The sequence below is a fragment of the Pogona vitticeps genome, chromosome 1, assembly GCF_051106095.1.
Source record: "Pogona vitticeps strain Pit_001003342236 chromosome 1, PviZW2.1, whole genome shotgun sequence".
Classification (NCBI taxonomy): domain Eukaryota; kingdom Metazoa; phylum Chordata; class Lepidosauria; order Squamata; family Agamidae; genus Pogona; species Pogona vitticeps.
This window is the reverse complement of record NC_135783.1, coordinates 282,181,788-282,409,318: the sequence shown is the minus strand read 5'-3', so window position 1 is coordinate 282,409,318 and position 227,531 is coordinate 282,181,788. Positions and strand designations below refer to the sequence as shown.

Here is a 227,531-nt window from a genome sequence, read left to right as displayed (position 1 = left end):
CCAGAGAAACCAGAAAGGATGTGTGAGTCAGAGTCTGGGGAGTTCAGTGAGTGAGAGTCAAGAGATAAGAGTCTGAAGGAGAAGTTAGTCTGTGGTAGTTAAAGAGTGTGGCAGAGTTAGGAGTTAAGAGTGTGGAACTTATGGAGAGCTATGAGAGGTAAGAGTGAAACAAGTTAAACTTATTACTAATCTAATGAATACATTAAAGTCTGCAAAGAATCTGTTTAAGTGAACTGTAATCAATAAACCTGTGTTGTTCAACTTTATACTCAGCTTGGACCTCAATCTTTCTAATTAAAGGGTGTTGACAGAGTTCAACTGGTGGCAGCGTAAAGGAGAGAATGTGTCGTGGGCCTCAGGCTAGTGAAACAACCTGGGGACACGTGAGGGGCACGTCACAATTGGTGTCAGCTTCTGGGATATGTAGCGTGAGCCCTTTGTTTGGTGAAACAAGCAGGGACCACATGGAATTCGTCACAAATACCCCAAGAAGTTTTATTAAAAGCTTTAAGTGTATCCTGTTTCTAGTACGGAGACCGTAACATTCCCATAATCAATAAAGTTTGTAGTTTTCAATTTTTGAAAAAGCGTAAAGTTAGTGTTGTATGACTTGTTTTTGAGAAATCTATACTGTGTGGCCTTGGCCAAGTTGCATTTTCTCAGGGCACCCCCCAAAAAAGAAGGAAATGGTAAACCACTTCTGAGTATTCTCTACCTGGGAAACCCTGAAAAGACTTGCCATAAGTCAAAATTGATTTTATGGCACATGATTATTATTGCACTGGGTTTTATGGTGGCTGGTCTATTAGGGCAGTGGTCCCCAACCTTGGGTCTCCAGATGTTCTTGGACTACAACTCCCAGAAGCCTTCACCATCAACTGTGCTGGCCAGGATTTCTGGGAGTTGAAGTCCAAGAACATCTGGAGGCCCAAGGTTGGGGACCACTGTATTAGGGCACATGGAAAACTGCCCCATCCCAACCTCAGTCTACCTCTATCCACCCTCTGTGTAGGGATAGGTGCAGACATATGTGTGAATGTTTGCCTTACTCTGTGTATGTGTGGGAGGGACTGACAGAGGGAGAGTGGGGAGATACAGAGAGAGAGAGAGAGGCAGACAGACAGAGGCAGACAGACAGACAGACAACCTCTTTCTGTCTGAATACTCACTTTTGCTCCAGCTCTGTTCTCCATTTGTTGTTGTGTGTTTTTCATCACAAATCACTATGGGCACCAGCCAATAATGCTGTCTCTTTTCTGCAGGGCAGTTTAATTGTACATTTTAGAGCCATTTGTACCCAGTACATTTATACCCAGTGGATACAGTGATGCTCTAGGACACAGGAGACCTGAGTTCAAATCCCTGCTCAGCCATGGAAAGTCAGAGGGTGTATGAATGTAAACGATAAAATCACTACTTAAATATGTCACTATTAGAGATGGGGACTTCGTATTCATATACAAATATGAAGGCCACAGGCACAGGTGGCCAGCTTGATGAACACCCACCCCCAGATCCCACCGGACCACTTACCACCTGGTGTGTGGCATGCAGTGCGCAGCGCACATGGCTGGGAGTCATCATCTGCACTATGGCTCCACAATTGTGGCAGTAGCTCAGCTGCTGCAACCTCACCTCCCTGCTCACCCAGCCGCTCCAGCAAGGGGGCAGGAGAATACATTTCCCTGGTCAGCCATGGAGTGGCTGTGTGAACAAGGAGGTGGGGCTGAGGCAACCGAGCTACTGGCACGAATGGGGTGCAGAAGATGACCCCGGCCACACACGCCATGTGTTAAGTGGTCCTGCAGGGATTGGTGGTGGGTGTTCATCAAACCACTTGTGCCAGCAGGCTTTGTATTCATATACAAATACAAAGCCCTTCATCTCTACTCATTGTTGAATACTCTTATTAGGGTCCCGATAGGTTGGTACAGATCTGACAGCACATAGAACACATAGAGAACTATTCTCAGCATTGGCACCAGCCAGACTGGTTGGTAATTGTCCAAGTTCTCTTTTTTCCCATGTTTTGGAGATGGGACGAGATATAAAGCCCTCCCCATTGACTTCTGTATCATGGCATCCCTCATAGTCATGGCCTGCCTCCTGATAAAGACTATTTCAAGATACAGTTTTAGGTACAGCAAGTAGTTCACCAACTGTTTTTTTTAAAAGTACTGTAATTAAATAAAGTTTAGCTATTTGAAAGCCTGTGACCTCTTCAGAAATTTGAACCTAATGCTCATTTTTTCCAGGATTTTAAACAGGATTTTAGCTGGATTTTAAGATGGCACTCATGATTACATGGCAGATAGTAAAGAAAAGTCTTGTCTTTCTTTGCCCTTTTTGGTGGCGCCAAGAACTTTCTGTATTAGAATCCATGGTCTGGGCAGGTTTGAGTCAGACATTCTGTTCTGTTTAACTTGAAAGCAGTGCAGTCTACTGGGAAGCTGGGCACCCTTTTCAGTTCTTGCCAACAGTTTTGTTGCCATGTGTAATTTATGGCTCGTGTCCTGCAGAGCAACAGGGAGCCAAACAATGGTTCCCAATAGTTTATGTGCAAAAAGGGGAAACAATCAACAATCCCACACTTCTCCTTATTGCCCAGTCTACAAAGTTCCAACTGCAAGAATGATAAAGAGGGGAACAATTTCAGCAGTTGGCACTGATGCCACCCGTTCCATCACCATTCTTTCTGATTTTGTTCCAAGTTAATAAAGACGGCAAAAGGAATATCTTTCAGGCCACCTCGTATAGTTAGGAGCACAGAGGCAGAATTCTGTTGCTGTTTTATGTAAATCACCCACTGTCACAGCTCTTACTAAAGAAAACTTCATAGTTACAATATATAATCTGGAAATTACAGTAATCAGCACAGATATCTAGTGCAATTGCCAATAGCCGGAATCTTGAGCATGTTTACCTGGATGCAAGGTTTATCCAACAAGGAGGGACTTAATTCACCTGACAAATAAATGTGAGTAGAAAGGCTGGTTCTTTTTCCTATGCTGCTTGCATATTACTTGAAAAAAGGCAGCAGATTTAATGGACTGCCACCCTCTTCTTCAAGTACATTTTTCCAACTCTATCTACATAAGTGGGCAACAATCCACAAACATTTATAGCCAATTAAATGTTCTGCTCTTTAACACATTGTAAGGCATTTAACCTCTTTTTGCTGTATCAGATTAATCAGGCTATCATATGATTTGAGAATCTTTATCTTTTATCTCTGCATCCATTGGGCACTGCATTGTCCAATTTCAGGTGTTAGTTGCCCTTTTCCTTGTATTCCTTTGTGACAACATCACTGCAAACAAAAAGCAAACACGAACATCAGTTTAGGAGAAAGTTTCTACGCTTCTCTCCTCCCTACTTTCTACTAAGCGATTTCATGTAGGAATTTCCAAAATATTAAATTTTACTTTCAATCATAATATGAACCACCTCTTCACTCCAAACTAGGCAGTGACACACTTGCAGAACTTCAACTGCAGTTTTAACAGCCTTACATGAGTGGGAAATGTGTTAAGGTTGCCACTTATGAATCATAATGCAAAGAGGAAATGCATTAGGGAAAAAGCAGGGAGGCAAAGATATGCACAATATTTATCTATACTAACTAATACATGTACATGCAAATTTGGAATTGTTTTTTATAGTTAAAATAGAAAGGCCATATATCTCACCGTTGTGTAAAAGACCATGGGACCAGTGGGCCAGCTCAGTTTGTGATCCAGATGCTACCTGTTGACAGTCAACAAGGACACTACTCTCCCTTCTGACAGCTCTTCACTTAATCTTCATTCCTCTCTTTATAAACAGACAGCTTCTTCAAATGGAAGGTCATCATCTCACAGCTCTCTGAATAGGGCTCAATGGTTTATAAAGTGGCCACCCAATAAATATATGATACTTGCCTTACTTAAGATGGAATAAACAAACAGCTATGCATTTTCAAGGTAATGTAATGCTGGAAGGGTCTTTTGGAGGTTATTAATTCATGGGTTCACCCTATGTCAGAAGCAACTGGACAGCACATAACAGCAAAACACCACTGAGACTGGGCTGTCTTCAGACATTCTCATGCTTGCTGTTATTAATACATTCTGAAAACCACAACATTAACGACAGAGTCAATTGCATTGGTGTGTAATAGACAGATTGCTCTTTTTATCTATCTCATGAAAGACTCACACTCTTGCAAATCACTTTTATTGCACTTTATGAGTTGCCATAAACCATCCTGGAATTTGCGATTTGAAGAATGATACAGAAATGTTTTAAGAAATAAATAGACATTTTATCCAATAATTTAGCTTCTGCAACGTTCCTTTCCTTTGTCCAAGTTACCAGCACAGACACTGGATGAAACCACTAAGTGCAAATCGAAATGAAAGGTGACAGCATGAAATTAACTAGGAAGGCTTTACCCAGCAATTAGAGAACATGAGGCAGCACTAAACATTCAGTAATCTTAAACAGTTGAGCAAATAGAATACGTGAGGGAGTGAAACTGGAGTAGGAGAGTGGCAGATGATTCTGGAGAAGTGTGGTGAGATTTGAACAAAAGTTCAAGACAGTGAGAAACTGATTTTTTATATGTACTACATGGAGTCTACATAGACCCACAGAACTGTAGGACTGGAAGGTCCTTCAAATCTTATCCTCTGTGAAATCTTTAGAAAAGGCAGCCCTGACAGATGGCCATCCAACCTATTTCAAGCTTTCAATAGCCCATCACCTCCTGAAACAGCTTGTTCCACTTTGAACAGCAGTTGTCATGAGTATGCTCTTCACAATATTTAGAAAAGAACCCACCCACCCCATTTATAGCAGATCTTACTGTTAAGATCTGAAGAGAACATGCTTGTTTCATCTTTTCTATGACAGGACTTCAAATATTTAAATATGGTGTTATCATCTCTTAATCTGTTCTCCTCCCCACTAAGCATACCCAACAATTATTCTTTACAGGGCTTGGAAAATTTCCCAGACATTTACAGAAGCCCCAACATCAGGGTTGGGCAGATGTCATGGCCCTGGATGGCCCCTGCATTTTACTTCAGTTTATAGTTAAAAGGGTCCACACCAAGAGAAGAAAGGCCAAACCTGGTGATATCTCCCACTGTTTCTCTTGCTAGGTAGGGGCCACCACAGCTGCCTGAGCTGATGTTTCTCTCAAGCTGTTGCATCTTCTAGAATATTTTGCCTCAGTTTGCCTAAAGTGAAATCTTGTAAGAATGCAAGAACAAAAATAGAAGAGAGGACAGAACAAAGATGATTGTGATTATTTGAGATTCCTCTCAAATCAAGGAATGCCAGAATGGCTTGCTTGAAGAAAAAAGGAGCAAACCCAAAACAAGTCAAGAGTGTTGTCTACCCGGTCGAATCCAGAACAATATTCAGCTTAAGGTGAGGGAGTGATTGGGCGCATTAAAAAAAGCAAAATAGAGGGGGGCTATATGGTGACTGGATTAATTGTTTGCCATTATATAGTATAAAGCAGTATACATTCACTAACCAATACTCTCTCCTTTGTCATATAGAGAAGAAAGTGAGAAGGAAAAGACAAACTTCCTGTTTCATTATAACATTTCATGAGACTATACATAGGTTGTATATAAACAGACAACTGTGTCCTGTATCTGATCTTCAATATCTGACTCCAGTGTAGGAGGTGGACATTTTATGTTTAGAGAAAATAATAGACATCCATTTCTTTCCACTGGCGCAGGTAATAACTGGTTATGTGCAGTGCAGGATAAAAACACACACAAGTGACTCATGTGTTGGACATAACAAAAGTTAAAAAGAGAATTCCAATATTTTACTTTTGACAAAGAATTTCCAAGTTAAAAAAAGACCCAAGTAGCTGTATTTCTTTTCCTGCACTCTAATAAAATGACAGCCAATGTAGTATTGGGGATACAATGGTATTCTTAGAGTAGGAAAAACTGGAGGCAAAGTTCGGTTCACTGGGAAACGTGTGCAAATTAATAGTTATACACATTAGAGATGGGCACAATCCTTGCTTTGGAGGTTTGTGCTGTGTCGGTGCAGCACCATAAGTGCTGCGAGTTCCCTTCCCCCGCCCCACCCAGCTGGCTCCCCCGCTCCCCAGCCGCCATGCGCTGCTCTTATCCTCCTCTTCGCACAATTGTCCAGTCACAGCAGGAGCTAATGCCCTCCTCCTCCTCTGGCACCTGCCCACTCAGTTGAGGAGGTGGGGCATGGATTCCTCCAGCGCTGCCTTCATGTGGGCAGGAGGAGGAAGAGGGAAGCACACACGTCTGCTGCAACTAGACAATCACATGAAGAAGAGGGAAAGAGCACCACACACTGGCTGGTGAGTGGGGGAATCCAGCCAGGAGGTGGGGAAAGGGAACATGCAGCGCCTGTGGTGCCATGCTGACTAACCAGCATGAACCTCTGAACCAAGGTTTGAGTCCATCTCTAGTACCAACTGAAACCTCTCCCAGAAATCATCTGCATGGTGTCATTTCTCTTGTCCTTTAAAAATACTTTTTCCATGAATAATAATAATGATGTGCCATCAAACAAATGCTGACTTATGGCAACTGTTTGTTTTTCCAGGTAGAGAATACTCGAAAGTGGCTTACCATTCCCTTCTTCTGGAGGCACCCTGGGACACTGAAGTTTGCCCAAGGCCACACAGGAGGGCTCTACTCGCCGGAGGCACAGTGGGGAGTGACACGCCCAACCTCTGGTTCTGTAGCATAAAACAGAGGCCATGTCTTGTGTCTAATTCTCACTCACAATGCCTGAATACGATAAACAGCATTTGCATCTATTGTTGTCCTGTTGTCCTGACTGAAATCATACTGATTTCAATCTCTCTTAAAATTTAGATTTTTAAGGTGCTTGGGACAAAGTCTATAAGTGTAACTCTCATTTTACAAAATAGGTGAGCCTTTTGGTTTTTTGTAACAGCCAACTTACACCAAAATAGCACAGAGGCCAGAATCCAACTGATAATTTCTGCATGTGTAATCAAAATCACATAAGCCACAGAGAAAAGCTGATGCTGGTTAATTAGACACCTGGCATGCAACCAGGAATAATCAGCACCTGCTTAATTATTAGCTATCTGTTACCACACTTCATGCAGGTTCAGTTACATTCATGTACTCTGCTAACAGGATTCTGGTCAGAATTGTTCTACCTTAAAGCAGGGGTGGGCAATTAATTTCTATAAGGGGGCCACATGAAAAATCTGAACTGTGTCCGGGGGCTGAAAATAAAATGAAACAGTGATGTTATGATTGTTTTTATTTTAAACGTGTTAATCTTCACAAATACAAAAGAGGTTTTTTGTGGTGTGTTAAAGATAAGCAATTGATCAACTTTAGACAAAAAGCTGTAAATGGTTTTGATGTTCAAAAACTCTCTGCAGGCCGGACAGGAGCGGCTCACAGGCCATATGTGACCCTCGGGCAGCACTTTGCCCAGGTCTGCCTTAAAAGCTAGTAAGTTTAATTTGAATACATCTTTCATGAATTGTAGCCCATTTCTTCAGATACAATATAAAATGAAATTTGTGTCATTGCTCCCAAACCATGAAGAGTGTAGTGCAGGCTTCCTGTGAATGGTGTTTGCACACCAGACTACAGGAGAACAGTTGTCACCACTTCCTTCCTGTTGTCTGCAGCTCCCCAGTCCTGTCCCCCCACCCACCCACCGTCACTGAAGAAGAACTTGTCAGTTCCTACTAAGGGCTACATGTGGAAGTCACGTGGAACTTGCAAGTCAGCAGCCATGAAGGCATAAAAGAAAAACGCACAAAGCAGAAAGAAGCAGAACTGGGATACTACTGGCCCTTGTTTTATTGGTTATGCACCTGGACTGGCCCAGCAGAAAGCAAGGATCCAGTTGTGGGCCAAACCACCTGCTGTTCCTACCAGCTAATTGAATCACGGTGATGTGACACAGTAAGGAGCCCCTAAGGAGCATGAAACAAATGGCAGGCCCCTCTTGCTAACTAAGAAGGAGCTGCTTTTATTTGTAAGCCTACAAAACGTGTTGTAGTTGCTAATGTGTTCTCACAGCTACAAGATGACATCCAGTACTAAACAAACAAGGTTCAATTTTTGTGACAGAATCTTCTATCTTCTCCCCACTGCACACCACCCTAAGATGTTCTGCCCTATAGAGTATGTAAATTCCAATAATAGTATCTGTTCCACTGTCTTTTATAATTGCCATCAAATCTATTCTGATTTAGGGCAATCCTTTTCAGGGATTTCCAAGTCAAGAAAATACTCAGAAGTGGTTTACTATTCCCTTCTTCTGAGGGTGCCCTGGGAATGTGCAGATTGCCCAAAGCCACTCAGGCTGGCTCTACTCCAGGACACTCTGGCAATTGAACTCCCCAGCCTCTGGCTCTGCAGCTAGATAACTAGTACTTGTATATATTCTGCCCATGGTATCTCTTCTCTCCCACCCACAATTGACTCTGTTGGATTTCATCCATAATATTATACAGATGTATTAAGTTGTGTCTGTGCTTTTCATTATGATGGTTGTGACCCAGGAGATAAAGAGGAAAATTAAACCTACTTTGATACTGAGTTGGAAGGTTTTCCCAACTAATCCCTTTCATCATTTTAGGTTCCTGACTACCCACACTGGAAAGTAGAAAACCACCACTGCGTCATAATAACAAGAAAAGTTTGCAATCCAAAAGTGATATTTCAAAGTGATGGCAAATACTGAGCTTCCGAACTTCTCACTCCTTGGAAATACATTGAATTTATTACTGGTGGCATTAGCTTTGAACCCTAAACATATTCATGTAATAGAAGAGAGGCTTTCTGCCTTCTTATATCCCATGCATGACTTCAAATATAAGTTCAGGACTTCCTGAGCTCATCTGGGCCTACTCTAGTTGCAACTTATTTTAACATACTAATTTGCAGCTAAAGTAGACCCATTTGAATCAATGGAACTTCTGGAGGAGTTGATTCACCAAACCTCCACTGATTCAAGAAGCCTAATCTAGAATGATTTTCTATGCTAAGCAACAGAATTTTAGCCACTGCAATATAGTAAATGTGCCACTTAGTATCACATCTATGTTACTCATACTTGCCTCAAATTCCTTGCCTTGGTATACCATCTTCTAAAGTAGTACCCAGAATGTGGAATCTCCACCTCCAGAAGAGAGAGATGTCCCACACAATCATATGTCCCTTCCACAGGATGGTTAAGATGTACATATTTTGACACATATTTCCTCTGTGATCTGAATTTATTTTGTGCTCTTCCAGACAATTCGTTTGGATGTACTGTTACTCTGTTATTTAACATGGCATTTAAAGATCCAGAAAAGTTACAGATTTGTTGGAACTATTGTTTCCACAACCATAAACGTACACAGAAAAATAGTGCATGCTATATACATACAGAGCCTGTACTTTAGCACTGCATTTGTAAGAGGGATGTATAACATCAAGATGAATGATGTAGACAGGGATGGTTAAAGGTCAGACTGAGTCACAGGCAGCACCAGGTGCACAGAAAGAGAGCTGGCACCTAGAAGAATAAATCAAACCTAATGTTAAGTTCAATTGTTCTAATTCAGGATCTGGAAGTCATAAGAGATAGGTCCAGTCAAGGGTCAAAAAGAAGAGCTACACGGTGAATCTGGAAGAAATCAGAGCAGAAAGGAGGAATTTAAGATGCTGATTTTAACCTTCAGCTGTCCTAGTTACCCACACACTGTCAGGTGCTGCCTCCATTATAATCTCTGCAATAATCTCTCCCAGCCTAAATTTATCCAGTGAAAACCTGCACGCAAAGCACATGCTCTATCATGAAGCAACCACTTTGCCGTTGTGGCTGAATCCTCATTCTACATTTTTCGGAGGCTGAAGAAAGCAGTGGGGGTTGGTAGAATTTGTTTTCAAAGTACGCTCTTTTCTGCAACCAAGACACTTCATTTTTAGAGCCAGATGTGGCAATATGCCTTTGGAGCTCAAATCGGAATATATATTTTTTTCTGGGAACCCCATGAGAGAAAACTCTTTGGAGGTGCCATCTGGAACATCAACATGGGGGAAAGTGGCATATACACATCTTAAACAAATACATCTGTTTCATTGTGAAAGGTTTCCTTTTCATACAGCATGCATTGTGAGCAATGACCATGCTAAGAATGGTGAACTGATAGTATTTTTCTCTGACTTACCTGCTTCTCTTTTCATACAAAAACAGAATAAACACTAACAGCAGGCATTGCTTGTTAAAATTTGGCATGGTACATTTCAAATTGCTCTGCTTCTTAAATAGGTACAACATTTGGAAGGAATGAGGTAGGTGTACTTATTAACACTAGAATACTGGCTTTCTGCCAGTTCAGGTAATTGCATTCTAGCTAAACAACCATTTTCCTTTTGCTTTTAAAATGGGGATGTTGTTCTAAAAATAAATCATGTCAGGTTGCCGGCAAAAATCCCCTTCAGAAGAGACTATATTTCCGTCATTGATATGTTATCTCTTCAGGCAGAAAGCAAAACTCTTCAGAAAGTAAATTTTAAATCATAAAGAAAGGAGCATAAAGAAACAGAGAAGAGGAAACATGTATTTTGCTGTATTGTTAATCTATCATAGAAAAACCTAAAAAGGTATAATGTGGACATAATTTAATAATTAAATTAACCAAGAAATGGGAGACAATTCAATTGATTGAGCCAAGAAAAAAAAATAACTGGAATGGAGTTTGGGCATGATTGAATTTTCCTGAGCCAGAAAGCTCAGGGAATGCTGCCATTCAATGGAAAATTTCCCAACACTTTAGGACAGCAAATGTCAGAAAATTCCGACACATATGGGTAGATCTCAATGAAAACCAAATCTCTTTGACAGAAGATCAAATCCCATTTTCATTCCCACCATTTTCCATTACAGACAATAACTTCTGCCATGGAACATTGGCACATCACTGGAACAAATTTCATTAAACTGCCCATTTCTGATGTGTAGCAGTAATTGTCCAAGTGATTTGGAAAGGTCATCAAAGGTGCTTGGCTTTGTCAATCTCTGAAAGCAGAGCCAGGTTGGGTGTTAGCCAGACCTAGGTAATCATATCCGGTGGAAGAAGGTTGGATGTGGGCAGCATAGGAGCCACTCTGCTGCCTAAGGCTGTTGCTGCTGCCACCAGTAGCCTCCCTTTTGGATGCTGTCCACTTGCATAACCTACAGTAGCTGTTCCTTTGCTGGCTATGAAAACAATGTTTTCTTCCTCCCCCCCCCCCATAATGTTTTGGCCTGGAAGGCCTTGAAGTCATTATCCACACAGCAGGTCAACCAGTGGCTAAAGTACGAAAGCAGATGGGAAGAGGGAAACGCCCCGTGGTTCTGCTGATGCCATCATGGCCGACCTCCTCATCCTGCCTCCTAGGGATATTTCATGTGTAGTAGCAGCACTTCCTACCTCAGGGGGTAGAGAGCATGCACCAGTCCCAACTGGAAAGGATAATACTGCCAACACATTTGAAATATTCTCAGTTTATATGATGGACTACTATTCTGTACAGTTATGCTGGTGTTCCCAGTTCTTCTTATAAGACAAAACAATGTGATAGTTGCTTATGTATATTATGTATTGGTAGTTCTCTTTGGCTGTGTATGTGTCTTTGCTGAGTTTATTACTATGACTGGGTTTCTTGGTGCCTGCTTTTGGCATTTCATCATGAAATTCTGTTTGCATATACACTGACACAAGGCACAAAGCTCTTAAGATAAAGATGTGAAGAAATCGGAGCTTGATGTAACATTACTGTTTTGGATTATAGAATCTCCCAGTTAGCATTTCCAAGCTCTGATGGCAGTGCACCCTTATACATTTCTCCCTTCAACAACACTAGGTTTAGGTGTGCCAGACTCCTGTGTGGTTCAAAATGTGTGTATAACACTTTATACCTTAAAAAATTAATGTAACTACAGAGCATAAACAGTTTATTATCACACAGACAGACAGACAGGCAGACAGATAGACAGACACACACACACACACACACACAGAGAGAGAGAGAGAGAGAGAGAGAGAACAATTATCTCTATCAGAATTCTCTTCTATAATGTTTATAATCCTTTCCATACACTACCATGTGTACTGTATTTAGTAGAGATGAGCATGAGTTAAGTCATCCCCATCATGGGCGAGTCATTGTCATGCCTGCACATTGCTATGCAGACATACTCACCTCCCCTGGATTCTCACCCATTCCTCAGGTGATGCACACTTCCCCCCCCCTCGCCCCTCCAGTATGACTGGCCATATTTCACCTTCTACCTCAGCTGGCCACTTAGATGAGGAGGCAGGGCAGGGTTTCCTGCCCTGCTGCCTTTGTGTGGCTAGCTGAGGGAGAAGGCAGAAGATGGAAGATCAGACTGCAAAAGCAGAGGGGTGTGTGCATCACCTGCAGAATTGGTGAGTGTGCAGGGGAAGCAAGTACTGTACCACCATAACACCTGTGCAGATATAGACAACTTAAATCATGCCCATGTCTAGTAATGACCTTTAAAGATACTTATGACCCCCTGATCCAGAGGCTAAATTAGAGATGTGTTTGTGGGCAAATAGACCGCTTTGATGCCTTTAGTATTGAACTCATGGGGGTCTGGGTGGCCAGGGGCACAGAATTTATTAAAGAATAATTTCATGGAAGATTGATTGATTGATTGATTGGTTGGTTGGTTGGTTGGTTGGTTGATTGATTGATTGATTGATTGATTGAAATAAATCCATGTATAACTAAAACTGTGCTGTCCCAACCTATGCAATTCAAGGAAGTGTACTGGCTATGAATTGGAAAAATGGCAATTTATTTTGATTCATGATTTGTCAAGATTGATGAATTACGAATTATGATTTTTTTCTGACAAATTGATGAATCGACTTGTCAATTCATTTTTGCCTTTACACTCCTATCTAATAGCACTCCAAGCACCTAGAGACACCAAAAGTACAGAGAAGCTTCCTCTGACTCTCCTCTACAAACCCTGCAAGTTTGCTGAAATTTGTGTTTTGGATGTCCAAATTATACATCCACAAAAAAGCCAAACCCAAGAAAGTCCCCCCCCCTCCAGTCACCAAGAGACATCGAAGTCATAGAGAAACTTTTATTCACTCTCCTCTACAATCCTTCCAAGTTTGGTGAAGATTGGCTTTCAGAAGTCCAAGTTATATATCCACAAACTGGGTTCCCCCAGAAAAGTGCCCTTTAGCTGCTGGCTTGGGGGAACCTAATCTTCACCAATCTTGGAGGGATTGTAGAGGAGAGCCAGGTGAAGCTTCTCTATGATTACGATGTGTCTAGGTGCCTGGGGGGGGACTGTTTTATTGCCCAACAAGTAAAAATAAAAAAATGACTAAAATTCATTCCTTTTTATTTGTCAGCGGCATCGATTCAGACAATGCCTTGCATTGTCCTCAGTCTATAACAACATTTATTAGGTGTGGGGCAAGAGTTAGAGTTTTACCTGCATACCAGTATGAAATAGAACTGGTTTTGCTACATGCTGCTTACAGATGTGACAGTACCAGTCATATGTGTAATGCCCATGTATGCTATTCCCATGCATTGTAAAACCCATACTTGCTCCAGTCAACAAGATACAAAGAATTGTGCAAACTTAATCTCTCTTCAGCTGAGATGTTAAAAGTAAACAGGAGGGGGAAATGCTAATATTAAGTGCTTCATGTTTGTCTGTTGTTTCAGGATGTAATGAAGAAGCAGTATTCAGGCAAATTCATGAGTTTCATCAGATCATTTAGTGATGATTTCATCTTGGTCCGTAGACTTACTCTCAAGAGTATCATTTTGGATCAGATATCTTTGCATGTTAGAACACAGAATGCCCTAAAAGACTGGGGATGGACAGGATTTTTTCTTGATTCTTGACTCTTGGTAGACCCTGGTGAGCACAAGGAGACATTGAAGTGGACAGAAAAATAGAGACAATAATTAATTATATCCATGACTACAGCAACCTGTTTTCTGTTTTTAAATGTTTATTATTTTTAATATATTGAAATAAATCATTATCCCAAACCTACTCACATTGCCCTTACGCTATCCTCCTATGTACAACCATTACTGATACTGCAACATATCATTCAGACACACAAACAGGCTTACAAAAACCACTGATCAAATCCATAAGGGAGAAAAGAGGGAAGCCTAAAGGAGAAAAGGGAAGGGATGAGTGAAAAGGAAGGGTTGGAAAAAAAGGGAAATGACCTCTAGAGAACAGCTTTTACATTCCTTAAATATCTAAGTTAACTACATATAGTTGTCTCCTATTTTTCTCTTCAGATTTCCCTACAGTATGAGATCTTGTGAATGAAAGTCAAAGTGATCCTGAGTCCCTTCGTGTCTTCCTTGCAACCAGAATGATAAGGGTATAGGTTAAAAGAGCCTTGTGGTGCAGTGGTTAAACCGCTATGCTGCAGCCAAAACTGTGCTCACGACCTGGAGTTCAGTCCCAGGTAGCAGCTCAAGGTTGACTCAGCCTTCTATCCTTCCGAGGTCGGTAAAATGAGTACCCAGCTCGCTGGGGGGGGGGGGGGCAATGGGTAGCCTGCATAATTAACTTGTAAACCGCCCAGAAAGTGCTTGAAGAGCTATGGGGCGGTATATAAGCAGCACACTTTGCTTTTTTTTTTTTTTTTTTTTTTTTTTAACATTTAGGGGCACCTATCCTTCTATGGTACTATTTTCTGACTTTCTAATTCTGCTCCTTCAGGCCACTCTGTTCCCAATTTTTCTCCAATTAAATATTGTGCTTGAAAGTATTTGATAGATTCTGTGATTGAGAAGACCAAATCCATCCTTTGAAACTGGGACTGGTAATGCATTCTATACAATGCAAGGCTTTTGATCTGTTCTCCTATAAATGAGTGGAACAATGGACCATTTGGGCAAAGAATGTTTTAGAGAGGTGTACTGGTAGATCTCCGAGGACATATGTAACATGTGGGACCATGTTTATTTTAAGAACATTTATCTCTCCCAGTAAAGTAAGCATTAATGCCTTGCATTGTCCTCAGTCTTTAACAACATTTAGTAGGAGTGGGGCAAGAGTTAGAGTTTTACTTGCATACCTGTACAAAATGGAAATGGTTTTGCTACATGCTGCCTACGGATGTGACAGTACCACTCACATGTCATCTCTGCAGCAAACGCAACCACCAAAAATGCCCAATTGTACTTGAAGCCTCCGCTTCCCTGCATTTCGGTGACATTTCTCAGGTATTTGCTTGCTACAAAAAACATGTAGCTATATATGAAATACTATATTTGAAACTGAGTCTAAATTAGCTCCAGGGTTTCTAACAACGAATCATATTTTCAGTGAACAGTGCATGTTTCATATCTTCACCTAGTCCAATCCTGTCTTTCAAATACATGTAAGTACATGACAAGTCAGGGAAGGAAATAAATAATCTTGCCAAGGTTTTGGATGTCACTGTATTCTATTATAGCCAACATATTGCACATAAGATGAGAACAGCGAGCTTTAATTAAATGGAAACAAAAAGCAAGCACAAGGTTATACAACTTGTTATTTAAGGCTTTCACACATTGTATTTTAAATGGGTAAATTTCTGTTAAACATGCTATAACTGTTTTTGAATATACACTTTTATATTGGAGCACATCACTTGTGAATGCTAGTAATACTTGGATGGTGTTAAGGCAAGGGAGACAAACATATTTAAAAACTAAAGGCATCTATTAGTTTTATGCTCTCATTATTAATATGAGATAAACAAAATCTGTTTGAATCATTTGTATTTTACTTTTCTCCCCAAGCTGGGACCTAAAGCAGTTTATTTTGTACACTTTGTAACAAACCAATATGTTTCCAATATTAAAATTCACATCTTCCCTGTGGAAAAAACTTTACTTTGCAACTTGTACACACCTGTGGTAGCCAGACTCACTAAACCCTGTGGGATTTACTTGAGATTGGGCTATCCAAAATGCCACATAACTCTACACAATTCTTCATCAGATAGGTAGAACAAAAATTAGGAACCAGGAGAAGAAGCAGGAAAATCATAATTAGGTGAGGAGCTACCATCATAGGATTGGACATATTACACCAAGCAGTGCCTATTGGGACGAAGAGGCAATTGCAAGGACGAAAGGTAACATATTGAGAAATGCTGCAAATGTATTATTTTGATGGCATTTTTAAAGTCACTTCTTACTTAGAAAACGGTAGTATGGTTTTCAATGTATGTCAAATGCTCAAGGAGTAGTGTATCACTGTCATTTTCTGGACATTTCCATGATCAAGGGAGGACGTGAACCCAGTTCTTCCAAGTCACAGTCAAATGCTCTATCCACTACACCAGTGGTCTCCAACCTTGGGCCTCCAGATGTTCTTGAACTCCAACCCCCAGAAATTCTGGCCGGCAGAGGTGGTGGTGAAGGCTTCTGGGAGTTGTAGTTCAAGAACATCTGGAGGCCCAAGGTTGGGGACCAGTGCACTACACCACACTCTCTCACTTTAAATATCGTTGTACATTTTTTCCCAATGTGGTAACTTACCACCATACATTTATTGTATTTGTTCTGCAGATCCCTTCACTGGGAGAAACATGTTATAGAAAGGAAACATAATAAAATTGAAGAAATAAACAGCTGAACTCCGTTTCTGAAGTCAGAAGACTGACAATGATTCAAAGACATACTGTATCTTTTGAGCTGTAGACTCACTGCAACAATGTCTGGCCTAATTCATGGATTTCATTCTCCTTCCTTCCTTTTTGTTTCATCTAGTCTGATGGAACTGAGTTCTAACACATTCAAAAGCACTTTATTTTATATTGCCATTTTGGAATGGATCAAAGAATTACCAACTGTGGGTTGTGTTTTTATTCATTGTTTTTCCTCACAGATCAATGCAGCTATCTTTGTTTTGGTATATTATTCAGCTGTGATTAAATGTTCCTCACACAATTATTGGAAATGCCCAGAAAGAAACTGTTAAAACAAGCAATCCTCATGTGATCATTCATGGTCATGTGGCAATGTTTGTTAGAACAGAGCAACTACGTTTAAAATACAATGTGTTTTGTTTTTAAAACAACAGTTTCCCCTGCACCCCACAAAAGGGAGAAACAAACCGTCACTAAATCAGGTGTACCTGATGTTCTCATTTTTAAGTGACAAGTTTCACAAGTCAACAAAGTCAGTCATCTCGTATTTCTTTTCCTGTTTATTTTGTCAGAAAAAGGAAGGAAGATGCTGGCCACAGGTGGTTAGCTTTGCCTAGAGAGGTTTCAGGTTATATATAGTTTTACAGTGATGATTTGCTTGCATAAATGATGGACAATTAATTAATTAATTAATTAATTAATTAATTAATTAATTCTTTCTTTCTTTCTTTTTTTCTTTCTTTCTTTCTTGGATACACTACTTAACAAAAGGAATATTATCACAATGGTATGAGCAGAATCCCTACATACTGTACAAATAAAAACCAATGTAATGTAATATATCCATTTCATTATGCATACCTTGAGGATTGCAAAGCTAATTTAACAGCATTATATTTGATAAACAAAACTGTCACTGGCAGAAAAAAAACTTTTGTTTTTTTGGGTGTGTTTTGGCACACTTTGTGCATGGATGTAATGTTCAGAGTTGCATATGCATTAATTTGGAGGAAGGTTCTGTATTCCAAAGAAGAGGAACGACTACACTTGATGGCCCAAAGGAGCAGGCGGCCCAACTGAAAGGGCCTCCCCTAGCTATCAAAGAGATGTGGCAAGACTGTAAGTAATGTACATGTTTGTGTGTAAAGGCTTGTTATTCAATAGTGCTTCAGATATTATGTTAATAGACTGGGGCCTACAACCACTTCTCTTAAAAGATACACGTTTCTGAACTCATCTGCTTACAGAGCCATCATTTGCTTAGAGGCAGCATTTTACTAGAACGTGCAAAGTCAGACTAGCAACATGTGGGCACAAGTTGTTTAATTTCACTGAATAATTTGGGGTTGACTTTGTCTTAAATTAATTTACAAGGAGGTTAATCTTTCTTTCTTTCTTTTTAGGATAGTCATGAATTGCTAGAAGCATCGACATTCAGGCACATACCCACGTGGTTGGAATGACAACTGAGGGTTTTCATGTAACTTTCAACAGATGAAGGACTATCAAATAGTAAGTTCCCCACAAATAGTAGATTTGCTGGAAAATATTTTATTCTCTTAAAAAAACATGTATTTATTCATTTATTTTTGTTGTTACAACTGTATCTCATCCTGCTTCTGAGGAGTTTGTTGTGATGTTTGCAGCCAGAGCTTGAAAAAGTTACTTATTGGATTAGAATTCTGAACTCTGCAGTTCAGAAATTAAAATGATAATGTTCTAGTTGTAGCTAACAAGCCTGTGGGTAACTTAAACTCAAAAATAATGGTCATGTTAAGAAGTCCCAGTAAGCCAGAGTTCTCTTATCTTCTTTAGAATGAAGGGCATGCTAGTATACTGTACATGACCCAGTTGCTTAGGTCTGTCACAGGGATGACTGAAGAAATCACAGAGGTGGTCCATGGTTTCTTTATTGTGACATCTGAGCCTGGCAATAGCTGGTGGTCTGTCTTGCCCTCCCCCCCCCCCCCCGGCAAATCACAGAAAAAGGGAATGGAACAAAACATGGATTTTTCCCCTCCAGACTGCTGAGAGAGAGAAACCAACTGCAGTGCCAGCTACTGTCAGGTTTGGAGCAAACAATCAACTATTCACAGACCAAAGGCCTGTGTTTTATGAGCACACTTGTTCTCTGTGAATCAGGATTTCTCTGGTTTGCTGGCTTATCCTCAGTGGTGTAGTAGTAAACTTCAAAGTACAAGGTCCTCATCATGACAGTCCCCATAACCAGCTCCAATTCCTTGACAAGAGAAATGAAGATCATATCTTTTGTAAAGTTCATGGATCTTAATTGTCCATTCAACCCTAAGTACTTTTCATTACAACAAGGATATTTTGCAGCAATATTCTGTTTCTGGGAAAATCAATTTCTCTTCCAGTTCCTGAGAGGACTGCAGCGGCAAAAGGAAGCATCATGGAGGTGGCAGATAATGTCATAGTTCTTGTGTATTTTTGTAGTTTTTCATAATTTACAATATCTGTGTAAAGCACCTGGCGAGGACATGATCCTGCCAGAGGTGTATAAGAACAACCCGGAATGGTGGGCCCTAGTCCTAGCACAGCTCTTCTCTCACAATAATGCTACAGGAATTTTTCCCAATGGGTGGAGGCAGAGCATAATTTTCCCAGTTTACAAAAAAGGCGATAAATCCATCCCCCAGAATTAGCGCCCAATCAGCTTACTGGATATCAGCTCTAAGCTTTATACCCGCCTTCTTTCCCAGAAGCTGGCTAAATGGATGGAGGAAAATAATATCCTCCACCAGGAACAAGCAGGTTTTAGGAAGGGACATAGCACAGTAGATCAAATCTATTTCCACTAATTTTTTCCTGACTTTTTGTAGGGCTCAGCAATTGACGACGCTGGCAAAAATCAGTTGTTTAAAGTGAAAGGGGAGCATAAAAGAGGATGCAAGAGACAGATAATATAGAAGATACCAACAGCAACACAGATACTCGGCACCAGCTATCAAAAAGTAACATGTAATAGCAAGCTTGCAACAGCACCTCAGAACAGACTAAGACATGATGGATTTTCCTGTATAGAATTCAAACTGGCTTGACTAGGTGAGCACTCAGATATTTTTCATTTTTTTTTTCATGTGTGCCCAGCAGAGATGGGATCTTCATGCAGTATTTGTAATATGAATATCTCTCTCCCAGTTGGACCTCATGAGGGTCCGGCTCTGGGACTGGATGATCCATTCATGCATCCTGACTCTGTGGAGATCCCGCTCTTCTTGCCAATGGCGCCAGGAGCTCCGCTGTCTCCATGCTCAGCTGGCTACTCCAAGCAGAGGACAGGAGGACAAGTCTCCCTGCTCCTGAGCAGGGAGATGGTGGCACTCCCGGCACCATTGGCAGGAAGAGCGGGACTTTTGTGGCACTCAGATGAGTGAGTCAATAGGCTGGTCCTGAGAGCTGCGGCCTCATTACATCCAGCTGGGGCAGAGATATTTGTATTAGTTTACAAATACAAATATCCCCATCTCTAGTGCCCAGTAATATATTGAAATGCTAAGAAATGTATTTTCTTCTGTATATTTTTACTTTCAAGAACTTTTGATATTTTTTAAGAGAGGCATTATCTGTTTTTCTATTGTGCCTTTTAAGGCTATAAGGTCCTGCATTTTTAGAAAGTGATTAAAACATTCATTTTGATATTTTATTATACCTTTTATGCTCCTGTATTTTGGATTGAATTCTAACTTAAATATTTGTCTGCAACTTAAATTTAGTTTTCATATATTTTTAAGCACTTTTGCCTACACTTTTTCCATAGCTGTAAGACTGATTTCTGTCTAACTGCAATGTGCTTGTAACTGCTCAACAAGTTACATGTTTTCAGTATTATGAATTTCATAATATGGAACGTTATATAGAAACAATATACAGTAGATGAATAAACTTGTAGAAACAGACAACCTGATGTTGCCTGGAATTATTCCAACAATGGAGTAACTTATTTTACCTTCATACCCAGATGAACACTGATATGATTGGGAATGATTATCTGATTCATATTAGAATTAATCCTTTTTCAGGGATCAAAGCCAACTGTGCGAACACAGCCTTCTGATTTTTTCTAGGTGTCTATAAAGGTCTATAGGGCTCTTAGGAACTTGTTTAGGTATTAAACTTCTCCACCTTATACTATAGTGTGAAGAGCCACTAAGAGTTTACTGGTCTTACTCTAGGGAAAGTGCACTCCAAGTACACTGATGTTGTAGCAGCTGTTGAAACTTCTCTATTGTGGAGATTATTTTTCACCAGTTGCTGTTATCCATTAACGCAAGCTATGAAACAACTCTTTCCAGCAAATTCACATAGTTTCCCAAGTACATTGCTTGGTTTCCTGTCACTTGATTACTCAGCACTCAGTCTAACAAATAGAAGTTGAAATTGACTCCATCTAAAACCATTGCATCCGAGCTGGGAAAGATATGAAAGGCCTGTCTGTCTATGATGGATATCTGATGGCTCATTCACACACTGCATGTCATGACATACATAATGCAGTCAAATCATTAGCATAGTCTTTGACAGAGTGGCTTGGATCTGAAGATACTTTCCCACCCTGTTTGTCTACTGCAGCCCCTGGGTCCCCTTTAGAATGAAATGTCCATGAATGCTTCGAAATGACATGGGTTGTGGTGGGTGGGGAGGAAGCTGCAGTGGTACCAATCCTGTTTTAATACCAAGAAATCATTGTCCTTTTGGGAGAACTGTACATTTCCAAAGGAAACAGAAAATTAACACTAAAGCTCAAAGTGACTAAATAATCATCATCGTTATTTGCCATCAAGGTAATTCAAACACATAGGTAAGTACTGTGGGTCAAACTAATCATTAAATATCCTTTAAAAATCAATGAATCAATGAGTCTCTCTCTCTCTCTCTCTCTCTCTCTCTCTCTCTCTTTCTCTCATCACTTTTAAAATTCATTATCTTGCTTGCTTCCTCTTCTATTCAGTCAGACTCCCTATTGTGCAATTTAAAGTCCCAGCTATTCTAGAAAATGACACAGTGATTGCTAATGGCATAGGTTTATGAATAATATATGGTGTTTACAACCCAAGGAAATCACCACGGCAACAACCATTGTGTAAGAAGAACATACAGTAGCAGGACCTGCCCAGCTATCTAGTGGGGTGAAGTGACCTGCTTTCAGTAGCAGGGTGGGAGCTGGTGATCGATGAAGGCCCAGATTGGCACAGTTCAGCAAAACATGCTAAATTATTGGCTCCTGGAGGTGGTGTGGCACTTTTTGGCTTCACTCCACAGGCACAAAAGGTCTTGGGCTGGCACTGGATGCCTTGTAATGGATGCAGTCATTACGGCTATTAATATATTTTATGGAATAGTGGGAAAATGTTGGGTGGTTTTTAATAGGAGGTACAATTAATTAATATGACATCATTATTTTGAATAAAATGTTGCCAAGTGATAGGCAGATCGTGTGTTGCTCCAGATAACCTAGCAACCACTCTGCTGTCTAATGACAGGTGAGAGAAAGGGTATTCGGAGATTTGGTTTTGTACAAAAGTTACCGTGCAATTTAGAATTAAATATCTGCTGGCTGAAGTGAGTTTTGCCTAGGCAGAAGCTTCTTTTCTTCCTTCTCATTAGATCTGCCAGCACAACTGGATCTCAGCTGCCATCCTGGCCAGGAAAGCGCCTACTGGACAGACCCTACCCATATGTGCCCCTGTATCAAAGAAGATCATCTGGAACTGGCTTTTCAAGATGCCAACTGTCAGATCAGTCTAGTTTGAAAAAGATCTTTATGTGTTGCTGCCCCCATGCTCTGGAATTCTCTTCCCGGGTTCCTGTAAATTATGACATCCCTGCAGGTATTCAGGAGGGCAGCTGAGGCAGCATTGTTCTGGCAGGCCTTGGGAGGAGGAGAACTGCTACTCCACCATTTAGGCAGCATACATTTTGATATGTTAATAAAATTGTTCATGTTGTTAGGTTTTGTGGCATTTCATCGTTTATATGGAATATTTTGTTGTTGCATATGTTTTCGTGTTGTGCCCTTTTTTGGGTCTCTTCAGAGAAGAATGCCATTTAAATGAACGTAAGAAACAAATAAATTATTCAGAAAGAGCACCAAGAACCAGATAGAGAAATGTATGAGCAAGGGAGGAGATGAGTTACACAAAATCCAAACCCCTCTCAGCCCAGGCCCACAGCCATTGTGCCAGCACATAATTAGGCCAGGATCAGGGTATCTAAATCATGCAACAGAAACTTTTTTTAAAGAACTTTTAAAAAGTTGCAATAAGATCATTTGCACATGCAGCAACACAACATTAAAAAAAATCCACAACAATAAAAGTAGAAGCTTCTGGCTGAGCAAGAGATGCTCTGCAGTTAGCATGCTTACTGGGGTAAATGATTTGCTAACGGCCATGCATCATGTGACCACAAATTTAAATTGCAAAATGAAAGAGGGAAAACTGGAAAACATTTTGTTGGTGTGACCACAGCTTAAGTTCGTTAGCACATTCAGGACAACTTTGTTCATAAAAAGTTGACCTTCCTTCTGAATATGGGGAACAGCTCTACAAATTCACATGCTCCCTCCCTCCTTCCCTCCCTTTCTCTCTCCAACTAATGTTAATGAGGAACCACTGGAGCGGAAGGTAATGTCTGATTCAGGTGATGCAGTCCCTAGTGGATGGTACCCCTTCTGTTCCAAACTGAGATCATTCCCTTCTCTTCCTCCTATAAAGCCTCTCAACACTGTGACCTACTCAGCTTGTTAAAAAAGCAGTCCACAACACAGATCATTAGGCAGAGTGAGGAAGACAACTCAGGCAGCAAATGCTGAATGCTGGAGAGTGAGAGGAAGGTATTAATGGCCAAAATCCTGTTGCTTATTGCAGTAAATCACACTAGGCCCCTTAAATCAATGGGGATTTGGAGAGTCACCTCCTCCATAAATCCTCTTTACCCAGTGGAGCTAATCTAACTGCAACTTGCTTTAACACAGTAAGTTGCAGTTAGAGTAGGCCCAATTGAATCAATAGAACTCTCAAAAGAGTTAACTCACTAAATCTCAATTGATTTAATAGGCCTACTCTTGTGCAATTTATTACAATATGCAAAAGGATTTTGGACAATGATTAATATGTGTGCAGGTGGCCTGCCTACCAGCCTACTGGCCTCTAGTATTATGGAAAATGTTGTCCCTTACATCGTAGGATTTTTTTTGCATAGAGAATGGTTGCCAGAGAGGTGCCATCTTGTCTTTCATTTTAGGCAGGAAAATGGCTTAAGTCAGCTATGAAAATGCAGCTCATCAGATTTTTTGGGAGGCAGAGAAGATCTGAATGGAAGACTATACAATATCCAACTTGATATCTGGACAAAGGAATTGTGCACTGCCCTTCTTTAATCTGTTGTTTTGCAGTCATCCCATTTTTTACTCTTTCTGCCCAATTTCCTTTCCTTCACTCCAACAGTGAGCTGATATTCTACACACAGTAAGCAATCTCAGTCCCCATTGCACTCTTTGAGGAAGGAAGATTTCCACACCACATGGCTTCAATTCTTCATCTCCCCTGTTCTCTCTCTCTCTCTCTCTCTCTCTCTGTGGTATATCTGCACACCTCAGGGTTATGTGAAATAATGCTTCTCTCTTCTGTGTGGGTGTTGTGGTTTTGGCTACATAATTGGAAGCACTTGGAGAAATGAATTGATATTAGAATATATTATGATTTCATCCCAAAGAGGACAGGTAGTAGCATGTATTGGGCATAATAATACTGTTTAATCATGTTATGGGGATTGTATAGCAAGCCAATGTTAGAACCAAAAAATCTTTAGGGTTTTCAGAAAGAGGAGGATTCCTGGTCTCTTCTAGTGGGTTGGGGAACATGATTTTCACTGTATTCTCTCTGTATTCTGGGGGAAAACTGCTTTGGAGGGTTATGGGATCACATGGTATATTGAGAATGCTAGAACACAGGAAAGTGAAGAAACAAATACTTAGAAGGCAGGAGCTGGTGGTGATGGTGATTTTAAGGGACTATTCAGCAATTCTTATCTTTCACCTGAAGTGGTTTTCCCCAACAAATGCCGTCCAGAGACTCTGAGCTATACTCCAGACAAGCAACACATCTAGAGGGCACCAGCTCTGAAAAGCGCAGACTACATAGCAGGTGTTGATTGAATTCAGTGGAATCTCCTTTTTCTTATAGAGGTTATTTAACCAAACCAGACAGACAAACCAGCAGAACTTCAAGTGTTTGTGTATGTATGTGTTAGAAAGAAAGGGGGGAGCTCAAAGCTTGCCCAAGTGTTTTTTAAAAAAAGTACAGCCCCTGAGATGTTTCAGCTAGCATGGCCACTGATTTGGGGAGTTATAATCTAGAAAAGTTGCTTTTCCAAGCTCCAAGTGAGCTCACACTTTTGGAGGGAGGAGTGGCCCTGATCTCAGTGCTATCGAGTAACCTTGCCATAAAATGACACAACTACCTTTTGCGGGGGACTGGAGAGAGGACATGATTTTTTTAAAACACTGGAAACAGAAAAGACAACAAATGGAAATACAGTATACATAGTCACTTATATAGTTTCTTTCTAGTGGTCAGGCTGAGGCTGTGGGTAAAAATTTAAGCAGGTCTGAAGCATATGAGAAACCAGAAAAAAAAATCAGATCCAGATGGCCAGCCAGGAGGCAGGACTGGAGAACAAGTCAAGACCAAGGTGCAAGACCAGGAAAAAAAATGACACACCAGAACTCAGGTCGACCTTTTTACTCAAGCCAAGTTCCTTTGGGAGAAGGAGACCCCCATATACTTCTTTTATGTCTGGGGGAGCTGGTGGCCAGCGTGACCAGAATCAGTCCAGAGAAGTTGCAGAACTCAGGCTTGTCATATGGGACAATGGCCAGCAGTTCCTAACATGCCTATTAGGAAAAGAATTGTGAATAAATAAATAAGTGCAGAATATATCAAGATTTTAACTCAGCACTAGTAAAGATGTGAAGGCAAACGGAGAGCAATGGCAGAACATATGGGGGTAGGAATGGAAGTTAACGCAAAGGGATATAATATGCAACAGCTGTTGAGCCATTAGATGAGACAAGAAGGGAAAAATTGAAGAAGACAGAGAGCCTGAGAAAAATTAAAGACCCAAAGAAGCCTGGTGTCTGAAAGAGAATGAGAAGATTTAAGACTACCATGTTTTCATACAGAAGAAATTAATTTGGTAAAGGCATTATCAAATTACTCGGCAAATGCAATGGCAGCAACACATCTGAGTCTCAATCAAGAACATTAAAAAAAAAAAAATCAAATATCTCCCTGAACAGTATTCAGGTCTTCACAGTCTTACTGTCCACAATCAGTTACTTCACAGAGAGGTAGAATTGTAGAGCTGGAAGAGACTTCAGGTTCAGCTCTTTGATGAATGAATGAATGAATGAATGAATGAATGAATGAATGAATGAATGAATGAATGAATGAATGAATTGCTATCTCGCCCATCTAGACTGAAGTCTACTTTGGGCAGCTAAAAACAAGTTCATAAAACAATTTACATAAAACAATAACAGTATAAGATAACAACAACAACAAAATATGATTCAAGATGGCAAAAATAAATTTAACAATGACAGGAGGGAAGGCCTGCCTAAAGAGCCAGGTCTTGAGCTTGCTCTAAAAACACCCAGTGAGGGAGCAAGGCAAATTTCTGGGGATAGATTGTTCCAGAAATGAGGGGCCACTGCCAAAAAGGCCAAGTTTCTTATTTTTTCTCTCTGGGCCTCCCTCGGCGTTAGGTCCCTCAGCCACCCCTCCTGGCTAGAGTAAGTGATATGGGCAGATCTAGGTGGGAGAAGGCGTTCCACCAGATATTGAGGTCCTAAACTGTTTAGGGCTTTATATATCATCAATACTTTGAAATCAATGAAGAATCGAATGGCAGCCAATGCAGGGCAGCCAGAGTGGGAGAGATATGTTGATGTTTTCTCACCCTGGTGAGAAGTCTGGCCGCTGCGTTCTGCACCATTTGAAATTTCTGCATCAATCTCAAAGGCAGATTCATGTAGAGCGCATTACAGTAGTCTAATCTTGAGACTATGAGTGCATGGACCAAAGTAGTGAGCGCCCCACCATCAAGACAGGGACACAGCTGGGCAATCTGCCAAAGATGGAAGTAGGTGTTGTGGACTACTGATGCTACATGTGTTTCCATGGTAAGTGCAGGATCTAGATGGACCCCCAAGCTGTGAACCTCAGTCTTCATGGTGACAGTCACCCCCCCAAAAAAGTGAGGAAGTTTCCCAAACCACCAATGGTGGGGCTGCCATCTTGTCCGGGTTCAGCCTCAGTCCATTCATCTGCAGCCATTGCAATACAGCCTCCAGGCAGTGCTGAAGGGACAAAATGGCATCCACTGTTGAAGGGAAAAAGGAGATGTAGAGCTGGGTGTCATCAGCATACTGATGACATGAAGCCTCACATCCCCTGATGACCTGACTCAGCAGCCTTATATAGATATTAAACAGCACTGGGGAAATAGTTGAGCCCTGAGGAACCCCACATTTGAGGCTCCAAGGGGCCAAAACACTCTCCCCAATCTGTACTCAAGAACAAGAAACCAGGCCTTCTTGGCAGTGGCCCCTCAGCTCTGGAATAACCTCCCATTAGTGATCTGTCTTGCTCCCTCGCTGGGTGTTTTAAGAGGCAATTAAAAACTTGGCTCTTTCAGCAGGCCTTCCCTCCTGTCAATACTTTATTTTTATCATAATTTTCTGTTTTCCCATCTTGAGCACTACTAAGCATTACTAATTACTATTGTTTTGAATTGTTTTAAACTGTTTTAGTTTATAATATTTGATGGATCCTGCCCAGAATAGACTTTGTCTAAAAGGGCGGGAGAGAAATCAAATAAATAAATAAATAAATAAATAAATAAATAAATAAATAAATAAATAAATAAATAAATAAATAAATAAATAAATAAATAAATAAATAAATAATACTCTCTGAGTATGGTCCTCCAAGAAGGATCATTGCCAGGCAAGCACCAGACTACCAATTCACAACTTGGAGAGCCTCCCCAGGAGGATACCAAGGTCAATGGTATCGAAGGCGATTCAGATATTGAGGAGGACCAACAGAGACATTTTCCCCTTGTTGGCTTTCCTCAACATCAAACAGGGCGACCAATGCCATTTCTATGCCATGGCGTGGCCTGAAGTCCAACTGGAATGGATCTAGGGCAGTAAATCCATAGCTAAAGCATCGCTGGCAGAGGGCCATCCAACCAATTTGTAAGTGTAAGAAAGCCCACTGGTTTACAAAGCAGTCTGCTTAATGGTGGAACATTTCTTACTGTCAAAAGGTTCTTCCTAATGTCAGCTGAAATCTTGTTTAAAGAAGTTTTAATCTGTTCTCCAGCCCTCAGAAAACCAGCTTGGTCAACCTTCCACACCCTACACCTTTCTTGTTGAAAATGTCTCTTTAATGCTTTTATAATCAGTTGATAAATTTGCTGATGTTGTGCTATTCACTTGCTTGTCATCCAATAAGGGTATTTTAGATCACCAATCCAGCCAAACAAACCCTGTTGTAAAATAGACATTTGTCAAAGAGGACATTTCTTTTCTGAATGGCAGATTGTTAAAAATATCATACAAAAAAAAAAAAACCCAACAACAACTTTCATCTAAAGAAAAAAAGATGTAGCAGGTCTCAGACAATCCACTGTTTCAAGGCAAAACATTTACTGTTAGAGAACACAAACTGAAACAACAATAATAATGTAAAAGGGAAATGTCTGGTAATGAGTAACAGAACAGGAAGCAATTTGTTATTTCTTTAAAATGTTTCAGAATGTCTGTCAAATTGCGTAAGTGTTTTTAATTGTCATATTTTTTGTAGAGAAATATATTTTGATTGTGTTTAATTGCTCTTCTATAACATTTTCATTTGAAAAGTCTGTTTAAAAAAGTAAAATTGATTAAACTCCAGAAGAATCTTCTGCATTTATGTTTATTTTGTTTTGAAATTTAAACTCCAGGAGCAACGTGGACCCCTGGAGCCCAAGGGACAGCTTGCAAGATAAATGAACAGATGATTAGTCAGAAAAGATTTAGCTCTGCCTAGAAGCTATCTGTGATCTAATTTGCCCTCTGCCTTTAAGAAGAATTACATACCATACAGGTACACACAAGTCCCAGTATGGGATAATCCCCACCCTATAGATAGCAGGTCATTGTTTTGTAGGGGAAGAGGATATGATTGTGTGTCCAGGAATAATTATTAGCAAAACTTGATGGATAGCCCAGTGTTTTAGGTCTCTGGCTATGGTGCCAGAGTTTGGGAGTTCGATCCCACACTCTGCGTCCTTGACAAGGGGTGGACTCGATGATCCATAGGATCCCTTCCAGATCTACAGTTCTACAATTAACCCCAAGACAGAGACACAGAATATTCTACGTGCATTGGGGCATACGTTCTCCCTAGGTTGGTGGATAAAAATGTAGCAATAACTTTGTCAACTCCCCTGTTGATTTGTGAAGTCAGGACTATTATGTACCTGCTTTATTGCATCCTCTTGAAATCATTTTTGTTTGAGAAGCTGAATCCCCTTTCTTTTTCCTTGCAGCACAGCACTAGGCCTTCATGAATAATATGTAGGGTCATTAGAGGTTTTACGTGCAACCTTGAAAAACAAATCCTAGCAGACTTTGCTTCTTTGGTTAAGGCAAGGGAGAGTATATCTTCAAATGTTCGTCAGCTCAAAATCAGCCATGTGACTCTGATGGCCCACTCACTTTGTCTAGCAAAATATGACTGAATTGGGTACAATCAGCTGAAACCCAAGGCATATAAAGAAGGGAGCAACATACATGAATGTTAAAGAGTTGCCCTATTGTGGAGGAGCATTTCCAATCGTGGCAGTCTTAAAGCTGTGTGTACTATTAGACTTCTCCCTGGTTTCTTAAGTTGTATAACAATAAGCAAGCAAGCAAGCAAAATAACTTTAATTGTGTGGCACACAGGCCATTGCAACATATAACAATAAGAGGAGCAGTGATTCACAGTTGGTGTGGGCTGGACGGATTTTCATAGCACCCAAGAAAATTATTCTTTGGCATTCTAACACAACGACCCCACCTCACATCCTAGAATCATGGAATTGTAGAAATGGAAGAGACCCTGAAGGTCATAATGCCTGTCTTGCCAATTGGGAAGCCCATAGCTAAAGCATCCCCCACTATTCAATTTTTATATTAAAATTGGCTATTCAATTTTTATATTAAAATCTCTTATATTGAAGGGTCCATCACCTTCTGACATAGTTTTCCCTTCTGAAAATGTCCTACCATCAATATGCTCTTCCTAATTGTTCAACTAAAGTCTCCGTCCATGTGATTTGAATCCACTGGCTTGAGACCTGCTTTCTAGAGTAACAGAGAGAGAGAAATGTCCATCTCTCATGTGACAGCTCTTTAAATACATGAAGATGACTATCATATCACCTCTCAAGCTTCTCTTTTTTATGATAAACACACCCAACTCCTTCAACTGTTTCTCATACAGCTTGGCTTTCAGTTTTTTACAATTTTTGGTTTCTCTCCTCTAGACACGCTCCTGCTTCTCAGTATGCTTCTTGAATTCTTAGACTCTGATTTCCAGAACAATGTTCCAAGTGATGACTGATGAAAGAAGAAGTGAGTGGTATGTTATACTTCACCACCTCTCCAGGTAATTGGTTCTATTGTCATACTGCTCTAACACGAGAAGAGATCCTGCCCCTCCTCTGTATGCCAGTCTTTCAGGTATTTGAAAAATGCTATTGTATTTCCCCTCAGTCTTTTTTTCTTGAGACTAAACATGTCTTTTCTCATAGGGCTTGGTTTTCAGTCCCCTGATCATTCTTGTTGCGCTCCTTTGAATCTTTTCCAATCTGTCTGTATCCTTTATAAAGCACAGCATCTAGTTTGTCAATAGCACTTTTCTTTTTCTTTTTCTCCTGCTATGGCATCACGAAGAGTCACAAAGGGTCACAAAGAGTCGGATACAACTTAACGACTAAACAACAACAATGGTATCAAACTGTTGACTCATATTTAGCTGGCACAGTATACTAAGACCTCTAGATCCTACTGCAAAACCAGAGATCACCCATCTTTGAACTTTGTACCTACAGTATTTAGATTCCAAATTCTCTCATCTGTTAGGATCATCTTGACTGTTGATTCTGTCTTGTGAAGTGTTATCTACCCCTCCCAATTTGCTATCATCCAAAAATTGGATGAGTGTCTCCTCAACTCCTGAGTCATTTCTAAAGGTAATAAACAAAACAACATCAGAGCCATGACAGAGCCCTGTGGGACCCTACTTACTCCTTCTCTCCAGGTTGACAAGGAACTATTGGCGATCACATTTTGGTATGATCATCAGCTTACAAATCCATTTAACATTGTGACCCACGTTTTACCAGCTTCTCTACAAGAATGTAATGGTCAATTCAATTGAAAGCTTAGCTGCAATCTAGGTTATATCCATATCTTTATCCTTCTCTGCCAAGATTAGTCTGGCATGAGTTGTTTCTGAGAAATCCATGCTGAATCTCAGCAATTACCACATTGTTTTCTAGGTGCTCAGACTTGCTTGTCATCCAGAAAAGGCAGTTTAGTAATGTGTTCTAGAACCTCTCCTGGTATTGATGTCAAAGTGGTCAGTCAGTACTTGCCTGGATCCTGCTCCCGACCCCCCTTTTAGAACATTTATCAACCTCCAGTGTTCAAGGACCTCACCTGCTTTTGAAGATTTCTCAAAGATTATAAGAAGAGGCTCTGAACAGATTGCCTTGCTTGCCATGGCTGCTGAAGTTGTTTGAAACTGGCTTTATTTCTAGCACACTTGCGGTTGACTGTAAAAATGCTTATCAAGTTGTATTTTACTGATCCATCCATAAAGTCGTATTATGCCAGTGTTAAGACTAAGCAAGAACTTGTGCCTAGATGAGACCATGGCTTAGCAGATATGGTCCTGGATCTACCAATGATCCACCAGATTTTGTCTTAATTCTCCCCATCCTGGCTTTCTCCCCAACTACAGGAATCAAATATTGGTTGTCCTAGATGAGAAAGAAATATTCCTGGCTGGCACAAGGAAGTGGAGTGGCTCATATTTCAAGTCTTGAGTCATTTTGTCCAGTCCTACTTCTACTTTGACATTTATTGTGCAAGTGGCCAATTTAGGCCTCTTTGTGATTTTGAGATGTTCTGAGGGTGAAATAATTTTTTTAAAGCCCCGTAATTATCTAGATGCCCTACATTACATTTTACCTTATTCTCCATTTTATTTGACCATAATATTTTGCAGGTTTGTCAAAAATAAAACAAAATTACAAATGCCATTTACAGATACTAAGCAAAAAACCCAATGAAACTGACATTGCTGAGTAGATTTGCTTATATTTCTATTATATAGTTATAGTGTGGGTGATCACGGAACAAAGGAAGGCTAATTGCCTTACAGAGAGAACAAAGGAATTGACAGCAAAAGTCCCAGCCAGCGGAGCTACTGGCAATGCCCTGAGGGCTCTTTTATTGACTTAGCATGATTACATAGTGTGTTATGAGAGAAACATATAGGATATTAGTTACCTAATCATAACTAGAATTGGCTAAAATAACCCTTTGATCTCTAAGCAAAAGGGCGGAATAAGGGGTTACCCCGCCTGCTGACAGCTGCCGCTTCCTGCCAGGAGTGTATGCATGTCAGTGAAGCAGAATGCAACTACAGCCTTTAAGCAGAAGTTTCCCACATTCTAGGTCTTTTAAGATCCACTCTTTTACCTTCAAAGTTTCCAGAGAGCCAGCAACGTGCAACTAACAGTTTAAAACAGCCACCACATAGGACTGATAAAAGAACAAAACTGTAATGAGTGCCAAATGAAAAACAGTTTTAAATCCTAACCCAGCATGATTACCCCCACATCTACAGTCATTTAGATATGATCAGATACCTTAAAGCTACTTTTGTAGGTGACATCTTGAAAGAGAAAATATTTAATCAGTGTCTTCCCCACCAAAAATATATTATGAACCAAAGTGGAATGCAGGAATTGTATGCCAGAAATGGGACTATTGACTTCAGTATTGTGCCCTTCTTCCACAAAGATATATTTCTAAAGAAGATGCAACCACACATCAGGCAGAAAGAGGGCAGTGACCTTAGAAAGACCTTCCTTCTGTTTTGAATTAATGAAATTAGCAAGACCTCTGAACCATGAATTCTGTTTGTTCTCAAGTGCTTCTGAATCCATTTTTTTAACTCTGGTACTATATTTCTTCAGTCAAAATGAGATTGGCTTTTGCATATTTCTCAGAAAGGGTTGTTTAAGTATCCATTGATTTTAAATTAGTAGGTAATGAAACTTAACATTTGCTCATGTCTTGATTATTCATTGAAGAGGTTAATCACCAACACTGCTTTAAAAAAAAAACACCTGTAGATACCTAGCTTGAACATGCCCAGGTTTTTCAACAAGCTGCATTGTTAATCAGCAAAGAAGTACCCTGTCGTCTCTGGTTAGATTAACAAATGTTTTAGCCCCTGGACTGGCCAAGGTGACCTCTCCTGGTCCACCTAGTCCTTTATTCTTTGTCCAGCACTGGGCAGCCAATTGTTTCTGGAAGTCCACAAAAAAGCTTTAAGGCAACATGTTTTCCTGTTTGTTCCTAGGATCTAGTATTCAAGAGGTACACTTCTATCCAAGTATATTCTTGCCTGTGGCAAAGGGCAGGGTGATGTGCCTCTCTACTCCACACAGAGAAGGCAACTGAACTAGAAGTTGAACTTTTCTCATGTTGACATTGGTAACTAGGTACAGTCCTGGTTGACACACTACAGCAGTGGACAGGTTGAAGGGGTGAGGGACATGCACCATTTTTCCCTTTAGGGAAAAGGAAAGCCCAACTGGCTCAAGAAGGTCTGAAAAGCAGAAGAGTTACCACAAGTTCCCAGGGCTATTACCCCACTCTACAAAATGGTAGGATTGGTCCTCCCTGCTGCCTCGGCACAGAGTCTCTATTTATTAGTCATAACAATTAGTCTTTGTTAGGTTCATCTGCCATCTATCTCTTTAAAAGCCATCTTAATTAGCAATCATGGTCAGATTCTATGAGCGTGAATCGTATTATTAAGATCACTTAATATATAATATCGGGACATGGTGGTGCTGCAGGTTAAACTGCAGAAGCCTCTGTGCTGCAAGGTTAGAGGACCAAGCAGTCATAAGATCAAATCCAGACGACGGAGTGATCTCCCGCTGCTCGTCCCAGCTCCTGCCAATCTAGCGGTTCAAAAGGATGTAAATGTGAGTAAATAAATAGGTACCACCGTGGTGGGAAGGTAATGGCGCTCTGTGTCTAGTCGCGCTGGCCACGTGACCATGGAAACTGTCTTCAGACAAACACTGGCTCTACGACTTGGAGACAGGGATGAGCACCGCGCCCTAGAGTCAGACATGACTGGACTAAATGTCAATGGGAAACGTTACCTTTACCTAATATAGAATAGTTAATAGATGACCTGAATTTAATGTCATTGTATTGGTGTGCATGAGTTTATTATTTATTTACTTAAAATATTTGTACCCTGCCTTTCTTCTTAAAAGGTACCACAGCAGCTCATGTCATTAAAAAGATAATATTTAAAAGCTAAAAATAAACATATAAATATTTGAAAAGAATTAAACAAGTATTATATTAAAAATGGCAAATAAAATAAATATTAAAAGCATGTTTAAAAGCAACCAATCACAATAAAATATTTTTGAAATCCCCGCTCAGATCACCAGTCACGAAGGAAAAGCCTGCCTGAAGAGGTCTTTGCCTGCTTGCAGAAGGAGAGCAAAGATGAGGCCAGCCTCAACCCATGAAATGATTGAGTCTACTGTAAAGTGTCTGGTTCAGATCTACAGCTTAGACCTAAAAGTTTTTAAGATTCAAGGGAACCAGCTCAAGAAAGCTCCTATCAGTTGGGAGAGATGGAGTTGTGCAATCTTTGAGCTCGTCTGACAAAGGTCAGAGAAACTGACTGAACAAAGTTTAGTCAACAGAGCTAGCCCTACCATTAGGCAAGGTCTGGTATTCCATCCCATTAATTCATAAAGTATTTTAGCAGTAAAGTAGTTATAATTTTCAAGTGAAGGATGTGTTATTCTTCAATGGTAAATATTTTGGACATGGATGTGCAGCATGCAAAATTACTGTGATACGTTTAAACACACACACAGAGAGAGAGAGAGAGACACACACAATGTGGCAATGGCCATAGTAGGTCACTTCTATGTATATACAGATTTACCACCCCCAAACATGACTGAATAGCTCACTATGAGGGCATTTTTAGTATCACTGGCATTTAGTATCACTACCATTTTGTACACTGCAAAATGAACAGTACTAACTCTCCTATTGCCATATATTTTAATTTTTACAATGGAATATGCCTGTTTGAGGAAGGAGAATCTCTCATAGAATAAATTAATGAATTATTCAAAACCTTAAAGTTGTGTCTGAGTCTAAAACTGTGCAAACTTTGCCAGTTACAGCAGTTTCATTTCACTCTAACTATCTGTCATGGCTGCCCCATTAAGGAACTGCTGGATATTTAATTTGATGAAGCACTTGGAATTATCAGCTGTAGTTCACACGTGAACTAGCTTTGTGGCAGATTATTCACACTCGCCTCCACCAAACTAAAAAGCCCAAGATTCCATAGGATGGAGCCATGATGTTTAAAAAGTGGAGCTGAACTCTAGGTAGTGTAGTACAAATTCTTTGGATAGTGGACACTAATTGCAACTCAGGGTGTGACTACATTGCAGTTTGCTCACTCCAGGTTTAGCATAATGCAAATTGATTCAAAATTTCCAGTCTTATTGTGAGCACAAGAGAATCTTACACTTTTCTTTTCTGGAATTGCTTATATTTGAACATCAGTTGGAGGTTCTTTATTTAAATTGCTCTGCATCATGCTGGTTTTTTAGCCCCTTTTGGTTGTGTGAACAGCCATGTCACTCCATTTTGTGTACATGGTGTCTCCTTTGCTGACATTTTGATACTGTGCTGTGTTCTGTTTGAGGTGGTGTGCAATTTCCCCATAGAGAAATCATGGCTGTTATCCTGTTTCCTTTAAAATTAAACAAAAAACATTTGATGGTTGTTGTGGGTTTTTCGTGCTCTTTGGCTGTGTTCTCAAGGTTATGCTTCCTGACGTCTTGCTAGTCTCTGTGGCCAGCATCTTCAGAGGACTGGAGTAGGAACTCTGTCCATGCTCTGTTGCTGTTTGTTGGATAGTTGAGTATTTATAGCTGTGGGAAGAGCTTTTGTCTTTTTTCAGGAGATAGGCTGATCAGCATGTTTTTGTTGTGATAAAGGGGGGAGAGATTATCTGTCACTGTGATTGATGGGTGTCGTTAGCTGGTCTTCTTTGTGCAATGATCCCTGGCCCCCTGGCCCTTGTGGCTGGGTAGAGCTCGTTGACCTTTTGCAGGCTGTATTTTTCAGAACTGGAAGCCAGACTGTGTTTAGTTTAAAAAAAAAACATTTGACTTTACTGCTGTATCATGTAGGTGCTGGAGCCTTTCTGTCTACGACATTGAGGAAGGACTATGCTACTTAGAATAAAAAAAAAAAACTTGGACCATATGGGTGTGGCCAAGGACAGAATGCAGGCAGAGTCAGGACAGACCTGTGGGCAGATCAAAGTGCTAAAGTGCCTAATTAATCATACAATCATAGAATAATGAATTTGGAAGGGGCTTATAAGGCTATTGAGTTCAATTCCTTGCTCAGCACAGGAATACAAATCAAAGGACATCTGCGAGGTGGTTGTATAAATTTCTCTTGAATGCCTTCAGTGTTGGACCACATCAATCAATGTAACTAATTCTATTTCCATGCTGCTCTAACAGTGAGGACATTTTTCCTGATATTCAGCCTAAATCTGGCTTCCTGTAGTTTGAGCCCATTATCATGTGTGTCTTGCACTCAGGGATGATCAAGAACAGATCCTGCCCCTCCTCTGTGACTACCTTCCAAAGTATTTGAAAACTGCTATCATATCTCCTCCCAAGTCTTCTTTTCTCAAGCCTAAACTCACCCAGTTCTTTCAATCTTTCTTCATAGGGCTTGGTTTCCAGCTCCCTGATCATCCTTGTTGCCCTCCTCTGAACTTGTTCCAGTTTAAGACTATTTAATGAATCATGTAGTCGCCTGCACTGAATAATACATTGGCACAACTCTCATGTTATTTGGGCAATGTAGTGGCTTCCCCAGAAAAAGTTCTGCAATATCAGCACATGGTGGTTTTTTAGGCCAAAGAAAATGATGGGTGCCTGAACAGCCTTCCACAACATGCGAACAGACAGACATTAGGTACAATCAACATCCTCCCAAGCCAGCAAAGCCAATGGGCTGTTGGGTGTGGATGATGCAAATTCTAGTACTGTATAACCAGTCCAGGTAGGAAGAGGGCACAACACAGGGAAATTACCAAGCTTTCAGACTCTGTTGAACTCTTGTAGCTTTTGATTACATCAGACTGAATTAACATTTTGGGAAAATCTCTCATATATGCTGTCAAATCTTCCACTCCCATGGCCTATCAGAGCAGACACAGTGAAAGACTAGCAGGGCCAATTCAAGAGATTTTGCTGCCTGATGCAGAGTAGCAAATGGCATCTGCACTCATCCAAATCATGATACAAAAATCTAACCAGTTTATTTTGACATGTGAGGCATGAAAACGCATATCAATCTTTCCCCTCACCCTGAAATGAAAAAAAAAAATAAAAATCCAGCAAATGACAAATAACTGCTCTCGGTGGGAGCCATTTCACATTACCTAATTTATTCTTGTATTGATTATTTGACTTAGTTCAGTTGGGCTAGAAGATCTTCTCTGAGCTTTCTCAACCGAACTGAAGAACTGCACAGTTTGGCTCCTCCCATCTGACACAAAGCTTCCCTGGGATCCTAAAAATAGTTATGTCTCAACCTGAGATCTGAACCAGAGCCTTTACTGCAAAATTCTAAGATAATGTGAAAGAGTTGTGAAATCTTCTTGTGGTTTGCATGTCTGATCTGATACTAATAACCACATACAGTGGTGCCTCTACTTATGAATGCCCCTACGTATAAACATTTCCGCTTACTAGCAGCTCCGCTCACAAAATTTTGCTTCGACTTGCGAGCGGAGCTTTGACATAAGAACGGAAAAAGGCAGGGTGAAAAGGTGGGAAATTCAAACCGTTGGTGGCGAAAAGGCTGCTTCTTTGTAGCTCTTTCACCCCAACGGTTAGGAAAAGGGAGGCTCAGCCTCGCGGGCTTCCACCGCCGCTGCCCAGCCCAAGCATCCACCGCCACCGCTGCCCATGCTATTCGGCTGCTCCATCCTCCAGCGAGCCCCTCTCAGACTATCAGCTGCTGCCTCAGTTCCGCCACCACCGCCCAGTGTGAGCGCCACTCAGGGACTGGCTGCCACGCCTTCAAGATGCTCAGCAAAGGTGAGTCCCCCGTGCCCGCCAGAGCCCTGCATGCAGGGAGGATGGGTGCCACTGCCAAACTTTGCCCTGCTGCCGGGGGGGGAGGCTAGCCATCAGGGGGGCGGTCTGCCGGACATAGATGTTCGCCGGCCCTCTGGGAAAAGCGGGTGCCGCGGAAGGAACATGCTGGGTGCCCTCCATTCCCGGGTGCGCTCCTGGGTGCCCTCCGCTTCTCTCAGCTCTGGGGCACCTAGGCTCCCGGCAGCCTGTGCGCAAGAGTGCCCGGCGACCCAAGGGAAGGGCTCTTGCCACCGTGGGATGGGGCAGTGGGGAGGAGGGAAGGAGAGGTCCTTGCTCCTGTCCTGCTTGGCCACCTGTGCGTCCCCATGGGACTTCCTCCCTGGACAGAGGCCAGCTTCCCCCCCCCACGACAGTGAGGTAATGGGTGGACTCCTGGAGGCCTCCCAGCGATGGCAGTCGCAGCAGTGATGGAGGTAAGGTGCTGCTTTTTGCTTTTTACTATTTTGGGTGGCTTTTGCAGGGTGAGATTGGGCTGGTGGGGTTATGTTTATGCTTATTTTTGGATTTGTGTTGTTGTTTTTTTGCAGCCCCAGGGGCTTGCAGTGTTTTATTTTTATTTTGGGGGGGAGGTTTTTTGAAATGCTGGAATGGATTAATCCCGTTCCCATGCATTTCAATGGGAAATGGTGCTTCAATTTACGAGCATTTCCACTTGCGAACATCTTCTGGGACGGATTAAATTCATAAGTCGAGGTACCACTGTAATGTACTATATTAAAATGCAAACAACAGAATATATTTTGTTTAGTTATGTCAGGAAAAACAAAATAAAAATTAAAAAAAGGAAGACAAAAACATTGTGGCACCTTAAAGACTAACTGCTATATTTTAATGTGAGCTTTCTTGGACAAGTGTACTTCCTCAGATATAAGCCATTTCTTTAGTTAGCTATAACAAAGAATCGAATAGAATAATGGATTAGCAAAAGAGATACAGTATATGGAAACTGCTTTTATCCACATGGTGACCTTCCACTCCACATGTCTCCAAAACATTACTAACCTCATGGTTCTTCCATGTAAGCACGAAGGCCCTACAAGTAGGATAGTTAATGAGTCTGACCTTTATTCTGATTAAAGAAATATGGAATCAGTGTGGACCCTCTGCTTTTCATTTCTATCTATACAACAAGCTGTGTGTATTTTGCATAATCTAGCCATTCAACTTTTCCTGGAAACTTTTAAAATGTGTGACTCATTCTCTTCAATGACAGTTTTCTTTTTTCCTTCTGTTTTATCTGAGTTTTCCCCCCTTCCCTTGTACTCCTCTGTTGTTGTCCATTAAAATATTGTGCAAAAAATTGTTTTAATATGCATCGTTCATGCTCTGGGAACTCAATTCAAGGGAAGCCTCTGTGTATAGTTTTTGTGTGACTTCACAAAGCTTTGCTATCATGGAGCGAGTGGGAAAACACACATATGAACATCCTGTTTATGCAGTCTGCCTTGTTGTTTGTAGTTCCAGATTCCTGTTTATGTCATTTAATGTCATTTAATGTCTACTCTGATGTTGCCTAAGATCATGGCCACTGGTCCCATCACCTCCTGGCAAATAGAAGGAGAAGATATGGAGACAGTGACAAATGTTACTTTCTTGGGCTCCATGATCACTGCAGATGGTGATAGCAGCCACAAAATTAAAAGATGCCTGCTTCTTGGGAGGAAAGCGATGACAAACCTAGACAGCATCTTAAAAATCAGAGACGTCACCTTGCCGACAAAGGTCCGCATAGTCAAAGCTAAGGTTTTTCCAGTAGCAATGTATGGAAGTGAGAGCTGGACCATAAAGAAGGCTGACCATCGAAGAAATGATGCTTTTGAATTGTGGTGTTGGAGGAGACTCTTGCGAGCCCCCTGGACTGCAAAGAGAACAAACCTATCCATTCTGAAGGAAATCAACCCTGAGTGCTCACTGGAAGGACAGATCCTGAAGCTGAGGCTCCAGTACTTTGGCCATCTCATGAGAAGAGAAAACTCTCTGGAAAAACCCCTGATGTTGGGAAAGTGTGAAGGCAAGAGAAGAAGGGGACAACAGAGGATTAGATGGCTGGACAGTGTCATCGAAGCTACCAACATTAATTTGACCCAACTCCAGGAGGCAGTGGAAGACAGGAGGGCCTGGGGTGCTGTGGTCCATGGGGTCACAAAGAGTGGGACACGACATAACGACTAAACAACAACAAGTGATGTTGGCTGGGAAGAAAAGGGAAGAGGAAACAATTTTCCCAGCTACCTTTCTGCTTCCTAACTTGCTACAGTAGCTTGTTAAGTGGACTCTGGCCCACTGTTTCATGGCTGGCAAAGTTCAGCATACAGAAACTTCCCAGTTTTCCAAGTGCCTGCCAACTGCTCCAGATGTCTCCTTTTCATCTTTTTTCTCTCCCTGTCACTGACACAAAACAAATCAAACAAGAAAACTTCCACATGGGGCTGTGAATTGTGCCTTAAGGAATTGGAAAGGAAATACCAACAGTCTGGTGGTATAACCAGGCAGAACCAGTACTCAGAAAGTAACTAATTGGAAATAACTTTTAAGTAATTTCTTTTCACAGTAATAAACATACAAGTAAGGTACAAGTAAGTTGTAATTCTAATAACAGTTACAACTGTTGTTTAGTAAGCAGAACTTGGCTGTTCTTGAGGTCTAATTGTAACTTTTAATTTACTATTATGGTAGTGCAGATGTGGCCTTATTAAAAGCGGGAAGAAGAATATCACACAGCTAGCTCATGCTGCTGCCCTGTGTTGTGTTATAGGTATGGAGCTGGGAACAAGGTATCCTTTGTTTCACCAGGCACCAGCTTGTAATATTCACAGATGTGGGGGAATCTTAAAGAAATAAGAACCTGTTCTATTATTTCTGAGACACTGGAAGATAAAGAATTGCTTTTAACATAAAGACTGGAACAAATTACTTGAGAGGAGGAACTTGGTGCTACAGTTGTAAATAACAACGTGCTGTAAGCTGTAAATTATTATTTCTGAAGCAACGTTCTAATCTCTGATCTGAATGCAGGATTCAGAATGCACAATTACAGTTTAATGTTCTCTAACAAGCCAGGATTTGAAGGCTAACACCATTCCTCTGTTTAAAACTCATAGCTTGGTTGTTTTGGTTCAATAAAAACATAGATGAGGAAGGTTTTTGTTGGGGACTACAACTCCCAGGTTCCCTAGCCAGGATGGGTACTAGCCATCGTAGTTGGATGTTCTGGGAACTTTAATTAAAAAATAACTTTTCCAATTCTGGTTAATATATGCGTCCAGATCTGAATATTGCTTAAAGTAGAAGTGAACGTGCAGCATGCACTAGTCTAGTGCATTTCTTATTCACATTCTGGTTTATTAAGCTGCAATGTATAAATTAAAAAGTACCCACTAGGCACTCTTTTCTCCATTCCTCACTTCTCTTACTTGTTACTAGGGGTTCCTTTTTTATCATTGATTCTGAAGATGTTTTGATGTTTTAGACATCTGTCCAGGAAATGATATCAAAATCTGAAATAAGTATTGAGTAATTTTAGTGCACTGCATGTAGCATTAACTCTTAATGCTGAAATAGATGATGGCATCACCTCTGACATGGCCAAATATAATATCCATTCTAGTGACCCTTTGACACATTTGTCCAAGCCACTAAAAAAATCTGGGAGAGCAAATTTGCCGCTGTTACTTTGCAAAATAAAATATTTTTTTCAGCTTAAGATGTTTCATTCTTTGGAGGGATTCCTAAGATTCATTAAGTCCCAGTCTCTGAAATTCATCCAATTTCTTCCACCAATACTCTTGAGTATCAAAATATACTTAATCTTAATCATCAAAGAAGGATGACTCCTTCTTAGTCATTCCTTAGCTAAGTCATGCACATATATATCTTTTTCTTCCCTGTTAGTCAAAACTGCCAGTTCCGGGGGCCATTCTGTCTCCCTTCCGTCAGCCCATTCTTGCTGGGAGTGTAATTTCTATAACTGCAAACTTTTTTTTTTTAATTACAAGCCAAAAGCCAGTGCCTGCTGCATGTATGAGTACTATCTCAATAAAATATACTCCTGCATGTAGGCTTTTGCAGTGATAGCAGTAAAGCAGTTGGTTTGCTTGCTTGCTTATACACCACCTTTCTCCCCATAAGGGGACCCAACAGTTAAAACTATAGAACTTTCAACAGTTTTTAAGTACTGTATACATAGTGTATTAAAAAGCTATTAAAAATATATCAAGATTAAAATCAAGATTTAAAACTGTGATAAAACATTTAAATAAAACATTTTAGCATCTCTAAATTTGATAAGCATAGCATTCCAGAGGCACTTACTGTACTGCTTAAAAGCCTGCCTGAAAAGGTACATCAGGCTGATAACAGATGAGCTAGCCCAAAGTCCCCCCACTGAGTCTCATAGCTAGATAAGGATTTGCACCCAGGTTTCCTGAGCTTTGGCCCAACACTCTCACTGCTACTTATTTCTTCCTTTGTTAGGATGATTGGATATCCCAAAAACAAGGGCAAGGAGAAACACTGTAAGCTCAGATTACTTGTTTTCATTGTTTTTCATCAAATAACATATATCTTAATTACCATATTTTAATTATTTAAACTTCGGCATCTTGGACTTTTTGATTTTTGGTTTTTACTGTTTTTAAATTTGTAAACGGCCCAGAGTAGACCCTTAGTCTAGATGGGCATGATAAAAATCTAAATAAATAAATAAATAAATAAATAAATAAATAAATAAATAAATAAATAAATAAATAAATTTCACACAACAGTTGTACAAGTGAGAGCGCTCTTTGCAGCAAATATCATTTAGCAATATCTAGCTGATTAAGAACTTTTAGAGAATGGCTAGTGGTCAAACTGAGGAAGGTACGACACTGAGAACTAAGCATCTATCTTAGCAGATTTCAAGTACAATATTTGCTACACACTCATGTCGTTCTCTACTATTTTTAATTTGTACCTCCACATTATGCTATTTTCAACAACTGTACACTCACTTCCCCAACTGTACTCTTTTCAACACATACATATTTGAGAAGTCCTCTTATGCAGCCCAGAAAGACAGAACAACCATTTACTCCTGATCGCAACACATGGTTCTATAGATTTTTCTGTACATTCAAAGAAACAGAGACACTCAACCACATTTAGCTTCATACATACATCAACACCAGGGTGGGCAGCCATGAAAGGTCCAGGGGTACAGCCACACTGTTTTTGTTTTTGTTTGTTTTTGTTGTTGTTGTTGTTGTGAGACATAGATACTTACTCTTCTGGCACTAATCTGAAGGTTACTTTGATTCAAGGCTATTCGAGCCCCCCCAAACGTGCAGGAGACCTCAGAAATAACCTTATAATGATGAACTGTACCCCTCGGAGGCTTCTGGAGGTACAAGTCCATTTTGGACCATTTTTCAACAGTGGGGGACTCTGAGAGGTTCTGGTAGGGCACTGTGGGACTTGGTGCACTGCATCTCGTCCAAGAGATGCATAATTGTTATTCCTAATTTCCACTTACGTGTCATGGTATAACTAGATACCTTGAAGCCTTTTACAATTTGTGGGTCCTGCCAATCCAGCTTCCATCAAAAAAAGTTTGCACCAGAGCAGTAACTAGCTTTGGGCAACTACAGCTTTGCTCCTGGGTGCTGAAATCATGAAGATGCACAGACCTGCTGCTGAAAGGCCTCAAACTCACCTGCCCTGAGTGTGCATACCATCTCCACCTCTAGCTGCTCTTCCCAAACAAGAGGAAACACTGAACAGATAGGCTCAGCACAGAACCAATATGGCTGTTCCACATGCAGACCCAGGTATACCTCCCCTTTCCCCCTTCATTTCCCTATGTATACCAGTCTCACATGACCAAGCTTAATCAATAGATAGCAGAACCTCGAAAAGCTAAAACTGCTAGTGATGATGCTTCAGCAAAGAACAGAATTATTGGATAGAAGAAGTGTAACTCTATTGCATAATATTTAGGATCTCCATACAATCCTTTTGGGCATGATGATTCAATTGAATTCCAAAATCCAAATTGTCTCAAAGCCGTGAAATAGAATGTTAGGCTAGTAATTTCTTTGGTTCCTTCTGAGGTGTGCCATGAGTAAACATTACAATGACACCTTCTCTTTTCAGCTGCTTTTGGAGTGCCCAAACGTCTGAATTTCTTTACTATTTTTGTTATTGAACATCTGGTCCTGAAAAAGAAAAACCTGAGATGATCTTTGTGACGTTTGTAGTCCTCAGCTGTGAAAACAAAATTTGAGAAGAGTCAGTCTCCTGCCTTGAAATTCAATTTTTCATTCAAGTAGAAAATGTAGTACATGCATGAGGGCAATAAGTAATATGAAGCATTCAGAAATTACAGAACAATCCTGTGCATGTCAGCTCAGAGTTAGGCCCTACTGAGTTCAGCAGGATTGATTGTCAGATAATTGTGGATAGAATTGCAGCCTTAATCTCACTTGGCTTTCTTTGAAAAGGCAAATACTGCAATAAATATACAAGATCTACAGATTTGTGTGCAGCATGAAGTAGAACTGTTATAGTTAAAAGATGGAAGAAAAACTGAAATGAAAAAGCAGAAAAGGAAAGTGTAGAAATTTAAGATGACTCTTGAGAAACGGATGTTTTTAAACTGCAGTAAACTGCAGCTTTCTGGAGCTACTGTCTACTGGACCACCCCATTTTAAAGAGTAAGCATCTCTCTGTTAAAATTCCACACACAATTTGAAACGGAACATTTGGCAGAAGATGGAAATCCTAAGAAATCTGGCTAACTTTCAAGGGTATTTTTCCTTTGCCATTTAAAAACAAAATCTGCAACAGGGTTGAAAGCCTGGCTCAGGTCCTTTCTCTCACTGTTTCAAACCCCAGGAATAATCTTTTATTCTCCAGCCTTTAGCAATAAATCTATTCCAGATTCTTATTAAATATTTTAGGTGGCTTTTTTAAAGCCAGAAAACTTTGAAGAGTTGTTAAAGAGGAATGGAAATTTTTTTTAGAAATAGTTTTCTTTGCTAAGTGTTCAAATATGTTCTCTCCATATGTCGTATCTGTCCTCTTGATGGGGTGCCAGTAGACTTTGATTCGTAGCTTTTTCAACTGTATAAATCAGAAAAGAATGCCTCCTATTGATATCAGACCAAAGAGTTCCAGCTACTGAATAATCAGGGAAGCATTTTAAGAAAAAGTCTCAGGATAACTTTTCTTCTTCAGTTCACCGCTCACCCACCCTTGTTCTGACATATGTGGGGACGAGGCTGGCACAAAACATTTTGCTGCTGGAGGCAGAACAGCAAATCATGTTAGGATGACTTAGTATTTACTGGCAAAATGCAGCAGGCCAGTGGTGAGCTTGTAACTAGAAGAACAGAAATAACCACCCTGGGACTTGTGGGGGGAGGAGAAAGCTTACTCTTTATTGTCAAGGAAATAATACCATGGATAGACAAGAAGGAAAAAAGGATCTCTAAACTTTAGGAACCTCTAAAACTGCATTCTGTGTGTGCATAGTTGACAAGTGATCATTATGGAAATTAGTATATGGCTAGCTTGGAGAATAAAAAACAAGGGGAAAGGAGGAAGAAGGAAGTGAAGCTAAGATTCGCAGTCTAAACATAAAGAAGAAGAAAAAATTCTGTTTGTCTGTGCCATGTTTATCATCGTTTCCCAATTATTCAGATCGCTTGCAGAATGTGTTGGTTCTGTTTCCAACAGATGTTGTTGTTATTGTCGCTGCTGATGGTGCCACCAAGTCATTTGCAATTTTTTTTCAAACCAGTAGCTCTGAAAATCTTGGATCAAATCTCCTTCCATAATCTTGGTTTGTTGAGTGAGGTGCAGTTTGTTGGTTCTTTAAAAGGCAAGTACAGTATAGAAGGCTTCAGTGTTCGCTTTGTGAAAAGAACGGAAGCAAGTATTTTTGGGGGGGATTGACAGAAGATGTGGCTGCATCTGAATGGGCTTTACCATTAGCCTCACTGAAGTGGTTACCTCTGGCTGAAAGGGTGCTGGGAGCAGCAAGTAAGACACTCCCCTTCTGCTGGCCTTAGCCTAACCCAGCATCACCATCCTGCATATTTTTTTCTCCCTACAACCTCCTTGTGCATACCACGCACAAGAGAATCGTGAAGAGTCACCTGCCCATCCTCCTGCAACCTCACATTAAATGCCCTTTCTCTCTTTCTCACCTCTTCTCAGCATCACAGGCCACCACAAGGGGAATCAAGAAGAATTAGTGGTAGAACTCCCAAAAGGACAGGGCAGCTCTCTGCAGAGGGAACTCCTTTCCATGCGTGCAAGGTGCAAATGTGGTCCTTGGAACTTAGGCATGAGGGGAGGTTGGTCTCAGCTTTATTTCTACCAGATCCTCTTATTTCCCCTTGTAGCAGCACACACTATGAGGGAAAGGCTGGAAAGGTGGGAAGGTATTTAATGTCAAGTCAGTGTTACAGTCCAACCCTCTTCTCATGCCTGGGCTCTGAGCGCTCTCACACACACATCCTGCCCTGCACCTGCCATTTGCAGGAAAAGCTGCCTTTGTGGAAAGCTCTCCTGAGTATGCTTCTGGACGTCCCACTGCCAATTTTGTTTCCTTCTGTGGATGCGTGTGCTGCTAGAAAAATCTGGAAGGAGGGGGAAATGGAATTTAGCATGTTTGCTGGGAGGGTGACTAAGTATAATTTAGCTTCCTACTGTAAATGGTGGGCAAACCTAGGCCTTATCATCTCTTTGGAGACCAGGGTCTGTTTAGTTAAGGGAGACTTTCAAAAAAAGTTTAGATTTCAATCTTTGTTCCAGGAGATTTTTTTAACATATAATTTTAATTAGAGATGGGATATTCATATTTGTCTCCCAGGGGACACAAATAAGAAAGTCACCACTACAGGAGGTGGGGGGTCAATTGCACCATCCCCTAGACCCAGGCCGTCTACTTACCACTTGCATGTGTGGCTGTTGTCATTCGCACCACACCAATCCCAGAAGTAGCCAGGCTGGGGCTTCCCCACCTCCCTGTGCTGCTGATCATTTAGCAGCTGAGTGGGGAGACTCATCATCCTGCCTCCTCAGCAGATTGGTCAGCAGCACAAAGAGGTATCTAATCTCAATTAAAGACATTTCACATCTTGTCAGTAGTGCTTCATTCTACATACACAAGGTTCGGATGTAAATCTGCAGGTAATAAATAAGGATATTTGATTGGAAAGATCCAGTGATGGATAGCTTGCAATTTCTCAAAAAAATTCTCAGTAATCCATGGCTCAGTAACCAGAAAAACAAATGAAGACCATGTTTTCCAACTGATAATCAACCACAACATAAAATTAAACGAATTTGGAAAAACTGAGTTGAGAAAAAGCTTTTGTGGACAAGTCCACTTCCTCAAACACAAAAGCTCACATTAAAATATAAAGTTAGCCTTTAGGGTGCCACAATGTTTTGACTTCTTTATTTTTTATTTGTCTTTCATTTTTATCAGATATGCTAGCACAGACTAACTTGGCTACCTCATCTAGAGAAAAAGTTTGTGTTAGGAGAAACAGAGTTGGCTAGATAGGTTTAGGTATCTGGCTGTGGAGGCAGAGGTTAGCTGGTTCCCCACTATGCCTCCTGTGACAAGAGCCAGCCCATGTAGCCGTGGGCAAGCTGCACAGTCCCAGGGCACTCCCAGAAGGAGGGTATGGTAAACCACTTCTGAGTATTCCCTATTTGGAAAACCCTGAAAAGGGTCTCCATGAGTCAGAATTGGTTTGAAGGCATTGCAGTTAATATAGGAGAAACAAATGTCTTTCATGACTTAATGAAGTGCAACTTCTAGGAATGTAGTGCAGTTTGAATTCATTAAGAGGAGGAAGAAGGAATATGAGATCATGAGACTTGATCACATAACTTGGTCCAAACCATGTACTGGAGGCCCAAATCGGATTTGTCTTTAGAAAACTTGCTTTGCTTTCCCTTTGTCAAGTGGGCTTTCTTTCCATTTGTCACTACAGCATCTTAAAGCAAATTTTTTTCAGCTGAATGAAGAAATGTCTCCTTCTGCATTAAATAGATGTGCAGACATCAACAGATAAAAGTAGGTGCAACAGATTAAGATTTTACTAGCACAGAGACATTTTTAGCTCCTGCTGATGCCCGTACATCAAGATGTAAAAGATATGAGATCCGTGGCTGCAATGGTTGGTTGAATTCTATTTCTATCTCTGGGTCACATGATAAGACAAGTCATTCTGTAGCCATTTCTTGTCCACACAAAAAGGTCCTTTTTCTTCCTTTATCACCAACACTTTTATGTTCTCTTCTATGTGCTAAATACACTTTCCCTTTCTGCATATGAAGCTATCATTCACCTCCTATAAATCCTTCTTGTACACTCATTTCCCTCTAGAAGGGAAGCTAGACACTCATTTTATGCCACACCCCACTCATGTTACTCCTTTCTCAAAATTTGACTTTCTCCCTTTAGGTTACAGCACTTAAATGTGAACTAGTGTCCTTACTAGTTGTCACTCCCAGGCAACTTTTGCATTTCTTATTCATCATCCAAAGTCCGTCTTCCCTGCAAATTCATCATCAGGATTTGTTACTGCTTGCTCTGAAAAAAAAGGCTTTCAGGATTCACCTCTGTTATTTTTACGTTTATCTTTGTATATTCAGTACTATGGATATCTACTGGATGATGAAAGGTGCAAAAGTTGATTTCCAAGAAAAGATTATGTTACTACTAGATGGCCATTAAAGGGCTTGTAGAAACTGGCTCTTTCTAGTTGTTTCCTTTCTAAAGGCACACACATACTGTTAGCTATATGATAGTTTTTTTGCTCTTCTTCTTCTTCTTCTTCTTCTTCCATATTTTGTGTTAAAAGTAGCTGTAGAAAAAAACAGCAGTTGCTACAAGCTGAAGATGAATCTTGAACCTTCAAGATTCACACTCAAATGAGGGCATACAGATTGGTGCTCAGCTTACCCTGCTATCTTTTGGAGACAATCTGCCCTAATTTTGCTCCCTGCTAGTGGATATGTGTTTCTTTAGGAAATGTCCTTTCGCATTCATCAGGGAAAAGTATCGTAAACCAGGTCGTAAACTGAATAGTGCAGGCAGAAGACAAAGTCTTTTGGTGAGGCAGTGGCATATTGCAGATACAGGAATTCTGTCCAGTTTTTATCTCCCCCCTTTCCCCCAGCCACTAGGAGAAAGCCTCCATTGGTTTTCTAAAGAAGCCATTAGGAAGTGGTGGAGGGAAGACTTCAAAATGTCAAAAGAGCTTCTGCATCTTTACACTTGCTGTCCTTTCTCTCTTTCCCACCCTTCTTCTTCCCTGGATCTGAAATTAATGGAACTGCAGCCACAGTGATTTAGTCAATGACTTTGTAAGCAAGGCAAGGAATATCAACTTCTAAAATAAACAGTTACCAACTTGGTGTCTTCCTGAGTTTTAATACACACACACACACACCTAATTATGATGTGTGGATGCCAGATTGAACAGAAGGGATTTATGAATGTGTTGCTCCACCCTGTTAATGCCTTTGGGCTCTTCACTCCACCCCATGGTTGCTCCAGAAACATACAAATACAATAGGGGCATTTTTGTATATTTGTCTTAAGACTGTGCATATTCCTAGTATTTTAGGAAGCATTGTGTACTGAAGCACACAAAATAAGAGCATTGGTGGTCTCGTGATTCTGGGATTTTTAAGTTTAAAGTTTAAGTTTAAAAAAATGATTTGGTCACCTTAATGATTTGAACAAATATCATTAAGCCTTTGAACAGACTGATTACTTCTTCACCCTGGGACCCAATTTTATAGCAGTCCTAGCACAGGCAAGAGAGAGTTCAGCTGCAGTTTTACAAGCAGACACGGTCATTGGAAGTGATGTCTCCTCAAGTTATATGTACAATTCTGGTTTGACTTGTCTACTTTTCAGCCTTTAATGACTCCTCTTACAGGGCCAATGGTAGGTAGCACATGACAGTGTAGTTGTACCTAAGTGTAGTTGTACCTTAGGTATTTCCTTCACATTGAGCCTTCAAGAATACAAGGGTGGAATGGTTGAGACTGTGACAGAATATAGGCACCAAATCTCAGCTAATATCAAGATCATCCCCAGCCAAACCGGGGGGGGGGGGAATCACAGTTTAAACAAGAAAGCTTTGGAATATTTTTTTCTCTATTCCTTTTAAAATATCTTTTAAAAAATAATTTTACAACCAGATAGAGAATATATTTGCAAACACAATTCCCTGCTTGGCCAGGAATAGTTAAAAATTCAAGTGGATCCTGACTGACAGGTTCAAAAGTTCAGACTGTCTCAGACCTGGAGGTGATTTCCCCTTTGAAAACTTTTGTCAGAAGCTGCCCTTAGAAATCCTGAGAGAATGTGTCCTGAAAGCACTCAGGACTCGGACAAATACAACTGCTCTGTGCTTTTGTAATGCAGAAATACTTTGAATATGCCTTACAGAATTCTATGCTAGATCCCTGGAAAATTACATGGCAAAATGTCCCCCTTTCTGGAGGACTTCTACTCCATCATTTTCTTTAAAGTAAGTCTTTTTTTTTTGTACTTCTTTCATAATAGCTGTGAACTTTTGTTGACCTTTAATTCTCCCATACCCGTATGATACATTGTACCGTCTGCCTGGCATGCCTGTAACATGAATGATCAATTTATTTCACTGTTTTTCCAATTTGAAAGTTATTTTTTGAGAATCAATATTTCAGCTGCTGCGGTCTGGATTCTTTCTAAATTAAAAAAGGCAGGTGAGGCCAACCATCCTCTTTCAAGATAAGGAAGATTGTCCTTTTCTAATTATATGAGCTATTTTAAATCTGGGTATATTTAGGGTCTCCCATTTCTGAACAAAAGGTTAAATGGTTTTACGTTTTAAAAAAACCTCAAAACCCCATTTCTAATATATCCCCAAATGTGGCAAGAGCATAGGCATCCTTTAGTCTCGAGAGACTATAGTATCGTGCTCTGCATGAAGGACTTGGAACAGCGTCTAGTGTGGCTGATAAGGCCAATTCGAGAGTCACAATCCCTTCCACACTGAGGACAAATACAATCTGTATCCCATCTAGCTCCCTGATTTTGCTGCTTTCATGACTGCCTCTTTGCCTTGGCCTGCTGGGCAAGGGTCTCTTCAAATTGGGAGAGGCCGTGATGCACCGCATGCCTCCAGGCTGAGCGCTCAGATGTCAGAGTTTTCCATCTGCAAGAGCAGACTGTCTGCTATATCTGTGCAAAATCTGGTGCTGACCAAAGTCCAGTTTCAAAGTTAAAATTTCTGCCAGCAGGAAAAAGGATGCTAACCTTTACATAGCAAAGGGCAGCCAGAATGCTGACAACACAATTGGCAGCAGTCAAGAGGGTCTCCATGATACCCTCTTCTGCTTGCTACCATTCACATATTGAAAAACAATCCTGGCAATTGCTTTGTGTTTGCATGAGAAGTAATTAACGGTTGAAACAAAAGAGTTTCTGGATTTTTTTCTTTCTTGGTGTCACTTTGGGAATGGTAGTGAGCACAATAAGGTATTTTGTAGACCATCTTGACTGCCACCATTGGTGTTGTCAGTATTCAGGCTGCCATTTGCTATATAAAGCTTGGCATCCTTTTGCCTGCTGGCAGTGTGGCCATGACATTGTGCAGCAACAACAGGCGATTTCCAGATGTTTTGAATTGTGGATCCAGGAGCACAATATGTCACATTCATAAATTAGTGGGTTTTTCAAGAATTGAATCCTGCAGTATGTCAGCCTGTGAATTAAATATCTGTGCTATAGCACAGCTGTTGCTCCAGGGGCACACAGGACCACACAAAAACCTACACTCATATTTAGAACTCCTATTCACTACTCTTCTTTTCTCCTATTCCTTCCTGTCAAATCTTTTGCTTAACTCCTTCATCTAGATCTCAAATTGTAATTAATTTCTGCATGCTTGTTGTTTTGTGCCATCAAATCAGAACTGACTTATAGTGACCCTATTAAAATTTCAAGGTAAGTGAAATATTTAAGAGTGGCTTTACCAGTTCCATTCCTCTACTGGGAGGCTGAGCAAGGATTTGAACCCAGGCCTCCAGAGTCCTAGTCCATCACTCTAGCCACTACACTACACTGGGTATCCATTTGTGCATGTAATCACTTGCGAACCAAAAGCATGTAGTTTCATGGCACTGCAGCATGAATGCTAATTTGTTTTCAGATATTTCCGTTTTGCTACTCAAGACAGGGGGTTGGTGGCTTACATAAAATTATAAAATATGGCATTGCATTCCATTTCTGATAAAAAATAATCATTATAATAAAAGTGTAAAATGTTCATAGCCTAGCCCAACACACCCATAAAGCTAAAATGTCATTCTAAACTTTTTAACTGTCAGCAAAATAATGATTAAATACTCAGAAATGCACTCTAACATTTCCACTAAAAGCAGATTGAAATTGGTGGCTTTTAAAGAAGGCTATTAAAAAACTATCACAAATAGGGCTGAGAGGATAGCTCTATTTTTATCTTCACAATCATCAAACCATCATGCATAGGGGAAGCTTGTAGTAGCCCTGCCAATTTCTTTGTAGCATTTCCTGTGTGGAGAATGCCAGAGGAGGAGAAGCTTATCTACCCATAAGTGCCTTCTGGCCAATCAGAAAACAGAACAAACATCACATGTATTCTTCAGATATCACTTTCCACATTCAAAGAATGACAGTGAAGAGAATAGAGTTAGTGTGTGCTTTTCCTCCAAGCAGAAGCACAGGATCGGGGGGGGGGGGGAGGATACCTATGAGTTTGCACAAGTCACAGCAGAGGTATAGAGCCCGTAAATCTCCCCTCATATTGTTTGTGATAGTGGTAAGGTCATGCAGAAGCCCTAACAGACATACACAACAGGAATACTACTGGAGCTGCTGAACATAGTATGCTGCCATCTGCCAAAAATGCCCCCCCCCCCCCGATTCTGGATTGCCATATTACCACTTAGCCATGTTTTTCCTATCTGGGCCCAATTAGCCAGTTTATTTTCATGCCTGCTCTCCCAGTCAATTGGTTCAGAATCAGCTCTGGTCCCCCTGTTCACTTTTGCCTGCCCCATCCTTGTGACTTCACAAAGAGCCATGTATTGGGGCCAGATGTTGACCTCAAAATATGAGGAGATAGAACACTGTTGACCTGCAGCCCTACCCTATATGATATATGTAACGGCAACTGAAGAATTAAACTTGTTACGTCTAGGTGTGCATCAATCACCAATCTGAGTATGTTAATGAAGAGCCTTGGCATGAGCCGTTGCAGCAAACACAATTCTGTAGGCTCAGACCACCCGCGCCAGAAATCCTGAAATAAACACGTATGAATCAAAGTAGTAACTTTTAGTTTATTTTAAACCAATATTAATTTTACATTCCTGTCATCATTTCAAATAATTTCCTTAAATGAAAGAAACTAGAGCGTGGAATATGTTTAGTGTTACGCTTCCTTTGCTGTAGGCTCTGAGGACTTGTGGCTTTTTATTTGGTTTACTTTCATTTTCAGCCCCGGCCTGTCCAGGCGCCAAGCCTCTGCTTTTGGAAGGGACTATGTAAACACAGCTCGGCTTTTTGGGTCTCTTCATGTTAACTCTTTGGAGAAAAAACCCATCACGTTTATAATTCCAATCACAGGTTCAGAGTCTAGACCCGATATGTGGCCAAGACACACCACAGCAGCTCATCAGTTAATCACAACTAGCTGCAGCAAATTACACAAACGTTATATGAACACTGCTCACTGGACAGTTCCATGAGTTAGGAATCTGAGGTTGGGAGTTTGATTCTCCACTCTGCTTTCTGGGTAAAAAAAAATCAGCCTGTGCAGCCTTAGACAAGATGCACACTTCCAGAAATGAGCCTAGTAGAAGGGAGTGGTATGAAGGGAATGGTAAACCACTCTTGAATACTCTATACCTAGAAAATCCTGGAAACAGTTCCTTATGTCAGATTGCTTATATGGCATGCTATTATTATTATTATTATTATTATTATTATTATTATTATTAGTATTAGTATTAGTATTAGTATTAGTATTAGTATTAGTAGTAGTAGTAGTAGTAGTAGTAGTAGTGGTGGTGGTGGTGGTGGTGGTGGTGGTGTAACTCAGTTTTGAAATTAGGGTACTGCAGATGAATGTCCCAAATTCTGGCTTTGATCTGAATTGCTGAAAATCTGCTATGATGTTGTTTACCTACTTGCGAGTCCTGTTTTGGTGTATATCATCTATGCACATGTATTTGACCCGTCTTGGAGTTTTCTGGACAGACTTCCCCCTTTAGTCACTGTCCCCACTACAGTCTTGTCCCAGCCATTCTAACCTGTTTGGTGTGGTAGTAAACCTTGAGGACCTTTCAGTTATGAGAAATTGCATCATAGATTGTTGTTGATATTATACTGTATTATTGACTTAATTCTTTTAAAAAACCCTCTGGCTTATGAAAGTGGAATATTGTGCTTCTGTACCCATGCAGTCCACATGTCAAAGCCAGGAAATGGTGTGGTATTGATGCACAATATTGTACCTATGCCAGCAGGGAAAAGGATGCCAAGCTTTATGTGGCAAAGGGCAGCCTGAATCTTGACAACACCAAAGGCAACAGTGAAGATGGACTACAGGATACCCTCTTCTCATCACTACTATTCACAAAGAATGGGAAAACGCAGAAGTTGAGTCCCTTTTATATCAGCTTACCACTTCTCACCCAAACACAAAGCAATTGTTAGGGGTGTTTTTCAACAAGTGTAAATGTTCACCCCAATGTTCTACCTTCATACTGCAGCTGTCCTTGGCTGCTGTTGTGGCTGTCTCCTTACTTGTGAGTAAACTGGATAAACTTCTTCATAAGTAACATGAGTAACTCATGAGTAAACAAGGTAAACGTATAAGTGAAAGCAGTAACCTCATAGTTTATCTTGCTTTAAAATGGCTATTTTGAAATTGTCAATAAGTGCTATGAATGGCTGGATTCCTTCAAAATGAAAAAAAACTGGCAGCCATGGACCATTTTCTGTCCAGGTATGCAAACCCGGTCCTATCAAGGTATTTGATCTGTTTTACATCATCCAGAGCTCCAGGTCACTTGCCTATGCACAGGATAAAAGTGATTATAAAAATAAAAGATAACTCAAAAACCCTTTGCCCAAATGTCCCCAAATTTGGTGCTGATTTGAGGTCACGTTTCATAGTCATAAATTTTTGTTTGGATCACTGTTTGTTTGTTTGTTTTAGTTGTCATATGGAATGCTGAATGATGCTATCAGCACAATATATAGGTACCCAGGAATGTTCTTTTGCCCTTTGTGGGAAACAGCACAGAATGCAGTCTATCCTAGCAAAAGTATTCAGAGTTAAGTCTTTAATTGAAGATGAAAACAATGCTATATTCATCAAACTTTAGTGAAAGTGAGTTAAAGAAAAAGACCTTGTGCAATGCCAGATGTGAAGTTTTTATCTACAGCTCAACCAAGAACTATGCTATTTCTGTCTCGTGGCAAATTGCTGAGTACTAGGCATTTATAAAGATTAATTCAAATCTAAAAACAACAGTATAAAATATCGCTCACTGAAGGGCCTCCTATAAATAAGTACATTCAGAAGGATAATTACATACATATGAAGTGTGAGTTGATAACATACATGGGGAATATTTTGGAAAGTAGCCAGCTGCCTCCCTCCATCAGGATAAGTGTTTGGGAGTTTACAGTAGGAAATCCGATCTCATATTGCCCACATGTGGGACTCATTTGCCAGAGCCAGCTGTGTATAAAGACATTGAAGCTGATGTAATTCACCCTAAAAAATAAATGGGGTTAGAAGTTCTCTCCCATGGAAAGCAGTAGCACATCCCCCCACCAATGAGACAGGACTTTATCTCCACTGGTGAATTAAGCTACCTATGATAAAGTACTAAAATGAATTCCATATGCCATGATGTAATCACCTGCAAAGGTGAAACTTTCCAACCAGGACATTTTGGCAGCAAGTCTAAATACACTTAAAAGTCAATATACCAAGATTTCCTTGACGTAGATATATTTAGAATAGCAGCCTTTCATTGGTTTTCCTGTTTGCTACTCATGGGCTCAAACTTAGTGCTGTTTCAAGAGTATTCTTCTAGAAACAGTTATGTTGCCCAGGTCAAATATATGAAGTAAACTCTTTAGTGTGCACTGCAATAAAACAGATGAATGTGGGCTAAACGCTTTTGATGGTGCACAACAGATGGGGATTCCGTTCTAATGGAATGGATTTGGGACCATTCATACAGACAAACCTTCCTCCTGTCTGGTGCCTAATCCAATCAAGCCATCAAAAGCACATTGCTAATTGACCGTCCAGAATGCTAAAGAGGGAAAGCTCCATGCCACGACACTGGCACCACTTGCAGACACAGCACCACTTTTAACTCACATTGGCATTGAGTTAAAGGCAGCGGGGTGGTGGTGGCAGCAGTGGGGGGCTTAATAACCCCCCCCCAAAATCAATGAATATAGTCATTATTTGTCACTTCAAGGAGGCAGCTTCGTGCTATGTGAGTTGTTAACTTTTGATGGCTCACGAAGCGGGATGACTCTAGTTTGGAGTTCAGTTCCCCACCATGCCTTCTTGACAGGAGGTGGGAGATCCATGGGGCCCTGCCAGCTCTGCAGTTCTAAGGTGGTGGTGGTTGGTGGTTGCCTCACCTCTTTAGAGAACCTGGTTTTAGGTCTACCACTTTCCTTCACTTGGACTTCCCAGCTATATGCCCCTTCAGGCTGAAGAAATAGTTGTGATGATGACAGGTTATAGACATTGCAAGAGTAAATCTGTATTTTTATAAAATGTTTGCACGTTCACTAAGCAAGACGTCTTGTGCATGTATCTCAGCAGATCATTAACTTGCTTTAGCATCTGCATCAATAATTTTAGAATTTTCATATCTGCAAAAACAAAATGATTGCAAGTAGCCCTTAAAACACTTCATTGCATTCAACTTATTCGGACTTCTGGTGAATCACTTCCAATCTGCCCAGTAGTACATGTGCGCAAAACCTCCCAAATTAACTTAGGTTTGTTGGCTATATTGCACCATAAAGGCTATTCCTAATTACACAAGTTGTTGGCTATGAGAACCTCTCTCTCTGTGTGTGTGTGTGTGTGTGTGTGTGTGTGTGTGTGTGTGTGTGTGTGTGTGTGAGAGAGAGAGAGAGAGAGAGAGAGAGAGATGAGATGAGATGACATAGGAATATGTAACCTATTTGTGACTTGTTCACCAGCAGCTGCTTTGTGTGTGTGTGTGTGTGTGTGTGTGTGTGTGTGTGTGTGTGTGTGTGTGTGTGTGTGTGTGTGTGTGTGTGTGAGAGAGAGAGAGAGAGAGAGAGAGAGAGAGAGAGATGAGATGAGATGACATAGGAATATGTAACCTATTTGTGACTTGTTCACCAGCAGCTGCTTTGAAATTGCCTCAAATTTTACAAGTTTGAAATTTTGTTATAGGATGTCATAATTCAATGGCTGTCACAACTAGGTACTGTAGTTGTTTATTTGTCTTTACTGCAGTCCCAATGGTTGTACAAATAGCAAAGGCATAATTCCTGCAATTCTGTGACCGAATTGAGTTTTTTGCCGGTCATTTACAAATGACCTGTGAATGTCATTGCATAGTAAAGCAGAAGGCACCATGAGCAAGCAGGACTGGCCCAACTGATGCTGAGCTTTTCCTCTCCCCACACTTCAGTGCTTCCTACACACACACACACACACACACACACACACACACACACACACACACACACACACAAACCACTCACATTCATATTGCTACCATCTGTGTCGATTTGCCTTAGATGAGAAGAGCTGCCAAGCCTTCCCTTCCCACCATTCCTGTTTCTCTTATAGCAGCCAGTTGGGCAGACATGAGGCATATTATGCTGGCAAGGAGGTAAATGTGTTGAGAGAGACAGAGTAAATAAATAAAAGTCTTGTTATTGAATTACCCAGTGTTGTGCAGTGAATAGACTGATGGATGAGGAGGCTGGGTTGAAACCCTTGCTCGTCCATGGAAATTCATGGGTGGGGTTTGGCACTGATAGAGACCTCACTTTCTTTCAAAAGTTGATGGCTGATGATATAACATAACATGAAGATTGTTCCAATATTTTATTCTCATTTACATTGCCATTATTAGTCACTCTTCTACTACTGATTTGAATGAAGCATGAAGTTTTTCAGGTACCGTTGCTATCCATTTATGAATCTTAGTATGCGCCATATGGCATAAGTCAAAGGCGGGGAATCTTTGGGCCTCCAGATCTTTTGGACTCCCAGAAGCCTGAGCCAGCAAGAGTAAGAAATTAGAGGAGTCATAGGCAAAATATATGGAGAGCCAAAGATTCTCGAGCTTTGGTTTAAGTTGTCAGTTACTTGGAATCAGAGGCTTGCTAGAATGGGCCTACGATATTTCTCTGCTGGAATGGAAACAGCAATTGGAATCCTAACTCTCTCTCTCTCTCTCTCTCTCTCTCTCTCTCTCTCTCTCTTCAAATTAAACTGCATAGTACCAAAGGCTGGTCAAGTTATTTTGGCGCATGAGGCAAAATAAAATCTTACAACTACTGTGTCCATTTGTTATTCTTGACAGATTGCCTGTCAACCTGCAGGCCGGTAGTTTCTCTTGGAAATTATATTTTATTGACTGAGTCTCGGCCTATGCAAAAACCTCTCAGTTCTTTTTTCCAGCGAAACACTTAGTTTGGGTTGGTGCAAAGGAATACAGACTAAAGAAGCAGTTTAAAGTTTTATTCAGTTTACTGCACAAACAAGTAATTCTTACTACATAACAATCAGATAACTGATAAATATAGTTACTTAACCAAAACTTTGGATAGTACAGCTTTTTTTAGTTAGTTCTTTGCTGTCAAGTCAGAACTGACTTAGAGCGACCCTAGGAGGGCTTTCAAGATGAGATATTTAAGCTCTAGTAGGACTTTCAAGATAAGATATTTTACTAGCTCCACACCACAGTAAATTTCCATGTCCAAGTGGGGAATTCCAGAGTCCTAATCTGTCACTCTATCTACTATGTTGCACTGGGTACCTCCACTACCAATTAGGGAATAATCATACCTATATGAAATAGAAGAGAGTTTTGCTGCTTCATCAGCCAGGCATAACTGTATTATGCTGATATTTCTACCACTATTAGGTTACTGATAATTCACCCCCCCTTCTGCTACTGCACTTAGTGTTTTTCTCTTATGGCTAGACCATGGGGCCATATTTGATGTTGTGTATTACAGAGGCCTAGAAGACATTCTGGCTGCACCTTGTCCCTTGTTCCGTAGCCTTTGTAAATTCATTTCTGAAAAACCAATTTTAGTTCAGATGTTTCCCTTGAATAGCATGTAACAAAAAGATAACTGTGGTCCAAACAATTCTTGTAGACTAGGGAAGGAAAAGGCCATACCAAAATGAAGACAGAAATATCAAGGGAGAGACGTAATTACAGCATCTAAAGGTAAAATCTTGGTAGCTTTAACTAAAGCCCACACACCACTTACTCATAAACAAACAAACAAACAAACAAAAAGACTTCTAAAGCAAGAGAAAGAAAGTGGGAAATATGAAACTAGACAAAGAAAGAAAGTTTAATGTCTAACAAATGATCTGCTCCAAGGTTGTGGGGTACCTTTCTATCTAGGCTGGTACTCCCTCTTGTCCTTTTGCTAGCAGATAAAGACTTTCCTTTTCAGGCAGGCATTTAATTTAGGAGGTGACTACAGGGGCATTTGTCCTGTGGTTTGGTCCACTGTGGGGATGGTTCACTCCTTTTGCTGGTGACTAGATGAGGAAATCCCTGAATCCCTTCACGGATTGCTGCTTTGTTGTGGTGAAGTGGCTTGAGTAATTCAGAGAAGCTATGGGCTATGCTGTGCAGGGACACCCAAGATGGACAGGTCATAGTGGAGAGTTCAGACTAAACACGATCCACTTGGGGCAGGAACTGGCAAGCCACTTCAGTATCTTTGCCAAGAAAACCCTATGAACAGAAACAAAAGGCTAAAAGATATGACACTGGAAAATGAGCCCCTCAGGTTGGGAGGCATCCAACATGCTACTGCGGAAGAGCAAAGGACAAGTACAAGTAGCTCCAGAGCTAATGAAGTGGTGGAGCCAAAGCCAAAAGGACGCTCACCTGTGTATGCACCTGGAAGTGAAAGGAAAGTCCAATGATGCAATGAAGAATACTGCATAGGAATCCGGAATGTAAGATCTATGAACCTTGGGAAGCTGGAGGTGGTCAAACAGGAGATGGCAAGAATAAACATTGACATCCTGGGCATCAGTGAACTAAAATGGACAGGAATGGGCGAATTCAGCTCAGATGATTATCATATCTACTATTGTGGGCAGGAATCCCGTAGAAGAAATGGAGTGGCCCTCATAGTTAACAAAAGAGTTGGAAAAGCTGTAATGGGATACAATCTCAAAAATGATAGAATGATTTCAGGGTGAGTCCAAGGCAGACCTTTCAACATCACAGTAATCCAGGTTTATGCACCAACCACCGATGCTGAAGAGGCTGAAATTGACCAATTCTATGAAGACTTACAGCACCTTCTAGAACTGACATCAAAGAAATATGTTCTTGTCATTTTAGGGGACTGGAATGCTAAAGTAGGGAGTCAAGAGATAAAAGGAACGACAGGTAAGTTTGGCCTTGGAGTTCGAAACGAAGCAGGGCAAAAGCTAATGGGGTTTTGTCAAGAGAACAACCTGGTCATCACAAACACTCTTTTTCAACAACATAAGAGGCGACTCTACACATGGACATCACCAGATGGGTAATACAGTGGTGCCTTGCTTGACGAGGATAATCCGTTCCAGCAAAATTGCTGTAGAGTGAAATCCTCGTCAAGCGAAATAAAAAAGCCCATTGAAATGCATTGAAAACCAGTTCAGTTTGTTCGAATGGGCGAAATACCTCAGCGTCCAGCGAAGACTGTCCATAGGGCAGCCATTTTCCAATACCTGTGCAGAAAAAAATCTGTCCTGAACACATTTTGAATAGCCAGTGGCCATTTTGAAAACCCGACGATCAGCTGTTTTGATCGTCGTAATGTTTTGATCGTCCGAAGCAGGGAACTGATAGTCGGAAAGCAGATTTTGCCCATTAAAACATCATTTTGCGATTGCGATATCAACTGCAAAAATATTGTCGTGAAGTGGATTCATCGTCAAGCAGGGTAATCGTTAAGCGGGGCACCACTGTACTTAAATCAGATTGATTATGTTCTCTGCAGCCAAAGATGGAGAAGCTCTATACAAAAACAAGACCTGGAGCTCGTTGTGGCTCTGATCATCAGCTTCTTATAGCAAAATTCAATCGTAAACTGAAGAAAGTAGGAAAAACTACTGGACTAGTCAGGTAGAATCTAAACCAAATCCCTTATGAATACACAGTGGAAGTGAAGAACAGATTTAAGGAACTCGATTTGGTGGACAAAGTGCCTGAAGAACTATGGATGGAGGCTGATAACATTGTACAAGAAGCAGCAACAAAATCCACCCCAAAGAAAAAGAAATGCAAGAAAAAAAAGTGGCTGTCCAACGAGGCCTTAGAAATAGCAGAGAAGAGAAGGGAAACGAAATGCAAGGGAGATAGGGACAGCTACAGAAAACTGAATGCAGATTTCCAAAGAATAGCAAGGAGAGACAAGAGGGCCTTCTTAAATGAACAGTGCAAAGAAATAGAGGAAAATAGTAGAAAGGGGGAAAACACAGATCTGTTCAAGAAAATTGAAAATATTAAAGGAACATTTTGTGCAAAGATGGACATGATAAAGGACAAAAATGGGAAGGACTTAACAGAAGCAGAAGACATCAAGAAGAGATAGCAAGAATACACAGAGGAATTATACCAGAAACATCTGGATGTCCTGGTCAACCCAAATAATCTGGTTGCTGACCTTGAGCCAGACATCCTGGAGAGTGAAGTCAAATGAGCCTTAGAAAGCATCGCTAAGAACAAGGCCAGTGGAGGTGATGGCATTCCAGTTGAACTATTTAAAATCTTAAAAGATGATGCTATTAAGGTGCTACATTCAATATGCCAGCAAGTTTAGAAAACTCAGCAGTGGCCAGAGGATTGGAAAAGATCAGTCTACATCCCAATCCCAAAGAAGGGCAGTGCCAAAGAATGCTCCAACTACCGTACAATTGCACTCATTTCACACGCTAGCAAGGTTATGCTCAAAATCCTACAAGGTAGGCTTCAGCAGTATGTGGACCGAGAACTCCCAGAAGTACAAGCTGGATTTCGAAGGGGCAGAGGAACTAGAGACCAAATTGCTAACATGTGCTGGATTATGGAGAAAGCCAGTGAGTTCCAGAAAAACATCTACTTCTGCTTCATTGAATACGCAAAATCACCTCCTGGGAAATAGAAGCAGAAGAGATGGAGGCAGTGACAGATTTTACTTTCTTGGGCTCCATGATCACCGCAGATGTTGATAGCAGCCAAGAAATTAAAAGATGCCTGCTTCTTTGGAGGAAAGCAATGTGAAACTTAGACAGTATCTTAAAAAGCAGAGACATCACCTTGCCAACAAAGGTCTGCATAGTCAAAGGTATGGTTCTTCCAGTAGTGATGTATGGAAGTGAGACCTGGATCATAAAGAAGGCTGACCACTGAGTTTCCAGCATATGTGGTCACTGGATTGAACCAAAGCGGCTAGCTGGTTGTCCCTTTGGAGAAGCCTCTTAATGAGAGCAAGGGAGAGGAAATGTTGCATTTCTTTTTATTTGTTGCTAATACATCAGCAATGCTTTCAAAGGGCTTTTTCTTAAAAGCTCTCTCAAAGCATCCCTGTTGTATTGTGGCAGTTTGCAACAATTTAAAAGAAATACAAAACTTCCCCTTCCCCCCCCTCAAAGATGAGTGGCAGGGAAGATTTAAAGGGAAAGTGTCCCATTTCTCAAGATGGTTAGTCGGCTTCCTCCTCTGTGCTTTGCTTAAGCTGCTTAATAATCTTGAGAAATGGAAGGCTTTCCTTTTAATTAGAAAGAAGCCTTGTGCATGCTAAACAGGGTAGCTTCAGGTGCAGTGATCCTTGCATGTGGATGCAAGGGTTGCCACAAATGACATACCACACCTCAAACCAGCCCTGTTATTTATGATCTGGACTGAATCTGACCAGTTTGATTTGGCCATCTAGTCACACCATGATTTAGACAATTCATCATGGAATGACTTGTGTTATGTGGCCAAAATATGTGTCTATAAGTTACTCCTCTTGAAATTTTATTTATTTTATTTATTTAACTTATATGCCACCCACTCTACCCAAAGGTCTCGGAGCAGCTTACAACAATTAAAATGATGGTGCCACTTCCCCAATCTCTCCTGTTGTTTGCATGAAGTATTTGGTTGCATTGTACAGAAGCTGTGGACAGTGCAAAATTGAAGGAGGAAGTCTCTAGCAACCAAAAGTTTCTTCTCAGTAGTATATTCCTCCGTTCATCCCACAACGCCCAAGGCTTCCATGCAATGAAATTGATTATTCATGATCTGGACAAGCCATGGGAAAGCCTTTAATTACCAAAACCTTCCTCAGCCTGTGACATCATCACACTTCTGCAGATTTGGAAGAGGATTTCAGTCTATGTATAATTAAAGATGCAACCGCATTAAAGCTGTCATTTAAAAACTCATAATCATGTACACAGATAAAAACAGAATATAAAGAAACAGGCATATATGTATATATAGATATACACATATATGTATGCGTAATATCTAATGTGTGTATGTTTCTAAATACCAGTATATTATACTTTTATTTGCTTAATATTTTAAAAAGTATGTCTTATTGCATTTTTAATTGTGTATGATTATACTGTTTGAATTAATTGTGTCCTACCTTGTTCCCTCCATTGAGAGATGGCATATAGATAAATTAAAGAAAACAAATAAGAAATACGAAATGAAAAAAAAAATGAAAAGGAAAGGAAAGGGGAAATGAGTGGAAGTGAAAATTATCTGTATAGAGTATGCAGGAGAAAATTCAGCGAGGAACATGAATAGGGAAGACACGGTCCTTTTCAGTTTTGGAAAAGAACTGGCAATATCACACCTATATCAATGTGCTCTGTGCCTCTCTTAACATGTACCATGGAGGCCTTGTTAGCTGTCCCAAATGCTTTTGATGTTGCCCATTACTGGACCAAAAATATCTGTATCTCGGAAATATCTCCTAATCGTACTGGAATACTTGTGAAAGAAAGAAAGAAAGAAAGAAAGAAAGAAAGAAAGAAAGAAAGAAAGAAAGAAAGAAAGAAAGAAAGAAAGAAAGAAAGAAAGAAAGAAAGAAAGAAAGAAAGAAAGAAAGAAAGAAAGAAAGAAAGAATTAAATAGTGCACTGTGGCAAGTTGAACTTCACGTCCCCAGTAATGATTTTTCCCCTGATTTGTTTCCTTCAGGTTTTATGAGCAATAATTAAGATTCTTCATCTTTCCTCCAGCCTGGACTTTAATTAGCTGGCTGGCACAACACCAGGTGAGCTATTCAACTTTCCACAGCAGTTGTTATTTTAAATGGCATTAACCCTTTGGCCACTGATAGGAACAGAATGCCCTGAATGAGTGTTTGTACACTATTCTGAAGTACATTGTTTCTCAAATAACCCAAAAGACAATTATGGAATGGCCGGCTCAGTGTAAAATATAGCCCCTGTTGTTTTATATGGGAGATACATATGCAGTATAGAAAGAAATGCCTCACGGCCAGAGGAGACTCTTGGAAGCATCTGATATTATGCAGTGAATTTGTACAAAAGGACTTCTCTTCCTCTTCCCCCTCTAGGATCACATGGGGGGGGGAATGTGAGTATGCAGTGCACAGAGCCAGGTGAATGGATAGGATTTTGAAGGCTCTATGAGACAGGTAAGGTGAGTTTACGGAGTCACCAGGTACAAAGAAACAGGTTCACAGAATGTGACCAAATGTGTTGAAGAAGAAAATTGGGCAGGAAAATATCTTTCTTCTCACTTTTGCAGAACTATTAAAGGAGCAGGAAACTACTGAATAGGGGAAATAGCACTACACAGGATGTCTTCAACTTCCAGTTGCTGCTTAGAACCTTCTGGAACACAGAGTAATAATAAATATAACTACTTAACAGAAATGGGCCCAACATTGTCTTTGTTTCTGAGGACAGGTCCTACTAACCTCTGGCCCCAAACTTAAAATAGGTGTGGCTTGCTAGTATTGAGGTCTTCTCAGTCTGTCTCTTCATGAAGTTTCACACATTAGAAGCTTGCCATTCTTAGCATCTAGTTATATCTATTTCCAAAGTATGCCCCCCAAAAAACCCAAAATGAAACCGAAACAAAATAAAACAAAGCCCTGTTTCCCCCCTCCCTCCAAGTGGCTGCTAAGAAATGACTATTGCAGTACTTGAAATGTCTTTTAGACATGGTTGCTTCTTGGTCCCAAAATAACAGATATATTTGGGGCATCTGTTTTTGTCTTTTAGTTTGTTCTGTTTTACTTCTAAGCCCCTGCAGGATTCCAAAATGCTGTGCCTATCGCCTGCCTTTGCCTTCAGGGCAAACCGATTTTACAACCAGCTCCACAGTAAATTATGCATCACTTAGTAACCTGAGCTTAATGTACAGTAAATTCATTTGAGTATATTTCAGTGAAGCCAAAAGCAGCAGTATAATCCATCTGAATACCAGGGGAATGACTCTGCTTCAAAGCCTGCCAGATTAATTATAAGCAATGACATTAATGGCAGAAATGTGCTGTAGCAAGTTAACAATTGTTTCTAAAGCTTAGGGAGTTGGGGCCAATTCACTATCAGGCATCATTGTTACAGCCGGAGTGATGACATAAAGATTATGCAGAATTCAATGCATTCTGCACGTACACAAGAGTAAGTGCGATTGAACCCAGGGCTTACTTCTGAGTAGCCATGAATAGGATTGTACTCCCAGGCAGAATTTCCATCTGTGCTTATCTCAATTCAGTTTATACTAATATTAATGGGTAACATTTTAAATCAGTTCAATAGTTACATAATTTTAAAGGAAATTCTATAAGAACATAGTTGATGCCCTCTTAGCGTCATTCTGTTGTGTACCTGTTTAAATCACTGCTTTTCCTAGCTGTTTGCTTTCACCAATTTTACAAATGTCTCAGACTACAAATCCCATCATTCAAGCTGCTGACTAGCAATGGCCAATTTTGTTGTCCAATGCATCTTGGAAGTGCCATACTGGAAAAGATTGATCTCAAGCATGGATCTAATGGCCCATTTACTTAAGCTCTGTTGCTTATCTGCAACTCTCTTTCCCTCCTTCCTCACTCCAGCAATATTCACCTTTCAAACACCATGAGTTTTTTGTCCTTGCTGGAAAAGCTTAATAAAAAGTATCTTTATTCCAGTTAGAGGACATTGAAGCAGTACAATGATGACGTGTGGCAGCAAGATCACTTGGTAAATCAAGGTTGGAGAAACTCTGCAGTTCTAAGATGGTGATGATGATGATTACTGATTAGAAATATTTGGAAGACATGTGAACATATGCAGCATGTTTTCTACACTAATGAATAGCTGCATTCGTGGTGCTCCATTGCATCACTGGTGCTCTACTACTTAGAATAAAAAAGCATAGTTATCATTGCAAAAAGAGAAAGACTCTTAACATTCCTTGCATTAACTTAGCTCTGCTTGTAGAAGCTGAGTGATAACTGTTACATAACAGCACTGATGTTACCTGTCTGTCATGGGTTTGGAGGGAAAGTTCCATCCTATGGGGAGTGGAAGGCGGGACATCAGGAGGAGGGGCTGTACTGTATAAATATGTGATGCCTGTGTGGTGAAGAGGAGATGCTGAGACAGACTGTGAGACACTGGGTTGGGACGAAGCAGCAGCTGGGGAAGAAGAAGCTGTTGTGGGAGTCTGGGTGTCTGACAGGGTACTACTGTGTGTCAGAGTACCAGCCTGAAAGGTTCAGGGGTCTGTTGGTTAGCCAGAACTGATGGGTTCAGGGTCTGTGCTTTAAGTTAAAGGTTCTAGGTGAACCAAACTGTATGCTTGTGTGTGTGAGAATAAGCCACGTTACTTTATTTTATTCACCTGATTGTTTTATTTACCCTGTTTGTATTTAAAATAAACCTTATTCTTTTATTGTTTAAAAATCCATCCCTGGTCTGTGTGACTTATTATAGGGAATGGTTGGTGGCAGCTTAGTAACTGTGTGATAGATCCCAGTAGGTCTGGGTTTGTCACATTGATTGGTGTCCAGCGTGTGGGATACGACTGGTCCAGTTGTCCAGCGGTCCAGCAAAGCCTTGGCAGGTGTGCCCAGAGCAAGGGGGGTCTAGTCAGGGACAGTCTGAGGCGCGTAGGTAATCTTCTAGGTGTACCTCACGGGGAGGTGCGCTAGTAGAAGAACGTGCCAACTGGGGAGACTTAGATTAAGGTGCTCTGAGGCAGCCTAGTTTTGGCGGGAAAAGCTGAGGCAAATCTGCGTAGCAACAGTGAGCTAGCTTGCCAGCTGAGAGGCCCAGCAGAGGGGGGGGTAGGCTCTGACTCGATACTGTTGCAAATTTAGTGCTGAAGAACAGCAGCAATCTCTAGGGAGAGCTGGTTCTGAGGCAAAAAGGAAAAAAGTGGTCGTTTTATTTTGAGGCTTGACTTTTAAAGCAGCCTGTTCTGAGGGGGGGGTTATGCCCTTGACTCGAAGCCAAGTAGCAGAAATGGGTGAAGTGAAAGACCCCCAGGTGGACCAAGGTTCTGAGGATGAATTTGGCTCAGTGCAGGGTGACAGCACAGGAGAACAAAACCCAGAACTTAGGAAAATGATCATAGCCCAACAGCATGAACTGAGGATGAGGCAATTTGAAATAGAGAGAATGGAAAGTGAGGCCAGAGAAAGAGCTGAAATCAGTCAGGTAGAGGCAGATGCCAGGAAAAGGGAAATGGCCATGAGGATAGAAGAGATGGAACTGAAACACAGAATTAGAATGGCACAATTAGAATTAACATTCCTCAATAAGAGAAACAACAATTTATCAGTTGAAGAAATTGCGGAAAGAGAAAAGTATGAGGCTCAGGCCAGACAAAGTGAGCAAGATCTTGAAAAATATAATCAGCAAAAAGACATTAAATTAAAAGAAATCAGAGATAAGACTGAAGAAAAAGTAAAAGAGATAAAAGCTAGGGCTGAGGAAGAAATTTTACAGATCAGGGCTGAGTTTGAGGCTAAGCAAAAGGAGCTGGAAAAGAAACCAAAAGAAGGCACACAGGTTAAGGCACAACCTCAAAACCTGAATTATTCTGAACAAAACATGAGGGAAACATGGGACCCTAAGTACTCCAAAGGGTTAGTTCAGAGCCTGCCAAAAATGGGCGGCCATTTTGTTGATAAACCTTCTGGGCAGAGCCAGTCCAGGAACCAGATTTTGGAGGGAAAACCAAACCCAGAGGAGAAAGACTCCAAGTACAGCAGAAAATGTTATTTCTGTGAGGGAAAGGGCCATCTAATCTCAGGGTGTGAGAAATGGAAGCAGATAAAAGGAAATGTGCCTCATGATTCTAGTGGGACCAAGCCAAAAGCTGTGTTCTGTGTCCAGAAGGAGCAAAGCTCATTGTCACAGAGGGAGCCTGTTGCCATGACTACTCAGTCTGGAACAGCTACCTCTGCTGATCAGGCTGAGGAAAATGGTCCTCTTGTGGAGGTAAAGCGCTGCTTGCTGATAAAAACAGATTCTCAGTTGTTTGAGACAGCAGGGGTGGACGTAGGAATACTTGACCGGCAGTATAGGGGGCTGCGGGACACTTGTTCCCAGGTAACCCTGTGCCATCCAGATATTATTCCCAGGGAGTTTATAATCCCAAATGAGAGCATGAAGGTGGCAGGGATTGAGGGGCAGATAATCTCTCTGCCAGTAGCAGAGGTACCTGTCAACTTTCAAGGCTGGAGGGGAGATTGGCGGCTAGCGATTTCATCGACTCTGCCAGCAGCCGTGCTCGTGGGAAATGACCTGGCTGAACATGTGAAAAGGGTGCTAGTGATTACACGCTCACAAGCCACCACAGGGACAGTTCAGGGGGGTAATGATGAGCCAGAGACGGAAGCAGGTGGGGGGAGTTCAGAAGCTGTGGTGGAAACCTTAACCACAGACAGCAGATTTGGACAAGAGCAAAAGGCAGACGCCACTCTCCAAAAGTGTTTTGAACAGGTGACTGACGCCCAGCTAACACCTGAAACCCCAGTGAGATTTCTGGAGAAAAAGGGGATTTTATATAGAGAGACCCTGAGGAATACCTCAAAAGGGGGAGATGGGATCAGAAGTCAGCTGGTGGTACCTGAAAAGTATCGCCCCATGATCTTACAAAGGGGTCACTCTGACATGTCTGCTGCACGCTTAGGGGTGAAAGGGCCCCTTGATTTGATCAAACAAAATTGGGAGCAGATCACCCAGGATGACCCACAAGACGTTGTGACTTACATAGACACCTTGATGAATGACCTAAGGAGAAATCTAGAGCTGGCAGCAGAAAACCTGCAAGCTCAGAAGGTCAGACAGAAAACATGGTATGACCGCAAAGCTAGAGAGAGGCACTTTGACCCAGGGGAGGAAGTGCTTTGGCTTAGGCCCTGCAGAGAGAATAAACTGCAGCTCAAATGGGCAGGACCATATAGGGTCATTTCCAAGATGTCAGACCTGAACTACCTAATAGAGCAGGAGGAGAACCAAGCAAGGAGGGTGGTTCATGTGAATGCCCTAAAACCCTACTACAGAGGGGAACAGAGGGTTTTATTTGCGATAAAAGCAGCTGAGAGTGAGGAAGCGGAATTACCCTTCTGGGAGGGTAGAGGGGAAGTAAAATACAACCCAGAGGAGGTAAAGATCAGTCCTGCACTCACCCAAGACCAGCAGCAAGAACTAAAAATGCTGCTTAATAAATATCAACAGGTGTTTTCCAACAAGCCGGGGATAGTGAAGGGAGTGATGCATCGGATCCACACAGGGGATGCACCCCCGCAGGCAGTATCCCCATACCGAGTAACGGGACCCTATAGGGACAAGGTGCGGAAGGAGTTGGACGAAATGCTGAGGGAGAACATAATCGTCCCCTCTTCTAGTCCTTGGTCCTCTCCGATAGTCCTTGTGGACAAGCCTGATGGGAGCATTAGGTTTTGTGTTGATTACAGGAAATTAAACCGTGTAACCACTCCTGATGCCTACCCAATGCCCAGGCTAGACAACCTGATTGAAACCATAGGGGGTTGTCGGTTCATCTCATCATTGGACCTGGTAAAGGGATGTTGGCAATTAAGAATTGATCCCAGGGATCAAGAAAAGACTGCCTTTTGCAGCCCTTTTGGTCTCTATGAGTTTCGAGTCCTGAGCTTTGGTCTCAGAAATGCACCAGCCACATTCCAAAGGCTGATGGACCAGACCTTGGCAGGGCTCAGTGACTTTACAGTGGCCTACATTGATGACATAGGGATCTTCAGTAATACCTGGGAAGATCACCTGATACACCTGGAGTTAGTGCTGCAGAGGTTAAGTGCAGCAGGGCTAACAGTAAAGGCCAGCAAGTGTCAGCTGGGTAGCCCAGAAATAAAATACTTAGGTCACATGGTAGGGGGAGGAATGATAAAACCCCTGGAGGCCAAAATAGAAGCTGTTCGAGATTGGCCTAGACCCACCACCAAGAGAAAAGTCAAATCATTTCTTGGGTTGGTGGGCTACTACAGAAAGTTCATCCCGAGGTTTAGCGAGATTGCGGCTCCGCTGACCGATCTGACGAGGAAGACGGCTGATGACCGCATCCCGTGGACAAGCGACTGTGAGGCGGCGTTCCAGAGGTTGAAGGAGGCGTTAATCCACTATCCAGTCTTGCGTGCTCCAGACTTCGACCGGGAGTTCATCATCTACACCGATGCGTCTAACAGCGGGGTAGGAGCAGTTCTGTGCCAGGAGGATGAGAATGGTGACCAGCATCCAGTGTCCTACCTGAGTAGGAAACTTCAAAAAGGTGAGAGACATTTGGCAACCGTGGAGAAGGAGTGTTTGGCCATAGTCTACGCGATCCAGAAGGCCAAGCCTTACATCTGGGGAAGACATTTTGTTCTGTGTACTGACCATTCACCATTGCAATGGTTAAAGACAATGAAAACCCACAATAGCAAACTTATGAGGTGGGCTTTGAACTTACAGGACTATGACTTTGAAGTGAAGGTGGTCAGAGGGTCAGTGAACTGTGTTGCTGACGCCTTATCAAGAAGACCTGAAGACTGAAGACGGCGAAAGAACATGGACTATATGTATATAATGAAAACAAAAAGTTAAAATGTACCTGGTTTTTTTTTGACTTTGGTTTGTATGAATAAAGGTAAATTGATGTAATGTATATGGTAAATGTTTAAATGCCTATTTGCTATGGTTTAACTTAGAATGTAAGTATGAGTAAGTATTATATGGTATGTATAACTGTTGTTGTATGTTTTATACAGGTTGTTTTTTGGTGAAAAGCACCTTAGCTTTCCCCCTACAAAACAACTTATAAAGAGGGGAGGTGTTACATAACAGCACTGATGTTACCTGTCTGTCATGGGTTTGGAGGGAAAGTTCCATCCTATGGGGAGTGGAAGGCGGGACATCAGGAGGAGGGGCTGTACTGTATAAATATGTGATGCCTGTGTGGTGAAGAGGAGATGCTGAGACAGACTGTGAGACACTGGGTTGGGACGAAGCAGCAGCTGGGGGAAGAAGAAGCTGTTGTGGGAGTCTGGGTGTCTGACAGGGTACTACTGTGTGTCAGAGTACCAGCCTGAAAGGTTCAGGGGTCTGTTGGTTAGCCAGAACTGATGGGTTCAGGGTCTGTGCTTTAAGTTAAAGGTTCTAGGTGAACCAAACTGTATGCTTGTGTGTGTGAGAATAAGCCACGTTACTTTATTTTATTCACCTGATTGTTTTATTTACCCTGTTTGTATTTAAAATAAACCTTATTCTTTTATTGTTTAAAAATCCATCCCTGGTCTGTGTGACTTATTATAGGGAATGGTTGGTGGCAGCTTAGTAACTGTGTGATAGATCCCAGTAGGTCTGGGTTTGTCACAATAACTTCCTCAGAACCACCCTAATTTTCTCAAAGTCGCTCCTGGCTCTCCTCAGATTCTTCCTCTCCTCCCTCTTGGTCATCTCTGTAAAAGGGATTCTGATGTTCTACCACAGCTCTTTTCCCTCTCACGCATTACTAGAACTGAGGGACGCTGACTCAAATTGAGTGTTGAGAAAGTGAGAACAGACAAAAGAAAATATTTCTTTACCCATAGTGTTGTTAGTCTATGGAACTCCTTGCCACAGGATGTGGCGATGACCTCTGGCCTAGATGCCTTTAAAAGGGGATTGGACAGATTCCTGGAGGAAAAGTCCATCGCAGGTTACAAGCCATGATGGAGATGTATAATCTCCAGGCTTAAAAGGAAGGTACCTCAAAATGTCAGATGCAGGGGAGGGGGACCAGGAGACAGGAGGTCTAGTTGTCTCGTGTGCTCTCAGAGGCATCTGGTGGGGCCACTGTGAGATACAGGAAGCTGGACTAGATGGGCCCTTGCCCTGATCCAGCAGGGCTCCTCTTATGTTCTTAACTATGCAAGCCTGGTACTCTGTGCTGGCTTTGCTTTGTTTCTGCCTACACCCATGTGGCAATGGCAGTTGCCAAGGTCAGCCAGGAAATGTAAAGCTACTTTTGCTGCCATTATAATATCTCTCCTTCTTCGCTTGGCTGCGGATCATGATCTTTCTGTGCCATTACTGTAAGATACAGCCCTGACAAAACAAATACGCTAAAACTGTTAACATTGTGGTTAAATGCTGGACTAACGAGGCCTTAATTAAATTCAGGGTGTGATCAGACAGGGATTTGTCTCATGGCTTGATCTGGTTTGGAGATGGACTGTTTCACTCCTTTTTCTGGTGACCACATGACGTAAAGGCGATTGTGAACCAGCCTGATCTTTACCTGTGCCTTACTCACACCTTTTTGGGTCCCTATGAGGAGCTACACTTTTTCGGGGGTTCTGTTTGTCTGTTTGGTTGTTTGCTTTGTGTGTGTGTGTGTGTGTTTTGAGGGTTGAATTGCTCCATTTTAGTTTGGTTATATAATCACTGGTATTGAATCAAAGCAACAATAGTAAGGGTTTTCGTTTTCGTTTAGTCGTTTAGGCGTGTCCGACTCTTCGTGACCCCATGGACCAGAGCACGCCAGGCCCTCCTGTCTTCCACTGCCTCATGGAGTTCTGTCAATTTCATGTTGGTTGCTTCGCAGACACTGTCCAGCCAGTTCCCCCTCACCAATTCAGTGCCAATGAAGTGATATGTCACTAATAAATAAGACATAAAATAAAATCCAGCTTCCCCCTCCCCGGGTGGGGGGGCGGTAGACAGAAGAGGAAATGCAGATGGAGCTCTTCTTTCCTTTTCTTTCCTTTTCTCCCTCCCTCCCTCCCTCCCTCACTCTTTCTGCTACAGTCCAGTGCTGTTTCACTTTAGTGGCAAGCCAATGCACTGATATTACTTACCAACCATTTTAAATATTCTTCCCATATATATATTTATTTATTTATCCAAAATATTTTTACCCTGCCTTTCTCCTTACGAGGGCCCAAGGCAACTAACAAAAATTAAAAGACAAATGTTTAAATTAAATAAGTATTGTATTAAAATGGTCAAGAAATCAATTCTAAAAACACATTTAATGCAACAGAGCACAACAACCCCTCTCCAATGTTCCCCCACTCCCCCTGGAGGGGGAGACAGAGGAAGATGGGGCTATGGAGGCTTAGAGTGGTCTGGTAGTCCAGATAGGTGGGGTATAAATCAAATCAAATCAAATCAAATCAAACCAAACCAACCAACCAACCAACCAATCAATCAATTAGAGGTTTGGAGGGAGGAATGGGCAAAATAAGGTGCCGCTTCCTGTACCTTGCATGTGGATATAAGAATCATTCTAAATGTCAGACTGCAGTTTCAGGTGACCTTATTTAGCTTGATCCAGCTAGGGATGACTTCACTGTCTAGTCAAACCCTAAGTCATCATGTTAGCACAATTAGGTCCTTATCAGATTAAAAGTTAATAAATTCACCTAATTAATTAAACTAATTAATTAAATTGTTCAAAGCTATGTACCTACCTAGCACTAAATACTATTCAACATCTGAGTCATATATGTATGGGATCACACTGTGAACCACTTTGCATAGAAAAGTGGTGTTATCTCCAATGAATATCTGTTGTCAGTACATCTGATTTGCTTCATCCAGTTTAAGTGCTCTGTAAAGTATTAGTAAGTGTGTTTCATATACTGTATCATACTAGTAAAACTGTTGCTGGTAAATTGTTACTAGGTCTCATGATGCCAGCTGAAGTCTCAGGGAACTGATCTGTTTCTAGGGATCTCCAGGCAAGGTGACAAATCTCAGAGTGACTGGTGTTGAAAGGGGGGAAAAGCTTGGTCTTTATCCATGAGATCTCTTTAATGCATGGACACTTTTACCCATCCATTCTAAGGTGGGGCCAGGGCTTGCTGTTTCAGATCAAAAATGTTTGTAAGTGTGTTGAGTAACTTCAGTGCATGAAAAAGGATGTAGCACAGGGAAGAATCTAGGAAGGGAGGAGATAGGTGCATGCGCTTGAACTCATTACACCATTTGGAGTAAGATGAAGTGAGTGAAGTGCAAACATCATGACTCCTGGGCCTTCTTGCTGATTGCATTCTGACAGTAGCAGCACAGGGGGCTTTAAAAAAGCTTCCTGTGTATTGGCAGCCTCCTTCAGACAAAACCATATAGGCTGAAGGAACTTCCCAAGCGTGGTGCGTTCTAGAGCTAAGCCCATATGAAATACATGCCCTAGCAGGAACAGCAGGAATCGCTAGAGCTGCTGAGCATGTTTTACTGTCTCAGTGGCCTCTGTGAAATAGTTCCCCTGAGTAGCTGGGCTTTACTTGGAGTCAAGGTTCACTTACACAGCAGGGAAGAATGGGCTAAATAAATACTCATGTCCACAATCAGCTACCCAGTCAGCTAGTCCAGAATCAGCTAGCCCTGTCCTCTACCAACCTTTTTTATCTGCCATCCCTCTGTGATGTCGTAGGGGCCTAGTCCATGGTCTCAGGTTTGGCCATACAACCTCAAAGACTGGGATGCTGGTGACAAGGCAGCCCTATGTAGGCCAAGCCTGGCACCTGTATAGGTTTTCTACCACTTCCACTGGTGATTGGTGGCCATCAAGGCTAGTGCATCAGAAGATACAGGAATCAGTGGTAGGTGGAAACAGGGGTAAGAGTCAAAGTCAGGGCAAAACTAGGTATTCATAGGTACATGCATTCTTATATACACATTTATACAAACATACCCCCTTACCCCTGCATTCATTTACTCCACAACTCTGCCACTGAATTAGAAATATTCTTTTTTTGTCTTGTTTCTTTCTGTTCCTGGTTTCAAACCAGTTGGCTTATTCACTGTCTCATTTTATTCCCACACACATTCACAACCTCCTACTCTGCATACCCATACCCACAGAGTGCATTAAATAGCAACAGCAAAACGAATGAACGGATATACCTTGTTTTGCATCTGCTCAGAACTACAAACGGAAGAGAGACACAGGAAATGGCTGATTCATGTCTCTGTAAATGTCACAAACACTCTCAGAATGAGAAGATTAACACCAGTACCATGAATTACTGGTGATCTGGAGGCCAGAGGTGGTCATCATTGCCCACGTTGGGTGATGAGAGATTTCTAAAAACATTTTGGACAGCAACTAATAGGAAAACTGCTATTTTCACCTAATGATGCTGCATAGGACTGGAGCCACATATTTTGCCGTCCATTAAGGTAGTTCCAAAGCACAATCTGTGCCTGAAGAATAGGCTAGTTGGGGGCAATCTGAGGTGGGGAGGTACCCAACATTCCCTAAATAACCAGCCTTTACTGGTATCTTCAAAAAATTTTTTTATCACATGACAGTAAATAATTTACCAAGTTTCACTCACAAGATGAAGACTTTTAATTGTCACATATCTCCTCAAGAGAGCTTGTAACATGAAACTGTGACTGGTAGGATGTGCTACATAACTGCAAACCTGTTCTTGCTACATTCCCCAATTTGACTACCTGAGAGGGGAATCATTAGCTTATGTAGCAAATTAGACTTCTGGTCCCAGACTGCTATCTAGAGCTATCTATGTGCTGCCTCCAGCCTTATGTTACCTACTCCCACATGCCTTCAGTTAATTTGGAGGCCTTGTTTGTAATGCTGTCTCCATTTTCTCATGATAGCAATAACTGTGGACGAACAGTATTGCAACAAACCAACTGGAATACTTTGCAAGGACAACAACAGTTTTTACCACCGGAGTTCCATCAATATTAATCGCATTGGGAATTTGCACAAATTTCCTATTAGTATTTCCATCACAGTCATCAAGTTAATCAAATGTGCCACTGAGAAGAGCCTAAGTTCAATGGTGGGTATTGCATAATTGTATAATTATGTAAGATTAGTGTTATCATATCTGCAGATTCTTGCATAGAGGTCATACAATCCAAATTTCTGAAGGTCAAAGCTAGAATGAGCAAGGACATGTGAATTGTGACAACTGTGCAAATTTAGGATGATTACTACTTTGTTTCAGAATTGGAAGCACTAAATGGATATTTGGCATTTTCTTTCCAATCATTCCTACCATGCCTGCTGTCTCTGTGTGCATGCTTTACTTCTGAAACTGAAAGGACAGATTAGAAAGAAGAAGTTACACAGACCTCAAAAAGGAGGGGCAGAGGAAACACAGCTCTGTGTCTTGCTTTCAGTTGGAAGTGAAAGCACTGGCTAAAGAGCACTTTCCTGAGGGGAACCTTGCTTTGGGGGGCTATGACACAGATGCCCCAAATCTAATCTTCACCAAACTTGGAGAGGGTGGGAAGGAGAGTCCACTGAAAATTTGCTGGAAGTTTGGCATCTTTGACTTATGCAACAGCTGTCCTACTGCTCCCAGAAGTCTCAGATCTCATGAACCACAAAGCATAAACTTTGTCAATGCTGATAATAGTTTTGTTCTGGGTAGGAGTGTTTCCCCCAAAGTGCCCTGAAATGAACCACAAAACAGCCCTATTCATGTTTTTTTTTGTTTTTGTTTTGTTTTGTTTTAGCTTCATGCCCATCACTACTGCTAAATGCTACATCCGATCCAAAGTAAGAGGTCATCACAACTGGCTTAAGAGATTTAGTTGCCAACTATCAAAAGGAACAACTCATTCCATTTCAATGTTTGCATTTAAGATTGATTAGACAACTACCTTGTAACTGCTAGTAAAGTATAAAGTAAGAATTAAAGTTTTGGTGGGAACTTATAAACCATTGTTTACAAGAGTACTAGAAGGCACTTGTTTTAAAAAAATAACAACAGTGGTCTAATATGAATCATCATTTCTGTGTTCAGCCCTCCCTCTTGCTTTACATTAAGTAGAGTTAATGTTTCATAATCAGTTTTTATTTGGGGGAGGGGGAATCTCTCTTTCCCCTCTTTTGAATAGCTTTTAATGATATAGGAATCCTCTTAGGGTCTGAATTCACTAATCCTGCTGAAAACAATCAAACAGTCCTTCGTTACATATTTCAACAGTGTGTTTAAAGAGAGTACACCATAAACCAAGGCAGCAAGCTGTGTTGAATAATCATGAAAATGAAGTCTTTGGGCCTAGTATTAAAGATTCTACCACTCTGTGACTTCCTTTTGCTGAGACCACACCAAAATGACTTCATGGTACTTGGTGCAGCAGCTAGATGAAGATGATACATTGCAAAGGAGGAGGAGGAGGAGTACCAGGAAATTTATTTTTCTCTAGTGCGGAAAGGGTTTCTTTGGGGTGAAATGTTTAGCATTAAAGGCTTTGTTGTTTTCCATCAAGTCAGGCTGAATAACTGCTGGCTGGTATCCCAGACACAAGTTTTCCGGGCTGGATACATGAATGATGCCAAGCCTGGCATTGACAACTTTTATCCCCACCCTGCTGATCTCTAAGCAAGGATGCAGTCAATAGAATACAACTGAGAGATTCAAAGCCCTCATTGTGTTGCAAATCAACCAGAGTAAGAATTAAAGCTGTGGTGGGAGCGTTTGACCATTAGAAAAATGGTACAGGGCCTTGGGCATTGCAGAGGTTCTTGATCTGCAAGTACACTTATTTAAGTTAGGACGCAAGAAAGAAGTAAGGATACTCTGTCAAATGAGGACACTTCCTAAATTAATGAAGGTCAGTGTCATAATACAAGCACTCATTGCCAATGTCCTGAGGCTCACAGAGCCGGTCACTAGTCATGTCATGTGATAGAGCTGCCTACTTAGCCACTGGCAGGATCACATCACCTTTCCTGACAACGAAGGCCCTAAAATACCAGGAATTCCCTAAGACAGGGGTGAGCATCATGCAGCATCCCCAGAGAGGACAGCTTTTCCACCGGCTAACCCCACAAAATTTTGGACGCAGGTCTACTTTTGCCTTCTAAAGAGTCATGGGAGGCATTTCCCCCCATGTTTTTACCCACTACCATCCATCATTATACATAGGCAGCTGGAGAGTGCAAGGGGACATTTTTAGTAAAGAATCCAATTTTTATAATAAAATATATGGGGGATGGGGGAATGGCCCTCCAAACTCCAGGGCTACCCAGCTTTGCTCACTCCTGCCCTAAGATAAATGTCACTGAAACTGGGGTATACAGTGGTGCCTTGACTTATGAACACCCTGACCTATGAACGTTTTGAGTTACGAACAGCTGCGGATGCGAAATATTGTTTTGAGTTACGAATGGAGCTTTGACTTATAAATGGAAAACGCAGGGGGGAAAGGCGGGAAATTCAAAGCGTTGGTGGCAAAGAGGCTGCTTCTTTGTAGCTCTTTTGCCCCAATGGTTAGAGCGGGCAGTTAGGGAACTGTTTTACTCCAGGGGCGCAGGAGGAGAAAGGAGAGGCAGGGTGGCGTGGGTCTACTCACGAGTAAGCACCACTGAAGGCGCGGGTCTACTCGTGGCGGCACAGGAGAAGGAAGAAGCAGTTGGGTACCGGTGCTTTGGAAGCCTGGGAAGCCTCCGCAGAGGCTTCGGACTGGTAAGGTGCTACTTTTTCCTTTTAAAAAAAGTTGTTCTGGGTGGGCTTTGGAGGGTAGGTTTGGGCTGGGGGGCTTACGTTTCTGTGTTGTTTTGTTTTCTGTTGGGTTTTTTTCCCCAGTCTCATGTGGGACTTGCTCCAATGTTTATTTTTGGATTGTTTTCGGTTTTTTGCAGTCCCAGCGCAAGACTTGTAGTGTTTTATTTTTAATGTATACCCTTCTGATCTTATCCATTTGTTTCTCTGCTTCTTTAGGTATTTAAGGATGTCTGAGACAATATGCTGCATGTATTTGTCCCTATCCATGAAATACAGAGAATTCAATTTTCAGACGTGCGTGGCGTGCGTTGACTGAGAAATGGAGAAATGTTTCAAATATTTGTCCAGTAATACTAGAACAATTGTCTATGTTTTCCTGAGAAAGCAGAAATTAAACTGGACCATACTGTAATTGCTATGTGTTTGACCCTGCCATGACCTTTACTAATGCTGAAATACTTCAGTGGAAACCAAGTTGACTCAGAAGATAGCACTGCACTGTGCAGTACTATTACTTTGCTAAACGATGCATTTTACATGTACATGCATGCCGTAATCATTTCTATCAGGGCAGGGCTACTTTTTATAAAGAGCTGTTTTGCTAAACATGGTCGTTTCTCACTGGGAGAGAATCAGACCTACAGCAGGCCATCAGATTTACAATCTTCACAAGTCTTTTGCAGAAAGAGTTGAATATGTAACAATTCTGGCATGGTCAACTAGTACCTAAGAGCAGTCATTTTTGTTTGTATGATGTGATAATCTAAAATGCTTTTTTAATTTAAACACCTGAGAATGTGCAAAGGCCAAACTATTATTATTTAGAGATTTAGCACCAACAGATTTGAGGTTTGTTCTTTAGAGCTCTTATTTTATTGGCATGGTTTGCCACAGCACATTTTTCTGATTTACAGCAGAACTATGAATAATAAAGCCCATTATAAAAAGAGCCTCTGTCAGTCAGGAGGAAGTAGAAGACTTTTCTTTGCTGCTGACACTGCATTCAGGAAGTTACTGTGGTTTGGGAAACAGACTGCAGGTGAACCTACCTTGTTTCTACCTGGTGCCTTAATCTTCAGTTATCCTCAGCAATGAAATGCTATATCCTGGGGTGTCATATTGTTAGGCATAGCTAGTTCAGGTACAATGACTTGTTTAGTTCTCTAAAGTTACAGTGCTACATCCACATTACTGAGAGCAAATCCAACTGATCTTCGGGGGACATCCTTCTGAATACAGATTGAGAGGATAGAGGGGATTCAGATATAACCTGTTTAGTAATGGGGGGGGGGCTGCTCATCAGCAGGCTATCGATGGCCATCTTCTAGCATTTGTATAAACTGGGGAGGAGCATAGGGTCATATTCAGAAAAGCTCAGTTTAAACCCCTCATTTTAAAGTCATTTAGTATGTTCAGCTATTCACCAACATGAATAGATATTGGTCAAAATCCTGTTGCGTAGCTATACAAATGGTGTATCTTCTGGAGGCAAACTTCCACAATGTAGAGATTGTCAGTTGCGTACTGTACTGATTTGAACATCTCAGTATATAATGGGTAATCTGTACAATGATTATTAACTTGGGACAATTTGCCTCCAAACGTTACACCATTTGTGCTGCCATTGCCTGTTTGCTCTATTTATCATGCCAGTAAATCCCTACCCTAAATAGAGAGAACTGTCACTTTTACCAAGGCATTGTGCTACTACCATCTTTGGGTGAGTTTAATGCATAGAAGACAACACTCAGGAATCATCACACTTAATTCCCATGTTAAAATATGATATGGCTATGAAATATTTCAAAACTCCGGAGCTGAAATCCAGTAGAAAGTCACAGCTGGAATAGGCCCACTGAATCAGTGGGGATTTGGTAAATAAACTCTTCTGTTAAGTTACATTGATTCAATTGGTGTACTTGTGACTTGCTACTGGATTTCAGCCACTGTGCATACTATTTGCTTGGTAAATTTTAAGCACAATAAACCCCTGAGCTTTTGAGCATTTCTGTGATGAGGATACCTTGCAATTTGCAGTGAACCTGGTTCAGGATGAGTAAATCAGTGTAGATGTAAAAATTAAGATAGATCAAAGTAGGTGAAGAACAGTGTCCATGTGCATTCATGCACGGATGGAATTTTGGGAGCATAGTTTTGTTGGGAGTGACAGAGACCATGGGCCCAACCCTGTTCACTTAGTCATCACATAAAAAGGTAAAGCTGAAGGTTCCCCTTGACAATTTTTGTCCAGTCGTGTTCAACTCTAGGGGGCAGTGCTCATCCCTGTTTCCAAGCCATAGAGCCAGCATTTGTCAGAAGACAATCTTCCGTGGTCACATGGCCAGTGCAACTTAGACACGGAATGTTGTTACCTTCCCACCGATGTGGTCCCTATTTATCTACTCGCATTTGCATGCTTTCGAACCGCTAGGTTGGCAGACGCTGGGACAAGCAACAGGTGCTCACTCTGTCACGTGGATTCGATCTTACAGCTGAAGATTTACAGACCTTACAGCACAGAGGCTTCTGCGGTTTAACCTGCAGCTCCACCACGTCCCTAGAATGTCATTACATAAGGGCAGGCATATGCTGCTCTCCTGTCATGTCATCCTTTGTATAATTGTTTCTGCCCTTGTTGTGAAATTATGCACATGTCCAGTGACATTAAGGACAACCAGTTGCAGGGGGGAAAAACACTGTGTGATTGCCTTTCTTAATAGAATTTTGGCTCCTGTGTTGCACACTCAAGACGTATATGGAACACCCAGTGTTGGCCTGTTTCCTCCACCTGCCCTATATAACAAAAATTAAAAAAAAATGGATGCCATTTACTTGTGCAATAGTCTAGATGAGGGATGCTGACAAGTAACCTACCACAGTTTAAACAAATCCAGTGCTATAGAGCCTTCTCTTCTACTGCAAAAAATTACTCATCAGTATTGCAGTCTTATTTTCCAGCATTGCTCAAGAAGCTTGTGCTAAAACGAATCTAAAAGGAAGCTGAAGATTTCATTGTCTATTTGCCTTCATGTATTTATTCTGAAACTAGAACTCATCTTGCACATTGTATCCAGTTATTTTAGCAACCACATATTTTCCATATGCTTAATGTAACCATCTGCCTAGCTGATTCACTCTAATAGTAAGCAACCGTCTTTGCTAAGGGCTGAGCTAGTAATATGAATATCTCTGCTTAAAATGACACTTGTAAAAATCTGTTTATAGTTGGAATGGTTTTCTTAGTGGCCAGGCTGTCCTTTTTCCTTCCTGGAATTAGATTTTCTAAAACCTAGAAACTATTAACCACAAGGGCAATAGGGGAAATGGCATCAGTTACAAGATAAAGTACAGCTTATATGCATTTTTCCCATTTGATTTGATTTGGAGAAAAACATTTAATTCCCCAAGTGGTGTCAGACCCTCTAAAAGCTAGTCAAAGAATTGCTTTATGATTTTTTTCCTAGAACACACATTCTTTCTCCTGCAGACTTGAAGGCAAGTATTGTCTGGTACGTGTCTTGGACTTAACAGACCTCCATTTTCCAATCAGATATGACAGTTACATGTGATCAGTGTGCCATATGTATCTAATTTGTCCCACGGACTTTGATTTGATAAACATAAAGTAGATGTAGATCTGTTTTACCGGACTTACTTGAGGGGACTATATAAACCACAAACAGACTGCATCCAATATCTCCTTGACAACACATACACATGGCTTAAAATGGGTACACCAAAAGTAATATAATAGTGGGACTTGGAAATTCTTGACTTCTTTCAAATCGTACCCAGTTTTAATAATCATATCTGTATCTATGTTAGGTCAGACATTGCTTCTAAATTCCTCGATCTACTTTAATTTAAACTCTTCTCCTTATATTTTTGATGCTCATCTTGTGGTGTAACTTGAGCTTTATCAGTAGCTTCACTTCCTCAAGTGTAATAGAGCTATAGGTAAAGGTTCCCCTTGACAAATGTCCAGTCGTGTCTGACTCTAGGGTGTGGTGCTCATCCCCGTTTCCAAGCCATAGAGCCAGCGTTTGTCCATAGACAGTTTCCGAGATCACATGGCCAGCATGACTAGACATGGAATGCCGTTACCTTCCCACCGAAGTCGTACCTATTTATCTACTCACATCTTTACATGCTTTCGAACTGCTAGGTTGGCAGGAGCTGGGAGAAGCAATGGAAGCTCACTCCATCGCATGGATTCAAACTGATCTTTCGACCTTGCAGCCCAGAGGCTTTGCGGTTTAACCTGCAGCGCCACCACATCCCCTATAGTAGAGCTATAGATATGCCTAGGCCTGGTGCTGCACTAGCAGTTAGCAAGCTGCCTTGTTGATGGTGCTGGTTCACTTGTTTCATGCTATAACAAAACACACATACACACACACACACACAACAAAAAACCCACACCCAGAAAACAACAAAAACTCCTGACTTGAATTTTACATGTTGGAGTCATTATGACCAAGAGGTAGTCATCATGCCCACAGCAACTATGCTGAAAATGCTAGTTTGGTTCCCCACCCTTTTTAAAATTAATGCCCTTTGTACACAACAATTTTGGACCATTCAGAGGAGGAGGAAGATGCAAATGAATGCCAGCCTTCTTCTCATTTTCCCTCTCCTTGATACCCCTTCCATTGAGTCACACACTAAAAAAAAGAAAAGAAAGAAAGAAAGAAAAAGAGGAAACACGATAGAGTGGAAAACCTTTACTTGCGTCAGACTGTCTGCACTGACTCACATACTAACTAGGCATGAGTAACCAACTGTTGGGGGAAAAATAGTGTGGTGAAAACTTCTAATTTAAAATCAGGTAATCAGCTCATCGACCTGCTTATCAACAGGCCAATCATGTTGTTGTTGTTTAGTCGTTAAGTCGTGTCTGACTCTTCATGACCCCATGGACCAGTACACGCCTGGACCTCCTGTCTTCCACTGCCTCCTGGAGTTGGGTCAAATTCATGTTGGTAGCTTCGGTGACATTGTCCAACCATCTCGTCTTCTGTTGTCTCTTCTTGCCTTCACACTTTCCCAACATCAAGGGTTTTTTTTTCAGGGAGTCTTCTCTTCTCATGAAATGGCCAAAGTGTTGGGGCCTCAGCTTCAGGATCTGTCCTTCCAGTGAGCACTCAGGGTTGATTTCCTTTAGAATGGATAGGTTTGTTCTCTTTGCAATCCAGGGGACTCTCAAGAGTCACTTACAGCACCACAATTCAAAAGCATCAATTCTTTGGTGGTCAGCCTTCTTTATGGTCCAGCTCTCACTTCCATACATCGCTACTGGAAAAACCATGGCTTTGACTATGTGAACCTTTGTCGGCAAGGTGATGCCTCTGCTTGTTAAGATGCTGTCTAGGTGTGTCATCGCTTTCCTCCCAAGAAGCAGGCATCTTATAATTTTGTAGCTGCTGTCACCATCTGCAGTGATCATGGAGCGCTAGAAATTAAAATCTGTCACTGCCTCCATATCTTCCCCTTCTATTTGCCAGGAGGTGATGGGACCAGTGGCCATGATCTTAGTTTTTGTTAATGTTGAGCTTCAGACCATTTTTTGCGCTCTCCTCTTTCACCCTCATTAAGAGGTTTGTAATTTCTCGTTGGTCAGCCACTTTGCTTTCTTGCATTTCTTTTTCTTTGGGATGGTTTTTGTTGCTGCTTCCTGTACGATGTTACGAGCCTCCATCCATACTTCTTCAGGCACTCTGTCCACCAAATCAAGTTCCTTACATCTGTTCTTCACTTCCACTGTGTATTCATAAGGGATTTGGTTTAGATTATATCTGACTAGCCCAGTGTTTTTTCCTACTTTCTTCAGTTTAAGCTTGAGTTTTGCTATAAGAAGTTGATGATCAGTGCCACAATCAGCTCCAGGTCTTGTTTTTCCTGACTGTATAGAGCTTCTCCATCTTTGGCTGCAGAGAACATAATCAATCTGATTTCAGTGTTGCCCATTTGGTGATGTCGATGTGTAGAGTCACCTCTTGTGTTGTTGGAAAAGTGTTTCTGATGACCAGCTTGTTCTCTTGACAAAACTCTATTAGTCTTTGCCCTGCTTCATTTTGAACTCCAAGGCCAAACTTACCTGTTGTTCCTTTTATCTCTCGACTCCCTACTTTAGCATTCCAATCCCCTATAATGAGAAGCACATCTTTCTTTGGGGTCAGTTCTAGAAGGTGTTGCAAGTCTTCATAGAGTACAGCTTCTCCCACTCTTTTGTTGACTATGAGGGCTACTCCATTTCTTCTACAGGATTCTTGCCCACAGTAGTAGATATGATAATCATCTGAACTGAATTTGCCCGTTCCCATCCATTTTAGTTCATTGATGCCCAGGATGACAATATTTATTCTTGCCATCTCCTGTTTGACCACATCCAACTTACCAAGGTTCGTAGATCTTACATTCCAGGTTCCTATGCAGTATTTTTCTTTGCAGCATCGGATTTTCCTTTCACTTCCAGGCACATCCACAGCTGAGTGGCCTTTCAGCTTTGGCCCAACCACTTCATTAGCTCTGGAGCTACTTGTACTTATCCTCCACTCTTCCTCAGTAGCATGTTGGACGCCTTTCGACCTGAGGGTCCCATCTTCCAGCATCATATCTTTTAGCCTTTTGTTTCTGTTCATCGAGTTTTCTTGGCAAAGATACTGGAGTGGCATTGCCATTTCCTGGATCGCGTTTAGTCAGAACTCTCCCCTATGATATGTCCATCTTGGGTGTCCCTGCATGGCATAGCCCATAGCTTCTCTGGATTACTCAAGCCCCTTCACCATGACAAGGCAGCAATCCATGAAGAGTCCAATCATACCATCTATTAAAACAAACATCCAGCCCCACCTATCATACTAATGGCAATTATATAATATGGTGGTCCTTAACAAGAACACAGCTTCTTGGCTTCCTGCGCAAACTGTGGTACAGCATAGGTGACAGATAACAGCGAGCAATCCTAAAGTGGCTTCCTCAGAAGTAGTTAGTGTATGACTGGATGATAGGTGACATGACTCTTTCTTTAGGATTCATGTAATGGGGACAGAATAATAAATAATGAATTATATCTTCAGTGTGATTACAGCCAAAAACACATATATGTTCTATAACTGGAATTCCTAGGTATTGCCATTCAAGATATGCAGAGGACATATGCTGGAATCTAAGTACTGTAAAAACTCTGTGGAGCTGTGGAAAGGTCAGTGCATCAAAATAATGCAGCCTTGCATTGTTAACTGCTGAAGATACCAAACAGAGAATTGTGATCTGATAATGGCAGCCCTGTCTTGGTGAGCATCTGAATCAAAGATTCAATTCCTAAGAACTTGAGAACTGCGAGAGAGAAACGTTTCCATTGAAAGACTGTAGGCTTTTAAATTTTCACAACACTGCTGTGCCCATCCTCTAGTCCACAACTGCTACAGCCAGTAACACTTAATCAGGGAATGGTCCTCCAAATCATTTAGTCTATGCCAGTATTTAAGACAGGACAAAACAATTCTGGCAGCTATTGAAGGAAGACCAAACTCAGCCCTAAAATTAGCTGAAGGAATTGCTGGAGGGAGCCCCAATATCTGCCTCATGAATTTATTCTGCAGAACCTCCAGATTGGACTTGACTCCATCTCCCCATATTTCTGCCCCATAAAGCATTTGAGCTAAAATTTTATCAACAAAACCTTAAGGGTGAGATTTATTAGCTGGCCTGTCCTCTAGCCTAAAAAAAATTATATTTTTTCAGCTGCCCGAAAGATATGGCACTTAAGAGTTAATTTGATGTCGCTCTATAACCCACAGGAGTCTTCTGTCAAATTTCTTTTGCCCAATTTGTGCCATAAGCACTCTTGATCTATCAAGTCAATAGTTGATGAGAAATCTATGAAGGCTGCAAAGGGCTCTTAGTGAATTTACTAATTAAATAATGTAGGACAAAGGCCTGGTCAATAGATTGTTCTTCAGAATTGTTCTTCTGCCCTTCCTAAAATTTGCTTGTTCCTCAAAAATTATAGATTACTGTATTTGCCAGCGTATAAGACGAATGGGCGTATAAGACGACCCCAACATTTCCACTCAAAATCTAGCATTCGTTATATACTCACTGTATAAGACTACCCCTCTGCCTTTTACCCCGCCGGAGGGGCCAAAGAGGGAGGAGAAGGAAAGCAAGTTTCTGGGGCGGGCTACCAGCTGGCCCAAGGAAGAGGCCAGCGCATGCTCGCTCGCCTGTCCTCCGGAAGTCTCCTCGGGAGCCCGTAGCAGCAACAGTGGCGATGAGGGGGGGTGGCGCTGGCTTGTTGCAGGCGCCATTTGCTTGCCAGCTTCTCTCCGCGCCAGGCAACATGGTGGTAGGTCACGGGGAAGGAGGTGGCGCTGCTGCTGCTGCTTTCTGCGAGGGCAACTGTGCAAGGAAGTGACTGAGCCGGTGGGGACTGAGCTCCGCCCACTTCCCCGGCTGGTCTCACTTCTCCATGCTGCTTCCTGCTGGGCCATGCGGCACCTGAGAGCTGGAGCCACCCACTGCCTCCTTGGGAGAAGAGGCGCTGCCTCCTCTTCTTGCTCCTCCTCCTCTTCCTCATTCACCTCTCCTCTTTCCTCCTTGTGCTACGTGCTGGGTGCACCCAGCATATAAGACGACCCCCCCACTTGGAGGCATGTTTTTCAGGGCAAAAAAGTCATCTTATACACCAGCAAATATGGTAGTTATTATCCCATTCAAGAAGCTTGATTTTGTTTCTTACCTGCCAACAGTCAAGCCTGAGAGGGGGCTGCCAAAGGAGCAAATCTATTGCCCAGAATTGGAAACAGTGTTCATGGAATCACAACAAAACCAAACAACTTTTATTTTCCCTTCAGATCAAGACATTAATTTATCCAAATTAGGTGTATGCTGAAGAATGAGGCTGGTCCAAATCAGCACACATCCTGTAAGTATGTGATCTTGCACAGCTGTGCTAATGCAAAAAGGGGAAGGAAAAGGACTGCTTTGATTACCTTTTCTCCCCACTAGACAACGACCTAGCCTACAGGCAAGAAGGTACCAGTGAAAGTTCTGTTTATGTTGTTAATTTACTGATGCATTCTGGGTACCTTGCTACACTCTAATTAAGGATAATTTACTTGCAAGATAAAAAAGGTTGGACAGCTGTAAAAGAAAATAAATAGCATGATGCAAGATGTACAGAGAAACAAGGAGAAAGAGGCATCTGAGAGAGTTTCTTTTTCTTAATTTGTTTCAGAAGCAATCCAACAGTACTTCCAGAGTGGGGGGATCAATTGACAGGTGCCATTGGTACCCAGGGAACCCCTGAAGGTGTTCACAGTCCTCATATTCTTCTAGGAGGACATTTCTATGTCCTTTAGCAAGTGGAAGAAGAGTGTGCCATTCTTGATTAAGATATCAAGCTGCTATCCATGTAACAGATTTTTAAAAGGGCCACTGAACATGAATGTAGGGTAGACAGGAAGAACATGGGATTAGTTCAATATAGGTACTTCAGTTGATTGTTTTTAAAATTCAAAACGAGAAGTTGTCAAATAACTGATTAAAAAACTTAAATATTTCATTAAATTTATGTTTGTGTCACGGAAGAGTTTTTCCTATTTATGTGGGTTTAGAGATCTTTAGGAAGGCTAAGTTTTCACTAAGATGAAAACTAAAATACTGCACAGTACTTTAGGCTTGTATTCATTGCTATCCACTCATAGACCGTGCTTTGATCCAGCAGACATTTCCCCAAAGAGAAAGCAGCAATATTTGCAAATTCCCATTTTCTCCTGTCATTCACTATGTTATATTCTATTTTCTGTGTCCTCAGTTACCATATTGGGGGAGGGGGGACTGTGGAAAGAAATAAGTGAAAACTGCCTTCCTATTTGTTTACTGAAACCTTTATCTGATCAAAGAAAGAGTCATCCATTAATGGTAAGAGAGCATAGAACAAAACCTTGATTACTTTGGGGTGCCTGAAAAAAAAATTAACACAATTTGGAACAGAAGAAAAATAATTGGATCAGCAGAAATGGAATAAAGAACAGGCAAAACAAAGAGAGAGAGATCCTAGATGTTTATGAACTGCAAGGAGACAAAGAGAGACAGTGACTGGAGGAATATTTTTTTTTTCAGTTACTCCCAGACGTCTACCATGCATTAGGTTTTATCAACAATTTATCCCTGCAGCTTCCTTTCATTAGTCACCCCTAGGACAGTTAATAAAAGTATTTCTCTAGCAATTAAAATAATTTGATTAACAATGGTTGACTACATGAAGTTAAAATCTAAATGAGGCTGGAGAAGATTAATCAGAACTGAAGTTGTTATCAGAGGGGTGTTGTGACAGGCAGTACTGGTGTCTACACTCTCTTGGGCTCATCCCATCACAGTCCTCAGAATGCTGAGGGAGGGCATTATGTGTTCCTTGCCTAATTATGTTATAAACCACCCAGAGAGTACCCTAAGCACTATGGGGTGGTATATAAGTCAAACCATAAGCCAACATATAAATAAAGAGGGCAGTGGTTATTAGAGGACAGAGGCAGTTGCTGCTGAGAGGCGGAATGAGGTGTTGAGTGGTGCAGTATAAAGGCAAAAGGAGGAGGTTGAAAGTTCAGGGAAAGTTTAGAAGATGTATAATTATAAGAAAAACTGAATATGTGATAGTCAACAAGTCTAAGCATTGTTTATGCTGTGTTCAGACCTTGAAAATTATCTATGTTTTAATTGCTACCTGAGTCTATTTGGTCAGAAGAGCTATTGCATTCCAGTTACACACCAACAGTATAGAAAATGCATAATGCTATTCTTTGGTGGAGCTCTTATTTCCTTTAGGAGCACTGAGATGGGTCCTGGAGAAGACAGATAAGAGTGCCAGGCAAACAAGAAGGGCTTGGGAGAACACATGGTCACAGATGGGAAGGAAGCTGAAAAATTCAGTCAGCCATATGAAAGGTTATGAGTCTATTACAAAACTATTTGCCTTGGAGATCACAGTATTCTTAAACTTCTGAGGAAACCTCCATTGGTGAAGTTATCACTCCTTTTTTCTTTGGAAGGAGGAGATGATTTAAGAGGACTTTTTACAAGATGGTTTGATCTCATGAGTACTGAGGGGAAAATATGTTGCAGCAACTCTGACACTTCAAAACATAACTGACCTGAAGAACATTAGAAAGATACAATGAAAGCAAGATGGTAGCATACTGGAAACAGGAAAATAGGCACTTTAAGCCACAGATTCATGGTCTACGAATTCCAAAGATCATGGAAGCTGATATAAAACACTCTAAGCAAGAATCCAAATTAAAAAAAATAGCAATGGTAATAACCTGTATGAAAAAAATGTTAATAGCGTTAACTGTTGTAGAAATTACAAACATCTATTCATAATGCAGACTTCTGCAATAATAAGCTAACATGCTGACTTTAAGAAAAGAGAGAGTTCAGGACACCACCATCTTGTGTGATGTTTGTACATTCAGGATGTCATGTTTGATGAAATGTCTCCCTCAGCTTCTGGTTTAAAGGACAAGAAGAGACATAGAATGCTTATTTTAAAGAATGCTGGGAGAAAGAAACTTGCTATTACTGTACTTGGACATCTGAGAAGACAAGTGGATTAGTGCTTTTTCCTGGCTGAATGACCTAAATCAGTGGTTCTTAACCTTTGTTACTCAGATGCTTTTGAACTGCAACTCCCAGAAACCCCAGTCAGCACAGCAGGTGGTGAAGGCTTCTGGGAGTTGCAGTCCAAAACTCCTGAGTAACTCAAGGTTAAGAACCAGTGACCTAAATGACCTGTCATTAACTCAAATATGTTTATCTTTTCCAGATGAGAATCTTCAAAATATACTTCACCAGGCAAATTTATAATCCACTTGGTTACTTGTAGGCAGTAACCAAGGTTTCTCTGCCAAGAAAATCATGAAGAACAACAATTATGCACACAAGAAATAATTGGACTGTGCAGATTGCCCTCTGCTGGTTTAGTTCAACTTTTGCATGCAACATGATCAGAATTAAATTTTGGTCTCTAACACGTTACTTATGGGATGGTGTACAGTTATGCTAAGTGAAAAAAGGCACACAAAAGAGCCATGGAATGGTATGGAAGTAAACTTTGCCAATAAACTGAAACTTAATGCAAACAAGACAGAGGTGCTCCTGGTCAGTTGAAAAGCAGGTCAAGGAATAGGGTTGCAGCCTGTGCCGGATGAGCTTACACTCCCTCTGAAAACACAGGTGCACAGCTTGGGGGTGCTCCTGGATTCATCTATAAGCCTGGATGCCTACGTTTCATCAGTGGTCAGGTTAAAACTAGTGCACCAACTGCGCCGTTTCTTGAGAGGGATGATCTGGCCATGGTGACACATGTCCTAGTTACACCTTGACTGGATTACTGCAACGTGCTCTACATGGGGCTGCCTTTAGGAAATGTTCAGCAATTCCAGAGGGTCCAAAATGCAGCAGCCAGACTGTTGACTGGGACTGGTTACAGAGATCCTGTGACAACCCCCTCCCCCATTACAGCAGCTCCACTGGCTGCTGATCTGTTTCCCAGCACAATTCAAAGTGCTGGTTTTAATCTATAAAGCCTTAAACGGCTTGGGTTCAAGCTATCTAAGACTGCATCTCCCTCTATGAGCTTGCCTGGGCTTTAAGATCATTGGGGAGACCTTTCCTCTCCATCCTGCCACCTTCACACGGACACTTGGTGGGGACATGAGAAAGGGTCTTCTCTGTTGCTGCTCCCAGACTCCATGTCCTTGTTGCAAGTCATGAATCAATTTTAAAAAGCTTATTAAATCATAAACTTGAGGTCTGTTTTACCTTCTTTTGTGGCGGGCCAACACAATGTTGTGTTGGGGGGTGTCACAGGTGCCTCTTCTTCTGGGGATAGGGAGGTAAGATCCTGTGTTTTAAGACAGACAGTCCTTCCCAACTAAACTGCTCTGAGACAAGTGTGCACGCACTCACTCACACACACACACACAGTCTGAAAACGTATTATGGAATATGTAATCCGCTTGGAAAAAGCCAGTTGGGGAAACACAATTTTAAACCAACTAAAAAGGCACTTTTGAAGGCACCAGTAACAATGTGCTACTGGGGTCAATGGTAACAATTCACATACCATCTTTGGTAAATCCTACTTTTTATTTCTTCTAACTGAACTGAAGCTGGGCAGGAATGTTGATTAAATGCAATTGTTAGTATTTTAATTTTTTAGATTACCATTTAATGTGAAGAGAAAGGCCAATTATGCATATACATGCATGGTTATAGCAAAAATGCAGTATAACATCAAACATCTCCTAGAGTTCTGTAGAGAGATTAGACTGAGATTGAGACTGATATTAAAAAATATTGAAAACAGCACTGATCAATTTAAAGCATGAGAAGCCAACCAAACAATCTTGAGCAGGGCTATGGATGAGCCTTCTCTTTCAGTGGGATCAGATGGAATCTTTATGTACCTTGTCCATATGGGAGGTTCACATATGACTGTAGGAACTGGTGTAATTTCTACAGTATCTTTTTTAAACAGACAAAGAAAAGCAGGACTTTCAGTCCTTAAAAGGCATGATGAACGTATCTTAGTTGAGCAGAAATATTGCCAAGCTTGTCAAAAGATATTGTTCCTTGCAGCTATGGACTGATTCCCTTTCTTTTTTAGCATCCTTTTTCAGGCTCTTCGATTAGTGTGACCCTTGTGAAAGCAACTGCATGGGGATGCCAGCAACTAACCCTGGTTGCTAGAATACCAATATAAACATTCTCTGTTGCATCGTGAATGAGAAACATCCTGAAAGGTCAAACTGAGAGGTAAGTTCCATTAGGTTCAGAGGGTTTTTACTCTCTAATAAATTGATATGGGTTCATAGCTTTGGATTTCCCCTACCTGCAGCAGAGACACTGTATACAATATTACTCACTGACAAGTCATGAACACAGAGAAGGGCACAGATGTGTATTCATGACACATATTAAATCATATTTGGGATGTAGGCAATTTCCTACACACCTGCAACTACTATGTCGGAAATATTGTTTTCTGAGTACAAAGACACACTAGCATTTCACTATATTTAAACACTTCAGTATAATCTGTGAAAGAATGATGGATAAGTTATTGCCTAATGTATGTACTATTAGAATTTTGGAAATCCAAAGAATAGTCCTCTTTTCAACAGTTAACATCTGGCAATATCTTTAAATCAAAAGACTATCCTTCTAATTTATATATAAGGCATGGCTTGTACTGCTATGTGCAATTAAATGTAGTCTTAGCTATTCACATCTCAGTTCTTTTTCTAGCTGCTGTGATTTGAATCTGCTCTGCAGACAGAATGGAAAAGGCAATTCAAATAAGGATACTGTACAGGGTTAGAGCCACGTTTAGACATGTGCAACAGGTTTGACAGAAGAGAATTTCCTTGCCATCCTCCACAAGGCAGGCCCTCCAGCCTCCAGGTATCTAGGAACTTGTCGAACAGAGCATGCTGTGGTGCAGAAGTCAATTGCCTCGAAACTGGACAGAGTACAATTCAAAAGGGTAGCACAGAGGAGAACTGGAAGGGCTGCCATGAGGAGGAAATGAAATGAAAGCCAAATTTCATTCCAGTGCACAGTTAGAACCTATATTTAATTGTCTCATTTTGAAAGACACTGGCATCTGTAAAATTCTGCATTCAAAAATTAAGTTACACCTTATAATATAATTTAAATCTTACACATAGAAGATTAGTCTAAATCCCAATAGGATCCAAAGAAATTAAGCTGCTGTCAAAGATGCAGAACAGTAAAGATTATGAAGAAACCATAGGCAGACAAGCTATATATCACAACAGTATTTGAATTTTAAACGTGTTTGTTTTTAATACAATGTATATTTTAAAGCCAATATCCATGAGCATTCAAGTCATTGAGCTGTTATGAAGTAGTTATTTATATGCATTCCCTCAAGTTCCCTCACATCTATTTGTTCTTAATTCTAGCATACGATATACTTTTTCTAACAATTTAACATCATTAAAGCTGTTACATATATGGTATGCAAAAAACCACCATAAAGGATTCATTCTGAACTTCCCAGACTCTCATATTTGACTCCTAGTTTTAGCAATACTCTCTCTTTTAAACAACAGTATCACTGACACAGCCCAACTAAGTAATGACTTCTAAGGCTGGCTAGACATAATATCTTGAGTATTTGTTCTGGGGAGGAAAGGTTTAGCCCTGAAGAAAAGGAGAATTTTGTTCCCGTTTACAGTTCTTTACATCAATATATCCACATCAGATATGACCACACTATATATGACAGCATATTGTGCAAATGTCCTCTTTTACAGATTAAATATGTCTTCAGCATATAAAAACCAGGAGATGTAAACCTCTAGATGTCTTTCAAGTCAATTCAAATAAATAAGCAGTTTAATTGTCTATCTCACACAAGTCTCACTATCTTTTGTGGCTCGTTACCGTAGTTCTGTAGTCCAGTTTCCAAGACAAGGACCAAATCTTGGACATTTTAACCCAATGCAAGACGGGCTGGGTTCTCCAAATTAGCCTTAAGCCTCTCGAGAAATTTTGAAGCAAGTTCATCATCTACCATTCGTCCATCGCTTGACAGAGTAATGGTCATGAGCTGATGTTGCTGAAGTTTCTCATTCCCTTCCTCGTCCACCACAAGTGCCAATTCAGGCCGGCTTCGTCCCACAGCCAAGATGCAGGCTTGGGGAGGATTTATGACAGCAATGAAGCTACTGATGCCAAACATGCCTAGATTTGAAATGCTGTTGCAGGAAGGAGTGAAGAGGACAAAGACATAGAGATGAATATGAACAGGGCACTCTGAAAAGATATATAGAAACTGCTAAGGACTAAAATGGTCTAAAGAGTTAAGCAAAACTGATCAGAAGAAACCTATGGTAACAGAAAGCAATCTTGTTTGCTCTATGGAAGTACAATCCTGAACAGTAAGAATATGTGATAAAGGCAGGAAAATATTTCCTTACTTCCTTTGTAGACTGAAAGTTATATAAAAGGTGTATACAGTATATCAAAGCAGATTAGAATGCTTATTCTACCCACAAACAAATACTGCGGAGATAGAAAAGGTACTGCCACAGGTATGAGAGAGAAACAGGAAGGATTAAGGAAATGATTAATCCCATTCAGTTTAATCGCAAATGTCTCTACAGTATTTCAGTTTTGGCTGGTTACCTTACTTTAACTCTTGCATGTTGTGTCTGAAATGGCATTGTTACAATTGTTTACTGTAAATCTAGAGGGATGTACTGAAAAAAAAACAATCCTACCTGGAAAATAATGCATATTAAAATTAAAATATCAGAGAAGTTCCCAACAGTGAGGAGCAGCCAAAGTTGACAAGAAACAGCCAATGCACTTGTAGTGCAGTAATGTCCCAAATGGAAAGGTGTTTTTCAAGGCTAGTAAGGTTATGCAGACTCCTCTCACAATTTTCATTCCCCCACCCACCCACAAGTTCACACAAACTGGTAGGAAGAGTTGGTGGAAAGCTGCCTTGTTTTCTGAACAACTGTGAATATCATTTGAGGAGCCAAGCTGGAGAAAGCCAAACTCACATCACAGCAGGGAACTTACTAAACAAATGCATAAACAATCAGATGAACTTATTTGTAGGTACATCTGAACATAGACTAAAAATGGAACAAGCTTAGGCAACCCAAATAAAATCCTTTGCTAAAGCGACATGGCTAGATTGCTACTGGTGCTCATGTGAGGTTTGTGTAATTTGCTGTGGCTAATTGCTGTTAAGTGACGAGTTGTGCAATCCAGTGCATGACCAGGCTTGCAAATGAGATGTGCCCCGGCATTTTGTCAACAGCGGCAATTAGCTGCAGCAAATTACACAAACAACAGTGTGTGTGTGTGTGTGTGTGTGTGCGTGCATGTGCGCACACATGTATAGCCTGTGCCCTTTTTTAAGAGCTGGAGTGTGAAATTCAACTGACAGCTGCCTGAGTAGCAACTTTAAAACAACTTCCTGCCCCATCTAAGACAGACCTACCTGGTGAAATTCATCTTGCCAAGAACATTAGCTCTAAGAATTATCGCCTGGCAAATCCCTCCTTGCCATAAGCTTTTGGACTTCTGACACTTGTTTTGAAGAACTAGGATTTGCTCACAAAAGCTTGCGTAGTGTATGATTTTTATTAGTGGCCTATAAAGGTATTGCCTGTTTTTGTATTTGTATTTTGTAATGGCCACACTGCTCATGCCTTTCATTTCAACAGAATTATGGTTACTGTCTTGCAAAACATATCACACTGCTTATTTGTCACAATTAAAATACATTTATAATACCTAAAAGATCCTCCCTGGTATTCTTCTGGTAATAATTTTCCATCTCTTGCTTTCTTTGCTAGTGCCTAAGAAAATAAAAGCCAATAATTAAATCAATTCAGTAAGCACTGCTTTCAGCAATTGAGCAATATTTGTAAATACACACATTCTGCTCATACAGTAGGACCCCCTTATATGTGGGGGATCGTTTCCAAGCCCCCCCACCCCAATGTTGAAAAACAAGCAACACTATTTTAAATAGCAGATGCTACACATAACATGGTCGCTGTCTCCCTCTAGTGGCCAGTTCTGGTAACTTCTTTAGAAATATATATGTGTATGTATACTGGGATTTTTCTTTTAATACTGTATTTTCAGACCATGAATAAGTGAATCAGTGGACACTGATTCCAAAGATAAGGAGGTCCTACTGCTCCAGTATTTCATTTAGAAATTATGTTTAATACAGTACAGTTATCAATGAATTCAGTGACGTTTCAATTTGTAACATCACAGCTAAAAAACCTGTATCTTTTGGGGACAGTCTTCCAATGTGTGAACACAAACGTTGATGTAACAAAGAAATTTTCATGACTATGCTATTAGTTTGCCTCTTAAAGCACCACACGATGTAAAATTACCCTAGTACTTTTGCTGAATATTCAAATCAATATTGCCTTGCCTACTACCTCAAGAAAACAATTACTTTGATATTTTCAGAAATAACTATGATTGGTTATCACTGTAATTTTGTACCCAAGATTTGGAAAAATGTAAATAGCTGCTTATCTTTTATTGACTAAGCATTGCTTAGGCAGGCTATAGAAAAGTACTCTATAGAAAGATTGTGCCATCTTTGGGAACAGCAGATTTCTGGTATGCAGGTTGTGATGTTCAAAGAGGACTCCTTAAGGGCCGTGCACAACAATTTTGTATCCTTAGCTGAATGAAGTAACGCAATACCCTGCTTAACATAGCCCCATTCAGCACTATTTCATTACAATACACTTTTTGCCATTCTCTTTAAGAGTTAGGTGTTCAGTCATTCTTCGGTTGAGACAAATTGCCCTTCTCCCCCCCACCTGCTTACCCCCCTTCCAGCCCCCCTTTCACACACATTCTCCCAGTCAGAAGCACATACACTATCTACAGATACACATATGTGTGCAAGCAGGCAGGCAAAAGCAAAGCACAGCGTGCTGCTTATATACAGCTCCATAGCATTAAAGCACTCTCTGGGCAGTTAACAAGTTAATTATGCTGGCTACACATTCCACCACCACCACCACCCCGCAAGTTGGGTATTCATTTTACCAACCTCAGAAGGATGGAAGGGTGATTCAACCTTGAGCCAGCTACTTAGGATTGAACCCCGGGTCGTGAGCATAATTTTGGCTGCAGTACAGCAGTCTAACCACTGCGCCACGAGGCAAGCAAATGGTCAGTCAGTGGAGAGTTCCTCTGCAGCCTCTCCTCCCTCGCTGTCCCCTCCCCATGCAGTAAAGACTGCAAAGGCACTCAATGCAGGGGGCAACTCCTTTTCTCTCTTTCTCCCTTCTCCGCTAGTGGCATAGGTCTGGAACTGGCTCAAACTTTCATTTGTATTTTCACCACTTCAATGAAGTATAATGTTATTGTTAATTCTTCTAAAAACCTCTGGTGTGTGGGTGTGAGATATTGTGCCTTCTGTATCCATGATTCAAAATGCCAGGAAACGATCTGATGTTGCTGCACAACACTGAGCCCATGCTGCCAGCAAGAAAAAGGATGGCTTTACATAGCAAAGGGCAGCCAAAATATTGACAACTCCAATGGCAGCAGTCAAGATGGTCGCCAGGATAGCCTCTTTTGCTCACTACCATTCACACTTGTGGCAAAGTAGCCCTAACAATTGCTTTGTGTTTGGGAGAGAAAGGGCAGTGTCGCATCCAGATCATGAAAGAAGGTAAGGCAAAAATAGATGTTAAAGATAGTCTGTGACAAGAAGATGAAAACCCTTAAGTTACTGTTACCTCTGGGAGGATGCAAAATAACTTACTTTTTCCTTTCCCTCCCTCTCTCTCTTCCCTTTCATAGCTGGCCTTTAGGACTTAACCACAGAATTCTTCTGAAGTCTGATTTCACAAAGCAAAGACTTCCTTGGTGACCCCTCTCAAGGACTGGTGCCATATATGTTGTGGAAGCACATCAAAAAGGATTCTATAAGCAAATCAAAAGATGGGGGCCTCCAAATAAAAAATATAGCTAAGATACTGGACTTCAGATCAGCACCAACCTTTGTACAGGTGTAGCAGAAAGTCTGCTCTTGCTCTGTGCCAAATTTGGGGATGTTTGGGCAAAGTTCAAGTTGTGATTTTTTAAAAAAGTAACACTGTTTTAGCCCCATAAAGACACAAGCGACTTTCCTCTACAGATGATAGAAAGGAGATGAAAAATGGATGGATGGATCTGAAAGCACACATCCTCATGGATCCACATGATTTTTCAGCAGGATTATCCCAAAACCACTGTCCAATTATAGGTCCCATGTTTACACACTACACAGAAAAGAAAGGTTACTTACCTGTAACGATGGTTCTTCAAGTGGTCATTCTGTGAATTCACACAAAGGGTTAATACCAGCGCCAGCGTTGGGCCTCTCGGAACATTCTCTAGCTGCAAGAGAAAAGTAACAATGTTTAGGACTACCCCTACTGCGCACGCCCAGCCTAACCGTCCCTCAGTTCCATTTGTCCGCCACAGGTACTCGAGTCATAGAGATGCCAGTGACAGACAGACAGAGGGGAGGCCGGGCGGGATTGTGTGAATTCACAGAATGACCACTTGAAGAACCATCGTTACAGGTAAGTAACCTTTCTTTCTTCATCGTGGTCTTCTGTGAATGCACACAAAGGGTGATTAGCACGCTTACTAACCGGATGGTGGGCTGTCACTGAAGAGCCGATGTTAACACTGCCCTCCCGAATCTGGTTTCCTCTCTTGCCCTCATGTCCAATCTGTAGTGGGTTATGAAGGTAGAGGCATTGGACCAGGTAGCGGACCGGCAGATGTCGGGCAGGTCAACGCCACGGAGTAAGGCAGTTGATGAGGCAACAGCCCTGGTGGAGTGGGCTTTAAGTCCTTTTGGAGGATCTCTGTGGTTGAGCTCGTAGGCAAGGGCGATGGTAGATACGAGCCACCTAGAGAGCGTCGACGGCGAAGCCGGACAGCCCTTCTTTGGGCCAAAGTAACAGAGAAACAGTCTGTTGGCCAGTCTAAAGTCCTTGGTCCTGGAGACATAAAAGGCCAAGGATCGTCGAACATCAAGCATGTGGAGCATGCGTTCAGCATCAGTAGTCGGAGACGGAAACAAGGTCGGTAGAATCAGTGGTTGATTTACATGGAAGTCGGAGACCACCTTCGGGAGAAAAGAGATGTCCAGGTAAAGCATAACCTTGTCCTTAAAGAATTGAAGGAAGGGTTGGTCATAACGGAGAGCTGCCAACTCACTAGCTCGGCGAGCAGAAGTGATAGCCACCAGGAATAGCGTTTTTAAAGAAAGCATTTTGAGGTCACAGGTAGCCATAGGTTCAAATGGAGGCCTGGAAAGAGCATGTAGAACCAAGTGAAGGGACCACTGTGGGAGCGGTGGACGAACGGGAGGTCGGAGGTTGGAGAGACCCCTCAAGAACATCCGGACGGTAGGGTGAGAGAAAAACCGGGAAGAAGGAGAAGCCCTGGGTTGGAAGAAAACAACCGCCGCAAGGTACACCTTGATAGTAGATATAGACAGGTGGAAATCAAACAGGTAACGGAGATACTGTAGAAGCGTGGAAAGAGATACAGGGGAGGGAACAAGCTCCCTCTGCTGGGTGAATTTCAAAAAACTTTTCCACTTGTAGGTATACAAGCGAGACGTGGAGGGCTTGACGGCGTTAGTCAAGACCTCTTGGATTTCGGGACGATCCTCCACGCCGTCAGATGGAGCGTGTCGAGGTCGGGGTGAAGGACTTTGCCTGCTTCCTGGGTCAGCAGGTCCGGCCACAGCGGAAGGGTCATGGAGTCCACAGCCATGCTGACTAGAGTGGGGAACCACACTTGGCGAGGCCAAAAGGGTGCAATGAAAATGGCCGGAGTCATCGAACGTTGGAGCTTGATTAGGGACCTCTGTATCAACGGAATCGGTGGAAATATGTACAAGAGACCCTGGTTCCATGGAATCATGAATGCGTCGCCGAGAGAATGCAGGCCGAGACCGGCTCGAGACGCGTACCTGAGGCATTTTGCATTGTGAGGGGATGCAAACATGTCCAGCACTGGAGACCCCCACCGGTTGCAAAGGTCGTGAAAAACCAGGGGGTTCAGTTCCCATTCGTGTGTCTGATGTTGAAGCCTGCTCAGAGTGTCCGCAATGGCGTTGTCCTCTGTGGCTACATGGATGGCTACCGGGTAGATATGATGACGGTAGCACCACTCCCAGAGGAGGATGGAGAGATACAGGAGTGAGTGAGAGCGAGTTCCTCCCTGCTTGTTGACATAGTGCATTGTGGTAGTGTTGTCCGTCACTAGCTGAACTCCGCGGCCCTGTAGCAGAGGGAGGAAGGACCTGAAGGCTTTGATAACTGCAAGGAGCTCCAGGTGATTGATGTGGAGCATGGTTTCCTGTGGGGTCCAGAGGGCATGAATGGTGTGATGACCGCAATGCGCCCCCCAGCCGGATGGACTGGCGTCCGTTGTGACCTGAACGGAGAGACGGAGTGGACGAAAAGGCCGGCCAACCGTGAGGTGGGGTGTGTACGTCCACCACTGGAGCTGCCTGGCGAGCTCCGGGGTGACCCGGAGACGCTTCCTCTGGCTGTCCGTCATAGGGTCGAAAAGAGTGAGGAACCAAGACTGGAGCGAGCGTAGCTTGAGGTGAGCGTGAGCGAGCGCCGGTGTTGTAGAGGACATCAGGCCGAGGAGGTGTTGGGCATGATGGGCTGTTACTCGAGCACGAGGGCGAAATTTCCTGATGGCTCGCCGAATCTTGTGCATCCTCTCTGGGGGAAGAAACGCCCGACCCTTCACAGCGTCCAAGCAAACCCCTATGTATTGTACTGTTTTGGAGGGAACGAGCTGAGACTTCTGTTTGTTGACAGTGAGACCGAGATTGGAGAGGAGATACAGGATGAATTTTGTGTCTTTCAGGGATTGTCTTCGTGAGGTGGAGACTACGAGCCAATCGTCCAGGTAAGGATAAACGTGGATGCCCCGGAGACGAAGGTAAGCTGCCACTGGGGCCATGACCTTGGTAAAGGTCCGAGGAGCTGTGGACAGGCCGAACGGCAGGGCCTGGAATTCGTAGATTGTGCCCTGAAAGATGAACCGGAGAAACTTGCGGTGGTTGGGGTGGATAGTGACGTGGAAGTATGCGTCCTTTAGATCTATAAGGACGAACCAGTTGTTTTTCTTCAGCAGGTGCATGATGGACTCTAGGGTGAGCATCCGAAATCGTCTGGGTCGCAGGTAAGTGTTTAGAAGTCTTAGATCGAGGATGGGCCTTATGCCTCCTCCTCTTTTTGAGACAGCAAAGTAGCGGGAGTAAAAACCGCGGTGTATGTCGCGGGGTGGTACTGTATAGATGGCATCTTTTTCCAAGAGAGATGATATTTCTTCCTCTAGCGAGGGATCGAAGGGAGAATGATTTATGAAACCTAGCGGAGGAGATCTTATAAACTCCAGCTGGTAACCGTGCTGAATAATTTTTAGAGCCCAAGTGTCGTTTGTGATGGTAGACCAGTTGTGAAGAAACGGTTGAAGACGGGTGGCAGGTGGCGAGTGGGTAAAAATGGGGGGCCGAAAGTCAAAGATACTGTTTTTGTTTTCTTCCAGGTGGCTTAAAGGATTGGCGGCGATGAGACGGACGAGGCCGGTATCCCTGATAGCCCTGGAGAGAAGAAGAGGACTGGCCAGAGCGTTGTTGAGGTGGGTGCTTGTAAGGACGGTACTGTTGAGAAGGTTGATATTGACCATAAGATTTGCGCCATGGGGGCCTTCGCTGCCTAGACTGAGTTTGGACAGAGTAGGATTTGGCAGTCCTCTTGGCCTTGTGAAGGTCCTCTAAATGGGAGTCGGTCTTTTCGTTGAACAGCCCGGTAGCGTCAAAGGCGAGGCTCTCAACCTTTGATTTGACGTCCTCCATTATGTCTGCAGAACGGAGCCAAGCGTGGCGCCGGACAGTGACGGCAGACATGAGAACTCTGGCAGAGATCTCTGCTGCATGTCTGATGGAGAGACGCTCATACTTGGATACCGTCTGAGCTTCCTCATATGAGTTCAGGAAAGCTTGCCGGGAGTCTTCAGGTATCATTTTGAGACCTGGCAAAAGTTTGAGCCATAACTGTTTGTGATAAGCCCCTAGAACAGTCTGGTAATTTATGACTCGAAGTAACAAGGTGACAAGGGAGTAGATTTTTCTGCCGATGATTTCCAGTTTTTTACCCTCCTTGTCAACGGGGGTAACGTGAGCTTTGGCCGATGGCCTTGAACAGCTTGTTTCAACAATGAGTGAGTTTGGAATCGGATGCTTGAGTAAAAAGTGGGTGTCAGCCCCATGAATCTTGTAGAAGTGTTCTGTGCGACGAGGGACATTAGGAGTATTCGCAGGCTGAGCCCAGAACTCCTTAATGGCCTCCATAACTACAGGCACAAAGGCTATACTAGGGGGAGCGGTACTGTCCTTCTTGATGTCTCCGAAGAACAAGTCCTCACCCGGAGGCGAAGGGAGATTCAAGTCCAATTTCAGTGTTTTGGCAAGTCTGGACATCATCTGAGAGTAGGAAGAAAAATCCTCAGATGGAGAAGAGGCGTGAGGGTCACCTGTATCTGAAAGCACCACATCACCCGGAGGTAAATCGTGCGGTGGCAGGGGTGGGGGTTGTTCCTGATCAGAGTCAGAAGACTGCTCCGTGGACACCTCATCTGGATCCGAGGAGAAGACATCCCTCTTCTTCTTTGGAGGGGGTTTCTCGATGCCGACCGGCGCTGTCGGAGGTCGAGTCGGGGCCGCAGTCGGCGCCGAGGTGGAAGGGACCGGTTGCGGTGGAGGGGCAACAGGTAGCGAAGGAGGCTTTTCTCCGACTCGAATAGCTCGGCGTTGACATCGAGGACGGGTCGACTCCGAGGAAGAAGACAGGTATATGTACCGGATCTTCTTATGGTACCGGTCTCGAGATGCGGACGTCGAAGACGAGGAAAGGGACCTCGAACGCTCACGTCGACGGCGCTTACGACGCTTGGGGCGGTCGGAGTCCGCCGAACAGGAAGAAGAGGATCGACGTCGATGTTTGCTACGACGCCGATGGGAGCGTCGCTTCTTCCGAGAGCGTTTGCGCTTAGAAGATTTCGAGTCCGAACGATGGGAAGAGTCGGACTGGGTGGAAGCCCGATGCCTCTTCTTCGACCGTTTCCGTCGAGGAGACTTCGATCTCGAGCGGCCGGAGGAAGGGGATCGACTCGTGGATCGATGCTTCTCCGTGCGGGAACGTTTGCCTCGAGGAGATTTCGACCTCGAGCGCACAGGTGAACGAGGCACCTTGTCTCGAGGAGATCTCGAGTCCGAGTGTACGGACGAGATCGACACAGGAGGCGACCCCTGGCCCGCAGGAAAAGGGCTATGTGGGGCAGAAGTGAGACCAGTAGTGACACCTACTAACTGGCTCGGCGTCGGGGAAGACATTCCCGATGGTGGCACAGCTTCAGTGCGTTGAACCGGAGGAGGAGCGGGTGCCTCAGAGGAGGTCTCGAAGCGTCTCGACAACTCCTCGAGAATCGGTGACGGTATCGAGCCCGAGCTCGGAGAAAGTCGAATGGATGTCATTTTAAGCTGGGCGGCTGCCTTAGCTTTAGATGTCTTCGACGGTTTAGCTTTTGGTGGAACAAGAGCCGGGGGCTCGGGATTCAAAGCAGGCGCGGCCGATTTCGACGACGCGGATTTTTTCGACATTTTCGAAACTTTGGAGACGACCGATTGAACAGGAGCTGTTCGAGAAGTGGAAGCCATTTCTCCCTCCGAGGGCGCCGTGGAAGACAACGTTGACTCCCACAGATGGAGTTTAAGGCGCTGCTGGCGAGCCTTAAGAACGGCTTTAGTGAAAGCTTTGCAGTGTGGGCAAGTTTTGGAGTTGTGCGATTCCCCCAAACAATACAGACAAGTATCGTGGCCGTCCTGGTGGGGAATTTTGCGATCGCACACCACACACCTGCTGAATGGCCCGGAAGGGGACATAGGGCGGGAAAAAACCGATGTCGACTAGTTTAAGGGAGAAGGCAAGGCAGTCCGTAAGCAGTCCGAGTAAGGCCAGTAGAAGAAAATAAACCGAGTCATCTAGTTGAAGGGAGAAAGCGCTAGGGTAGTCCGTGAGCTAAGCGAGGTCAAAAAATCCAAGGAATAATATCAGGTCGCAAATAGAACGCAGCTAAGACGAGAGGCTCCAAACCGCTAGGCGGAAAAATGGAACTGAGGGACGGTTAGGCTGGGCATGCGCAGTAGGGGTAGTCCTAAACATTGTTACTTTTCTCTTGCAGCTAGAGAATGTTCCGAGAGGCCCAACGCTGGCGCTGGTATTAACCCTTTGTGTGCATTCACAGAAGACCACGATGAAGAATCATGGTTCCCCAGCTTTGCAGTGGTGGAAAAACAAGGATCCTCATGAATCCACAGGGGACGTGGTGGCGCTATGGGCTAAACCGCAGAAGCCTGTGCTGCAGGGTCAGAAGACCAGCAGTCGTAAGTTCGAATCCACGCGACGGAATGAGCACCCGTCGCCTGTCCCAGCTCCCGCCAACCTAGCGGTTCGAAAGCATGCAAATGCGAGTAGATAAATAGGTACCATCTCGGTGGGAAGGTAAACAGCGTTCCGTGTCTAAATCACACTGGCCATGTGACCACGGAAAGATTGTCTTCGGACAAACGCTGGCTCTATGGCTTGAAGAGCGGGATGAGCGCCGCCCCCTAGAGTCGGACACGACTGGACAAAAATTGTCAAGGGGAACCTTTACCTTTACCTACCATGAATCCACATGATTTTTATGTAGGGTCATCCCCAAACCATTGTCCAGAAATAAGCCCCATTTGTGCCCATATATTACAACACAGAAATCATGAGTCCCTGAGTGCATGGTTTTACAGTGGTGAAAAAAACATCAGTTCAAGACATGGACAAATAGCCAGGAAATGGCCCAATATTGCTGCAAATATCATACCCATGTTGCCAGCAAGAAAAAGGATGACAAGCTTTACAAAGCAAAGGGCAGCCTGAACGCTGACAACACCAATGGCAGAAGTCAAGATGGTCTCTTATACTCTCCTTCTGCCCGTTACCATTCACACCTCTTGAAAAACTGACAATTGCTTTGTGTTTAGACTGAGAAATGGTGAACTGATGAAAAAAGGAGCTTCTGACATTTTCCCTTGTGCAGTGTCACTCGTGGTGCTGGGGGACTCCTGCTCAACACCTTGACCTGTGAGGTGGCTCAGGGTTCCATGATTCCACATATTATTTCACATATACATGGCCAACCTGAAAGAGGCTGTCCAGAATTTTGTGGTCTGGTACCACTGCTGTGCTGTTATCACCCAACTGCATTTTAAGATATTCCAGGGGGCCCATCTCTCAGTCTCTGAGGACTCCACCCTCCAATTTCACTGTAAAATCTACAAAGGAATGAAATATGTCATTTAAAATGTAATTTTCCCCTCAGGCCTCATTTAATCCAGAGTTAGCCTTTTTTTATAAACTGGAAGTGACCAGCCTGCCACTTTATATTTCTGACTAGTCAAGGTGCATATGTTGCTTTTAAATGGTAAATGGTTCTCCCAAGATTTCTGGAAGACATGAACAACTGAGAGGCTGTGGTGCAGCCCACTAAAAATGGGGTGGGTGGGAAACAAGGGTTTTCAGCCCCTCAGAGGTTGCCTGTTCTGTTAAAGATTTTGCAGAGGAAGGGAGAGGAAAGGGGAAAGAGGAGGGTAATTTGCCTCAACCAAAGAATGACAGCTTACTCTTGAGAGAATGGCAAAAAAAATGCATGATAATGAAATAGTGCTGAGCGGGGCTGTGTTAAGCAGAGTATTACTATACTACATTATATCACAGATATAATGAAGTACACCCCCTCACAGAAGTACACCCCCTCACATTTCATAAATATTTTATTATATCTTTTCATGTGACAACACTGAAGAAATGACCCTTGGCTACAATGTAAAGCAGTGAGTATACAGCTTGTATAACAGTGTAAAGGTGCTGTCCCCTCAAAAGAACGCAACACACAGCCATTACTGTCTAAACCGCTGGCAACAAAAGTGACTACACCCCTGACAATGTCCAAATTAGGCACAAAGGGTCAATATTTTGTGTGCCCACCATTATTTTCCAGCACTGCCTTAACCCTCTTGAGCATAGAGTTCACCAGAGCTTCACAGGCTGCCACTGGAGTCCTCTTCCACTCCTCCACGACAACATCACAGAGCTGGTGGATGTCAGAGACCTTGCACACCTCCACCTTCCATTTCAGGATGCCCCATTTCGTTTAGTCGTTTAGTCATGTCCAACTCTTCATGGACCAGAGCAGGCCAGGCCCTCCTGTCTTCCACTGCCTCCCAGAGTTGTGTCAAATTCATGTTGGTTGCTTTGCAGACACTGTCCAGCCATCTCATCCTCGGTCGTCCCGTTCTCCTCTTGCCGTCACACTTTCCTAACATCAAGGTCTTTTCCAAGGAGTCTTCTCTTCTCATGAGATGGCCAAAGTGCTGGAGCCTCAGCTTCAGGATCTGTCCTTCCAGTGAGCACTCAGGGTTGATTTCCTTTAGAATTGATAGGTTTGTTCTCCATGCAGTCCAGGGGACTCTCAAGAGCCTCCTCCAGAACCACAATTCAAAGGCATCAATTCTTCAGCAGTCTGCTTTCTTTATGGTCCAGCTCTCACTTCCATATATCATGACAGGAAAAACCATAGCTTTGACTATTCGGACTTTTGTTGGCAAGGTGATGTCTCTGCTTTTTAAGATGCTGTCAAGGTTTGTCATCGCTTTACTCCCAAGAAGCAGGCGTCTTTTAATTTCATGGCTGCTGTCTCCATCTGCAGTGATCATGGAGCCCAAGAAAGTAAAATCTGTCACTGCTTCCATATCTTCCCCTTCTATTTCCCAGGAGGTGATGGGACCAGTGGCCATGATCTTAGTTTTTTTGATGTTGAGTTTCAGGCCGTTTTTTGCATTCTCCTTTCACCCTCATTACAAGGTTCTTTAATTCCTCCTCACTTTCTGCCATCAGAGTGGTATCATCTGCATATCAGAGGTTGTTGATATTTCTTCCCGCAATCTTAATTCCCGCTTGGGATTCCTCCAGTCCAGCCTTCCACATGATGTATTCTGCATATAAGTTAAATAAGCCAGGGGACAATATACAGCCTTGTTGTACTCCTTTCCCAATTTTGAACCAATCAGTTGTTCCATATCCAGTTCTCACTGTTGCTTCCTGTCCCACATATAGATTTCTCAGGAGACAGATAAGGTGGTCAGGGGCTCCCATGTCTTTAAGAACTTGCTATAGTTTGCTGTGGTCCACACAGTCAGAGGCTTCTGTGTAGTCAATGAGGCAGAAGTAGATGTTTTTCTGGAACTCTCTGGCTTTCTCCCTAATCTAGCGCATGTTAGCAATTTGGTCTCTAGTTCCTCTGCCCCCTCGAAACCCACCTTGTACTTCTGGGAGTTCTCAGTCCCCATACTGCTGAAGCTTACTTTGTAGGATTTTGAACTGTTATACAAGCTGTATACTCACTGCATTACTTTGTAGCCAAGTGTCATTTCTTCAATGAAAAGATATACAGTGGTGCCCCGCTTGACGACGGCCCCACCTGAAGTAGAAATCGCTTACCGATGAGTTTTTTCAAATCACTATTGCAATCGCAAAATGATGGTTTCTATGGGGTTTTTTCACATTACATTGATTAGGTCCCTGATTCGCGAACCGTTTGTTCGCAAAACAGTTTTTTCTGGCTCCGCAAAATGGCTTCCCTTTGCAAAATGGCTGGCTTCCCTTCGCAAAAGGGCTGTTTTCTGGACCCCTGCTTTGGAAGACAGCGATTTTAAACAGCTGATTGGCTGTTCTCTATGGGCGATATTCGCTGGACGATGACGTTCCCCATTGGAACGCATTAACCAGTTTTCAATGCATTCCAATGGTTTTTTTTCCTGCTTGACGACGATTTTGCTTAACAGCGATTTTCCTGGAACGGATTATCGTTGTCAAGCGGGGCACCACTGTACTAAAATACTTCTGAAATTTGAGGGGGCGTACTCACTTCTGTAATATACTGTACATTCAGCTGAGGATACAAGGCTGTTGTACATGGCCCTTAAGGAGCCCTCTGTGAACTTCCATACTGGAAAGTTGTGGTTCCCAGACATGGCACAATTCTTCTACAGCCTACTGCTTTGTAATGAAATATTGTCAAAATAAGAAGTGATGAAGTAGATCAACATCAAAACTCATGAATATTCATTTCATCTCTGACATGCTCACATGATAAACTAAATTCATGCTGATCTATATACTTCATAGTATCATATTCCACTTTGGCAGGCCTGATACCATTTGTTCTCACATGGGGACAGTAATATTGACTACCCCTTCATATTTTCTTATCTAAACCAGTCAACACATTTAGGTCATGGCACTACTGGGAGGGATGATGCCTATGTTATAAACAAAAATATTAATTTGACAAATATGCCCACAATATGGGTAATGCATCTTTTATTTTAGAAATTTCTCTGATGGTAAAGGATGTTCCAGGGTATTAAGATGGGATTGGAAGTTTGCTAAAGATATTGAAAGCAAAGATTATTGTTGTAGATGGAAGTATCAGATTTCTGCAATCCATCCATTATCCTAATGAAGAAAAAAACACTGGCCTAGTACATACTCAGAAATTAATGCAGTGTACTATAATGCCTACCTCCTGCTGTACATTAGAGTTAAAAATAAGATAGGTCATTAGTTTTTATACACATACAGAAGTAGCCAATCTATGATGCTGGTTTAGCTCAGATCTTGTTTCAATAATTTTTTATAACTGGTAATTATGAACTAACAAGATTCTTCATGAGTAAGTATGACACATATCAACAGTTACTCAAACAAGAGTAGACCCTTGGTCTAGATGGGTGGGATAAAAATCAATCAATCAATCAAAAAAACAAACAAACAGATGTTAAATTTAACTAGAAAACAATTTAAGGACAAAACAATAGTACTGATGTAATTATAGAGTATATCCAGGGTCTTAGGTATGCACGTTCCCCATTCATGTCATTAATAGAAAACTTTATAAGTATTTAAAGATTATTTAACATAAACAATAAAATGAAATTAGAATGCATAACAAAACAAAACACATCCATACCTATTCATTTCTAATTCAGAATTTATCAACCCAAAAGTCACTCTGGTGCTTAATAGAAGATATCCAGTGTACAAGGTTTCTTCTGTCACTTATCAGGGACCAAAATAACACATGTATTTGGTTTTTTGTATGTTGAAAGCCAGAAGTATATGGACTTCATTTCTGTTGGCTTTCTATGTTTGTTATTATTTATTGATGTTTTTATTTTTTCTCAAAAAAGTCCCTATTTTCCTTTTAGTTTTAGTGAACCTCACACAGCACAGTGAATAAGAAATTAAGAACCTTCCTATTCCAGTGAGCTTACTAGCTGGTCCCTAGACTCCTGTATCCAGTATATATTTTTGGCCTCCTTTAACAGGAAACCAATTGAATTTTTACAATGGTACAATATATTAACATTCTCTTAGGGATTTTATTACGCATAAGAGTGAAACAAAATGCATCTGTTGACTTTAATATTACTTAAAATCAGTGAATGCTTTCCATGTGAAGAGCAACCATCAGGAATTCCTGTGAAATTGTTTCATGTCCAACAGAGACGCAGCGTTAAATCACTTTGAAAGCACTTCTAAAAGCAACTGTGTTTTTTCCGAGGGGCTTCACACATTTGGGTGTACATCCAAGCACTACTGTACGCTCTGAAATATCACATGTGGAGCCGTACCTTTGCCAAAGCAGCAATTTCCTGAACTCCCTTGGCTGCGGCATTTTTTATGATTGGTGTAATGAGACCTCGGTCTGTTGCCACAGCAATAGAGATGTCTATAGATTGCAGCTGCCGGGGGCCCTCACCATCCCAGGTCACATTCACATCTGGCATTTGCTGGAAGAAAGAAACAGAAGGAGACACAGCTGCTAAAAGAATAATGGTGCAACCAATTACTGAGTCAAAGGAAACCCCTTTGGAATTGTAGCAACAGAGGCATTCACATATGGGGAAATGTTTGCCTTAAGCAGGACAAAGTTAATAATAACAAAAGATTTGCCACACAAGACTAAAAATAGACCTATCTTATTAGCTAGAATCCATGTATACCTACTTTATCACAAAAAGGGAATGTGCACCACGGCTGCAGAAATTTTACAGCTGCAGGCAGCCCGAAGGATTGATGGATGCACTTGGTTTCTGGGCTGCTACTGAATTATTAGCATATCTATTCCTGTTAGATGCCAACTTTCACCTTGCAGATACAGTGGTGCCTCGCATAGCGACGATAATCAGTGCAGCAAAAATCGCTGCAAAGCGATTTCGTCACTATGCGATTTAAAAAAGCCCACAGAAATGCATTGAAACCCCTTCAATGCGTTCCTATGGGCTTCAGACTCACCATTAAATGAAAATCCTCCATACGGTGGCCATTTTTGCTGCCCGGTAAGCGAGGAATCCGTCCCAGAAAACAGTGGGCGGCCATTTTTTTACCCAGCGGCCATTTTGGAACCGCCGATCAGCTGTTAAAAAATCATCGCTTTGCGATAATCGGTAAGCGAAACAGGGTACCGATCATTGCAAAGCAATTTTTGCCCATTTAAAACATCGCAATGTGATCGCTTTTGCGATTGCAAAATCTTTATCGCTATGCGATTTCGTCGTTAAACGGGGTGCCCGTTAAGCGAGGCACCACTGTACATAAAACAAAGGATGTGACATTTTACCTGCAATCATAAGGACATGCTTATTTTGTCCCAGTTCTCACTTAATGTGTGTGTGTGATACAAATATAAAAAAGGAAGGAGCAAACCCTCACACCATCACATCCATGTTAACAGCATCTATCCTAAAGCTAGATGTAAAAAAAAATGTAAACTTGCTGAAGTCCAGAATCTAACATTTTGAAATTAGAGCATGAGGGTTCTTTCAGTAATATCACTACTGTTGCTGAATCATAGAAGGCAAGCAGGAAATTCTTGTCAGATCTGTGGATGATACAAATTTGGGTGGAATAGCTAATATGCTGGAATACAAAAACAAAATTCAAAATGATCTTGATAGGCTAGAGCACTGGGCAGAAAACAACAGAATGTGCATCTCTGAAAAAGAAACACACTCTTACAAGATGGGGGATACCTGGCTCAGCAAAATGAGTGAGAAGGATCTTGGAATTATCATAGATCACAAGATGAAAATGAACCAACAGTGTGATGCGGCTACCAAAAAGGCAAATGCTATTTTAGGCTGTATTAACAGACGGATCAGTGGGACGTGGTGGCGCTGTGGGTTAAACCGCAGAAGCCTCTGTGCTGCAAGGTCAGATAACCAGCAGTTGTAAGACTGAATCCACGCGACAGAGCTCCCGTCACTTGTCCCAGCTCCTGCCAACCTAGCAGTTCAAAAGCATGTAAAATGTAAAAATGCGAGTAGATAAATAGGTACCACCTCAGTGGGAAGGTAATGGCGTTCCGGGTCTAGTTGTGCTGGCCACGTGACCACAGAAATTATCTTCGGACAAATGATGGCTCTATGGTTTGAAAACGGGGATTAGCACTACGCCCTAGAGTTGGACACAACTGGAGTAAATGTCAAGGGGAACCTTTATCTAACAGACAGATAGTTTCCAAATCCTGTGAGATGCTAGTTCCCATCTACTCAGCACTGGTTAGACCCCACCTTGATATTGTGTTGAATTCTGGACACCACACTTCAAGAAGGATGCTAACAAATTGGAACAAGTTCAGAGGAGGGCAACAAGGATGATCAGGGGGTTGGAAACCAAGCCCTATGAGGAAAGACTGAAAAAAACTGGGCATGTTTAGCCTTGATAAAAGAAGACTGAGGGGAGATGCGGTACCAATTTTTCAAATACTTGAAGGGCTGTCATACAGAGGAGGGACAGGAGCTGTTCTCGATCATCCCAGAGTGAAGGATGTGCAACAATGGGCTCAAGTTACAGGAAGCCATATTTTGGTTGAATACCAGGAAAGACATCCTAACTGTTAGAGTAGTAAAATAATGGAGCCAATTACCTCAAGAGGTGGTGAGTATTCCAACATTGGAGGCATTCAAGAGAGACCTAGACAACCATCTGGCAGATATTCTTTAATTTGTATTCCTTCATCGAGCATGGAGTTGGGCTTGATGGCCTTATATGCCCCTTCCAACTTTACTATTCTATTCTATTATTTAAATACCAACTTGTTGACACACTGCGCTTGTTTTAGTCCCAAAATCCAAAAGGCTGAGGGGAAAAAATCGATTTCAATTAGAAATATATGCATGGGGGGGAAGCCAATTTTACTGCTTCACTATTCATGTCTTTCATCAGTAAAGCTAAGACAGTTAATTGTGACACAGCACTCAGCACTGAATTCAAACTGTAATATTTTCTTAATACTGATCCCACACATATATAGAGCAAGTGGTTCTGGCATATATTCAGATGCATCAGAGGACTGCTAGTTTTCTCTTCCATGTGCAGCTCCTCCCACCACACTGAATGCTGCTTGGAAAAGTCCCTCACTCTGCAGGAAAAGCTTGAAGTGCCTACTATGAACAAATGGAGAAATTTGCCTTCTCCAATGACAAAGTTGAAGCTGGAAATTTAGCAACAATCTGCGTTTCCACTTCAACCAATAAATCAACATTTGATTCAAAGCATACAAAGGCTGTCACAAGTTTGACAGGTGGTAGCCAGCCACCAGATTTAAGAGAGATTTAAGGGCACTGACAGAAGTTTGGAATAAACTAGGGACAAGCCTTTGTTCTGGACAGCACTGCAGTTCTCTGACAACTCCAGTTAGCAACTCAGGAGAATTTGTACTATCTTCCTAAAAATGTGAAGGAAGGAAGGCAAGAATCCCATCAGCTGTACTTGGTACCAGGAGAACATAACTTGGCTATCATCAAGCAACCCTTCCACATGTGTCACTGTAATTAATATAATGCATTCTCTGAGGTATCCTGCTTAGAGAGTTTAAGAGGCTGCAGATATCATACAAAATTGCATGGCCTAGCTAATGCCTCATGGTAGTTGATTGTTACCAATCAGTTTGCACAGCTGAAATTCTGGGTTCTGACTTTCAAAGTCTTGAAGCCTGGTCTGATCACATTTCAGTGGAGTTCTCCATCAATATCAGACTTACACCCCAGGCTTTTATAGTCAGAGAATCAGTGACCTTTTTATTCTGCCACATTTTTAATTAATGTCAGTCTTTTTTTTCCTGAACTCTGACCTGATATCTTTATATTTGTTTGCTTTTATGCCATCAGTATTCCTTGTTAATGCTGTGTATCCTAGAATTTGTGTTGAAGCTATACACATTGGAATTAGACAGTAAGCTGCCTTGAGTGTCAATTTGTAGAAAAGCAGAATATAAATAGAACAAATTAGAGCATCTTGCCATGTGGCATGAGGGAAGATGTTCAAAATCAAAAACTCCATTAGATATGTTATTGCCTCAATTGAGGCCCAAAGCAGTCAGACAAAAAAACAAAAACAAAAAACCACCCCAGAAACTGGGAGTATGAAGAAATCAATTGAACTGTGAAGGAGAGATGATGCCTCTATTCTGTGAATGTGTGCATCATAAGATTAATGAACAGTTGCATTCAGTGGACGGAGTTTACAGACTGATGTCCTATGGCTTACCATCTTAAAAACACATCAAAATTCAGCATAACAGTCTTATCACATATCACCCATCCTAAGAAGGTGATCAGGAAAAAATACACACAGAAAATATAATGTGCTATTACCATCATATTGCTCTCAGATCAATTTGATAATAAATATCCAGCACAAATAGAAGCAAAATAAATTGTTTTGCTTCTGTAGATGCTGGTTGATACCAAAGAGAAAATGGAATGTTTTGAAACTAAACAACCTAAGATTGGAATTTTAAAAACTGGGTATTCAAAATACTGCTTCAAGATATTTTCCATTATTTCCGAAGAAGGAAAGTAATAATTACCTAAGTAGTGGGTTTTCTTTAAAATGCGGCAAAGCCACACACAAATACTTGAGCAATGCCATTTCTACAGACACTTAAAGAAAGTTCCAATAGCTTCATCTGAGTTCATAGACCTGTAGATACACATATTATATTGGTCTGTTCTATAGCAGGAAGTAGAAATAGAGGTAGGGCACACATAGTATTATTTCATATGCTTTACTATACAACATTTATACACACTGTGTACTGCTGTTTACAGGCATTTCAAATTTAAAAGGATAATTGCAGGTACAATGAAACTATATGCTCAGCACCTTAAAAAGAGTTTTATGTTATTTATGTAATAAATTTATTCATCATGTTGAGGGCTGTGGTCTTTCCCAAGCAGCTTCCAAGAAAAAGTATCCAATTATTTAAGATGTTTTAAAAATAATCCAGTTAAAATAAAATTTTAAATATTCAACATCTAATACTGTAACACCTGAATTAAGAGCAGAGACAAGAAATATAACTTTTCTTCCTTCTTAAAATAAAAAGATGGCCTGAAAGCTAGCATAAATTTAGCACAAGTAATTTCCTTTTTGTTACCTTTCTTCCACCACAAAACACTGTGAGGTAAAGAGGCTGAGGTAGACAATGCCATCACAAGAATTACTGCTCTATCAACATTATCAGTATTCTAAAGTCACTTTTTATTCTGCATGATAGCCTGCCCTGGCTCTGTTTTTAAAAAACCCGGTCACATGAACAGTATTACTGATAAATAAATAAAAAGTTTAGGTTTTATTCAATACAGTTCATATTCAATTTCTCTCTATATCAGTCAAATGAAATGGCTCCTTTGTTTGCACTATTTCCTGCATTAAGACTACATAAAATAACTGCATCTCTGTTTAGATAAAATCAGTGAAATGAAATGAAATGGAAGTCCTAGATATTCTTTACAGAAATTAAGAGAACATGGGGAAGATTTTTCTCTCTCTTCTTCTTCTTCTTCTATGGATCAAGAGATGCACATGATTATTGTTGTTATGTGCTGTCAGACTGGAACCAATTTATAGCAACTCAAAGTAAGTGTGATATTCAAGGACTTCCTTCACTAGTTCCTCAACAGTAATGAGCTTCCATGGTTAAGAGAGGATTCAAACCCAAGCCTCTTGAGTCAAATATAGTTTATCACTCTGTCCACTACACTACATTGGGTATCCCATCCACATAATCAGAAATATAATATTCACTGAGTAACTGAATATTCCCTGAAAATACAATAAAAGATCTACACAGAAATCTGTCTGAGGTTGATATATGTGCAAACATGCGTCAATACTCAACCAGATTTTTTTTTAAAAAATAGCATCTGTTCTTTCAAAACTGGGTGCAATGATGGTATGGATGCCTTTCCCTGCAAGATATAAGACAAGATATAAATGTATGGATCAATGAGAAATCTGAATCACAGCTGAGAATCTGTTCTGCGTTGGATGTGATTGTACTTCTCTTGAACAGATCGAATCTGCAACTTTGTGAACTCTCCCAGAACAAGCTTTATGCCTGCATGTCTAAGCAGAATGTGGCCAGGAATGCTTTTGTACTAGCTGTGACTCTTCCTGGCTAAAACAGATCAGACATTGTTACAGAGCAACTCATATCACCTAGTCCAACCTGCTCAACATAGGAAGTCTTCAGCTTCAGTATCTTTGAATGATGTAGCCACTGCCAGAAATCATGTACTACCAGGAAGTATTTATTGTTTTGTAATTCCTTTCCTATAGTTTACCCCATTGTTCCAGTACCAATCACTACACAATTTTTTCTACCTTTCTTTATTCTACTTTAAGGATGCTCTTTAGGAGATAAAATTAGATTTGAATACCCCCCCCCAAAAAAAAACCCCACTCTAAATTTGTGGATTAAACTATTTATGTAAAAGCTGCTACACAAGCATACAATGGGCTGGATGCCCAAAAAAGTGAGTGGAAGGAAGCTCGCAAAAGGAGACTTTCCTGCCTCCCCACTGCAGCCCTCTAAGAGCTGCTTCTGAGACTCATGGGAACACTGCAGGCAAATGTGGTGGGAATTCATCAAAACCAGACTGAGGCAAAACCCAGGTTCCATTCATGCAACAACGTCTACCCAATTTCATGTGTTCCACTGACAGCCCATGGTACACCATCCCATACTATTATAGCTCCAGGTACATGAAAGTATTACAGTATAAAAATTGGTGTTTGTATTTGAAAGCAGTAAGGATTTAATGGCCAAAATCCTTTTGCACAGCTATGTGAATGTCATAACTTTTGGATACAAATTGCCCTAAGTTAAAAAAAATCACTGCAGACATCAGCTGCACACATAACTCAGCATGCAACAAATTACACGGGCAGGGTGTGAAAAGAAATAAAATACAATGCAATGATTTGTTATTCCACTAGTAGGCAGCAAAAGATCATAAATATCTTTTTTTTTTGCAAGGCAGACCCTTGCAAACATAATACTGTGTATGTTCTCTAATTTAGGCCTTTGAGCAAGTTTTGTGATGTTCAGTTTTAGGTTGTTTAGATTAAAGCTTTGTTTCCTTTTGGGGACACTGGCAGAAAATGTAAACAGAATGTTTAAGGGCAGTGACAGAACAAATAGACAATATTTTACTGAATAGCTATAGCCACTGTGATTGGATAATGCTAAATGTTTATGTTTTAGAATGATGTTTACAAGAAACTTTTAATAACACAGACGTTTGCCAAAAGGAAGATTGCAAATAAGTAAAACCTCGATTGTTGACTGAAGCAAATAATGTAAGAATGAGTTCCTCAAGTTATGTTTAGATTAAAAACAGAAGGAGAATGAAAGAATTTCAAATACTTTAGATACTGGGTAGCAATATATTCCAGCTAGAGTAAGACAAAATACAGTTTCCTACAGGTGTGTTTTACTAGTCAGCTAATTATATGTTCATGGCTCTTCTTAATAAACGGTTATATTCTTTTTATTATACACAACATGGCTAGAATTTTATAATTTTGGAATATTACTTCCTTGGAATTAATATGCTTGAAATCTATCTTTCTTGGATGTCATTTACTTTTAAGCTATCTCAATAAAAGGAACTTAAAATGCATAAAGAAGCTTAGGACAACTCATTATACAGTGGTGCCTCGCATAGCGAGGTTAATCCGTTCCAGATTAACCTTCGCTATGCTGAAGCATCGCTGAACGGGGCAGCGATTTCCATTGGAACGCATTAAACATCGTTTAATGCGTTCCAAATAGGCCAAATACTCACCGTTCAGCGAAGCTTCAGGATGGCCGGCAGCCATTTTCGCGCCCTCGCCTCGCTTAACGAGGGCGCGAAAACGCTGCGCGCGGCCATTTTAGGCCATTTCCTGGCTTCCGGCGGCCATTTTGGCCGCCGAACAGCTGATCGGCGGGGGTCGTTTTGCGAAGATCGGTAAGCGAAACGCTTACCGGTCTTCGCAAAGCGAATTTTTCCCTATGGGAACAACGTTGTGCGATCGCATTAGCGATCCGAAAAAACGGATCGCTATGCGATTTAATCGTTATACGGTGCGCTTGGTAAGCGAGGCACCACTGTACTGTTTAATAAGTACAATTAACTATCCAGAAGACTTTTTTTAAAAGGTACGGAAAATTATCTGGGTTCCACAATATTCAACTTATCCTTGGGTAGAGAACTGACAGCTGTGGACAGTCTTCAGAAATTGGATCCAAAGATGAACTGATTTGTCAGACCTTAAACCTGAGCACTACCCTGTTTGTGATATACCAGTCTAACCAGGTAAATGGATTTCGGCCAATGTATCTTTTTGAAATAGTGATGTACTTCGTTTTCTTTCCTGAACATGTCTGAGAAAATTGTATTTTAGTGGCTCAAGCTACCAAAACTAAACAGTATCTTTTCCACCATTGTTTTTCACATGAATCAAACAACTTATTCCTGTTCCTGCTACTCAAAAGCATTTTGTTGGCTCAGCATTTTGACTAGAATTAACACAACCAGAAATCAGATAAGCATATTAACAGGGAAGAAAAATTTTTGATTCTGGGATGTCCAGTCCCAGAAGCTGTGGTTTAGTATGAGGATCACCAAATGTTTAAAAATATGGTATATAATAAATTGCCAACAACTGGTTACTTACCTTGAGGGCAACTGCTGTTGCTTTGATAATGAAGTCATTTACTGAAACTTTAATATCATCTGTAGGGGGAGAGAAAAATAAATTAAGCTGCATAGCTGCAAGATAACAGTATTAAGTTGGGGGAGGGAAAGAAGGAAAGTCTGTTACTGTACTAGCATTCAAGATACTCAATGGCATCAGAGGACAGAAGAGGAAAATTATACTGTCACAAACTTTGAGAGTACAGTGGTGCCCCGTATGACAATGATAATCCGTTCCATAGAAATCGCTGTTTAGCGAAATCATCATCATGTGAAAAGTGTTTCCCCATTGGAATGCATTGAAACCCGTTTAATGCGTTCCAATGGGGAAAATAGTCATCGTCCGGTGAAGATCGCCCATAGGGAAGCCATTTTGTGAGCACCGATCATCTGTTAAAATAGCTGTCCTGCAAAGCACGGGTCCCGAAAACACAGGGAAGCCATTTTGCGGAGCCGCCAATCAGTTGTAGAAATCGTCGTCTTGCGAACAAAGGGTCTGTGAAGCACAGACCAAATCATCGTCCAGCAAAAATCCCCCTTTGGAATGACTGTTTTGAGAATCACTATAGTGATCGCAAAACCTCATCGTCATGTGGATTTGTCGTTTTATAAGATTGTTGTCTAGCAAGGTACCACTGTACAGTTAATTATCTTCACAGTAAAATTACATTTTATAGTACCACAAATCTGAAATCCAGAACATATTTGTGCCGTCACTACAGGAGAATGTAATATTGAATTGAAATGTGATTAAGGCATATAAAGTAGAACACTTCCATTGTCTAATACAAATCAGTCTTGTTCAGAAATACAAATACTGAACTGTATAAGAGAATTATGAAGTTCCAAGTAGATGGAATACCACAAACCACCACTACTGTGCTCCAAATATGGAGGGAAAAAGAGAAGCCTTTCCATTGTATTGTTGGTGCTATGAGTCATCAACTTACTCCTCACTTTGGTGATCCTAATAGGGATTCCGATGATGTGAGATGTTCAAGAGTGGCTTACTATTACCATTATCTCCAGAGAGTTTCCATGACCAAACAGGAATTTCAATCCATGCCTCCTAATACAACATTCGATTCATTATATAACAATGGCTGTCTGTAATTCATTGCTGGGAATAAATGTTCTATTTTTCTTCTGTTTGTCCACTCATATCCAACTTGTAGCAACCCTATGAATTAAAGACCTCCACGAAGTCCAGTTGTTAGCAAAATGTGTGGAGCTTTGTAATGATGTGGCTGGATCTAATGAGGACCAAGATATTTTTGCTGTAGTACACCAGGAATTTCTTCTTCATCATTTTGATGTGCTTTCTCTCCATTTATCTTTACAGTAAGCGGTATCTTTATAAAACAACACAATTGTTGATTCTAGCTGTTCTGAGTGAAGCAACAGAGAACCAGATTGGTTTCTTAAAACTTGACTCTCAGTTTGTTCACAATACCAACTAAACACATTGAGTAGTGGCATGGATCTGAAATTCAATTAGATCTCCTAACTAAAACAGACCAAGTCAACTAATGCTTATGTAAGTTTTCACTGATTCAGTGGATGTAGTAGGGACTACACAGGATTTAGATTACTTCACTGTAAAAAGAAATTAAACATACGATCCTCTTTCTCACACTCACACACCAACATCACTTACAAGTCTGCATGAATAGTGCAACTGCAAGTACATGGCCAGGGACAAACTAGCAAGCCTTTCCCACCCAACCAGCATTCTAGATGGGAAAGTTCCAGATGTGTGGTCTTGCTCCATGTTTTTATGACGTTCAAATATTTCCCCTGTGGCATGGGAAAACATATTTCACCCAGTTTGGTGTATGTGCAGGAGTTCCTACTCCATGTACTGATTTTTAAAAATAAACTGTAAAAGACGGCAATTAGAATTATACAGCCAAGTAAACAAGTTTTCCAGCTGAGTCGATGAAATTAGATCTTTGCTTACATACAACTTGATATTCAGGATAAATAAGCAGAAAAGAGTATAGTAGTACTGGAGTGAAATATGGGAAAGAATGTCAGTTGTTCAGGGTAAATAACGTCATTACATTAGGCTCTAGGGTCATTTATAGCAATTATATTAAAAATGAACATGCTTTTAAAGCACTGGGTCAAAAATTTTAGAGATACTTCGGTAAAATCAGTAGACCTGGATTTTACGATTATTAACATGCATTCATCTGCAACATATAACTGTATTGAATGCGATGAATTTCCAATAAAATACAACTATTGGTCTCAGGTAGAATAGACTCATTGACTCAATGGAACTCATTAACACTTTTATTAAAATCTCATCGATTAAATCAATCAATCTAGATTAAGAATGAGATTTAACAAAAAATGCAAAATCAGTTCATATAGGGTATCTACCTACTGAAGCATATTTGATGCACAAATTCAGTTGTGCAACAGGATGGAAGAATGAAACACCACTGTATTGATATTAATGAAATAATATTCTGTACACATTTGCTAAGCACAGAATATTATCCTTTATTTAATGACACATTAAGTGATAAGTGAATAACTGGCAATTTATATATATATATAAAACAAACTGGTTTACGGTCCTACAAAAATCTACTGTAGGTCTAAAAATAACTTCCCCAAAAGAGTCACTTTAAATACAAATTTCATAGTTGCTTTTGATGTTCTATTTTCCATGAACTGGAATAATCAAAAGGATTATCTTCTACATCTGTTCAACTGTAAATGTGAAACATGGCATTATATGATGCTCCCTGGAGGGGTTACGCTGTTTAGATTACTGAGAAGAAGGCATCAGCAGATCTTGAAATTGGGTTAACAATAATAGGAGGGCAGGTAGGAGCTTTGCTACATGGTTGAAAAGTCTAAAATACTTAGGCAGGACAAAACAACATTCCCCTAATTAAGAATTGGGCCTGAAGGTATACAGCAACTTTGAGATTTTCCTGATGAACATGCATATTGTTATGGCAATATGTTCATCTTCATTCCTCCTACTGAAGCAAAAGTCAGTTGTTAGGCTTTTTTAGTCTGTAGTAATCAGAATATTTAAAAGAAAATGGGGGGAAGGCATGAGCATTGGTAGAAGAGCAGATCTCCATTGCTGTACATCATTGGGCTATTCATAACCATCTTAAAGGCATGTTATTGTTCATCACATACAGTGGTGCCTCGCTTGACAAGGATAATTCATTCTATTGAAATCGCTGTTAAGCGAAATCCTCGTCAAGTGAAACGAAAAAGCCCATTGAAATGCACTGAAACCAGTTCAATGCGTTTCAATGGGCTGAAAACTCACCGTCCAGCGAAGATCCTCCATAGGGGTGGCCATTTTCGGTGCCTGTAAAGCAGGGAATCCATCCTGAAAACACAGTGGGGAGCCATTTTGCACAGCAGGTGGCCATTTTAGAACCTCTGATCAGCTGTTTCAGAATCATCATTTAGCAAAAAATCGGTTCCCAAAGCAGGGGACCGATCATCGTTAAGCAAACTTTCCCCATAGGAACATAGTTTTGCGATCGCAAAAGTGATCGCAAAAACCTCAGCGGTTTTGTCGTTTAACGAGGCAATCATTAAGTGAGGCACCACTGTATTAAATACTCCTGACATAGTTTATTACTACCATAGCTAGCTTTTAACTTCTAAAATGACCGGGTAACATAAATACTTCAGAACAGGTTAGATTTATGTCACTTGATAATATCTGAATTGTCCACTGTAATCTTAACCTTGCTATTGCAGCTCTGTATCTCAGGCAGGCGCCTTCATTCAAGTACATGGCAAAGGAGAACGAGAGTAACATCACAGAATAACTTCTAGCAAATGAAACCATTCAGTTTGACTATCCTTGTGGCTTATTTCCCTGGCACTTCTCAGGATAATGGCTGACAAATGTTGACTGGCCAAGCAAAAACTTGTCACTGCTATTCCACCCTCTTCCCAAGGAGCCACAATTTTATCCATAATTTGAGAATGCCTGTCAATATGTACTTTCATTTCCTCTCATAAGCTCCAGGTGGCTCTCTCCCCCTCAAATGGTATACCTTCTCTGCATTTTTATCCTCACAAAAGCAACCTAGTGAGATTGGTCAAGCTGAGACAAAGTGATTGCTTTCAGGTCACCAAATGGTAGTAAGTCACAACTAAAGTAGACATCCAGCTTGGATTTCCCAAGCCCCGTCCAACACTTTTCACCATTAGAGCACATTATGCTCTGAACTGCATCAAGTCCAAGGTTAAACTCCTGTAAATGTGGATTAGGAAACTTGGCAGGGTTGGGGAGGAGAAGCTACAAAACCAGATTCCAAAATACTATGCAAGATACTGCCGAATACACCAAGCTTTTCATATATTCCTCTGGTGGATAGCCCGGCTGTGGCCCTACCTTAACACGGGGGCGCTCACTACCTTGGTACATGCGCTCGTAATCTCAAAATTTGACCACTGTAACGCGCTCTACGTGGGCCTGCCTTTGAGGCTGATGCGGAAACTTCAGATGGTGCAGAATGCAGTGGCCTGACTCCTTACTGGAGTGAGAAAATACCAACATATTTCTCCTACTCTGGCCATGCTGCACTGGCTGCCCATCCATTTCCGCATTGACTTCAAAGTGTTAATGCTTACCTATAAGGCCCTAAACGATTTAGGACCTTGATACCTGATGGAACGCCTGCTCCCACCAAGATCTAGCCAGATCACCCGCACGAGCCAGGAGGTGAGGTTGAGGAGCCTGACGCCGAGGGAGGCCCGGAGGGAAAAGACACGAAACCGGGCCTTCTCGGCGGTGGCTCCTCGCCTCTGGAATAACCTCCCACCGGAGATTTGCGGGGGCCCTACGCTGGGTACCTTTAAAAGTCAACTGAAACATGGATGTACATCCTGGCCTTCCCTCCTATCAGCACTTGATTTCCTTTCTTTTCTGCTATTTTATTTTATTTTATATTTTTCGCATTGTATCTGTTATGGATTATGTTATGTTGACTTAATGTATATATTTTATATTGGAAGCCGCCCAGAGTGGTAGAGTCTGCCAGATGGGTGGGATACAAATCAAATAAATAAATAAATAAATAATAAATATTTTACAAAGTACAGTGGTGCCTCGCTTAGCGAGTGCCTCGCTATGCGATGAATTCGCATAGCGAGGGGGTCCGGGCCATCGCTGGAGCATTCGCTCAGCGATGGCCCCTATGGCGATTTTTCGCTTTGCGATGATCGCTAAGCGATTCGCTTAGCGATCTTCGCAAAACGAAGCGGGGGAGAACAGCTGATCGGCGGTTCCAAAATGGCCGCCGGAAGGTCCGCGCCGCATTTTCGCGCCCTGCCCTCACTTACCGAGGGCGCGAAAATGGCGGCGCTATGGGACAACATCGCTTAACGGTGAGTTTTCAAGCCATAGGAACGCATTGAACGAAGTTCAATGCATTTCTATGGCTTTTTAAATTCCGTTTAGCGATGTTTTCGCATAGCGAAGGTTAATCCGGAACGGATTAACCTCGCTATGCGAGGCACCACTGTATACTCATTTGTAATATAGCTGTAATATGAATCCACAAAGGCGAATTTAAACATAAGCACCAATTTTCAAGTGTGCAGTCCTTTTTAAACAGCACTTTAAAGTAAAAGTAAGGAACCCAATTTTATTCTCTGTGTTTAAGAAACTGAACTGTGTGTATTGGTTCGGTGGTCTCAGTCTTTATAAACTATCATAACTGAAACAGAAACAGGAAACCAAGGAGGGTTAAGTGGAACTATGGAGGGAAATTAAATTATTGAACACTCATGCTTTGTAGCTTGGGGAAAAGATAGATTATTTGACCACCATCAGCAGCAAGCCAGCTTTATAATAAAATGGACAATATGACCCAGCAACAACAGAATACACACCATAGATGTGGAGACAGCAGGTCTGAAGAGGCCAGACCAGTTAATGCTATATATTACATGAAGTATAACAGTTTTAAAAACAGCAATTGTTTCACCTTTTGCCAGCTCTTGTCTTAGCTTCAAAACAGCACCAAGGTCACAATCAGTTGTTGCATATGCATGAGGTACAGTAGTTTTAGATTCTGTTAATCTCTTAGCAATAACTCTTCTAATGTTGCTGGCAGGGACTTCAGTGAATGTGCCCTGTAATTTAAAAAAAAATCACATTCTAAGTACTAAAGTAAAAGAAGATATAAACATTGAAACGTACTGAAATAAGTTTGTTATAAGAAAGGACAGCCTTTAAAATTAAAAAAAAATTAGTGGTAAAAATTGTACTGATCCTGTGTATGCTAAACCACATAAGGAAAAAAAAATCTTTATATCGACATAGTGTTTTTAGTTTATGGGACTTCACATAGATTTCCTTTTTTAATTTCATAATGCTTAACCATGCAAAACAATGGCTCTTTTTCTACCTTTTCAGATAGGATTAACAGATCCACTGTTATGGAAAAGGAACCTGGTGATATTTTTCTGTCTTCATCCAGACCTATATAACATACAGTATTGGCTTCTTTCAACTGGGAAGTAACAAATTATCTTCCTGTTTCTTATCTGAGTTCTACTGAATCCAACTGAGGTCCTAAATTATCTTCTTCCTCCTATTTCACATCTGGGTCAGCTCACTTGCTTTCATGCGTACAACAGAGCACACTCACAGTTCATGTATTATGCTACTTCTGCACAATTTATCGGGAGGTGGAACAGTTCTACCCATTATTAGGCATGTGTAGTGAAAACATTCATCATCTTTCAGCTTATCAAAGGCTACCTAGTCTTTCTTGGTAGTAGAATACACAAGAGGGCTTCTGAAGATTGCAAACTTTGAGCAAGTTGCCTTTCTGATATACCTGCCCTAAACTACTTGAGTTTTATGGTGGTGGTGGTAGATCCTTTGGCCAAAAGATGTTCTGGATGTCAGCTCTTCAGTTCTTAGAAGTCACAGCCAGCACTGCCAGAAATAGAGGCAGATAGTTATTAAAGTGGCCTTAATGTTCAGCTTAATATTTTCATTCAAAAAAAAAAGTAAATTTTTTTTCAAAAACCTCAATCTCCAGGCTAAGGAAGACTCCTGAGGACTCAAAACCCAGCATCAGTGATTGTACTTCTACTGTATCTGTTCTGTTCTATTCATGCTTGAAACATCTCGCCTCCTTCATTAGAAGGGCAGGATATAAACAAACCAATAAAATAATAAATCTTGGTTTTGGATTTTGCATATGGGATACATGCCTGTCTGTTTTGTCCATCTGTCCTTCCTCCCTCCCTTCTGTATTGTTTGCTTGTTAGAAGCAGCAGCATAATTTAAATAGACATTTCCCCATAAAATGTGTGTGGTCCCTTATGAGGGACAACCTTTCAGAATAGCTATAATGTGCACTTTTGTTACAACAACCCCATGATGACAAAATCTGAATATTGAATTTTCCTGTCTGTTTGACAATGGGAGTTCATCAACTACAGCCATAAAAGTCTAGGACATGGAATATATCTTCCTGGCCTCTGTGTAGTTGCCAACAGAACTGTTTATGCAAGCTTCCAGTAAGAAACAGACACTAAAATTAGTTCACATATGTATATGTATTATACATGTATGACAGAGCTGCATATGGGCTCAAGCAGCGACTCAACAAAAAATCATGCCATCCTAAATACAGAAGATCACATGAACATCCATACATGAATGTTGATATGCATTTAGAGACAGGTAATCAATGATCAGAATTTGAATACAGAGGCCGTGAGTTACTCCAATAAAGACTGAAGGACACAAACAACTACAACAACAACAACAACTTGGAACTGCAGAACTGGAAGGGACCTCATGGATCATCAAGTCCAGGCCCTGTCAAGGAGGCACAGTAGGGAATCAAACTCCCAACTTCTGGCTTTGCAGCCAGATGCCTAAACCACTGAGCTATCCAGCAGTTCTCTGATGACAGTGTACAATCCAAATATCTGATATTTTTGGATATGTCCTGCCAGACAGACATAACAGGCAGTATGTCTTTATCAGTTTTTGTAGACTTCTTAGGGGCATCCAGTATCATTGTACATAGTATTTTGGGGCAATGTTTGTCTAACATGAAATGCAAGGGTACAGTTTTTTAAAACTGGAATAGCCAAATGGTTTTTATGCATGTTAATCCAAATAAAATAAATAATGACATCATAATTACCATGGAAGCTGGCCGCCCTGACATGGAAACAGATGGAACCAGAGGTCGTGAAAGAGGAACAGGCACACTTGGTGGGGTTGAAGGCACTTCAGCTTGTTGTGGAAGAACTGCAGAAGCTACTGGCTTTGTGTCTATAGGCTTCCCCTTCTGCTTCTGCTCCAAAAGCATGAGGGCATCCCTGTTTTTTGAAAGGAAAATACAAATGAATTTAAGACATACAGTATTTCTATTTTGATAAAATGAAATAAATAAATCTACAAACACCCTTCCTCACAAAAGCTCAAACCCAAACAGAACTATAAATTTTTACTTGTATTAACTTAACTGGTATTAATATCAGTTAAATTATTGTTGGCTGAAATTCTGTTTATGTGACTTCTGCAGAATAATGCTGATGGGCATCATCAGCTGGGGCAATTTTCTTTTGTTGGAAATTAACGCACTTTCCCCTTCCATCCTAAGGCTTCGATGAGACTCAAGAAATCCCTTTCAGTGTCAGGAACCCATGGAGAAAGGGGGATGGGAGGGGAAGTCTTCAATTACTATAGTCACCCCCATCAGCCAACAAGTCAGCTCCCTGATTAAACAGGGAACTGGGGGCAATGAAACAGGGGAGGCAGCAACTGCAGCATGAGTGGAGGATGATTAGAGACAAACCAGACCAGAAGTGACCTATTATCCATCTGAAAAGATACAAGTGCAGAGGCAAGAGCAAATAGGAACATCCATATTTCTGGTGCAGCAAACAAGTGATCCTTTTGTGAACTTTAAAGGCCTTTTTCACCAGGGAACTGAAAATATCGGACTAAGCAGTCAGTTGCTCACTGTGAGCAGTTTGTTATATGTTTTGCAAATAAAGTCCATAAAGACCTGGATTCCAAAATTGGAGCACACCAACTTGATGTAACTTTGGCAACCACTTGTCTTACTAGCTGGGGTATTTTTTACATAGATTCCAAAGATGGGCAGGGTGATTGCAAGGGCTACCACCTGCTTATTCAATCCTTTCCCATCTTGCCTAATGAAATCTGCTAAGGTGGGACTCATACCATGGTTAAAGAGGGTGATAAATGCTTTCTTATGGCAAGAGGTTTTCCCTTCCTTTTCAAAACAAGCAGGTATCAAACCCCTGTTAAAGAATCCTGCCCTTGCTCCAGAGGTTCTGACCAATTATAGGCTAGTTTTAAATTTACCACTCTGACCAAGGTAGCTGAAAAACTGGTGGGGTGGTAATTCCTGGATGACCCTGATTACTCGGACTCATTTTAAGTGGACTGCTTGCTCAGATACGGGTTTGAAACTATTTGGTCATCCTGGTAGATGACCTATGTGAGGGGACTAGAGAAAGACAGCATTAGTCCTTCCGAACTTCTTGGTGGTTGTTGTTTTTTATACTATTAACTATGGGACCCTAGTGGATTGCCTAGCTGGGTTGGGTCTGAGGATACTGCTTTGTATCAGAGCTCTACCTTATGCCCTACATTATTAACATGACACTCTGGATGAAGTCATTTGTGACTTTTGACTGAGGTTTCATAAGTATGCTGATGCCACTCAACTCAACTGCACTTTATCATTTAATGATGACTTGGAATTGGGATTTAACCTGTTTTAGAACAAGCTGAGCTTCCCTAATGGGCCAGGTTCAAAGTCTATTTGACTTTGAAAAGAGTATGAAGAGACTTGTTCTGTTAAATTGACTTCTGCTATTGTTTAATCTAGTCTGATGATTTTAATTGTTTGCATATGTAACTGAACTGAAAGCTCTTTAAGGCTACAGTATATTTTGTTTTTTATTATTAATATTTTAGTAAATCTACAATTGAATTTGTTTCTACCTGTTTCATTTATTATGTTTTGTACTGATTGCAAGTTGCCTTAAATATTACTTAGTAGTTGAAAGGCAGGGTAGAAATGTAATAAGTAAGTAAGTAATTTAAATTTGAATTCTATATAGTAAACTCATAGAGCCATTTCCACTTGGGGAGGGACTTGTTGAATTAAACCAAAATCATATCAGAGGGAACTATTGCTTCATGTAGTTCCACTAGTATGGCTGTCTTCTGATCTGTTTTTTCTCAAAATAAAATTCAATATAATATTGCAAATACACCACAAGCAAACTTCATCTCCATCACACTGCAACACCTTCAAAACATGTAACATTTGGAAGAAGTTTTGGTTCTTTTAGCTGGTGAAACTAAAACTTATATAAAATAAGAACTTGTTAAGAAAGCTGGGGTAGGGGGAAAACCACGAGCAGTTTTAATATGAGTTTAAAACTTGTAACGTAGAAACTACTAGTATTATGCACAGCCAAGTCACATCTGACTTAAGATGAACCTAACAGGGTTTTTAAGGTATGTGAGAAATGGAAGGCTTTGTTTAAGCACTTCCACTCCCCCATGAGATTCCATGGCTGTGCAGGGATTTGAACCCAGGTCTCAGTCACACTATTCACTACACCATACTGGCTCAAGAAATTACTTCTGAATTCCTGTTTTAGATTCCCTCTGTCATTCAGGGAAACATTAGTGAGGAACAGAAGAAGGCTGGTGTCAGGCAAAGCATTCATCTCACAAATGTTTCACGCATGAAAAAAGGCTGAGCAGAATTAATCTCTCTCCATCACAGAAGCAACAACAGGAGAGATTATTTTCTCCCTTCCGGTCAACTCTTTCCCCCCTAATTCTAGGTTGGACTCTCATTAGATTAAAAAAAGAGCAAAAATATATTCCAAAATTAACTGAATGGCTTATTGATTCCACATAGTGTGTACAAAGCCGAAGTCCCCTCATCTCCTTGAGACTATTTACTCAAACCCCAACTTTATCAGCTCCCAAACTATTCTATCCACTGCACCGTTTTATACCAGATGGGTAGAAAATGCTTCTGAACATACACCGGAAATGCTTCTTGGCACTTAGGTATGAACCACAGGAAGGTGATGAAGATTCAGGTGAGGCACATGAACTACTGCTACTCTTTGTTATTAGTAGAACTAATTCTCTGCTTTCTAGCAGATACCCAACACCTTTTGAAAGACATTACCATACAGATCCTATAGGCCGCGCAACCCTTTAATCCACACCTACTCGTATATTGGTGAGATGGGTGTTACATAACAGCACTGATGTTACCTGTCTGTCATGGGTTTGGAGGGAAAGTTCCATCCTATGGGGAGTGGAAGGCGGGACATCAGGAGGAGGGGCTGTACTGTATAAATATGTGATGCCTGTGTGGTGAAGGGAGATGCTGAGACAGACTGTGAGACACTGGGTTGGGACGAAGCAGCAGCTGGGGAAGAAGAAGCTGTTGTGGGAGTCTGGGTGTCTGACAGGGTACTACTGTGTGTCAGAGTACCAACCTGATAAGTTCAGGTGTCTGTGGGTTAGCCAGAACTGATGGGTTCAGGGTCTGTGCTTTAAGTTAAAGGTTCTAGGTGAACCAAACTGTATGCTTGTGTGTGTGAGAATAAGCCACGTTACTTTATTTTATTCACCTGATTGTTTTATTTACCCTGTTTGTATTTAAAATAAACCTTATTCTTTTGTTGTTTAAAAATCCATCCCTGGTCTGTGTGACTTCTTAAAGGGAATGGTTGGTGGCAGCTTAGTGTAACTGTGTGGCAGATCCCAGTAGGTCTGGGTTTGTCACATTGATTGGTGTCCAGCGGGTGGGATACGACTGGTCCAGTTGTCCAGCGGTCCAGCAAAGCCTTGGCAGGTGTGCCCAGAGCAAGGGGGGTCTAGTCAGGGACAGTCTGAGGCGCGTAGGTAATCTTCTAGGTGTACCTCACGGGGAGGTGCGCTAGTAGAAGAACGTGCCAACTGGGGAGACTTAGATTAAGGTGCTCTGAGGCAGCCTAGTTTTGGCGGGAAAACGCTGAGGCAAAACTGCGTAGCAACAGTGAGCTAGCTTGCCAGCTGAGAGGCCCAGCAGAGGGGGGTAGGCTCTGACTCGATACTGTTGCAAATTTAGTGCTGAAGAACAGCAGCAATCTCTAGGAGAGCTGGTTCTGAGGCAAGAAGGAAAAAAGTGGTCGTTTTATTTTGAGGCTTGACTTTTTAAAGCCGCCTGTTCTGAGGGGGGATTATGCCCTTGACTCGAAGCAAGATAGCAGACATGAGTGAAGTGAAAGACCCCCAGATTGACCAAGGTTCTGAGGATGAATTTGGCTCAGTGCAAGGTGACAGCACAGGAGAGCAAGACCCAGAACTCAGAAAAATACTCATAGCCCAACAGCATGAACTGAGGGTGAGGGAAATGGAGGAAAGGGAAAGAGAGAAACAGCGGCAATTTGAATTAGAGAGAGAGAGAGAAAGAATGGAAATGGAGAGGGAGAGAGAGAGAATTGCTCTGGAAAAAGAAAGAATGGCGTTTGAATTAAGAAAACTGGAAATGATGAACCAGAACAATAATAATAATAGGGATTCTGAGGGAGGCCAACTGTCTAAGGCTGACCTGAAGAAATTCCCTGTGTACCACAAGGGAGATTGTCCTGAGGTGTTCTTTTCCTTAGTGGAAAGAGCGTTTGTGGACTTCTCAGTGAGGGAAACTGAGAAGATGACCATCATGCGTTCTTTAATCAGTGGTAGCCTGGCTGAGGTTTATGCCGAGATGCCTGAGGAACGGATGAAAGATTTTGCAGAGTTTAAAAAACTGGTGTTCGCAAGACATGGGATAAATGCAGAGCAGCTGAGACAAAGGTTCAGGTCCCTCACCAAGAAGCCAGAACAGACTTTTACCCAAGTGGGGGCCCAATTGGTGAGGCTGCTTGAGAAATGGCTGTCGCAGGAGGGAACAGAGACCTATGAACAGCTTAAAGACTTGATAGCCCTGGAACAGTTCTATTCAGTCCTGCATGGGGAATTGAAATTCCAGGTGAGGGAAAGGAAACCGAAATCTGTGGCAGCAGCCGCAGAGATCGCGGATTTTATCTCCCAAATAAGAAAGCCCTTGGGTGAGGGGAAATCTGTAGGTAAACCCAAAGAAACCTACAGCAAGTACTCTCAGGGACCAGGGAAAAGCCAGCAAGGGGGAGGGGCCCATGGTGAAGGGAAGCCCTCAGGCATGAAACCAAGCCCTCAGAATTTGGAGGGAAAACCGAAACAAGAGGAGAGAGAATCCAAATACACTAGAAAATGCTATTTCTGTCAGGGAAAGGGTCATCTGATCTCAGAGTGTGAGAAATTAAAGCAGCTAAAAGGAATGGTGCCTCAGAATTCTAGTGGGACCAAGCCAAAAGCTGTGTTCTGTGTCCAGAAAGAGCAAAGCTCATTGTCACAGAGGGAGCCTGTTGCCATGACTACTCAGTCTGGAACAGCTACCTCTGCTGATCAGGCTGAGGAAAATGGTCCTCTTGGGGAGGTAAAGCGCTGCTTGCTGGTAAAAACAGATTCTCAGTTGTTTGAGACAGCCGGGGTGGACGTAGGAATACTTGACCGTCAGTATAGGGGGCTGCGGGACACTTGTTCCCAGGTAACCCTGTGCCATCCAGATATTATTCCTAGGGAGTTTATAATCCCAAATGAGAGCATGAAGGTGGCAGGGATTGAGGGGCAGATAATCTCTCTGCCAGTAGCAGAGGTACCTGTCAACTTTCAAGGCTGGAGGGGAGATTGGCGGATAGCGATTTCATCGACTCTGCCAGCAGCCGTGCTCGTGGGAAATGACCTGGCTGAACATGTGAAACGGGTGCTAGTGATTACACGCTCACAAGCCACCACAGGGACAGTTCAGGGGGGTAATGATGAGCCAGAGACGGAAGCAGGTGGGGGAAGTTCAGAAGCTGTGGTGGAAACCTTAACCACAGACAGCAGATTTGGACAGGAGCAAAAGGCAGACGCCACTCTCCAAAAGTGTTTTGAACAGGTGACTGACGCCCAGCTAACACCTGAGACCCCAGTGAGATTTCTGGAGAAAAAGGGGATTTTATATAGAGAAACCCTGAGGAATATCTCAAAAGGGGGAGATGGGATCAGAAGTCAGCTGGTGGTACCTGAAAAGTATCGCCCCATGATCTTACAAAGGGGGCACTCTGACATGTTTGCTGCACACTTAGGAGTGAACAAAACACAGCAGAGAATCACACAGAATTTCTACTGGCCTGACATAGGGAAGCAGATCAGGGAGTTCTGTAAACAATGTGATGTGTGTCAAAGGCAGGGGAATAACCGCGACAGGACTAAAGCAAAGTTGTGCCCTTTGCCTGTGATTGACACTCCGTTCAAATGCATAGGGGTGGATATTGTGGGACCTTTGCCCAAGGCCACAAAGAGGGGGAACAGGTTCATTCTAACAATTGTGGACCATGCCACAAGGTATCCTGAAGCCATACCCTTGACTAACATTGAAACTAACACAGTGGCCGATGCTTTGGTGGGGTATATGTCCAGGATGGGATTTGCCTCAGAGATAATCACAGATTTGGGCGCATCGTTCACATCAAAGCTCATGAGACGCTTATGGCAGATCTGTGGAATTAAGCACAAGGAAACCACTGCTTATCATCCTGAAAGCAATGGGTTAACTGAGAAGTTCAATGGGACTCTAATGCGCATGATTAGGGCTTACTTGGCAGAGAATCCAAACAATTGGGACCAGAAGCTGCAATCCCTTTTGTTTGCTTATCGATCAGTGCCACAAGCCAGTACCGGGTTTAGTCCATTTGAACTTCTATTTGGGAGACGGGTGAAAGGGCCCCTTGATTTGATCAAACAAAATTGGGAGCAGATCACCCAGGATGACCCACAAGACGTTGTGACTTACATAGACACCTTGATGAATGACCTAAAGCGAAATCTAGAGCTGGCAGCAGAAAACCTGCAAGCGCAGAAGGTCAAACAGAAAACATGGTATGACCGCAAAGCTAGAGAGAGGCACTTTGACCCAGGGGAGGAAGTGCTCTGGCTTAGGCCCTGCAGAGAGAATAAACTGCAGCTCAAATGGGCAGGACCATATAGGGTCATTTCCAAGATGTCAGACCTGAACTACCTAATAGAGCAGGAGGAGAACCAAGCAAGGAGGGTGGTTCATGTGAATGCCCTAAAACCCTACTACAGAGGGGAACAGAGGGTTTTATTCGCGATAAAAGCAGCTGAGAGTGAGGAAGCTGAATTACCCTTCTGGGAGGGTAGAGGGGAAGTAAAATACAACCCAGAGGAGGTAAAGATCAGTCCTGCACTCACCCAAGACCAGCAGCAAGAACTAAAAATGCTGCTTAGTAAATATCAGCAGGTGTTTTCCAACAAGCCGGGGATAGTGAAGGGAGTGATGCATCGGATCCACACAGGGGATGCACCCCCGCAGGCAGTATCCCCATACCGAGTAACGGGACCCTATAGGGACAAGGTGCGGAAGGAGCTGGACGAAATGCTGAGGGAGAACATAATCGTCCCCTCTTCTAGTCCTTGGTCCTCTCCGATAGTCCTTGTGGACAAGCCTGATGGGAGCATTAGGTTTTGTGTTGATTACAGGAAATTAAACCGTGTAACCACTCCTGATGCCTACCCAATGCCCAGGCTAGACAACCTGATTGAAACCATAGGGGGTTGTCGGTTCATCTCATCATGGGACCTGGTAAAGGGATATTGGCAATTAAGAATTGATCCCAGGGATCAAGAAAAAACTGCCTTTTGCAGCCCTTTTGGTCTCTATGAGTTTCGAGTCCTGAGCTTTGGTCTCAGAAATGCACCAGCCACATTCCAAAGGCTGATGGACCAGACCTTGGCAGGGCTCAGTGACTTTACAGTGGCCTACATTGATGACATAGGGATCTTCAGTAATACCTGGGAAGATCACCTGATACACCTGGAGTTAGTGCTGCAGAGGTTAAGTGCAGCAGGGCTAACAGTAAAGGCCAGCAAGTGTCAGCTGGGTAGCCCAGAAATAAAATACTTAGGTCACATGGTAGGGGGAGGAATGATAAAACCCCTGGAGGCCAAAATAGAAGCTGTTCGAGATTGGCCTAGACCCACCACCAAGAGAAAAGTCAAATCATTTCTTGGGTTGGTGGGCTACTACAGAAAGTTCATCCCGAGGTTTAGCGAGATTGCGGCTCCGCTGACCGATCTGACGAGGAAGAAGACTGATGACCGCATCCCGTGGACCAGCGACTGTGAGGCGGCGTTCCAGAGGTTGAAGGAGGCGTTAATCAACTATCCTGTCCTGCGTGCTCCAGACTTCGACCGGGAGTTCATCATCTACACCGATGCGTCTAACAGCGGGGTAGGAGCAGTTCTGTGCCAGGAGGATGAGAATGGTGGCCAGCATCCAGTGTCCTACCTGAGTAGGAAACTTCAAAAAGGTGAGAGACATTTGGCAACCGTGGAGAAGGAGTGTTTGGCCATAGTCTACGCGATCCAGAAGGCCAAGCCTTACATCTGGGGAAGACATTTTGTTCTGTGTACTGACCATTCACCATTGCAATGGTTAAAGACGATGAAAACCCACAATAGCAAACTTATGAGGTGGGCTTTGAACTTACAGGACTATGACTTTGAAGTGAAGGTGGTCAGAGGGTCAGTGAACTGTGTTGCTGACGCCTTATCAAGAAGACCTGAAGACTGAAGACGGCGAAAGAACATGGACTATATGTATATAATGAAAACAAAAAGTTAAAATGTACCTGGTTTTAAATTGGTTTGTATTAATAAAGGTAAATTGATGTAATGTATATGGTAAATGTTTAAATGCCTATTTGAAATGTTTAACTTAGAATGTAAGTAAGTATAATATGGTAGGTATAATTGGTGTTGTGTGTTTTATACAGGTTGTTTTTTTGGTGAAAAGCACCTTAGCTTTCCCCCTACAAAACAACTTATAAAGAGGGGAGGTGTTACATAACAGCACTGATGTTACCTGTCTGTCATGGGTTTGGAGGGAAAGTTCCATCCTATGGGGAGTGGAAGGCGGGACATCAGGAGGAGGGGCTGTACTGTATAAATATGTGATGCCTGTGTGGTGAAGGGAGATGCTGAGACAGACTGTGAGACACTGGGTTGGGACGAAGCAGCAGCTGGGGAAGAAGAAGCTGTTGTGGGAGTCTGGGTGTCTGACAGGGTACTACTGTGTGTCAGAGTACCAACCTGATAAGTTCAGGTGTCTGTGGGTTAGCCAGAACTGATGGGTTCAGGGTCTGTGCTTTAAGTTAAAGGTTCTAGGTGAACCAAACTGTATGCTTGTGTGTGTGAGAATAAGCCACGTTACTTTATTTTATTCACCTGATTGTTTTATTTACCCTGTTTGTATTTAAAATAAACCTTATTCTTTTGTTGTTTAAAAATCCATCCCTGGTCTGTGTGACTTCTTAAAGGGAATGGTTGGTGGCAGCTTAGTGTAACTGTGTGGCAGATCCCAGTAGGTCTGGGTTTGTCACAATGGGTTTCCCCCAAACAAAATAGACAAAGATCGTGCCCATCTGAAAGTGGAAACGGAGCACTTCTTGAAGCCCAGAGGGGCCATAAAACAAAAAGGGAAAGAAAAGGGGGGGAACCGTTGAGGGAAGGGGAGGAAACGATAGAACGGGATAATAAAAAGGGATAAGCTGGAGGTTCTATCATCGGAAAACAAGTAGAACAAAAATATATATACTATAGAAAAAATGTTAAAAGGTAGATTTAGCAAGGCTAAAATCACTTTCCTTAGTGCTCTAGTTTCCTAACGTCCTACTCAAATGGTGGAAAAGAGGAAACTGAAAGGTTGAGGAGGCAGAGCTCATACCCTGCCGGGGGGGGGGACTAACTGACTCTTTTTTCCAAGCTCTAGAATCTTCCGAACGTCCTGCGCAGGTGCAGGATAAACCCATTTGTGTGCATTCACAGAGGCCACTATGAAGGACTAGATAGCCTTAGGATTCAACATGAAGGTCCCTCCTCACACTCCCTTTGGGGCACATTCCAGCTAAAGGAATACTGTATCAGCATTTATCTTGAATAGGGTTCATACTAAACTGGTTTCCCATTTAAACAGGACTTAGTACTGTGGTTGGTACTGACATGTCTCCAGCTGTACTTTAAGTAGGAAGAAAGGGACTTCCTTTAGTAAAGACAGAAAATAAGCACATCTCTTTCCAAGGCTGGCTCTTGAATGCTTTTGTAATTTATGTCTGTACTGCTGAATAAACCGTTTATTTCTCATGGAGCAGTCGTTAAACTGCAGTACTGCAGCCAAAACCCGTGTTCAATCTCAGGTAACAAAAGGTTCACTCAGCCTTCCAAGGTTGGTAAACTGAGTACAGATTGCTGGGGAGGGGGCAATGTGTAGCCTGCATAATTAGATTGTAAACCCCCAGAGAGTGCTTTAAGTGCTATGGAGTGGCATATAAGCAGCATACTTTGATGTGTGTGTTTATGTGGGTTTTTTTGTTTTTTGTTTTTGTTTTTTGCTGTTAGTTCTCACTTTTTTTCTCCTACTAAGATTGAAAATGTAGAAATAGAATAAATTGGCTTGCTATGGGCAGTGGGGATGGCTACTGTTTTTTATAGTATTTTCAAAACATAGAACATTCTACTTGAATAGCAATTATCACAGTGTCCATATTATGAAGGGAAATGGCTATTTTAATGAATGATGTAACAAAGACATAACTTCTTATAGCCATTGATTTCTTAATTTAAAAAAGCCACAATTATCATAAGCAGAAAAAATGGACAGATTAAAAAAGCTATTAGAAATTTTATAATGCAAACCCATTCCTAATAGTTTTAAAATTTTCATATGGATTTGGAAATTATGACTTAAGCAGGCTTTTGCCTAGTTTTTGATTATAAAATACCACTATCAGCTCTTTCATACCATTAGCAGATTCTTAAACTTTAGAATAATGCATTCAAAGCACTATTAAAAATGTAATAGCAGTAATAAATAATAACAGGGTTAAACAGGAGAGATCATTTGTCAGCATGAAGATGCATAAATGTACATATACAGCATATATACGTCTTCATTTGGATGCCACAGTCCACCATAAAATTTAATTACTTCCCCTGTGACTTGCATGGGTAATGTATGGCTGCTAGTTATGAACAAATTTATTTGTCTCATTTAGCGCTTTAGTTAATGCTTATGGAGGAAGATGGGACCATTCAAATAAACAGGAATTTTGCCAGTGATCTCAGTGCAATATGAATACTGTACATAAATATGATATCATGTGGTATGGAAGCTTCATTTTTGGAGAGAATAAAATTTACAGATTTTTTTTTTACTTTAACACACTTTATTCAGGCACACTGTCAGGCACAACAGAAGAGGCACAGGTGCATTCACTGGTTCAGTTTCAATGACAAATGTTTACTACTGTCACCTGCAGTTATGAGAATAGCCAGATTGGAAATTATCTAGCAAAACAGACTAGACCCCCTAAACCAGGGGTGGGCAATTAATTTCTGTAGCGGGGCCACATGAAAAATCTGAACTGTGTTTGGGGGCCGAACCAACTTTACTTAAAAATAAAATGAAAGAGTGATGTTATGATTGTTTTTATTTTAAACTTGTTAATCTTCACAAATACTAAAGAGGTTTTTTTGCGGTATGTTAAAGATAAGCAACTGATCAACTTTAGACAAAAAGCTATAAATGCTTTTGATGTTCAAAACTGTCCGTGGGCCAGACAGGAGTGGCTCGCGGGCCATATGTGGCCCTCGGGCCACACCTTGCCCAGGTCTGCCCTAAACTGATTATGGTAGGAATGGCTGGATCACCAAACAAGAAGCCAGGAATGGAATCTTAACCACAGTAACCAACCTTAACCTTAACCACCATGATTTGCAAATTAATAAAAGCATCAAAGTCCTATGGATAGTTTCATTTTGATAGTACTTTCTACTTCCGTTCTAACAGTTACCCTCTTCCCATTCCCAGTTTCCCCACTAATGATGTAGGCCAACTATCTTGCCCATATATCAAAAAATGAGAGACACTCCCCCCCCCCGGGTCCTGAAATACTTCTAAAGGCTTCATAAGTAAGCAACCTGAGCCAAACTGTACAGTATGTACTTTCCACTTGCATGCCAGACAAAGGTTAGGCTTTACAGATGTTCCAGTCTATAGTAAGTTCCTATTCAGGTGCTAAAGTGTTAGTATAAGCCTTCTCCCCTCCGTTCACGCTTATACAGTAAAATGACCTTGCACTATTCAGAAATTTCCCAATAGTGATTTCATAAATGTATTATTATTTATTATCTTGTGTAAATGTAGCTTGACTACCTACTGAACTTGTGAGGGCATCGGGCTAATTAAGCCTCTTCATAGCAGCAACAACCAATAATATGAAAGGACTTGAGTTGCAGCACAGACATTGCTGCGGACTACAGTAATTGTTTTCAGAACTAGTTGCCGAAAACAAAGTACTGTACAAGAAGGTGCTCATTAATGCCAGTACTGGAACATAATCCCATTTACTTTTCTGAAACTGCCCTCTGCAGGCATAATAATGGCTTCTTTCTTCATTTAAATGAAAATTATTGTTTCTTGCTACGTTGGGTAGAGGCAGTAACGAAGTCAGTGGCTACTGCTTAATTCAAGACATTAAACCTCCAAATGTTATGTCACTTCAGTTGTGCAAACATAAAATTCTAATTTTATGGATTTTAATCAATAACATTTTAGTAAAACATGCTGTGAATGTATTTTCTTAACACTCAAGACAATTCAAACTAGTTTGGTTGAAATAAGTCAGAAATATATATGCAGTACATATTCTGTAGCTGCCTGGACAGCTCAATGAGTTGAGTATGTGACTGCAGAGCCAGACATTGGGAGTTCGATTCGCATCTATATCTTCTGGCACAAGCTTTGTCACCTTGGGCAAGCTGCACAGTCCTAGACTGCCCTCAAAGGAAAAAAATGGTAAACCACTTCCCAATACAGTACTGTATGCCTAAAAAACCCTGGAAAGGGTTGCCATAAGTCAGAATAAACTTAATGGCACGTGATTATTATTAATTATATATGCTGTATTAATTATATATGTACGCATTTATGTGGCTCACTATTAGAATTTATAGTGAAAATTAAGCAACCGGTTTCTTTTTCACGTTAATGAACAGCTTCAAACTGCTTCAAGGCCATTTATTCTGTCAAAACAAGTAATAAAAGTAATGGAGGCATATATGTGTAAAAGAGAGAGGGAGAGAGAGAGAGGCTGGCATTTCTCAGGCTACAAACTCACCTCCTGTGATACATCTCCATGGTTACTAGGAAAATTTAATTAGGTATTTTTTGTGACCTGAAGGATTCCCACCTGCTATGAACTAGTTATATATTATAAATTACAGTTACACTTACATAATTACAAAGTTTCGTGATAATTAATTGCTGTTACAAAAGATACAACACCTACACAGTTCTCTCGCTCTATAAATCAGGATATAAGATGAGCAAAATGGCAACAGAGTTCTTCATTGTGTATACATAAATTTATCAAGCTATTTATCAAAGTCATACTTTGGCAGTTTAACAAATATAATAACATTTGTAAGTCAAGAGACAGGCACATTTTTAAGGAACGGGAAAAGATATATTTGACATAGTAGTTAAACTGCAGTAGTTGCATTAGGTTGATTCACAACCTAAGTTCGATCCTCACAGGTTCAGTTACCCAGCTCAAGGTTGACTCAGCATTCCACCCTTCCAAGGTTGGTAAAATGAGTACAGTGGTGCCCCGGCATAGCAACGTTAATCCATTCCAGGAAAAACATCGCTATCTGGAAACGTCACTATGCAGGGGGGGGGACCCCATAGGAACACATTAAACTCTGTTTAATGCATTCCTATGGGGACAAAACTCACCGCTAAGCGGGAATCCTCAATCCGAATGCCATTTTCGCTGACTCGGTAAGCGAGGAATCGGCGCAAAAATGCTGCGGGTGGCCATTTTCTTCTTCCAGTGGCCATTTTGGAACCACCAATCAGCTGTTCCAAAACATCGCAATGCAAAGATCGGTAAGCAAAATGCTTACCGATCATTGCAATGTGATGTTTACCCTATTCAGAACATTGCAATGCGATCGGTTTTTCAATCGCAAAAAAACGCATCGCTATGCGGATTCATCATTAAACGGTGCGCTCGTTAAGCGAAGCACCACTGTACTTAATGACACATATACTACCAGTGGACCTGATGTCTTTTCACCCCCAAGAATCCTAGTCTATAAGAATGCAAGGATTCATATGATGAATCCTTGCTTCAACACTTCTGCTCCAGCCCAGATCATCTTCTCTACAAAAAGTAGATGCTACTGCTTGAAGATGCTCCAGACATACTTGCCACCAGACCTGGCCAGCATGCTCACCAATAGCCAATGTGGGAAGAATTCCAAGCATTTCGTGGAGAAGAAAGGACCTAGGGGCTGATGACCAATTTTTTTATTATTTGAATTAGCAAGCACAATCAAAAATTGTAGACTGCCAATGAAGGTAGACCAGTTTCTTGGTATAATGCTACAAATCATAAAAAGCCAGGTACTACACTTTCCGAGATCGTAACAGAACATTCCACCGACAAACTCTCTTACTAGAAGAGTACAGTAACTAGTACTTCTTCCTTGAAAGCATAAAAACCTCATCCCATACAACAGCAGCAGTAGATGAACAGAGGTGAGATGGTACAAAGTCTCCCTCTATTCCTCTAGATTCTCAAGAACTACACACTCCCCAGCCTTCACTCAGCTGCAATTTTAAAAAAATGGCACTGACAGGAAGGTGGGGGTGTCCATTTTCAGTTTCTTCTGTGTTCTGAATATACCTACTGTATTATCTCGCAGCAGCTGCAAAAACATATCCATCACCATCCTGAAATAAGACATGTTAAAACTTCTCTAAGTGCAAACCTATGTAAACAAGATTATTCTCCATTAAAAATAACAGAGAATGTAGTGCAATCCAAACATCCCCAGATATTCAGTATTATCCAAATCTTTTCAAGACAGCTTGCCACATTTGTTCCCCTGTACTTCAAATCAGTTATAAACACTATCTAGAACTGATCTTTCCCATAAAAGGTTATGAGATATTGATTTCATGAAATATGACAAAGAAAGAGTTAAAGGGATTACATACTCTTTAGTGAAAATTCCTCGAGGACCTGAGGGTGTGCAATGGCTTGCATCAAGTCCATGTGACTCCAGAATGTTTCGAGCAGCAGGACTTAAGCGAAACCTAAAGACAAAACAAGCCCTGTACTGAAGTATTGTATACAAAAGGGGGACAAATTCAACAAAGAATTTATGCACCCATTACTTCTGAACAAATCCTACATAACAATAGTGCTCAGAATTTAAAATGCATTTAACAATGAAAGAATAATACTAAGAAATGGTCCCTCCTAAGAGAGCCACTGAGAGTCAAATCCAACAGTTATTTGGTGGACAAGGCACTTTCAGTATGGAAAATATATCCAATATAGAATATCAGTTTCAATGTAAGAAATTCACCTCACAGATATTTTTAATTGTCACATTTAACCTATCCAGTCTATTTCCTGGTCTGTCTATTTTTCAAAATCCCCAGTGCCTTTTGACAGCATCACTCCATATGTTACCTATAAGACAATTTGATGCAATGCTTGGACCACCGTTAAATCAACTCCCAGAGGCAAGAAAAGGGGCTAAGGATATTTGTATCTGCGAGGAATGTCAAAAGGCAGTGCATCCTTTTTTTCCAAGGGCTTGCTTGATGTGACCTCTTTTGGTGCTCCTTCATGCACATCATTTCATCATTTCATAAAAAGCCAATTATAGCCATTTCACTGGATATAACTGGCCTTTTATTTCAATGCCTCCTGCTTCCATGGTTCAAAGCATATGCCCTGTGTGAAGGTCCTCAGTGTCATGCACAGCTAACCAAAGGTTCTATGACAATAGCAATTACTTTTATAATGTCATGCCACCAATGTCACTGTAGTTGCTGAAATTTTAACCATCTAGAAAACCAAGAAATTTCAGTTAAAGATTCCTGCACCTTTAATCCCAGGTCGTACGAAGTGGTGTTTTCTATACTACCTTATTAAGGGCCATTGAAATTCATTTTCTTCAACCAGTCTCTTTTTTTGAGATGAAGTTCTGTACTGCCTATATATAAATTCAAATGGACTGAGGAGGAAGCAGAGCCCAAACGGAATAGCTTTTGAAGGGGAAGCTGTTTTAATCTATTTCAACATAACAAAAAGTCTCATTGCACTTTTAAGAGTAACAGATTTGCTTTAGCATATTTTTGTGGCTTAATCTACCTCCTCAGATGGACTGTACTCCAAGAAATCTCATACTAAAATAAGCCTGTTAGACCTAAAAGTGCTACACGACTCTTTTTGGCTACAAAAGAATACTAATTGCAAAGTAACAATTGGGTTACAATGAGTATTATATCAGGATCGTTGAAACTTGTGTAATCGGTATCAAAAACGTTCATTGTACCTTACAATCCACCTATTCCCATAACAATTATGTGAGAGAACTTAGGATAAAGATGAGCACAAGACCATCCAAGAATTTCAAGTGTGAGAAAAAGGATCATGACCTTCCCATAGCCCAACAATCTACCAACAGAGAGTTACCAAAAGAAAAAATAATAATAATTCCACTATGAAGTAAGAGACAAAGCTGCATAGTATAATTGAACACTGAAAGGATTGATTCAGAGGTGATTTCAGAGTTCAGAAACTCACTGTAGTTTTCCAGGGTGGAGTTCTGTTTTATGCACAGATGATACAACAGCTGTAGGAGTTGTTTTTGCTGCTGCTGGCACAGACAAGGAAGGTGCTTCACTAATGTCACTTGGTATTTCAACTTGCTTCCAGTCTTGCCCTTCTTCTACCAGCAAAGCAATCAATGAACCTAAACGCACATTTTTACTTCCTTCCTCTACCTGAAATATAGAAGGAGAATTAGGATGGATATATGTGTGCCTCTGAAGTAAATGTTTCAGCTATGTTTCATATTATATCTGAGAACACCCAGTTTTACTCCGAGAATTAAATTAATCCAGAGTATATCCTTTGGCAATCTATCAAAACTCTTCGTTCACATTATATAACCTACAGAATTATTATGTGCTCAAAGTTATCAAGTGAGTTATTTAAACAAGTAGAAGGTGCAGCACGGATGCCTTCAAAAAGAAACCAGTTTCAAACTCTACTCCTAAACACACTTTATAAAGCATTAGATGCCATTGCTCTTAGCAAGGTTTACTCGTCAATGATAGTCACTAAAATATTCTGCAATGTCTCACAGAGAATGGCAGGAAAGACTGTTTGTCAAATGGAGAGGTATTTACTGAAAACTACAGTTGGCAACAGAATTTGGGTCACTGATAGAATCCAAGGCGAGCCAGAACAATGTGATCCTAGAACAAATTTACTGCAAAATAACACTGGCATGTACAAGCTGGGATTCTTGGGGGTGAAAAGAGAAGACATCAGGTCCACTGGAAGTACATGTGTCATTGAGATTCTCTCCCTTGTTTGTTGCTCAAGGGAACAGTCAAAACTAGAGATGGGGGTACTCGTATACAATTCCGCTGCTCCCCGCACAGGTGGTGATAACGAAGGTCCAGCCCCCTGGGGCCAGACTGTCCACTCACAATTCCACCGTTGCTGCCAGCTCCGCAATCTTTCCTATCACTCTGGAGCTTGCGATCAGCTCGCCACTCCTGGCAGGAGGCGGGACAACAAGCCTCCTTGCCAGGTCGAAGAGTGGCTCGCTGATCACAAGCTCCAGAGTGATAGGAAAGATCGTGGAGCTGGCAGCAGCAGCGGAATTGTAAGTGGACGATCTGGCCCCAGGGGGCTGGACACTTATTATCACCACCTGTGTGGGGGTATTTGTATTGGAATACAAATACCCCCATTTTTAGTCACACTCTCTTAGCACTGCAGGCGATACAGAGACACCAGTGCTCCATTTGTTGGGTAACTACAACCTCCATCTCTGCGCTGCCGAGTATCTTCAGCAGAAGTGAGCTCTGTTATTTTTGTTTGTGGAGGACAGCTGGCTCTTGGACATAGCATTTCCTTCACTGTTTGCTCTCTTCAAGGATAAAAGCTGGAGACAAGGAATGCTTTGCAGTTTCGAGTTCACATAGTTGCTCCCCTCTTCAAAATCTGAGTTGTAACTGGGAACTCTGCACTACGTCCTTTCTTCAGGTGCTTTTGTACACTCAAGTACGGGAATAGGTTGCTAAAAGTGTCCACACTGAGGATCAGGTAGCAGCAAAGATGAGTAGCAGCACCGCTGTTTTTCTTTCTTTTTGAAAGAATGTTTTTTTAAACAAAATGATTATTCTCCAGTTTTGGAACTGGATAAAGTAGTTCAGTGAAACAAGCAGGCTCCACAGTCAAAGTTTAAAACCACAGGAAATTAACCTGTGTTGCTAAGTCTGCTGGAATGGATCGTTTCACCTGCATATGGCATAAAGAGATGAACTGCTGGCTGTCCATTTATCAAGTAGGAAAAACTACTGACAAATTATGGAAGGCTGCAAGCTCATTATTAGATATACCAGAGTTCCATTAAAAAAACTTTTAAAAAAGAATATTTTTTAAAAAAATATTTTTAAAAAGGAAGAACTTGGATAGGGAAAATCCATCTATACAAAAATCCTTTGACTGATCTCCCTACTGCTGAACAAGTAACTGGCTACAAGGACAGCTCAGTGAATATAATTTTGCAGGATTGATGAAATCCTCTCTGTGAGTTAGCATCTTTTTACAGTATGTTCTCACAAGAAGCTGTCAACAGTGTACATTTTATGTTGTCAATGTTGCCCTGCTTTAAAAAATGCACAGTCCCATTATTTCACAGTTCAGACAGGAGTCTTCTCACTCAGTTTTCCCCTCATCTACTTAGATTGGTATTTTATATCCCTTTCACACTTCAGGCTATCTTCAAAACTCATTTGCAAGATACATTTCAGCACAAAGTTTCAGGCCACAGCAGGTTCAGGATCAGTTACGTGACATGAATTTGCATAAGGAACATAAGGGGATTACATATCAAGTCCTTGATAAGGTTTTAATCTGCAACATAATGACAGTGTTTTAAATATAGTCTTCACATTAGATAAGATGGCAGAAGGGCTTTGGCATACAATTTTCTTTCATTAGCTCTTCCCCCTCTTACTATGTCCTGTATATTCCCCAATTTTATAAAGAATAAATATAGCTATGTTGTTTTCAAAATTAAGATTTGATAAAAGTAATAACTTTAAGTGCAGTTAAAGCACATTACATCTCTTTCAGTCAGTACTAAATTACAGCAATTTCACATTGGTGAAACAAAGACATTCTTGTCCTTCCCTAACATGGCGTGAACGTATGTGGTATGAAGGCAAAGTTTCTACCAGAAAGGAGTTTGATCTGCTAAAAGCAATTTCTTGTGTCAGAAAGCATAATGTGATTTAGGAAGCAGGTAGTTGTCAGACTAGCAAGTCAATCACGTGATGATGCCAATAAGCTTAAGTGGCAACTGGATAAAAATATCCTCAGAAATATATTCTGCAGTTGACTGAGAGATGTCTATCATGCCCATAACAACTCCACTGGAAAACTATTCCAAAATGTTTACTTTTAGCCTAATGGATTAAAGTCATGTCTGCTGATACTAGGCTATTCAGGCGTTCAGAAAAGGACTAGCTCTTCCCTATTTCATCTTAGCTCCCATATGTGGTAAGCTAAATCAGAGAGCGGTCTCTGCTCATGGAGCATCTCGAGATGACCAGGAGTCCTGAATTTTCAGTGGAGCAACCAGCCTGCTTCGTTGGGTCACAGGCTCAGGTCAGCACTCAACAGATACAGTGGTGCCTCGCACAACGAGTGCCTCACACAACGATGAATTCACACAACGATGCCTTTTTCTGTTAAATTTGCTGCCTCACACAGCGATGTTTCCTATGGGGGATTTTCACACAACGATCTCCCTTTTCGCTCCTGTAAAAGTGTCTTACAATGTTTGGAAGCTGTTTTAAATGATTGCAATGGTTAGTCCACCTCCTGAAACCTATGTAAACTGATTTTGGTGTTGTTCTGACACTTCGTTAATTTATGATGATTTTTTGTTTTTTCTCCATAGGAAACCATTGGATGGTCTGTCTAATGGTTTCCAATGGAAAAAACAAAAAATTATCATAAATTAACGAAGTGTCAGAACAATACCAAAATCAGTTTGCATAGGTTTCAGGAGGTGGACTAACCATTGCAATCATTTAAAACAGCTTCCAAACATTGTAAGACACTTTTACAGGAGCGAAAAGGGAGGTGTTTCACAGAACGATGTTTCACACAACGTTGATTTTTTTGGAACCAATTAACATTGTTATGTGAGGCACCACTGTATTTGAATACAGCTTTAGACAGTATTCAACACAGACCGGTCTCCTTCTTTGCCTCTACTCTATTATCTTCTCCAATATGCATGCTTAATTACAACCCTGTCCCATCAGCCTTCCTTGGGTAAATCACCTTTTGTGTTCATTTCAGCAGATGCCCTCACTGAGATTAAATAGTGCTTCCATTATGAAATGAGCTTATTCATAATCATAACTACAATAGCTATTTAAAAGTTTTTTCTAGTTGTGATTCATTTCCATACATATTAAGTTCCAGAATGTGGGTCTGCAGATGCACATATGAAGCTAGTACATACTGTTCGTTCATCTGATTGATCTGTAGCTACTTGTTTGCTTATTTCTATATGTATTAATCTTCCCCTGTGTTGTCAGTTGATTCTAAAAACATGAACAACTTTATTCTTTAAAAGTAAAACAGTATTCAATTTAGATGTCATAGGAAAATAATTTGGTAATACTGTATATTACCCGGAATTAAAGGGGAATCAGGGAATTTTTCCTCTCAGAAATCTATTCAGTTCAACAGTGGTCATTCAGTGCTTTCACGGTACATAATATGAGTTGTATATGTGTAAAAAAAATTTAAAATCATGACAAAAAATTCAGAAGAGTGCATTGGCTAGCAAGCTTATATGCAAAAGTCCATTATAGTGGCTAAAAAGGTTCTTCTTACCATTATTTTAGCAAATATGCCATCATCACTTGATTCCATAGTAACCACTGCTTTATCCGTTTCAATTTCACATAATGCGTCACCAACATTTACAGTTTCTCCTATATAATGGGAAGATAGTTCAACATTTTTCATCAATTTATCTCAAGAGCATCAAGAAAATAATCCAATATTTTAATAATATATAAGTTAACATGTACAGAAATGCTAGCCAGCCTCTTATTGCCTAATACAAAGTGGAAGGAGAGTCATACATGCATCCCCATGGTAAAGAGAAGTCATTCTTCAAGATACAGAAAAAATTAAAACATGTCCACAGCAGAAGGTTGTTACATTCAATACCATCCTTATTAACTAGCATTTTCTTCTGAATTTAATATCATATATACACATGGTAACAGATTTATAATCCTAGACTCCTTCATCAATTTAAAGCCTGGCTGGATGCCTGCCAACAATCATGGGAGCAAAGTGCAATAGACATGCCACTAAAATGACACATATTTTTTTGTCTTTTTTACTTCCTTTATTACATTAATGCGAAAACAAAAATGGAGTCTAAAGAGGTCATGACAGAATATATGAATATCTTGGCAAAGAAAAAAATGTCACATGCAAACTTCTTTTAAATAAATTCTTGGGTCTTTACAAAAAAACTTGTAAAGAGTATTTTTTTTACTTTATTGGAAAGTAAAAAATAATGTGGTATTTGATGATTGTTGGGGGCTTTTTGGGCTTTTTGGCCGTGTTCTGAAGGTCCTTCCTAACATTTCGCCAGTCTCTGTGGCTGGCATCTTCAAAGGACAGGAGTAGCAAAACATGGTATTTACTGAAGCTCCTCCCACACAAATCCATTTTTCCTTTTAGATTGTTATTTTATTAGGAATAAGACAGCACTATAATTCTTTAGGAATTGGAGGAATCAAAAAACATTCTGAGATTATTTATTTTGGGTAATTTGTTATTCTAGGATGGGATGGCAGCTTCATATATCATCATGAATATTGTTTAGGATATTGAAGTCCTAACATCTTTCTGGACTACAGACTAGATAATCTTAAATAAGAAATACAGTGGGGTCTTGACTTGAGAACTTAATCCGTATTGGAAGGCGGTTCTCAAGTCAAAAGGTTCTCAGGTCAAATCTGCATTTCCCATAGGAATGCATTGAAAACCATTTGATCCGTATCTGCTCTTTTCCGACCATAGAAACTAATGGGAAGCTACTATTCTGCCTTCGACCACTAGAGGGGGATATTTTGTTTCTTTTTTTCTTAGGTCAAGAAAGGTTCAGGGAAGGCAGGGAAAATACAGTCCAGGCAGTACCAGGCAGTCTGAAGACTCCCAATCCACTCTCTAAACGCTGGGAGGAGTGAGGAAGCAGACAGGCACCCTTTTCACTGGCCAACAGTTAGCTGAAAGTTCAAATTTTGCACTTTCCCTGCCTCCCACGTGGGTTTTTTTCAGTTCTTAACTCAAATCTAAGTATGTAAGTCAAGTCAATATTTTCCTATGAGAGTGGTTCTTAAGTCAAAATGTTCTTAACTCGAGCCATTCTTAAGTCAAGACCCCACAGTACAAACTCTTCTTACATACCAGCAGTTAGCAGGTTTTTACACCACAGATTTAAAGCCATTTAAATTTTTTAAAAGAATTAAAAATAGATATTAACCAGAAGGTGAGAAAGCAAGTCTGTTCTAGACCAGGGGTCCCCAACCTTTTTAACCCCGTGGACCAGCTGGGGAAGGCGGGGCACCCCCTCATACTCATGCATATGCACGTGCCCACTCTTGCACAGGCACATGCGCGAAGGATCAGGAGGGTGCTTGCACGGGCGCTCGTGCGAATGCACAAACGGTGGCACTGTGGTCATGCACATGCACAAAAGTGTGGGGGAGCGATCGTGCAGTCACTGGCACACAGACAGAAAGGGGCTGGGGGGAGTGCATGCGAGGGTGGTGGGAGGTCTGTCTCCACGGCATAGTCCAGCACCGGGCCACAGACCAGCACCGGGCCACAGACCGGGGGTTGGAGACCTCTGTTCTAGACTACAGCAACAAAAAAACCATCTGCTTCTTCATTCCGCAACATTTCAAAAGATGATAAAGCAATTTCCATACTCTCAGAACTTAAACTTGGAACCACAAAAAGAAACAACAGCCTTTTATAAAGTTGGTGTTAATATCAGGCTCCAGTTACAATAAATTATGATGAGGTGCATGAGAAAGCATTCATATCAGTATCTGTAGTGAATTAGCAATGAACAAGATGAGGTTTTTCAAATAAAAGTTGCAAAATTTGTTGCCACCTTTATTTTTAATAAACATTCTAATGCAATGTTCAAACTATAATTTTATTTCTTATTCAAGCTCCTTTTAATCAATGCTATTATTTCAAAATATGATAATAGGCTTTACCATAGAGCATCTTTTTTTAGATGACAAGAATCTGAAGACCAGGAGATAATGAATTATAATCCAAAGTATCATTTTACAAAAGACCATTTGGAAAAATTAAAAAAGAAGCACCAAGGCCATCCTAATTTAGAGACAGAAGTACAAAACGGACATAACTTTTCAAAAAGTCTTTAAAGAGATGTTTTTGAATTATTAATACCGCCAGCCTGAAATACTGGCTGGCACATCTAATAAGCAGAACAAAGACATATTCAAAAAGTCTTGAGCCTCATCCCAAAAAAAGACCTGATGGACCAGGAGCAGTATAAAGCACATGTATGATTTTCACAGATTAAGGCCTCTGTGACTTAAGACGTGCATCCAAAGTATGAAAGCCAGCAAGTTTTGAAGTTAATAATCACCGCGTATACTTCTTACAAAAAAATCTTAGGGACAAATGGAAAAACGTTTTACAGTTTAAAGTCACCTTGACTTACACCACAACCATAAATCAAAACAACAGTAAGGTAAAGGTTCCCCTTGACATTTAGTACAGTCGTGTCTGACTCTAGGGCGCGGTGCTCATCCCTGTTTCCGAGCCACAGAGCCAGCGTTTGTCCAAAGACAGTTTCCGTGGTCACGTGACCAGCGCGACTAGATACGAAATGTCGTTACCTTCCCACCGAGTTCGTACCTATTTATCTACTTGCATTTTTACATGCTTTCGAACTGCTAGGTTGGCAGGAGATGGGACAAGTGACAGGAGCTCATTCCACCATGTGGATTCAATCTTATGACTGCTGGTCTTCTGACCTTGCAGCACAGAGGCTTCTGCAGTTTAACCCACAGCGCCACCACATCCCTATGTTATACAGTAGCTCAAAATAAATCATGAGTGATCACAAAGCAACATTCTAGAGCAATGAAGGGCAACTTCAGTCTCTCTGGATGTTGCTGAACTGCAACTTTCCATTAGCCTTGGCCTAGAAATGGGAGTACAAATAACATCTACAGCAGCTGTTCCCAACTCTGGGTAACCCGGCTGTTCTTGGACTGCAAGTCCCAGAAGCCTTCACCACCAGCTCTGGGCACAAACTGACCACCCTCGGTCTACAAGGCTGATTCTGTAACCGCAAGCACATGAACATTCTAAGCAGCAGGCATCAATCTTTTTTTTTACTGAAAGAGGGGCATATGAACAAAAAACTCTTCAGGCTCAGTGATATCTAAAAAAATTCAGATTCACCTTCCTTCTTCAACCATTTCACGATATTCCCTTCTTCCATTGTAGGCGACAGTGCAGGCATAAGGATTTTAATACCAGGAGTACCTTTGAAGGAAAAAGGTAAAAATATTAGTAGTGTTTCACTTTAACGGTATAACAGTTGCTCTGAATCTTAACGCTATGGTCCCATGTGTACTTACAAAGATGCATGTTCCACTGAACTCCATCCAAATTACTTCAGAACAATCCTGCATATAATGAACCTGCATCACATAGCTAGAATGTAGAACTGTCGCTTAAGGTGTTTGCCACAAGCATTACCTCTAATTTGTGCCATCACAAAACTGCCACAGAGGTGAGTGATGGGACAGTAAATGTGAGCAGAGATGAACTATGCGCTCGTTGTTATGCTAATGTTTGGTATTACAATGTACAATTAAACCACACTAGTGTGGCTTATTAACTGGACCTCAACATATCCTTTATCTTACACGAAAGTGATAAACTACATGCAATATGTTAAAATGAGCACAAAACTACAATATACAGCTGTATGTACAGAACAAAGAGAGTCATTGCTGATAAGGATCCTCTAAAATTTTCTTTTCCAAGATTTAATCTTTTTGGAATTTACAAACATATCTCATATATATATGAGAGAGAGAGAGAGAGAGAGATGCAAAGTATATATACTGAAGCATAATACCAAACCAAAAAAGAAAAGAAAACTGAACCTTACAAATACAAACTATTTCACATCATAATAGAAAAATGTTCATCAAATCCAATCTACAATCTGCCCCAATCAAAGTTCCACATGGAACAGATGTTTCAATTCAAACCAGCTTTTCCACCATATCAGAAAGTATAAAGAACTATGTAATTAAAAAATATTTTTGTTTATCAAGGCATCAGTGTAGTCCTGTGTTACAATCATTGGGCTGAACTTTTTTTTTTTTACCCTCACATAATTCAATATTAAGAGGCCAGCACAGGCAGTGCAGGTTGATTCACATGAATAAGCACACAACCGCAAAAGGCTACTCTAACATTTTAATTTGCAACACTTTGCTGATGAGATTTATTGGATTGTGTTACGCCAGTAAGGATAACGAATAGGACTTTAGGTAAGGATTCTAAACTGCGCTTGAGTAATACATAATAAACTCAAAGTATACTAATTTGTCAAGAAAATAAAACACAGTAACTTTCTGATGAAGCAATTTGTCAAGGTTGCAACAGCATTATTGCACAAATTCTAAAAGTGAATGATTACACATTATGCAAGAAAGGTAACCTGACATGTTACCAAATCAGGCCATACTGTGAAATATGGTTTCATTTAATCATTATCATTATAGGTCAAGGCTCATGTGAGTGAGAACAGGCTTCTATTAGTTAAAGAGCTGGTGACAGTTTTAATTATCAGGTAACGTACATTGTTTTTTCAACCACTTGTATGATATAGGTTTTGTACACACATCCAAGCAATTTTGGGGAATTTGGTATTGAAAGCATTCCAAAAACTCCTAAGTCTTTTTTGGTCTACATCATAAAGCAGATGATATATTATGAAAAAAATGCATCACAACATATAAAATACATACATTGACACAATTACGCAAGGAATATCCTACACCTTAAATTTCCACAGTTACTTCACAAAACACTCTTCTTGTATACAAATAATTTTGTCCATCTACTGCAAAACCAGCATACGTATGCTCTTATGTATACGGAAGGCTAATTTTAGCAATCTAAGAGAATTGACAACAACATATAAACACAAGATGGACTAATTTAAAGGAAAAAATAAATTGTATCATTTACTTTGTATACAATTTGTATTCATTGGTTGCCACATTTAAAATCTGGTAGGTCAGCTTTTTAAATAAAGGCACGGAAGTTCTGCTCAAAATCCTGCAAGGTAGGCTTCAGCAGTATGTGGACCGAGAACTCCCAGAAGTACAACCTGGATTCCGAAGAGGCAGAGGAACTAGAGACCAAATCGCTAACTTGCGCTGGATTATGGAGAAAGCCAGAGAGTTCCAGAAAAATATCTACTTCTGCTTCATTGACTACACAAAAGCCTTTGACTGTGTGGACCACAGCAAACTATGGCAAGTCCTTAAAGAAATGGGAGTGCCTGACCACCTTATCTATCTCCTGAGAAACCTATATGTGGGATAGGAAGCAACAGTTAGAACTGGATATGGAACAACTGATTGGTTCAAAATTGGGAAAGGAGTACGACAAGGCTGTATATTGTCCCCCAGCTTATTTAACTTATATGCAGAATACATCATGCGGTAGGCTGGACTGGAGGAATCCCAAGCCGGAATTAAGATTGCCGGAATAAATGTCAACAACCTCCGATATGCAGATGATACCACTTTGATGGCAGAAAGTGAGGAGGAATTAAAGAACCTTGTAATGAGGGTTAAAGAGGAGAGTGCAAAAAATGGTCTGAAACTCAACATCAAAAAAACTAAGATCATGGCCACTAGTCCCATCACCTCCTGGGAAATAAAAGGGGAAGACATGGAGGCAGTGACAGATTTTATTTTCCTGGGCTCCATGATCACTGCAGATGGAGACAGCACCCACGAAATTAAAAGATGCCTGCTTCTTAGGAGGAAAGCGATGACAAATCTTGACAGCATCTTAAAAAGCAGAGACATCACCTTGCGAACAAAAGTCCCCATAGTCAAAGCTATGGTTTTTCCTGTTGTGATGTATGGAAGTGAGAGCTGGTCCATAAAGAAAGCAGACCACTGAAGAATTGATGCCTTTGAATTGTGGTGCTGGAGGAGGCTCTTGAGAATCCCCTGGACTGCAAGGAGAACAAACCTATCAATTCTAAAGGAAATCAACCCTGAGTGCTCACTGGAAGGACAGATCCTGAAGCCGAGGCTCCAGTACTTTGGCCATCTCATGAGAAGAAAAGCCTCCTTGGAAAAAACCTTGATGTTAGGAAAGTGTGATGGCAAGAGGAGAAGGGGACGACAAAGGATGAGATGGCTGGACAGTGTCTGCGAAGCAACCAACATGAATTTGACACAACTCCGGGAGGCAGTGGAAGACAGGAGGGCCTGGCCTGCTCTGGTCCATGGGGTCACGAAGAGTCGGACATGACTAAACGACTAAACGAACGAACGAATGGAAGTTATAAGGCTGCAGTTTTTCTGAGTAACCTGCATTAAGTTAATTGCCTACATTTCTATGACAGTGACAAGAAACAGGAAACCAACACCTCTGTAATCAACATGGACACACAGAATATCAGATACAGTGGTGCCTCCACTTACGAACATCCCCACTTATGACCAATTCAACTTATGACCAGCTCCAGCCGCAAAATTTTGCTTCTACTTGCGACCGGAGCTTCCACTTACGAACACAAAAAGGCAGGGAAAAAAGGTGGGAAATTCAAATTGCTAACTGTAGGTGGCAACAAGGCTGCTTCTTTGTAGCTCTTTCACCCCAGCAGTTAGAGAGTGTGTGTCGTCATCGGAGCCTTGGGACTGCCTCCTTCTGCTTCGGAGTGAGCGTATGTATGTTTGCAGGGACGTAAGGTGGTTTTTTGCTTTTTAAAAACTTCTGGGTCTTTTTGCAGCATAGTTTTAGGCTGGGGGGTTATGTTTCTGTGCTGTGATGGGTCTTGGGGGTTTGTCTGTTGGGTTCTCCCCCATTTCCGATGGGTCTTGGGGGGGTTGGTTGCTTTTGGGGTTTTTCCCCCATTATGCTTACCTTGCTTTTTCCTTTGTTTTCTGTGCATTTCCGACCTTGTCCCTCTGTTCTCTGTGCACTCCCAATCTGCTCCGTTTGTTTTCTGTGCATTTGCAATGGGTCCTGCATGCTTTCCTTGCTTTTTCCTTTGCATTTCCAACCTTGTCCCTCTGTTCTCTGTACATTTCCAATCTGCTCTGTTTGTTTTCTGTACATTTGCAATGGGTCTTGCACGCTTGATTGCTTTTCTTTCCCTCCCCTTCGGCCAGAAGGGATTAATTGTGTTTCCAAAGAGTCCTGCAGTGATGTTTTTTATGTGTGTGTGATTTTTTTTCCTTTGGCTGGAACAGTTCAATGGGGTTTCAATGCATTCCTATGGGAAATGGTGCTTCGACTTACAACCATTTCTACTTACGTCCATCTTCTGGAATGGATTATGGTCGTAAGTGGAGGCACCACTGTACAAGAAAGATAGAAAGAAAGGGAAAGGGGAAAGGAAATAAGAAGTAAAAGAGAGAAAAAACGTTTCTCTCTACAAGATCGGTGGAGAAGAGACAGCTTCCCTTCATCCACAAGCAACATGGAAACCCCTGCAGGACAGAGAGATCTAACATTATTATACCATCTTACTCACCTGCCTACTTAGAATTACTTGCTAACCGGTGAGTTGTTACATAAAATCCATGGTAATTCAACACTAAAACAGAATTTTTGTACAACCTAGAAGTATAACCTTTTGACATATACAGTAGGTTTGTAACCAAAGATGAGCCTTCCACTGGAAGCAAATCTCTTCATCTTATAGCAGGGCCATTTTGGCCTATCAGAAGACCACTGAGTAATGCAAATGGGTGAAAATTCAGAAATATTCTTTCCTTTACACAACAAGTTTGTACAATTGTTCTTCAATGTCTTTTTATAGCTCATTAGAGTTTATAGGCTATAGCCTATTAACCATTTTCCTGATATGATATATATTTGATATATTTGGTGTTGCAGTGAAGAAATTAGCTTCTGGAATACACAGAAAGTGTCTGCAAAGCCTTCTGCATGGCAGGTTTTTCTAGCTGCTCATAAATGTGGGCAAATAGTTGTCTGTTTCACTGTATATACTAAGTAAAATAATGGTATTAATGACTATGTACTTGGAATTTTTCAGATATCAGACAGTACACATTCAGAAGATTAATAATAAGCCAGCAATAACATACACGGTTCTATGTACAATCTCTTGGCGATAAACCTAATTCCAAAGAAACTTCTCCTGTAGATTTTTCTAGATTGCAATCCTACTTAAAAACAAGTCCCACAGCATTTAGTAAGATCTACATTTGGGACTTAATATTTAGATCTTGTTCTGATACAAGACACAATACTTGGATTTCATGGCAGGGGGGTTGGACTTGATAATCCCTGAAGTCCCTCCACCTTCACAACTCTATGATTCTCTTTCTATGAACTCTATGGTATTCTTCCATCATTGCACATAGGACGATGGCAGGCAAACATATATAATCCAAACCCAAAGGAAAATATTGGTTCATACAGATCACAATCTGAGTTGGTTTATTAACTCAACACACTAAGCCAGAGATGCAACAGAAACTCTGGCTAAATGGACACACTCAGTGTGATGGTGCATGCCACCCAATTACTAAAAAACAAAGCACAAAGCTTTTCTCAGTGGATTTTTTTATCATGTCACCTGAATGTGAGTCCTTTCTATTGCCTAGTTTCCAACAAAAAATCATTTTTCATTTGTTTCTTTGGTGTGTTGAAAGAGAAAAAAATCAGAGAAAACAAAGGATCCATATTTGGACAAAATCATAAACAAAGTGCAGATCAAAGACTTACACATTACCCCATGAATTTTACAACAGTTCCGGTGTCACCAGGGCTAAGAATTATCAACTGGAAACCCCTGTTTTCAAACTCATCTCATCTAATGAGCATCCTTAGTCAACTCATTACCTCTTAACCATCCATCTGTAATACAGAGAGAATACTGGTCAGCTTTACCAAGTTATTCTATGAATTACTAAGACAGTACATTTTTACTTATTTATTTAATGCAAATTCTTTCTTAACGCTTGTTGTACTGTCAACATTCATTTTCATTGCTTATGTTCTTACTTTCAGTCCAACTGCTTTATATCACATTGAACAGACAATCTAACCACACTTTCAGAGAAAACAACAGAACTATGCATTAGTCCACTGAATCTCAAGGTAGAAAATCCAGTATACGCCTTCTTGCTGTCTGTGAAACTTTGCTATATACCTCTAGCACCCTCCTAGAATATTTATTACTCAGAAAAAAGCCAAGAAGAATTATATACAACATATAATAGTAGGATGCAGAAGGGAATTGCTTGAAAGGCGAGGGATATCTACAAATTCTGTGGCAAAAAGAAGAAAATGAAACTTCCAAACTGTAATGAGAAATGCTGCTCATTCTGACAGTATAACACTAATAATTGTGCTTGGGTATTTGTTAACCACAAAAACTGTCAGCTATCAAAATAATGTACATGAATATCCTTCATTGTTACTAGAGACAAACAACTTATATCAGATATTTCTAAAAACAGGCTTTTCAAAATGGGCTTTTCTTACTGAGATGTAGAGCTCAATAAGTTGGCTGCAATCTTATGGAGCTTCTGACAGGTAGTCAAAAATGGATTATTCTGTCAGGACTTTTAAAATAGTTTTTTATCCACTTTAAACTTTTAGAGAAGATTTAATGCTGTTCTTTTTTACTATTTTAATTTTACCTTATTTTGCTATGGGGTCCCTGGCAGGTGAAAAAGCAATTTACTAATTTATTTATTTATTTATTCGAATTTTACCCCGCCCCTCCAGACAATGTCTACTAGGGGTGGCTTACATGGATAAAAACACAACAGTATAAAATGTATAAAATCATCAAGAATACAATTATAACAATTAGTTCCAAACAACACAATACCAAGACAGCATGACTCAAGGAGAAAAGAGAAAAAAAATAGAAATCACTTAATTGACTAGAGGGAAGGCCTGCTTGAATAGCTATACAGTTGTGCCCTGCTTAACGATTACCCCGCATTATGACGAATCCGCTTCATGACGATATTTTTGCGATCGCAATTGCGATCGCAATACAATGTTTTAAATAGGGTTCTTCGGCTTTGTGAAGATCGGTTCCCTGCTTCGGGAACTGATTCTTCACATTACGACGATCAAAACAGCTGATCATCGGGTTTGCAAAATGGCCACCAGGTGCTTAAAATGGCTCCCCGCTGGGCTTAGGGACGGATTCCTCACTATACAGGCACCAAAATGGCCACTGTATGGAGGATCTTCGCTGGATGGTGAGTTTTTAGCCCACTGGAACACATTAACTGGGTTTTAATGCGTTTCAATGGGTTTTTAAATTTCGCTTTACGACGTTTTTGCTCTACAGTGATTTTGCTGGAACGAACTGTCGTTAAGCGAGGCACCACTGTATTTGGGAGATAGCATATTTTTAAATGCATTACCAGAACTGGCCACGAGACGAAGCCAGGGATTATGCTATGTATTCTTCACTATCAAGTATTCAAAGCAGTGTCTAGGGTAGTGGCTAGTTCTGGTAATACATGTGAAAATAAGTGTTTTTATGCATTTTTCTTAGTATTTTTAATATTTTCAGGCCCGGGATAAGTGAAACTGTGGACACTGATACTGTGGATATGGGAGTCCTCCTGTATTGAAACAGGTTTCAATCCAGAGAATAAAGCTTTAGTAACTAAACTCTTGGGTTACCCAAATTCTCAGCTGTAGAGGAATCATGTCTTCATGACTGGTGGAGACCATTTTCTAAAAAGTCAATACTTAAATTTTTCTTTTCTTTTCTTTTTTCCCACCCATCACAATGCAGTGCGGTGTGTAGGGGATAGAGAGACAGACTAGGATTCTGGAGTCCAGGGTTCGAACCCCCTCCTCGTTCCGCCAGGAAAATTCCCTGGGGAAGTGGTAAATCCACTTCTTAAGTACCATACTTACCTTGAAAACCCTGTCAGGGTCGCTGTAAGTCAGTTTCACAACAATAACAAAGACAACGAAGGCGCTAACATAAAATGTTGAGAGAAGTTGAAGGTAACAGTGCTCGCCCCCCCTTCCCACTCCCCTCGCTTGTCTGGGCGGCGAGAAAAACCAAACGGAGTCCCTCAAGCCTCCCGTTTACCTCAGTTTTTCCCAGGCCATTTCTACAGGGGCTCCGATCACCCGCACATTGCTCAGCCATGGCGCTGACGAGGCCGAAGTCTTTGAGCCTCGTCACTTCAAATAAATACCAGCAAGTTAAAGTGCAATAATTGAATCAATGTTCTCTAATCAACCCAATTCTCTGTGCAAAATACACATAGAAAAGGGAAAGGGAAAGCATCTTGATAAAGAATCACAACGATTTCTACTATATCTACCACACTAGTGTAGTCAGAAGTCTGCATATTGATTTGATTTGTTTTTTGTATGTGAACATGGTCAGTTTAAAGAAGTCAACATACAGTCTTACAACCCAATGCGGTCACCAACACTCAAAAGCATATATTTTATTAAGTAACTAGCTAGTCACATTAACTTTGAGTGTCATCTCAAGCCCAGTAAAATGAGCAGATATGGCAAGAATCAATCTGCAGTTCTATTCTCATGCTCAAACCGATTAATTTCTTTATGGAAATAAAACATAAAGTTATAAGCATAATTTTAACGAGCAAGACATCATGAGTCACAAACTCACAATGTTCCGAAAACAAACCTCTGAACATAAGTAGATATGATTATTACTTTCATGCAGCTGGTACTCTATCAGGCCCCTGCAAAGAAGTTGCCTCTGTCTTGTACAGTGGTCCCTCAATTTACGGAATTAATCCATATTGGAACGGTGGCTGCAGGTCGAAAAGTCTGTAGGTCGAGGCTCCACTGACCTACAATGCATTGAAAAACGATTAATCCGTAACTGGCCGTTTTTGTTCCATTTTGGGTTTTTTTTCCGGTCTGTAGGTCTATTTTCCAGCTGCAAGTCAAACCTAAATTTTGCAGCCAGAGAAGTCTGTAACTCAAAAAGTCTGTAAGTGGAGCCGTCTGTAAGTCAAGGGTCCACTGTATTTTAAATTTTTCCAGGCCAATAATAGTAAAAAGATCCATGAGTCTATATTTAATATAGTCACTGAATTTTAAGGGTGTTATCTAATTTGACCAATCTAATCTGTGCTCAAGAAAAAAAAGATATACAGATATATCTTGTACTCTTCAGGATACATTCCAGTAAGGTTAAGTATATGACTTTACCAGTGAACTCTGAGATGTCCAGTAAAATAAAATAAATTGGCAAATGGGGGTTACTGCACAACAACTTAAGCATGTGATCTATACATCAAAGCCCATGCAACAATGATTATGAACCACTCAGCAGCCTAGCCGAATGATCTATCCACTGAAAGTCCAAAGAGCATTCATCCTTCCAAAAATCACATCCACACTCAAGCCTAATGGTACAATAATATTTCAGTAAAGTTTTGTCAACTAATCCAACTGACCAAGCATTATCACCAAGAATGCAAAAGGTTTACCTGTCAGCTGCTAAAGAGCACTTTCCTCAGGCGACCTGTTTTGGGGGGCTATAACTTTGACGTTCCACATCCAATCTTTGCCAAATTGGAAGGGGTGGGGATGAGAGTCAGCTGAAGATTTGCTGAGAGTTTGGCATCTCTAACTGACACAGGGGGCATTCTACTGCTCCCAGGAGTCCCAAATTGCTCAAACCACAAAACCATTCATTTTGTCAGAAAGTTTGTGGTTTGTGAACCACCACAAACCATTTCCCCAGTTCATGCCCATCTCTAGCCGGTCCTAACTCATAAAGTCCTAAATGTCTTGGGTCTGAGCTATATTTTAAAGGACCACACCTCCCTTCATGAGGCTGCCTGGATGTTAAGATCATCAGGGGAAGCCTTGCTCCTGGTCAGTTGAAAAGCAGATGCAGCTTGTGTTGGATGAGCTTACACTCCCTCTGAAAACACAGGTGTACAGCTTGGGGGTGCTCCTAGATTCAGCTATGAGCTTGGATGCCTAAGTTGGGCATCCTAAGTTAGGCATCCAGGCTCATAAGTTGGGCACCCCTAAGACATGGGCACTAAGAATGGTTTTGCTCGGTTCAGTGCAGCACCCACACAGGTGTTCTGCGGGTGCTGCTCCCTTACTCCCATGGGCGATTGCCAACTCACAAGCAGCAGCTCACTTCCCTCCTCTACCTCCTCAGGCGATCGCCCACTCAGAGGCAGCACTGCAGGCTTCCATGCCCTGCCTACTCATCTAAGTTGGCAGCTATCAGAGGAGGCAGAGGAGGGAGGCGTGCTGCTGCCGGTGAGTGGGCGATCGCCTGGAGCAGACGAGGAATGGACGTGCAGGGCACCTTTAGAACACTTGTGCAGATGCTGCACCAAACAAAGCCATACCACGGTTTGAGCTCATCTCTACACATCAGTAATATGTTGTGATTTTGCTTCATCCTAGGGTTGAACATCAGCTTCTTGTTCAGCCCTGTAGTAACCAAAGAATTACACAAACATCCAGTTGAATGTATTTTGTGCATTTCCCAAAAAAACAGTACATACACTTAACGAAAAGCAACATAGATATAGTAGAATTACAAACTAAGAAAGTCACTGTGATTGGGTTCTTCTACGTTTGGGGGCAACCCTTCATATTCGGCGGGAAATAACAGCGGAGACGTCTTTATAACTTTCAAACTCTCAGCTTTATTAACACTCATCTTCTCCAGCACATTACATGGGATCAAAAACTCTTAACTCTGGCAATAGGCCACAACTAACCAAACTGATACTCTTGCCATAGTCCCACGAACTCAAGGGGATGTCCCCCACACCATTCCTTGTAGTCCGGTCTTGGGGGAAGGACTACTTTGGAGGGCACAGATCGTCCCACAACATGCGTGTCTTATCCAGCCTCTTTCGTCAGGTTTGTCATAAAACCGGTTGTGAGCTATCTCTGCTTCTCTTTGTAGTTCCAGCTCATGTGGTGCTACTATCACAGTCCATTCCCTTGTCATGTACCGCGTCAGCTTCAGCTCTCCAGGAGTGGGCTCTGGCAGCAATCCTCCCACCTTTAAGTTAGGGAAGTCCTTTATCAGCCCTTGAGTCCTGATCCTCTCGAACTCCTTCCTTCGAGTTTCAGCTCTCTTTCTCTCGTAGTCTGCTACCATTGAACTGAACCAGCCTACCGCCTCCTCATACATATCTTCCAAACTGTCACTTCTTGCTCCACCCGCTTCCCCGCTTCGCCTCTTCTGCTAAACAAACCTCCATCTTTCCTGCTTTTTCTTTTTATTCTAATTCTCCCACATCTTTCGTAACTGTCACCCCTTCATCTTTTTGCTCTACCCTCTTTTTTCCTCCTCCTCCTCCTCCTTCTATGGCCTCTATTATCATGAACGGCTCACTTGTACACTCTGCTCCTTCACACTCACACATGGCTAGATGAAAGAGTTTTAAAGGATGACTCCAATATCCATCAACATACTAACACCAATATCAGTTGTCCATGTATCTTCCTTATTAGAGCCTCTCCCTTTGTCCTTCTAGCTCTCAATGCACACTTGTAAATGCAGAGATTCATTTCACATAAATGAATAAATATGCTAAAGGTAATATACTATTGCCACCTGCATGCTGAAATTAATACAGATGCTGAAGAATAAATCACAAATAACAACATACCAAGTCGACAAATTAAAGGAGATTTTTTTTTAAAAAAGAGGATGTTATTATTAGAGAACAAAATATTGTTGCACCTTAAAGACTATGACATTTATTTCAGTACTGTTTGAATTTTTGAGGATTAAAATCCACTTCCTCACTACAGGAGAAAATTCACTACAAGTAAGGTTAAGACAAGCACTGAGGTAACACTGGGCACACTGCTTGCACCAAAGAGGTAGTACAAGAATTTATTTTTTCCTCTGTGACCTGTGAGCCAGAAGGTGAGTCGGGGTCATTGCTCGCTAGAGTGCCATCCATTCCCCACCAAAGAGAAAGAGAGTGGAGGGAAATGTGGACTCCAAATGACTCCAGAGAAAGCCCCAGAGGAGTCCTTACCCAGGGCAGAAGAAGAAGCACTAGCTCAGGACATGATGGGGATGGGAGTGAGGGAACAGCAGTTGAAAGAGGTGGGAAAGGAGAGCAGGAAGAAGGAGGAGATAGAGGCAGGGGGAGGGGAGGTAGTAGAGAGAGGAGAGGCATTGCCTCCAGGCTGGGAATGGATCTAGCTGCAAGATCCTTGGACCCAGAATTGGGAGAGATTGAGAGTACCCAGAGAAGAGGTAGCTCATAGGAGAAGGCCAGCGATCCCTCCCCGACCATCTTAGCGGAGGGAAACCGAAGCTAGAGAAGGAAGATAAGAGAGGAGAGAAAGGGGCAGAGGAGGACAGACGTCAAAGGAGTGAATGGCAAGTACAGAAGATAAGGAAGATGGAGGAGTGGAGAAGGTCTGGGAGACATTGGATCCCAGGAGACATCCCAAGTGGGAAGATTTCCTTGGAGACACGTCTGTGCCCCTGTTGCCTATACAGACGGGCACAAAGTTAAAGGAATGGACATCTCTAGAACCCCGGAATTCTAGTTATGGAAACCCCTTTCCGCCCTGTTGGAGGAAGGAGACAGAGACTTTGTACCAGCTGAGGACAATGGTTTGTTTGTTAATACAAAAATAAATGTTCCATAGTTACCAATGCGAACGATGTGTGGTGAACTTATTGGTGAAAGGGAAGAATTCCGATCTCATACATCGAACCCTCACATGGCCCAAGGTCGTAACAGAGTTTCTTGAAAAAGCATAAGCCAAACCTGCACAATGGGGCAGCAGCAATGTTTGTGCCAGCTGGAGATTTCATGTTACTTTGTGAGCAGGGTTTCAGGCTCCACCACTGTCCAAAAGGATCCTGGTCAAAATGTGCTAACGTTTCAATTACTACTTGTGGAAAAGTGCTCGTCTGTCAGCTTCTTCCAATTAGTGTAATAACTAGGCTTTCCAATGACTTTCAGAGGCTCAGCTTTAGAGAGCCTTGTCCCATCAAATCAATGTTAAGAAATAAAGGAATCCATCTTATTCTGCATCAGACCACTTATAAAATCACATAAAGTTGGTATGGCAGTGGCATCATGGGGGAATAACATTCAAGACTGAAAAAATGTTATTCAAATATACAGTGGTGCCTCGCTTAGCGAGTGCACCGTACAACGACGAATCCGTATAGCGATCCCCTTTTTCGGGATCGCTATACGGAGCGCCCAATCGCCGCACCTCGCTTTGCGACGATTGGGCGTCCCGCGGCCATTTTGGAGCCGCCGATCAGCTGATCGGCGGCTCCAAAATGGGCGCGGAAGGACCCGAAATGGCCCCGCGCTGTGTTTTCGCGCCCTCGGCAAGCGAGGGGAGGGCGCAAAAACGCGGTGCGGGGCCATTTCGGGTCCGTTTTGAAGCCGCAAAACAGCTGTTTTGCGGCTTCAAAACGGCCGCGGACGACCCGAAATGGCCCCGCGCGGCGTTTTCGCGCCCTCCCCTCGCTTGCCAAGGGCGCGAAAACGCCGCGCGGGGCCATTTCGGGTCGCCCGCGGCCGTTTTGAAGCCGCAAAACAGCTGTTTTGCGGCTTCAAAACGGCCGCGGGCGACCCGAAATGGCCCCGCGCGGCGTTTTCGCGCCCTCCCCTCGCTTGCCGAGGGCGCGAAAACGCCGCGCGGGGCCATTTCGGTCCGTTTTGAAGCCGCAAAACAGCTGTTTTGCGGCTTCAAAACGACCCGAAATGGCCCCCCGCGGCGTTTTCGCGCCCTCAGCAAGCGAGAGGAGGGCGCGAAAATGGCTGCCCGGGGCCAGGAAACTTCTCTAAGTGGGAAGTTTAGGGCCGATTTGGAACGCATTAAATGAAGTTTAATGCGTTCCAATGGCTTTTTACTTCCCGCTTAGCGAAGATTTCGTATAGCGAAGGTTAATCCGGAACGGATTAACCTCGCTATACGGGGCACCACTGTACTATTGTCCCATTGTTCTTATACTCTATTCTTCATCCAAGGAACTCAGAATAACTTATCAAGATTATCTCACATAGGCACTGATCAAGGCAAACTGAATTTGAATAATCTATTCAGTTTTTTCCAACATCCTATGGTCAATGTCATTTAATAGTACTATAGTCATATTGATAATGCAAGTGTGACAGCGGAGGTAAAAGTAAAATTCCTCTCACTGGTGTGCCATCCCTTCCGCCCACAGCAGAGAAAGAAATTCAGACTTTACCTGTTTCCCCTCCCAAAAAGACAGGACCGCCAGAGCCTAACCCAGGAAGAGCAGAGGAAGATTTGAAAGGACTAATGGTCATAGAGACCGGGAAGGATTCGGCGGGAAAGGAACAGAAGCCGAGGGTGGAGGTGGAAGCAGGACTAGCAGATATAAAGGGGAAGAAAGGGAGTTGCTGCCAGGTTGGGAGTGGATGCAGGATCCATAGACTGGAAAGTGGGAGAGGCTCCAGATACCCAAAGAGGAATCAGATTTCCAGAGGAGAAGGGAGCTCACCCCCAAAACATCACATTGGGGTGAGAAGGAGACCAGAGAGTGGAGGAGAAAGTTAAGAGAAGAAAAGGAAAGGGTCAAAAGAGAGAGAAGGGAAAGATTAGAATGGAGAGTGAGGGAGTAACAGATGAGGGGTACCCAGAGGAATCTGGCAGACATACACCCCCACCCAGGTACCCACCTGGTTGGAGCTCCAGGACGAGACACAGTCCCCTTACTGGAAGGGAAAGCTGGACAGGTACTGAACCCCAATCTGTCAACAGACTGGTCTGGATCATGGAACACTGGAGGGGGAAACCCTTTTAAAGACGAAGAATGGAAGCCCCTTGCTGACCCGTTGTTAGAAGGAGATAAATGTTGGAATATATTTGCAGACACTGGTTTCTTGTTAAACACAGAAATAAATGTTACCCCTCTTTTAAAACCCTGTAAGACTGGTGATTTATTTGGAGGAAAACAGGAGTCCGAACCCTCAAAGTAAGACAATCTAGGTTATTGGACAGAATGGAACAGTACTCACAGCTAAAAACATCTGTCCTCAGAAGATACAGTACAGCATAACTTCAATATAGTACTGAATAGGGCATAGAAGTTCAATGTGTTAGCTGTTGGCAATTCTAAAGCAAAAAGCAAAATGTGCTGCTTATATACCGCCCCATAGCGCTTCAAGCACTCTCTGGGCAGTTTACAAGTTAATTATGCAGGCTACACATTGTCCCCCCCCCCCAGCATTTTACCGACCTCGGAAGGATAGCAGGCTGAGTCAACCTTGAGCTGGCTACCTGGGATTGAGCACAGTTTTGGCTGCAGTACAGCGGTTTAACCACTGTGCCACGAGGCTGCCTACCTAAATAAACTTCTTATATGTCAATCAGGGTATGAAGATTCTTGAGAAAACAACTTAGTTTTTCCAATATTTTAGCACAAATGCAAATTAAAATCCACATAGCTTATATGAATTTATACCATAATAAACATGTCAACCTTTCACTGGCCTTTGGGGTGTATGTGGGGGGGGGGCTTTAGAAAAGGATTTAGGTACACTGATTTACATGTGAATAAATTCACTAAACTGAGGCATTAACTAAGGCTAGAATGCTATACAAACTTTCTGAAAATAGTGGGATTCAGTTCCAAATGACTACCTACCCCATGCCCTCTAAGTCAGTCTTTTTTGGCTGAAGTGCAAGATCAACTTGTTTTATCCTGCTACAACAACAATAAAAATCATATGCTGCCAAGTCAATTCTGATTTCTGGCAACTCTTTTCTGATTTTTCCAGGTAAAGAATACTCAGAAGTGATTTAGCATTTATGTCTTCCAAGGGTGTCCTGGGACTGCACAGCTTGCCCAAGGCTACACAGGCTGGCTTTACTCACAGGAGGAAGGAGGGAATCGAATTCCCAACCTCTGGCTCCATAGTCACATACCTAAATCACTGAGCAATCCAATCAGCAACTATCACAATTATGGGAACAGTATTAGTCCTCTTTATCAGACCTGTAGTAAGGATTATCCAGATTTTTTGGGGAGGCAGAAGAGTGAATGAGTGAAAAACTCTGAATATTTGAAAGGTACTGTGTAATCACTAAGCATTTCATTACATCTATAATGCTAAATCAGAAGCAACTTGCAAGCCACTTACTTTGTTTCAAGTATTTTGCTGAAAACTGGCAGAGTTTTATTTTGGCAAAAATAGTATAGGTTTTCATTTTATCATATTAGAAATGTCTGATGTCATCAGCCATGGAAGGCAGCCCATCTAGGAGAAGGAAAACTCCGATTTCAAACCTCCACTGCCTTGTGGCTATATCCACTCATGGAAAAGGCTTCAGGAGTTAACCTCGAGGCAAAATCCGGAGCTGGAGTCCCGAAGGCAGCATGTGTCGTTCTGCCAACTCCTGCGACATTGCTGGAACCAGTTGTATTGGCTCTTGCCTTTCCATTGGACCATTTCAGCAATGTGGAGAGGGGGGATCTGCTGCTTGGGTAACAGCCTATCCTCCATATTACCTTACCCAGGCTTCATGCTCTGGAGAGGACACTCCTCAATTCAGAGCATGTTACCATAGTCTCTTGAGATTGAAGGATGCCTATGTATTAGAAATGTCGAAATAATAGCTTCCAAAGTTTCCTAAAAACAAAACAGCTTGATTATGACCAATACTCTGTTTTGTAGCTGTACCAGCAAACAAGAGTGATACAGAACTGGTGGGCAGCTCAGTGGTATAGGTATCTGGCTGTGAAGCCAGAATTTGGGAGTTCAAATCTCCATTGCGTCTCCTTGATAGGGGTTGGACTTGACGATCCATAGAGTCCCTTCCAGATCTGCAGATGATGACTACAATCACTACTAATTGCAGAGTATCTACTTCATTTTCTGCTTTTGCATGACTTCATTTCGGCAAGCCATGCATAACCCAAAATCAAAGCCAGAATTCTTTTATTAGCAGTAACCTGTTGCTGTGGGTGACACCATTCCCACTATACAAGCAGGGCTACAGAAGAGGATATTAGTTTATGGCTATTTTAACATGTAAACCTCTTTAGATATTGCTGTAAGGGCCCAAAAGTACCATAAAAATATTTCTATTAGAACAATAATCTAATCCACAAACATTTTACAAAGAGACAACAGCCTCTCCAAGTACATAATCTCCAGTTGCACAACCAAACATTTGGAGTTGCATCACCAAAAGTTAAGACCAATTACAAAGCACGTAAAATTGCTATGCTCACTGTCCAAAACACTCTTCAATGCAACAGTGTCAAAGCCAAGAATAGTAAGAAACTTACCCACACTGAAAAGAATACTGAGCCAGGTATTACAAATCTTACGCCAAATTGTTCATATAATACAGATCATACATTGAATCCTCCCAACTATATTGCAATCCCAAAACAATACATATATAAACATCTAGCCATGCACCATCATAAAGACTAAAGTTTTATTTGGCATTGACCAAACTCATCTCCAACTAGCTGGATAGCTCAGTGGTTTAGGTATCTGCCTGCAGAGCCAGAGGCCGGGAGTTCAATTCCCCACTGTGCCTTCTGTGAGTGGAGTCAACCTGTGTAGCTTTTGGCAAGCTGCACAGTCCTAAGGCACTCCAGAACAGAATGATAAACCACTTCTGATTATTCTCTGCTTGAAAAACTCTGGAAAGGGTTGCCATAAGTCAGAATCCATTTGATGGCACATGATCATTAAACTCATCTCCAAATTGGCTGGATCATCATATCACAGCTTCAGTGCAGGCATGTATAAAGCTTCAAATCCATTTATTGAAATGTCTGTCTTCTGGGACTTCAGTCCCCAAATCTTAAGGAAGGAGATGCAACCCACCATCGCTTATGCTAAATAAAATGTGGCAGCCTTCAAGGGGACAAAAGTCTTCTTATATTTTACTGCAACAGACTACAGATTAACACCGCTGCCTCTCCCTCAATATTCAGCCTTGTGTCCCTGCCACTAAAGTCCGATCCTATTTGCATCTGCGCTCCCTCCGTCCCTCAGAAACCCAGGACCACCTTCTGTTTCTCCTTGAATGTCATGTCTGCCTCCCAAAACCAAGTCTCCATGATTCAAAGGACCCTTCCCTTATAACGAACTGGGCGCTTACCCAACAGCTCCAGGGTCCTGTGGAGAAATTTCCAGCCCCCCACATGCGGGGCAGAGCCCAGAGCCCCTCGCGCGACATGCCTGCCTAGCAACTGGGCTGTTCCTCTGCAGCACTTGGGCAGCCACAAGGAGGCTGCCATCTTGCTCTCTCCTGGCCCCGCCCACGCGACCAGGGCTGTCCTGCTCAGTGCCTGACTGGAAATAGTCGCTCCGACGCGGCGTCTTCGTTGCCGCCCGAAAAACGAAAAAAGCAGGCCGTTGCCCATGCGGTGTCGCGGCACCTCCTGAGCTGAAAGAAACTTTTAGGAAACCCCTGATACCGAAACGCTGTAAATTAAAGCGGCCTGGTTGCTTCCCCCCACGTTCTAAAGGAAATTCTTTAAAAGAAAAAAACAACTAGTGGTCTGTCTGGTTCCTTTAGTTGTCAGCGTGAGAGGCAGACAATCGAACCGGTGTAGTTCGCCCGCCTCGTTTCCACCTTAGAGAAAGCTGTACGAGTTGGTTTTCCGCCTGTCGGTCACCTAACGGTTTTATTTCTCGCACGGAGGGTCGCTGCTTACAAGATGATGCGATACTACTATGAAGCAAAACACACGTACATGTCGTTTTCTTTTAGATTTATGCTTTACATACTTCTGAAAAATATAGCAGTCAAAATCCAAAGAAACAAAAGACGAAAACAGGTGGCGCCTTGAAGATTAACTACTGTATTTTAATGTTTAAATACAATATTGTATTAAAATACAATAGTCTTCAATGTGGCACGTTTTCGCCTTTTTAGGTGAGCATTTTAAAAGGCGATTTTCTAACAGGTTACTGTACTTTTTGCTACCTGAGACCTCTAATTCTGCTTTTTTTTAAAAAAAAAAAGTGGCACTAAACATTATTATTAACATTTCTACCCAGACTTTCCAGTGTTAGGTGGTTTAGGTTCAAGGTGGTTTACAATCCAGCTTTGCAACATTTCACGAAAATAACTGGGGACACACTTACGGATCTATTTTACAGCATTACAGCCATTTTTCAGGCCAAAGTGTATTGCCTCAGTCCCACCTCACATCTTCAGCGCTGCAAATTGTATCTATTTACTGAAAAGCGGGAAAATATGTGTACAGTATTTTTCCAGATGTTCCTAGACGGCAGCTCCCGTTTCCTCACCACGGGCAGGGTTTGCCAGTGCAAAGTTTCAACATCTGGAGGGAAAGATGTCACCACTGTAGCTCTAAAACGCTCAGAAAGGAGATCTTTTAATGTGCAAAAAGAGAAATGCACAACCGGGAGCCAAAGATACACAAAGCTGGAGTCTGTTTGCTGTCCTGTGCTTCCTTCCTTACGAGCAAATCCCATGGATTTAAACATGATTCAGTAAAAAATTAAGGAAATTAAGCGTCACACTTTTGAAAACAAAGGCTGCAGAGTTGCTGCGGTTGGTTTTTGGGGGGGCATTTTCCCCTCGCCTCCCTTGTCGGCTTTCTGCAGAGCGAGGCTTCGCCTTCCGCCGGGAGCCGGGAAAGGCCCGGGGTCTTTCTCCGCTTCACATCGAAAATCCCCGCCGAGGACGAGGCTCAAAGCCTTCGGCCTCGTCAACGCCATGGCTGAGCAACGTGCGGGTGATCGGAGCCCCTGTAGAAATGGCCTGGGAAAAACTGAGGTAAACAGGAGGCTTGAGGGACTCCGTTTGTTTTTTCTCGCCGCCCAGACAAGCGGGGGGGGGGGGGGAGCGCTGTTACCTTCAACTTCTCTCAACATTTTATGTTAGCGCCTTCGTTGTCTTTGTTATTGTTGTGAAACCGACTTACAGCGACCCTGACAGGGTTTTCAAGGTAAGTACTGTACAGTGTTTAAGAAGTGGATTTACCACTTCCCCAGGGAGTTTTCGTGGCGGAGCGGGGGGGGGGGGGTTCGAACCCTGGACTCCAGCATCCTAGTCCGTCACTCTATCCCCTACACACCGCACTGCATTGTGATGGGTGGGAAAAAAGAAAAGAAAAGAAAAATTTAAGTATTGACTTTTTAGAAAATGGTCTCCACCAGTCATGAAGACATGATTCCTCTACAGCTGAGAATTTGGGTAACCCAAGAGTTTAGTTACTAAAGCTTTATTCTCTGGACTGAAACCTGTTTCCTGAATACAGGAGGACTCCCGTAGCCACAGTATCAGTATCCAATTTCACTTATCCTGGGCCTGAAAATATTAAAAATACTAAGAAAAATGCATAAAAACACTTATTTTTACATGTATTACCAGAACTAGCCACTAACCTAGACACTGCTTTGAATACTTGATAGTGAAGAATACATAGCATGATCCCTGGCGTCATCTCGTGGCCAGTTCTGGTAATGCATGTGAAAATATTTTTTTTCCTTTTACCATGCTAAATGTGCAGTGTTGGATGTTATCTACAGTTTTCAGTATTTGCGGAGGAATACCAAACCCCAGTGAATATTGGGGACCTGCTGTAAATCTTAAGACTGCAAAGCTGGAGGAGACACTACGGATCATCAAGTCCAGACGTTGTCAAGGAGGCACAGTGGGAAATTAAACTCCCAACCTCTGGGTCTGCAACCAGACACCTAAACTACAGAGCTATCCAGCAGGGATTTTACTCCAGAAAAAGTGAAGTCATCTAAGCATTCAATCAGGCTGGCATTTGTCCCACTGTTTGGTCTGCAGTAGAGATAGGCAGGTTGGCTCCTTTTTCCAGAGATCACACAATGTAATCACCTTAAGCAACCCTATTTAGCCTGCACCCACCTGTCCAAATGAGCTCTTTAGACAAACTCTTAAGTTGTGATAAATTGCCATTGGTGATATTTTTGGTTGCATGCCAGGAAAGCAGCAAGCATGTGACTGGCACCTTGTTAATTGGCTGCAATACTCTGCTACAATTCACAGAGTCTCACTTCTGGAATAAAATCTCAAGAGGATTCTGTCCATTATCCTATTAAAATATTGACGTAAGTCATATTGCAAACAGAAAAGGAGGTTTCACCTAAATTGCTTACTTCCGTACAGTTTATTTTGTCGATTTACCAATCCAAGATTAGCAGATATCTATTTACTGCCTGAGGTTGAGCGTGTATTTGGAAAATGATGTTTAACTGCCCTGTCTCTTCTTGTAAAGAACAGAAGTGAAGTGCCTCTTATTACCCTTTTTCCACACTTGCTTTGTGAGAGGAGAAACAAACATTTTCTATCCTGTTGACTGCAAATGTTTTGTGGGCGAAACCAAATACAAACAAAATCAAGCGTGCTATTTGTTTGATCAGCTAAAGAAAGAGCCATAACTTCAAGATAGTTAAAGGTAAAGGTTCACCTTGACAATTTGTCCAGTCGTATCTGACTCTAGGGGGCGGTGTTCATCCCTGTTTCCAAGCCGTAGAGCCAGCGTTTGTCCAAAGACAGTTTCCGTGGTCACATGGCCAGCGCGACTAGACATGGAACACTGTTACCTTCCCACCGTGGTGGTACCTATTTATCTACTCGCATTTTCATGCTTTCGAACTGCTAGGTTGGCAGGAGCTTGGACAAGCAACGGGCGCTCACTCCGTCGCGTGGATGCGGTTTTATGACTGTTGGTCTTCCAACCTTGCAGTTCAGAGGCTTCTGTGGTTTAACCCGCAGCACCACCACGTCCCACGGCAAGATACATTTTATGAAAGTTCATACGAATTTTGAAGCTGTTGTTCGTTCATCCACAGAAGTCCAAAAATATCAATGGTGTTTTTAGTATGAAAGGAAAAAAGGCAAGCAGATAAAGAGAAATTATCTTATAGCAGCAATCTGTCTTCATTTCCCTGTGTCTTCAGCACAGGCTGGGTGAGAACAGAGGAAAAGAAATGCTCACCTAAGAAATCTCCAGGTTCCCCATGCCCACTTTTCAAGGTGGCACCTCCTATATGGGTCTTGATTTTGGGGAGGTAGACAGGAAAGTATTCAAGAGAAGGCAGAAAGTTCATCTCCTTCCTGCCCACCCTCTTAGGCTACCAAATCAGAGAGAATGTGGCTGCTTCCTTTTACTCAAAGGATGTATCTGGGTGCATAACAGGGAGGATTGGGTTCACTGGATGGAATCAGTACAGTGGTGCCTTGCAAGATGAACGCCTTGCCGGACGAAAAACCCACAACACAAAAGCGTTTTGTGATCATGTTGGTGACTCGCAAGATGGCTTCTTCTATGGTTGTGCTTTGCAAGACAAATTTTTCTGCAAGACTGATGCCTCACAAGATGAAAATAATTCGTCTTGCGAGGTTTCCATAGAAATACATTGCAATGCATTTCTATGGAAAACCGCTTTTCACAAGACAAAACTTTCGCAAGACGGCGCTACTTGCAGAACGAATTACTTTCATCTTGCGAGGCACCACTGTATTTCTGTGCTGTGGAGAAGGCAAAAGGCTAATGTGGCTGTTCCTTTTATGGCTGCTCCACTCAGAAAGAGGAGGAGGAGGACTGAGTGAGCAAAATGGCTGCTTGCTTGTCTCCAAATGCAACCACCCTGCTACAGTAGTAGTGGCCAGAGGGAGGGAGAAGATTTGGTTGCTGCCCTTCTCCTGTTTGTACATTTGCCTGGGTAGTCAGCACACATGCTATGCAGGGAGCGAGAGGGGGACCGGACAGAGGAAGCAGTGGATGAGTAGCCATTTTCTGCTTCCATAGAATCACTTGACTTGTCCTTCTCATGGCAGGAAAAACAGGGCCATTGAGGTAGTTTTTCCGTCTATGCAGTTGCTTACTTTTTGTCTCTCTCTGGAGCCCTCTACTTGCTTGTGCATGTGTTCTCTTTGGCCAATTAAGTGGGAGGAATAGGATTTGCTATCCAGTGGCAAAGAGTGAGCAAACGATACCTCTCCCTCAGTGGAAAAATAGAAGGAATAGGAATGGTCCAAGACATTTTGCTGCCTGAGCTTCCCCCCTTTATTCCATCTATAGAAGCCAACTGGACTGGTTGTTGTATTTTACTTTAGCACTGGTGATACCCTTCACTACATCTGAGGGCAGCAGGCTAGTTTTATTGGTTTAAGAAAATGTTGTGTTGCACATAGAAATGGGCACAAACCACCAGTGTGGCAGTTTGTGCCTGTTCGTTTAGCAGCCAAACGGGTATTTGGTGCTTCAGAGCCCTGCCTCTGGTGGGTGCCCACTCACAGGCAGTGCCTGGAGGTGGCAGGGCAACCTGCTGCCTCCTAGTGGGTGCCCATCAGAGGAGGTGGGCCTTTGAAGCACTGAACGCCTGTTTGGCCACTAAACGAACCACCATGAACCGCCAAAGTGGTGGTTCATGTCCATCTCTAGTAGCACACATTCCAGGAGAGGGGGATCAGGAGGAAACAAAATAGATGAGTCGCTAAATTTCTCTTTAAATATTAGAAGTTGTTATTTTTTTTCCCCTCCACATACTTAAGCCTTGTTGCTTTAACAATAATTCAGTGATTTCTCTGAATCCTTTTGCAAATGTTCTGTACTGTGCTGATATATAGCAAAATCCCTGCATTGAGCAGGGTGTTAGATTCCTGCATTGAGCAGGGGGTTGGACTTGATGGCCTTGTATGCCCCTTCAAACTTCATTTTTCTATGACTCTATGATAAATTGAAACTCTTCTTGAAATTGAATTTCTGGTTTGTTGACCCTTGTTTTCTGTTTATGCATGCATATATATATATATAATTATGTAAATATATATAATTTTTCTTTGCAACAAATAGCATATATAAACAGTTGGACTGAAGCTTGATAATAAAAGCATTTCAAAGGGAATAAGATTTTTATAGTTAACCCCAGATTAATAATGATTCACAGCATTACCTGGTGTAAACTTGCATACCTGCAGTGTCTTCAGCAGAAGTATTCCAATTTACATTAACTGCAAAGCTGTTCTGGGGTGCTTAGCTGGCTTCTGCTAAGATGTCTGCTAAGATGTGGTAAATGAAGAATGACAAATAGTGATTGTTAATGGTAATTTCGACAAAACCCATTTGAAAGCTATCTTTTAACTGTTAGTGGTGACAGATTTTCACTGTCAAGCTAAACGAGTTTCAGAAATCTAATTTATTTTTCCTCTTCTTCAAATGTAAATATTTAGGCATATTTGACTTCAACCTTCTTTGAGAAAATTCAGTAGTTCAGTTCTAATGAAATATTTAACAGGAAGCAACAACTGCATCATAAGAAGCTGTGTTAAAAACAAGCTTTCTAAAACTTTATATAGGAGTGCATATTTGTGATATTTGTGTCTATCCAGCTAGGCAGATTTTTTTTTTCTTAGGGTTTTTGGGTTTTTTAAAGTAAACCAACTGTATTGCAGCCTAGCTACAACTTTGATTCTTCCACGTTTCCCTCCGTTTTGGCAGCTGTCAGGAGAAATTATGAAAACATTGGAAATAATAGTGCAAAAGAAATCTTCTCTTTTCATAGAATTGGGAAAACCCTAAAATCTCAGAATGTTTCTAAGAAAAACATCTTGTGGAAAATTTTTGACTCAGCACTCATTATCAGTCTTCAGCATTCACCACTTTCCATGTGACCTCCCAAATGTTATATTTTGGAAGGGTCATTGCAGATGTATTTGTTTATATTGCAAAAAGCAGCACAGCAGGTTTGAGAAAGGGCAGTGTTGCATCCAGATCAAGGAAGAAGGTACTGTAATGGCAAAATAGATGCTATAGATAGCCTGTGACTAGAAGATGAAAATCCTTAACTAATGATAACATCTGTGTATCATAGCCCAAGTTTTTGTCGCTGTGGGAGGATGGAAATTAACTTGCTCTTTTCTTTTTCTGTTCTTTTCCTTTTCCTTTGGCCTTCAAGACTTAAACCACAGAATTCTTCTGAAGTCTGATTTCACAAAGTCAAGAATGTCTCAGTCACCTCTTTCCAGCATTAACATGCATTCAGCTCTAATAGTGCAATACAATCTATATGATCTGACACAACACCTTTTTCTGCTTTATGGCTATGGCTTAATTTTCTATCCCAAAACTTTAATTTCCCCTTGAAAAAGCTTTTCATGTTCAGAGCCCTCTGGAATTTATGTTGCTGATATTTTTGAGCTTCCCATAACAATGCTAGGTGCCTGGGGTGTCAAATTTGTTTCTTTCTGTTATAGTTACGCTATAAATGAAATAGGCAATTGTAACCTCTACATCACTTTTCAGCTTCCTTGGCTATCAAGCCCTGTGGGAAGAGTTCTCTCATGGTGTGTTTGTGTAAGCTTCGATTTTAATATAAGAACCATGGAAGCAAGTGGCCATCACAGAGATGATTGTACAATAAAAATCTAGAAGATAGGTACATACTGTATGTCTGTAGCCACCTCATAAGGAAGATTAGTACATAGGTTCTAGTATTTAAGAAAGTTACGCTATAAATGAAATAGGCAATTGTATAAAGCAGTGGTCCCCAACCTTTTTGGAACCGCAGCCTGGTTGGGGGTGTGGGCTCTGTGCGTAGGGGGGCGGGGGCACCCCCACACTCATTGGCAGGTGTGTTGCGCTTGCGGCATGAGCACAAGCGCAACAGCCCCCCCCCATGAGCACGATACGCCCAACCTGTGGGGGGGGCGGAGATCCATCTCTGCGGTCCAGTCCTGGGAAGCCCACGGACCAGCACCGGTCCACAGACCGGAAGTTGGGAACTCCTGGTATAAAGAATGAGAATTCTGAAGTTTACCCATAAAATTTCTTTACATTTTCTCATCATCTGAAATTCTTTTTGAAAAGAGTTTTTTCCCTATGAAACTGGGGAAAAAATTAACGTTCTCATGAAAGATTTTTTTCGCACAGCGCAAGTGGAAGCTGTGCTACCCTGACCCATTCAGGATGAAACTGTTCCAGAGGCAGGGTGACATATAATTGATCTTTCTTGAAATTCAAACATAAGTTTGAAATTTATTTTCACATGTAAGTTAAATTGATAGGGAAAGGTTAATGAGGGCAGTAAAATCATATTATTCCATACAGTTGGTTTTAAGTAGGGTGGCCACAGATGGAGGCATCCTTCACTCTCAAGAGACTATGGTAACGTGCTCTGAAAAGAGGTCTTGGAACAGTGTCTAGTGTGGCTGAGAAGGCCAATTCAAGAGTGACAGTCCCTTCCACACTGAAGACAAATACAATTTGTCCCTTGTCCAGCTCCCTGATTTTGCTAGTTTCGGGACTGCCTCTTTGCCTGCTGGACAAGTGTCTTTTCAAATTGTGAGAGGCCATGCTGCACCGCCTGCCTTCAGGCTGAACACTCAGATGTCAAGGTTTTCCATCTGTTGAGGTCCATTCCTAAGGCCTTCAGATCCTGCTTGCAGATATCCTTGTATTGCAGCTGTGGTCTCCCTCTGGGGCACTTTCCCTGCACTAATTCTCCATATAGGAGATGTTTTGGAATCCGACCGTCAGCCATTCTCACAACATGCCCAAGCCAACTTAGACATCATTGTTTCAGTAATGTATACATGCTAAAAATTCCAGCTCATTCTAGGACTACACTATTTGGAACTTTGTCCTACCAGGTGATAACAAAAATGCGTTTTAGACAACGCATATGGAGTGTGTTCAGCTTCCTCTCCTGCCGCGCACAGAGGGTCTAAGACGCACTGCAGTACAGGAGTGTACTCAGGACACAGGCTTTATACACCTGGATCTTGGTACATGCCCTCAACTTCTTATTAAGCCATACTCTCTTTGTAAGTCTAAAGAACATGGTGGCTGCTTTGCCAACGCATTTATCCAGCTTGAAATCTAGAGATAGAGTGTCAGAGATTGTTGAGCCAAGGTACATGAGATCATGAACAACCTCCAATTCTTGTGTAGAGGTGGTAATAGAGGGAGGTGAGTCCACACCCTGGCCCATGACTTGTGTTTTCTTCAGGCTGATTGTTAGTCCAAAGTCTTGGCAGGCCTTGCTAAAATCATTCATAAGCTGTTGGAGGTCTTCGGCAGAGTGGGCAACAATGGCTGCATCATCAGTGAAGAGGAAGTCCCGCATGCATTTCAGTTGGACTTTGGTCCTCGCTCTCAATCTAGACTCTAGAGAGATTAAAGAGCTTTCCGTCTAATCTAGTCTGGGGAAAAGACACCTTCTGTTTCAGATGTCAAAGGGATCTGATGTTGAGCCATCAAAAACTACAGTGCCCTTCATTCCCTCATGAAAAGACCTGATGATGTTAAGGAGTCGAGGTGGACATCTAATCTTGGGAAGTATTTTAAAAAGGCCATCCTGGCTAACCAAATCAAAGGCCTTTGTGAGATCTATGAAGGCCACAAAGAGTGGCTGTTGTTGTTCCTGCATTTCTCCTGCTACTGTCCGAGGGAGAATACCATGTCAGTGGTGGATCTATTAGCTTGAAATCCACACTGTGATTCTAGATAGACTCTGCAAGCACCTGGAGTCTCTTCAGTACAATACAGACAAGCAGCTTCCCTACAACCCTGAGAAGAGAGATGCCACGGTAGTTATTGCAGTTGCCCCCATCACCTTTGTTCTTATACAATGTGATGATGTTTGCATCCTTCATGTCCTGTGGTACTCCACCTTCTCTCCAGCAAAGACAAAAGATTTCATACAGCTCAGTGATGATCATCGCTTCATAGCACTTTAGCACTTCAATAGGGATGTTATCCTCCCTAGGTTCCTTGCCGGAGGCGAGGGAAACCAAGGCTGCTTCTATTTCTGCTAAAGTTGGTTTGCTGTCCAACTCTTCCAAGATAGGCAGGCCCTCAATATTATTGAATGCCTCTTCAGTTTCTACGTTCCCTCTAGATTATATCTCAGAGTAGTGCTGGACCCTGTGTTCCATCTGCCTTACTTGGTCCTGGATGATCACGCCTGTAGCAGACTTCAAAGGAGCAGATTTCTTCCGTACTGGACCTAAAGCCTGCTTGATACCGTCATACATTCCCTTGAGGTTACCTGTGTCTGCTGCTGTCTGTATCTGAGAGCAAAGCTGAAGCCAATAATTGTTAGAACATCTCCTGGCAGTCTGTTGAACTTTACTATGAGCAACTCGAAGTACCTTCAAGTTGTACTCATTAAGACAGACTTTGAGTGCTGCTAGAGCTCTCCTCTTTTCCTCAATGGCTGGCATCAACTCCTTTGAATGGGCTTCAAACCAGTCTGCCGTCTCTTTGGTCTTTTTGCCAAATGTAGACAAAGCGGTGTTATAAACAGCATTCTTGAAATGTTCCCATCGTTCAGGTGCATTTGTATCAGCCAGGCCTGGAAGAGTTTCCTCAAGCGCTTGAGCAAATTCCTCCACTTTTCTCTGATTGAGAGTCTTGCTGATGTCAATATGTGGTCTTCCTTCCTTTTTCGTATGATACAATCTCTTAATTAACAGTTTTACTCTGCTACACACCAGGGAGTAATCAATATCGCAATCAGCACCCTGATCACTGTGTGTGATTGTAATACTAGAAAGGCTAGAGCGTCTAGTGAGGATCAAACCGAGCTGATGCCAATGCTTCGATCTTGGATGTCTCCAAGAGACTCTGTGTTGAAGCTTCATATTAAAGAATGTGTTGCTGACACAAAGACCATAATAACAGCAAAACTCCAGCAAATGTTGGCCATTTTCGTTCATCTTCCCAATGCCAAAACAGCCTACACAAGTGGGCCAAGAATTGTGATCAGCACTGACTCTAGCATTAAAATCTCCAAGAATGACCAGCTGCTCTTTCTTTGGGATTTTTTTGATAGTAGCTGCCAGATCATCATAGAATCTGTCCTTGACTTCTGCTGTAGATGACAGTGTTGGTGCATATGCATTAATGAGGGTGACCGGTCCTGCTGATGAGTGGAGCTGCAGAGGCAGAATTCTTTCATTCCCCACAGTAGCTGGAACAATGGATCTCAGCAGAATATTTCTAACTGCAAAGTCAACACCATATTCCCTGGTCTCATTCAGTGGTTTTCCCTACCAGAAAAATGAGAATTTTTTTTCTTTGACAGATCCCAAGTCTGGCACTCTCGCCTCCTGCAGGGCAACAATGTCCATCTGCAGCCTACTCAATTCCATGTCGATGACAGCTGTCTTGTGCGCGTCGTTTACTTCCTGCAGGTCGTCAGAATTTGTTTTATATAGCGCTAGCATTTAGGGAGAGATTCTGTATAACAAGCTGTTTATGGTTTTTCTAAGTAAACTGGTTTGAATTCAGTTGTTAGTCCCAACTAGAACACACCCACTAACTCAATGCAATTTACACAACTATCGACTTATCATTCAGCTATTTATTCAGTAGTCCAACTCTAGTTAATATTGCCATTTAAAATAATAATAAAAATAAATGTGCAGTTACTTTTTATTTTTCTTATAGGATAGTTTGCATCCAAGAAACCTGATCCCAGAACTTTGCCGACAGTTTTATCACTTGGGATGGGTTACAGGGACTGGTGGTGGAATCAGCATGAAATGTGGGTGAGTAATGGTATTTATTTATTTATTTATTTATTTATTTATTTATTTATTTATTTATTTATTTATTTATTTATTTATTATGCCGCCCACACTACCCAAAGGTCTCTGGGCGGCTTACAACATTTAAAATACAATAAAAATTCAGAACAATTAAAATGCAACTAAAATATATACTGTAAAAATTGCCATAAGACCCACAGCTAATATTATTTCAATTAAAAGCCTTCTGGAACAGGAAGGTTTTGACCTGGCGCCGAAATGTCAGCAGCGTCGGCGCCCGATGAATCTCAGTCGGGAGGGTATTCCATAGTCTGGAGGCAGCTGCCGAAAAGGCCCTTTCTCTACAAGCCCTCCCTCTTATCTCCTTAAGGGACAGCTCTTTCAAAAGGGCCCCCTGGCTAGATCTTAACTGCCGGGTAGGTTCATATGGAAGGAGGCAGTCCTTCAGGTATCCAGGGCCCAGGCCGTTTAGGGCTTTATATGTCACAACAAGCACTTTGAATTGGGCCCGGGCAGCAACTGGTAGCCAATGTAGCTTAAACAGAATTGGCTGGATATGTACCCTAGTGGCCGCACCACTCATCAGCCGCACAGCTCGATTCTGAACCAGTTGTAGTCGCCAGGCTGTCTTCAAAGGCAGCCCCACATAGAGCGTATTGCAGTAATCTATGTGGGATGTTACCAGTGCATGTGTAACTGTCATGAGACTCTGCTCATCCAGGTAGGGCCATATAATTTCCGCAGCTGAAGGAAGTCGCCTCTGGCCACCGAGTCCACCTGGGCTTCCAGTGTTAGACTGGAGTCCAGGAGCATCCCCAAGCTGCGGATCCTGTCCCTTAGGGGGAGTGTAACCCATTCAGGGCAGGGAAATGGCCCTCCAGTCTGTTCGGTGAAGCACCCACTAACAGCACTTCTGTCTTGTCTGGACTGAGTTTCAATTTATTAAACCTCATCCAGTCCATTATCAGGTCCAGACACTAGTTCAGCACAGAAAATGCCTCACTTTTGATTTTTGGACTGATCTCTATATATTTGTAGGTGAGCAATATGGACAAAAGGTAAATAATAAAATATGAACAGCATCTCAAGAATTGTCTGAATTCCAGATAAGGGCAGTGACATTCCCATCTCTTAAAATAAGCAACTTCTCAGACTTTCTGCACAATATCCATAATCTGTACTACCTGATCATAAATAACTGTATAGTGCAAATACTGTAAAGTGAATTTCTGAAAAACCTTGTCCATGGAATTCTGGTCTTTTTAAAACAGAATGGCTTTAATTAATTTTTTTTATTTGTTGCTATTTGGCTCCTCTTAGTGGTGGTAAAAGGAAAAACAAGGAATTGCTTCATTTACTTATTTGATTTTTATAAAACCCAGCTGGCATTTAATTATTCACTTAAAATAAGCTTGTCTATAAGAAAAAGTGTTAAGATTTAAAGTGTTTATCTTGAGATGGGGGATCAACTTATAGCCAGGGAGTTGTATGTGGATTCAAATATTTATAGATTGGGTGATCAGAAACTGAATTTTTAAAGGTTTTCTATACCTTTGTTCAATAATCAATCCAAATGGAGATTCATAAAAAGAAATCATAAAAGAAATCATAAAAAGACTGGGACTCAGGAGGACAGTATAAAGGAATTAGAAAAGATAATCAAGTGTTAGGATATGTCACTGGAGACCAAGACTATCTGGCGCTATTGTATTCCCCCTCACTATATATGGATATGAAAGTTGGACCATTAAGAAAACTGTCAGGGAAAAAAATGATTCATTTGAAACATGATGCTGGAGGAGATCTTTACAGGTATTCTGCATTGCCAGAAAGAGGAACAAGTGAGTCCTCAATCAAATCAAGCGTGAACAAGCCCCATTTTTGCTATACAGTGGTGCCTCAACTTACAAACTTAATTGGTTCTGGAACTCTGGTCGTAACTCGAAATGGTTATAAGTTGAAGCACCATTTCCTATAGGAATGCATTCAAATACAATTACAGTGGTGCCTCGCTTAACATTTGCTTCGTTTAACGTTTTTTTCGCTTAACGTTTATTTTTTCAGAGGCAGATTGTGCTTCGTATAACGTTTTTCCCTATGGGCGATTTTCGCATAGCGTTTTTGGGACCATGCTTCGCTTAACGTTTTTGGTTTTAGGTCCCCTGCTTCGCTTAACTTTTTTTTGTTTTCAATTTAAAAAGTGTCTTAGAAGGGTCCAAAACGGTTCTAAATGCTTGGATTCGTTAGAGGACCCCTTAAGTCATGTGCAAACCAGATTTGGCTTTGATCTGACATTTCGTTAATTTTTTGTGAATTTTTGTTTTTTGGCCCATAGGAACCAATGGACCTGTCAAAATCTGACAGCTCCATGCTTTCCTATGGGGGAGAAAACAATTTACAAAAAATTAATGAAAGTTCAGATCAAAGCCAAATCAGGTTTGCACACAACTTAGGGGGTCCTCTAACGAACCCAAGAATTTAGAACAGTTGCTGAGTCTTCATTAATTTTTTGTGAATTTTTTCTTCCCCCATAGGAAATAATGGAGCTGTCAGATTTTGACAGCTGTCAAAAGTTGGGGGGAAAAAATTCACCATTAATTAACGAAAAGTCAGATCAAAGCCAAATTAACTTTTGCATCCGTTTTAGAGGGTGCAGAAGCTAATCCAAGCATTTAAAACCATTTTTGACCCTTTTATGACACACTTAATTTTGCAAAAATTGACTTCGCAAAGCCATTGAAACCTATTGAGTCAGCTACAATACATTCCAATGGAGGATACATTGTATCGTTTAACGATGTTTCCTATGGGTTTTTTCGCTTAAGGACGGCAATCCGTGCCTATTGGAACGGATTAACCGGTTTCCAGTGCATCTCTATGGGAAATGGTGTTTCGCATAAAGTTTTTTTCGCATAAGGTTTTTTTTTGGAACCAATTAAAAACGTTATGCGAGGCACCACTGTAATCCATTCCAGCCAAAGAAAAAATCACAAAAAAACCCCATTGCAAGACTCATTCGAAACGCAATTAATCTGTTCTGGCCAAAGCGGGGTCGGGGAGGAGCAAACAAACTATGCAAGACCCTTCAGAAATGCAAAAAAAATCAAAGCCGAAAGCAAACAAACCATGCAAGACTCTTCGGAAATGAAAAAAAGCAAAGCAAAAAGCAAACAAACGGTGCAAGACACATCAGAAATGAAAAAAGCAAAGCAGAAAGCAAACAAACGGTGCAAGACCCTTCGGAAATGGGGGGAAAGCAAAGCAGAAAGCAAAAGACCCTTTGGAAATGCAAAAAAGCAAACAAACCTCACAAGACCCATCACAGCATAGAAACATAATCCCACCACCCCGCCCAAAACCACACTGCAAAACCCACCCAGAACAGTTTTTAAAAAGTAGAAAGCAGCACCTTACCAGGCAGTCCGAAGCCTCCTCCAATCGCACACTCTCTAACCGCTGGGGTGAAAGAGCTACAAAGAAGCAGCCTCTTCACCACCAATGGTTAGCAATTTGAATTCTCCACCTTTTTTCTCTGCCTTTTTCTGGTTGTAACTCAAAGCTCCAGACGCAAGTCGAAGCAAAATTTTGTGGCCGGAGCTGGTCATAACTCGAAATGGTCGTAAGTCAGGATGTTCGTAAGTCGAGGCAGCACTGTAGCTCATCTTTGCTATAGGGAGCATTCAGGCTTGACTATTATATTTTAAGGCTTTTCTCCAACACCACATTTCACATGAGTTTTTGTTCCACATTTTTCTTCACTGTCTTTCATTCACATAGTATGGGTGAGTTTTGACTTTGGTTTCCAGTGTCATTCTATGCTAACTTCAACCTTTTCCTTTTTCTTATTTCATAAAAGCAAAGGGACAGTGCATATGCACATGGCTCTTACCTCCCTTTGGAACACTGCATGTTCTGTCAGGTACTCTGCACCAAGCACAGTCTTTGCTCTCCTAGCGCTCCCTTCTTTTAAAAAAAGGCAAGGGACATCTTTTAGGAAAACATCCAGGCAACATATTCACAGAGCTTTTGATCCGATACAGCTTTTCTTCCTCAGTTTGCCTACCCCAAGGAAAGGGTTTGAAAATAAGAAAATAGCTTTCTAGTCTGCATTCTGTGGAGTGGGCATGGCAACATTAGTTTCCCATTGAAGGACATTTCTCCATTGTATGTATTGCACTTGCTCACACCTTTGCTTCAGCATTTCATTAAGTCCAAAACAGCTCCTCAAAATATTTTGGCACAGAGAGATTACAGCCACATCCTAGCTGTTCTTGCTTCCGTCCTATCCCAGCAACCATCATACAGATCATGTGCTCATCTTTTGGGGTCCGCTATTACTGGGTAATTCTACATTAGAGACATTTCTGTTGGAATTTGTGCATAGTGTGTGTATTCTTAAACTTCTGTTTTAAAAAGCCAGGAAATTCAGGTCTTCCAAGAACCTCTGGTTTATGAATATTGTGCTTCTGTATCCACTATTCAAAACACCACGAAATGTCCCAGTATTGCTGTCCAAGATGATGCCTGCATTGCCAAAAGGAGAAAAGGCTGCCAAGCTTTACACAGCAAAGAGCAGCCTGAATGTTGACAACACCAGTAGGAGCAGTCAGGATGGTCTCCAGGATACCCTCTTCTGCTTGATACCATTCATACTTGTTGAAAAGCAGCCCTTACAATTGCTTTGAGTTTGGATGAGAAGAGGTTAACTGATGGGGGGGTGAAAAAAAGGAGTCAGCTTTTGGCATTTTATCCTTGCTCAGTTTCTCTTTCTGAACACAGAAGCACAGTATCCCTTCTTTGTAAACCCAAGGTTTATTTTAAAGAATTGGATTTTTTGTTCTTGGCTGGCAATGGCTTTCAGAGCAAAGAAAGGTACTTCTCATTAGGAGGACATGCCAAGGATGCATTTACTGCTGAGCAACAGCTTCTCCATGTCCAAAGGATATAGACATGAAGCAAAGGAAATAAAATACTGCCTTTGGGTCTTTGTTTACTAGGAAACTTATTTATCTGACAAATTGACCACCAGATGTCTCTCCTCTGCACAATTCCAAGAACTTGAAAAGTTTAGTGTAATATCAGTACAATGGCTGAAATGAACAATTGTTGTGAGACTTAATTACCTCTGACCCTGCAATTTTTTCCACACAAGTGTGTGAAATATTTTTGCTCCTTCAGTCTTCACCACATTGTTCGGAGATAAGTCCTGTTGACTGAAGCTAGCTTTGCTTCTACTTCCGCATGCTTTAACCTGGAGCCTCCGTTAAGTTAACCTGATGGTGTAACATTCCTGCAACAGCATATGTTTATGCTTCTTCAGATTGAAATGACTGCTGTGCTTGAAAATTTGTACCTTGTAATCTTAAATAAAATATTTTATATAAAAAGCATTAAGGGCAACTGCAAGTAGTATCATCTAAACCAATGGTCCCCAACCTTGGGCCTCCAGATGTTCTTGGACTACAATTCCCAGAAGCCTTCACCACCACCTCTGCTGGCCAGGATTTCTGGGAGCTGAAGTCCAAGAACATCTGGAGGCCCAAGGTTGAGGACCACTGATCTAAACTACAGTGGGGTCTTGACTTGAGAACTTAATCCGTATTGGAAGGCGGTTCTCAAGTCAAAAAGTCTGTAAGTCAAGTCTCCATTGACCTACAGTGCATTGAAAACCCATTAATCCCGTAACAGGCCGTTTTTGTTCCATTTTGGTTTCTTTCTGGTCTGTAAGTCAAATCTCAGTCTGCAAGTCAAACCTAAATTTTGCGGCCAGAGAAGTCTGTAACTCAAAAAGTCTGTAAGTCAAGCCGTCTGTAAGTCAAGGGTCCACTGTATATTAATACTGGGTGTTCTGGGCCAAGGTAAGCCTGATATAATAGGTTAAGTACAATGGCTGACGTATAGCTGGTGAACTGGTGGGAGCAATTCTCATACATTCTGCTGTACCTATAAATGAAGCCACATGCTTCATAATTGCTTTATGTCTACCACTAAAATTCTCATTTCCTCCCCAGCAATGAGATATTTATTGCTCCCTCTGGCGTCCAAAAAGAACGAATTGAGGTGAGTACAAGTGGCATTTTAAAAACTGGCCTCATTGAAAAGACATTTACAGGTTGGTCTTTCTGAGTTGCTTCTTGATAAACATGTATAGGTATGTTTAAAATAGAGTTAAAATATTTTTTCTCATTCCCTATTAGTTCTAGTGATACTTCCCTTATAATGAAAATGAACTCTTTTTGTTAATTCCCTTGAGCAGTGGTATCATCTTTACCTAAAGCAAGAGCCTAAGAGATAGTCTAGATGAGTGGAACTAAGAGGGTTCCTGCTATGTATTTCTTTGCTTATATGCCAGTGTATGGGAAGTTCTTCCTATCAGAAAAGGTAATTCAGTTGTGGGGTTCTGCAGGGTTTGATCATCTCCCCAATGTTTAATATTTATATGAGGCCGCTGGGTGGGGTCATCAGGGGGTGTGGGGCCTTGTGCCATCAGTATGCTGATGACACGCAGCTCTATATCTCCTTTTCACCTACTTCAGTGGGTGCCGTTCTGTCCCTTCAGTGCTGCCTGGAAGCTGTCCTGCAATGGATGCAGGATAATGGGTTGAGGCTGAACCTGGACAAGACGGAGGTCCTGAGGGTTGGTGGCCCTTCCATCGGTGGCTTGGGAAACTCCCTCTCATTTGGGGGGGGGGGTGACTCTTGCCGCAAAGAGTGAGGTTCGCAGTTTGGGAGTACATCTGGACCCAGCGCTTACCATGGAAACCCAGGAGGCATCAGTGGTCCATTCCGCCTATTACCACCTGTTATGGATTGCCCAGCTTCATCTCTATCTTGATGGCGGGGCCCTCACCACTCTGGTCCATGCGCTTGTAATCTCGAGATTAGACCACTGCAATGAGCTCTACGTGGGGCTACCTTTGAGACTGATGCGGAAACTTCAGATGATGCAGAATGCGGCAGCCAGACTACTTAGTGGGACAAGAAAATACGGCATATCTCTCCCACTCTGGCTGCCTTGCATTTGCTGCCCATTCATTTCCGCATTGATTTCAAAGTGTTAATGATGACATATAAAGCCCTAAACGGTTTTGGACCTTGATACCTAGCAGAACACCTAGATCTACTCGAGTCACTCGCTATAGCCAGGAAAGATGGCTGAGGAGCCTAACGCCAAGAGAGGCCCGGAAAGAAAGAACAAGAAACTGGGCTTTCTCGGCAGTGGCCACTCGACTTTGGAATAGCTTGCCATCAGAGATCTGCTTGGCACCCTCGCTGGGTGTTTTTAAGAGCCATTTAAAGACTTGACTCTTTAGGCAGGTCTTCCCTCCTGTCAATACAGTGGTGCCCAGCTTGACAATGGCCTCGCTTGATGACAAAATTGCTTGATGATGATTTTTTGCGATAGCTATTCTGATCGCAAAACGATGGTTCCTATGGGGTTTTTTTCCGCTTTGCGTTGATTAGGTCCCTGCTTTGCGAACCATTTGTTCGCAAAACGATTTTTTTCCCGGCTCCGCAAAATGGCTTCCCTTCGCAAAATGGCTGTTTTCCTGACCCTTGCTTCGGAAGACAGCGATTTTAAACAGCGGTTCTCTATGGGCGATCTTCACTGGACGATGAGGTATTTCCCCATTGGAACGCATTAACCAGTTTTCAATGCATTCCAATGGGTTTTTTTTTCGCTTGACGATGATTTCGCTTAACAGTGATTTTCCTGGAACAGATTATCGTCGTCAAGCGGGGCAGCACTGTACTTGACTTTTACTTTACTTAATTTTTTTGTTTCATATTCTCCATCTTGATTAATATTGTCAATGTAAATCATTGTTTTAATTGTTTTTATGAATAATTTATTGTGAGCTGCCCTAAGTAGACATGTGTCTAGAAGGGCGAGATAAAAATCTAAATAAATAAATAAATAAATAAATAAATAAATAAATAAATAAATAAATAAATAAATAAATAAATAAATAAATAAATAAATAAATAAATAAATAAATAACTTCTCTATAGAATCAGGTATTGCAGCCCAGACAGACACCCAAGAAATTTACAAATGGTTAAAAATATTGGCCAGTACATTGTGCAAGGCAGTCTGAATAATTGGCTTATTCAGTACAAAATATCCTAGAAAGTTTTTCTGTGAACACTCTTATTTCAGCAAAATTATGGCTATGGTCATCATAAGTAATGTTATTTGTTAGAATTTGTCGGGGAAACAATATAACAATTTATGATCAGTTAATCTGAAATTATGGGGAATTTCTGCTGTAATCTTTCTGCAATCTCTGTGAATGTACATTCACTGATTAAGGCAGGGATTCTATACCTGCTTCTATGAAAATAGGTTCTGCTTTGGAGAACACTCTGGTGGTGTTTGCTTTGGAATAGACATCATTAGGATTGTGCTGTAAATCTAGTGCTTTATATATTTTCTCCCTTTGCACATATATCAGGATCAAAAGATAGATTCTTAAATATACCAGTCTCACATTTCAATTGTTTGCCTTTAATACTTTGAGAGAAAATCGCCAAAGTTCTGTTGAATATTTATGCTAGCATAAATGCAATGATAAAAATTAACAAGTCCCCAGTTGAATTCCTAGTTGGATGCTGAGTCATGCAATGTGTGGTCAACTAGCAATTCAACTGAGGATTCCTTAGTAAGTGGCTATTTACTGTTCCAAGGTACACCATTGCACTTACAGCCATGTAAATATTCAATTGGATTCTGTTCAGAGTTTCAAAACTGATGGCCAGGCTAAAGTTGTAGTAACTGCAAAATGCCCTTATTACTGTCACATTTAATAAAAACAAGTGACACAAAATAAGTTTAAAACCAAATATAATTTATGGCTGCAACCCTATATATATGCACTTTTATGGATGAGTCTATCTCGTTAAATTCAGTAGTACGTACTTATGAATATATAGAGAATTTGGTGTAGATTTAGCACTTAGTCTAACCTCCTGATCTAAATATATTTCTTCAGCATTTAATGTTCAAAATAATTATGTCAGACTGATTTTTTTTCTTACACACACGCTCTGACCGCTATAAACAGACGTGTCTTCAAAAACACCAGCACAGGCAGCAACTTTCTCAGACTTCTAGCTCCCTTCAGCTCTCTGCCATACTTTTCTGACCTTTCCCCTTAAACAGTCACATCTCAACAGAACTGTTACCAGACCCCTAGACCACACTCCCATACCATTCCAGTCACACTAACCAGTCACCTTTCAGCTGCCCATCCACAATGCATGCCTACCTAATGTAAGTAATTCTAAATAAACTAAGCACAAAGGGTCCAATTTGGCAGAATCACTACAAATCAGAGAATCAAACTATAAGTTAAAAAGAATGCCTGAATGTTGCACTTTCTGTCACCTTTCTTGTTTTGCCCCCCCCCGCCCCAGATGTTCAGGCAGCAAGAATTCTGCTTATGTGTGCATTCATTTTATTTTATTTTTAATGGAAAATATTTTAAAAGCAAAGCAAAGCGTGCTGCTTATATACCGCCCCATAGCGCTTCAAGTACTCTCTGGACGGTTTACAAGTTAATTATGCAGGCTACACATTGCCCTCCCCCCCCCAGCGAGCTGGGTACTCATTTTACCGACCTCGGAAGGATAGAAGGCTGAGTCAACCTTGAGACACTACCTGGGATTGAACCCCAGGTCCTGAGCACAGTTTTGGCTGCAGTACAGCAGTTTAACCACTGCAGAATATGTCCCAGTATGGAGAAGGGGGAGGCGCTGAATGCAAGCATCAGCAAGTCAACAATATATGCAACCAACTTTTCATATACTTTTGCAACAGTGGTTCTCAACCTTTGGTAATGCTGAGTCACACCAATAACTACAGTATTTAAAAAGCCGGCTCCCACCATAATGGAAAATGGAAAGACGGATTTTTAATTTGGACTATATTTAGGTATAGGCATATTTCTTTAAAATTCCAGTATTTTTCAAATCTATAATTTCTTTATAAATTTAAAAATATAAACCTTTGTGAATAAGAGGCTCGTGTGCAAGGCATATGTACTAGAGGCACTATATATACTATAATGTATACAATTCAGCGTATGCTCTATCTGTGCTACAGTTCTTATCCCAGCTGAGTATCAGAAGTTCTTTCATTATAGCCTGAAGATATGTTTGTGTGTGACATTGAAGAACGGGACATCAGTGGTCCGCCACCACACAAGAAACTAAAGAAAAGCCAGTGTACACCACTTTTTATGAACGCTTACACCATGAGAGGTATGAGCATTGTTGACAGAAAATCAGTTCTAAATAAATATGAAAGGGTATTCTGGTGATGAAGTGATTTTTTTTAATTGGGAAGCTTTAAGGTTGAAGGACAGGTTCATTGCAATCTTATGCAATTCCCACCAGTAATATCTTTTTTCATTTTTCTGTTTTGCTTTGTGTACCCAATGTATTTAAAAAACATTCAGCAGTGTAAAGAAGAAAAATAAAATTCTTTGACAGAAAAAGGATTTTTCAGATCTGTTTATTGAAATTTTAGTGGACTTGTTTTCTGAGAAGTTAGTGCAGTTTTAGAAAACTAAAAGCTGGCCTCTGCCTGCGGATGTATGAGTACCCATTCACTTCATAAGCCACTGGCTGAGCCACAGGCTGCTGAATGGGAATGTGTCAGTGGTGTGGAATGTTGAAAATCATTCCACCTCTGTGTTTGTTCAATCAGGGAAAAGGTGGCAGGGAGATGAGGCAAAGGAATACTTTGGAGGAAAAGCTCACACATTTCCTGCAGACAAAAAGGAGTATGTGTGTTTTTGAAAGTTATATGTGCAGGAAAATGAAGGCAGAATTTCAGTGTGATTCAAAATAAGATGAAGATTTGCCTGCAGGATCTTAATGTTAATTTGTCACAGGTACAATTAGCAAGATACATATTTGCATTAGAAAAATAAGAGTAGCTTGACACCTTTGCAGGACATATTCTGAGACAAAATACATTTTAATCTTGATGCTAGTTTTGAATTTTTTGGATACCTTCTGTGAAGGAGTCTGCTTCCTAAAGGCAGCTTGTATAATCTGAGGAGGAAACTTCTGAGAATAAAGTCAAACAGGGAGAACTTTATTTCGTAAGAATATTAGCTCCTTTTTTATTATTCTTTTCTGCAAAGGATAACAACACTAGGAAATGCAAATAGTCGAAGTGTTTCTCTAATTTGCTGGTGGCAGCATTCTAATATTAGGATTTTTGGGAAGAAATTAGTATCTGCCGACTGTTATGTCATGGTTATGATTTTCTAAAACATTACTGTCCTGATATTCCTGATATGTCCTGGTAATATTTTGTTCCAGTATTGAACACATGGCGGTTTATCATGAATGTAAAGCTTCTCTAGACACAAATGAGGGTGGTTTTTTTTAAAAGAAAAAAAGTTGTTGAAGTCAGTGTCCTTTTTAAAGTTTATAGCTCTCCTTTTTTATATAAAGAATTATAGGAAATGCATGTGGGGATATATAACAATAGCTTTATTGGTTAGTGATGCATAACAAATTGGCTATACTGAGCTAATGAAACTCTTAAATGATCAATACATTTCCTCTGAAGAAAATACAGTGGACCCTCAACTTACAGACGGCTCGACTTACAGACTTTTTGAGTTACAGACTTCTCTGGCCGCAAAATTTAGGTTCAACTTGCAGCCGGAGAATTGACCTACAGACCAGAAAAAAACAAAAATGGAACAAAAACAGCTGGTTACGGGATTAATCTGTTTTCAATGCATTGTAGGTCAATGGAGACTCAATCTACAGACTTTTCGACCTGCAGCCACCATTCCAATACGGATTAATTCCGTAAGTAGAGGGTCCACTGTAGTCTGCTTTTTCTAAATGAAAAGGTAAATTATTTTCTCTTTAGTTTATCTTGTCTGTAATAAGAATATTTAAAGAAGGTGATAAGTATATCTTTCAGAAATATATAAGAAAGAAGCTAACACAGAATGGTGATATATGAATCATATCTTCTTTCAAAAGCACCAACTCAGAGTTTTCTCCCCAATTGTTCTTTTAGGAGCAGGGGCTGTCATCCATACTCACTCCAAAGCTGCTGTAATGGCCACCCTTCTCTATCCAGGAAATGAATTTGAAATTACTCATCAAGAGATGATAAAAGGAATCAAGAAATGTACCACAGGAGGATACTTCAGGTAATTTTCCTTTGGTAAATTATTTGGGGCTTAAAACACATTTTTCATCACATGTTCAACTTCCATTGATTTCAGGAGGCACTCTCATATTTCATGGTATCCGAAATGATCCCCTTCTCTGGATTATTTGCCTACCTCAGAAGATTATGAACAACATCAATGTGGTTTGTTTTTCATTTGAATGTTGACGTCCGTGAATATATATGGTTTTCTCACGGTTATGCAACAACTACAGGAATTCCTTCCTGGAGTGCTTCTGAGAAATATATGACAAACATTGTTGGCCTGCAGTTCATATATTTATGGTAGTAGATGCGGTAGTAATTAATATCTTTACAGAATCTTTGGGTAAGGTTCTAAAATTCTCTTATAGCTATCCTGGGAAGAAGTGCATAAACCAGGGGAGAAATCTTGGATTCAAATTCCTACAGTCCAGCTACCTTTTCATTTACTTAGCACATATCTACATATGAACATAAAACTCTCTCCTATGGTTGTTTAGTGATATGGAGTATATCAGACTACTTGTGCATTATATGTAAGCTTTGCAGCTAATTGAGGAATAGCTTTATGATTTGTGGGTAGTAGTAATAACAGTACAGTAATACATAACATATAGTGTAGGGATAGAGCATCTTTCTGGCTGGGGCTGAATTCTGACTTGGAAGAAGGGCTTTAGAGCCTCCTTCCAGTACTGGGACCAAAGCAAAATAGCTGAGGCAAAGTACAAATCTTATCAATGTGCTGGAGTGCAACAGTGTTGGGTCATGCGAAACCTTCCTGGGCTGGAAATTGAAGTCCTGTTTCACACAAAGACTGCAAACTAGAGCTCCAATTCCACACAAATCCTTCCAAAAGTGTGTACCCGATTGCTAATTCTATATAAAGACTTCCTAGGGTACAAATCAAAGCTCATTTCGATATAAAACTTTCCTGTGTTTTAAATAGCCTGTTGTCTCTGATCAGTAATAATCACTGATACAAAATAAAGGATCTGGGGAGGGAATTACACCTATAAACTGGAGTATAAATTTGATGTGTTTCAGGTGATAATACAAGTTGATCTTGCCATTCACCATTACATAGATGGAGAGATTGGGGCTCAGAGAGAGTCTTGCCTAATAGCAGTGATTGAGGTTTATGGCAGAGGGGAGCATTTGAACCAGGGACTTTCTGATAGATGGCTTAATTTCTTAGCCACTATTTTGTCCTACAGTGGTGCCCCGCTTAACAATTACCACACTTGACAACGAATCTGCTTCACGACGATGTTTTTGTGATCGCTGTTGCAATCGCAAAACAATGTTTTAATGGGCAAAATCTGCTTTACGACAATTGGTTCCCTGCTTCAGGAACCGATTCTTTGCATTACGACGATCAAAACAGCTGATCGTCGGGTTTTCAAAATGGCCACCTGCTGTTCAAAATGGCTCCCCGCTGTGATCAGGATGGATTTTTTGCTGCACAGGCATCGGAAAATAGCCACCCTATGGAGGATCTTCACTGGACGCTGAGGTATTGCGCCCGTTGGAATGCATTGAACTGGCTTTCAATGCATTTCCATGGGATTTTTTATTTCCCTTGACGAGGATTTCACTCTACAGCAATTTCACTGGAACGGATTATCCTTGTCAAGTGAGGCAGCACTGTACCTCTCAGAGCATGTCCTCCATTTTACGGTGAAGAATATGTATCAAGGATTTCCCTTTCAAGCTTTTCTGTAATCAGGATGTTTCAAACTGTGTGCCAAATGTAAGCTATCTAGGTTGTAGGATATACAGCGGTGCCTCAGTTTACGAACTTAATCTGTTCCAGAAGATGGTCGTAACTCGAAATGGCTGTAAGTTGAAGCACCATTTCCCATAGGAATGCATTAAAACACCATTAATCCGTTCCGGCCAGGGGGAAAAATCACAAAAAACCCCACTGCCAGACCCATCCGAAACGCAATTAATCCATTCCAGCCGAAGGGGGAAAAAACCCAGAAAACCAAACAAACTCTGCAAGAGCCATCGGAAATGTAAAAAAAAAGAAAAGCAAAAAGCAAACAAACCCTGCAAGACCCAATTGGAAATGGGACCAAAAAAACCAAAAGCAAAAAACCCTGCAAGACTCATCGGAAGGGGGGCCCCCCAAAAAGCAAACAAACCCTGAAGACTCATCAGAAATGGGGGGGCACAAATCAAAAAAAACCATGCAATACCCATTGGAAAGGGAGGGGGCAAACAAACCCTGCAAGACCCATCAGAAATGGAAAAAAACCCAAAAGCAAACAAACCATGCAAGACCCATTGGAAATGCGGAAAAAAAAACCAAAAGCAAATGAAGACTGTAAGACCCATCACAGCACAGAAACATAATGCCCCCCAACACAAAACCCAGAACAGGCAGTTTTTAAAAAGCAGAAAGCAGCATCTTACCAGACAGTCCGAAGCCTCCTCTGAATGCACACTCTCTAACCGCTGGGGTGAAAGAGCTATAAAGAAGTAGCCTCTTTGCCACCAACGGTTATCAGTTTGAATTTCCCACCTTTTCCCCTGCCTTTTTTCCGATCGTAACTCGAAGCTCCAGTTGCAAGTAGAAGCAAAATTTTGCGGTCGAAGCTGGTCGTAACTCGAATTGGTCATCAGTCGGGACATTCATAAGTCGAGGCACTACTGTATACTAATAGTCATTAGTGTAAGAGAGGTCCAGAAATTTTAATGTATAATGGTATGCATTGATTGATTAGGCATCCTTCAGTCTCAAGAGACTATGATAATGTGCTCTGTATGGAGGATTTAGAACAGCATCTAGTGTGGCTGAAAAGGCCAATTCAAGAGTGACAATCCCTTCCACACAGAAGACAAATACAATCTGTCCCCTGTCCAGCTCCCTGATTTTTCTGGTTTTGGGACTGCCTCTTTGTCTCGGCCTGCTGGGCAGGGGTCTCTTCAAATTGGGAGAGGCTATGCTGCACCGCCTGCCTCCAGGTTGAACACTCAGATGTCAAGTTTTCCTGTCTGTTGAGGTGCATTCCTAAGGCCTTCAGATCCTGCTTGCAAATATGCCTGTATCGCAGTTGTGGTCTCCCTCTGGGGCACATCCCCTGTACTAATTCTCCATACAGGAGATCTTTTGAATCCGACCGTCAGCCATCCTCACGACATGCCTGAGCCAATGTAGACGTAGACATTATTGGTATACGTTATTATCTCACAATCAGATCTTCTTTTAGTACCTGAAGTTCAGAAAGATAATCCTTTAAAAATCACTGCATGTTTAATGTATTGCTTATGTCATGTTCCTATTTTAATTAATTTGGCTTAAACACCGTTTTATCTTAATCCGATTTTCATATTCATTGTTCAGAACCAATCTGGCTGTGAAGCTAGAGGGTGGAAGTTAAATTCCCCACTGTGCCTCCTGAGAGAAGAGACAACACATGTGGTCTTGGGCAAGCTTCACAGACCCAAAGTGCCTCATAAGAAAGGAATGGTAAATCACTGCTGAGCACTCGGTACCTAGAAAACCGTGGTTGAAGTTGTCACAAGTCAAAATCAACTTGATGGCAAATGTTCCTTAAGGAAAACATTTATAAAATCAAGAACAATTGACATGATCTAAGCAAAATTTAAACCTTTGTGAAATCATTAACATCTAAATCGAATGTCATGTTAACTGCTAATCATTAGCACAATGGGAATGTCTTACCTCTTTTTCTTTCTTTTCTTTTCTTTTCTTTTTTTTTTTTTTTTTTACTCTCCTGTAATCTCTCATGCCTTCCCCAAACTTTTGTAAAGGGGCTGCAGGGTAGCCTATATTTGGATCCTGGACTGAGACATGCAGTAGAGTCCTATGCATGTCAGCTCAAGAGAGATGCTCCACTGAGTCCAGTGGGGATCATGGGCTTTGATATTCTGCACCAAAATATTGCTACTTTGTATTTTAGAATAGTATTCTCACAAGCTGTGATGCGACTATGTGCATTTGGAATCATAGAGAGCATGATATTGTCTTCAAATGTTTTTCCAAATGCTCCTTGCTGTGAAGAGACTAATGTTTACTGTATAGTTCTAACATAAACAGGAATGCTTCTCCCATGTCAGCACCCCATTATCTTTTCAGATATGATGACACCTTAGTGGTTCCTATTGTCGAGAACACACCAGAAGAGAAAGATCTGAAGGAGAGAATGGCCAAGGCAATGAATGAGTATCCAGACTCTTCTGCTGTGCTGGTTAGGCGTCATGGAGTTTACGTTTGGGGAGAAACTTGGGAAAAGGCCAAAACAATGTGAGTAAAATTTGGGGAAAGAGATGGTTAGACTTGCTATTGCAAATGTCCCTTCTTTACACTCAGACCCAGCCCGAATCTGTATATCACTTCCAGATGAAACGACCATAAGTGGTTTATCACCTGACCTTTTCCTTTTATAATCTTATAAGAAAGGAGGAATCTCATATATTCTGATTGGTCATAAGGAAAACTCCTCCACACCAATCTCTTGGTTGACCATCCATTTTCAAATTTTTTCTGCAACTATTTCCAGAGTATCCAGTGACATCTCACCCTTTTTTAGATTTATTTGCATATGTGGAATAGGGGAGGGGGAAATTGTCTTTAACTGCTAGCTATAACTGTTTTCCTTACAATCCTGTTTTCAATATGATGGTGTATTTATTGTGGAGTGTTTAAAGTTGTAAAAAAATGGGGCAAATGAAGTTACCAACACTGTGTTGTACAATGCGTTTGTTCACATGTTTTTGTACTGCTACCGTCAAGAGTAAGTTAAATGATTTCCCTTCCACTAAAAAAAGTAAAATAATTCCAACCCATTCTGTTTTTCCTGATTTGTTTTGTATTTCAGGTGTGAATGTTATGATTACCTCTTCGATATTGCAGTACAAATGAAGCAGCATGGACTTGATCCTGCTATAATTCCAACTAAAGAAAATGGGATTGTTTGATATATTGATGCTTTTTTCCAAGATGACTCGAATGTTTCGGTGAAATATTATCCAAGGGCTTTTTTAGGCTTCATATCTAAACAACTAGAAGAGTTTTCAAATACATACTTACCAGTTTTGTGCCATGTCGTAACCAAATGTAAACAACTTCAGTCTGTTAAAATCAATAATGACACAGAAGACAGTTTGGAGTTTCTGTTATATATTATGCAAGATCTTCCCTTTTTCAAAAGTGTTGTAGTAATGATCTTTTCCACTGTTTCTTTCTCATATGTGGTTTTCCTCAGTTAATTTAAAATTGATGTCTGCACAAAGTAGAAAAGTATCCCAATGTTATATATATTTGAAAAGGAATGAATACTGTCTTAAAACGATATGTGAAAATGGATAGCATCGTTCTGAGGGCCACAAAAATGACCTTGGCATACATAATAATGTACATTTAGAATAGGATTTTTTTTAGACCCCAGAAAATAAAAGAAAAAGAGAGAACTGTACATCCTCCTATGTAGCTGATTTTAACCCAAAATCTAGGTTGATCTTTATTTTCTGAGAACTAGAAGACTTGTTTATTTTTTTCAACCTTAAAGTGACCTTCTGTTCATTTTTGGTGGCATATGGGTCCTGGGGCCAGAGAAATGGCCCTTTCATCCCTGCTGATCTCTAATGGGTGTTATTACATTTCCATTCACAAAATGCAGTTCAAAAGTGTATAGCCAAACCATAAAACATACTACATGGTCAAAACACACAAAATGCAATTTAAAAAGTACACAGCAGGCAATCAACCGTGCACTGATTGTAAAACAAGGGGAGAATAAAACACAGCACCTCTACAGCTTTCCCCCGGGCCATTGTCCCTTCAGTTGGGACCATAACACCTCTCCATGCTAGACAATAAACCACCCCCATAAACCACCCCCATGCCAAAACCAGTCAACGCGTGAGCTCAGGAGACTACAAGGGAGTGCTGTCCCATTGCTGCTGGACAAAATCTTGCTGCAGAGCATGTAATAAGGGAGTCTTGATCAGAAAGAAGTGGCTTGATGTAAAATTCATCTGATCTCCCTGGATATCTGAGAATGATTGGGCTCAGGAGGTGCCTAGATCGCCTAGAATCCCCAGCCTATATTACTAATGATAGTGGATGTTGTAGTTCAAAACTTTTGGAGCACCAAAGATGTGCCACCTCTGCCTTAGAGCTTGCTTCATCAACACAATCAACTAATAATTTGATGCTCTTTTATACTGACATGGGAAGTAACAGTAAATATAGAAAATGATTTGCTTAAATACTGTGGAATAAAGATAGTTATTAGTCCCAATTAGAGTAGATCAATTGAATCAATGGGATTTACATATACGTTGATTTATTAAATTCCCACTATTTAGTGAGCCTACTCTTGTTGGCACTAACAGATTTAGGCCTCTGTTCACCAGCTGTATAAATTTCGGCTTACAGTATTAAACAATTTAACTGTGTCCAGAAATGATGCAGGAAAGATCTATTTTCCTTTCAACAAAGTTATTCAGTCCCTGGCATAAATTTTGTGCCATTTTTTTCACAACATGTTGTCCTGTATTTCATACAGACTGTATAATGACATGTGTAAATTGTAGGAACTATACTCGTGACATGAGTTTTGAATTCCAGGTGGCATGCATGTATTCATGAGCATTTTCTATTTTACCAGAACTTTATAACTCTGGTATGATCTTTCAAAAGGAACCTGAAGGCTCAAAGGATTTATGAGGTTCCTTTCTGTTCCACAGTTGCTTTGCTACAAGATCCAGATGAAATACTGTGGTGGGTTTTGGTTTTTTAAGGTAGTAAACCAAATAATGTTCTTGTGAGAAAGCATCTCTATCAATTAGAGCCCATGTGACTTGGTTCACTGGTTCCAGTAGTCCCTGAGACCAGTTCAAGACTAACCATAAGAGATTTTGCTTCTTTAAGAGAAGAGAATGCTTTCACACTTAATCAATTTAATTTGGGCATCTCAAAGGAATTCCAGTTACGAAGGGATAGTCAAGATCTAGTGAAAACCCATGATATAGAAAGTCCACAAATGTAAACCAGTCACCAGATTACTTGTCTAGATTGTCTTGCTTAAACGTATTTGGCATATGGGCAATACTTATTAAAACTACCTTTAGCTCTCAGAAACTAAAGGGAGCTGCCCATGTTCATCATATTCGGCAACATTTTCAAATTCATGACTGCTAAGTAATGAGGCTGGTCCTAAGGCACACAGCCTTTAAATGGGTTCAACCTACACAGAAAATTGGGAAACCCGGCCCCCTGGCAGGTTATATTTTCATTATTGCTTCAGTGATGTATTAAATGCATTAATGATTTTCCAGCATATACCTAAAAAATACATTAAAAATAATCTAGAGGACATCAGTTTTTTTTTATCTAGGTGCTACCACATCTTTGGTTTTATTTTGTTCTTTTTATTTTTGTTTTCACCTATACAGTATATCACTATTCATCCTGTTTTGTGTTGATTGTGGAAGTGTGCCTAGTTGACAATAATTGATAATTGATATGAGGTGGACACAAATGCATCAATATTAATTACTTATGTTAAATAGAACCCTTAGTTTTCTCAAGGGCTTATTCAATCAATTTAATGAAAGTGTCTGTATAAAATCTCACTAGGTATCTTGCCTTCAGCTATTCTTTTTTTATTGTAAATGGCATATTTGGCTGTAGGGAAAAGATGCTGTAATTGGTGTTTCAGTAGTGCTTTGATAGTTGTCTGATACTCCTTTATAATAAATAATTTTGTTGAAATGTCATATGTGGAAGAGGTCAAATCTGTAATATCAATCAACAGTCAACCATTCCCATTGTATGAATTAGTTCCATTTGGCATCTTGTTAATTTATGAATGAAAATGTGTATGAGCATCAGATTAAACATAGCAGTTTATAATGATGATGATGTTTATTTAAGGTGTCATCTGTGGTTCTTTGTGCAGTGAGCAACTTTGCTAGGTCTTGGATTTGCAGAATTTCTTAGGAGTAGGTGAAGAATGGTCCATAAGTTACATGTGCTTCCCCAATATCTTTTTGTAGTCCTCAGGCCAGCAAATTGGATTATTTTATGTTAAATAGGTCAGGGGAACCCCAGCCACTTTGAAAAAAACCAAAATGAAAAACTCCCAAAAATGGACATCTGAGGACTTCCTGTTCTTGATTTTTGAAAATAGCAGCCAGAATCCTGTTGCCTAGGTCCATCAGAATAGCAGGAATGATGTCACTGGCAGCATCAGATTTCCACTAATTAAAGAGTTCCTACTTCAGATTTGAATTGGATGAAATTTCTGTCTCAGGTGCAAATCACATGCAACATGAAATCAAAGAGGAACTCTTTAATTAGTCGCACGGTAACATACAACCCAGAATTGAAGAAGGAACTCTGCAAGTAGCAGAATTCTGCTGTTGCCAGTGATGTCACTTCTGCAGTGCTAGCAGAGCTACTCAACAGTATTTTGGCCATTTTCAGATATTTCTGGGCATCATGTGGCTCACCATAGATGCTGAGGGTGAAAACTTTACCCCAGCCCTGCTAGAGCTCCCCATGCCTACTGTATTGAAATTGTATTCAATTGTGCCCAACATCAGTAGAACAAAATTTGTCATAAGTGGGAGTAAATCTGGCTGTATGTCTAGCTTTCATCAGCTGAGATACATTTCTCACACAGTGGGTGTTTTACCTACTTTGTGGTTCTTAATGATGATTTATGATTACCAGCAGATGTTTCATTTAAAAGCTGCCCTGCCCATTTCTAGTGCATTACTTCAAATATTAAGTGATGTTTTATCATACAAATTAATTTGCTGACAAATATCCCACCACATTTACTAGCAGAACAAGGTAATACATCTTTAACATTTTACAGTGGTACAAAATACCTTGCCTTTAATGTTCAAATTATTAAAAATTCCCATTCCTGTTAATGGTAGTAAACTACTTAAAAGAACATTAATCTCAGATAGTTACTATTCTGGGGAACATAAAAAGTTTTCTATGTATGCACTTAAGCTATATACAGAGATGAGATAGTGTACGTGCCCTCAAGTTTTCATAGGGAGAAGGGTGTCAAAGGCACCCATGTGTCAAGCCATATAGGCAAAAATTGAATATTTTTTATAACTCAGCTTTATTTAACCAAACTAATGAAATATTTCCAAATCCCAAACTGCTTTAATCATTCAAGCTGTCCTTTAACCTGCCCCCATCAGTCAAATTCTTGGTATCTGCCAAGGCCAAAGATGAAGAGTGCTTACTTCGCTCTCCCCATGCAAGTTTCTGGAGGCTTAAAACTGGCTTTATCTTTGGTCTCTCTTCTGGGAGGAAGATGTCATTTACCGGATGGCCCACACTATAATTTCCAATTGCCAGATGTGAACTTCTGTAGTTGTATCAGAGTAGGAGACTTTGGGGCCAGTTCAGCTGGTGGCAATTGTCACCTCTAAGTTGTGACATTAGTTACCGGTAACTGAAGCTCTACGCTTCCAGCACTTCCTTAGATGGTTTGGACTGATGCCCCCATCCAGGTTTTCCTCTTCTGCCCTGTCCTCCTATTGCACTGCCTGTTGCCATCGGTCCTCCTTTCTACTGCCTTCTTCCTCACCTTGGGGTCTTCCTTCTCCCTTACATATCCCTTGGATCCTCTGACCCTCTTCTCCAGATTCTTCTGACACAATTCTCTTTCAAAGGGGCATTCACAATCTCCACTACCCAACTGGCCAGCTGTCTCCTGGCAGCTTTTATCAGCAAGTATGCACTCAATACTTACGAAAAAAAAAAGGTTGGTCTCGCCTCTTTGTGGACAGGGATTACCAGAATTCTACCTGGGGAATTATTGGAGGATTCTGAAAGTTCATCCCACACATCAACTTGGAAATCTGCAGGGTTGTCAACTTGAGCAGCTGGAAATTTCCTCCAAGGCATTCAGGAATCTTTCTGGATCTATCAGTTTCTGACTGTTGACCACTTTTATGGGTCACCCACTACTGCAGACGTTAGGCAAATTTAGACCCTATTAGGACTATAATTTCTTTTATTAGCAATATAATGGTAAAGCTTTTAATCTTCAAGAAACTGTTCAGCAAGGACATAAAGCAATATAGGCTAGGGTTACTTTTGAATTAACAGGCTTTATAAAGAAAACAAGGCCATATATTATTATAAATACACTATATTTTGATAAAGAGAATGGGTAGGCTTATGATTAAGAAACTATCCAGCTCTCCGAGATGATTTATAGTGTTGGTGTAAAAGTGATTCACAAAGTTCTTAGGAAATGGAATTGTAGACACTGCTGAAAGGTATTGAATTACTTCACTGGAATGTGTATATTTCCTGCCAAAATAAACATCTAAGGGGCAGTTCATGCCAATTCACACATTGCTGCTATGGCATGGCTACCAGAGAGAAACGGCTTCCATATGTTTGGAGCTCCAATTCACAGCTGTGAAAACACCATGTCAATAAACAAAAGAGCCTATTCATGCCTGCAGAAATATATTAATTTATTATTGATCGATTAAAACCGCTATCCCTTTTCCAGGATACAAATTTGTCTAAGGTAACTTACAAATAACACAAATGTACATTGATCAAATATAATAAACATTAGTAAGATATAACAAGACAATAAGCATCAGTTTGTGCATCCAGTTTAAAGGTCTGTAGAAAAGTAAAAGATTTTTTACATAAAAATACACTACATATATATAGAAATATCCTTAAGATTTACTTTTAAAAATATAAAAATACAATGTTTATGAAATGCTTCAGCAAGGAGTAGTATTGATCACAATTTCATGCAGCTACAGGTGCTCAAATACTGGGCAGCAATGACTGAAAATACACGTTGATAACCCACAGTAAGTTTTTTTTTACTGCAGGCTATCCACAAAACAAAACAAAACTGCTCCTATAACATGTTCTACTTTAATGCAGCAAAAGTGGAGCCGCTGGCAGCCCTTTCCCCCAGCTAGAACAACACTAGCTGGCCAGTGCCAAGGCAGCCAGGAAGCCGGCCAGCTCTGGCTGCCCAGTGGCATTCTTGCTTGGGAAGTCAGTTGAGGAGCTGTGTTTTTGCCACATATGAAGCATGCAAGGACTCTGTTATTCTTCCTCCTCTACAAGGATTGCTTGTCCTGTGGGTGGCTAGACAGCAGTAGCTGGAGAGCACATTGGTGGCAGTAGTAGTGATGGGGGTCTCTCCAGGTATCAAAGACACACCGACTGTTCCTGCCACTGCTGCTACCACTGCAGATAGAGGTGCAACTGGCCCCTTTTCTCATTGGCTTCAGAAAACCATTCAAAATGTTCACACAGGTCTTTCAGAGCCTTACCCTGGACTAATTTGGTTTTTGATCACCTACACTCTGTGAATTTTGGAAATAACTCTCACTGTTTTGCTGCCATCTATTGTACCTTTTGTTTTGTAATTGACTGAATATACTGTATGTATCTGGAAGTTGAGTCATGGCAACTGGACTTCTTATTAGGTTGAAACGTTTCACTACTCATCAAAGTAGCTTCTTCAATCTATGGAGAGTTGGTAGGAGATTCTTGATATATCCTCCACGTTGGATCAGGGATCTCCGACCAACTCTCCTCAGAGTGAAGAAGCTACTTGGATGAGTAGCAAAATGTTTCAACTTAATAAGAAATAAGTCCAGTTGCCATGACTCAGAGGCTTTTAACTTGAAATATATATTGTACAAAATCACATAGAAGAGGAAATAATTGTGAAGGCTTTCACGGCTGGGATCTAATGGTTGTTCTGGGTTTTTCAGGCTCTTTGGCCGTGTTCTGAAGGTTGTTCTTCCTAACGTTTCACCAGTCTCTGTGGCCGGCATCTCCAGAGCACAGTTGCTGTCCTCTGAAGATGCTGGCCACAGAGACTGGTGAAACGTTAGGAAGAACAACCTTCAGAACACGGCCAAAGAGCCCAAAAAACCCAGAACAACCAGAGGAAATAATCGCTTAGAGATACCATCCTCTCTTAACTTAGTCCAACATTGCATCTGTGTCAGCTGATTCACTGCAAGCCAATACAAGGCTACAACAAAAGAATCTAGTCTACATTTTCAGGCTTTTAGGGAGATGCATACATGCACACACACATACCAACTCATGTACAGTAGATAACAGGATATCAGCTGGATTGATTCATAAAATTCTACATTGTTAATTTTATATAGCATTTAGTGAGATCACTAAATACTAAATTCTGATAAAGATGAGCAGAATTGACTTTATTCACTGCCTTTATTCATTGTTCACAGAGTGTACCAAGCAAAATACATGCATGCAGGAATTCCTCTTCGCCGATGATGCAGCTGTTGTTGCCCACTCTGCTGAAGACCTCCAACAATTCATGAATTGCTTTAGCAAAGCATGCCAAGACTTTGGATTAACAATCAGCATGAAAAAACACAAGTCATGGGCCAGGGTGTGGATTCACCTCCCTCTCCACACAAGAATTGGAGGTTGTTGTGTACCTTGGCTCAACGATCTCTGACACTCTCTCCCTAGATGTCGAGCTGGACAAACACATTGGCAAAGCAGCTACCACGTTTTTTTAGACTCACAAAGAGAGTATGGCTTAATAAGCTGATGGCATATACCAAGACCCAGGTCTATAGAGCCTGTGTCCTGAGTACACTCCTGTATTGCAGTGAGTCCTGGACCCTTTATGCACAGCAGGAAAGGAAGCTGAACATGTTCCATATGCATTCCGACACATTTTTGGTGTCACCTGGCAGGACAAAGTTCCAAATAGAGAAGTCCTAAAACAAGCTGGAATTTTTAGCATGTATACATTACTGAAACAGTGAAATCTATTATGGCTTGGGCATGTCGTGAGAATGGCTGATGGTCGGATTCCAAAAGATCTCCTATATGGAGAATTAGTGCAGGGAAATCGCCCCAGAGGGAGGCCACAGCTGCGATACAAGTATATCTGCAAGCAGGATCTGAAGGCCTTAGGAATGGACCTCAACAGATGGGAAACCTTGACATCTGAGTGTTCTTGAAGAGACACTTGTCCAGCAGGCCAAGGCAAAGAGGCAGTCCTGAAACCAGCAAAATCAGGGAGATAGACAGGGGACAGATTGGATTTGTCTTCAGTGTGGAAGGGATTGTCACTCTCAAATTGGCCTTCTCAGCTGCAGTAGACACTGTTCCAAGTCCTCCATACAGAGCATGTTACCATAGTCTCTCGAGACTGAAGGATTCCTAACCTAATCTAAACCTGGACTGAAAACAAGCTCTTGTTTGAACTTCATTACTAGCTTACTTAATATATCCTATGAATGTTTTTGTAGCCAGCATGTCAGCAAAATTGCTGACATGGGCACACAAGCTTCATCAGCATCTAAGTAATTATGCCACTGAGATTCCTAGATCTGCGTGGGAGGGCACACGGGCTGCTTCCAGATAATTGTGGAACGACCCTGCCTCGTTCAAAAAAAGGGTTGGCGGAGCAGTATACAGATACTGAATTCTGTCTGAATTCCCCTGGACCTTCCCACTGTTTGTTGTTTTTCTTACCACAGAACATCCATTCAGGAGGAAAAGATGTAATAACGGTAACTTCTGATTGATGATGCACACAATTGATGATGCACACAGAGCTTTCACATTACACCTCCCAGAATCCCACAGCCAGGTATTCTGAGGGTTATAGTCCAAAAGAGCACCATTCCCAAGTTCTGGTCTCACAACAGAGGCAGAAGTGATGAGCAATTGTGCTGCAGCCAAATATGGTAATTGTATAAGTCACTAGTCACTAGCTTTGGCCTTAGGGTTATAATAGTAATAGCAATAATCATTATGATAATGCTGATGGAGGTGCTAGATTATCTTGTGTTGTTACCGTCTCTCAACCACTGATGCAACAGCAATGCAAGAAAAGCCAAGAACACGGGGCTGTAGACTAGATGAAGGAATTTATAGAAACTAGAGGCTCAGATTCAGCCCTTTTGAGTAGAACCAGCTGGTAACTAGAGATAAAAGGGATTGTCTGTATGCCAAAAATTTACTTTGAGAGATGAAGGCAACAGCCTGGTCTACCAGATGGACTATCCTCTCATTTCTTACCAATGACTGATTAAAGATATAGATGTGTGGATGTGTGTGTACACTTAGGTCAAACACATGGTTAGGTCATGTAGAGTCAACTCTCTGTTAGTTTGCAGGAACACACTTGTAACCACGAGTATAGTTTCCTGTTAAAGATTTGCATAATTATGATCAGGGAAGTTTAGGGAAAACCTAAAGGTATTTTTGGTTGCCAAACCCCAAATGGAGATTGTATGAGTGAAAGCTTTTTATTAGTGCCTCAGAATCCTGGCAGATTTAAGACTATTCTGAAGCATCATAGTCAGCCTCTTTGTCGTAAAGCCATTATCCTCAAAGACTCTTACACGATTACTATAAATTTGCTTTGACAACAGATGCAGTTTAATTGAAATGCTTAGTAAAAATTCAGTCCCTTTAGGGTGTTACTTGTCTGAAAAGCCATAATTTCTGCTATATTATTTTCTTGGGTCATAGCTCTATTTATGTGGGTTAGCTGCCAGGTTACAATGACATTTGATACACCTATCATGCTACAAAAATTGGGGTGGGGGAAATCCAGTCTACATCTAAGAAAGATCTAGCCAAAATTGAAACAATAAAAATTTCACAACACAGCTAGGTGTGTTTTTCTCTGTTTTTCTATAAACAAAGGAGTGCCAAGGTTGGAGTATAATAAAGAAGGACTCAAGAAAAATTACTTGAGCAATTGATGACTTTATATGAATCCATGAGAACCCATTTAAAACTGAATCACTCATTCTGGTTATATTTGAATCACTGTGCCTTCTCAAACCAAGGAATCTCACTGGCAAGTTCAAACAGCCTAAACAACACAGTCTATGACTAAGAATTCTTAGCCGCCTAGAGTGGTCGAAATGACTAGATAGGCGGGGTAATAAATACAATAAATAAATAAATAAATAAATAAATAAAATAAATTTTTGCTCTACCAAGAGCTAATATGGAAACTAGTTCCTTCCTAGAAGCACCTTGCTTCTCATGGCAGCTCAGCCCAGTTTGAATGAAGTGAGGAGGAAGTGAAGAGAAGCTCATTAGAAGAACAGTGGGATATAAAATGTGACCTTATAAATTGGGATGGAGGAAAGGGATAGGAAAGCGTTGGGAATAAACATGATTCCTTGACAAACTACAAGAGTTCAACCTCGATTGGTTCTATTGAAAGGATGAGTTAGCAGCAGAATGAAAGATGCTTACCTTGAGGACCCTGTAGATGGTGTCGGTAAATGGAAATTACAGCAGTGGATAAGTAATTTGACCTGGTTTGAGGTGGCTTCCTATATTCCTAGTGCCTCATAAAATAAAGAGAGATGGGGAGAGTGAAGCAACAGTTGGTTCATCTGGATAGTTGTGGGAGATGCTGTCTGCTGGACCCACTATCAAGACTGAGTCAAACAGGCCCAGAACTTGGACAAATCCCTTTTGGGGGCAGCAGCTCTCAGAATGCCCACACTGGCTGGGAGATTTTGGAAACTGTAGTTCCAAAAGAGACCTGCCCAAGCCCTGGGGAAGGAAATGCAGCCTGCTAGAACTACAGACCTGGTACTTATAAAAAGTCAAGAGGAGGCAAACGGCACTTTCAAAGAGAAGACTAAGTTGGTCTTGAGGTATTTATTTGCTATGGGCATGATTGGGCATTGTTCAGAAGATACATATGTCATCCGAAGAAACCTTCTGACTAACATAGATTGTTCACATCACAAAAACTGCATTTATGAAGAACACCTGTAGCAGGGGAGCCTAACCATGGGTAATTAAATGAAGTAGGTATGGGAATTGAAAGGGACACATGCCGAAAGATGTTGTATTAGAGCACAGGCAGTCGGCAGAATGGGTAATTTATTTGCTGCACAGTCTAATGACATTTGAAAGGCCACAACTTGCCAACTCCTGTATCCCACGTTCTCGTGATTGGAACTGGATAAAGAGAAATAAAAACCTAAGAAGACAAAGGTGAGTAGGCTATTTGCTTTTGAAATTAATCTTCCCTGCTGCAAAGTCATTGATTAAACCACCAAAGTCTTGTGGCTGCAGCATTACTAATTCCAGATCCACAACTTGGGCAAGTTAGGAAGAGAGAGAATGAATGGAAGCTATGTTGGAAAGAGCAGCTTCTCTCCGCTGCTCTTCAAAGAAGGAATCCAAGAAAAGTGTTCCCATTGCTCTTCTAAAGTCCATCATTCACTCCCTTCCTGGTAACCGCCTCAGGAAGTCGCTGGGGGCTTTCTCCTGGGAACTGGAAAAAAGAGAAATAACAACACGAATACTTAGCTCTCAGTTGCTTCTTCTGACCTGACACATTTCTCTCCTGTCTGCACCATTCAGTTTATGACTTGGACTTGCTTCTCCATTTGTTTTTCTCCAATCACAGGATTGGAGACTTCACAGAGAACCAAAAATGCACAAATATTTTCATTTATTTAAGTCTCTCCAGTTGGATACAAGATTGGTTGGCCAGGCCTGATCTGTGCAGCCAAATTCGGGTATGGAGCAGAAAAAGGACCTTTTCCACATTCTAATTCCAAGTACTTGCTAAAATCCAGTAGTAACACAACTAAAAGAGCCCCATTGAATCAATAAAATTTATATAGGCATTGACTCACCAAATGGCCACTGATTGAATTGGCTTACTCTAGTTGTGATTGACTACTGGATTTCAGCCACTAGTTTCTAAGTGTAGAAGTACACATGGCCTCCTCCTGGGGCCTGTGTTCATGTGAGTGTGCATGCGTGGTAAAAACAACAAACTGAACCTCTTTAGAAATCACCTTGAGAAATAAATTGTCTTTCAAAATATACAGCAAGTCTGTACCTATACTCAGAAGTCATCCACATTTAGCTTTCTTAGAGAAAGCTGACGTGAATTCATCAGTCATTTATTTTGGCAGTCTTTTTTTTTTCCATACCTGTAATAAGCCCAACAATTTACATTTCTAATCCTTCTCTTGAATAATAAGAGTTGCTGCAGAAACATGTTTGAAATTGGGCTTTTCTGCCACTTTGTGTTTACAGTAAGTGTGCAAGGACATGATAGACACTACTCTGTGCTAAACACTACTTATAACATGGCAATATTAATTTCCTGGAAACAAATTATATCTTATTAACATTTTCATGATCGCCTTATAGACAGGTGGCAAGCAGAGTGAAGCTTAGTGAAGGGGTTTCCCCCACAACAAAAGCACCCGCTATGCTTTTCCTTACTTCACAAGAAGTTTGCAGTGTGACTGCAGATTAACTTTACTGAATGACTGGTAGGAAGAAATGGATCATGCCTGCTTAAGGTGTATAGTATGGTAGGGCTCAGTAACCTTTGCTACTCCTAATGGCTAAGCAGTTTCCTTCTGCATTGCAAACCTACCAGCTCCACTTTCAGAGGCATTAGATTCCCTTTGCTTACAAGACAACGAATTTGTGCTAAGGATGTTCTGTTTCTGGACATCGAAACTGTTGTTATGCTTGAGTTCCAAGAGTGGGTCTCCCAACATTTATTTTTTAGTTCAAAGCAGAGGTGGTTTGTGGACTAGGATGGGGGGCATGCCAGCCTAAAATCTGGGGGCCCATGTCACAATATGTCCTCACTGTAAAGTATTAGCAGATCTGAATCAGCTACACAGGATTCCAATTTGTATTCATGTTCATTTCAAGATGCCAATGTTGATCTATACACCCTAAATGTCTTCGGACCAGGATATTCTCTGAAAAGCCTATCAGCCTATCTGAAATTTGAGATCCTCAGCAGAGACCCCGCTGCAGATCCCAATCCTAAGAAGCTAGGTTGGGGAATACACAAGACAGGTTTTTCTCTGTGGAACCACCTGACTATAGAACTCCTTGTCAAGAGATGTCGACCTGACTCCACCCTGAGGAGTTTTTGATAGGCAGCCAAGACTGTGCTATTTCATGTAGCCCTTAGTGTTTTGAAATTGGCTGTAAAAGTTGTTCTGGATCTGTTTTTAAAGAATGTTAACTGTTAATGTTTTTTAAATTAGTGTTTTAAAAATAGTTTTGCTTTTGTCTTTTCTTTTTGTTTTTGTGGAAGGAAGGAAGGAAGGAAGGAAGGAAGGAAGGAAGGAAGGAAGGAAGGAAGGAAGGAAGGAAGGAAGGAAGGAAGGAAGGAAGGAAGGAAGGAAGGAAGGAAGGAAGGAGTGTGCCAAATGCAATCAGCAAAATATTTCTGAGCAGTTTTTTTTTAAAAAATACAAATCCTCCAGCTGCTGATCTGTTGATGTACTGTATATCCTTTCCTCTCCCTGTAAAGCTGCTGTAGGGTGAATTTGAAAAAAAAGTATTAGATTAGAGGTTGATCCTGTGTATGCTCATAAGTGAGTCCTATTGGCTTCTAAAAAACAGTTAACTTTAAAACAAATATCTATACCATACAAAGGTAGCTGCGATAGATTTTTGTTAACTGGAAATGGATTTAACTTTAAAAGAAAAAAATCAGTTGAGCCCTATAGTTTAAATAAAAAATAACTTTTAAACAATTAAACTTGTTGGAATTATATAAGTGTACAAGGGTGCTGCACTCCTTTAAAAAAGTGTTTTGGGGATGTTGCAGGGATGCGGCAACCCAGGGGTGCTGGAGGGCTCAAAAATGGCCACAAAGGCCTGCATATGGCCGAAAGGTTGGGAGCAGGGCCACCCCTGATTTAAAGGGCTTATCTCAGTTTTTAAGCAGTGGTATGTCATGTTTGGTGCCATTAACCATAGTGAAAGATTTCCAAGAGTACCTTGAAATTCATTCATTTTTAAACATGTTTCAAACCAATGATTTGAGGCACAATGGTTACCAGAGAGACACAATGAAATAACAATATGGCGCAAATAAGCATAACTTCAAATGAAATCACTGCTGGAAAATGCTTCATATTATTTCTCAATAACTATGCAATTAACTCCTCACCTTGTGTTCATTTGAAAAGTACTTGTGTGTGTACTACATGCTTCATTGGGTTATGTAATGCCAGTGCTTTATCTAACATGGCGTATCAGAGGAGGATTCTAGACAGAGAGGCGCTCTGTTTAGGCTTCTCAGCAAGTTGAGTAATAGGCAGAGAGAATAAAGTAGGGTGCAAAGAAAGGAAGACATGGGTAGGAAGAAATGGGAAAATGGAGAGAGGGAAAGGATGCTGCTAACCCTTCTGTGTGACTTCATTAGAAACTGAAAATTTCTCCTGGAAAAAAAAGAAGAGGACGATAAGTAGTTAAGTTGCCAGAAAATCTCCTTAGAACAGTCCTTGCTTGTCTGATGAGTGAATTGTCAATAACGCTTATAAGTTATCACAAAACCTCCCTAAGGGCCATCTAAATGAAACATTAATTGTGCAGTATATGCACTATTGATTGCGTACAGGCAATTAAGATGTACATTTTAAAAACTGCATGTCACAACCAGGAGAGCATACTTAAAATATGACAGTACTAGGAGTCTAAATATAGCAAACAACTACAGGGTGGTACTGAATATGTACCTGTTGCTGGCAGCACCCAGTCTCTAGCAAAGCTCCAAGAACACAGTAATCTTTGTAAGTCCTCAAATGCACTTGCTTGAGTTAGGGTCATTTCAGTCTAGTGCCTTTCCATCTAATATACTCACAAGATACTTTGGTAAATATTGATCCAAAGACACTAATGTGAGGTGACTACAACTGCCTTAAGAGAATAATAATTTTACTGGGTAGAAAAATAACACATTGCTGTAAAAGAGACTTCCAATCCATGGCGCTCCAATGTTCTATTTTGGTTTAACTTCTTAAATGTTAATTTTGATGAGAGATTAGGAGGATCTATACACCTTTTTTAGGTAAAAGGAGACAGAACTGGGGAAATAGTAGATGATAGACAAAAACAAAATGCATTTGTTGGAATGATACCTGGTGGACAAGACAAATACCTACTGTGCACTGCCAAAAATACATTGCTAGAAAAGCAGCATATAAAGGCTTTCAATTCCAGTCCAGACCTTTTTTATATTGCTGTAAAGGGATATGGTATATAAATTGGTATGGACTCCACTTAATTTCAGTTCTGTTTGAGGAGCCCACTCTGGTTAAATTGTGGCTTTAATTTGTTTCAAGTAAGTGATACATCACTAAATCGATGGTCCCACCTTGTGACATATATTCACAAGAAAACACAGGGGAAACACCACAGAGGTGACCTCAACTGATGACTGATGGAAAACATGGTTTCATCAGCTGAATGAAGAGAATGGGGAATAGTGGGTCTAATTCTGAATGTTCTGACAAAGTGATGCAGCAATAAACTCAACAACAACAAATTGTATGTGGTCATGTTGCATTGCTAAACCTTTTAATAAAAAATAAAAATTAAAGGAAAAGTGGCAGTGTTCCTGCCACCCAAAAGAGACATCAGCACAAATTAAAATGACAGCAGCATTCACAATCACTAAACCGAGTTCACTGAGTTGATTTCAGAATTGAGTTATTTTTGAAAAGCTGCTGCAAGCCAGTTGGGGGAAAAACCCTCACTCTGAAGCCCAAATAAATCAAGTTGACCTGTGCTTCATGTGTCCTGGAATTTATAAATCATTTTAAATAATGTTCAAACCAATTTAACCGTGGTTCTTATTACCAGCATGACTGAGCCTTAAGGTAGCTTTTTCCCCTTTGTAAGATTTAACTGTCAATCTGTTTTGATTAGCAACATGGAATGCATGTGTATGATGGATGCCATCTTGTTTTTGGCTTTATTTATTTATTTATTTATTTGTATCTTGTGGCTCCACACTTCTGCATTACTAAGTAGTGCTCCAGGTATCTGACAATGACAGTAAAAGGTTCTAAAAACAAAAAGTAATAACAAATTCAATATGATCAAACAGTCATAAAAGCCATTAGGATACATTATGTCTGCATTTAAAATCACCACAATAAATTAAACATGTAATAAACTCATTTGAAACATCCACAGTCTTCCCAGAAGCAGCAAGAGTGGAGACTGCCACTTTGAGGTGAGTCTATCCTACAGCCTGGGAGATAGACACAGAAGAAATTGGCATTTGCACATGGGTGTCTCCTGAAAACCCTAGCATAAAGACAGGTTCACAGTGAGGCAGATGGCCCCTCAGGTAGCCAGGCCCAAAACTGTTTAAGGCAACCATTTCCTCCCTACCTCCAACTGGTGCCAGAACATGAATATATTTGATTGCGTATCAAACATATTAATATTTACTGAGGATAAAAAGTACTGGAAATCTACACAGTCTCACTCTTTCACGCACTCACACACATGCACTCATGTTAGTTTGCAATAGTCACACAAGTGCCCACTCCTTGTGCCTCACATGAGGCTATGTCTCATCTTAGGCTTCAGTCCTAAAGTCAGAAGAAACAAGAAGCTGTTTTCCTGGCCTCATTAGATATATTAAGAAGAATATAGTCATCTTCAAGCCATGTCTGTTCACTACATGATGGTAACAACATTCACTGATAAACCTGAGTAGACTCACTACAGTGGGGTCTTGACTTGAGAACTTAATCCGCATTGGAAGGCAGTTCTCAAGTCAAAAAGTTCTCAGGTCAAATCTGCATTTCCCATAGGAATGCATTGAAAACCATTTGATCCGTATCTGCTCTTTTCCGTCCATAGAAACTAATGGGAAGCTGCTATTCCTCCTTCAACCACTAGAGGGGGATATTTTGTTTCTTTTTTTTCTTACGTCAAGAAAGGTTCAGGGAAGGCAGGGAAAATACAGTCCAGGCAGTACAGTGGACCCTTGACTTACAGAATTAATCTGTATTGGAACGGTGGCTGCAGGTCAAAAAGTCTGTAGGTCAAGTCTCCATTGAGCTACAGTGCACTGAAAACCGATTAATCCCGTAACAGGCCGTTTTTGTTCCATTTTGGTTTTTTTTCTGGTCTGTAAGTCAAATCTCAGTCTGCAAGTCAAATCTAAATTTTGCGGCCAGAGAAGTCTGTAAATCAAAAAGTCTGTAAGTTAAGCCGTCTGTAAGTCAAGGGTCCACTGTAGCTGGAATCTTAGTGGTGTTAATGGGAAGCTTGTGTAACTTGGCACAGCTCGCTGACAAGGTGCCAAGATGCATCTCATTTGCATGATCAGCACATGACCAGGCATGCAAAATGAGAAGTTCACTAGCATCTCATCAATAAGCTGCCATCAGCCATGGCAAGCTACACAAACCTTATGTGAACGGCAAAAGAACTGTGGCCATTAAATAAACAAGATGTAAGTCAACGCTTATGTAAGTCTTATTAATTTAATGGGCCTATTCAAATTGGGATTAACAATTGGATTCGGTTCCCAGTACATTCTCTTCCAAAGATGGCAAATTGAATGGTCTGATAGGAGTTCTCTACTAATAATCGGCAGCCTTTGGGAACCTCAGGATGGGAAGGAAAAGCTTTCAATCATTTGGGTTTTTTTAAAAAAATCACTGCTGGATCACCAGCAGCAGTCCTGAGCCTGATGGCAGCAACCTGGCATTTATTTTTACTTTTAAAGGTTTCGCAAAAACGTATCCCAAGACTCCCAAAGGCTTCCCCAGGGAAACCTCGGAACTTAAAGGGGGTGGGTGGGATAAGACACTTTTAAATGTTTTAAATTAAATGCTTCCAGTTCCCAATCTGGTTTATGCAGGTGCAAATTTACACCACAGGAGTTTGCCCATTAAACAGGCAATCTTGAAGCATCCGGATAGAAATTTCAGTGAAATCAAGAATTTTATTTATTTATTTATTTATTTATTTATTTATTTATTTATTTATTTATTTATTTATTTATTTATTTATTTATTTGACTTATATCCCGCCCATCTGATAAGTCTATACCACTCTGAGCTAACATAGATTAAGACTATCACGCGGGATAATTGTATCTTTGTCCCTTTTTAGCTGACCACAATGTATTGCCAAGTTGTAATTTTTCATCGCAGAAACATATCAACCCAGAATTCTGTATGTGAATGAGAGACCTACTAGGGAGTGAACACTCCATGAAAACTTCATTCTTTCTGTGTAAAAATGAGATTGTATGTACAGAATAAGGAGTGAGCAGACTTTGAAGATAACGTATTTTCAAAACAATAAACATTCCAGCAAAGCATTCATTGCTTAGGCATTAACATGAAGGTAACCGGTTACTGAGCCCTGCACTTTTGACAGCCTGAGATATACTCAGGCGGAAAGGTTCAAAAAGTAATTAATTAATTAATTGAATCAAACTGTGTCTTTGCAGGCAAAATGTCTGAAATTCATGGGAAAATGTCTGGAATACATGGGTACATTCGGAACAGCATTATGGACTGCCTGCAACAATTTAAAAAAAGAAATTAAGTAGGACACCCATGCTAACAGCCTGCTATTTATATTATTAGGACATAAAGAGATGGTCTATTTAAAACTCAAGCCAATGGTCTTTCTAGCTATCAGTGATTGTCTGGTAATAGATTACATCCAACAGCTGTAAAATTTGGAACTATTTAAAAAGAGAACTAGAAACATAAGAATACATATAAATAGTGGTTTAGGAATCTGGCTGCATAGCCAGAGGTTGACAGTTTGATTTGCCACTGTGTTTCCTTGAAAGGGCTGGACCCTAAGATCCATAGGGCCCCTTCCAGCTTTGCAGTTCTAAGATTATCATCATAATTACTTGCAGAAACCTGAGAATCAATTGGTTCAAGAGACTTCCAAGTCAGCTTCAGTCAGGTTGGTCCCGAGATGGTACAGCAAATATTTGGATACAAAGAGAATTGGATGGTATTCACACAAACCTAGGTTTAAAGATGGGGGGGGGAATAAAAAAAGAAAAGAAGTTGCAACTTTAATTCAACACTAACAAGGCTAACCAAATCCAAAGTTTCAGAAGTTTTTTAGAAGTACTCCAAACCTTGTATTTGGAAGGACACATACGTATGTCCTTCCAAGTATAAGGAAACATTTTCAATCTCAAATGCTATCTGTCCAAAAAACAAAAAAAGGAACTTTTGAGTGTGAGTCAGTGACAAATTAAGGCAAAATTCTCACCCATTATTATCTATAAAGCTCATAAGGTAAAAGACTGTAAATGAAAGCTAAAGGACTATAGGCTATAAAAAAAGGAAGAGCAGAGACAACCAACAATTACATAGCATTAGATCAACAGGCTAGGAAGGCATCCAGGTCACCTGGCTTCTTACTAATGTGAGATATCTATATTTCTAATGAAAAATATAATCATTGGCCAGAATTCTATCAGGATTTTACTCTGGAGGAAGTGAAGCCATGCAAGTCATAGTGTCAAACCACAGTTAAATAGGTAAAGGTTCCCCTTGACATTTTTTAGTCCAGTCGTGTCCGACTCTAGGGGGCGGCGCTCATCCCGCTTTTCAAGCCATAGAGCCAGCGCCTGTCCGGAGACAGTTTCCATTGTCACATGGCCAGCGTGACTAGGGAACGCCGTTTTACCTTCCCACCGAGATGGTACCTATTTATCTACTCGCATTTATATGCTTTCGAATTGCTAGGTTGGCGAGGAGCTGGGACAAAGCGACGGGAGCTCACTCCGTCGCATGGATTCGATCTTACGACTGCTGGTCTTCTGACCCTGCAGCACAGAGGCTTCTGCAGTTTAGCCCACAGCACCACCACATCCCAAGTACAGTTACATAGCAAAGTGCTAATCATGTGCCTGGCTGCATCCTCGGTCACAGATCAGTCACATTACTAGGCATCCAACCAACTTGTTAAGTAGCTGTAATTCTCCATTGTGACTTGTGTAATTTCATGCAAGGGAAAATCCCAGCAGGATTCTGGCCATTATTTCTAGTTTGGAATCTAATAGATAAGCATATATGCAAATCACCACTACTTTCCCCCTTCTTGATTTAGTGATGCATTTTCTCCTTTCTACTAATATCCAAGTGATTGCCCTACAGCACAGTCACTCATGGAAATATTTCAGATCAGGGCTTTCTCCTCACAAGGCCTCAGTTGACATCTCAAGTGTAATTCCTTAACCATAAAACAGAATAATCCCTTGAGAACACAGAGAAGCCCAGTATATTACAAGTGTCTTTGTGCAAACAAGCTATTGTAAATAATTAGTCTTATAAATCAAGAGAGTATCTGTGCGACGTGTACAATATTCACTGCACAACTCAAGCGTGTAAACAAAATTATTCTTTACTTGACCTAGGATCCTGCCACACCCAGACCACGCACAATAATGCCTTTCATGTTCTGCATGAAAGGTTATATTGCAAATGAATTTTAGTACAAAGTTTAAATAAAGAATTACAAAGTAATAATTAACTCAAAGTGTCATTTATTATGACAAGATGGTGGAGCATGGCCTGTCTCTTGTTATTCTTCTAACAGAATGTACTCAGTTCAAAACTGGTACAACCAGTTGGTGAGTTGCACACTGCTCCCAAAAGACACACTGTTCTCATCGTCCCATCCAATGTTTTCCTTTATGAAACCTAGTTTTGTCAAACAGATAAATAACCAGGAGAAAGGCGCACCACAGAAATTGTAGCTCAGCTGCATTTTCATGCCTGATCACATCCTAAATTGCATTACAGGTTAAAAGAAAGATAAAACATATTGTCGTTGGAAAAGAGTACTGTTGCATGTAGCATGTGATCTAAATATAGGGGCGGGGGGGAGGCAATGAAAAAACATAGATACCCCACATGTGTTTCTCTTTTCTCTCTTTTTCCCTTCTAGATCTACATGTAGATTGGCATTCTTAGGCTTGCTTTTTCTTCTTTCATTGAGGTCATTTTCTATTGCTGCTCCAGTTAGAGAAAAAGCTGCTGGCAAACCTACACACATAGAATACAACATATGGTTTGCAGCCCTAAAATGGATTTCAGGTACACACGTGCCCATTTGCTTGGTTCTAGTTGGTAAATCTCAACACAGACTCCTCAATTGCCGGCTGGGAACAACGGAAGGTTCCACATGCAAGCAAAGCAGGCAGTAAGTTTCCTCTTGATTGAATGGTACTCAATCAGTTCTGTTCCAGAGTTGTTCCTCTTTAACCATCAGAAGAACAGCAGTGAGCAATTAAAAATGCCAAATAATCCTAACAGTTACCATCCATACTGCTTTGCCATGCTTTGCCATGCCATTTGTTTAACGTTTCTGTTGTAAGACATGGCTGACACAATCAATGTCCCTCAGTATCCATTGTTGTTGTTGTTATGTGCTGTCAAATCACCCCCAATTTATAGCAGCCCTAAGAATGAGTGCTTTCCAAATTGTCCTGTCCTCAGCTGCCCCGCTCAGCTCTTGTAAACTCAAGCCTTGTGGGTTCTTTTAGGGAGTCAATCCATGTCGTATTTGGTCTTCCTCTTTTCCTGCTGCCTTCCACCTTTCCCAGCATTAATGCTTTTATCCAGGGAATCCTGCCTTCTCATAATGTGCCAAAATCAGGACAGACTCAACAATTATGCCCCAAGAGTTATGTAGTTCAGGCTTGATTTGATCTAGGACCCACTTGTTTGTCTTTCTGGCAGTCGAGGGTATCTGCAAAGGTCTCCTCCAGCACCACATTCATTTCCCCCTCCCACTTAATCCTAAAATTAGGTCCCTAATTTTTATTTCTTCCCTAATAAAGCTATGAAATAATCTGAAGTCCCTAATTCAATCCATTCCATCTTTTGTCCCTATCTAACTAAACTAACTGTTCACTCACTTCTTTTAAAATGTTTTATTACTGCTCATACATACAGAACATATAGAGAGACAATAATAAGACCTAACAAAAATAACATAAGTAACAAAAGACAACAAAGCTAAACATTCATACTACAAGTATAGATCAGAGATTTCGCCATTGTCACGGAAGTGAATGGGCAGCCAATGCAAGGCAGCTAGAATGGCCCTCCCCCCCCCCCCGCAGAGAGCAAGGACCGACTTTAATCATCTGCCCTCGAAAGCTACTGGACCCTCAAGGAGACACTCATTAGGCCCATTAGGAAGAAACAGAATTTGGCAGGGGATGAAATAGGCCCGTCGCCAATGTTTCTTTCATTAGTAAAGTGGTGGAGAGGGTGGTGGCCGATCAGCTTCAGGCGCATTTGGATGAAACAAATGCCCTGGACCCATTCTAGTTGGGCTTCAGGCTGTGCCATGGTACAGAAACAGCATTGGTTGCCCTGTTGGATGACCTATTGAGGGAGGCTGACAGAGGCAAAATATTTCTGCTGCTCCTCCTCGATATCTCAGCTGCCTTTGATACCGTCGACCATGGTATCCTCCTGAGGAGACTCTCTGAGTTGGGAATTGGGGCCTGGCATTTGCCTGGCTCTGATCCTTCTTGGAGGACCACCCTCAGAGAGTCAAGATTGGGGGGAGGGATTCGACCCCGTGGAGCCTCAATTGTGGAGTTCTGCAGGGTTCAATAATCTCCCCACTGCTGTTTAATATCTATATGAGGCTGCTGGGTGGGGTCATCAGGGGGTGTGGGGCACCGTGACATCAGTATGCTGATGACACACAGCTCTACATCTCCTTTTCTCCAACCACAGTGGATGCCGTTCTGTCCATTCAGCGCTGTTTGGGGGCCGTACTGCAATGGATTCAGGAAAATGGGCTGAGGCTGAACCCGGACAAGACGGAGGTCCTGAGGGTGAGTGGACCCACCATTGGCGGTTTGGGAAACTCCCACTCTTGGGGGGGGGGTGATTCTCACAGCAAAGAATGAGGTTCACAGCTTAGGTATACATCTGGACCCGGTGCTCACCATGGAAACTCAGGTGGCATCAGTGGTCCATTTCACCTATTTCCATCTTTGGCGAATTGCCCAGCTGCGTCGCTATTTTGATGTTGGGGCACTCACTACTCTGGTCCATGCGCTTGTAATCTTGAGATTATACCACTGTAATGTGCTCTACATGGGGCTACCTTTGAGACTGATGCAGAAGCTTCAGATGGTGCAGAATGCAACGGCCAGACTTCAAAGCGGGGTAAGAAAACATCAATATATCACTCCCATTCTAGCTGCCTTGCATTGGCTGCCCATTCGCTTCCGCATTGATTTCGAAGTTTTAATGATTACATACAAAGCTCTAAATGGTTTAGGACCTTGATACTTGGCGGGACGCCTCCTCCCACCTAGACCTACTTGTATCACTTGTTCTAGCCAGGAGGGGCGACTGAGGAGTCTAACACCGAGGGAGGTCCGGAAAGAAAAAACAAGAAACCTTCTTGGCAGTGGCTCCCCGTCTGTGGAACAACCTCCCGTCAAAGATTCGTTTGGCCCCTTTGCTGGGCAGTTTCAAAAGCCAGCTGAAGACCTGGCTATTCAGACAGGCCTTCCCTCTGGGCACCACATAATATCTTTTGATTTACATCTTAAATAATTCTTACTTCCTCTGTAAATGGTGGTATGACTATTTGATATGTTAATTGTTTTTATATTCTCTGTTGTGAGCTGCCCAGAGTAGACTGTGTCTAGATGGGTGGCATATAAGTCCAATAAATAAATAAATTATGAGACTCCACAGTCTCAGGTCTTTCAGGCATATGGCATGAAAGATTTGTGAGTCTAGAGGGATAATGTTGTTTAAGAAGATGAAATGAGCATTTGATGCTAAAGTGCTCATGCAGTGGCAACCTCCAGGGCTGACAGAAACACCTCATATCCAAGGGTGTCCTGATTCTGTAACTGTAAGGAGTCACACAGACCAGGAATGGATTTTTAACAAATAAAGGGATAAGGTTTATTTACATAACACACAGGGAAAATAAAATGATCAAATGAATAAGATACAGTAACGTGGCTTAGTCTCAATCATACATACACTAGTTTGGTTCACACAGAACGCATTTAACTAAAGCACAGACCCTGAACCTATCAGTTCTGGCTAACCATACAGACACCTGAACCTATCAGGTTGGTACTGACTGACACACAGTAGTACCCTGTCTGACACACAGACTCCCACTCAAGCTTCTTCTCTCAGCTCTTCTCAGCTTCTCTACACACGCTCCACATATATATACAGTACAGCCCCTCCTCCTGATGTCCCGCCTTCCACTCCCCATAGGATGGAACTTTCCCTCCAACCCATGACAGACAGGTAACATCAGTGCTGTATGTAACACCTCCCCTCTTTATAAGTTGTTTTGTAGGGGGAAAGCTAAGGTGCTTTTCACCAAAAAAACAACCTGGATCCAAAACATACAAAAACAGTTATACAATACCATACAATACCATACTTACTGTAGAATAAACATAGCAATTAGGCATTTAAACATTTACCATTAACAATACATCAAGTTACCTTTATTCATACAAACCAACATGTTTAATAAACAGACACATTTGACTTTTTGTCATCAAAATATATACATAGTCCATGTTTCTTTCGCCGTCTTCATTCTTCAGGTCTTCTTGACAAGGCGTCAGCAACACAGTTCACTGACCCTCTGACCACCTTCACTTCAAAGTCATAGTCTTGCAGATTTAAAGCCCACCTCATAAGTTTACTATTGTGGGTTTTCATTGTCTTTAACCATTGCAGTGGTGAATGGTCAGTGCACAGAGTAAAATGTCTTCCCCAGATGTAAGGCTTGGCCTTCTGGATCGCGTAGACTATGGCCAGGCACTCCTTTTCCACGGTTGCCAAATGTCTCTCACCTTTCTGGAGTTTCCTACTCAGGTAGGACACTGGATGCTGGTCACCATTTTCATCCTCCTGGCAAAGAACTGCTCCTACCCCGCTGTTAGACGCATCGGTGTAGATGATGAACTCCCGGTCGAAGTCTGGAGCACGCAGCACTGGATAGTTGATGAGGGCCTCCTTCAACCTCTGGAACGCCTCCTCACAGTCGCTGGTCCACGGGATGCGGTCATCAGTCTTCTTCCGCGTCAGATCGGTCAGCGGCGTCGCTATCTCGCTAAACCTCGGGATGAACTTTCTGTAGTAGCCCACCAACCCAAGAAATGATTTGACTTTTTTCTTGGTGTTGGGTCTAGGCCAATCACGAACTGCTTCTATCTTGGCCTCTAGGGTTTTATCACTCCTCCCCCTACCATGTGACCCAAGTATTTAATTTCTGGGCTACCCAGCTGCAGTTTGTTCTCTTTGCAGAGCCTAGGCCAAAGCACTTCCTCCCCTGGGTCAAAGTGCCTCTCCCTGGCTTCCTGGTCATCCCAAGCTTTCTTTCTGACCTTTTGAGCTTGCAGGGTCTCTGCTGCTAGCTCTAGGTTTCTCTTTAGGTCATTCCTTAAAGAGTCTATATATGTCACAACGTCTTGTGGGTCATCCTGGGTGATCTGCTCCCAATTTTGTTTGATTAAATCGAGTGGCCCTTTCACCCTTCTCCCAAACAAAAGTTCAAACGGACTGAACCCGGTACTGGCTTGTGGCACTGATCGATAAGCAAACAAAAGGGATTGCAGCTTCTGGTCCCAATTGTTTGGATTCTCTGCCAAGTAAGCCCTAATCATGCGCATCAGAGTCCCATTGAACTTTTCCGTTAACCCATTACTTTCAGGGTGATAGGCAGTGGTTTCCTTGTGCTTAATTCCACAGATTTGCCATAAGTGTTTCATGAGCTTCGATGTGAACGATGCGCCCAAATCTGTGATTATTTCTGAGGCAAATCCCATCCTGGACATATACCCCACCAAGGCATCTGCCACTGTGTTAGTTTCAATGTTAGTCAAGGGTATGGCTTCAGGGTACCTCATGGCATGGTCCACAATGGTGAGAATAAACCTGTTCCCCCTCTTTGTGGCCTTGGGCAAAGGTCCCACAATATCCACCCCTATACATTTGAATGGAGTGTCAATCACAGGCAAAGGGCACAACTTTGCTTTGGTCCTGTCACGGTGATTCCCCTGCTTTTGACACACATCACATTGTTTACAGAACTCTTTGATCTGCTTCCCTATGTCAGGCCAGTAAAAATTCTGTGTGATTCTCTGCTGTGTTTTGTTCACCCCTAAGTGCGCAGCAAACATGTCAGAGTGCCCCCTTTTTAAGATCATGGGGCGATACTTTTCAGGTACCACCAGCTGACTTCTGATCCCATCTCCCCCTTTTGAGATATTCCTCAGGGTCTCTCTATATAAAATTCCCTTTTCCTCTCGAAATCTCACTGGGGTTTCAGGTGTTAGCTGGGCGTCAGTCACCTGTTCAAAACACTTTTGGAGAGTAGCGTCTGCCTTTTGCTCTTGGCCGAATCTGCTGTCTGTGGTTAAGGTTTCCACCACAGCTTCGGAACTCCCCTCTGCTTCCGTCTTGGGCTCATCATTACCCCCCTGAACTGTCCCCGTGGCGGCTTGTGAACGTGTAATCACTAGCACCCGTTTCACATGTTCAGCCAGGTCATTTCCCACGAGCACGGCTGCTGGCAGAGTCGATGAAATCGCTAGCCGCCAAACTCCCCTCCAGCCTTGAAAGTTCATAGGTACCTCAGCTACTGGCAGCGAGATCACCTGTCCCTCAATCCCTGCAACCTTTATGCTCTCATTCGGGATTATATACTCCCTAGGAATAATATCTGGATGGCACAGGGTCACCTGGGAACAAGTATCCCTTAACCCCCGATACTGATGGTCAAGTATTCCTACGTCCACCCCTGCTGTTTCAAACAACTGAGAATCTGTTCTCACAAGTAAGCAGCACCTGACCTCCACAAGAGGACCATTTTCCTCAGCCTGCTCAGCAGATGTAACTGTTCCAGATTGAGTAGCCATGGCAACAGGCTCCCTCAGTGACAAGGAGCTTTGCTCTTTCTGGACACAGAACACAGCTTTTGGCTTGGTTCCACTCGAATCATGAGGCACATTTCCTTTTAGCTGCTTTAATTTCTCACACTCTGAGATTAGATGGCCCTTTCCCTGACAGAAATAACATTTCCTGCTGTATTTTGAGTCTTTCTCATCTTGTTTTGGTTTTCCCTCCAAAATCTGAGGTCTTGGTTTCATGTCTGAGGGCTTCCCTTCACCATGGGCCCCTCCCACTTGCTGGATTTACCTGGTCCCTGAGAGTACTTGCTGTAGGTTTCTTTGGGTTTATCTACAGATTTCCACTCAGCACCTAAGGGTTTTCTTATATGATAAATAAAATCTGCGATCTCTGCTGCTTCGGCCACAGATTTCGGTTTCCTTTCCCTCACCTGGAACTTCAGTTCCCCATGCAGGACTGAATAGAACTTTTCCAGCGCTATCAAGTCTTTGAGCTGCTGGAAGGTCTCTGTTCCCTCCTGAAATAGCCATTTCTCTCTCTGCAATTCCAATTCAAATTGTCTTTGCCTTTCCCTTTCCTGCATTTTTTCTCTCTCTAATCTCTCCTCCATTTCAAATTGCCTCATCCTCAGTTCATGCTGTTGGGCTATGAGCATTTTCCTGAGTTCTGGGTTCTGTTCTCCCGTGCTGTCACCCTGCACTGAGCCAAATTCATCCTCAGAACCTTGGTCTACCTGGGGGTCTTTCACTTCACCCATTTCTGCCATTTGGCTTCGAGTCAAGGGCATAATCCCCCCCCCAGAACAGGCTGCTCTCAAAAGTCAAGCCTCAAAATAAAGCGACCACTTTTTTTTTCTTTTGCCTCAGAACCAGCTTTCTATAGATTGCTGCTGTTCTTCAGCACTAACTTGCAACTGTTGCCAGCCGGAGTCCACCCCCCTCTGCTAGGCCTATCAGCAGACAGGCTAGATCACTGTTCTTTACACAGTTTTGCCTCAGCTTTTTTCCCGCCAAAACAGGTTGCCTCAGAGCTCCCTAATCTAGTCTCCCCAGTTGGCACGTTCTTCCACTAGCGTACCTCCCCGTGAGGTAAGCCTAGAAGATTACCTACGCGCCCTCAGATTGTCCCTGACTAGACCCCCCTTGCTCTGGGCACACTTGCCAAGGCTTTGCTGGACCACTGGACAACTGGACCAGTCGTATCCCACACGCTGGACACCAATCAATGTGACAAACCCAGACCTACTGTAGGATGCCACACTGTCACTAAGCTGCCACCAACCATTCCCTGTAAGGAGTCACACAGACCAGGAATGGATTTTTAACAAATAAAGGGATAAGGTTTATTTACATAACACACAGGGAAAATAAAATGATCAAATGAATAAGATACAGTAACGTGGCTTAGTCTCAATCATACATACACTAGTTTGGTTCACACAGAACGCATTTAACTAAAGCACAGACCCTGAACCTATCAGTTCTGGCTAACCATACAGACACCTGAACCTATCAGGTTGGTACTGACTGACACACAGTAGTACCCTGTCTGACACACAGACTCCCACTCAAGCTTCTTCTCTCAGCTCTTCTAACTTCTCCACACACGCTCCACATATATATATAGTACAGCCCCTCCTCCTGATGTCCCGCCTTCCACTCCCCATAGGATGGAACTTTCCCTCCAACCCATGACAGACAGGTAACATCAGTGCTGTATGTAACAGTAACTAACCACAAAACCAGATCAAAATTGTTTAAAATTCCCTCTAAATTTAACTGCAGTCCTGACACTGGCTGGAAGATAAATGGATTTTCCCAGGAACTATATATTGTTGCAAGCTATCCCTGTTGTAATGCAAAATATCTAAGTATGTTTGCTCCTGTATGGGCAGTTAAGAGACATTGTCTTTACAAAAGACCTACTCCTTATTTGTTGATATGGACTGATTCAACTGCCTACATTTTTGGATTTTCAGTAGAGAGACGGCCAGGCTGCATAGCATTTACACATCCAGATTTTTG

At 41.4% G+C, this 227,531-nt stretch overlaps 3 protein-coding genes and 2 long non-coding RNA genes across 7 annotated transcripts; 2 read left to right on the top strand and 3 right to left on the bottom strand.

Moving 5' to 3' along the window:
• Positions 1 to 90,456: 90,456 nt before the first annotated feature.
• LOC144585990 (uncharacterized) lies at positions 90,457 to 92,329 on the bottom strand. The gene is made up of 2 exons (XR_013540652.1): positions 91,355 to 92,329; positions 90,457 to 91,210 (listed from the first exon to the last, which is right to left on the bottom strand). It is a non-coding gene; the product is annotated as an uncharacterized LOC144585990 (long non-coding RNA).
• A 2,089-nt stretch (positions 92,330 to 94,418) lies between these two features.
• Positions 94,419 to 171,167, bottom strand: PDHX (pyruvate dehydrogenase complex component X). Of its 3 annotated transcripts, none has more exons than XM_020782818.3 (11): positions 171,149 to 171,167; positions 152,220 to 152,303; positions 148,578 to 148,678; positions 144,228 to 144,427; positions 142,625 to 142,723; positions 127,562 to 127,739; positions 125,375 to 125,522; positions 119,368 to 119,426; positions 110,988 to 111,146; positions 96,917 to 96,981; positions 94,419 to 95,361 (listed from the first exon to the last, which is right to left on the bottom strand). In XM_020782818.3, the coding sequence occupies exons 2-11, from the start codon at positions 152,278 to 152,280 to the stop codon at positions 95,097 to 95,099; spliced, it is 1,335 nt and encodes a 444-aa protein (XP_020638477.3). In that variant the 5' UTR covers positions 152,281 to 152,303; positions 171,149 to 171,167; the 3' UTR covers positions 94,419 to 95,096. The 3 variants fall into 3 exon arrangements, with proteins under 3 accessions (XP_020638477.3, XP_020638475.3, XP_078239564.1); XM_020782816.3 differs by lacking the exon at positions 171,149 to 171,167 and adding an exon at positions 170,157 to 170,354; XM_078383438.1 differs by lacking the exons at positions 94,419 to 95,361; positions 96,917 to 96,981; positions 110,988 to 111,146; positions 171,149 to 171,167 and adding exons at positions 116,164 to 116,612; positions 170,157 to 170,494.
• Positions 113,292 to 115,363, bottom strand: LOC144585993 (uncharacterized). Its single transcript, XR_013540655.1, has 2 exons — positions 115,229 to 115,363; positions 113,292 to 113,496 (listed from the first exon to the last, which is right to left on the bottom strand). It is a non-coding gene; the product is annotated as an uncharacterized LOC144585993 (long non-coding RNA).
• LOC144585982 (uncharacterized) lies at positions 130,716 to 136,153 on the top strand. The gene is made up of 2 exons (XM_078383413.1): positions 130,716 to 135,869; positions 136,052 to 136,153. The coding sequence occupies exons 1-2, from the start codon at positions 131,657 to 131,659 to the stop codon at positions 136,057 to 136,059; spliced, it is 4,221 nt and encodes a 1,406-aa protein (XP_078239539.1). The 5' UTR covers positions 130,716 to 131,656; the 3' UTR covers positions 136,060 to 136,153.
• A 474-nt stretch (positions 171,168 to 171,641) lies between the features above and the next one.
• Positions 171,642 to 201,655, top strand: APIP (APAF1 interacting protein). The gene is made up of 7 exons (XM_020782819.3): positions 171,642 to 171,806; positions 181,462 to 181,562; positions 187,574 to 187,622; positions 191,708 to 191,825; positions 193,615 to 193,750; positions 197,858 to 198,025; positions 198,600 to 201,655. Exons 1-7 carry the CDS (start codon positions 171,747 to 171,749, stop codon positions 198,697 to 198,699), a joined length of 732 nt encoding a protein of 243 aa, XP_020638478.3. The 5' UTR covers positions 171,642 to 171,746; the 3' UTR covers positions 198,700 to 201,655.
• Positions 201,656 to 227,531: the final 25,876 nt, after the last annotated feature.

Excerpts from the sequence above, each read along its gene's own strand:
- APIP (XM_020782819.3), top strand. The coding sequence starts at position 171,747 with ATGGCTGAGCAACGTGCGGGTGATCGGAGCCCCTGTAGAAATGGCCTG. Across the intron at positions 181,563-187,573 it reads GGAATCAGCATGAAATGTGG|CAATGAGATATTTATTGCTC; the intron begins GTGAGTAATGGT and ends TTTCCTCCCCAG. Across the intron at positions 193,751-197,857 it reads ACCACAGGAGGATACTTCAG|ATATGATGACACCTTAGTGG; the intron begins GTAATTTTCCTT and ends TTATCTTTTCAG.
- LOC144585982 (XM_078383413.1), top strand. The coding sequence starts at position 131,657 with ATGCCCTTGACTCGAAGCAAGATAGCAGACATGAGTGAAGTGAAAGAC.
- PDHX (XM_020782816.3), bottom strand. The coding sequence starts at position 170,295 with ATGGCAGCCTCCTTGTGGCTGCCCAAGTGCTGCAGAGGAACAGCCCAG. Across the intron at positions 142,724-144,227 it reads CTCCACCCTGGAAAACTACA|GTTTCGCTTAAGTCCTGCTG; the intron begins GTGAGTTTCTGA and ends TTTTGTCTTTAG. Across the intron at positions 96,982-110,987 it reads AAATTGCTGCTTTGGCAAAG|GCACTAGCAAAGAAAGCAAG; the intron begins GTACGGCTCCAC and ends TTATTTTCTTAG.